General features: G+C 54.7%; 14 protein-coding genes and 1 non-coding gene across 37 annotated transcripts; 8 read left to right on the top strand and 7 right to left on the bottom strand.

The window, feature by feature from the left end:
- The first annotated feature begins 3,633 nt into the window (after nucleotides 1-3,633).
- Nucleotides 3,634-12,846, top strand: LOC119050614 (zinc finger protein 883-like). Its single transcript, XM_053659741.1, is given in 6 exon segments — nucleotides 3,634-3,687; nucleotides 6,133-6,221; nucleotides 7,200-7,326; nucleotides 9,616-9,717; nucleotides 10,866-12,564; nucleotides 12,566-12,846. Coding segments are annotated over 5 exon segments (2,064 nt in total). The 5' UTR covers nucleotides 3,634-3,687; nucleotides 6,133-6,167; the 3' UTR covers nucleotides 12,648-12,846.
- Nucleotides 12,847-18,640: 5,794 nt separating this feature from the next.
- Nucleotides 18,641-32,045, bottom strand: ZNF473 (zinc finger protein 473). Of its 2 annotated transcripts, XM_053659736.1 has the most exons (5): nucleotides 31,583-32,045; nucleotides 29,028-29,224; nucleotides 26,588-26,714; nucleotides 24,160-24,246; nucleotides 18,641-23,016 (listed from the first exon to the last, which is right to left on the bottom strand). In XM_053659736.1, the coding sequence occupies exons 3-5, from the start codon at nucleotides 26,685-26,687 to the stop codon at nucleotides 21,014-21,016; spliced, it is 2,190 nt and encodes a 729-aa protein (XP_053515711.1). In that variant the 5' UTR covers nucleotides 26,688-26,714; nucleotides 29,028-29,224; nucleotides 31,583-32,045; the 3' UTR covers nucleotides 18,641-21,013. The 2 variants fall into 2 exon arrangements, with proteins under 2 accessions (XP_053515711.1, XP_037002914.2); XM_037147019.2 differs by lacking the exon at nucleotides 29,028-29,224.
- A 212-nt stretch (nucleotides 32,046-32,257) lies between these two features.
- Nucleotides 32,258-68,814, top strand: VRK3 (VRK serine/threonine kinase 3). 6 transcript variants are annotated; one of them, XM_037147026.2, is made up of 15 exons: nucleotides 32,258-32,352; nucleotides 33,285-33,347; nucleotides 37,158-37,297; nucleotides 40,691-40,744; nucleotides 42,076-42,270; nucleotides 44,197-44,267; nucleotides 46,248-46,314; nucleotides 47,280-47,364; nucleotides 47,626-47,731; nucleotides 49,669-49,761; nucleotides 54,608-54,740; nucleotides 56,268-56,388; nucleotides 62,794-62,852; nucleotides 66,037-66,197; nucleotides 68,496-68,814. In XM_037147026.2, exons 3-14 carry the CDS (start codon nucleotides 37,159-37,161, stop codon nucleotides 66,195-66,197), a joined length of 1,284 nt encoding a protein of 427 aa, XP_037002921.2. In that variant the 5' UTR covers nucleotides 32,258-32,352; nucleotides 33,285-33,347; nucleotide 37,158; the 3' UTR covers nucleotides 68,496-68,814. The 6 variants fall into 6 exon arrangements, with proteins under 6 accessions (XP_037002921.2, XP_037002919.2, XP_037002917.2 ...); XM_037147024.2 differs by having other exon boundaries at nucleotides 40,598-40,744; XM_037147022.2 differs by having other exon boundaries at nucleotides 40,583-40,744.
- Nucleotides 68,815-71,826: 3,012 nt separating this feature from the next.
- Nucleotides 71,827-81,117, bottom strand: SIGLEC11 (sialic acid binding Ig like lectin 11). The gene is made up of 9 exons (XM_053659784.1): nucleotides 80,958-81,117; nucleotides 80,499-80,879; nucleotides 80,099-80,374; nucleotides 79,899-79,946; nucleotides 75,180-75,437; nucleotides 74,805-75,089; nucleotides 74,499-74,595; nucleotides 74,115-74,196; nucleotides 71,827-72,664 (listed from the first exon to the last, which is right to left on the bottom strand). The coding sequence occupies exons 1-9, from the start codon at nucleotides 81,106-81,108 to the stop codon at nucleotides 72,473-72,475; spliced, it is 1,770 nt and encodes a 589-aa protein (XP_053515759.1). The 5' UTR covers nucleotides 81,109-81,117; the 3' UTR covers nucleotides 71,827-72,472.
- Nucleotides 81,118-86,724: 5,607 nt separating this feature from the next.
- Nucleotides 86,725-90,748, bottom strand: ATF5 (activating transcription factor 5). The gene is made up of 3 exons (XM_037147033.2): nucleotides 90,661-90,748; nucleotides 89,060-89,356; nucleotides 86,725-88,102 (listed from the first exon to the last, which is right to left on the bottom strand). Exons 2-3 carry the CDS (start codon nucleotides 89,235-89,237, stop codon nucleotides 87,423-87,425), a joined length of 858 nt encoding a protein of 285 aa, XP_037002928.2. The 5' UTR covers nucleotides 89,238-89,356; nucleotides 90,661-90,748; the 3' UTR covers nucleotides 86,725-87,422.
- NUP62 (nucleoporin 62) lies at nucleotides 90,647-112,571 on the top strand. Its single transcript, XM_037147032.2, has 2 exons — nucleotides 90,647-90,735; nucleotides 109,859-112,571. Exon 2 carries the CDS (start codon nucleotides 109,923-109,925, stop codon nucleotides 111,459-111,461), a length of 1,539 nt encoding a protein of 512 aa, XP_037002927.2. The 5' UTR covers nucleotides 90,647-90,735; nucleotides 109,859-109,922; the 3' UTR covers nucleotides 111,462-112,571.
- On the top strand, nucleotides 90,647-124,741 carry IL4I1 (interleukin 4 induced 1). Of its 6 annotated transcripts, XM_053659646.1 has the most exons (11): nucleotides 90,647-90,735; nucleotides 114,098-114,166; nucleotides 115,714-115,922; nucleotides 119,098-119,275; nucleotides 119,527-119,561; nucleotides 119,644-119,876; nucleotides 120,495-120,607; nucleotides 121,100-121,301; nucleotides 122,807-122,875; nucleotides 123,219-123,355; nucleotides 123,759-124,734. In XM_053659646.1, the coding sequence occupies exons 5-11, from the start codon at nucleotides 119,549-119,551 to the stop codon at nucleotides 124,663-124,665; spliced, it is 1,674 nt and encodes a 557-aa protein (XP_053515621.1). In that variant the 5' UTR covers nucleotides 90,647-90,735; nucleotides 114,098-114,166; nucleotides 115,714-115,922; nucleotides 119,098-119,275; nucleotides 119,527-119,548; the 3' UTR covers nucleotides 124,666-124,734. The 6 variants fall into 6 exon arrangements, with proteins under 6 accessions (XP_053515621.1, XP_037002924.2, XP_037002923.2 ...); XM_037147029.2 differs by lacking the exon at nucleotides 119,098-119,275 and having other exon boundaries at nucleotides 115,773-115,922; nucleotides 123,759-124,736; XM_037147028.2 differs by lacking the exon at nucleotides 119,098-119,275 and having other exon boundaries at nucleotides 123,759-124,736.
- LOC119050617 (small Cajal body-specific RNA 24) lies at nucleotides 99,642-99,771 on the top strand. The gene has a single exon (XR_005082782.1). It is a non-coding gene; the product is annotated as a small Cajal body-specific RNA 24 (non-coding RNA).
- A 189-nt stretch (nucleotides 124,742-124,930) lies between the features above and the next one.
- TBC1D17 (TBC1 domain family member 17) lies at nucleotides 124,931-139,030 on the bottom strand. Its single transcript, XM_037147031.2, has 17 exons — nucleotides 138,893-139,030; nucleotides 138,321-138,419; nucleotides 138,018-138,092; nucleotides 132,059-132,182; nucleotides 131,165-131,372; nucleotides 130,545-130,656; nucleotides 130,282-130,440; nucleotides 129,822-129,950; nucleotides 129,628-129,731; nucleotides 129,059-129,153; nucleotides 128,538-128,654; nucleotides 128,359-128,459; nucleotides 128,182-128,281; nucleotides 126,574-126,671; nucleotides 126,343-126,459; nucleotides 125,762-125,848; nucleotides 124,931-125,678 (listed from the first exon to the last, which is right to left on the bottom strand). Exons 1-17 carry the CDS (start codon nucleotides 138,911-138,913, stop codon nucleotides 125,475-125,477), a joined length of 1,950 nt encoding a protein of 649 aa, XP_037002926.1. The 5' UTR covers nucleotides 138,914-139,030; the 3' UTR covers nucleotides 124,931-125,474.
- Nucleotides 139,031-139,287: 257 nt separating this feature from the next.
- AKT1S1 (AKT1 substrate 1) lies at nucleotides 139,288-147,526 on the top strand. 3 transcript variants are annotated; one of them, XM_053659651.1, is made up of 5 exons: nucleotides 139,288-139,397; nucleotides 142,852-143,237; nucleotides 144,729-144,806; nucleotides 144,903-145,072; nucleotides 146,441-147,526. In XM_053659651.1, the coding sequence occupies exons 2-5, from the start codon at nucleotides 142,859-142,861 to the stop codon at nucleotides 146,582-146,584; spliced, it is 771 nt and encodes a 256-aa protein (XP_053515626.1). In that variant the 5' UTR covers nucleotides 139,288-139,397; nucleotides 142,852-142,858; the 3' UTR covers nucleotides 146,585-147,526. The 3 variants fall into 3 exon arrangements, with proteins under 3 accessions (XP_053515626.1, XP_053515625.1, XP_053515627.1); XM_053659650.1 differs by lacking the exon at nucleotides 139,288-139,397 and adding an exon at nucleotides 139,967-140,034; XM_053659652.1 differs by lacking the exon at nucleotides 139,288-139,397 and adding an exon at nucleotides 140,066-140,574.
- A 779-nt stretch (nucleotides 147,527-148,305) lies between these two features.
- Nucleotides 148,306-153,979, top strand: PNKP (polynucleotide kinase 3'-phosphatase). 3 transcript variants are annotated; one of them, XM_053659648.1, is made up of 17 exons: nucleotides 148,306-148,433; nucleotides 148,692-148,851; nucleotides 149,520-149,566; nucleotides 149,893-150,180; nucleotides 150,863-150,942; nucleotides 151,025-151,082; nucleotides 151,164-151,271; nucleotides 151,610-151,681; nucleotides 152,454-152,502; nucleotides 152,606-152,676; nucleotides 152,775-152,867; nucleotides 152,946-153,042; nucleotides 153,119-153,180; nucleotides 153,324-153,437; nucleotides 153,506-153,589; nucleotides 153,671-153,732; nucleotides 153,816-153,979. In XM_053659648.1, the coding sequence occupies exons 2-17, from the start codon at nucleotides 148,710-148,712 to the stop codon at nucleotides 153,931-153,933; spliced, it is 1,545 nt and encodes a 514-aa protein (XP_053515623.1). In that variant the 5' UTR covers nucleotides 148,306-148,433; nucleotides 148,692-148,709; the 3' UTR covers nucleotides 153,934-153,979. The 3 variants fall into 3 exon arrangements, with proteins under 3 accessions (XP_053515623.1, XP_053515622.1, XP_053515624.1); XM_053659647.1 differs by having other exon boundaries at nucleotides 148,307-148,433; nucleotides 148,688-148,851; XM_053659649.1 differs by lacking the exons at nucleotides 148,306-148,433; nucleotides 149,520-149,566 and having other exon boundaries at nucleotides 148,766-148,851.
- Nucleotides 153,980-154,173: 194 nt separating this feature from the next.
- PTOV1 (PTOV1 extended AT-hook containing adaptor protein) lies at nucleotides 154,174-162,122 on the bottom strand. The gene is made up of 13 exons (XM_037140854.2): nucleotides 161,638-162,122; nucleotides 159,075-159,212; nucleotides 158,895-158,977; nucleotides 158,769-158,826; nucleotides 158,576-158,683; nucleotides 157,326-157,481; nucleotides 156,917-157,003; nucleotides 156,752-156,825; nucleotides 156,618-156,675; nucleotides 156,281-156,385; nucleotides 154,750-154,947; nucleotides 154,573-154,641; nucleotides 154,174-154,304 (listed from the first exon to the last, which is right to left on the bottom strand). Exons 1-12 carry the CDS (start codon nucleotides 161,806-161,808, stop codon nucleotides 154,630-154,632), a joined length of 1,248 nt encoding a protein of 415 aa, XP_036996749.1. The 5' UTR covers nucleotides 161,809-162,122; the 3' UTR covers nucleotides 154,174-154,304; nucleotides 154,573-154,629.
- Nucleotides 162,123-171,318: 9,196 nt separating this feature from the next.
- Nucleotides 171,319-189,670, bottom strand: MED25 (mediator complex subunit 25). Of its 4 annotated transcripts, none has more exons than XM_037140855.2 (18): nucleotides 189,453-189,670; nucleotides 189,312-189,357; nucleotides 189,056-189,180; nucleotides 183,161-183,259; nucleotides 182,704-182,824; nucleotides 182,270-182,432; nucleotides 182,004-182,134; nucleotides 181,615-181,702; nucleotides 181,332-181,525; nucleotides 180,829-180,957; nucleotides 180,363-180,448; nucleotides 180,224-180,281; nucleotides 179,977-180,084; nucleotides 176,983-177,171; nucleotides 176,547-176,618; nucleotides 175,640-175,858; nucleotides 175,192-175,372; nucleotides 171,319-173,077 (listed from the first exon to the last, which is right to left on the bottom strand). In XM_037140855.2, the coding sequence occupies exons 1-18, from the start codon at nucleotides 189,584-189,586 to the stop codon at nucleotides 172,833-172,835; spliced, it is 2,388 nt and encodes a 795-aa protein (XP_036996750.2). In that variant the 5' UTR covers nucleotides 189,587-189,670; the 3' UTR covers nucleotides 171,319-172,832. The 4 variants fall into 4 exon arrangements, with proteins under 4 accessions (XP_036996750.2, XP_053515619.1, XP_053515618.1 ...); XM_053659644.1 differs by having other exon boundaries at nucleotides 171,319-172,948; nucleotides 189,453-189,669; XM_037140856.2 differs by lacking the exon at nucleotides 171,319-173,077 and adding an exon at nucleotides 174,605-174,738 and having other exon boundaries at nucleotides 189,453-189,669.
- Nucleotides 189,671-197,579: 7,909 nt separating this feature from the next.
- Nucleotides 197,580-202,047, top strand: FUZ (fuzzy planar cell polarity protein). 4 transcript variants are annotated; one of them, XM_037140861.2, is made up of 11 exons: nucleotides 197,581-197,876; nucleotides 198,051-198,172; nucleotides 198,464-198,548; nucleotides 198,740-198,808; nucleotides 198,967-199,071; nucleotides 199,790-199,987; nucleotides 200,129-200,224; nucleotides 200,462-200,568; nucleotides 200,642-200,706; nucleotides 200,780-200,854; nucleotides 201,807-202,047. In XM_037140861.2, the coding sequence occupies exons 1-11, from the start codon at nucleotides 197,727-197,729 to the stop codon at nucleotides 202,031-202,033; spliced, it is 1,299 nt and encodes a 432-aa protein (XP_036996756.2). In that variant the 5' UTR covers nucleotides 197,581-197,726; the 3' UTR covers nucleotides 202,034-202,047. The 4 variants fall into 4 exon arrangements, with proteins under 4 accessions (XP_036996758.2, XP_036996756.2, XP_036996757.1 ...); XM_037140862.2 differs by having other exon boundaries at nucleotides 197,582-197,837; XM_037140864.2 differs by having other exon boundaries at nucleotides 197,584-197,715.
- Nucleotides 202,048-202,050: 3 nt separating this feature from the next.
- On the bottom strand, nucleotides 202,051-229,055 carry AP2A1 (adaptor related protein complex 2 subunit alpha 1). 2 transcript variants are annotated; one of them, XM_053659641.1, is made up of 24 exons: nucleotides 228,836-229,055; nucleotides 218,423-218,491; nucleotides 218,160-218,302; nucleotides 217,823-218,016; nucleotides 212,882-213,011; nucleotides 212,405-212,506; nucleotides 211,107-211,215; nucleotides 208,456-208,606; nucleotides 208,011-208,179; nucleotides 207,771-207,908; nucleotides 207,379-207,561; nucleotides 206,843-206,940; nucleotides 206,319-206,550; nucleotides 206,070-206,237; nucleotides 205,821-205,984; nucleotides 205,458-205,523; nucleotides 205,031-205,087; nucleotides 204,866-204,948; nucleotides 204,676-204,764; nucleotides 203,683-203,807; nucleotides 203,483-203,599; nucleotides 203,327-203,396; nucleotides 202,758-202,892; nucleotides 202,051-202,493 (listed from the first exon to the last, which is right to left on the bottom strand). In XM_053659641.1, exons 1-24 carry the CDS (start codon nucleotides 228,900-228,902, stop codon nucleotides 202,416-202,418), a joined length of 2,937 nt encoding a protein of 978 aa, XP_053515616.1. In that variant the 5' UTR covers nucleotides 228,903-229,055; the 3' UTR covers nucleotides 202,051-202,415. The 2 variants fall into 2 exon arrangements, with proteins under 2 accessions (XP_053515616.1, XP_053515617.1); XM_053659642.1 differs by lacking the exon at nucleotides 205,458-205,523.
- Nucleotides 229,056-230,273: the final 1,218 nt, after the last annotated feature.

Genomic DNA, 230,273 nt, shown 5'->3' with positions numbered 1-230,273 from the left:
GTGGTCCTGAAAAGACTCGGATACATTTTCACGTACATCTTTTACTGAAGCAGAAAGCAAACATTTGGATCTCATGGTGTCCTTCCGTTTTGGATCCTGCCAGCAGAACTGAACTGTTGCTGTCTCACTCTTGTGTCTGGTGGGAGGGACAGGGGTTGACAATAAAGGTGGAGTTTAGCTGGAGATTCAGTGCCTAGCACAATGCTTGGCTGAAAGCAGGCACTCAGTAAATATTTGTTGAATAAATGAGGATTAATGAGAATAATAGTGTTGGGGGGGCAGGAAGCCTGTGAAGACGACATTGGCCCGTACACCAAAGTGCATTTACTGCCAGGGGAAGGAGCTTGGCCGTTTTTCCCAGAATCTGAAATTGAAACCTCAAATATATATATACATATTTGGTGTTGTTTTTGAAGATTTTATTTTCAGAGAAAGGGGAAGGGAGGGAGGGAGGGAGAGAAACATCAGTGTGTGGTTGCCTCTTGCACCCCCCCCCCCACTGGGGACCTGGCCTGCAACCCAGGCATGTGCCCTGACTGGGTATTGAACCTACCACCCTTTGGCTTGCAGGTTAGCACTCAGTCCACTGAGTCACACTGGCCAGGGCAAAACCTCAAATATCTTATGGGTCCAGGTAGGTAAAGCGAACAACTGCAGGACCTATTCATGGAGGATGGAAAATACTCAGCTCCATCCCATAGCGAGCAAATAAGATGAAATAACAGCCCCAGTGCTTTCAGATCTAGTGTAGGCAACTTTTTCAAATACTGGAGACCAACTCAAGAGACGTTTTGCTACCATTCTAAAGTGATGGGGAAATATCTAAGGCTGGGGTGTTACATAATTTAGGTATTAGCAAAGGATGTTGATGGATCCCACTGAACCCCCTAGTTAACTATATTTCCCAGAAACCTCTGCCTTCCACCATGAGTCCTCTAAATACTGTATCCTAGTCTAGTTAAAAGTAGAAGGAGTGCACAGTAGAGTTGGACTTCTGATTGGCCTTGACTTCCTTGTTCTAGCCACATAGTTGCCAAGATAGGAGTTTTGTTACCTGCACGCTTTGAGTGGAGAGGTTTTCTTTTTCTTGTATTTTTATTTTTCAATTACAGTTTACATTCAATATTACCTCGTATTAGTTTCAGGAGTACAGCACAGCGGTTAGACACTCATATACTTTACAAAGTGTCCCTCCCCGTCCCCCGACATTTCTAGTACCTATCTAGCACCATACATTGTTATTACCATAGGAACTTAGAGGTTTGAAGAGGTGGTGAAGAGGCTAAAAGGTCTGTTGGAGCAGGCTCCAAACGAGAGGATTCTGGGAACTGTAGTTTCCGGCCTCTGGGCTCTCCGCTGTTCCCCCTCCCCTCCCCCCAACACCCAACTTTCTTCCCCCAAGCTAGTCGGCGCATTTCCATGGAGTCCACAGACGCTAGTCGCCTTAGCAACGTCACTCCGGGCGTGTATGACGTCACCGTCACCAGCGACCGGCCAAGAGCGGGACTACTGCAAACGGTCAAAGATGCTTGGCTTCCACTCACTTAAATTGGTGGCCACACGGAAGCTCACTCCCGCTTGGGTAGCAGTGTTGTTTGCATATTAAAATGTCTTCACACTACTGGTCCAGTCATTACCTTAACTGCTTGGGAACTTCCTGGGAACAATGCACAATGCAGTAAACGAGTAATTAAATTGTGCATTAATTACAGTGTGATGAGAACTCCCAGAGTGCGCAGAGCATGGAGCGGGACAGACCGTCACCAAATAATTACAATACAACAATTATTATAATATCAGTGCTAGGATTCTGGGACGATCCTGTGGGAACCCAGGGAGGGAGTAGCCAACTCTGGCTGGGCAGGGTGGGAAGAGGAGAAAGTTTCGTGCAGGAATGGCTGTACGAGCGTCTTCTTGCTATACTAGGGGGACCGCTTGGTAAAGTATGTAACTGTCTAACCACTAGCCTGAACACCTGAAATGAATATAAAATACTAAATGTGAACTGTGGTTGAAAAATTAAAATTTAAAGAAAAAGAGCTTGTTCTTGGCAGAAAAATGGTTTCCAAAAGAAGTACAGGAGCACTCTGGTTGGTGTGGCTCAGTGGATTGAGCGCGGGCTGCGAACTAAAGGGTTGGTGGTTCGATTCCCAGTCAGGGCATATGCCTGGTTGCACACCAGGTCCCTAGTGGAGGCCACGTGAGAGGCAGCCACACATTGATATTTCTCTCCCTCTCTCTCTTTCTCCCTCCGTTCCTCTCTCTCTAAAAATAAATAAATAATCTTTAAAAAAATAAAATATTTTTAAAAGAAAGAGGTACAGGAGAAAGGACATTCTGGACAGAGGGAACCACAAATATGAATGTCAAGAGGTGAGACTTACTGGCTTGTTTTTTAATAATATTGATAGCAACCATGTAGATGGTGTTTTCTGCCACATATTGTTCTAATGGCTTTATTTATATCGACCTATTCGAATCTCATAACCCAATGAAGAGGGTATTTATTTTCTCCCCATGTACAATGAGGAAATGGGGGAAAGGAGAGATGAATGACTTGGCCCTCTGGGGCTGCGTGGGGAACAGACTGGAGGGGAGACCTGGAGGCCAGAAAGTTTGAAATGAGATTGGAGTGAGGTTCTGGGTGAAAGAACAAGAGCTGAACCAGGGCCAGGTTCATGGGCATGGAGAGGGCAGCAGACACCGGAAGTCTGGCTTTGACAGAAGGGGCTTCCGTCAACCTGCTGGCCCTGGCTGGGTCTTCAAGCCACCGAGATGCATAGGTCTCCTTGTGGATGCCTGACGCACTTCTATTGGGTGGTTGTACAAGTTAAATAAGCCAATAAGTCCCACCGCGTGTTGTGACAGCTGTTATTCCATTTTGGCAATGGTCCATCCAGCCTTTACTCAAGTACGTATGTATATTTTACATCTTTATAAACATGAAAGCTATATAACTGCGGTTTTTGTTCTTTTAACCTTCGATCGCAAACCTTTCCTCATGTCACGGTCTGGTTGTCATAAGTACTTCAGGGCTCCATAACGTTCTATAGGTGTAATGTACCGCCATTTATTTATATAACAGAACCACCGAGTCCATACAATTAAAAATAGCTTTTTGTTATTTTGTTTCTGATTGGAGAGTGACTTCTTCCAAGGTTGCACTTCAGGGACCTAGACTCCTTTCATCTGCAACATGTGACTCCCAGGGTCACACTCTTCATCTGAATAAACAGAAGGGAAAAGACTGTGCAAGTGACAAATGGGAGGTTTTAGTGGGCCAGATCTGGGCGAGGCACGCATTACTTCTGCTCACATTTTATTGGCCACAACTTAGTCTCGTGGTGACCCCAAATTGCAAGTGAAAAGGTTTAACTGAAAGGGAATTTTCGCAGTGCTCCTACAGCCAAACATTTCCCAAATACTATATTTTTGGGGAAATGCAAAGTCCCTGTGTATTTAGAGCTTTTTTTCCCTCCTGACCCACAACCCATTTCCAGACTGTTTCCCAGCAGAGACCTTAGGCCGAGGAGGAGCTGCAGAGGCTTCTGGGAAATGTAGTCCTGGTGCGAAGCTGCGTTTAAAGAAACAGGACTTGTTTCGAGACAGCGACTGCGCAGGCGCATTCCGCGGCCAGGCAGAGGGTGTGAAGGCCTGGTCACCCTTCGAAAACTCGGGGTCGCACAGGTGAGTCTTGATCTGGAGGACCCGAGCGGAAACGCGTGGGTGCGGGGCAGGCCAGTACCAGAGGAGGGCACTCAGGGGGCGGGACCGGAGTGGGAGGGGGACGGGCGCTGTGGGCGGTGCCCGCCACCTTCTTTCATTCCCGAGGCAGCCCCAGAACCCCTTGCCTTCCGCAGGACTAGGACCATCTCAGCGCTCAGGAATTGGGCGCTGCTATTTGCCAGGAGACTGGTCAAGCGCGGGACTGCTTCGTTCCCTAAGAGGATTTACCTTTCCTCAATTTGCAGGTGAAGAGATCGGTGCGGCTTCCCCCAGGTCACAATACTAATAAGGGGTAGACTTGGGATCACACTGACCTGAGCGCCCTTGCGTACTCCGCACAGTCACGCCCTTGATCTCTGCCCTTATTGTGAGCATCTCTGGCTTTCTGCTGTCCTCTTTCTGATCCCACCGCCACCCCGATGCCGTTCAGTCTCCCCGTTCTTTCTCTGGTTCCCTGCTTCCTCTGTCTCCATGTCTGTGTCGCCTGCCCTCTGGGTCTCTGCGCAGCCCCCTCCCGAGAGTCTCTATGTTTTTTCTAAAAATGAGGTTATTTTTCTTCCAAAACCACGGCACCATGATGACGCCAGGAAATTAACCTGGATACAGCACTTCAAATTTTGCTAAATGTCTCGATAATATTATTATTTTTAAATTGTTTACCTCTGCTCTTCTTTTTTAATTTTAAATATGTTATTTTTAGACAGAGGGGAAGGGAGGGAGAGGAGTGTCACTGTGTGGTTGCCTCCTGAGCGCCCCCTACTGGGGACCTGGCCTGCAACCCAGGCATATGCCCTGACTGGGAATTGAGCTGGTGACCCTCTGGTTCTCAGGCCAGGGTTCAATCCACTGAGCCACACCAGCCAGGGCCCCAATAATATTCCTAATAACAGAAGAAAACCCCATATCACCCACTACATTGGTTGTTGGATCTCTTTAGTCTCCGTTCATCTGGAATAGTTCTTCAGCCTTTCTTTACCCTCCCTGATCTTGGCAATTCTGAAGACTGCAGACCATATACTTCTGGAGCGTCCCTCCATTTAGATTCACTCAGTGTTACCTTGTGATTCGATTTAGGTTGTGCACTTTCGGCAGGGCTACCTGAGGAGTGACACTGTGTCCTTCTCATCAGATCAAGAGCCCTTGATGTTGGTTCGCCCATCCCTGGTCACATCAACCTCGATCACTTTTCCACTCCAAAGTTACCCTCTTCTTTTTGTAACTAATAAATGACTTGTAAGGAGACAGTTAAGTCACCCAGCGGTTCCAGCCTTCCAGTGCCCAAAGCCTGTGAAGTCTGTATGCCTGTAACTGTTTGCCTTGGAAACACATGGGAGGCTCTGTGTCTTTTTTATGCTTTATTTTTATTTTTAAAAATTTATTCATATTTAGACAGAGGGGAAGAGAAGGAGAAAGAGAGGGAGAGAAATATCAGTGTGTGGTTGCCTCTTGAGCGCCCCCTACTGGGGACCTGGCCTGCAACCCAGGCATGTGCCCTGACTGGGAATCAAACTGGTGACCCTTTGGTTTGCAGCCTGAGCTCAATCTACTGAGTTACACCAATCAGGTCCTGAGTCTTTTTATTTTATTTATTTTTATCAGTTTCTTCTTCGAGGCTGTGACAAATGACCATGAACCTGGTGGCATCAGACAAGGAAATGTATTCTCTGACACTCCTGGAGGTCAGAAGTCTGAAGCGGGGATCACCAGGCTGAAACTGAGGTGTCAGAGGTGCCGTGCTCCCTCTGGTGGTTCTAGGGAAGAATTCATTTCCTTGCCTTTTTTCAGCTTCTGGAAGCTGCCTTGGGTGTGGCCCTGTCCTCCAGCTTCAAAGCCAGGGGCATAGGCCCATCCAGATCATCCAGGGCAGTCTTCCCATCTGAAGGTGTGGAGCTTAATCACATCAACATTCGCCCCAGAGATATCTTTTGGGGCTGCTCTCCAGCCCACCACCTGATCAATGTCCAGCACCATCTCCCCAACCAGGCGGGGAGCCCCTTGAGGCTGTAGCTGCATCTCATTTGGTGTTGCATCTCATTTGAGGACTCATTTCTGGGCCCTCAAAACGGAAGGGTTGACTTTGTGGGCCAGACTTTTGGGCTCTAATCCAACAATGACACTTGATATCTCTATGACCTTGAGCTAGGGCCTGTGAGGTCATGTCTTCATCTGGGGATAACCCCTCCAAGAGTTGTGGTGTGGGTGTGGTGAGCTGAACCCACGGATGTCCAATGGATGTTTCAGAACTGGGACCTCAGGCCTCCTATCCTGAGCCTTTGCCCTGTTTCCTTGCCCTGGTTCCATAACCAGTGCCCCCTCTGTTATGAGGCTTCTTTAGGAAAGTGTCTGTCTGTCTGTCTGTTTATGCCAGAACTGACCCCACTTCTCTTCTCCAATCTCCTCTTCCAGCTCTGCAGACGCAGGCCTGTCCTTTTGTCCTGGAGATGCGTCCCCAGGAGCCAGCAGTGACCACCAGGACCCTGACAGCTGAGGACCAGGTGTGTCTGGGTCCCCTCTTCCCCGAGGTGATTGGCCCCAGAGGGCCATCCTCATCACTGTCTGTGGCCCAGAGACCTTCTGCCCCTCCCACACCGGGAGAAAGGCGGTGGTGGGAGGGGCTCTGGGGCTGGGGGGCGGGTGAGGGGAGGGGAGGGGAGGGTGGGGCGGACTGCTCTGAGCTGGCACGTTATGACTTAGTCTGTCAATCAGCAATGCAAAGCTCAGCAGCCTCTGGTTCCCAGGTAGAATGGGCAGTGGTTTATTTGGCTTTACTCCTGAGCCTTATCCATGGGGTCAGATTGGGGGCTGGGTTCAGAGTTGGTGTCTGCGATGGAGGGTGACTTGGGAATGTGTGGCTCTTGTCACACAGTGACTTGATAGTTTCTTTAAATAACTTTCATCTAAGGATATATTTTAGATCCTTAGAGAGAGGGCCTTGATTTGAGAGAGAAAGAGGAAGGGAAAGAGAGAGGAAGGGAAAGGGAGAGAAACATTGATATGAGAGAGAAACATTGATTGATTCCCTCCCGTACACGCCCCGACAGGATTGAACCTGCAATCTAGGTATGTGGTCTAACTGGAGATAGAACTCTCAGCCTTTTGGTGTATGGGATAACACTCCAACCAAGTGAGCTACTTGGCCAGGGCTCATGGGTACATTTATTATGGTAAATTTTGGGGCAGATGGCAAATTGTCATATACTAAAATAATTGGCATATTACAACAATTTTCCAACAGATGGCAGTAAAGAGTCATGCAAAAGGTGGAGCTTGGTCTACTTTTTACCAAGGTGCCTGTGAGCTAGTGGCTGCCTAGACTTTTTTATTGCAATACATTCCTAACGGCTGGATTTATTCAGTTCTCTCAAACCCGTTCAAGCACCAGGAGCAAGTGGTAGGCTACTGACCTATGACCTCTCCTGCCCCAGAGTTCCAGAAGTCTGTGTCCTTCCACTTTGTACAATTGATTCTTGCAGGAATGGGTGACTTTCAAGGACGTGGCTGTGGATTTCACCCTGGAGGAATGGGGCCGGCTGGGGCCTGGCCAGAGGGAGCTGTACCGGGACGTGATGCTGGAGAACTACCAGAACCTTCTCTCACTAGGTGAGGCCCTGCCTTCCCAGGAGGAGGCCCAATACCTCCTCCTCCTTCCTCTCCTTTGTGCTCACCCACTGCTTAACTGTGGGCAGTCCCTGGGGTCATGTGGTGCCTCTCGTCTGTCTGTCCTGGCAGGCCTCTGTCTGTCTCTGTCTCTCCCAGAGTCCTACCTCTGTGAGGGCCCCGAGCCCTCTGCCTGACCCATTGTATCTTCAGCCTGTGCCCCCACCCTCTTCTCTTGCTTCCCTCTCCACATGTGGGGGCCTCAGGCTCCTGCTGGAAAAGCCTGCCCCAGTGTCTCAGACTCCAGGTTCCCCCCGGGTGTCCTCCAGTCCACCGGCTCCATCTTGAATCCTCTCCCCAAAGCACATAAGTTCTGTCTTCCGAAGTGTCTCCTGAATCCCAATTTGTCCACACACCCCCTCCTGCCCCCCCACCCCCTGCAAGGCACCCCCCCATTCACCACACTCACCCCGAGCTCAGAGTCTCCACACTGACCTGCTCCTCCCTCCCCCTCCAGGACCCCATCTGTGGTTGGCCCCACGTCCCCCAGATTCCCAGTTCCATCCTCACCTTCCTCTTCCTCTTACTGAGAACCATCAGACCCCACCCACTCACCCACTGCCAACTCTTTGCATGTCCCCTCCTCTCTGTCCCCACGGCCGGGCCCTGCTCTGGCCTTGTCCCCTCCCCACACCCCACTCCAGCCTCCTCTCTGCTGCCTTTCCTTCCATCTCTTCCTTCTTAATTCCTTCATCTGGCTCCTCTGTCTCTTTTTCCCTGCGAGCTACCGTGGTAGGAAGGCTCCGTCCTCAGCCCTCCTCACTCACACACTTCCTCTGAACAAACTCATTAAAAACTCAGCTGAGCCCTGGCTGATGTAGCTCAGTGGATTGAGTGCGGGCCTGTGAACTAAAAGATTGTGGTTCGATTCTCAGTCAGGGCACATGCCTGGGTTGCAGGCCAATTCCCAGCAAGGGATGCAGGAGAGGCAACCATATGTTGATACTTCTCTCCTTCTCTCCTTCCCTTCCCTTCTAAAGATAAATAAATAAAATCTTTAAAAAAAAAACCCTCAGCTGAGACGCCTGTGCAAGGTCCCCAAGACCACTCCCTAGTGACACACGAGGAGCACGCACAGGCCTCAGCACGGCTGTGGGCCCGGAAGCTCATCAGACCCCCAACACGGGTTTCCCTGGGCGCCGGTCACCCCAGCCTCTGCCTCCACCTTCACACACGACCTTCTTCCCACCACATGCATCTGCGTGTCTCTCCTCTTCTAAAAAGGACACCGGTCATCGGATTTCCGTCTCACCCTAATCCAGTACGACCTCGTGTTCACCAATAGAGGAATCTGCGAATCCTCTATTTCCAAACAAGGCCACGTTAGGAGGTTCCTACGGACCTAATTTTGGGAGAGTGCTGGTCAGCCCACTAGCGGGAGAGATTGGTGAGCTCAAAGGCAGCAGGCATAAAAAGAAACATGAAATGAACTTTACTAATATAGTTTGCTTCACCTGCTTTATCCAAAAATATGGTTGCTCTAACCAGTGTAACTCAGTTGTTTGGGCATTGTCCTGAAAACCGACAAGTTGCTGGTTCAATTACCAGTCAGGGCACGTGCCTGGGTTGCAGGTTTGGTCCCCAGTCGGGGCTTGTACGAGAGGCAACCAATCAGTGTTTCTCCCTCACATTGATGTTTCTCTCCCTTTCTCCCTCCCTTCCCTGTTCTCTAAAAATAAATAAATAAAAAGTTTAAATAAAGACAAATAAGACCATTTCCACACATGTCAAAACCATAATCAATACGTAAATTGTTAATGAGATATTTTATACTCTTCTCTACACGAAGTTCTGTGGAACGTGAGTGCATTTCACTCTCAGCTTCAATAGCTCAGAGCTGGGGCCTTTGAGGGCTCCGGCTTCCTCTGAAGCAGGCAATCAGCCAGTGAATCTTTTTGTTTTTGTTTTTTTAATTTTTGAGAGAGGAGAAGGAGAGAAACATCGGTGTGTGGTTGCCTCTTGCGCTTCCCAAACCGGGGACCTGGCCCGCAACCCAGGCATGTGCCCGGGCTGGGAATTGAACCAGGGTCCTTTTGGTTCACAGGCCTGTGCTTAAGCCACTGAGCTACACCAGCCAGAGCCAGCCAGTGAATCTTGCATTGACCATTAGAGTGTCTGGTCACAAGGCACCGATGGGTGCATCTCCTCTGCAAACCCAGAGTCTGAGGCCCAGCCCTGAGGAGTGCCTGTGACCCCAGTGGCATCCGTGGCCAGGACTCATGTCTCTTCCAGGGTCAGGGCCTCTGGGGTCCAAACCTGACGTGATCTCCCGTCTGGAGCGAGGGGAAGAGCCCAGGATGGAGAAGAGAGAAGCCCAGCGAGTTACCTGTTCAGGTAGGTGAGGGTGTCCAGCAGATGTGAGCCATCTTCCTGTCTCATTTGTCAGGATCAGAGATGGTCATTGAAGAATGAGGCAGCATTGCCCTGGCTGGTGTGGCTCAGTGGATTGAGTGCCAGCCTGCAAACCAAAGGGTCGCAGGTTCGATCCCCAGGCATTGCACATGCCTGGGTTGCAAGCCTGGTCCCCAGGGGAGGGCATACGAGAGGTAACCACACATTGATGTTTCTCTCCCTCTCTTTCTCCCTCCCTTCCCCTCTCTCTAAAAATAAGTGAAAAAGAAAATGTTTAAAAAAAAGAAAGAAATTAAAAAAAAAAGAAACAGTATAGGAACAAAGGAAGTAGGAATAATTATTTTTCATTGTGATCACCTCTTAAAGATTACTCTTTAATATTTAAAATGAATACATGATTTTAAATATGTAATGTAGAAAGTGAAATTCCCTTATAATCTCATTTAATGGCATTTTGAGATGTAATTCAGTTATACCATTCACTTGCCAAGATTGGGTATTTTTCATATTTTACAATCTAAACAGTGTCAAATGACATCAAGCAATGATATTTTTTAGAATGTTACTGATGTCGAACATCTCATTACAGCCTTATCAGCCACTTGTTTTTCTTCTGCAAAATGTCCATTCATATTCTTGCTCCACTATTGGATTGGACTGTTTTTCTTTTTTTTAAGATTTCATTGATTTATTCTTAGAGAGAGTGGAAGGGATGGAAAAAGAAGTGAGAGAAACATCAATGTACAAGAGATACATCCATCTGTTGCCTCTCACATGCCCCTAAATGGGGACCCAGGCGTGCACCCTGGCTGGGAATAGAACACGTGACCTTTCCGTTTACAGGCCGGCACTCAATCCACTGGGCCACACCAGCCAGGGTTGTTTTTTCTTATTTGTAAAAATATATCATATTATGGCTAATAAACACTGTCTTCCATCTCAGTTCTTTTCATTTTAGAACATATTGAGGCCTTCCTTCCATATCAAAATATGAATCTGTCTACCTCATGCCTTTTGAAATAGCAACAGAAACTTTGAAACTTCCTTTTTTAAGTTTATAGTACCAGATCTAAATCATCAGCTTCCCCTGTCCTGGAACAGACCAATTTCATATTTCCCACTTGTTTCAGACCTGGAGACCAGCTTGGCCATGACTCAGGGGACACCTCCAGAAAGGAGTATTTCCGAAGAGGCAGCTTCCCCAGTGGGAAAGATGGAGGGAGTTTTAAAGGCCATGCTTGGAGATGCCAAGTTGGGGGAATCCTGGATGTACAATTGCCACTTGGAGGCCCAGGGAAAGCAGGAGAGGCATTTGAGGTGTTTGTTTGCTTCTCCCAAGGAAGATGTCTGTGGGGACAGAGGCCTGGGCTGTAACGAGCTTCAGAGAAGCTCCGGGCGGACCTCAGGTTTCATCAGGAAGCAGAGAGTGCCCGGGGCAGAGAGGCCTCGGAAATGGGATGGGTCGAAATGCCAAAGGGCCTTTGTAGAGAAGAAGCCCTTTCACTGCCCAGAATGTGGGAAAGCCTTCGCTTACCATTCAGACTACACCCTGCACCAGAGAATCCACACGGGAGAGAAACCCTACAAGTGCAATGACTGCGGGAAGGCGTTCAGCAACAGCTCGTATTTCATTCAGCATCACATTAGTCACACAGGAGAGAAGCCCTACGTGTGCAACGAATGTGGCAAGACCTTTACTCAGAGCTCATCGCTGACCGAGCATCAGAGGATCCACACTGGGGAGAAACCATACCAATGCAGGGAATGTGGGAAGGCCTTCACCCAGAGCTCCTCCCTCATTAAGCACCAGCGATGCCACACTGGGGAGAAGCCGTATAAATGCGACCAGTGTGGGAAGTTCTACTCTCAGGTGTCCCACCTCACCCGCCACCAGAAAATCCACATGGGGTTGAAGCCCTACAGATGTGGCGAGTGTGGCAAGGCGTTCTGTCACACCTCCTCCCTGACCCAGCACCAGACGATCCACACCGGGGAGAAACCCTACAGATGTAACGAGTGCGGGAAAAACTTCAGCCACAGCTCATCCCTGACCCAGCACCAGCGGGTTCACACGGGAGAAAAACCCTATGAGTGCTCCGAGTGTGGCAAAGCCTTCAGCCACAGCTCGTCCCTGACTCAGCATCAGAGGATTCACACCGGCGAGAAGCCCTACGAGTGTCACGAGTGCGGGAAGGCTTACACACAGATCTCCCACTTCATGAGGCACCAGAGCGTTCACATGGGGGAAAAACCCTTTATGTGTAATGAGTGTGGCAAGGCTTTCGGTCACAGCTCCTCCTTTACACAACACCAGATGACTCACACCGGTGAGAAGCCCTACAGATGTAACGAGTGTGGGAAAACCTTCAGCCAGAACTCCTCCCTGACGCGCCACCAAAGGATCCACACCGGAGAGAAGCCCTACGAGTGTAACGTTTGCGGGAAAGCCTATACCCAGATTTCCCACCTCATTCAGCACCAGAGGATTCACACTGGAGAGAAACCTTATGAGTGCAGCGACTGTGGGAAAGCTTTTAGTCGGAGCACCCACCTTCTGGAGCATCAGAAAATCCACACAGGAGAGAAACCGTATAAGTGTAAGGAGTGTGGGAAGACATTCGGTCACAACTCGTCCCTTACTCTGCATCAGAGGATTCACACTGGTGAGAAACCCTACACCTGCAAGGAATGTGGGAAAGCCTTCAACCAGAGCATTCACCTTATTCAACACCAGAAAGTTCACACGGGTGGCAGGCCATGTAGAGAATGTGGAGAGGATTTCAGCTGGAGCTCACAGCTGGCCGAACATCAGAGACTTCACACTGCACAGCACTTATGTCTGTGGTGATTTTGAGAAAACCTTTGTTTGGAGGACGCAGCTTGCTGATCATCAGAGAACTCATGCTGATTAGAAAACCTAAGAATGAGCCCTGGCTGGTGTAGCTCAGTGGATTGAGCGTGGGCCTGTGAACCAAAGGATCATGGTTTGATTCCCAGTCAGGGCACATGTCTGGGTTGCAAGCCAGTTCCCAGCAGGGGATGCAAGAGAAGCAACCACACATTGATATTTCTCTCCCTTTCTTTCTCCCTCCCTTTCCCTCTAAGGATAAATAAGTAAAATCTTAAAAAAAAAAAAAAAAGAAATGAAAGAAAACCTGAGAATGGAACAAACCAGTATTTCCATTGCCGAGTTCAATTCAGCCCTCAGTAGCACTAGCAACTTCTTCCCAGAGAGGAACTTGTACACTACACATTGAGACAACTGGCCTCTTTCTTTCCTAAAGGAGGAAAGAGATTATCACCAGCTGGGACAGTTTCTCATCATTTTAGCTCTCAAATCTCAATATCCTCCTTATTTCTCAACCTTACTGTGTCACTAAGGGGTGTTCTAACTGGGGTGCAGATACATCTGGGATCTTTGATAAGGTCTCTCTGAGCTTTTTACATGTTTTGATTGTCCATTAAATTAGAACTGAAAATTCAAGGAAAAAAGTCAACTGGAAAGAGTAGTCCTTTTAGTCTCCTTTAAAACTTTAAGATACCAATTTCACCGCAGAATCTGCAGCTTGCTCAGACACCAAATGTGTTTCACATGTTTACAGCCATTTTTTATGTTCTGTTTCTGTCTCTTCCGTTGTCAGTATTTGTACTTTACAAAGCGGTTGCCCTGTCAACATCATTTTTCTGATTTTATTCATTCCCAAAGGGATGTATTTCTCTTTTTTTAAAGATTTTATTTCTTTATTTTAGACATAAGAGAAGGGAGGGGAAAAGAGGGAAAGAAACATCAATGTTCCGTTGCATCTGGCCTGCCCCCTCCTGGGGACCTGACCTGGCCGGTCACCCAGGCACGTTCTCTGACTGGAAATCGAAACAGCGACCCTTTGGTTCACAGGCCGGCACTCAATCCATTGAGCCACACCAGCCAAGGCCCAATCAATAAATGTTTTCAAAACTTTAAATTTTAGCTAGGTAGGTAAAATAGTATTTTTTTTTCTTCCTTATTCTCTTCTGGGCTGAAGTAGGAACGCTTCCCTCCTGTGAGAAACCTTCCTTAATCAACTCCTCCAGTTCTGCCATACTCCATTTTCCTTCCTTCCTTGTGCTCTAACATACTTATTCCATTAAGTTTTATGAGCAAAGCACGCTCTTTTGTTGCGCGTTCGTAACACTTAAAAGCACCTCAAATGAAGGGACTCTCGCCTAGACCTAGCGTTTAGTTGCCAAGGAGACAGACTCGTCCTTTCCGGAGTTGACGGTTGCCCTGGAGACGGACCCTGGAGAGGCTTAGTTTTCAGAATGTAGCCTGGGGAAACGAATTCTGTAGACATCTTCTCTTTCTCCATTCCGCCTCCGGAAGCCAGAAAAAGTGCCTTACATGAGTGTACCCCAAGCGGCAGCCACCCGGGATTCCAGGGTAACTTTCACCTTTACCATCTTCAGACCACGATGGCAAGATATTGAGAAGCCAGAATCCCGTGGGCATCTGGGAAGTGTAAGTCTTCTGGGAATCCGCGCAGGCGCAGAAGCATACGCGGCAAAGGCGCTGCGGACTCAACGATTTCGCTACAATGGACAGAACTGTGGGAAGCGAGCTCCGCGTTGGAGGCCGACCCGAGGTTCAAGACCCAATTGCCAGGTACTAGAGGTCCCCACCTTTGGCCGGAAGAGCGTCCTCAAGCAGCTTGGGGGTCTTCGGCCACTTAGGGGGATGGAGAGGCAAGAGAAGGGGGGGTGGCTGGGTGAGGCCGGCTGGATGAGGCCAGGCGTGGGCAAGATTAGAGGCTGCCTGGAGAGTGTAGGGGCGTGGCTATGAGCAGGGCTAGCGCGGGGATTGGCTGGCCAGGGGGTGGACTTTGGGTGGGACTGAGCCGGTGAAGCCGGAGTGAGCGGATCGGGCTGTTTGAGAATCCTCATACTCAGGATGGATTGGGAATTCGCCAGGGTTGTTCACAGATCTCCCCTTGGTCTGGGGATTCATTGGCTGAACTGAATGCTGTGGCACCACTTTTTTTTGCTGAGTTTCGGTTTCTAAGCTCAATTTTTAAGGAAGTAAATGTTTAGTATTTTTCAATCACTTATTGCTAGGTGTTGCGTTAAGTTTGAGTTTAAGAGCTAGGGTTCCAACTTTATAAATGATACTCTTACGAAATAAATAACTAAAATTTATAGTACTAAAATGTGTTGAGTGCTTATTATGAACCAAGGGTAGTGTTGAAAAATAGGGGGTTGCTTTTAATGCCAATAGTTACTAAAAAATATTATCCTGAAACAATTAATATGTATGCATACTGGGTACCAGGCACAGCTCTAAACATTTATCCTCAGGGACCAGTGGAGTCCCTGCTATTGTTATTGCTACATTGTTACGTATAAGGAAACAGGTGCACAGGGGTGATGGCGCCTGCCCAGGGTCAACAGCTGGTAAAGGACAGAACGCCAGTCTTTGTTTTGGGCATACTGGTTAGGGATTCAGCGTTGGAGCCTGACTGCTTAGGTTCAAATCCTGGCTCTAGCAGTTTCACACTGAACCCCAGTTGACAGAGGGAAGTCCCCTTAACCCTTTAGCCAGAATGTGTCCACTTTTTTTTTAAAGATTTTATTTATCTTTAGAGGGGAAAGGAAGGAGAGAGGGAGAGAAATATCAATGCATGGTTGCCTCTTGTGAGTCCCCTGCCGGGAACCGGCCTGCAACCCAGGCATATATACCCTGACTGGGAATCGAACCTCGATACTCTGGTTCACAGGCCTGTGCTCAATCCACTGAGCTACACGAGCCAGGGGTAGAATGTGTCCACTTTTATGTTTTTATACAGGGAGTCCTTAGCTACAATTTCTTAAAACAGCATCTTCTCAATGTTAAGCATCTACATGATACCTTGATTTTTGTTCTCCTGAGATGCCAATGGCTTCCACCCAGATTCTATTTATTTCATTCAGTGCCCTAGAACACTTGTGACCATGACTCTGAATAGACAACCAGTGTCACTTGCCATGAATGGAAGTTGGCAGTAAGGTGGTGATAAAAACCACAGTTTTCATATTTTTGGTGGATAACACCGTCCACCCAAAGTGCGGAGTTTGAGTCTTGCTCTGCCCATCCGAAGACATGAGATGTAAGGTGTTAAAGCCATTGAGGTAACTCAGAAGCATCAAGACTTGAAAAGGACCCTGACTTGTGTGGCTCAGTGGATTAAATGCTGGCCTATGAACCAAAGGGTCACTGGTTTGATTCCCAGGCAGGACACAGGCCTGGGTTGCAGGCCAGATCCCCAGTAGGGGGTGCATAAGAAGCAACCACACATTGATGTTTCTCTCCCTCTATTTCTCCCTCCCTTTCCCTCTAAAAATAAAATCCTTAAAAAAATTTTTTAAAAGACTTGAAAAGGGAGTTACTTTCTCAGTGTCGTCTTCCAAAATATTGGAAGATATTCCTTACCCTTCAGAAAACACTAGTAAGAGTTCTGTGAGCAAGAAACTGGAAAACCATTGCTGTAGGTCATAGTAATCCCAAATAATGAGGGGAAAAATAGGCTGGGACTGGCATTTTTGAAAGGCTTTAGAAAGGGATTTAAAGAAACCTCTTCTATAGCAACCCAAGACTTAAAATCTCCCACAGGAGATTATACTTAAAATCTGCACAGGAGAGAAGAGGAAGCTAATACGTACTAGGTGGAAGGGGTTACCTTCAAAGTGCTGCTGCACATGGGGAAGAAGCACTTTTGTTTTGCTCTGAACATTTTTATATTGCCGGAATTAAAAAGAAAAAAGAATGTAATTGTGCATTACTTCAGTAGTACCTGGCCACTGTGGAAAGCCCAGGAAACACCACAAAGTATGAGGAAGAAACTTATTTAACTCAGAAACAAATACTTATTTCAAGATTTTGGTGAATTTCCTTCACCTTTTTTTCCTTTTATCACCATTTGTTGGAAATATCCTAAAGGCTGAACTCCTGCTTGTATCCTATCATGAGCCCTTCCCAATATCATCAGGAAGACTTCAAGAAAGTGCTGATGGGGCTAGACTTTACTGAGGCCATATGGTTCTCATCTTTTTTTTTTAATTAATTATTTTTAGAGAGGGGAGGGAGGGAGAAAAACATTGATGTGTGAGAAATAAATACATCAATCAGTTGCCTCTTGCATGCCAACTGGGGACCTGGCCCGCAGCCCAGGCACATGCCCTGACTGGGAATCCAACTGACCACTTTTTGGTTCACAGACTGGCACTCAACCCACTGAGCCACACCATCCAGGGCTCGGTTCTCGTCTGTTGGGCACAGAGGAGATGGCACTTCCCAGCCCTTTTGCAGTTGAGCCAAAGTGACTGGTTCTGACCAAGGGGCACATGAATGGAAATGCTCTGTGGCACTTTCAGGCTGAGGCAGTGATAAACTCCTGCAGGAGCTTGCAGGTCCCTCTTTTCCTGCTGTGGTAACCAAGGCCACATGTTCCAGCTGGTGGGGCTATACCCTGGTCTCTCAGGTGGACAGGACAGACCTAGCCACACACTGTCCCCAGCCCCTGTCAACACACAGTGGACATGTAGTGTGACCCAAATAAACCTTTGTTCTGTTCAGCCACTGAGATCTGACACTTAACTGTGTTACCACATCATAATCTAGTTCTTCCTGACACAGCAGCCTATCAGCAGGGGTGCGTGTTAGGCTTTAGTTAACTCAGTGCTCCCCAACCCTCATTCAGTTATATACCACTGTCAGTTTTTGCTGTGCGTGTGCATCATGTACGTCCTTTTTAAATCAGTTTACTTTTTTCCCCTTAAATCGATTTATTTTTAAAAAGGACTTTCTACCACTACCATGAGCGGGAAACTAGTTATCTTTTGTTAGTAAAGGAAAAAAAGGGGGGAGAATTAAAATTAAGTGCCAACAGAGCCAAGTAATATTAAATTCTAGCTAGAATTATTGCCAGAGCCTGAGGCCTGCTGTGTCTTTGTAGAGATAAGTAAGTACCATGCCATCCATGCTTTCTCCTTGATTAATTAGGGTTGCACCAGAATGGAAAAGTGTGGTTTGGTGATGCATCTGAGGATGGGATGAAGTTGTTTGGTTTCCCTTCCAGTCTGTGGGAAAACATGTTTAACTGCCCTCTTTTTTGTTTATTTATTTTTTTAAAATTTCAGATGGGAGCCCTGGCTGGTGTAGCTCAGTGGATTGAGCGCGGGCCTGCGAACCAGACAGTCGCGGTTCGATCCCAGTCAGGGCACACACTGGGGTTGCAGGCAGGTTCCCTGCAGGCCAGTTCCCAGCAGGGGACGCATGAAAGGCAACCATACATTGATGTTTCTCTCCCTCTCTCCTTCCCTTCCCCTCTAAAGATAAATAAATAAAATCTTTAAAAATTAAAAAAAAAATTTAAAATTTCAGATGGGGAGGGAGAAAGAGAGGAAGAGAAACATCAATGTTTGGTTGCCTTTCACGTGACCCCCTGCAACCCAGGGGACCTGGCCTGCAACCCAGGCATGTGCCCTGACTGGGAATTGAACCAGCGACCCTTTGATTCGCAGGCCAGCGCTCAATCCACTGAGCCACACCAGCCAGGGCTAACTGCCCTCTCAATAAGGGATGGTCTTCACCACTGCAAGCCCTCCCGCTCCACTGGAACATGAAAACCGGCAGGTAGGGCCTCTGTACATCCAGTACCTGGCCAGGCATGTGGCACCAGGCTGAGAGAAGGAACCAACACCTTGAGATTCAAAACTTTAATTGGAAATAGGGGAGGGATTTAGAGGAACTAGCATAAAGGACACATGGACAACAGCTAAGGGGGGTGGAAATGGGAGGGAGGTGGGGAGCATGGGGGTGGGCTGGGATGGGAGTAAAAGACAGAAAACTGTACTTGAAAAATAATTTAAAAAAAAACTTTAATCAGAAAACCAACATATACACAAGGGCATTTCTACCCTGGCCCTCAATACAGGTCATTAGTTACAGAAACTGCCTCCCCCGCCACTCCCATGGCTGATTTTCCAAAGCGTCTCTGACCTGTGTGTGCGCTGTCAAAACTTCATTGGACACACTTCTCGATTTGAGCCTCCACCTCTGGCCTACCCTGAATACTTTGTAATCCCCTTTGGTATGCAGCAGGCCTGTCGCCCAGACCAGATCATGCACAGGGAGCTGTACGTTCTGGTCGACAGAAAACCAGTGTGCTCCCCACTGTGTAGTGGGCCCAATGATCAACCACTAAATTCCAAGTTTCAACAACAGAACCAACCAGCAGAACTCAAGGCACAAGGTTTTAAAAGTCCAGGAGCACAGGGCACATACTCCTAAACTTTTTTAGCACCAAGAATATGAAAGATATTAAGAGTCCAGTGTCCTCATAAGATTCTGTTTGTGCTTCAGTAAACACATGACTTGCTCGCTTAGTGGGCAGGGCACGAAAGCCCGGAGATGAGGTGCCATCAAGAGGGAGAAGAAGGCTGTGTGGTTCCATGAGGTGAGTCTCTGCTGAACAGGCCTGGCCAAGGCGATCTGCTGACGGCTCCAAGAGGAAGGCTCATTTTCTCACGGGGCTCTCCAGCAGTCCTCAGTGGCCCCAGAACTTACCGTGCCATGAGGGAATGTGGCATTTTAAGATGTCACTTGTCAAGAACAGCACTCCCTATGAAAATGGTACCATCCGTTTCCCTTGGATTCCAGAAACTTCAAGGCAAGGGCAGGGTTTACCACATTGATATTCCCTGCCCTGGTGCCTAGCAAAGCGCCTGGTGAGTCGTCAGCTTAGAAAAATGGTGTTTGAAGAACATTCTGGTAATCAATCGCAGTTTTCACAGTCCATTACAATTTTCACAAGCCTGTCCTCTGTGTAGTGTTAACTGTGGCAATACCCAGTGCAGCTTTCCTGACTGAATCCAGCTGTTTCCAGTGTCATTAACTCCCATGACAAATTTGGTATCATTTTAAATATAACCAAACAACTTGAAATGGGGGATTATGGGAAAAGGTAGCATGTCAATGTGGAAAGGGTCCGTCTGAATGAGAGGTATGAAAGGTTAGGAGGTAGAACGTTTTGGCCATTTGATGTTAGTTTAAATGTTCTTATTGGCTTTCTGTGGACTAGTTAATACTAGGACAGAGCAGAGATGGAGGGAAGGACAAGGTTAGACTTAAAAAACAAGATTCATTCATGTGCCAAGTTTGGGGAACCAAATTAAGCCAAAGGCATTTTGGATAAAAACTTTAAAAAAATAAATAAAAGACATTAGCTATGGCTGGTGTGGCTCAGTGGACTGAGTGCCAGCCTGCGAACCATAGGGTCACTGGTTCAATTCCCAGTCAGGGTACATGCCTGAGTTGTGGGCCAGGTCCCTAGGAGAGGATGCATGAGAGGCAACGAGCCATTGAGGTTTTCCTGTTTCTTTTTTCCTTCCCTTCTCCTCTCTCTCAAAATAAATAATAAAATCTTTAAAAAAAATTAAGACATTAACTACGGTAAAGAGGTAGAAGGTTGCTAAGTCTTCTAACGTAAAAGAGTGTATGTGATGCATGTATATAGCTCATGCTTGGTGAGAACTATGTGCGGGGCATTCAGTTCTAAGTGCTTTGCACCTATTTGTCCTCACAGCAGCCCTCTCCGAGGTAGGTAACTACTGTATACTGGGGCCCTGAGAGGTTCCATGAGTCAGCAGGTCACTTAGGTGGCAGAGGTGAGGTTTACATCCGGCAGACTGTCTCCAGAGTCTATCTGTGAATTTGGATGCTACACAGCTTCTTTTTTTGTTGTCATTGTTTTAATGAAACCTGTGTGCAAATTTTCCTAGTCAATCTTTATTAATAAAGAGATTTGTCTATTCTGCAGGGGGTGAGGGGAGGATGGACTTACCATGTGATGGTTTCAACTTTAGGTCTCAGATGTTGGGCCCTGCTGCCACCTGGCAGCCACAAGTAGTATTGCTACTTGTTACTTTTGAGTGTGGACTTTCTATCAGTGTCGGCAGACACCTACGTAGAAGCGGAAGGCTTTCTGACAGTGTTGACACTGATATGGTTTCTCTTGGGTGTGAATTCTCTGGTGCTCACTGAGATGCGCTCTGAAGCCAAAGGCTTTCCCACACACATGGCATTCTCCCCAGTGTGAATTCTCTCATGCTGCCTCAGATTTGCTTTCTGGGAAAAGCCTTTCCCACATGAGACACACCGAAAGGGCTTTTCCCCAGTGTGAACTCTCCAATGAACAGAAAGGCATGAGCTCTAGCTGAAGGCTTTCCCACATTCCTGACAAAAGTAAGGCTTTTCCCCAGTGTGAACTCTCTAGTGTCGAGTAAGTGGAGCATTCAGGCTGAAGGTTTTTTCACAGTCGCCACATTTACAGGGTTTCTCACAGATGTGAACCCTCTGATGCTTAGAAAGGTGCCGCTCAAAAGATGGCTTTCTAGTATGACTTCTCTGATGCTGAGTGAGGTACTTACTGTGCCCAAAGGCTGTGGCACACTGGTTACATTGGAAGGGTTTTTCTACAGTGTGAATTAACTGATGTTCTGAGAGATGTGCATTGTGACTGAACGTCTTTCCACATTCATTACACTTAAAGGGGCACTCGCTCTTGTGTAGGCATTGATGTTTGGTGAGGGAGGTGCTACGGGTGAAGGCCTTCCCACAGTCCCCGCATTTATATGGCCTCACTCCAGAGTGGCTCATCTGGTGGCGAGTGAGTTGTGTACTTTGGTCAAAGGCTTTCTTACACTGGTTACACTCAAAGGGCTTCTCCCTGGTGTGAAGCCTCTCATGCTGAGTCAGGTATTTGCTGCAGCCGAAGGTTTTCTCGCATTTGTTACACTTAAAGGGCTCCTCGGCAGTTCCCGGATGCTCTTTTTGTTCTAGGTTCTGATTCAAGATCTTTCCACTCTCATCAAGTCCTTGTTCTTGAGTGTGAATTCTCTGGTGGCTAGTTAGGGTCGAGCTGCAAATGAAGTGCTCACCACACTCCTGACATTCATGGCGGGTTTCCACGGCGTGGATTTTCTGGTGTTGAACAAGGTCTTCATTATGGCTAAAGGTCTCCTTGCATTCGGCACAGCTGTAGGGCTTTTCCGTGGCATGAACAGACTGGTGTCGCATCAGGTGGGAAGGCCGGTTGAAACTCTTGGTGCACTTGTCACATTTGTGGGGCCGGTAGCCCGTGTGAATCCTCTGATGTTCACTCAAGTGAGTGTTCCGGTAGAAGGCTTTCCCACACTCATTGCATTTGTAAGGCTTCTCTCTACTGTGAACCTTTTGGTGGCTCCTTAGGGTCAAGACATAGCTGAAGGCTTTCCCACACTCATCACATTTATACGGCTTTTCTCCAGTGTGAACGGACTGGTGTTTGATGAGGGATGACCTCTGCCTGAAGGCCTTTCCGCATTCCTGACACTCAGGGGTAGTTTTCACAGCATGAATCTTCTGATGTTGGAGCAGGTGTTTGTTAAAGTTGAAGGTGGCCTTGCATTTGGCACATTCATAGCGTTTCTGCACGTGGGTCTTCTGATGCTGAGTAAGAGGAATGGTTTGGCTGAAACTCTTGCCACACTCATTGTACTTGTAGGATTTACCACCTTTGTGGGTTTTGTGCTGCTCAACAGGCTGTGAGCCAGGACCTGGTGGGTGGTCACTGTCCTGACTCTTACATGTTTCTTCTTCAGTGTGAATTTTCTGATGTAACAGAAGGTGTGTGTTGTGACTAAAAGTTTCCCCGCACTTGTCGCACACATAGGATGCATGGTCTGTGTGAATCACTGGATACTCAAAAAGGCAAGAACTCTGGTCGGAACTATTCTCATCCTCTTCATTCCCAGTTGGTTTCTCCCTCATATGAATAATCCAGTGCTGCAGGAGATCGCAACTCCGGCTGAAGTTCTTCCCGCATTCACTACATTTATATGGTTTCACACCTTCCTGGACAGTATCCTGCTGACTCTGCCCTGAGTGGGAGCCGAAGTCATTCCTACACTCCTGAGACTGAGCTGGCATCAGGCTCTTCTCGGAAACATCAGAGATCAGGGAATCCTCTCCAGTGAAAAGGAGGGACTCAAGACTGAGGCTGCTCTTGAGTTCATGACCCCTGCACTCTGTGGGACTTTCCTTGTTGGTGACAGTGTCAGAGCTCAGAAGAGTTTCTGGATCTCCTAGCAAATTATCCAACCAGCTCTCACCCACACAGGCTTCTCCCAAGTTAGGGTTCCAGAGGCCATCCTTGGAAAACATCTCCGTAATCTCCTGAGAGAGCCTTTCTTCCGAGAATTCTTGCAGCACAGAGATCTTGGCCTCAGCTGTGTCTGAAAGAGAGAAAGTGTGAATGCCTTCTGTTTGCCTGGGTGAAAAGACGAGCTGCAGGGCGAGAACACAGACGAGACAGAGAACAGGGGATGGGTCCTGAGTCAGGCCTGTCCATCAGGGGATGAAGAAGAGGTCAAAATGGTGATCCAGTTGGAACTGGCATCACAGGAAATGGGAAACCCATGTCCAAGAGGATTTAAAGACAGGAGCTGGGCAACTGCAGGGCCTCCATGGGGTAGTGGGGGGGCCTCTTGGCAGACATACTCCATCATCATCCTCATCAGCTGAGATGTACTTCCTAGAGAAGAACACTGACCAAGAGACAAGAGATATAAATGATAATAATGCCATACAACTGTTAACACAAAGGCTGTATCTAGCCATTGATAAAGTCGCAGGCGCTTAGAAACAGCCTTATGTTAAAGTGGCAGAAAGAGAAATCCAAGAGAGCAGGAATCTGTGCCTGGGTTAGTCACCTGCGTGAGAACACTGCAGGAGACTGCCGGATGAGCCAAGAATGGACCTGCACGCTGACCAACACGTGCAGCCACCACTCTACGGTTTCTGGTTCGGGATCCTTCTCTTAACAATCAAACCATGAAAAAAAGTCTGTTGTGCCCTAGGCAAGGCCCCTGCCTCTTCTTTCTCCCAGTGGGGACATCTTGACCAGCTTCCCCTGGGGGAACCGTGGCCTGGGAGAGAGCAGAGCAAGTGCTCACGCTTGAGTTGTGGCCGTCTGCTCTGCTCCGTGGGCCAGGAAGGGGGGCTGGGCCTGCATAAAGGGGTCGAAATATGTAGACCAAGGTGTCCACAGTATTCAGGGGACATGAAGCAGTAAGATAGAGACCAGCTTAGGAAATGGAAGGCTGCCCCCTGCTGAGTCTGGAAGGACCAAGGAGGGGACAGGAAAGGTACCGGGACAGCCATGTGCTGTACACTGAGGTAGACAGAGACAAGGCAGGCATGCAGAATGAGGGTCCTCATCTCTGTCAGGACAAAGGGACAGAAGCCAGCATGTGGAAGACTAAAATCCCAGAGGCTGGGGGTGCTGAAGTTTGGGGTCCATGAGAGCACAGAGGGCCATGCCCCTGGATCCTCCCACCCTCCCACTGGGGGCTGGTGGCCCCTCCTCTCCCACTCACCAGGGCCCGTCACTTCTGAACCTCCTCTCACCAGGTTCTTCCGCTCTTCTCCACCATCTGCATCGGTCAGGCTGGGTCTGAGGGGGTCTGCAGGGAGAGAACAGCATTGTTGTCAACCAGGACGTGGAGGACATCCAGCTGCTCAATGGGAACCTTCTGGATCTCTTGACTGTGCAATGCTCTATCCAGCATGCTTTATCTAGCTGCAGTGCTAGCTGACTGCAGGGACACCCACCCTGCAGGGTTCCTGGTCCAGTGGAAGAGGGCCTGAGACAGTCATAATCCAGGATGGTCAGAGCTATGACAGCTGGGGCTGTGGGCACAGGACTTACAACACCTCAAGGGATTAGCAGAACTTGCAAGGTGAAGAGGCCCACACATAACCATTCATGGTTCACTCATTTACGTATAGACCACACATCGTCCGAGGCCTCTGGGGATTGGGCCCCATGATTGAGGACGTCGGGATTCTAGAGCTCAAGCAGTCCTGCACAGTGTCCTGCCCCAAATTCCTCAAGGAAAGGAGCCAAGTCACAATCCAGGGGAAAGGCCACTGCCGGCTTCAAAGATGAAGGAAGGCACTATAAGGCAAGCAGAGGAGGAGGCTTCTAGAAGCTGAGAAGGGGCAAGGAAACAGATTCTCCCCTGGGGCCAGCCCTGCCAACACCTATTTTTAGCTCAGTCAGGTCCATCTTAAGCTTCTGACCCACAGAACCGTAAGAATGTGTTGTTTTAAGCTGCTACACTTGTGGCATTTGTAGAAGCAACCATAGGAAACCCATACATATACACAGATGAGCAGGGGAGTCAAAGGAAATGCATTTCTCCTGCAGGCTGGAGCTGAAACACTGAAAAGATGCTGAGTCCGGACCTCCCCGAAGCTGCTTTGATAGCACCTATTGGGTACAGTTTGGAGAAAACCTATCCCAATGTGATAAAATTACATATAGTTTCCAGTATATAATCTTTTCTTTTTCTCATCTTTTGGAGTAAATTCCTCTGTTTTTGGAAAGGGAATGAATGGATCCAACTGAGGTGAGTATTATGGAGCTGGGACTCTGGGACCCTGCAGCTGCACAGGTCCCAAGCAAAGTCTCAGCCGCACCGCTTGCTTACCGTGCGATGCTGGGGGTCACAGCCTGAGAAAGAGGCTAACAGAGCAGGCTGGCTGCTCTCCATGGAAAAGCCTGCTCTCAAGGCTGCCCTGGGCTGCTGCTGCTGTCTGGGAACCTGGATTTCAGGAGGGTTCCCGCATTCTCTGACTAATCAGAGGGGCTCTGTGTGCCCAAACTGTTCTGCTGAACACCTGCTTTCCTTCTGAGTGTCTGCAGTGTTGGTGTGTTCCAGGCAGAGAGAGTGCCTCCATGACCAGCCCTGGGTGTGAGTCTCTAAGGAGCATCCCTGGTCAACATCTCACACATGCTGTCACACCTCGTTGCTGGGGGAATTAAATGCGTCCTGTGTGACTCCATAGGGAGAGGGCTCTGGAAGTTGTCTCCCATCTCCCGTGCACTTGACCCCCATGTGCCTTTCCCCTTACTAACTGTGCTGTGTGTCCTTTCACTGTCACGGATCATGGCATAAGGACAACTCTACAGTGAGTCCTGCACATCCTAATAAATCACCAAACCTGGGGGTAGTCCTGGGAACCTAAATGTGGCTACGAAAATGACTCTCCCTCTTTCAATAGGTTTAAGAAAGCTCAGCAAAATAGGGAGAGTCAAATTTCCTCACAGGGTAACTGGAAGACTGAAGGAAAGAGTTTTGAGGACTCACTCAGCCCGGGACCTGGCTCCTGACACAGCATCTCTCACTGTTCATTCATTTATTAACTAAGGAGCCGTTTACTGACTCCCCATGGCAGGTATTGCTTGCTGCAAGTGCTGGTGTCCACCAGTGAGCAGCACAGGTGCCCTCAGGGAGCTTCCATCTGGCAGGAGGAGACAGACCATAGAAGCAGCAGCCAGAAAATGAAGGAGGGGTAGCAAGCAAAGCAGGAGAGAGAGGAGAGAGTATTAATGGGGTTGCAATTTCAGTCTTAGGGAAGCCCCAAGACAAGGAAGGGACAAGAATCTTACAGGCAGAGGGGAGAGCAAATGTGAAGACCCCAAAGTGTCAGCACAAGGAATCACTCTATAATGACAAACAGCAAAGTGCTGCTGAAGCTGTGGTAGCAGACGGGCTGGTGCCGGGCTTGTCAACCGTGCCACCGAATGCATTGGGGTCAGGTAATCCTTAGTTGTAAGGGTTATGCCTGCATGCTAGGATGTGTCACCAGGCATTGCTAATGTCCCCTGGGGGACTCAGCCAGCTGAGCATTACTGAGCTACATCATGCTGGCTCCGACATGTTCAGGAGCTGCGAGTCCATCCTGGGGGTGACAGGGAGCCACGGGGGATCCCCAAGCAAGGCTGGGGCACATACTCACTCAGCAAGAAGAGATTCTGGTAGTTGTCCAGTGCCTTGTCCCAAAACAGGTCCTCCTGGTCCAGCCCCAGCTGCTCCCAGTCCTCCAAAGTGAAGTCCATGGCCACGTCCCCGAGGGTCACAAATTACTGAAACACAACACACTGTCAGTGACTCCAGAGCTGGGGAGGGGCCCAATGACTCACTCAGTGTACCCCACCCCCACCCGCAGTATGCCAGGCCTTTGGAAAAATTGTCTTGCAAGGACCTTCCGACTAAGAGACAGGGTGTCCCCATATATTGTAGGCAAGGGCACAGTCTTGGTGAAGGGACACATGCAGGACTTAAACCCAGGATCAATGGATCCTAAAATCCATTGATTTCTGGCTTTTGCTTATTCAATGTTTGTTCAAGATTTGAAGCTTTTATTATGGAAATTTTCAAACGTTCCCAAATAGAGACATGTATGCAACAAACAGCCACATATCCCTCACCCAGCTTCAATCCCCATCCTATGGACATGTCTGTTTGGTTCATTAAGCCTCCTTTCCCACTTTTATTTTTATTTTTTTGGTAGAGGTGAAAAGGTTTAAAAGTTAATCCCAGGTGGCACCAGATTTCACCTGAGACTACTTCAGTGTTCACAGGAGAACCCCTTACCACTGCACACATATGTACACCACATCCAAAGTCAGTATTCGGATTTGTTCTGCATCTCAATGGTTTTTCCCTTTTTTTTTTCTTTTGGTAAAAGCCATACAAAACCTCCCATCTTAACCAATTTTTAGTGTACAGTCCAGCGGCATTAAGCACATCCACACTGTTGCACAATTATTCCCACCATCCATCTCCAGAAATCTCTTCATCTTGCAAAGCTAAAACTGCGTCCCCACTAAACACTGATTTTCCATTTCCCCTATCCCCAGCCGGTCACCCACCATTCTGCTTTCTGTCTCTGATTTTGACTGGGTTCGATGGTATGTTTTTATAGTTGGCTTGTTTGAATCAGAAACCACGGAGGCCTACGCTTTGTACTGGGCTGATATGCTTTGGAAGGGTTTTTACCTGTACCTGCACCTTTCCGCCTTTTTAATCCCATGCTCCTGATTTGGAGTGCCACATTCTGGATAGAGTGCATCCTCTTGGTGTCATTTAGCTGCTCGTCTGCCTGATGCATTTCCTGGAAACTAGTCAGTGGAGCAGCAGCCTGATTAGATTCAGTACAACATAGAGGGGGCAAGAGCCCTTGTATGTGGTGCTCGATCCACTTCCAGCTACATGACAGCTAGAAGCGTCTGTCTGCCGATTTTAGCGATGCCATCTTACTTAACTTTAAAGGTTCCCAGGGAATAGACTAAAACTTCAAAGCCTGGAGAAGTACTGACCATAAAAAGTGGCAGCTTTCCCCAGCACCCTATTTCCAGGCGAGCCTGGGGCTATCTGGTGCATGCCTTCCAGACCTCCACCAACACACACACACACACACACACACACACACACACACACACACACACACACACATTTCAAGTAAGAACGAAACCTGAGTCTTTAGTTTGGGTCTGACGCATGGCCCCACTACCTTCCTCTGTGGGTAACTGTTGGCAATCAAGTCACATACCCCCTTCAGAGCCCTGATTTCTACCCCATCTCAAGGGCTGCTCTGAGAAGTGACTGAGATGCTGCTGGGAAGCTCCTGCATTGTTCCTGACACACAGGAAGGACTCGACCAAAAGGCAGTTGTGTCTAACCTGGCAGGGCTGACAGATGTAACCAGGGATATACACATCCAGGGCAATTCATTCCACAGTGGGGGCAATGGGCAGTGCTATGGGAGGAGACCAGAGCTGGAGAGGGCTCTGGAAAGGTGAGGGCTGAGTCTCAAAGGCTGTGTAAGACTTACCAGCCATCAAAGGGAGGCTGGGTATTCTAGCAGAGGGCCTGGAAAGTACAGTGGAACATTTTACTACAAGTCCAACAAGGAAGTATGGCTTGTGTGAGTAAAAGGGAAGGTAAGATGCCATGGACGGGCATAGGACCCAGATCATGCAGGAAAAAGCTGAGAAACCTGACTTTTATCCTGTGAGCAATACGGCTCCTGGAAGGGTACTGAGCAGGAGAGTAAGAACGTGAGAGTTTTACTTTAAGATTGCTCAAGGCTTCCGGGCTGGATGGTTCAGTCAGTTGGAGTGTCACCCCATAGTCCAAAAGGTTGCAGGTTCGATCCCTACAGGAGGCAACTGATCAATGTTTGTCTCTCACACCTCACACTTCTCTCTCTCTCTTTCTCTGTTCTTCTGTCTCCCTCCCTCCCCCTTCCGCTCTCTAAAATCAATAAATATATCTCAGATAAGTATTAAAAAGATCACTCATGGCCAGGAGAGCACAGTGCACCAAGAACAAAAGCAGGCCAACTGTGAGGCTTTTGGCGATGATCTGTTAGGCTGGAGGGACCCTCAACTCACCTCAGTAGTAGCTGACTAGGCCCAGCAGTCTGGTTTAAGCTCCCCCTCCTTCCCCTCCACATTCCCAGCTCGCAGGGCTGCAGGAAGGACAAGGTAACTGGGAGAAAGTCTTCCTTCCTTCCAGGGCTGATTTCCTGGCCATGTTGAATGAGCCCCCAAACTGTCCAGAAGTCAGATGAGTCAGGACATCAGTTTCCCTGCAGGAATCACAACTGTTATTTATTGAAACTACCCCGGCCCCAAGTTTCCACTGTGCTTCAGAGCTGACACAACAACTTCACAACCATTCTTAGTACTTAATCACAATCAATAAGTACACATCTGGAACCTGTCTTGCGTACTGCTCTGTCGTAGCACAGCACAGAATATCCGTTAACAGAACATGTATCTCTCATTGAACCCTTGGGACAATGCTTCTGAAAGCCCAGATTATCTGTCCTCTCTAGGATTTGCATCCAAGACAGTTGGCCTCGGACAAACTGTTGCTATTTCAACAGCAGCAGAATTCTTCAACTTTCTTTTTTTAACCTTGACCGACAGTAACATGGACAAACTATACCATGACTGCTCATTCACATGCGTAACTAAACAAAAGCTTCATGAGATAACTCTTAAATCTTACAAAGCAGAGTGTCTGGCATGGTTTTTATTCTAGTCACTTTTTTCACTAAAAAAAAAAAATTATGGTCACTGTAAAACATGGACGGCTTTTTACACATTTGTAGTCCCTGTGAATTTCCTAAGGAGCAGGTGTCCACGGAGCACTGAAAACACTCTGTATCACGAAGCAGCGGGATGACTTAATGACCAAGGTCCACAAATCTTTCAGATTTTACAAAGGTGACACACATTTATACATTATATTTCATTAGAATGCCAGTGCAATGTAGAATTGTAACAGGGTGCAGCCAAGAGGGGGGCCCCAAATAGGGATTTGTAATGGAGTCCAAAACTCGAGGTATCCAGAAAATATTAGAAAAATATATATATGATGCCCTCACCCACCCTGCCAGTGGTCTGTTCTGTAACAGGCCAGGCAGCATTTTGCTATTGAACATTTCAATATTTCCCACTAATCTGTAATTATCCTACCTACAGATAAATACTCCCACTAGGTAGGATAATTACAGATTATAAATTACAGCAGTTCTGGTCAGGTTTGGGCATGAAATTTATGAAAAACAAAAAAGGTCTTCCAAGCTTTCTAGATTTTGTGGCAATGTGATAAGGCATGGGGATTGGGATTAAGGCAATGCGACACGGCAGTAAGTGCTAACATTCACTCAAAGATTTTCTTCACATGAAAGAGGTAAGCCTCAACCTGTGAGTATAATTCAGCCCACAGATACTATATTTGGCCCACGCGGTGTTGGCATATGGGAGGTCTTGAAAGAAAATTACCTCAAGAAGTCCCAAACTGGGATATTTCACCTATACAGATCTCCAGCTTCTGAAAAAAATCTTAGGATCTGGCCATGCTGGGTCTGCATTCCCACGAAGCTAGCTAGATGGGGCTCATTTAAATCTACCTTCACCCCACCTCCAGGAGGTAAATACTCCCTAATGTCCCACAGTCCTCACCAGGCAAATTCTCTCCTTTAGCTGAGCTTAAAGTATCTGTCTAGTTTCCAAATCACGATCTGTCCACATCTCTTGCCACGGGAGAGAAGAAACGGGCACCCTCAAGGTCACCCAGCCTGTCAGAGTGACTTAAGCCAAACCATGGGCCCTGGGGTCTTGCTGTTTGTTAGTGTGGGACGATGGCCAGATCATTCACTCTCTCTGCGCCTCAGTTTCCACATGTTCAAAATGGGCCAAGCACAAGAGATCCGCAGGCACTCATCCGTAATTCTAAAAACCAAAAAAAGCTCTGAAAACCAGAACTTGATTCATAAATTAGCAGCAAAACTTAACCCGAATTGCCCTAGGCAACGTACAGTCCTCTCAGCGTCTATTCAAGCCTTTCCTGGCAGAAATACAGAAATACTCGATTTCCCGGGTCTGATTCCCGAGATAATCCTGGAGCCAGGGACATCCAAGAAAACCAAGGAGCTACACTAATCAGTGGGTATGCGGAGGTCGGAGGAGAAAATGCGAGGGCAGCAGGCACCTGGCACAGAAAGCGCTCAATTAAATGTTCAGTCCTTTGACCTTCAGAAGGAACTCCCATTCATTCACCGCTCAAGATCCTGCCCAACTTTGCCAACAACTTCAAGCAACTCCCATTCATTCATCTCTCAAGATCCTGCCCAACACTGCCAACAACTTCAAACAACCCACCTTCTCGTGCCTCGTTCTCCCCACTCCAAGATAAAGTGACATGGAATCGCTCCTCTCAGGGCTGCCGACGAGGACTGGAAACCACTTAAACAACAGCCTGGCCCGCAACATGCTCTGAACCAGGGTTCAAGACTTTACCTAGACCTACCGCCCAAGGTAACGCGCCCTTTGCCGCGGACGCCAACAGAATTTTCCACTAGCCCTCAGAAAAGACCGGAGCGCCCCGCCCCCCAAGCCTTCGGAGTTCTGTCATCCCAATCCCGGCGTCTCCTCACCTCGAGATTGCAGTCCGCAGTTAAAAGCCGCGACCCCAGCCCGAGGAGAGCCAGAGACCGGATTCCTCTTACAGGTTGCGCGTCACAGGTGCTGCGTCACAGCCACTATCACTGCCTCGTGAACGTACACGGAATTTCTCCACTTGGGAGCCTCCGCGCCAGCGCAAAGACTACGTTTCCCAGAGCGCTGTGCGCATGCCTTCGCACGTCTTCCTAACTTCACCGCATCTCCGTTTTTAGAGGTCCCGCCGGGCACTTTTGTGAGGAGAAACAGAACAGGGGTCAGGTGGCAACTGGGTATTGAAGTCCAGCGTTCTGCCTTTTCTAGAAGAAGGGGAGGCTTTTGATTTATCAAGCGGATAGCAGAGGGTTGCCATAGAAACACGTTGAGACCATAGGACTCTCGTGAAAACGCGCGGAAGGGGCGAAATAGAGGCAAGAGAAATATTGTGACCTCTGCTGATTGGCGAAGAGATGCTTCGCATTTTATTTCTCCTTGCGATTGGCTCCACTCTGGCACATGCGCAGAATCAGGCAGCGTTCCAAAAGGGAAAATAGGGTTGAGCCTTCAGGGAATGATCCCACTGCTAGCCGCGAAGGCTTCTGGGAAATGGAGTTCCGTGGTAGGCAGGTCCGGGGCCGTCGGGGGCGCGGTTGGGGGGGGGGGGTGCGGTCAGCAGCGCCTGCGCGGGCGCAGGGCTGCCTCCGTGCCGAGAATGCGTGCGCTGAGCCTTTCCCTCAAGCGGAAGTTTACGGGGGCCGCTGAGAAGGTGAGTCCCAGTCCCTCAGGTATCCGAGGGTCTACCCCCCCAGGTATTTGGTCTCCACTCCGCTTGTCAAGTTCAGAAGTGAGGGGAAGTTGAGGTGTAGCAGGGAGAAGTCTCTTGTACCCTATAAACAATTCGGTCGAGCTAACATGACGTCAGCACAATTCTTTGTGAGAGGCGGAGTCCCTGGCAGCAGGTTTTGGGACTTATGAAGCTTCTGGTTGCTATCTTAATGGTCCCAAGCCTCTTTGGGCTCTTTGTGGTGGGCGTGGCTGCGGCTGAGACTGGCGGAGGACTGGAAAGTTTGACAGACGCCCCCGCCTTGGCAAATTCTTCCTGGTTTCTGCTTAGGGCGGGCGTAAGGCGAGTCACGGTTTCCTTAACAACGGCCCCTCCTGCGCTACAGTGGAGTCTAGCTTCTAGTTCTTTTACTGTGCTGTGTCTCATAACCTTTAAGAAGGGACACCGTGTTTAACACGTAGATGTTCAGTAAATATTTGTTGAACAAATAAAATAAATGGGTGAATGAATGATAAAGACTAGCCTGAATGTTGGAGTCTTGGGTTTTAGCCGTGCAACCATGGACAGGCGACTTCTGCACTCTTGAGACTTCTTTCTTCCATCTGTATTTATTGAGCCATTACCATAACACTATCTCTGTCTGACCTAATAAATAGTTACTTGCTCACAGTTTATCTTGGTTCCCCCGTCCCCAGAATGTGAGCTTTGTTAGGTGAAGAGCCATGTTTGTTTCTTTTGCTGCTATACTCCCAGTGATTGACAAATATTAGTAGTTCAGTGAATAATTATTGAGTGAATAAATGAAATAAGCACACACTGGCTACAGTAGCCAATGCTCAATAAACATTAACCATTATCTTTCCCTTACATATGAAATGACCTGAGTCAGTCTCTCCACCTTTATTCACTTACAGGATTTGGTTTAAATGGAGATTGCAACCCAGTGAATCTGAGGGCCAGACCTCAACCCCAGAAAGGTACCATGCCCTCAGGCACATGCCCCTTAAGCTGTGTTCACCATGAACAGCCTGCTACTGCTCCATCTCTTCTGTGTCACTGCTCTGGTGCTTTAGACCCAGGAGGACCTGGGTCATGGACGTGACATGGTCACTGGGTAGGCGTTTGCCCCACCCTAGAAGCCATCTTTATGCAAGGACACTTGGCATATTCTGCTTAAAGCCACTTAAAACCCCACAAATTTTCAAATTTTTGTTTCCATGAGTAATCCAGCAAAGTGTCAGTATATTAGTCAGACAAGGCTAGAGTATGCTGTAGTAACAACCCCAAACCTCAGCAGCTTAGTCCAAACACAAGTTTCCCACTAATACAAAGTCTGGGACAGCTCTTCAGGGTCGCCACCTTGCAGTTGCCTTCAAAGGGCTGAATGTAATTTTAGAACTGTATAAACGTAACTACTCCTTAACCAGGGGCAAAGAGCTCTACATTCGGCCTTTTGAAGGCAACCTCAAGGCTGATGTGGCCCCCAGTAAAAGCGAATTTGACACCCATGACCTAGAGGATATCCATTTCAGCGCTGTTGCCACAGCAACAAATTATGAAGTTAAATGACCAATCAGAATCACAGACCTCCAAGAAGCTGAAGGATACCTGGCAGCAGTCTTTGCAGTCAGCTGTCTGATGCACCTGCTGTGTGGCAAATAACGGGGGTGGTTTTACGCCACAGCGTGGTTTCTGCTCTTCTGCAGAGCTAGGGGAGTAGGAACCTTTTTCTCAGCCTTTGCTTTTTCAAGGGTGGGCCCTGCAATTCCACGAGGCAGCACCAGTGGGAATGGAGAGGCCTGAGGGGCTCAGAACTTACAGTATAGAAACAGACAAGGGGAAAGTAGAAATAGTAACAGCACCTAATAAATGAGATACAGGGCTCGATATGGTAATAACAGCCACTACTGTAAAAGGCTTCCCATGGGCCAGGCCCTGTTCTCAGCACTTGGCTATACCGTATTTTTTGGACTATAAGACGCACTTCTGCCTGTGCCTGGGCCCCCCCCCCCCGCCCCAAGTTTGGGAGGAATAATGGTGGTTAATGCTGCTGTTGAGTTCTGTTTACATTTACGTTGGTGAAATATTATGTTATTAAATATTTTACCACATTTTTGGCTTCAAACAATTTTTTTCTATTTTTCCTCTTCCAAAAGCTAGGTGCGTCTTACCGTCCGAAAAATACGGGTAAATGTATTCAGTTAGGCCTCAACACCCACTCTATCAGATAGTTAGAAGCCCCGTTTCACTGGGCAGCATGAAGCACAGACAGGTTAAGTTAGGTGCCCAGCACTCAAGAGACCTTGAATTCAAAACCAGGTAGCCTGGGACAAGAGCCTGTCATTTTAAAGAACTCTTCTGTTCTGCAGTTGCAACAGAGACCAACCTTTGCTGTGAAGAAAGAACAAGGGTTTGGTTAAACTAAGCCAGACACAGAAATATTCTATAACCTCACTTATATGTGGAATCTTAAAAAAAAAAGTTCAATTCCTAGTTCTAGAGAGTAGAATAAGAGGTACCAGTGGCAGGGGGTGGGGGAGGGGGAGATATGGGTCAAAGGGTATACACATTCAGTTATGAAGTGGTTAAGTTCTGGAGACCTAGTGTATAGCATGGCGACTATAGTAAATAATAGTATACTGTACACTTGAAATTTGTTAAGAGTATCTCAAGTGTTCTTACCACATACCCCAAAATAATAAGCATGGAAGGTGATGGATATGTTAATTAGTTTGATTGTGGTAATCATTTCACAATGCGTACATACATCAAAACATCACATGCACCTTAAACATATGCAAATGTTATTTGCCAAGAATAAAAAGGGAAGAACTTTCTCTTGCAACATGAAATGAAGCCACAAGCCCAAGTTTATTTTGATTTCTATTTCGATAGTCCAGCTTATAATTGGTACTATACACTAAGTCTTACGGGCCAACCCATGGCCCGTGGGCCACAGGCGGCCCAGGATGGCTATGGATGTCGCCCAACACAAAATCATAAATTTACTTAAAACCTTTTTTATTGCTCATCAGTTTTTGTTAGTATTTGTGTATTTAACATGTGGCCCAAGATAACTAACTTCTCTTCTTCCAGTGTGGCCCAGAGATACCAGAAATTTGGACACCCTGTCTTACAATAAGATAATTTTTTCTTTTGCTATTTAAAACATTCATTTAAAGTGTCTATTGCACTGTCATCCTTCCTGATGTTCTCTTCACTTATTAACTAGTCTAATCCTGCTTTTATGGACTGAAAGGTGTCTCGTAAAAATTTGCATGTGGAATCCCTAAGCCCAAGTACCTCAGAGTGAGACTGTATTGGAGGTGGGGCCTTTAAGGAAGTACTAATGTTTAAATGGGGTTGTTAGAGTGAGCCCACTGGGGTCTGAATGTTTGGGTCCCTCTGAAATTTCTAGATTGAAATCCTCATGCTCAGTGTGTTTGTAGTAGGAGGTGGGGCCTTGGGCAGACGGGCATTAAATCATGAGGGTTCAACCTCATGTAATTGAGATTCCAGAGAGTGCCCTGTTCTCTTCCACTGTGTGAGGAGACAGGACTGGTCAGACCGCAGCCCAGAACAGGACCTTCACCAGAACCCAGCCATGCATTGTGAGATACAAGTTTCTGTTGTTTATAAGCCACCCAATCTGTGACCATATTATTATAGCAGCCCAAACAGTCGATGACAGGGCTCTGACCCAATGTGACTGGTGTCCTTATAAGAAGAGGAGATTAGGACACAGGGGTGACCACACGAGGACACAGTGGGAAGGCAACCGTCTGCCAGCCCAGGGAGGGAGGCTTCAGAGGAAACCAGGCTGGCTGATGCCTTGACCTGAGAATTCTGGCCTCCAAAACTATGAGAAAACAAATTCCTGTTTTTAAGCCACTTTGTCTGTGGCTTTTAGTTATGGCAGCCTTAGTAAATGAATATACCTGCCCTATCTTCATTTGTGTGATTTTCGTTCTGGTTTTCAAAGTATTGGGAAATATTCCAGAGATACACAAGGCTTAGAGGGTAATGCAGCAAATACCCATTGTCTCACTAAGTCAGGATAGGACAGGCTGTGCTGCAGTAACAAATAAACCCTGAAATCTTGGTGGCTCAGTACAACGTAAGTCTATATGCTGATCACAAGATTCCAGCATGAGCCAGGCAACCCTCCTTCATCTCGTAGCTGTGGCATTTGGAGTGTGTGGCCTCCAGGGCCACCCCTGCAGGGGAGGGGAGAACAGAAGAGGTACTCTGGCTCTTAATGGCCTCAGCGGAAAAATGACTTCCACTCACACCCCATTGTCCAGAACTAGCCAGGTGGCCCCAATCTAACTGCAAGGAACCCTGGGAAGTGTAGGGGAGTATGTAGGAGCATCGGTGAGCATCAGCTAGCTGCCTCTCCCATCCCCATCCATGCTTCAAGAAACGAACATCACAAATGCAGTTGAAGACCCTCAGTGCTTCTGTGATTGGAGCAGCACTCCTGCATAATTTTCATTGACTTTGAGGCATTCCTGGATCTTTTGTGAGATCTGCAGTTCTGCTTTGCACCTTTGCTCTGCTTTATAACTGCCCTAGGCCATTAGAGAGAGACTGGGAGCTACAGGCTGGACACAGTGGGCAGAACTCCTTTTAGGAGTGGCCACTTCCGAAGTGGATCCTGTGGGCGTACACTTTTTTCATTCCTTTGTAGTCTTGTTTCTGTGAGGAACTTGGCTGGCTGTTCTTTGGCAATAGATTAAGTTTCTCTTTCAGTTTCCTGTTCCCTCTGACGCACTTTTGTCTTCTAGCATGAGCGCCTTCTGTTCAGACTGTGGCAACAGTATCAAAACAGCGTTCAAATTCTGCCCCTACTGCGGAAAGCCTCTGTCTAAAGAGGAGCCTGAGGGTTCCCAGGCCTTTGTCAAACCGCTTGTGTCATCCTTGAGAGGTAAGGACTGGGGCTTTGACCTTTGCCCTGGAAGGGGGTGAAGTGTGCGGGTGTTCAGGGGGGAACACAGCCACCCGGGCCTCCTCCCTTTTCCTCTACACCTGGGCGTGCCTGGGCCTCTGAGACATTGCGCTTGCTGTTCCCTCTGTCAAGGTGATTCTCCCCACATCTGGTGCGTGACCCACTCTCCCACTCCCTTCCTTCAGGTCTTGACGTAGTGGTTGCCTTCTCAGGAAGGCCTTCCCGGACATTGCTAATTAAAATCCCATCTTTCCCACCTGTGACACTCCTTATCCTCTGCCCCTGCTTTATTATATTGCCTTTTGGTTCTCGGAAGTATCGACTCTATTTATATCGCTTCTCATCTTTAGGCCCCATAAGGGCAGGAATTTATTATGGTTGGCAGGCTGTTGATTGTGGTTTGTAACATCAGCTCTGGGTCCTGGCCAGCAGGAGGTCCAGGCGTGGGTTCTGCCTTGGGAAACAGAAGTGGATTTACTCACCTGAAAGCCACAGAAGGCAGAGAGTTCAGCAGCATTCATTTTACCATTTGGGATTGTGTTCGGCTGTCAGCAACAGAAAACGCTACCTGAAGAGTTGAAACAAATGAATGGGTTTATTTTTTCTTATTAAAAAAAGTCCGACGGGGATGGTTCAGTGTGGGGTGTGTCCCCATGATGTGGTCAGGGCCGCGGGCTCCTGCTGTCTGACCACTCAGCCTTCCTCAGCATGCGGTATTTCTTCCCATGTTTATGGCCTTGATTTTCAAGGTGGCTTTTTCATATCCAACATCGTGTCTACATTCCAGTCACGCGCCACCAGAACTTGCCTTGGCACGACCTCGGAGCCCTAGTTCTTAGCCCCAGCCTTCTCTAGCGCCAACCTAAGGCTGGCTCATTGTTCATTTGCCCAGTCATGTGGCAGATACACACAGATCACCTACTGTGTGCTTAGGTGCAGTGTGTGTCCCCAGGACGGCAGTAACAGACAGGATGAACCTGGTTTCTCGTCTTGCAGAGCTTTTGGAAGCCAGGAGGGCGAGTAGACATTAACTACACAATTACCAATAGAGTGCAAGGTAACCAAGGGGAAATAGATGGGCCACAGAATAAAAGGATCAAGGAAGGCCTCCTCAGGTGGGTAATGTTTGAGCCGAGACCTAGGGATGAGAAGAATTTGCTAATGACACCCTGGCTGGTGTGGCTCAGTGGATTGAATGCCAGCCTGCAAACTGAAAGGCCGCTGGTTTGATTCCCCGTCAGGGCACATGCCTGGGTTGCTGGGCAAGTCCTGAGTAGGGGGCGTGTGTGAGGCAACCACACATTGCATTAATGTTTCTATCCCTCTCTTTCTCTTTCCCTTCTCTTCTTTAACAAATAAAAAAATCCTTAAAAAAAATTTTTAAAGATTTTGCTAATGAAGAGTGGGGGTGAGGTGAGGAGCTTGGAACCAGAGTTCCAGGCATTGGGGTGTGCGGTGGGAGGGGCCATGCAAAGTAGAGGAATAAAGGAGGACAGCCTACCTGGGGACAGACGCGCAGGGGCTTGCAGACCACGGGTAAGGAATTTAGTGATCACTGAGACAGCGGGCAGCCGTGGGAGGGTCTCGGCCACGTGGGGGACACAATATGATTTGTATTTTGGAATGGCCTCTCTGGCTGCTCCGTGTAAGAAGTGGGCTGGTGGCATGGAAGCCACTTAAGGGACCATTTCAGCAGTCCAGGGACCAGATGTGCCAGCCGAGGTGGTGTCCGTGGAAAGACGACCTCTGTTCTTAGCAATCTGGCAGACCAGACGACAGGCCACGGCCCCTGTGGTTCAGTGGGCCACAAAATTCTGGATGGAATGGAAAGAGTGTCTTGTTTTTTTAAGATTTAACTTATTTATTTTTAGATAAATAATACCTAAATAAAGTTTAGATATAATTTTAGTAAAAATAAAATTTTAAGCTCAGAGCCCCAGCAGCATGGGATGTGAGATTGGAAACCTTTAAAATCTGAGACTCCTCAGTAGGTAAACTAGAACAAAAAACCGTTTTCACAGAGAAGATTGTTGGAGGCGTCTATCTGTCTCAGCCTTGGTTGTGGGTGAGAAAAAGGAAGGATGTTCTAAGAATTCCAAACCAAAATCTCATGTCCTCACCAGTTTGGGGCAAGAATTTATACTGCACTGTGCAGCCCCCCAAAACCCCAAGCAGAAAAGTTAGTGTAAAAGGATGAGATGTCGGTGCCCCTCCCCAACTGAGGCAAATCTTTTGTGGGAACACCCTTTATTTTTTTTTAAAGATTTTATTTATTAAAAAAATTATTCATTCTTAGGGATAGGGGAAGGGAAAGAGAAAGAGAAGATCAGAAATATCAGTGTGCGGTTGCCTCTCAAGCGCCCCACACTGGGAACCTGGCCTACAACCCAGGTATGCATCCTGATTGAGAATCAAACTGGCAGCCCTTCGGTTCGCAGCCTGGGCTCAATCCACGGAGCCACACCAGTCAGGGTGGAACACCCTTTAAAAACTGACCTCAGAATTCCCGTGGGAACATGTGCTCTCGATCGATCAACAAAGACACCAGGAAACAAGCTTCAGTCCGGGGAAACCACAAACCGCAGACTCAGACCCGCACTGACCAGATGCCTGGGGATTAGCATTTGAGACTGTGTACACACCGCCTTTCATACATTTAAGGAAATTGGGGAAGAAATTTATAATGAAGGATTGGAGCCTCATCCCTCACACCAAAGGGTTGTGGGCTGGATCCCCAGTTAGGGCGGGTATGGGGCAACCAACCGATGTTTCTTTCTCTTTCTCCCCCTTTCCCTCTCTCTAAAATTAATAAAAACATATCCTCTGATGAGGGCTTTATATATATATTCATATGTATAATATATATATATATGTTATGTATTTTACATCTATATCTGTATATATGTAAAAAATGAAGGAACAGAAGTCAGTAAGAATTGACCTAGCAGACTTGAAAAAGAACCCACTAACACCTGCGATGATAAAAACAAGTATCACGGCAATCAGAAACTCATTGGATTGTTGAAACTGTAGGCTAGGCAAAGCCGAAAAGAGAATAATGAGCTGGAAAATAGATCTGAAAAACTACCTAAAAGGTTGAACAGAGTGACAGAGTGGTAGAAGACACAACACAGAGGCTGAGACCCCTGGAGGAGAAGCAGGACTCGGCTGCAAAGGCCGGAGAGCAGAGGGCGGGCGGGTGTGAACCGAGGGTTTCTGGGTTTGCGGTTGTGGAAAGGGCCTCTGTAACCCGTCTGCATTCAGTGTTCCCTTCACTAGGCTCAAAGAGAGAGAGCAGTGGTTCTAAACTCTCTGTCAAGAAAGTAAAATGGTCCAGCTGTGCCACTTCTTCTCCATCATCCCTCTCCTCAGACTGCGACAGTTCTGGGTCTGAACACACCTTGAGTCCCCCTGAGAAACCCAGAGGTAAGAACCAGGGTCAGTCCGGCCTGCCTGTAGATGGTTATGAGGCGGGTCCCCGGCCATGTGTGGGGCATCATCCCCCTGCTCAGGTGTCTCTCACACCTACCTGGCCCCTTATCCCTGCCCCCAGGCTCCCCTGCAGTCCAGCTCTGACCCCACCGGTCCCCGCTCACAGTCACCCACTGTTCCCCGTGCCCCATAGCCTGGCGTCTACGACTCTGTGGCGTCTGCTTGCCGTTGGAGCTCTCACCAGACCCAGCGCACAGGCCACCTGCTTTCTGGAAATTCTTGTTAGGGTCCGCGGCTTCCTTCTTCGCTAGGCCTGACCTCTCAGCCCAGCGCACACTTGCCTCCCTCTCCGGCCCGGCTTGCTGCCGCCTTTCCAATGCTCAGAGGCTTAGATCTGTCAGAAGCCCCTTCCAAGCACGCTAGGCCAGGTCAAGGCCATCTCGTCTTCCTGCAGGGCCTCTCTTCTTCGTCCTTTGTCTGGGCGCCCACAGTGCCAGTGCCGCTCACTTGAGCACATGTCCCCTCCAGACTCCTTGTCCCGTCCTGCCTCAGTTGCTGGACTGAGAGTCCTGTGTGGACAGGGACCAGAGTCATCTGTGGGTGGCCCACAGCAGCCAGAGAACAAGGGAGGCTTGAGGACCACGTGCCGGTCCCCTTCCTACCAGGCCTTCAGATCGGAAGTCGCGGCCCTCGGTGTCTCCTCTTTGTCCCTTGTTCTCCTCCAGGCCCCACTGCCTCTTGCCATTCTGTGCCTTGGGTGGATGCCAGGTGCAGGGAGTGGCGTAGTTGATATTTCCTGTACCCGTGCCCAGTCGCCCATATCTTTTCCTCCTCTCCACGCCACCCCATTCTCTTGCCCGTCTGGGAGCCAGTCTCACAGATTTCTTTATACTAGCACAAGGTCAGGTGCTGTCTCAGGGTGTTCTTAGTCGAATGTCTGGAATGTCTGTTTTTTTCCCCTGGCAAATGCTACCCATTCAGCAAGACTGAACTCAGATGTCCCCTCCGCCCCAGAGCCTCCCCCGGAAGCCTTCCCTGACTTCTCCGGGCACAGTTAGTCTCTTTCTCACATCTCTCTGAAGTGCCTTGTGTGACCAGCTGTGCCCAGGTCAGACTCCCCCACCTAGTTAGGGGCTCCTGAAGGACAGGCCCGGGTCTGACTCGTGTCTGGGTCCCCAGTTTTGTCACACAAAGACCTGACCCGTGAAAGGTGGCAGGAAACATTTGTTCTTTGAACAAATGAACAGTACTATGTGTATTGTCTCCTTACCTGTCCAACTCTTCTCTCCCGATGCCTGTTTTTTATTCTGGCCATCCTGCTGCAGGGTCCCAGAAAACACCTCCCACCCCCAAAAGGAACCCGCAGACAACAAAAAGAAGCCCTCAGACAGTGAAGCGGAGCCGGGTGACCACCTCGCTTACGGCTTTGCCCACGGGGATGGTGCTGACAGACAAGCGGGGACTACACTGGAAGCTGGGAGCCATTCAGAGCAGGGATGACCAGGGCATTCTCTACGAAGGTACACTCTGTTTGTGGGCGGGGGGTGGGCAGAGGCAAGGTGACGGGCTGGACCAGGCCATCTTGCAGCCAGGGCGTGGGGAGGGAAACCCCTTTCTGAGAATAAAAAGAGAAGCCATATCCCAGCTGCAGACCTGCCTCTAGGCAGCATCTTCTTAAACTTGGGACTGCAGACCACCCACCTACAGCAGCCGGGCAGATAGAGTAAATGAGTGCAGGAGGCTGGGAGTAAGACGATTGGGAGCGGTGGGGACTGTGGCCAACTGGAGAGCACTGTCCTTTGACTCCACCTACTGTTGTCATGTGGGAATGCAAGCCCAGTGTGACTGAATGGTAAGGATAACTCTACCCTGCAGAGATGGGATGGCCCCCTGCCCTGCGCACATTTGGTTTCAATGTTGAGTCTGATGATGTCACACACCAAGAGGATATGAAAGGTTTATTTCCTGTAGCGTTGTCTCGGGGCAGCAGGTCTGAAATGCCCTGAGATGACAGGGAAAGGCACGAGGCCAGGGCCTCACGTGGTTGGACTGTCCCACCAGCACCCGAGGAGGGAACCCCAGGCTTTCCCAGCAGCTCTGCAGCTGTGGGAGGGGAGGGGAAGGGGCAGGGGCAGGGCCAGACCGAAAAGCTGTCAGCAGTCAAACATCAAACAGTGGACACCTTGTTACAATGAAGAAGAAAACCGAGCTAGAAGTGTTAGTAATAATCAACCTAACGTTCACTGAGTTCTTACTCAGGGCCAGGCCCTGTTCTTAGCCCTTTAGGTGGTTTCGGGGAGTTTTAGGCCGTCTTTTAAGATAAAATTTACATAACATAAAATTCACTGTGTTCATGTCTACAGTCCACTAGGGTTAGTGTAGTCAGACAGCATACTCAGTGGACATTGGGTGTGGGCCACCCGGATCTGCAGCTCAGGGGCCCCCGAGGGGCTAAAGGCTGCCTGTGGCGGGCGTGTGGGGCTGCACAAAGGCAGCAAGTCCCCCCTGGAGGGGGTCTGCATCCATCACGTGGCACTCAGCCCTGTATGTGGACAAAGGCCTACAGGGTGGGTCAGGGTCCCCCGCACCACCCCAAGGTCAGGGATGCACTGGGGGACCACGGGCCTCTCATGCCACGATCCATCATAGCAAAAGGACACAGCAGAGTTGGCAAAGAAGAGAGGCACAGGGTGCAAAGTGTCGGGAGAGAGCAGCCAGCGCAGCTTCCAGAGCCTTCTCCCTGTGGAGTCACACCGGACACACTGAGATGTGACAGCCAGCGCATGTGCACTGTTAGAGACCCCACACCTGGGGTTTTTTGGGGGGGGCCAGTCACGTGGGGCCCCTCTGCCTGGAACGTAGCAGCATGCCAGCCCTTAGAAGGACAGCAGTACAGTTTGGGCACAGGCGTAGCCCTCCGATTGGCTAGAGCTGCGGTCCCCAACCTTCTTGGCACCCGGACTGGATATGTGAAAGATGGTTTTTCCACAGACTGGGGTGGGGAGGGGATGGTTCCGTGATCATTCAAGCACGTTCCATTCAAGCTCACCTCCTGCTGTGCGGCCCAGAGCCTCACAGGCCCAGACTGGTACCAGTCTGCAGCCTAGAGGTTGGGGACCCCTGGGTTAGAAAAGGCTGGAACCCTCCCGAAATCCAGGTTCCCAGATGACAGCCAAGGGCAGCCTTGCGAGCAGGTGGTTCCAAGGAGAGCAGTCTCAGGCCTGCTGTGTTAACCCTTTTGCATAGGGGGCTATTAAAAGAGAGCGAAAGAAGGAGAAAAAAGGAACCTGTTTGAAAATAAGGAAGATCGAGTCTCACCAGCCAACAACACACCGGACCCTGTGGGAACCAGGCAACTGAAACCCCACCTCGTTGCCGGGAAATGGGGAGACAATGCCCCCACTTTCCCTGTAGATTATAACCTCGCTCCTGTTGTCCATCCCCAGCTGAGTCTTTCTCCACCTCTGAGTCCACCAGTGAGTCGAGTGCCCAGAAACCAAGATTCTCCCTGAAACTAGTGAGTGGCCCTGTGGGGGTGTCTGGGGTGGGGGGAGGGCCGCGCCGAAGGGAGGGCCTGGGGCTTTGGCCAATGCACCACGATCTCCCCGCCTCCCTGTGGGCTGGGGCAGGCAGGGGAGCAAGGAGCAGTGGTACCCGGGGCACGGCCCGTCTCCCTCAGGGCCTCAGGTTCTTCCTCTCATGGGGCCCCTCTGAGGCTGCAGCCAGGTCCACGCCTGAGCCTGCTTCTGATGCCTCCTGCGGTTCCATCGGGCACGCGCGTCCCCTCTCCCAGCTGACTTGCCTCGTCTGTGAGATGGAGCCAATAATACCCACGTCCGGTGGCCCATTCGCCCACTGCCCACCTGGCAGGATGGCTTTACCGAGCACCTGCTCTAACGTGTCACTGTGCTGGGTGTTCAGGTTCAACGGAGAACCATTCAGAGGGTGTCCCTGGGCTGAGGAGTCAGTGAAATCACGCCTGACCATAGCATACAGGAAACATGCACTGGGGGGGGGGGGGCAAAAGGGAAAATAAACTGCAAAAGTGAGAGCAACCAGGCGGGCGAGTCACGTCCTTCAGCACAGACGAAGTGCCTACTAAGGGGCATGGTCATGGTTGGAGGCCTCACCATGCCCCTTAGTAGGAGGTCATCCCTAAGTGCAGGAATTATGGGTGGCTTTTATTTATACAGATTTTCTCACTCAGCCCTGGAAAACTGGGGCAGCTGAACTGGGCCCCTCCCTTGGCCCTAGATGGAGGCCGTGTGAGTGGTTCGAGCGGGGGCTCCGGGGCCAGGCTCCACCTGCTTGTGGAGAGCTCGTTCCGGCCCTACTCTGGGCCGAGAGCCTCACAAGCAAGCCCGCGGGGTGGTTACCGAGTTTCCCCTTTTTCCAGATGAGGAAATGGGGACTTGGCGCCTTGCCCAGGGACGCTCAGCATGCAGGTTTCTTTGTTCACAGCTTTAGCTCCAACGCCAAAAACAATACTCAGCACATAGTAGGTGCTTTGCAGAAAGAATGAGTGACAGATCTGGGATTGGAACCTGCTTCTCTTGGACCCTTTGCTTTTAGGAACTCAGCTGTACTCGTATTTAATTAAAATATTTGGCTTTATTGAGCCCTGGCTGGTGTAGCTCAGTGGATTGAGTGCAGGCCTGTGAGCCAGAGGATCGCGGTTCGATTCCCAGTCAGGGCACATGCCTGGGTTGCAGGCTGGTTCCCTGCAGGCCAGTTCCCAGCAGGGGAGGCATGAAAGGCAAGCACACATTGATGTTTCTCTCCCTCTCTCCTTCCCTTCCCCTCTAAAGATAAATAAATAAAGTCTAAAAAAAATTTTTAAAAAAATATTTGGCTTTATTGCTAGAAAAAGATGCCCCAATGTTAACAAGTGGTCCTAAGAAAAATAGTATTTTATTGCCCTTTCAGTTAAAAGTCGGGGACAGTGGTCCAGGGCTGACATGACGGATCCACGACCAAGGGGCCCAGTTTCCTTCTCCCGTTGCTGCAGCATCCTCAACCCATAACCTTCCCCCCGTGGGCTAAAATGGCTGCTCCAGCTCCCACCGTCACACGTGCATTCCAGCCAACAGGAACAGGAGAAGAGGAAGGGCATGGCTGGCCCCAGCCCATTAAGGGCATAACGGAGGAACTTGCCTGCGTCTCTTCTGCTCACACCCCCATGGTCCAGAACTTGCTGTGTGGTCATTCCTCACTTCAAAGGAAGCTCGGAAATCTAGTTTTTAGCTGAAGGCCACACGTGTAGGGAAAACTTGTCGGTCCTGTCACAAGACAAAAAAAAAAAGCCTCGGAAATGGGAGATAACGTGGAGCCTCTGACACCTGTTCATGGGTAGCAGGCACCCTGGGGAATTCGGTTCTGCCGTGCAAGACGTGGTAGGGAACCCGGGTTGTGGCTGGCATTGCCCTGGGGTGCCAAGCTGGGGTCCCTTGTCCCAGAGACTCCAGTGGGACAGCTTTCTCCCCCCTTTCCTCACTAGGACGCCAAGGACGGGCGCGTGTTCAATGAGCAGCACTTCTTCCAGCGAGCCGCCAAGCCCTTGCAAGGTATTCCTTGGGGAGGCGGGCAAAAGCAAGAGACGAGGGGGGTCAGCTCAGTGTAAGCAACTAGTTCCTCTGCAAAGGTGTGGGAAACGTGGGGTCAAATAGAAGACCCAGCTTCGCCCCCGTCACCCTCTGTCCTCAGGCCCCGCAGGACAGGCAGCACGGGCTGAGGCCAGCTCACACTGGCTCTTGGGAGCCAAGGATTGAGTTCGCTCAAGCCAGTTGTTAAACGTAGCCATTACTTAAATTAATTATGTCAATGAACCATCAAACAGATTAGATCAAGAGCAAGGGTGATAAATACTCAGGACGTATCACTTCCCAATTATTTGTCTATGTTTCTGTCATCCCCACCCTTGAGATTGTTCGCGTCCATTGTGTCCGGGTGGCGGACACACCACAGGACTGTGCGCAGCTGCGCGCCCTTCCCATCTCCACCTTCCGTGGTATCACAGCAGTAGCCTGAAATCAGCCAGAGTGCGAGTATTTACACCACGGAGATTGGCCAACACTACAAACCAGGGCTCTCCCCCCTGGACAGCCGGTTTATCCAGCTTTTCTCAGCACAGCCCTGGGTCCGTGCCATCCGACCGAAGCCCTGGGGCGTGGGCTGATGTCTGGTGACACGGTGACCGGCTCAGACATTTCCTGATCTTATCAGCTGCGTGTGTGGACGTGCATATTCGGACGTGCTGCCGTTCTTACCCCTTTCCGCTCACTGCACATCTGTGTATTCTTTCTCTCACGTTCACCCCTGCACGCAGAGATGACAGACATTCAGCGGTCAACCAGGCCAGCCCTGTCGGCACACTCATTGTCAACCCACCCACAGAGGTGGCGACCCCAACCAGGAGACTGGGGTCTGGCCTGGGCTTGGGCGCACTCTGCTTCTGGTCTGAGAATGGGCTGCTGTCCCCATGGGCCTGGGGCCAGGGGGCTCTAACCTCTCAGGTCCCTGCCTCCCACAGTGAACAAGTGGAAGAAGCTGCAGCTGACCCCCCTACTGGCCATCCCCACCTGTGTCAGTTTCGGCATTCACGAGGACAGGTACAGGTGAGTCGCCACCTCACTGGGCCGTTTTTCTCTCCCTGTCATGTCCTCCGGCACGGCTGGGACCCTGGGGCCGTTGGACACATAGCTGCTTCCTCCCTTTCTCCCACTTTGAGCCAGGCTGACCCCCCTCAGTCAGAACCCTTCATCTTGCCTGAAACCAGGACCTCGTAGCCACCCAGCCACAGTCCATCCTCGGTGGCCTCCGTTCTGGCCCCTCCCCTGGTCGTCTCGCCCACCTCCTGGGATCCGCGTGTCTTCCAGGTTCTTGGTGTTCCCCATGCTGGGGAGGAGCCTTCAGTCGGCCCTGGACGACAGCCCGAAGCACATAGTGCCCATGCTGTCCGTGTTCCAGATGGCCTACCGGCTGGTAGGTACCCGAGCATCGCTGGCTCCCGGCGGGGGGGGGTGGCTGCCGGCTGCCAGCTTCCGGCTCATCAGTCTGCCCGCTGACCCGTTCAGTCCTCACTTGCCCCCGCCAGACCCTGAGGACCCGCACACTGACTGGCGCAGGCGAACGCCAGGCTGCTAGAACCAGGGGATAAGCACGAGGGGCGTTCCAGGGCCGTGGAAGGGGAGGGTGGGGCCCCAGCCTCAAATTGAGGGCTTCAGCTGGGCTTCCTGATGGAGACCTTTTCTGAGGCAGGAGTGGGAAGGAGCAAGACGCTGGGTGGAGTGGGAGTGGAGATGCATGAGGAGAAAACTCGGGCCAAGCATGCAGCTTGGGCAAAGGCTTATATGGGACAGAGAGCATAAAGCATTGGTTCATTCGTTCATGCCTTTACCCATCCTTTTCTCTTTTTTTTTAGATTTTATTTATTTATTTTTAGAGGGAGGGGAAGAGAGAGAGATGTCAACGTGTGGTTGCGTCTCATGTGCCCCCCGCCCACTTGAGACCTGGCCCGCAACCCGGACATATGTCCTGCCTGGGAATCAAACCAGCGACCCTTTGGTTCACAGGCCGGCACTCAGTTCACTGAGCCACACCAGCCAGGGCCATCCTTTCATTAAATATTTACCAGGTCCCTGCTGGGTGTCAGGCACGTGCCAGGGTCTGGGAGTGTGGTATGGGAATAGCACAGACATGGGTTTCATGTCTAGTCAAAGAGGATGGCGTTAAACAGTTGCACAAATTAAGAAGAGTTCCTGAGTAGAAATGTCCCCCTGCTATGATGGTGAATAAGAGGACCACATTTAAATTGGGGAAGGCATGAAAGTGGCAAGGGGGTGACACATTAGGTGAGTCCCAAAGGTTCTTATGCTCAGAGTGTCTGCACTGCGGCATGCGGAGGGACAAGGGGTGAGAAATGATGTGGAGAGATCAGCAGGGACCAGCTCACACAGGGCCTTGAATACTGGGCTCAGGAGCTGGAACCTGGTCCTGAGGCACTGGGGAGCCATGGGGGGATTGGGAGCAGCAGAGGGGCACTGTCAGCTCTGCATGTGGAAGTGGTCCCTCCCCTGTGGGCCTTGAGGGGAGGAGTAGGAGAGGGCGAGGCCGGAGGAGAGGCATCAGGCTGTGAGGGTGGGGAGTTTGTAGGGCAAGCAGAACTCGGTGCGCAGTTAAGCCTGGGGGTCAAGGGGGCCTCGGGGATGTCATCACAATGGAACTAACACCGATGCAGTTCAGTGTATGAGTCTGGAGCTCAGTGGAGAAGTTGGAGTGAGAGATAAAAGAATAAATTGCTCAACTAAACTTACTTCTGTTCTCTAGGAGAAACGAGAAGAACTCTTTGATACATGCAGACTTTGAGGGGGGTTTTGGCACGGGGCAATAAGTAACCAATTTCTCCCCTTCCTGGGTTTGCAGTCAACTAAGGAATAGATCTAAGAGATAGAAAGCCAACCAAACGTTGGCTTCACTGCTGAATTTTTTATTTCTGTTTTTTTAAAGATTTTATTTATTTATTTTTAGAGAGATGGGAAGAAAAGGAGAAAGAGAGGGAGAGAAACATCAATGTGTGGTTGCCTCTCACACATCCCCAGTTGGGGAACTGGTCCACAACCCAGGCATGTGCCCTGACTGGGAATCGAACCAGCGATCCTTTGGTTTGCAGGCCTGCACTCAGTCCACTGAGTTACACCAGCCAGGGCATGACTTTTTAAAAGCCGTATTAGAAGGTGTGCTGTCAGAGTGGAATTCCTAACGCTCCCCTCGGAATGGGTCAGGCCTAACCCCACCACCACCCTGGTCACAAGCAGGCTATATGACCACAGGCCCAGCAGTGGGGACTCAGTTACCAGGCTTCGCGTCAGAGCCGCTTAGTGTGAGTCGTGCTGCTCACAGAGATCCTTTTTCCTCCCCAGCTGGATGCCCTGGAGTTCCTTCATGAGAACGAGTATGTTCACGGGAATGTGACAGCTGACAATGTCTTTGTGAACCCAGAGGACCCGAGCCAGGTAACAGTCAGGTCCTCCCCACCTTGGGGCTCCCTGGGCTCAGGATCTCACCTATCTCAAAACTTCCATTTATTAGAGTTTTTTAAAATGTATTTTAGAGAGATAGAAATGGAGAGAGAGAGAGAAACACCAATTTGTTGTTCCACTTACTGATGCATTCATTGGTTCATTCTTGTATGTGCCCTGACTGGGGATTGAACCCGCAACCTTGGTGTGTCAGGAAGACGCTCTGACTAACTGAGCTACCTGGCTAAGGCAAAACTAGAAATGAGCAACTTAATAGAAAAATGGATAAAGGAGAGGAAAAGCGGTTCATTGAAAAAGAAATCCACAGGCTAGTTAAATATACGAAAAGATGTTCAACCTCCCTAATAATCATTGAAATGAAAATTAGAACATACTGTTTTTTAACCCTTTGAGCGGACAGAATTTTTAAAAAATGGCAATATCTCTGATGATAAAAGGCTATAAAGAAGTAAAAGTTCAGCTCTCAACTTCTGGTCAAGATGGACTCATAGGTAGACACACTTCACCTCCTTGCACAATTATATGAAGGATCACAACTGACCTCAAAACAAAAAGCACCCAGAACTGCCAGAAAGTCGAACTGAACGGAAGTCCAACAGCCAAGGATTCGAAGAAGCCATGTTCATCCAGGCGGATCGGAAGGGCAGAGACAGAGAGCCAAGGCGGAGGGGGCGGAGGGGGCGGAGTGTGTTGGCAACGTGGCAGTCGTGGCAGCCGTCGGGAGAGGTGGTCCCACCTTCACATGCAGTTGATAGAAATCGGGTGGGACACCTGGGGATCAAGCAGTCCCAGCCCCAGGCGAGATTACGCAGCCCAGGGTTCCAGTGCTCGGAAAATAAGGCCACATAACTTCTGGCTGTAAAAACTAGTGGGGTTTTGGTGGTGAGAGAAACTGCCAGTCTCTCAGGAGAGTGCATTTCAAGGGCCCACATGATCCTAGAATGTACGCACCCCACCTGTCTGGGAAGCACCACCAGGGCAACAGCTAGAGGGGCACCCGTTGCATATGGGAAGTGGGTGAGGTGACTGGAAATGGGGCAAGTGCCGAGCAAGCCTCCAGCAGCCAGACAGCAGCACTGTCCCCTATCCGACCCCTCCCCCACATACAGCGCCAGAAAACAGTGAGGCAGGTTGTCCCGCCCTGGAAATTACCTAAAGCTCTGCCCGGCACTACGGAACAGGTGCACCAAGTCAGGGAGTCAGACCAGCTCTAGCTAACAGAAACGAACGCAGGGAGGCTGCCAAACTGAGGAGACAAAGAAATATGGCTCAAACAAGAACAAAACCCCAGAAAAAGAACTAAACACAATGGAGATAGCCAGCCTATTAGATGCAGAGTTCAAAACACTGGTGATCAGGATTCTCAAAGAACTCTAAAAGTACAGCAAAGGCATAAGGAAGAAATGAAAGCTTCACTAAGGGAAATAAAAATCCACGGGGAACCAACAGTGAAGGAAGGAAGCCAGGGTTCAGATCATCAATTTGGAACATTAGGAATAAACTGTCAATCAGAACAAAATGAAGAAACAAGAATTTTTTTAACAATGAGAGATTAAGAAGACTGGTACATCTCCAAAAGTGCCAACATTCAAATCGGATGCAAGAAGAGGAAGAGCAAGAAATGGAAAACTTGAAAAAATAATGAAAGATAACTTCCCTAATATGGTGAAGGCAATGGACATGCAAGTGCAGAATATACAGGGAATCCCAAACAAGTGGGACCCGAAGAGGACCACATCGAGACACATCGTAATCAAAATGGCAAAGGTTAAAGATAAAGAGAGAATCTTAAAAATAGCAAGAGAAAAGCAGAGAGTTACAAAGGAGTTCCCATAAGACTATCAGATGATTTCTCAAAAGAAAACTTGCAGGCAAGAAGGGACCGGCAAGAAGTATTCAAAGTGATGAAAAGCAAGGACCTACAACCTAGATGACTCTGTCCAGCAAAGCCATCATTTAGCTGGAAGGGCAGATATAGTGCTTCCCAGAGAAAGTAAAGCTAAAGGAGTTCCCCATCACCAAGCCTTTATTATGTGAAATGTTATAGGGACTTATTTAAAGTAAGGAAGATCAAGAGTGTGAACATTAAAATGACAACAAACTAATAACTGTCAACAACTGAATCTTAAAAACTAAAACATATGCTAAGCAAACAGTTATACAGGAACAGAGTCATATATGGAGATCATTTGGAGGGTTAATAATGGGGAAGGGAGAGGGGGAGAGTGGGGGGGAAGGTACAGGGAATAAGAAGCATAAATGGGCCCTGGCTGGTGTGGCTCAGTGGATTGATTGCTGGCCTGCAAACCTAAGGGCTGCCAATTTGATTCCCAGTCTGGAGCACATGCCTGGGTTGTGGCCTGGGTCCCTGGTGGGGGACACACAAGAGGTGACCACACATTGATGTTTGTCTCCTTCTCTGCCTCCTTTCCTCTCTCTGAAAGTAAATAAAATCTTTAAAACAGAAAAAAATATTTATCTTTAAAAAATATAAATCGTAGGTACAAAATAGATAGGGGGATGTTAATAATAGTATAGGAAATGGAGAAGCCAAAGAACTTAACACACAGAATCCACGGACATGAGCTAAGGGGTGGGAAGGATTGCTGGAGGGGAGGGGCCGACTGGGCAGAGGGGGAAGCAAAGGAAAAATTGAGACAACATAATAGCATAATCAATAAAATATACTTTAAAAATAGAGCAGTCTTTATATTCTGTTAGAAGTATGAATAGGGCGACCTCTTTGGAAGGTAATTTTAATACAGCAGTCAAAATGTTAAATGCATGTGTTGTTTGACCCACCAGTTCCTCTCTCAGGAATTTGTCCTACCCACATACCATCAGGCTGTTCAGAGATGCACGTTTAAATACTCGGGGTTCCGTACAGCACTGATTGTAGCAGTAAAGTGGGAAAGCCTCCAATACGTGCTCCCAGTAGGGTGCTGATTAAATAGCATTTTAAGTAAATTCGAATTATTTTTTCAAATGACACAACTTAAGCAAAAAAATAAAAAATAAAAAAAATAAAATAAAATAAAACAAAAAACAGTTTAGAAAGGTTAGGAGCACAATATATGGGTCCAGGGAACAGAAAAATGGAGGACTTCACGGGTTTCAAGCATGGCTGAATCTAGGACCAGTTCGGTATGGGTCATCGCTGGGCAGACTCTTCCCTCACGCTGACAAAGTCACCGGCAGCAAATTAGGCTTAAATCCCCTGAGTTTAGCAACCCAGTAGGAATAGATGAGGTCAGCCTCACCTCAGTCACATGGGCCAAGAGTCGGGGAGATGAGATCCTGGAGGAGAATCCTTGGGCTGTATTAGAGCTCTCCAGACAAACAACCAGCAGAACGCACGGAAACAGACTGAGTGTAAGGCATTGGCTCGCACAGTGATGTACAGCAGCGATTTTCCACCAGTGTGCTGCAGAATTTTAGTAATTGGTTTATGTGTGCCATGAGGTGAAAAATGTTGAAGATCGCTGGTGTACAGAATTGTACAGAAGATGATTTGTTACACGGAATTGGCTCCACAATTGTGGGGACCGAGAACCTCAAGAGATGCCTCTGGCAAGGTGAAGACCAGGAAGAGGTGATGGTGTGGTTCTGGTCAGTCCAGAGGCCTGCAAAACCAGGAAAATGGACTGCGTGAGTGCTCGTCTGAAAAGCTGGCAGGCTCAAGGCCCGAGAAGGTCAATGTTTCAGTTCAAGTCCAAGGCCGGACAAGGTCAGCGTTCCAGCTCTTGCAGTCAGCCAGGAGCTGTCTCTGCTCACACTCACGAAGCCTTTTTTTCTATTCAGGCCTTCAACTGTTGGCTGAGACCCACTCACATTGGACAGAGCAATCTGCTTTACTTAGACTGTGATTTAAATGTTAATCTTATCCAGCCCTGGCTGGTGTGGCTCAATTGGCATCATCCCGCAAATCAAAAGGTCACAGGTTCAATTCCTGGTCAGGGCACATGCCTGGGTTGTGGGTTTAGTCCTCAGGGTGCATGCAAGGGGCAACCAATTAATGTTTCTCTCTCTCTCTCTTCCTCCCTCCCTTCCCCTCTCTCTAGAATCAATAAAAGGGGGAAAATTTTAATGTTAATCTTCTCGAGAGACACCCTCACAGACATACCTAGAATGTTTGGTCAAATGTCTGAGTACCCAGTGAGGTTACACTTAAAATTAAATATCTGTGACCAGAAGAAAAGCCTGTAGATCTGCCTTGGACAAAACCAATAGTTGTCCTCTGTCCAAATGGCAGAATACAGTGAGCTGTTAAAATACAGGTGGGTCTCACTGTGTGTCTGGCCGGTAAATGCTTTACTTTTTGTTTTCAACTCACTTAAGCCTCATAACCACTCTGCAAGGTGGGGACTATGATTGTCTTCATTTTACAAATGGAGAAATCAAAATGCAGAAAAGTTAGTGTAACTTGTCCAAGGTTGCACAGCCCCTGAGGGCCACGTCAGCATTTTAATCCGATCCCTCTGGCTCAGAGTTAATGCCCTGAACCACGCTCGATGTGCAAAAAGCTGGATGCCCAACGGGAGGTATAGTGTGACCCCTCTGTGGGAAACTAGAGCCCCCGCCCTGTCCACATGCTTTACATTTAAAGAAAACTATTCGAAACACAAAGAAATGTATCGGTGGTTACTTCTGGGTGATAGGTTTAGGGGGCTGGGTTGCAGCAGGAATGAACGGTTCAGGTTCTTTTCACTTTACACTCTTTGGCACTGTTGGGCACTTACTTGTTTCCAGTTATACCGCTGATTCCAGAGTCCAGGCTCCTAACCCCCAAACTGCATGGCTTCTCCCCGTGCCCACACAGGTGACCCTGGCAGGCTACGGCTACGCCTTCCGGTATTCCCCAGGCGGCAAGCACGTGGCCTGCGTGGAAGGCAGCAGGAGCTTCCATGAGGGGGACCTGGAGTTCATTAGCATGGACGTACACAAGGGATGCGGTAAGAGGCCAGAGAAAAGGGTCAGGACCCTGGAGACACACTTCTCATATAAGGGCAGCTCTAGGTTTCTGCAGCCACGGAGAGCAGATGACCAGACAGTGGAGTCACCTGAAGGAGCCATGACAGGGATTTAGGATTAAGAATAGAGCCCTGGCTGGTGTGGCTCAGTGGATTGAGCGCAAGCTGCGAACCAAAGGGTCGCCAGTTCCATTGCCAGTCAGGGCACATGCCTGGGTTGCCGGCCAGGTCCCCAGTGGGGCGCATGGGAGAGGCAACCACACATTGATGTTTCTCTGTCTTTCTCCTTCCCTTCCTCTCTCTCTAAAAATAAATAAATAAAATCTTTAAAAAGAATTAAGAATAGAGCCCTGGCTGGTGTGGCTTAGTGGACTGAGCGCCAGTCTGCGAACCAAAGGGTCACCGGTTCCATTCCCGGTCAGGGCACGTGCCTGGGTTGCAGGCCAGGTTCCCAGTAGGGGGCGCATGAGAGGCAACTACACATTGATGTTTCTCTCCCTCTCTTTCTCCATCCATTCCCCTGTCTCTAAAAGAATAAATTAAAAAAAGTCTTTAGAATGAAGAATAGTATCCCCAAGCATTGGGGAGTTATGGGTAGTGGTTCAGCACCAAGGACAGAGGTCAGCTGGGCACAAGGGGACCCTGCAGGCCCAGAGGTTTCATGGTGGAGACTTGGAACGTGACAGTTGCCGGTCTCCCAGGAGAGGCCTGTGAGGAGGCAGTTGGTTCCCTGTGTCTGCAGCTGAGGAGTAAACTGTGGACAGAGACTCGGGGGTCGACAGGATCTCAGGACTTGTCAGCGAAGCCCTGGGAGAGGAATGAGACTATCCAAGGAAAGTGTACAGTGAGCAGAGAGTCCAGGGCAGGTCGCAGCCCCCTTTCCCAAAGCCCTGAGGCCACGGCCATCCGTGCGCCTGCGTCCTCCCTGCAGACTGAGCTCTGAGCCCACCCAGGGGAGGGGCGGTGCCTGTGCCTCTGGCATCAGGTGGCAGAAGGTCAGGCACAGTTGGCTGTCACCGTTTGTTGATGCTTACTCGGGTTGTCATGATGTCTGGGCAGCGCCACAAAAAAACCCAGTGATCTTTGCTCCCCTGCCGAAGCCGAGTGTGCCTTGTCCTGTGTCCTCTGTGGCTCAGGTAATCCCACTGTACAGCTGTCTCCCCACTAGACTGAGGGACTGGGACCCAGCCACCCTCTCGTCGACAGTTTGAGAAACTGGATGGGCCCGGCGCACAGGGCTCTGAGGGCTCATCCAGTGGATGAAAGACAAGCAGATGAGTGAGCTTAGTGAGAGCAGGGATGGAGGGAGGGCCGAGAGAGGGAATGAGGAACTGAGAGGCACGTGGGAGTGGGCGAACAGAGTGAATGGACGGCCGGGAGCCCGTACGTTTGGGTGGTTGAATGTGTGCGTGCTTGGTTCAGCCAGTGAGAGACAGAGAGGAAGGGGGTGGGCGTGGCAGTGATTGGAGCATCCAGACCAAACCGCCACCTCTTTCCCCTCCTCCCCAGGGCCCTTCCGCCGCAGTGACCTCCAGACCCTGGGCTACTGTTTGCTAAAGTGGATCTACGGGACCCTGCCGTGGACGAAATGCCTGTCCAACATCGAGGCCGTCATGAAGCTGAAACAGCAGTGAGTCTGGGGGTCAGCAGAGCGCAGCACTGGCCCAACACCCCTGCAGCAGGGGCAGAAGCTCAGCACCCCACAGCGGGGCAGAAAGGACGGGGAGGTGGTGTCCAGCAGAGCCAGGGCCCTGCAGTTCTCAGGCATTTGCTCTACAGTTTTTTTCCGACAGGCCAGGGCGTGGGCCCTGGAGCCTTGCTGCCTGGAGTCAGACTCTGGCCACACAGCTGCGGGGGTTTGCGTGGGCACCTTAACCTCCAAAAGCCTCACGTCCTCAGTGAGATGGGATCCTATTAGCGCCCGGTTCTGGGAGGCGATGGAAGGATTTGGGGGATGCAGGGACGCGGTACTCAGTGGGGAGCCTGGCCTGTAAAAAAGGCTCACCGCGCACTGGACCACATGACTCATTCATTCCTTCACGAGCATGTGGGCGACTGAGCAGTAGGTTTGGGCCCTCCTCAGCACAGGCAGCACCAGCTGCTGCTGGTCACACCTCCCCTCCCTCACCTCTGCGTGTAAAACCACCAGAGCCGGCTAGTTCTGTTTGCACATTCAGCACCAAGGACAGCGCCCCGTCTGGCCCGCAGCGCAAGGAAGTGCTGAGGTGTGAGGTTCAGCACCAAGGACAAAGGTGCCTGTTTGCAAAGGAAAGTGCTGCCCGTGGGGTTCAGCACCAGGCAGAAAGACGTAAGCGCGGGGCCTTGGTCCTGGGCACCAAGGACAGTTGGTGAACATCTGGAGGGACACAGGGAAGCGCTGCAGGCCCAGAGGACGGGATTCAAGATTTGGTGCAGACTGGAGGCTGAGAGCTGCACAGGGTCCCCCGGGGAGGGCCATCTGGAGGTAGTTGGCTGTCAGCTTCCGAAGTGCAGAAGCAAAGTCTGCAGGGAGATTCGGACCTCAGCAGTATCTCAGGAGTTGTCACCAGCGGCGCTGGGAGGGGTGAGGGTTTCCAGGGAGGATGTGCCTCGTGGGATGCGGGGAAACTCACCAGTGACCAGCATTGCATCCCCAGATTCTCAGTTCTTAGCGCACTGTGTTCCTCCTAAGCCTGGCTTCCTTTATTCTTCCCCTTCCGTGTCCCCCATCTGTCCCCTCTCACCTGTGGATACCCACGCACCCCAACATGCCACATCCATGTTCTACTGACACATTGGCTTAAGTGTATTTGTACCCTTAACTTGCATGACGGTGGTGGCACTGTGTGGTCCGACTTGCACAGATGGTGTTCGCTTAATCGAACCTGTTCCTGGCCTTTGTCACTTGACACTGTGTTCGCCAGCTTTCACCCCAGCGTTACATGTGCCTCGGGTTTCCTGCTCCTGACCACTGCTTTTAAATAAGTCTGTACGGATGTGTCTGTGTCCTTGAACACTGTACCATGAGTGTACTTTCTCTGCATAAATAGCGTTCTGCTCGAAATTTCGTTGTTTCTGGCCTTCCTTCACTCAGTGCTGTGTTTCTGAACCGTCGGCTGTGAGCTAGTTCTCCACCTCTGAATGCTTCTAACTTGGCTTCTTTAAACGCACCTCTGTCCTTGAAACGCTTCGAAGCCTGTGGGTCCCCAGGTGGGAGGCTGGACGCAGCCTCCCTCCACTGAGCACCCAGCTGTGCGGCACCTGCTGTGCTCAGGAGCCGTTCTAGGCCCTGGGGCACAGGATCCAGTGAGACGCGCCTCCCGGCCCTTGGGGAGCTCCCACACCGGCTGGGGGAGGGGAAGAGACCTAGAGCGCAGCACAGCGCAGGTCAGAGGTCAGACCAGTGGGGCGGTCCAGTCAGAGCCCTGGGAAGATCCAGCAGGGTGCTGGGGACTGGCAGGGTACAGGCACCTGCCACTTGTTTTTTTAAGATTTATTTTTTAGAGAGAGAAAGGGAGAGAAACATCAATGTGTGGTTGCCTCTCACATGCCCCCTACTGGGGACCTGGCCTGCAACCCAGGCACGTGCCCTGACTGGGAATCGAACCAGCTACCTTTTGGTTCACAGGCCAGTACTCAGTCCACTGACCCACATCAGCCAGGGCGGCACCTGCCACTCTTGTAAATTTAATAGCCAGGGTGGGTCTCACGACAAGGGTGATGGGTCAGTCACCTCCAGAGGGTTGGTGAGGCAAGGAGGAGTCTCACTTTGGCTGATGTGCCCCTAACATTTCTGCAGAAGGAAGCAAAGACAGACAGACAGACAGACAGACATAGACAGAGGCCTCCAGCTCCCAGGCTCCCTCAGGCTGCCTCTGCCACAGAGCCTGCCAGACACGCGCCATTGCCTTGTTTTCTTGGGACTCAACTGCTGCTGGAACTGACTCTCCAGCTCTCCCTTAGCTTTCCATGTGCCAAGTGCAGCCAGGTGGGAATGCGGGGTCCCAGAGTAGGGCGCACGGCAGCAGGAGCGTGCCGCCCGTACGCTGTCGCGCTGAGCGTGCCTGAAGTGCGTGGTCCCCTCCTTCACGTGCTTCTGTTGGCTTTGTTAGGGGCAAGGCTGAGCTGCTCTTGCGAGCAGACCCCACAACACTACCGTGGCCCGGATGAGGCAGGCGTTTGCTTCCCTCCTGGAACAGCCCCCGGGTGGGAGGCCGAGGGCGGCGGGTGCCTCAGCCCCTTTCCGCATGCACACGTCCTTCCCTGAGTGCCAGCCCTGCTGCCACCATCTCCGTCACTTTGAAAGGGTGGGACTGGGAACAATGTGCGTCTCTTGGTCACGTGGCCACCCTGAGCTGCAGTGGGCTTGGGAAATGTCTGCAGCCTGTGGCTGCTGACCCTGAGGAGCCTGCCGACAAGCAGGAGAGGTGACACTGGGTGGCAGGGAGCAGGTCCTCCACAGTGCCACCTGGCGCCACGTTTCTGAGGGCAGCGGCCACATCAGCTATCTCTGTCACTGTCACCGTGTTGTTCACAGCACCGGGCTGGGCATGTGGTGAGTGCCCACGAGATCACTGTGAATCGAACACGTGACCCTTTATTCTTAGACCCGGGCTTCTGTGTAGACACACGGGTCAGGCAGACAGGCCCCGGCCTTGGGGATTCCCAGGCTGGGGGCAGACACCTGGGCAGGAAGCAGACACTGAATGTGATGTGGAAGCCCCCAGGGGCACTGTGGGAGCAGAGGGGAGGCAGGTGACCTGGCCTCAGCCCCCGCTGGCAGCCTTGACCCAAAGGATGCCTGGCTCAGTCTCTAGAAAGCAGAGTTATTTCCCAGGCAGGTAAGGGGGAAGTGAGATTTCCAGACCAGCAGGATGGCGCTTACATGAACTCATCATTCATTCATACGTTCATTGAGGACCTGTCTTCCTAGGACATCAGTGGGCCAACCCTGTGCTAGCAAACACTAGGAGTCGGCTGAGGGCCCCTCTTGTCATTGGTGGAACTACCTGCTGAGGCTCTGATTGGCTGAATCCTCTCTCCCTCTACCTCCCTAACTCCCAAGAAGTCCTGTCTCCTTTTTCGAATCTCTCCCACCTTCCCCTTGATGTCTGAGTGATGCCAAGGTGGTGCAGAGTAAAGAAAATGGGTCCCAGTAATCGTTTTAAGGTTGGTGATTTCAGCCCGAGTAGCACTTCATTCCAGAGCCCCAGAGCCCAACCACAGAGGGAGGGCGGGGCGGGTGAACCTGGAGACCTGGGCGGTAATATCCCCAGCATCTTGGACCCCACCGCCCAGAGTTGAGGCAGTAACGAAGAGAACCACGAGGGGGCGATGTTGGAGCATGCAGGTTTTCTGGAACCCTCACTTGTCTTTCTCTGGGACATCGTAGTGGTAGTTGCGTGTGGCCTTTTTCCACTCATTCAGCAAATATTTGTCCATTTTCTTGTACCTCTTAATTCATGCCAGAATCAATGGCTAAAAGAAACAAGAGCCCTGGCTGGTGTGGCTCAGTGGATTGAGCGCCGGCCTGCAAACCAAAAGGTCACTGGTTCAATTCCCAGGCAGGGCATGTGCCTGTTGGGTTTCGGGCCAGGTCCCTGGTTGGGTGCATGTGAGAGGCAACCAGTTGATATTTCTCTCACACACTCATGCTCTCTTCCTCTCTTTCTCCTCCTCTCTCTAAAAAAGTAAAATGAAATATTTAAAAAGAAAAAAGAGAGACACTGTGATGCCCCATGGCTTTCTAGTGTGCGAAGCGCCCAGCTGGGAAAGCACAGATGTGACCCAGATTTGGTCCCTGCTGTGAAGGCCACCAGCTAGGCAGGAAAATCCCACCACCACTGACAGCGACAGTCTGTGTGGGGAGGAGTGTTCACTCTGTCACTCATTCATTCATTCATTCGCCACACACGTCCTGGGGCTGCAGGGAGAAAGGGCTCAGACCGCCACTTCCTGTACAGGCATCTCTCAGGGTGCTGTAGTGCATCTGCGGCCTTCTGTTCAGGCTGCTCTCGAACTCAGGAGGGGTCAACTTCCTCTGCCTGGAGGGGCCCGGGGGAGCTTCCAGGACACCAGCCCTGGGGCTGTGACCCAAAGCGGGAGCAGCTACCCAGTGGGGTCAAGGCAGGTAAAGGCCATCCAGGGCAGAGAGGGCATTATGAGGTCAGAGGATGTTTGGGGAGCTAGAAAAACTTGGGTGTGGCCAGAGCATGAGGTGAAGGGGAGGGAGTCAGGGAGACAGGGTCGGAAGGGCTGGCCTGCTCCCGGGGGCTTTCCTGGGGAGCCCCAGGAGGGCTGCGAGCTGGGAGGGGCAGAGGCAGCTCTGGGGCCATGCATGGGAGACAGGGGAGGGAGCTGGGGCCCAGGGAGAGAGTGAGGCCCGAGCCTGGCCCAGAGCCTTGCACAGAGCAGGGGATGGGGCAGAGAGGGCTAGGGCGCAGGTGGGCGGGGCTTGGGGACTTCTGGGAGGGTGGGGGGAGGAAAGGACAGTGCCCAGGGTCTGAGTGGACATTGGAGATAAGCCAAGGAAACAGATGAATTTCTTGTTTTTCTTGAGTGGTCCAAGAGGGGTGTATATGTGTTTATATATGTATATATGTATACAAATATCTGTGTGTGGATAGCCATTCTTTGTTATTCACAAATCTCATATGTGCGAATTTGCCTGTTCACTCCAATGTACCTGTAACCCCCAAATCAACACTCAACAATGCTTTCGAGGTGATTCTCAGACGCACTCAGAGTGGACAAAACTTAGGGCGGCCCGAGGCCTGCGGTCCTGGCGGAGGTCAGACAGGCTGTGCCCCGCCTTCTTGGTTCAGCTCCCTCACTGTAAACCAGCGTCCTGCGTGTGGCCTACTTTATGCCCCATTTTCCACCTTTTTTGTGCTTTTTGTCGGTGATTTTGCTGTTTCAAGGGGCCCCGAGGCACGCTTTCCCTCTCAGGTGGGCATCTCCTGAAGCCTAAGGGACCCCATGAGACTTGCAGCCAGGGGAGCAGTGGGCAGCGGCAGCTCATCCCGGGCTCACCCCCTGCACCCATCCCCAGGGCCCCTTTTCTCTGACTCCCCAGGGACCCAGAGCCGCCCGGCCCAGGCTCTCCTGCTGCTGCTTCTATCCTAGGCCCTTTCTTGTTTCACTGTCCCCAGCTTTAATGAACGTACTCTCACAATCAATCAGTAATACAGAGGCCCCAAGCGTAGGCTGCGGTGCTCTCTTGTGTTCCTCGGTGTCAGAGGCAGTGATGAGCTTCCAGAGAAGGGCCTTGTATTCGAAGAGCTTCCCTCAGGCGCGAGCCCAGTGCCGCTGGCCGTGAGCTCCATGTGGATAAATCCACATTGTTAAATAACCACATAAAACAAGGTTATTACGTATTGATCAGTCGATGAGAATGTCAGGACCAGCCCTGGCCAGTGTGGCTCAGTGGATTGAGCACCAGCCTGAACACCCAAGGGTCACCAGTTCAATTCCCAGTCAGGGCACATGCTGGGGTTGCAGCCCAGGTCCCCATTAGGGGGCGCAGGAGAGATAGCCAATCCATGTTTCTCTCTCTCTCCCTCTCTCCCTCTCCCTTCCCCTCTCCCTAAAAGTAAATAAATAAATTTTTTTTAAAAGCTCTTTTTCCCCATAAAAGCCCTGGCTGGTATAGCTCAGTGGATTGAGCACTGGCCTGAGGACTGAAACTTTGCTGATTTGATTCCCAGTCAGGGCACATGCCTGGCTTGCAGCCAGGTCCCCAGTTGGGGCGTGTGTACAAGACGCAACCAATCAGCGTTTCTCTCCCTGTCTTTCTCCCCTCTTTCCCCTCACTCTAAAAATCAATGAAATTTTTTTTAAAGAAAAGAGAATGTTGTGACCAGAGGCTCACAGGAACCGAATGCAACATTTCCCCTACAGGCAGATTCAGAAGTTGCTAATTCAGTGTTCAGGGCAACTCCACAGGGCGTAACTACCGTGAATAACACGCATCTACCGTGCGGCGATGAGACACTTTTGTTTAAATGGTTGCTTTCCCTTCCCCACAAGACCTTTGCATGTCCCTCTGTCCCCTCAGGTTCCTTGACAACCCGGAGGCCCTGGTGAGACAGTACAGTCGCCAGATGAGTCCCTCAGGTATGTCCTGAAGGGGAGGGTGGGGGGGCCACGGGGGGACAGGGTTGGGGGGCGGCTTTGATCCATGCAAGGTCTCCTGTCTTTAACACACCTCCGTTGTCCTTCTTTGAGTGTTTCAAATTGCATATGCGTATGTGCTCATTGTAGAAAAACAAAACTCTTGCCCTGGCTGGTGTAGCTCAGTGGATTGAGTGCAGGCTGCGAACCGAAAGGGTTGTAGGTTCAATTCCCAGTCAGGGCACATGCCTGGGTTGCAGGCCAGTTCCCAGCAGGAGACACATGAGAGGCAACCACACAGTAATGTTTCTCTCCTTCCCTCCTTCCCTTCCTTCCCCTCTAAAGATAAATAAGTAAAATCTTTTTTTTTAATCTATCTAAAAAAGAAAAAGAAAAACAGTGCTTTATCTGGGTACAACAGCCCATCATATGATACGTGATATAAGGTACCATATGAATGACTATGTAAAAATATTTCATGAATTCTTCATTGATAAACCTTTAAGTTGTCTCTAACTTTCTGATACTATAAACGCTACTCCATTTTTTTCTTTACTGGATTTTGGTGCAAATACCGATCTAATCTTTGCTTATAAAATAATTTAAACCAAACAGAAATGAGTTCCTGACCCTTCCTTGCCCCCTTCCTTCCCCAATCATACTTTCAGAGACATGCAGGGGGTACGTATCAGTTACCTATTGCTTTGTAACAAACCACTTCAAAACAGCCTGACCTAAAACCACAGCCATTCATTTCTTTACGACCCTGGAATAACCTCCAGGCCAGGTTCAGCCCAGCACTTGATGGGCTGGTCTTCATGCTCTGATTGGCTCCCCTGGCTGGGGGGGGGGGGGTCGAGTGGCTCCTCTCCCTCCCTTCTGGCGACAGGAGTCCGGTTGTCACAGGCAGGCCTAGGAATCCTCCTCTGGGACCGCTCATCTCTGCTCCCCAGGTCCCGCCCTCTCCCGCAGGCTAGAGGGGGCTTCCTCCCGCCGTGCCCCTGGGGAAGCCTTCCGGGAGGGCAAGAGTGGACACTGCCGAGCACGGGGGTCCAAGAACGGCACTCCGGCCATCAGCAAGGCCAGCCCACTCTCCAGAGGCCGGGAAGCAGCAGTCACAGGGCGAGGGGACAGGCAAGCAGGTCCCTACGCCAGGAGTTGAGAGTCTGCCAGCTGCAGCCAGTACCCCGTCTGCGTAGGGGGCCAGCATGGATAAATGCATGCACGCGTGGTTTTGTTTTGCAAAACCATTGGTTTTTACAAAACTCTTTCTGTGAAACAAAAAGTCTCACCCTGCGCGCGTTTGGGTCGGCATCTTGCGTTTTACGTTCACGACCGTTGGGCTCTCTGTTACTCACACGAGCATCACAGCCGTTTTTCACGGCTGCACCATATTCGCGGTTTGGCTGAACCATCGTTCTCAAGGCCAGTCTCCTTTATTGGAGATTCACGCTGGTTTTGGTTTCTGCCTGCGTGTTTTTCTCCCAGTGTCCTTTCTGTAGAACTCCTACACCGCCCCCTGAGCAGGAGGCAGGGTGAGACACGGGTAGTTCATCTGATGCCTCCAGCTCTGTAAGGGCTCACTTTTTTTAAAAAAATTATTTATTTACTGTTAGAGAGAGGGGAAGGAAAAAAGGAAGAGAGGTAGAGAAACATCAGTGTGTGAGAGATACAGTCATGGGTTGCCTTTCATATGCCCCCAACTGGGGACCTGGCGCACAACCCAGGCGTGTGCCCTGACTTGGAAACGAACGGGCTACCTTTCGGTTCGCAAGCCGGCGCTCGGTCCACTGAGCCACACCAGTCAGGGCAGGGCTCACTTTTTAATTTCCCGAAACCGCTGAATTCAAGTCCTGGCTGTGCTGCCCAAGTCGCTTTCGCCTCCAGCCCGGCGTTCTTGATCCTTAAGGAACGAGCCCCTGACTCGCCGGCCGAGGCGGGGCTTGCGTGATGGACGTGGGGTGAGGGCGGGGCTGGCCCGCCTGTGGGAGGAGGAGGTCGCAGCCTCTAGTCAGGTACCAGGCGGGGTGGAACTTTAGTGGGTAAATATCCCTCTCTGTGCTTCAGCTTGAGTAGAAAGGGGCCAGTAACAGACCCCACCTCCGGGGTTGCCCAGGGAATTCAGTGCAGAGCCGCCTGCACAGAGCTCCGCCCAGGCCGCTGCCTCAGCCTCCGCTGCAGCCCTGATCATCCGATAAACGAGCTTTTTAGTTTAGTGGTGGTCATTCCCCACGCGGGGACTATTATGCCTGCTATTATATGTCATAACAGACGCTTTTTGAGAGAGTGATGATGGCAATGTGCTTATTTAGGGAGGGAAAGAAACAACAGCAGCAAAAAGTTTTTATCATTTAAGCTGTGTCCCCGGGGCCTGTGTCTGTAAAGCCAGAATTGTTTTGCATTTTGAAATGGGGGGGGGGGGGGGGGCGTGGAATGAAAACATTACTGTGCAACTTACGTGGAATTCAGGCGGCAGCATTCCATAAGCCTGGGCACAGCCACGCCCACACGCTCGCCCAGCTGCTGGCCGCTTCTGTAGGAGAACAGCTGAGTCGAGTTCTTTCCGACACAGACCAACCAAAAATGTCGACTCGCCGGATTTTGCAGTCTAAGTTTGCTGGTCCCCATTTTAGGGACCCACTAAAGATTTACCGGTCAAATGTCAATTCGCTGGGATCTGCTTTCAAACATCGCAGGAGAGGGCAGGGGTAGCGTTCTGAAAAAAGGAGATTAGCTGTGATTGACAGTTGTAGAGACTGGGTGATGGGTTCGCGATACTGTTTCTCTGTTGCGTACATCTGATGTTTTCCAAACATTTTTAAAAAGCCCTGGCTGGTGTGGCTCAGTGGATTGAGCACGGGACTGTGAACCAAAGGGTCACTGGTTCAATTCCCAGTCAGGGTTGCATGTGGTCAGGGTCCCCAGTAGGGGGCGCGTGAGAGGCAACCTCACGTTGATGTTTCTCTCCCTCCCTTTCCCCCTTCCTCTCTCTCTAAAAATAAATAAATGAAATCTTTTAAAAAGTTTTAAAGAATATCTCAGTGCCCATGGCCATGCCAGCCACAGGGGCCACACAGACTAGATGGACACCGTGAGTGAGACCCTCAGGGCGCAGCCTCCCAAGCTCAGGGCTGGGGGCCCCTCTCAAGCCTGTCCCGTGGGGGGGGGGGGGGTGTCTTGGCCACAGAGGCCCCACAGGAGTACCTGAAGGAGTACCTGAAGGCGGTGATGGCCCTCCGGTATGACGAGAAGCCCCCCTACGCTGTGCTGAGGATCAAACTGGAAGCCCTGCTGAAGACGCTGAAGGTGTCGGCCTATGGGCCCGTAGACCTCCACATGGCGCCATAGGTGGGTTCCGCTGGGACCAGTCTGTGAGTCGCAACCCCCCGCCCCACACCCCCAGACCTGCCCCCCAGGCCTCGTGTGACGTTTATTCCAGGCGCCAACCTCCTAGTTAGACGATGGCTTTTTCCACAGGGGTTTTGAACTTTCCAACCACCACCACCACCACCCCGCCGCCCCGCAAGCAATCACAAGGAGCAGAAACCTGACTCAAATTGTCTTTTACAAAGAGGCGGGTTGATGGACTCTTGTGGCTAGAAAATTCCAAATGGGGAAGCTTCAGGCATGGCCGGCTTCCCCGCCCAGAAAATAGCATCGCGATATTATCTGCCTCTGTCTTTCTCTGCCCTTTTTTCTTCCCTCTGCCTCTCCAGCCATCCCCCTGTGGTCTGAGGTCCTTTGGGTTGGCTCCCTTGTCTACCCCGCCCCCACCCCTGCAAAACCTCGCAGGCTCTGTGTCCTGCTGTTTGCACTTCCTGGTTCATCCCGCGGCCCTTCCTGTCAGCACGGAACGCCCTCGTTTAAGGTAGCGCCGTGTTCCGTGCGGACGAAGGGATGCTCCCCGCAGCCAGCGGCTGGCCTGTGCTCCTTTCCCCGGGGTTTTGTTTTGCAGCCAGCTCGGCCCTGCACGCGCTGGTGTGCGCCGTGTCTGTGATGAGTAGGCTGCCCTCCTCCAGGGCAGTGCCTATTTACACCCCCATTCGTGTCACGTGAGAGAGTGCACAGGCATTTGGGGGAGGTCAGAACTAAGTTCACTTTGCTAGGCAGCTTTGGCAAGGCCGCGTGGCCCTTCTGAAGAGGAGCTTCCTCTGCATCCTCCTGAGTCCGTGGAGCTGACATTTCCCTCCTTGGGGCGGGCTGGGATCGGAGCTCAGGGTTGGCCTAACTCAGGCCTTCCCCGATGAGGGTGAGAACAGCTGGGGGCTTCAGTCATTGCAGACGCTCTTGGTTGTCACCACTGGGGAGAGGGTGACATCTACCGGCATCTAGCAGGTGGAGCCTGTGGCTGTTCGGCCTCCCCTAAGGTCGCTCGTGCGGAGGCTGAGGGAGCCAGGTCCTCGGTCACCCTCCTGGTGGCAGCCGCGGCCCTCTTCCTGGCGGCACTTTGGTTACACTGCTTCCTCACTTCTGTGCCCTTCACTTCCGTCCCAAGGCGGACAACGCGAAATCACCCAGGGTAGCGCTCTCCGCCCAGGCCTAGTCCCAGAGCACTCCAAAAATGCCGGGGTGTGGGTTTGTTCTGTGGGGTCATGAACTCTCGGCCTGAATGACAAACACTTTCCAAAAGTGAAGGCCTGACTTCTCCACCCAGTGTGCCCCGGTCCCAGTCTCTCCAGCTGGCAAATGGCTCCTCTGTCTCCAAGCTGTACCAAAGGCCTCCAATCCACCCCAGGTCCCTCCCTCCTCCGGCCATCCCTCCTCATCCATTTCCTCCAGGTCTCAGCCCCACCCTCTCCCAGGGACCCTGTCTTCCCCCAGGTGGTGGACTGTGTGGTCCCTTGTCCCAGTCACCCTCTGGCTGTGAGCTCCATCAGGGCGGGTCATGCCTTTCCCAGGCATCCGTGTCTCCTGCACCTCGCTGCCTGGTGCGCCTGTGTTTATCGAGGGGCAGTGCCAGCCTTCCCCTCCACGCAGGCCCGTCCTCCCTGCCTGCCTGTCTGCCCCGCACAGCAGCCCCATTTCAGGGCCATCACAGTTACTGATCCGCTTGCTCTCTGGGGGCCTTCAGTTCAGCAGCAGGTTTGCCCTCGGTTGGGAACCAAATGAGAAGACACTTTGAGGAGCCCAGTGACCTTGGAGTAACTTAAAGATCACTCCACCTCTGCTCTGTGGCCACTCCTCACCTTGGCATGAGCCTGCCTTCCCCTCCTCTGGTCCACTCTGTGCCAGCCGCCGTCCTCCGCTCATATGCCAGACTCTGCCAAGCCCGATGCGGCCTCAGGACCTTTGCACTTGCCATGCCCCGGGGTCTGGAATGCTTTGCTCCTTCCGGTTTTCTGCGGCTGGCTCCTTCTCATGTCTGGCTCTCAGATCCTGAGGTCCCCTAACCATTCCTGCCCTTGGGGTGCCTCCTCTTATCCATCACCTCTTCTCTGCACAGCCATGCCCACCTCAGAGGGAAGCATGTGTTTAATTTGTAAAGTCTCCACCTTCCTCCTCAAAACTGTCAGCCCAGCGCAGGTGTCTTGTTGCCCTTGTTCACGGTGGGTCCCAGTCCCCGGGAAGTGCCTGCCCCAGAGCAGGGCCTTAAAGGGAGCTCCTTGAATGCACAAGACACTCACAGCGACTTTAATTGTCTCCCAGAACTTTCAACTCCCAGTTTGAAATAGAAAGAAAAAAGAGAAGAACTGTGACTCCAGGCCTGCTGTAGATTTGCTTCTGGAAAGATCCCTCAAATGTGAGTTCCTGCCGCTTCTTCCGGAGGCACTGCCTGTCCGTCTCCATCAGCAACAGGGGACTTGGCGGCTGGGCTCCAGGTGACGTGAACAGCCTCCCTCCAACTGTCCGAGTCTCCTGGCCACCGCTGGGCTGTGAACAGAGAAGACCCCAACCCACGGCCCCTCAGGGGGACCCTTCCTACCACTGGCACCACTACCCTTTGGCAATAAATTGTTTCACTGGAGTTTGTTGGAGAGTTGCATGTCTGCAAAAGAAGTCCCCTTTGAAAAAGTTGAGCCCCCTTTCTCCCCCACCCACCCATCCCCCCAACCTTTCCAGACCTGGTGGGGCCACTCATAGATGCATTCTTCCGTCCGTCCATCCGTCCATCCACCCTCCCATTCATACACAGATGCACTTCAACTTACAATGTGGTTACGTCCCACTATAAGTTGAAAATATTGTAAGCCGAAAATGCACTTAGCCCTGGCTGGTTTGGCTCTGTTGGTTGGAGTGCTGGCCTGCAAACCAAAAAGTCATGGGTTCGATTCCAGGTCCAGGGGGCACATGCCTGGGTTGCAGCTTTGGTCCCCCGTCAAGGTGCATGCAGGAGGCAGCTGATCGATGTTTCTCTCTCATGTCCATGTTTCTCCCACTCTCTCTCCCTCCCTCCCCCCTCGCTAAAATCAATAAGCATGTCCTTGGGTGAGGAAGAAAGAAAGAGAGAGAGAGAGAGAGAGAGAGAGAGAGAGAGAGAGAGAGAGAGAGAGAGAGAGAGAGAGAGAAGGAAGGGAAGAAGGAAAGAAAAAGAAAATGCACTTAATGAACCCAGACGCAGAGCTATGCCTTCCATAAAAATGAACTCAAACGCAAAAGTATGAAACTTCTAGAAGAAAGCATAGGAGAAAAACCTATACGACGTCGGTAAAAAATAAATAAAAGAAGGAAAGGAAGGAATAAAAAAGGAAACTGCGTTTAACACCACACGGTGCAGTACCGGCTGTTTACCTGGTGGTGGCGCAGCTGGCGAGGCTGCACCCGCAGCCGCTGTCCAGCACCATAATTGCAGGCCCAGTATCGCACCCCATCTCGCTAGCCCGGGAAAAGATCAAACCTCAAAAATCCAAATTATACTCTCGCTTTCGCACCCTGGTAAATTCAAAATATTGTAAATCGACCCGCCGGAAGTCTGGGACCGTCTGCATTTGCCCTTCCGCCCAACCCTCCATCCAACTGTTCATTTAGTAACCGGACCGACTCATACCACCACCACCACCACCACCCCCGCAGCTCACCCTTCCTGCCTGCCATTCATTCATCCTTCCTTTTATTCAACAAATACTCGGCAGGCACAGGCATCGTGCCGCCCGCACGGAGGATCCTGGTGAACAAGGCAAGCATCCAAGCGGCGGGAGCCGGTTCTCTGTCCCCCACACCTGGACTCTGCCCCCAAATGGAACTGTGGCTTAAGTTAATCAGACGTTTCTGGTGGTGGGGCAGTAAACCATTTTTGCCCCAGGACACCTCCGAGCCTTCAGTGAAGGCAGGTGTGGTGCGTAGGCAGAAGGTCCCCGGAGGCAGCTGGGAGGGACGGGTTATTTCCTTTTGCTTAGGAAAAAGGCTTATTCCTAAGGCAGTTATGAGTGAAATCCCTGCCACATGAGGCCTCAGAATCAATAGCAAGCATTTGCAGAGACTCTTAACTGGCGCTAAAAAAAGCGAAGTTTGTACCCTTGCTGGTATAGCTCAGTGGATTGAGTGTGGGCTGTGAACTAAAGGGTCTCAGGTTCAATTCCCAGTCAGGGTACAGGCCTGGATTGCAGGCCAGCTCCCAGCAGAGGGTGCATGAGATGTAACCATATGTTGATATTTCTCTCCCTCTCTCCTTCCCTTCCTCTCTAAAGATAAATAAATAAAATACTTTAAAAAGGACATTACATTACTTGGGCCCTGGCTGGTGTAGCTCAATGGATTGAGCACGGGCCTGTGAACCAGAGAATTGCAGTTCGATTCCCAGTCAGGGAACATGCTTGGGTTGCGGGCCAGTTCCCATATTCTCTCCCTCTCTCCTTCCCTTCCCCTCTAAAAATAAAATAAAATCTTAAAAAAAAAAAAAAAAGACATTACTTGGGCCAGGAAGAGAAATTCTGAGTTGAAGTGGGTAATTATCACAGCATTTCCATGATGGTCTTTTCAAAAAGATTTTATCCCTGGAAGCATGTGATTCTTTCACATCGATGTCCCTAAATACTCTCTACCCACCTGGGGACAAGTGGAATCATCTTAAGGAAATAAGAAATGACAACAAGCCTCTCATTTTGTCAGTGGGTACCATATTTTTTTACCATGTTATTCCATTTTTTAAATCTTAAAAAATATATTTTATTTATATTTAGAGAGAGGGAAGGGAAGGAGAAAGAGTGGGAGAGGAACATTAATGTGTGGTTGCCTCTCATGTGTCCCCCACTGGGGACCTGCCCTGCAACCCAGGCATGTGCCCTGACTGGGAATCGAACCGGTGACTGTTTGCCTCAGAGGCCCATGCTCAATCCACTGAGTTACAGCAGCCAGGGCTAAATCTTTTTTTATTGTATTTTTTCCCATTGCCATTCAGTCCCCTTACACCCCGCTCCCCCAGCAATCACCGCACTGTTGTCCATGTCCATGAGTCCTTTTTCCTTCGGGCATCATTTGCAGAAGTCGCTAAGAGATGTAACATAGTCCTGCAGCTTGGCAAAGCCAGTTGTGCTTGAAGGTTGGAATCCCAACCCATCAAATTTGAAGAGCGGTTATAGTACAAAGGTGTTAACTTTAAAATATATATTTTCTTTACTTTTAGAGAGAGAGAGAAACATCAATATGTGGATTCCCTATTGTGCGCCCCCTACTGGGGACCTGGCCGGCAACACAGGTATGTGCCCTGACTGGGAATGGAACCCGCGACCTTTTGATTGGCAGTCCCGCATTCAAGCCACTGAGCCACTCCAGCCAGGGCACAAAGGTGTTAACTTTATGCCAAAGCCTGTTCTCTGTGTTGGTTCGGCGCACTGGTGTTTTCCTGTTAATGGAAACTGTGGGGAAAACTCAGTGGATGAACACTGAGTCAATGCAAAAGCGAACAAAATAAGTTGGATGTGACCACTCTAAAAACTAATTCCAAAGTAAATGGAACATGGATTGTAACGGCGAGGAATTTTACAAGCAAACTCTGCAAAAAGAAACCGTTAAGGAGAACCAAAGTGTCAGGGGCATAGAATGAAAGAAAGAGGTGTGTAATTAGATAAGCTATCAGTTCAGATCATCAGTGAGCGATTTTGTGTGTGTGCTACAATACACAAATGGGGTTTGTAGGAAGCTAGCTCCAAGAGACCTGCGTGCAGCGGCCATGCCCGGGAGGTGGTCCCTGTGGAGGGGAGGGGTCGCAGGCACGTGGGGCGGAGCTGCATTGAGGCCCAGCGACAGCCTCGCCCAGGCCTTCAGGGAGGCCTGGAGCTGAAACAGCCCTGCAGAGTGGTCCCCATCTCAGCCAGGATGCCCGTACCCTTATTCCAGGCGGGCTGCTCTGAAAAGACGCGTGAGCTCAGGCGCGGGGCGCGCTCTGCGCACGCGCACCTGTCCGGCGCTTTACTGTTCATTGTTGCCTCAACCCTCTGCCACAGCCCTGCAAGTTGGGTTTCCAGTCCCCACGTTACGAGAGGAGACTAGGAAGTGACGGGCCGTGCTCAAACTCAGGCTCCTGATTGGCGATGGGGCTGAAATTTGAGCCCAGTTCCGCCCATCACCACACCACTGGGACACCCTTGCAGTAGTCCTTAGCTCGTTCTCCGGAGTTGTCCCTGACGTCTCCCTTCCCGGAGAAGCCCTGGGTCTTCCAGCCACAGGTCGCCGGAGCTGGGGGGTCCTTATTCGCGGATCTTGATCTCTGCGTACTCGGTGGTGCTGGTGGCCTCCTGGTCCGGACGCTCGCAGGGCCTCAGCTCTTGGAAGCTGAGCGAAGCGTAATGGAGCTCGTGCTCCTCCCCGGAGGTGGGCGCGGCCGGCGCCGGGCTTGGGTGGTCTCGGTGGCTGCCTGGGAGGCACTTATGCTGGTAACCCTGAGTGGAGAGGAGGAAAGGGGGTCAAATTAGGAGAATGGGGGCTGGGAGACAGCAAGGGACCTGGAAACTGACTAATTTGCTCAGTTTGTGATTAGCTTCGTTTCCTAATCTAATCACAAACATTGGTGGAGCCCCCATTCATTCATGCAGTCAACAAATATTTGAGAGTAATAATGTCTAGACCTTAGTAATCAATTGCCACTCTCCTAGATCCCTCACAACGATCCACTTGGGTGACGCTATCGCTATGCTCCTGTATCAGGTGGAGAACCTGGGGCTAAGTAAATACCCCCAAAAGCACACACCGAATTGTTGGCATGGCCAAGGTGCGTGTATGGTCTCTGGCTTCAGTGCCTGCTGCCTTGTGGGACAGCTTCCCTGTGCCAGGCCCTGCATATTCATTGGGGAACAAAGCGGACACCATCCCTGACCTCCCTTTGGCTTGCAGTAGGGGAAGCAGCCATTAAGGTAGTAGTCAATTATATTACTCTCTAACTGCAAATTGCATGGCGGTAGGAGAAGGGCAGGAACTTGCTCAGATCTGGACTGCCCTCAGGAACCACTGAGCATTTCAGAGGTTCGAGCAACCGCATTTGTGAAATTATCTTATGAACCCTCCAAAGTATATCACAGTGAAGGGCTAACCTCGCCCAAAGAAAAGCTTGGCCCTTTGCCCCCAGCACCTGGGAGAGAACCTCCAACTAAGCCCTTGGAATGTCCTGCCTGACAAGAGTGTCTTTGCTCCTCTGGGACCTGGGGCCACACCAGGCAGCCCATGTGAGGGACGGTGAGGGCCTTGGGGCATGTGGCATTGGCTGGACCACAGCAGGGGACAGAGACTGAGTCCAGCTACCTGGACGGTCAGCCCTGCCTCCCTGACCGACGACCCCCAGTTAAAACTGGACACTGAGGCCCAGGTGGGCTTCCCAGGTCGGGGTACCCTGTGTGTTTCACACATCGCTGCTGGGAGAAGTAAGTGATGTAAGGAAGTAATCAGCCCCTTGGCTGATTTCATCCCGCGCCTTCGGCTGTAATGAGCCACAACTATGAGTGAAACAACTTTTCTGAGTTTCGTGAACCCTTCTGGTGAGGTATGGAACATGAGAGTGTCTTGGGGACCCCTAAACTTGTAGTAGACAATTTTGGGGGGGATCCCTCGACATCCTGTGCTGGGGAGGAGAGATAGGAAGGAGAAGGAAAAGGGGCTGCGAGGGCAGGGGGGACCCACTAGACCGGAACACATGCAGTGAGATGGACAGGTCCTTGGCTCTGGGAGAGGAGATGGGGAGCAGAGGGGAGGGGGATACCCCGGTCACTGGCCTGGGTGACTGAGTTGAGGGGGACCCAAGAGGAAAAGCCTATTTGGGGCACGATGATCACCTTAAGGCATCAAGACAGAGGAGGCCATGGACACCCCAGAGAGGCGGACAGAGGGCCCATGACTCACCCGGGAGGTGGGACCCAGCCGGGAGGGGGCGTCCTTCCCACCAGCTGCAGCCTCAGGTGCATCCTTCCTGCGGGTCTTCACTCTGAAGGGGAGGCCGGGACCTTTCAGCAACCTGCCAGGCTGAGAGCTTGGAGTGTGACCACTGCCCCCCTGCCGAAGAGGCTGGACGGGCTGCCCAAAGCCGGGACCGGGGGACACACCTAGGCAGATGACTTTTGTAATGAAAGCAGGTGTTCTTCACAGGTGGCTGGGGTCGAGGTGGGAACCGACCCTGCTCTGGTCTTGCAGCCTGGGCCCCAGGCCAGGGGGGACCAGGCGTCTGAGATTTCAGGACCTAGATCCCCTCCCACCCCTGCCTCGCCCTCCCTCCGGGGCCACACTCACTTGAAGAAGATGAAACCGAGGCAGAGGCTGAGCAGGCCAGCAGCACCGGCTCCCCCCACAGCCCCCAAGAAGAATGCTTTCCCCAGCTCCGGCTTCCCTGCAGACCAGTGGGGTTTGGGGTGACTCCCCAGACCCTGTGCCCCTTCCTCCCGCGGAGCCTGAGCTCTCCCGTTCTTACTGGGCTCTGCCCCCCACCACTCCCTCTCTCTCGTCCCTTCCTGTCAGGCTGCAGCCGCTCTCCCAGCGCCATCCTCCCTTTGGTCCCTTCCTTCCTCCCTCAGCCTCCGCCCCCAGCAGGCCCCTGACCTGGCAGCAGCAGGACACTGGCGCTCTGGGCCCCGTGGACATTCTGCACCTCGCAGCTGAGCCTGAGGCCGGCGCTGAGCCCCGCGCGGAGGCTCAGGGAGCTGTTGGCCCAGGGCCCCTCTGAGCTGGAGGTCACCGTGTAGGAGGCATTGCTGTGGTTCCCCTCCAGCAGCCTCTCCCCCAGCCGCCAGCGCAGCGAGGGGGCCGGCTCGGCTCGGGAGGAGCAGCTGCAGCGCAGACCCTCGTCTTCCCAGGAGCAGGAGGTTCCCAGCAGCCGTGGGGGGTCTGTGGGGAGCGAGAAGAAGGGTCAGCGGTACCTCTAGGCTCCCAGGCCCCAGGTGCCCTGCCCCCAGGTGCCCCCATCCCCCCACTCACAGTGCACCGAGAGATGCAGGGAGACGCGCAGAGAGCCCCGCGGGTGCTGAGCCTGGCAGGAGAATTCGCCTTCATGCTGGGACTCCACCCGGGACAACTGCAAGACCCCGGGGTTCCAAGGCTTCAAGGGGCTCAGGGTCCGGCTGCCCCGGGCCCAGCTCAGGGTGGCGGGAGGGTTGCTGTCCGCGACGCAGAGCAGGCCCAGAGAGTCCCCTTCCCGGACTGGAAGAGATGAGCCGTTCCCCACATATTCCAGCTCTGGGGACAGGGAGAGAAGGGCAGAGCTGAGCCCAGGCCTGTAGCTCGCGACCGAACCTTCTACCTATTTCTCCTTCACTTTTTTTAAGTGTTAGTTATGAAATGTTATGTCTACAACTTAGTTAAAGATTTTTTAAATTATTATTTAGAGGGGAAGGGAAGGAGAGAGAGAGAAATATCAACGTATGGTTGCCTTTCATGCATCCCCTGCTGGGAACTGGCCTGCAACCCAGGCAGGTGCCCTGACTGGGAAACGAACCTCCATCCTTTGGTTTGCAGGCCCCTGCTCAATCCACTGAGCTACACCAGCCAGGCTTTTTTTCCCCCCCTAAGTTGGGAAGGGATCCCTACAGGTAAGTTTTGCAAGCAGCTTTATTGAGATATAATTCGCATGCCGTACAACTCCTTGAACATAGCTTCACCACGACTGATTTAGAATGTTTTCATCAGCACCCCCCAAAAGAGACCGTGCACACCTCCACACCGCCTCCCCTCCCCAAACCACCACGAACCTATTTCCTGTCTCTACCAATCTGCACGTCACATGGAAATAGAGGCAGACTCGATGGCCTCTACCTCCTTTCACTTATCGCGGCTCTTCCCAGGCTTCATCCCTGTCCGTGGCCGAATCATGTCCCCCATCTGGATGGACCACGCTTTGTTTCTCCGTCCGTCCATCCATCCGCTGCCGAACCTGGGAGCTGTGCCCCTTGGCTTCTTCCAGGAGCCACCCTGATCCACATTTCTCTCCTTCCTGAACTGCACGGTGCCCCTCCTCCAAGTCCCCAACAACAATGAAGCATCCTTCAAGGTGTCTCGGGACCTCATGTCTACCTCCTTCTCTCCTTCCCCCAGTTACCTCGGGTCAAGCAGGGCGTTGACAGGTGGCATTCCAAAGTTTGCAGAGAACCCTGGCTGGTGTGACTCAGTGGATTCAGTGCCAGCCTGTGAACCAACCGGTTCGATTCCCAGTCAGGGCACCCACTTGGGTTGCGGGCCTGGCCCCCAGTAGGGGCGCATGAGAGACAACCACACACTGATATTTCTCCCCCTCTCCCTCTGTCTAAAAATAAATAAGTAAAATCTTTAAAATTTGCAGAGGAGGAAGGGGTGTTGGGAATAAAGTCTGTGGCCCAGGGGCATCAGCTCCCTCCTGGCTCTGGTTAGAAATGCAGAAGCTGCATCGTCACAAGATCCTCGAGAAAGTCAGAGGCCACGTAAAGCTTGAGGCGCAGTGCTCTGGAGAAACGCTGTCCCCTTCGCCAGGGGAGCGTTTGAAGCGGCAACACCATGGAAAGCAAACTCGGTCAACAGCTCAAGTGCCCATCAAAGGCAAAACGGAGTCCTGGCAAAGGCAATAGACTTCCAGGAAATCCAGGAAGCTCAGAGAGTCCCAAAGAAGTTGGACCCCAAGAAGGAACACACCAAGGCACATCATCATTACATTAGCCAAGATTAAAATGAAGGAGAGAATCCTAGAAGCAGCAAGAGATAAGGGGACAGTCCTGGCTAGTGTAGCTCAGAGGATTGAGCATGGGCCTGCAAACCAGACAATGGCGGTTCGATTCACAGTCAGGGCACATGCCTGGGTTGCAGGCAGGTTCCCAGCAGGGGACACATGAGAGGCAACCATACATTGATATTTCTCTCCCTCTCTCCTTCCCTTCCCCTCTAAAGATAAACAAATAATATCTTTAAAAAAAAAGAGTTCTTCGACTTGACATTTAAAAAAAAAGAGAGAGAAAAGGGGACAGTCCCCTACAAAGGAGCTCCCATCAGACTGTCAGTGGATTTCTCAAAAGAGACCTTACAGGCAAGAAGGGGCTGGAAAGAAGTATTCCAAGTCATGAAAACCTACAACCAAGATTGCTCTATCCAGCAAAACTTTCATTTAGAATGGAAGGGCAGATAAAGTGCTTCTCAGATAAGATCAAGTTCAAGGAGTTCATCATCGCCAAGCCATTATTATATGAATTGTTAAAGGGACTTATCTAAGAAAAAGAAGATAAAAAAGATGAACAGTGAAAGGACAGAAAACTCACAGTTATTAACAATCACACCTAAAACAAAAGCAAACTAAGAGGACAGCTAGATCCGGAGTGAACCATACAAATGAAGATCACGTGGAGGATTAGCAACAGGGGAGTGGGAGGAGGAGGAGAAGGGAGGGAGAAGGTACAGAGAATAAGTAGCATAGACCTTAGATAGAAAATAGATGGGGGGGAGGGCAAGAATAGTAGGGGAGATATAGAATCTAAAGAACTTGAGACACGTGGTCATAAACTTAAGCGGGGGGAATGGTAGGGGAGGGGTGTGCAGGGTGGAGGGGAATGAAGGGGGGAAATAGAACAACTGTAATGGCATAATCAATAAAATAAAAATAATAATAATAATAATAATAATAATAAAGGAGCTCTGGCTGGTGTAGCTCAGTGGATTGAGCTCGGGCCTGCGAACCACACTATCGCAGTTCGACTCCCAGTCAGGGTACATGCCTGGGTTGCAGGCCAGTTCCCATCAGGGGACACATGAGAGGCAACCATACATTGATATTTCTCTCCCTCTCTCTCCTTCCCTTCCCCTCTAAAGATAAATAAAAATAAAAATCTTTGAAAAAATACATTAAAAAAAAAAAGGCAAAATGGAAAGCAGGAATGTGTCTCCTACACGGAGGAGCAATCCAGAGAGAGGAGACACAGGAATCACAGCAAGGAGTCCCACGGATGAACATCAAGGACGTGGGGTGGAGCCGCATCCAAAAAAGGCACCTGTGACCCCACACTAGACACATTAGCCAGGAGGTGGGAGCAACTCCAGCGTTCCACACGCAGATGCAGGGAGAAATCAGCGGGGGGGTCCATCCATGCCATGGAATAGTATTCGGCCATGAAAAGGAACTTTGTGAAGACATCACGCTAAGTGAAAGAAGCCCGATGCAAAAGAGCACGTACTGGGTGATTCCATTGGTATAAAATATTCAGAGCAGGCGGATTCACGGAGACAGAAGGCAGATTAGTAGTCGCCTGGGGAGGGAGGAAGGAGCTGGTAATAGGCACAGGGCTTCCTTTTGGAGGGATGAAAATATTTCGGAGCCAGATAAAGGCAGTGGTTGTCCCACATGGCGAATGTCCTAAATGCCACTGAAGTTCACTGTATAATGGCTAATTTTATGTTATGTGAATTTCATTTCAACTAAAAGTAAAAAAACAAAGTTCAGACAGGAGCACACATTTCAGTCTTATTCACATAAAACTTTCAACACCATGGTGAATTAAACATTGTGTAGAGATTCAGCTCTGGCTGGTGTGGCTCAGTAGACTGAGCACTGGCCTTGCGAAGCAAAGGGTCGCTGGTTCAATTCCCAGTCAGGGCATATTCCTGGGTTGTGGTCCAGGTCCCCGATGGGGGGCATGTGAGAGGCAACCACACACTGATGTTTCTCTCCCTCTCTTTCTCCCTCCCTTCCCCTCTCTCTAAAAATAAATTTTAAAAAATATTTATTTAAAAAAACATTGTGTAGAGATTCAAACATATCTGTTTTTTTTCCCCTAAGATTTTATTTATTTATTTTTAGAGAGATGGGAAGGGAAGGACAAAGAGAGGGAGAAAATATTGATGCTGATGCAAGAGAGATACATTGATTGGTTGCCTCTGGTATGTCCCCTACTGGGGACCTGGCCCACAACCCAGTCACGTGCCCTGACTGGGAATCGAACCAGCAACCTTTTGGTTCACAGGCTAGCACTCAATCCACTGAGCCACACCAGCCAGGGCAGAGTCAAACATACTTGGTAAAATTATAAGAAAAGAGTAGTATGCCCTGGCTGGTGTGGTATTCGGGTGTCATCCTGCAAAGCAAAAGGTCACAGGTTCAATTCCTGGTCAAGACACATACCTAGGTTTCATGTTTGGTCCCAGTCGGGGCAGGGGGCAGGGGTGGGGGTGAGAGGCATGTACAAAAGGCAACCAACCGATATTAGGCTTCTTCTCTTTCTTCCTCCCTTCCCCTGTCTCTAAAAACCCTCTCTCCCTCCCTCTCCAACTTCTCCCTCTAAAAGTAACGAAACAATATCCTCGGGTGAGAGGAGGAAAAAAAATAATAGTAAGAATGTGGCCATGTTCATTCCCTTGACTGTGGTGATCTTTTTGCAGGGTGTACGGATATCACATCATCACGTTCTACACTTTAAATGCACGTAACTTATCCATCAGATATACCGGAGGCGGAACTGAAGTAAAATAAAGGAAAAAAAACAGTAACGAGGTCGTGCACTGGAAAGGGGCATTTAGGAGGCTGCAAAGGGAGAGAGGCATTCTTATCCTGGGTGGTGCACGCATTTGCAAGTCGTGTTTGCACATAATGAATAGTAAGTTAAAACAATGTGTCAGCGTGAGCGGGGCGCCTGCCATCTCTGCGCCCCTCCCGGCTTTGGCCCTGGGGGAGGGGACGTCCCTGCTTACCTGTGGGGCTTCCTCGGAAGACGCTAATGGTCAGGTTTCTTGGAGCGTCTGGACAGCGAGACGCAGATAGGAACGGAGTCAGAGCCGGCCCTTCCACAGCCACCCACCCCAGGGGACACAGAAATGAGAAGTGGGGAACAGCAAAGCCTGTGCCCTTCCTGCAGCCCCCCCCCCACCCGTCATCCCGGCTCCGCACTCACAGGACACGTTGAGCGTGAGGGTCCTCTCCCTGCTCACTCTAGTCCTGGGGAAGGTGACTCGACAGGTGAGGTTGGTGCCGTGGTCCTGCGGGCGGGGGCTGAGCAGGATCTCCGAGGAGTTATAGGCCGCCTGGTCCAGTCCCAGAGGTCTGAGGACCACCCCGGTCCAGGAGATGGTGAGGGGCTCGCAGGCCCCGGGCATGGAGCACGTCAGGTGCGCAGGGCAGCCTGCCTCCAGGGGCTCCTTGACGCGGATGTCGGGGATCTGTGTCAGCTCTGCAGAAGACAGACCGGGAGGCTAGACCTCACAGGGGACCCCGGGGTGCGCCTCCAAGAAACGCAGCCCAGCCCTGAACTGCAGCGCCTCCCTGTGGTCTGTTCCTGGTATTCCACTGCATACCTGCCACGTCCACCGTGACCAGGTTACTTTGGTAACTGTGGTTCCCGGAACCGCTCTCCAGTCGGAAATAATACTTTCCACGGTGGCTCTTCTGGGCGTCTGTGATGCTCAGGGAGCAGTTGTTGTCCCCGGGGTCCCCGGAGAAGTAGAATGAAAATCTCGGCTTCCGTTTCGCTTTCTTGCTTTTCTTGTTTGTGGCCACGAGAAGGTCTGCTGTGAGATTATCCTTTTTCAGGAACCAGGAGCCGTGAGCAGGGGTCGAGTTGTCCCAGCCAACGTGGGGGTAGGTCACGGTGCAGGGCACGCGGAAGCACAGGCCCTCCTGCACCGTCACCGATTTCGGCACTTGCAGTACGTACCCGGGATCCTTCCCAAGGGACCCTGAGGGGAGAACACGGAGGCTCAGCTGCAACGTCAGCCCCCGCCCTGGCGCTGATCCCCGGCCCTCGGTCCACTCACCTGCCCATAGCAGGGGCAGAAGCAGCCGCAACATCTCCAGGGTCTCCGGCACTGGGCCTGTTTCTGGACTATTTGGCTTCTGGACCTGCCTGTCTAGCCTGGAAGGAAGCTCCAACAGGAAGCTTCTGGAGGAGATGGGGGTGGAAACCATCCAGAGAAGAGGAACCCCGGGAGCCACAGATGTCCTAGAAGAGTCTCTTGTTTGGACTTCTCCTTTCACAGAGGAAAGAAACGAAGCAGAGAGAGAATGCAGGGTCACCGGGGGCCACTCTCAGGGGCAGGGTGGTCCCAGGAATGGGCTCTTGGAGGCTGTTGGAGTGAGGATTCCAGGTGAGGTGCTGGGAGCATTCATTCATTCATTCATTCATTCATTCCCAGGCACACAGCTACTCAAAGCAGGAGCTGGAGCAAGGAGGAGACTACGACCTCCCAGCTGCCACCACCAGGGGCCTCACCTTAGAGTGACCCCAAAGCCAGGGCCCACCCCCAGGCTCCCCACGGGCACTCGGCCTCCTGCCCCCTGCCTGCCGTGGGGCTGGATCTCTAGTCCCCACAGGGTTCTCAGCCCCACAGTGAGTCGTGGGAGCCAGTCTCACAGGGCTGCACACTCTTAAGGGCCTCGCGCCAAGGGTTCAGCGCTCTGAAATTGCTGCCTTGAAATCCTTACTAATTTTATCTCTGAATACGTGTTTTGTAAGTGAAGTCTACAGGGATAAGGAGCATGCACCCGGGGTACTGGAACCTTGGATCATGCTTCTACCACCTCCACGCCTGCTCAGTCCCCTCCACGGGTCCTAGGTCCCACCTGGGCACAGAGAGGGCTGGGTCATGCTCAGTTAAGAGGGAGGAGCCCCGGGCACCCGCCAGGGTCTGCGCTGCCCACCCCGAAGTCGAGCCTGAAGAACCGAACATTACCTAACACGTAAAAAACACTGAACAAGCTCTGGCTGGTACGGCTTAGCGGGTTGAGCACCAGCCTGTGAACCAGAAGGTTGCTGGTTTGATTCTCAGTCAAGCATATATATGCCAGGGTTTCAGGACAGGTTCCCCAGTAGGGGGCGCGCAAGAGCCAGCTGATCAATGTTTCTCTTGCACAGTGACGTTTCTTTCCCCATCTCTAAAACAACAACAATACACACACACAACGCTGAACAAAAGGTGATCCATCCATACCGCACAGTATTACTGAGCCATAAAAAGGAGCAAAGTTCTGATCCGCGCTACAACACGAGTGATGCTCAAATGCTATGCTAAGTGAAAGAAGTCAGACACAAAAGGTCACACACTGTACAAACCCCACTTATATATGAAATGTCCAGAATAGGCAAATCCATGGAGACAGGAAGTAGATTTAGCGTTGCCTGGGGCTGGAGAACGGGGAACAAAGGGGGACTGTTTATGGGCATGGGTCTCCTTTTGGGGCGATAGAAAAGTTCTGGAACCAGATAGTAGTGATGTTTGCACAATACTTTGAATGTACTTAATGCCACTGCATTGTATACTGTAAAATGGTTTAAATGGTAAGTTTTGTGTTATATGTGTTTTATCACAACTTTTTTAAAACTTTTATTTATTTATTTTCAGACGGAGGAGAAGAGAGGGAGAGAAACATCAGTGGGTGTTTGCCTCTTGCACACCCCTCACTGGGGACCTGGCCCCCAACCCAGGCATGTGCCCTGAGTGGGAATTGAACCGGTAACCCTTTGGTTCATAGGCCAGCACTCAATCCACTGAGCCACATCACCCAGGGTTCCAGTGTTCCTTATAAGGATGCTAATCCTATGCATCAAAGCCCCGCCCTTATGACTTTATGTAATCTTAATTACCTCTAAAGACCCTAGCTCCAAACACAGTCACAGTGGGGGTTAGGGCTTCAATAGGTGCATTTGGAGGAGAGGGGAGGATTCAGTCCCCAGCACCGGGAGAACTCAGCATCGCCCACGTGACTCCACACCGGAGGAGAGAGGACCGGAAGCTTGCACCTGGTCTGCCCTGAATGTACCCGGTACACCTTTCCCCTTTGCAGATTTTAATTTGTATCCTTTTGATCTGATAACCCAGAACAGTTTCTCTTAGTTCGAAAAGTTCTTCCAGTGAATCACCAAACCTCAGGGAGTTCTTGGGGCTTCCAGAGCAATCTGTTCCCCTCCTGGGGCTGTGGTGCGGGAAGCCATTGTTTCCCTAAGCGGACGCTACGCGGCCAGCTGCTCGGGTCTGTGGACTCTGCAGACTGGGGCTCCGTGTCCTCGGTGCGCCCCCTGTTGGACGTGCGGTAGTCGCTCCCGAGGACTCAGCTCGTCGGGGCTGGAAAGTTGCTGACCAGGAAAATTGCTGAGTATCACAAATACATAGAAGGAAATGGGGTGAGCGCAATCCAGAACTGCACAGAAAACGCATCAGTTCCTTTTCATCTGTAACCACTTCCTCATTTCTCAGCCACGTGTCTCTCAAAAAGAAGGTGACTTTTACTTTTCCACAGGGACACCACCCCACGTCAGCAGAAGCACATCCACAACCCGTGGCCTGTCTACCCAAGGTCTTTGTGTCCCCTGCCTGTCCCTCCTCTTGCCTTTGCTACTGTACAATCCATTGCCCAGCCTGGGCCCCTGCAGAAGGGCCTAGTGGGGGCGGGCTATGTGGAGAGGAGACCCCAGGACCTGCTTTTGACCCAGACATTTGGCTTCATCTTGGTTTGAGTGAATTTTCCAGTTTCTGCAGAATTGCAAGATAGGCCCCTGAAACTGCCTTTCTTTCCAAGCAAGTAAGCTATTTTCTGCTTTTCCAATAGAGAGCGAGAAAGGATGGGGGTGAGGGAGGTCAGCTGCTGGCAGGATTCCAGGGGCCCCTGAGCACGTGGCATTGACACATAGGGGTGCGGAGGACCACGGAGTCACCCAAAGTCAGGAAGAGTCCAGTGGAAGAGAGAAACCCTGTTGTTTTTCTTCTGCAGGAGACATCACGGCCTCTAGGTCTCCTTGGCCTGAAAGGCAGGTCTGTGTGTGTGAGAGTCTTTGCACCTGTGCATCTGCCTGTGGGTGCGCATGTCTGTGTCCCTGAGTGTGTATTCTGTGCCTGTGTGTCCACGTGGTATGGGCACGTGGGCACATGTGGTGGGCATTGGAAACCAGCCTCATAGGCTAATAGTGGGAGGGGCTCTCATATCTTGGGTGCCACACTGAGGAGTCAGGTCGTTATTCTGGAGGGGGAGGAGCCATTACTGTGTTTAAGCAGGAGAATTATTGCACTTCTCGGAATGAAAACATTTGGTCCTGCGGAGCCCGTTCACCTGCTGTGCAAGACCCTGGAGTGGGGGCCCCAGCTTCTGGCCCATTCTGCACAGGAGGACTAACTTTCTCCAGGCTTGGAAGGGCTATGTCTGTACCCAATCTGGGTCACCTGGCAGGCTGACCCGGGTGCAGAAGAGCTGAATCAGCCCCTCATAGCCCATCCTGGAGCTGCTTCGGGTGGTGTTGAGGCATGAAGGTGCCTTCACCTGTTGAGCTCAGGCAAGTGAGCGGGGAGGTGGGGGGGCGAGCCTGGCCTAAGTTCCGGAGGGAGTTAGTAGGTGAGTTCCCCAGACTCCTCCCAGGGTCTGGCTGTGCTCCTGGGGGCGTAGGGACTGGGAGGGGCTCTGACCAAATGCAGGGACAGGATGTGTAAGGGTGCAGTGACAGGACATCGCCCTGAAAGAGATGGAGGGGGGGCGGGGCTGAGAGTGTTTCTTTCTCTCTCCTCCCACAGACGGAATCAAAGAAAACACTAGATTCCAGGTGGAGGATTCAAGAAAACAGCGTTTGTGATAGGTTGTCCATAGCAGGCCCTTCAAAGTGTTTTATGAAAATTAATTCACTTAGTGCTCACGACAACCCTATGAAGTAGGTGCTATTATTCCCATTTTTTTTAAAGATTTTATTTATTTATCTTTAGAGGGGAAAGGAAGGAGAGAGGGAGAGAACTGGCCTGCAACCCAGGCATGTGCCCTGACCGGGAATCGAACCGTGGTTACTTGGTTCCCAGGCCCGCGCTCAATCCACTGAGCCACACCAGCCAGGGCTATTATTCCCATTTTATAGCAGAGGAAACCGGCACAGCGAGGCTAAACAGGCTGTCCAAGGTCACACAGCCGGCTAGGGGCCGGGGGTTACTTCACCGCGGTCTGTCCCGCCCCACACTAGGCGGGAGGCCTCCCAGTACTGACGAGGTCGTGGATTTGGGGTCTTGTCTGTCCTCCCCACCGACGTGAGCCCTGGGAGCAGGGACTTTGGCACACAGAGGCGTTTAAAGAACAGGTGGAGTGAGGAAGGGGTGAATGGATCTCAGGATGGCCACATCCCTGTGACTGCAGCCCTCCTCCCTGCGCCTTGCTCCGGGATTATATTCGTGGTCAGGGCTTCTTCTAGTCCTGGTAAACGGGATCCTCGGGGCGACGCGGGAGCAGAAGGAAATCAACGCCAGGAACCGCCTGAGAAGAGGATGAAGCCGTGTACGGCCGGACACGGGCGCCACCTAGCGGGGGAGTGCTGGAAGACAGCGCGGCCGGGAGACCCGAAATGTTTGCTTTAGATCTAGGACAAAGGGACTTGGACCTGGGGTTCATGGCCAGTTTATGTGAAAATCAGAGTTCGAAGCTGGGGGCTGGCTACCAGTGGCTTTCAAATTTTTCTGGTGCACGGTAATAACTCATTTCACGTCAACAGAGTTTGACGAAATACCACTCTGTTCTGCATGGTTTTCTATTCTATTCCTTTTTAAAATCTTACTGATTTTAGAGAGAGGAAAACAGAGATTTGTCGTTCTACTTATTTACGCATTCATTGGTTGCTTCTTGTATGTGCCCTGACTGGAGATCGAACCTGCAACCTTGGCATATTGTGTCCTTAAGAGACCATGTTGGCATTTTTCCAAGTAAGGTCATGTTGATTCTTGGGATATGGACATATCTCTTGAGGGTCCACCAACCCACTAGAGACCCCCAAAGGCTAAACTACCAAGGATGAGCAAGGGTTAAACGCATGCCCCCAGTTCACGGAACAGCAGGTGTTGAACTAGAAGAAAATTGGGGAGGGGCAATGAGAAGTACCTGCTTAATGGGCAGGGGGCTTAGTTGGGGGTGATGGAAATGTTTCGGACCCAGACAGGCATGACGGTGGCACAGCACTGTGTCCTCAAAGCCACTGGGTCGCGCACTTTAAACACAGTTCTTCATCCAAAACCTAACAACAGTCCTTCCTTTTGCATGAACTGAGATAATGTGTGTAAAGTGTTTCAAGTTTGGTGCATGGTAGAGCCTCAACATTGCGGACGATGTTGAGCAACGTCCATGCCACGGCTACCAGGCCGTCTCCCATTTACCTCCCGACTACCCCTGGGAGGCTTTAATCAGGCACGGGCTCCTCCGGAACGTTAATATGTGGTTGCTTCTGACGCGCCCCCTACTGGAGACTTGGCCTGCAACCCAGTGTCAATCCACTGAGCCACACCAGCCAGGGCCAGCCCTTTGTGTTTGAGTGTCACCCTTTTTGGTATGTGTGACAAGGACCATGGAGAGCTGGCACCTTGGGCAATCCTTTCTTTTGCTGTCTATGTAAGCAATTAAGGGTCTGAACCTTCAAGTGGTTGTTGTTACCATTCAGTCAGTCCTGTCTTGCCTTGGCCTGGGCCGTGTGCCATGTGGGTGGGCCTGACCATGTTATTTCCATTATTATCATGCTTGTCTTTGGCCTTACACTGCCCCTTCTACGATGTCTCTCAAAGACAAGACACAGACCAGAAGAAATTCCTCATTTTATTTCCACCACAAGCCCCGCAAAAATCACTTCCCCGACCTCCCTCCACTACATGCAGCCCTGCCCCAGCACCTTCACCAAACACTGATCTCCCCCCAGAGCTAAAACGGACACCCAGTCACCAACTATGGCCACACCCACCCTGCCTGCTTCCCGCCCCCACCTCCACAGCCACCAGCTTTGTGAACTTGGCCACCCTTGGGCTCCCTGACCAAATGCACTTTCCCAGGGGCGCTCAGCTTGCTTCTTTTGCTTATTATATGGGTGCCACTCTTAATACCCTCCCTGACTTACTCCCAGGTGGCCCTCCTGCCCTCATCTATGGTCATTCTGCACGACCTCCAGGCTTCACTCCGCTGTTCCAGAGACCAGGTTTTCCAGCTCTCCCCTGCTCCCTGAACCTCCCGGGGGGCGGGGGAGGGCCCTCCTTCCCTCAGCTGTCACCTGAGAAGGCCAAATATGCCCTGGTTCTGGGGAGGGAGAAGGGGGGCAAAATCAGAAATGCAAGGACAAGAGAGAACACAAGGATTAAAAAAAAAAAAGAGAGAGAAAGGGGGGAGGTTGGAAAGCAGCTGGAGGCAGAGGGAGGATGGAGGGACCCCCCCCACCTCAGCCTCAGAGACAGAGGTGAGCCAGAGCTGAAGACCAGCGCCCCCTACAGCCCAAAGCCCCTGCCCATCTAGCTGTTGTGGGTCCTCTGGCTCCGGGCCTTGTACACCTCGATGAGCAGATCCTTGACATACTGGATCTCCCGCTCCACAGACTCGGCCCTCTCCCGCAGCTCCCGGTTCCGTGCCTCCAGGCCTTGGCACTCACCCTCCAGGGCCTCACCCTCTGCCCGCTTCCTCTGGCGGTACCTCAGAGCAGCTGACTTGTTCTGGTCTCTCTTCTTTTGCTTGCGGTCCCCTCGGGTGGTGGCAGGATTGGGGTAGGGGGCCGGGCGAGAGGGTGGAGGTGGAGGAGGGGGCTGCTGGGCTGGGGGAAGGGGAGCCAACCCCACATCCCCCTGCCCAGCCTCGTTGCGGCAGTACATGACCAGTAAGTCAAGGGTATCCAGGACAGGGGGCTGGGGGGGGTCAAAGGCGGGGAGGGGGAGGGGAAGAGGAAGGGAGGGTGCCGTTGGTGGAGGTGGCAGAGGAGGCAGCAGCTGTGGTGATGGGGAGGGAGGTGGGAGAAGCGGGGCATCAAGGAAGAAGTCTTCCATCTGCTCCAGCTCCTTCTTGAGGAGGGAGGCCATGGCTTCGAGGTCGGGTGGGGGCGGGGATGGTGGGGGGAGGGCAGCTGAGGGTAAGGGGGGCTCCAAAGGGAGGAGGGCAGTAAAGTCAACCCGCTCAGTCATCCAGTCAGAGAAGCCATCACCTGGGGGATGGGAGGAGGACAGAGTTCCTTGAGTTCCTGGTCTTCCACCCAGCTGGGTGCCCACTCCTGTTTGCTTCATTTATCTCATCCACTAAACCCACCAACCAGCCAGTCCATCTGCCAGCCGATCCAGGAATCACCAAACCAGTCAAGCAAGCAACCAACCAACAATCAAACATCTAACCAACCAATCAACTAACCGGTTAAACAATCAACATCCCGTGGACCAGCTTAATCAACTAAATAACTCAGTCCACCAGTCAATCAACCCTATTAACCAACCAATCAATGAACCAGTCAACCAACCAATGACTCAAACAACAGGCAACCAGCCATCTCTTCAACCCTTCCAACATCCTCTTTACTGATTAACCTACATCTACAGTTTCTCTGGTTTACTCTCAAGTTTAACTTAAAAAACAAACTAGGTATCACATGCACAACACACCCCGTTTCATCTTTAATTCATTAGTTATTGAAAACCCACTATGTTCCAAGCATTTGGGGCACACTAATGAATAACGTATTTTCTGCCTCAGGGCCTTTGTATGTGATGTTTCTCCACCTGAAAAGCTCTTCCCTTGGGTCTTTTTTTTCCTTCCCATCCTTTAGGCTTCAGCCAAAATGTTACCTACTTGGTGAGAGTTTCTTGGCTACCCAATTGAAGCTAGGTCTCCACTGTCATTTTTTAGGTCCACTACTAGGCATTTCCCACTTATCCCAATACCTCATCATTTAATGTCTTGTCTGCCTCCCCACTGGAGTGCGAGCTCCAGAAAGACAGGGATCATGTCAGTCTTGTTCCCAGCTATATTCCCAGCACTTAAAACAGTGCCTGGCATATTACAGGTGCTCAACAATTATTTATCCAATGAATAAATGAAGGAATTCTTCCTCTTTCTATTCTGCCCCCGCTTGTCCCAGCTCGCCCCACCCACATTCTTTACCTGCCCTTACCTGCCAGGGGCTCTCCCCCCCCTGGAAGCCCGCCCTCCAGGGCTCCCCCAAGGACCTCATAGGGACCCAGGGGGGCAGGGGCCAGGGGGAGTTTTCCATAGTCTACGAGCCAACCCAGGCCGCTAGCTGGGAGTACAGCCCTGTCCAGCTCCAGTCCCAGGGTCGCCAGGAGCGACATGGTTGCAGCACAGGCGCTGGGCACGGATGGCAACGAAGAAGGCTGCACCAACAACTGGGAGGAGGCTCTGGAAGTTGCTCAGCTGGGCAAACACAGGCACCACGGTGAAAGTGGAAGACCTACAAAAGTGAGACAAAAGTGGGTGGGGTCAGGCCAGCCTCACTCACGGCTAGAAATCACAGGGTAACCAAGCCACAATCCCATATCCCCAAAGTCCTCCCGCCCTCTCCCAACTGGGCTTGGGGCTGCGCCTTACCCTCTCAAAATTCTAAATTTGTCCTTTCTTTCCCCAAATCCCTGAGCCCTATCCATTCCCAAGAAAATTCTCTTTATACCTGACTTACTTTTCTCCAAAATTCCCAAGACACAGTCTTTCCAACACAGAAACCTAATGGTTTCCCAGGGGAATTTCCTTTAGCCCCTCCCACCCACACTATATTATATCATGAAAGAAGTCTATCCCAGGGTAATTTACTTCAGGCCACACCTCTTTCTCTAAAAATCCTTCCATTAGGCCCCACCCCCTCCCTAGGTTCCTTCTGGATTCAGTTCCCAGGGGAATTCCCTCTCCACCCCCACTGCCCTGCCCCTTCATTGTCATCCATTCAAATCCCATTATTTCCTTTGAGAACACTGCAGTGACCTACATTGTCCCTGCAAGTCCCACCCCATTGTTTATCTTGGCCCCACCCCTCCCTGAAGATTCCTTAGTCCCCGCCTCTTTCTCTAATCAGAGCCCCACCCTTCATCTGAAAGGTTCGCTTAGCCCCGCCCCCTCTCCCCACGGCTCCCGTAAACCCCATCTTACGGGACCGCTGTCACCCTAGCTCCACCCCATTCTTAATACGTTATCTTTAAACTGCTTTTTTTGCCCAATCTAAACCAGCACCCGCCCCAGCAAACGCCTGAATGAAAGGGAGGGAAGCTGTGCTGTGCGACCAAGCAGTATGAAGCAGGGAGGGTGGAGAGGACCAGCGGAGGATAGCTCCTACACCCTCCAACCTTCCACACATGGCTGCCTCGCCTAGGGCCAAAACGCATGCTCAGCCACTAGGACGGTTCCGCTGCTTTCTCGCTTCCGCCCTCCGGGTTATGCGCATGAGCAACGGCAAGGGAACGGAATGGTTTCAGGAGGAGGGGGTGGAAAACCCTCTCCGAGGGCTGCTAATGCGCCGGCGTAACCGCACGTGGGCCGTCTCCACCGCTCAACATTCTCTGGAATTAAAGAACGCTCCTTCGCCGTCAGGCCAAGTGCGCATGCTCGGCCGCGCCCCGACGCTTGCTTTCCCTTCTCTGCGCCTGCGCGACCGTGATCCCTCACTCTTGTCCCACCCCCCAACCCCCCCAAGCCCTGTCGTGAAGGCCGCGAGCTTCGAAAGGGCGGGAAAGGCAGTTGGAGCGGTAGGGACGAACGGTTACTCACTCCATGGCTGCTGAAAGGAGAGGCAGCGGCGGCCTCGGCTGAAGAAAGAAGGTGGGAGCGGAGAACACAGACGTGGTGAGCGCAGAGACGAGCAGGGGGCGCGGAGGGGTCGCGGCTACAGAGCCATGGCCGGGGCTATGCGGGTGGAGCTGATTTCGCGGTAACGTGAGGAGAGATCGTGATCTGACGTGGTGTTAGGATGGGGAATGAAGTGGCCCGGGGGACAATGGACAGATATACGAGGGGCGGCGCAGCACTGCCCGCCCGGATCCCTCCGCGCCCCGCCCCGCGGAGGCCCCAACCAGGAGACGGGCCTAATTCGGCCCTTTCCTTTCTCCGACTTGGGATTCAGTTCCCTCTTCCTTGTGGCTCTGGGGTCGGTCTCCCTCTTTCAGATATTGGGTCCGGCCCTCCGCTCTCCTTGACCCTTAGGCCTGGTTTCCTCGTCCCTGAGACCGACCTGAGAAATATTTTTACCTCCCTGAGAAAGTAAAAGCATTTCTCATTTACTTTCCTCCGCTTCACGAATTTCCGGCCAGCCACACGCTGGTCTCTTCATTACCCAACTTCCGACTCACCCGGAGAACCCTTTTTGTAGGTCAGAGCCCCGCTTGAGTCACAGCCCGCCCTCCATTCAAATCGCATACTAGCTGTGATGGCCTTGGGCAAATAACTGAAATCCTCTGGTCTCAGATCGGGAACTGTGTGTAAAATGAGAATAATCAACTCTACGTGATGGAGTTGTTGATGAGAAAGAAATAGTTGATGCTTGTGAAGCGCTACACTCAGAGCCCAGTTCATATTTGTCTGTTCAGTGTATATTAATAGAAACTCTGGGAGCCAGTCTCCCCCCACCCCACCCCACCCCCTGTGAGAGCCCCAGGCACTTGACCAACCAACGCCTACTAATAGGATCTTCTTGTGTCTCATTCACTCCTCCAAGATGGCAATTTTCAGCCACCCCCACTCCATTCCAAATGTTGGGTGTTCGGCCCCATCCTGACCCAGGGATGCAGGAATTGGACATCATCGCCCCCACTCTGCCTTTTTCTCCTTTTGCTGCCTGCCTTCCCTCATTGACCACCGCACTGCTGTCGGGACAGTCGGTTCATTCTTCTGCCCCTACTCCTCACCCTGCCTTCGTGAGATGTCCTCCACTGGGTTAGTCTCACAGCCCTGACAAACACGGGGAGAGCTATACGTCCATTTACTAGAACAGGGAGCTTCCTAACCAGTCCTTCCCTGTGCACTGGGTCCTCCACCAGCCCAAGTGCATGTGGGTCTTCCCTCTGGTGCAGAAATTTCTCTTCCCCGCCTTGCATCCATCCCCATCAGGGAGTCACACTGGGAGTTAAGCCGTCATCACTTTTATGGTGGTTATGAGACTGAATCAAAATCTAAAGGTGGGGGAACCCTAATTTTGAGAGTTATGTGGGGAGTACAGATGCGCAGGCTTCTTCCGCCTTCCCTGAGCATGCAGGAGGATCTGACCTCTTTTCCTTAGAGCACTTAATGTCCGCTCTGCCAGTATGGTAGGGGCTCCCTTATTACCCGGGCATCGCAGAGCAGCAATTAACATCGTAGACTCTGGAGCCATCTTGTTTGGCTTCAAACCCTGATTGTACCCTATTTACTAGCTATGTGATACTGGCCGTTTTCCTTAACTTCCCTGTGCCTCAGATTCAGCATGGTTTAAAAAGAAAAAAAGACCTGGCCAGGTGGCTCAATTGGTGGGAGATTCGTCTTCTGCACCAAAACCGGTACAGGTTCGATTCCCAGTCAGGGCATATACGTAAGGCAATGGATCAGTGTTTCTCACATTGATGTTTCTCTTTCTCCCTTCCTTTCTAAAATCAATAAATGTATACCCAGGTGAGGAATAAATGAATCAATGAATGAATCAGTCAGTCAGTCAATCAAGCATTTAATAGTACCTACCACTTAGGGCTGTTTTGAGGACTAAATGGGTTAATCCAGGCCAAGTGCTTAGTTAGACTAGTGCCGGGCACACCTCGGGAGCTGTATAAGGGGTTGAGGTGGGTATGTTATATCTCTGTTGCTAAGCAGTTAGTGCTTTAAAGCTGTGACTGGTCTCCCACCTTTTAAGGACTGACCTCCTTCCACTTATCAGTGGAGATTTGAGCGATAATGGGGGGATTAGGGTGGAGTGTGGAACTGGCTGCTGGTAGTTACATGTGCTTCTGAGAGTCCATAGGTTATGCATGGGGACTAGGGTTTTTTGTTTGTTTTTTAACTTTTTATTTGAATAATTTTAGGTTTATAGAACAGTTGAAAAGAAGGTAATTCAGAGTTTCTGTATACCCCTCCCTTAATTTCCCCCATTGTTGCCAGTCAGGAGCCAGCATCTGTACTCCTCTCTTAACGAAATTTCAACTTTATTCTGATTTCACTGGTTGTTCCCCAGTAGCCTGTTTTGTTTCAGGATCCCTTCCAAGATGCCGAATGACATTTAGTCATCGTGTTTCCTTAGCCTCCTCTGGTCTGCAGCAGTTCCCTGATTTTTCTCGTTCTTCATGACCACTGGAGGTGGGGTGTTCTATAGAAAGCCCCTCAGTCTGGCTTTGTCTTGTAGGCTAGGATTACGGGTTTTTGAGATGGTGGTCAGTTATTAAAAAGTAAGGGTAATGGACTTGTTTTTTAATAACTGGAAGTGAACTTGCTCTGTAGGCGAATCATGTTGCTGGCTCTGTGCAGACAAAAGACATTGGGGAAGGGACCCTGGTCCCCCTGTCCCAGCCCCTTGTACTTTTTTCTCTCTCTTGGATCCCACCCAGTTCAGCTCTGGTGCTGACTTCCCCACCCAAGCAGCCCGACTCAGTCCTGCTGAGTGGGTGCCAGTTCTCATACTTAATTCTCTAGCCCTTCCAAGTATTTGTGATTTATGGGGGGTAGGTCATCAGTGGCTGGCTGTGAGCCCAGGTCCTGGTACCCTGAGTCCGCTTCTGTGCCTACCCCTGACTCGGACCTGTGGCTCCTCTGGCACTCAGGTGCCTCAGCCTCCCTCAGCTTGGCAGATTCTCGGTGCCCCAGCCCTTTCAGCTCTTGAACTGGGGCTGGGAGCATGGGTGGGGCTGCTGGGGACTCTTTGTCAGTTCGGAAGGACCAGCCATGGGGAGTGAGGAGGCAGTTGCAGGCAGGTTGCATCAGCCTGGCTCTTTGATGGGGAGGCGGAGTGGAGGGATTCTCTGGGGGCTCCAGGCACGCCCAGCAACAGGCTCCGAGTTAGTAGAGCCCTGCATCTGGGAGAGGACTGGCACAGCAAGGATGGGCTATGGCAGGGGAGGGGGAGCAGCCACCTGTGCAGGACCCTGGGAATCCGAGACGCCGTGCCAAGAAGGATCATCACATCATAGAGCCTAACCCACTGGTCTTGCAGGGGGTGAGGCTGAGGCTCTAAGAGGTGAAAGGCACTTATATTATATAATCACACTGCTGGCTGAAGCCCAGACCCCCCCCCCCCCCCAACACTTGACAGCGTCTAATGCCCTGCAAGCCCCAGGAGAATCTATTTTCTCCTGTTAGATCTGATCCCCCCCGCCCAGGACATAGCCTGCTAGGAGGCCACTGGGCCTGGGGCATCACCTTAGGTTTGCTGCTGCTCAGTTGCCAAATTCTATTGATTCTGACTTGCTTCTCCCCATCCCTCCTGCCTAGAGGAGGCCCTCCTCACCTGTACTATTGCAGCAAGCTCTCGCTGCTTTCCCAACTCAGGAGACAGTCTGCCGTGATGGGAAGGGCACTGAGTTTGCATCAGATAGACCCAGGTTCCAATCCCAAGCCCACACCACTTAGTCCTGCCTGGAGGTGCAGAGAGGGTCCTTACTCCGCCTCACTGTCACCTGCCTTCTGCAGAGAGTGGGTCAGAGTGAGGGCTCTGGAGCCAGCCTGCCAGGTTCACGTCCTGTCTCCACCACTCCTGTGTCCCTGAGCCAGTGGCATCTCCTCCCTGGTCCATACAGTGGGGATAAGAGGACCCATCTCATAGTTCTTGTAAGGAAGCAGATCAGTGAATGTGAAGTTGCTAGAACAGGACCTGCCTACTTATGAACAGTAGTTATTTTTCTCTAAGGCTTGGGGTGCTGGGAGGACTGCATGAAGTGAGGTACGGAAAGCCTGGCACTTAACTACCTAGAGAATCTCTACACGTTTGTTTCTCTTCCCATCCCCACCACACTTGGCTCTGCTTTCACAGCCGCCTCACAGACAGACACAGATGTTTGTGTCTGTGGCTGTTTCCCTGAGCTCTTGGAAGGCAGGGTCAGGACCTTCGTTCCTGGCGGCACTCCCCACAGCCCCCAGCCCTGTCCTGCTGCAACCTAGGTAGTGACCGCAGTTCACTTTCAAATAAGTTGCTTGTGCACAGAAGCTGGGAGTTCAGTAACTTTGTCCCTGAAGAGGCATGAGGGCAGGTATCTGGGTTATGCAGGCCAAGGGGGCAGGGATTGGAGGTGAGTGTCCTGGCAAACAAGGGCAGGAAGGCCAAGACCAGTTCACTCGGGGAAGGGACAGCCCAGGGCATAGTCTGCCATGTGGCCGGGTGGCTCAGAGTCCTCTGGAGCCCCTCCCCTCACTCCTGCTGCATCTCCCTCTATTGCATCTCCCTCTGCAGAAGCACCTCCCTCAGCAGAAGCAGCCATAACTCTTAGCACCTAGTTGGGCCCTGTGCTGCTGCGCCAGCCCTGGCACCCTCAGTGGTCTTCCCTATTCGCATCTGTGCTCTCCGCTGTAAGGAACTGCTACAAACTGAGTGGCTTAAAACAACACTCACTCCCTCACTCCCTTTCAGTTCTGGAGACCAAACGAATGGGTCTGTGGGACTGTGTTGTCCCCGTCCCCCGCCCCCCCCCCCCCCCCCGGGCTCCAGGGGAGAATCCATTTCCTGGCCCTTTGCAGCTGCTGGAGGCCCCCTGCGGTCCTTGGCTCTGCCCTTCCTCATATCACTCCAGCCTCTGCTTCCATTGCTACATCTATTTCTTCCTCTGCTATTCTTTCCTCTGTTATAAAGACCTTTGTGATTACATTAGAACCATCCAATCACGTATGCTAAGTGCCTTTTGGCACATGAGGTCACATATTCACAGGTTCTAGGAGCTAAGGGTGTGGACATCTTGGGAGGCAACATTATCCAACCGCCTATACCACCCCTTTTGGAACTTCAGTTTCTAAATGCTGGGGCCATCACTGGGGTACACCCACTTGTACGTGCCTGTGGGGACTGGCCATAGGAAAAGCCCAGGGCCACCTGAAGGTAATTGACAATGTAGAATCCTAGAGCTTGGGGTGCCATCACTTACCACTCCTTGGCCTCTGGCATAATACCACACCCCCTTGTTGCTGTGGCCTCATCAGTACAGTGGGGACAATAGCAGAACCTTCCTGACAGGACAGTGGTGAGGGCCAGAGAGAGAATGGTGGAAAGGCCTAGAACAGAGCCCGGCTCGATGAGTGAACCACCCCCATAGACCCCCGGCCCTGGGCCAGGCAGGCCAGCGAAGCCCTGGGCTTGCCTGAAAGACACAGGTGCTGCCAGGGGCGGCTCATGTTGCTGGGCAGCAGTGCCAGCCTGGTGGTGCAGAGCTTCTGATTTCACAGCAGTTGGAAACCCAGATTTTTTCCATGAGAGCCGTTTTAAAAGGTTGGCAAGTAATTCAGAGAAAAGCCAACAAACCACAAGTGTGGATAGGCTTGGGCCACAGGCTGTCCCTGACCTTTGTTCCGTGACATCCCCATCCCCAGGTGCATGCTGCTCCCTGCCCAGTCGTGGGTCCCAACCCTCCACTGAACTGACCACAGTTGCAAAGGGGCGGAGTCTGGTCAGACTCGGAAAGTCCAGAGGGCCCTCTTTGTGGGGAAGCAGGAAAGGTGCTCTCTAGAAAAACGTCCTCGGAGAGTCAGGTGCCTGCTAAGGGGGGCTGGTGTCTTACTACCCCACCTGTCCCTTAGCAGCCTGCCATGCCCCCAGCCAGAGGCCACCAGGAACACGGACAGTTAAACAACTTGAGTTTCTTGTACCTGGCAGCTAGACAGGCTGCCCACCACAGGGATCTGAGGTGGCTGAGTAAGGGGGTATTAGGACTTAAGGAGCTGGGCTGGGTTAGGTGACCTTGGGTAGAGTTCAGGGAAGCAGGGACAAGTCCGTCACAGGTGTCTGTCTCCCCCAGAGGTGGAGGAAGGAGTGGACCTAACACTGTGGTTAGTTAAGAAGCAGCCATCAGCATTTGGTCCTTTTTGTGCTTTGGACAGCCTTCACCCTTTTGTCTCGGCCTGTTGCTGTCAGAGGGGTCTCGCTTGATGTTGGTGTTCTATGCGGTTGCTTCTGTTTGGCAGGAGAGCCCCAGGGCCTGATGGGCAGGGCTGCCTCTCCCTGTCTCACAGCAAGTATGCTCATTCTACCAGGGCAGAGGTGGGAAGAAGCAGGGCTGGGGTTGGGGCAGCCTGAGCCTCCTCCCCCATGTGTGGGCCATGGACACATTTCTGGTACGACTTGGGCACAAGGGAAAATAGCAGAACCCGAACCCAGCCAGCACCCACTGGGATAGTTGGTCATAGTGGGAGTGGGGGGGTCGAGGGAGGGGGCGATCAAGGCGGAAGCAGGGAACCACAGTGGGAAAACCTTGCAGGTACCCAGGGTCCCCCCCCTCTGCAGGCAGGTGGGGACTGCCCCACAGAGAACATGGAGAGTCAGTGGCCAGCAGAGCCCTGCGCCTCAGCCTGGGAAGTTCAGGGTCCCTTTGCCCTTCCATTCCTGCTCAGGGCGGGGCAGGAATGGATTCCTGAGGGGGGTGGGCAGGAAAGAGCAGCCGATGTCACTCTTTCCACTCCAAGCCTCAAGGAGTCCAGCCTCAAGCTGGGAGAGGCAGAGAGGCCTGAACTGGATGAGAGTGAGACCTAAGCTAGTCTGGAAGGTGAAGGTGATGGTGATGGCCCAGGGTGTGGTTAGAGAATGAGAAGGGGGTACTGGACCTGGCGATGATTGGCGGGGGTGGCGGTGAAAAAATATCTCACTGGAGAGGCTCATAAGGCCCAGGCAGCCTCGGTGGGTCCTAACTACTTCTGTGCCATTGGGCAAGTTACCTAAGTTCTCTCGACCTCAGTTTGCTCATCTGAGATGAGCTCCCATCTCAGATGGGAGCGCTGATAGTTCCCACTTCGTAAGGTCATGGGTCAGTGCAGGTAAAGCACTGCCAGCCGGCATAGAATGTCCTGGAATATTTGTGTGTGGCTGATAACCAGGGACAGGTAGGGGCTGTGTTTGCTTCTGATCCTCAGATTCAAAGCTACCCAGTCCCAGCCTCCAGGGGCTTTCACCTGGTTCCCAGAGAAACTGTCTCCCTGGCAACCGTCTGCCACAACCTGGCAGGGACTTGTCCCTCCCTCCCCCGCTGACAACTCTGGCCTGTGCCCTGGGACTTGGTGTTGATTGCAGGAGAGCAGCTGAGGAGGGAGCACCTGTGTGTGCCCTTGTGTCTGAGCTAGTGTGTGTGTGTGTACACTCCTACTACACTTTCTGTCCGGGTCTTGATACCCTGGTGTCGCATCCATGCCCATCTTCATGTCCTGTTGAAGGCCCCCGATGCCTCTTGGCCAACTGGAGCACTCCACCCCAGTCTCCTTCCCACCCCGTTCTCCACCAGGCCTCCTCTTCCCCAGATCACTCTTCCTCAGACAAAAGTGTGCTCCTGTCTGCGAAACCGCTCTGCCCAGCACCTGCCCGCCTCTGCAGCCCTGCTTCCGCCCTCTGAACCCCCTTCCCAGCATCCCATGCTTGTTTGGTTGGTTTAATGGGTTTAGTGAGATTCCTTGTCGTTCACATCCATTTATTATTACAGTTCTGTGGGTTTTAGTACATCCACAGGGTTGTGCACGCATCGCCACAGTCTAATTTTAGAACACTTCCATCACCCCAAGAAGAAGCCACATACCCATTAGCAGTCATTCCCAGTCCCCAGTCCTCCCACCCTCGGCAACCACTCTTCTGCTTTCTGTCTGTGGATTTGCCTGTGATTTTATCCAGTTATCAACTGATGGATGTTTGGGTTGTTTCTGTATTTTGACTATTTTGAACATGCATATACAAATTTTATGTAGATAATATGTTTTCATTTCTCTTGGGAAGTACCTTGGAATAGGATTGCTAGATTATAGGGTAACTCTTACGTTTAATCTTTTGAGGAACTTCCAGAATGTTTTCCAAAGAGGCTGGCCTGTTCTACATTCTCACCAGCAGTGAATGAGGTGTTCGGTCTCTGCATCCTGCCAACACTTGGTATTGTCCATCTATTCTAGCTACCCGAGTGGTTGTGAATTGGTTTCTCATTGTGGTTTTTGTTTGCATTTCCTGATGGCTGATGATGCTAAGCATCTTTTCCATGTTTGTGTATCTTTGGCATCTGGTGGTTTCAACATAGGGCATTTAACACCGTTCTCCTGGGCAGCAGGCCCTTGCCTGTCCCAGCTTATGCCTGGAGGGGTTGCCTGGTCCCTTCCAACCCTAACTATTGTATTTTGTTGTGTCTAAAGCTCACGTTTTTGCCGAAATTTTTGAGGGAAAACAGAGATGCACGGTATACATGGGTAGCGCCTGAAATACCTTGTATCTGTTGTTGTGTTTTGTAATTACTTGTTACATAAAATTTCTTACACTGCCCTGGCTGGTGTAGCTCAGTGGATTGAGCGTGGGCCTGTGAACGAAACAACCATGGTTCAATTCCCAGTCAGGGCACATACATGCCTGGGTTTCAGGCCAGTTCCCAGTGGGGGACGCATGAGAAGTAACCATATACTGATATTTCTCTCCCTCTCTCCTTCCCCTCTATCTGAAAATAAATAAATAAAATATTTTAAATTTTTTTCTTATACTGTACTATGTTAAAAAGTAAATGCTAAAATTCATTTATAATACCCAAAAAACACCAAGTATCTCAATATAAATAAATAATTGAATGAAAAATTAAAATGAGTGGACATCTACTTTTATTCAGTTTCTTCTTAAGGTGAAGAAAACTGTTTGTAAATGTCCTAGAGAAACACAGTAGCCTTCTGTTCACCTTTTGCAAGTAAAAAGGGTGGATCGTTCCACTACTGACATATTTTTTAAAAATTAAAAGTGGTTTTGTTTTTTTTGTTTTTTTTTCTTTTTCCCTCCTGAAAGCTTGGGCCAAAAACATGTGTGCTCACACTACACCAGAGAGCATTGTACACAGCAAAATACGGTAACTCTTCCTCAGCCTTCAGAACATCCTTCCTCCTCTGGGAGGGTTTCCGTGATCCTCCCCTGGGCTTCCGGGAGATTCTAATCAAAGCTCTTCCACGGGGTCTGCCAGCTTGTCAGTAACTTACCTCTTGGTCCCCTTAGTAAACTGAATTATTTGAGGGCAAAGAAAGACCTTGTCGCATTCATCCTGACTTGACATTAATGTTGCTGTTGGACAAGTGACTCAACTCTCAAAGGGAGATATTACGGGCACCTGCCTGAGGGTGGGGAGAGTGAGAGCTTGACTGGCTGGTACACGGGAAGCTCTGGAAAGAGGACCTGGTACAAAGCAGCCCCTGGATCCACTTACTCCATCGGCAAGGGTTCAACAGGGTCCTGCAATGGCAGCAGCTCTCACAGGCCCAGGAGGAGGGGGTTCAGCAGTGGAAGTCACAGGCAGAAATCCTGCCTCGAGGAGCTGACATTCCAATGTGTGGACAGACAGTACAGGAGACGAATTGTATTTCAGATGGTGCTAAGTCCTAAGGCTAGCCAGGGAAGGCCTCACTGAGTAGGTAGCATTTCAGAAAAGACCCAAGGAGGTCAGGGAGTGAGCTGTGGGGGCATCTGGGGAGCGAGTGTTCCAAGGAGAAAAAGCAGCAAGGACAAAGGTCCTGAGGCAGGAGTGCTTTAGGTGGGGGGTGGAGGACAGCAAGCAGGTGGTGGGGGTGGAGTGGGCTGATGGAGGCCAAGAGCGGTCGGTCAGCAGTGAGGGCACCTTCTGACCACTGTGAATAACGCTGCTGTGATATTTGATCGTGTTTAAATGACACTTGGGGAATTTTAGGGCGGTGGCCAGGCCATATTGTCTTTGCCCAGCACAAGGCCTGTTCCGTCCCAAGTCTTAGTGGATGTTTGTTGATGAAATGAATGAGGCATATTTGTGAATTACCTACCACGTGCTGGCACGCAGTGAGTGCTAAGTAGTTAATTCTGTTACCATTAATTTTTCATAAATGCAGCTGGTGTATCCGATTGGCGGAACTTTCCTAATCTCAGGTGCTGGCAGGTGGGAGGGAAAAGGCTGAAGGGCAATTTGGTACTCCCTAGTAAAGCCAAAGTTCATCTCTGGGCCCCTGTCCTGGAAAAATGTCTGCGTTTGTTAGCACCATCTGAAGGCCCAAGGAAGTGTGAGCGTATGCCTGTTGCAGTATGGTTTACAACAGAGGAAAATTGGGGGTGTCCCAAATGTCCATCAGTAGGGGCTTGGGCAAGTCAGCTGTGGGGTAGGCATACAGTGGACTGATTTAACGGCTTTTAATGTGTCCTCACGGGTGTGGGGACCGGGGTGGAGGCAGTGACCAAGGGGTTCTTAGTTCTGTCAATAATGTTGAAAACAGTGCTTTAAAGAAAGGACTGACATATTAACTCTGCAATTAAAATGTAAATGTAGTCTTTGACTACAAGAGACAGAAACAGAACAGTTCTTGGCATAAAAAGTAGGGGACCCAGCAGCACAGTATTCTTCAGATCTCTTCCAGTCATATTATGTTTGAGAATGGTGGTTCTAGCCCTGGCTGGTGTGGCTCAGTGGCTTGAGTGCTGGCTTGTGAATCGAAGGGTCACTGGTTCAATTCCCAGTCAGGGCAAATGCCTGGGTTGTGCTGGGTCTCCAGTAGGGGGTGCATAAGAGGTAACTACACATTGATGTTTTTCTTTCTCTCTTCCTGTCTCTAAAAATAAATAAAATGGTTTTTCAAAAATAGTGGTGGTTCTAGTAACTTCCTTAAGATCTACTCTTCTGGTTGTTTTTTAACTTTCTACGCATGTCTTACCTGATTTGTTTTCCCATGGGAAAAACTGCTGTTTGTACCAGCACTTGAGCTCCCTCGGGTGCAATTCTGGGCCTCAGGAGCAGGAAGGAAACTGTAATTACTAATTAGGTGTGAAACGGATTCTTGGGGTAGAGACTCTGTTTTCAAGGGAAGGAAGGAAGGAGAGAGAGAAGGTTGAGAGCCCATGAGTACCAGTGACATTCAGGCATTTAAACAGTAAGCACCAAACCTTGCAGTGAACCTGGAGGGATCGCTTCCTGGGGGTTGGCCAGGAGGGGGAAAGGCAGGCAGCACAACAGTCCTTTTGCGGCCCCTCCCCCTGAGGAGCAGACAGACAGACACACCTCCTGCTTGTCTCCTCTGCTGCTGCCTTTGAATACTTAAATGCAGTTCGGTTATACCTGGGCGGTTGGTGAGTGGTGGTCCTCCGGGAGGAGCAGGCCCAGGTGAAGTTAGGAGCCCAGTCCCGGGGAGTGAGGGGGCGTTTCCATTCTGCCCTCTCTGTTGGGGATACCCTGTACTGCGATTAGGGGTGGCTTTTACATGGAGGTGAGTGCTGAGGTTTCTGCGCTGCTGATTTGGCTTAGATAGCTCTGCCCCTCTCTGAGGCTCCTGCACCAGGGCTGGCCATGCCCACCAGGCGGGATGGACATGAGAGAGCTGGACACAAGAGCCCAGGCCACCACCTCTGGCTCCCTCTAGCCCCCCCCCCCCGCCCCCACCTCCCAGCAGCCTGAGTGAGTCTTTCAAAACAATTCATCGCACTCCTGCCTGGCCTTTAGGCCTTTGTGTTGCTGTCTCTGGGACCTGAAAAGCTGAGAGGGCTGCCTTAGCTAAGATCTGGTTAGCAGGGCGTTCATGTTAGTTACCAGTTGATTTCCATTCTTGAAAGAAGGGCTCCCTGAGTTCATCTGTCCCTTGAGGAACAGATTGTAAGTGATAATAGTGTTTAAGAAGCAGCCCTGGCTAGTGTGGCTCAGTGGATTGAGTGCCAGCCTGCGAACCAAAGGGTCACCAGTTTGATTTCCAGTCAGGGCACATGATTGCAGGCCAGGCCAGGTCCCCAGTAGGGGGTGCACAAGAGGCAACCACACATTGATGTTTCTCTTCTTTCTCCTTTCCCCTCTCTGTAAAAGTAAATAAAACATTAAGAAAACAGTGTTTAAGAAGCAGAGTTGGTGGGCTTTGGTGAGCAGCCGAGGAGTTCTGTTGGACTTGTTGGCAAAACAGCACAGAGATCGTTGTGTCAGGCAGTGGACAGGGAGTCCCTTTTTCTCTTCTCCCACTTTCTTCTGCCCCCACACCTCTGGTCTCTGAGCCCATCGTTGCCCTTCCTCCAAGTCTTAAATAGCTAATTCCATGGGGGAAAGTTCCCACAGAGCCAGCGCCTGTCCTTTCTGGACACCAGCATTGTCAGCAGCGCCACCAGGTGGCTATGGGTGGAATGCTGGAAGCATTTGCTCCCATCACCCCCCAGAACTTTTGTTAATGAGTTAACATTTCCTGAGCCTTGATGATACATGTGCTAACAAAGTAAGCACCTGGCATGGATCAGACCATTTCTTCTCAAAGACCATGATTCATGAGCTGTAGCCCTAGTTTTATTTTATTATTATTTTTAAATTTTACTTACTTATCTTTAGAAGGTAAGGGAATGAGAGAGGGAGAGAAATATCAATGTATGGTTGCTTCTCATGTGTCCCTGCTGGGAACTGCTCCCTGCTAGGAACTGCCTGCATCCCAGGCATGTGCCCTGACTGGGAATCGAACCACGATCTTTTGGTTTGCAGGCCCTCACTCAATCCACTGAGCTACACCAGCCAGGGCTCCTTGTTTTATTTTATTTTTTTAGGAGACTGAGACACAGGGATGAACCTAGACTCTGAGACCCCAAGGCTAAGAATAGAGAAGCAGGGACTCAAGCTAACAGGCTGTGTCTCGTCAGGCAACTGACAAAAAAGGACAAGCAAAGGCCCCTGTCCTTGGTGCACGCACATCAGTCCACAGTCTGGACTGACGACAGCTATGGGCCTGCTGCCCCAGGGGGCCCCCCCCATCAGCGGACTAGGTACCTGGATTCATACTCGTGAGCCCCATGGAGGAGCCCTCGTTGCTGCTCCGAATGATGAAGCAGTGTTTCTGTTATAAAGGAAGGAGGCAGGTACAGGGGGAAGCAGCTCTCCTGGCCCCAGTAGGTGAATCCCATTGTGGGAAGGTCACTGAAGCTTCTGCGGGGAGCCAGCGAAGGACAGTGGTGGGGTCGGGAAGGGGATCAGCATCATGGCTTTGTCGGCAGTAGAGGGACTGGCCTGCCAACCTGCCTCTGTGACCAGCCTCTAACCCCACCTCCCCATGGCCTGCTGCCCCAGCCACCACTGGACAGAAGGCGGCCTGTCTGTGCCACGCCCTTGGCAACCTGCCTGCCCTGAGAACCTCATTCATACTTTTAAAAAAAAATTTTATTTATTTAATTTTAGATGGAGGGGAAGAGAGGGAGCGAAACACCAATGTGTAGTTGCCTCTCGTGCACCCCCTACTGGGGACCTGGCCTGCAACCCAGGCATGTGCCCTGACTGGGATTCAAACCTGAGACCCTTTGGTTTGTAGGCCTGGTGCTCAGTCCACTTGAGCCACACCAGCCGGGTGAGGAGTCCTTGCTTTTCATGACTTTGAATACTTCTTGCCAGTCCCTTCTTGCCTGCAAAGCTTTTGAGAAATCAGCTGGTAGTCTTATGGCAACTCCTTTGTAACTCTCTGCTTTTTCTCTTGCTGCTTTTAAGGTTCTCTCTTTATCAACTTTTGGCATTTTAATTATGATGTGTCTTGGCGTGGTCCTCTCTGGGTCCAGCTTGTTTGGGATTCTCTGTGCTTCCTGGACTCGTATGTCTATATCCTTTACCAAATTAGGGAAGTTTTCTTTCATTATTTTATCAAGTAAGTTTTTGGTTTCTTGCTCTTCCTCTTCTCCTGGCGCCCTTATGATTCAGATGCTGCCGCATTTGGAGATGTCCCAGAGGCTTCTTATGCCATGCTTTTGGTTTTGGGTTTTTTGGGGTGTTTGTTTGTGTGCTTTTAGAATTCTTACTTTTTCTGTGCTGGTTGCCTGTTTATTTCTTCCTTTTGTTTCAATTCATTGAATTGAATTCTAGCCTCCTTCCCTTCTCTGTTGGTTCCCTGTGGATTTTTCTTTATTTCACTTAAAGTAACCTTCATTTCTTTCCTTATATTTTTGTCGTACTCAGTAAGTTCTCTGATTATCCTGATCACCAGAGTTTTGGACTCTGCCCCTTGATAGGTTGGCTATCTCCATTTCATTTAGGTTTTTTTGTTTTTTTTTCTGGGGTTTTGTTCTGTTCTTTCATTTGGGCCGTATTTCTTTGTTTCCTCAGTTTGGCAGCTTCCCCGTGTTTGTTTCTATGTATTGGGTAGAGCTGCTTCTACTCCGTCTTAGTAGTGTGGCCTGTTGTAGAAAAGGCACCTGTGAATTGTGTGGGGCAGAGCCTTAGGTAATTTCCAGGGCGGGGCAACCACTTCATAGCTTTGTGGCTCTGTGGGGGTAGGGCCCAGAGAGGGGACAGTGCCATTGACTGGCTCTTTGGAGGTCTGCCCAGCACTTACCCTGTTTCCATTCATTTTATCCACTTCCCGTGTGTGCCTGGCACCCTTACAGCTGCTGCCCTGCCCTAGGGGTGAAACACCCACAGTGGGTGGGCTTGCATATGTTCTAAGTCTGCCTGGGCCCTTTAAGCGGCAAAAATCCAGCATTTTCTTCCTCCTCCCCAAGGTAATAGGAATTTATCTTCCTGGTGCTGTTGGCCTGGGGCTGGGTCCACTCACTCCCAACTTGTCCCCTGTGATCTTTATCCACCACACATGAATGTGGGACCATCTGTTCTGCCATCACCTCTTCGTGCCACACCGAGTCTCCTCCCGTCTCTGAGACTCAAACCCTGCTCTCCGTCCGGATGAATCTGGCTTCATTAAGTCCCTGCTTGTCAGACTTCCATACAGATTGATTTTCTGACAGTTCTAGGTGTTATTTGTTTTGATATTTGGTTGTAATTCTTTCTGTGGTTGCACAGGGAGGCGAAGGTGTCTCTATCCTGACCAGAAGTCTGCTGCCCTACTTTCTCTTTTGTTCCTTAGCCTCTTACATTATGATGTGTGATTTATTTGAGCATTTGTTGTTTTCCTTCCTCCCGAACATAAGCTCCGTGAGAACAGGGTCTTCTCTGTCTTGTTCACAGCTGTATTTCCAGGCCTTGAACAGCGCCTGTACATAGCAGGTACTCGGAAGTATTTGTTGAACGTTGTACTGCAAAGAATTTGTTTACTCTCAGACTGCACCGTGGAAGATGGGCCTTTTTCCTCTCTGTTGTTACTATGTACAGAGTAGATACTAAAGTGAGGACTTGGAATGGCCAATGGACCTGGGCGAAGCTGGAGAATGACAGCAGGAGAACCCAGGCGCTCCCCCCGGGACGGGTTGCGTGTGTAGGTCAGAATCCGGGCGGGTCTTTCCTCTGACTTCCCTGGGCTGGGGAGGCAGGCAGATGTGGTCTGAAACCCTTGGGCGAATGTGGGGCTTTGGGACAGCTCCTCCCCTGGGCCTCGGATTCCTCGTGGGTGAGCTGCAGATGGCCTCGGCCGTGGCTGTCCAGCCGAACGCTCGCCCAGGCACGCGCTCCACTTTTTCTAGGAAAGCACACTTCAGTTTCTGTTCCTCCTGCTTCCCCCAGCACCATCAGTTTCTCTCGTGGGACAGCGCGCCGCTTTGGTGAAAGCAGGAGAGCCTGTGTCAGAGCTCATGGCGGTGTGTGTTGTTCAGCTGCACTTGTGAGAAATTCCGGTTCTACTTGTCGGTGGTTTTGTGAACTGGGACGGGCCCTGCAGACCATCGCTTTGTTTTATCTCGGTGCAAACGTGTACATTTCCCAAATTGGGGTTCTCTCTCTGCTGTGTCCAGAGTTCTGTCTGGCTTGGACCTTGGGCTCTTGGCCTAGGCCATCACCCAGATGCCCCCCGCCATCCACCTCCAGCCTCTTCAGTGCATCCCCACACATATGTCTGGGCCGATGGCATGGCATTCGTGGCTCTGCCAGCTCCTCCCCCTGTATCACACAGCACACTGGTCAGGGGTCCCCACAGCCACCCTCAGAGTCACTGATTCACCAGAAGGGCTCACAGAACTCAACACAGCTGTCGGACTCTTGGGTACAGTGAACGGATAGAGATTAAAATCGGCCAGGGCAGAATCCAGCAGAGGCCAGGCGCCAGCGTCCATTGTCTCTTCCAACGGGGTCACACAGACAGCGCCCAGTCTCCCAGCAGCGATGTGTGACCATGTACAGGCTGTCACCCACGAGGCTTTTATTGAAAGTCAGGCACATTTTTCACTGAGTCTTCAGCCCCTCCAGAGGGTCAAGCTGACATACCACATGGCCCAGGGTCTCACCTTAAAGACACTTTCTGTCAGGCAGGACACTCCAAGGACTCGGAGCTTCCCTCCCAGGATCCATCAAGGGCCAGTCCTGTGTGTGGGATGTGAAGGGTGTGGACAGCCTGGGCCCGCTGAGTATCCCCCACTGTACACACACTCCCTCTGGCCTCTCTCAGTCACTGGACCCCCTAAAACCCCCCTGTTCCGGCCTTCCTCCCTGTCTCCTGGTTGGTCCGACATCCTTTGACACCCAGCGTAGGCATGTGCTTCCTGGAACCCGGGCCAGGGTGAGAGGCTTGTCCCTGCTCCTACTAGTAACCAAGCCCTGCCCCTGCCTGGAATCCTGGAACTGAAGCTGATGCCTGCTGAGTCTCTGGCTGCCTGGAGGACAAAGGCTGTGGCTCAGTGACCTCTTTGGGCCTCACTCTCTTGGTCTGTAAATCGGACCTGCTGCAGATGGACCTGCTTTCGGGAGGGAGGGAGCAGCGATGCATCTAAAGCACGTGGATGGCTGCGGCTGGGTCGGTGTGTGTTCGCTGTTGTTAGCCCCCGGCATCTGAGGTGGGAAACCAATGAGGCATTTAGTAAACGACAGGCCGTGAAACCAGACAAGCTGCCACGGAAGGTGGGGTTTTTTTGCGGTTTTTTAATAGTATAAAAAGCAAAGACTTTTTTTATAAATGTCCTTCTGGAGAATTTTAGCTGGAACTTATTAATAGCAAAAGCTCTTGGGGGCTGAGGACCTGAGAACTAAGACCCGTGGGTGGCTAACAACAAACGCAACTTGAGGTGGCTCTGTAGTGACAGGTATGTCCTCTCACGTGAGAAGGGCAGGGGCCCTGAAGGTCTGGGGCTTCAGATACTTGCTGTGGCCCCCCCAAAAGTGAATACGCTTTTCTCAGAAGCCCTCAGATGAGCTCTGTAAATATGCCAGGGCCAGGACCCTGCCCCAGAGGGACAGCCGTCATCTGTCAAGCAGCGGTTGGCATACCTTTCACACGCTCCTAGGAGGTGCCAACGGGCAGCAGGCTGAGATCTGCGGGCTTAGACCAGAGACCAGCAGACGCACTGGTAGCACAGGTGGCCCTGGAGTCCCCTCCCCAGGAGCACGTGGCTGTGTGGAGGAGACACCCCCCCAAAAAAACAGGGTTACTGGGGGGGGCAGAGGATGAGGCGGAAGTCGGGAGGGGTGGTAGCCACAGTAGGAAACTTAAAAAAATAAAACGGCCTGAAGAAGGAGTGGGAGAGCCCTGGCTGGATAGCTCAGTTGGTTAGAGCATCATCCCGGTGTGCCAAGGTTGTGGGTTTGATCCCCAGTGGATACATAAATAAGCAGAACAATGAATCTCTGCCTACCTCTCTCTCTATCTCTTTCTATCTCCCTCCACCTCTCTTTGCCCCTTCCTTCCTCTCTCTGTGTAAAATCAATTAAACAAAAATTAAAATGAGCCCTGGCTGGTATAGCTCAGTGGATTGAGTGCAGGCCTGCAAACCAAACAATCTGAGTCCCTCTCCCCTGTCTGCACCGGGCCGGGATCCCAGCCGCCTCGGCAGGCTGGTTGGGGAGCCAGCTGAGGAGTGTCCGTAGCACGGGGCCAGGCACCCAGCCGCCCCGGAAACCCCCTTCCCTGCACCGGAACTGGCACTTCGCGCCTTGCAGCCACAGCTGGGCTTTCACGGGCCCTGCTGCTGGGCTAGCTCGTGCCTACAGTCCTCCCTCACTGGCTTCCAGGGCTCTGCCCGAATGACAGTGTGGGGGGTGCCTGTGCGGCGGTGGTGGCAGGGAGCACCCCCACTGGTGCTCTGCTGTCAGCCGCACCTCAGCGCTGTAGCTGCCACCAGCCTTCGTGACGGAACTGAGCCTCAGAGGTTTGCTGTCCCTTGTTTGAGATCAGTTCCAGGGAGCTGCCAGGTCGGTCACCCGTCACTTTTATCAGACACCTGCTGCCTCTCAGCTGTGTTAGTTCTGCAGCTGTTCTCACATATCATCACAAATTCAGGGGCTTAAAGCAACACATGCCAATTCTCTTACAGTTTAGATCAGGGGTCTGAAATTCGCCTCACTGGGCCCAAAGCAGGGCGTCAGTGGGGGTGGCTCCTTCCCAAAGCTGCAGGGAGAATTTCAGTGCTGGTCTTTCCCAGCTTTTGAAGGCCACCTGAAGTCCTTGGTTCACGGAGCCCTTTCTCTGTCTCCAAGTTCAAAGTGCATCACTCCCATCTCTGCTTCTATCATTTCGTGGCCTCTTCTCCAGTCAGTTGTCCCTCTCTGGGCCCGTTTTAAGAAGCACGCTCAAGGGAGCATCCCCAGGCCCCTTCCCGCTTGCAGTCAGCAAGGAAACCTGGGGAGTGGGTCCTAAAGGTGTCATTTGGTGTGCTTCTGGTCTCACTCGCCAGAAGCTCCTCGAATCTGCCTGACTCCTCTGGCTGAGGTCAGTCGCAGGGCCTGCTCTTGGCCTGCCCCACAACAGCGGGGCTCCTGCTGGTGCTGAACAGGGCAGTGCACAGCCCGGGCACCTCTGTCTCCCCATGCCTCCCCCACCCTGCTGGCTCCTTCTTTCCTGGCATAGTTGGCAGGGCCTGGTTAGGAAGAGGGAGTGGCCGCATGTTAGGATTGTCCAGTCCCACCGCACTGCACCGTGCCAATGAGGTTGCCTTTCCAAAACTGCCATCTGATCATGTCACTTCCTCTGCTTTAAAAATCTCCCCAAGGTTGCAGACCCTGACGGATTGGCTTTGGGAGCCGGAGTAGCTGCTGCCGCCAGAGTCGGGAGCCATGAGCGGGTTTAATTTCGGAGGCAGCGGGGCCCCCACAGGCGGGTTCACGTTTGGCACCGCAAAGACGGCGACAACCACCCCTGCCACCGGCTTTTCTTTCTCCTCATCCAGCGCTGGTGGGTTTAGTTTCGGGACTTCATCCCAGCCTTCGGCGAGCGCCCCGTCTACCAGCCTGTTCTCACTCACGACCCAAGCGCCAGCAGCACAGACCTCTGCATTCAGTTTTGGAACCACAGCACCTGCGGCAGGAGGAACTGGGTTTTCCTTAGGGGTCAGCGCTCCGAAGCTAAACCTGAGCAATGCGACTGCCACCTCAGCCACAGCACAGCCCAGTGGCTTCGGGCTTGGGGGCAGCACCCTCACCAATGCCATCTCAAGCACCGTCACCTCCAGCCAGGGCACGGCACCCACCGGCTTTGTGTTCGGCTCTACCACCACCTCTGCCGCACCATCCAGCACACCCGGGGGCTTTTCATTCACAGGTGGAAGCACATCCCAGACCGGGGGAACCTCCACTTTCAACATCAGCTCGATGGGGAGTTCGACCCAGCCCACGACACTGGGTGGGTTGGCCTTCACCCCAGCCACACCGGCAGCCACTGGAGTGGGAGCCACACAGCCAGCTGCTCCCGCACCCACTGCTGCCACCTCCAGTGCCGGGCCCACGCTCTTTGCCTCACTGGCTACCACTCCAACCTCGTCTGCCACCACCGGGCTCTCCCTTGGTGCCCCAGCAACCACAGCTGGAACATCTGGGACTGGAGCGCTGGGCTTCAGCCTAAAGGCCCCTTCTACCACATCCGCAGCTACAGCCACCGCCACCACCAGCAGCAGCTTTGCCTTGAATCTAAAACCCCTGGCAACAGCCGGGATCGCCAGCAGTGCGCCCACTGCCATAACTGCTCCGTCTGGCCCCAGTGCAGCCAGTGGGGTGTCCACCAGTCCAGTGATGACCTACGCCCAGCTGGAGAGTCTGATCAACAAGTGGAGCTTGGAGCTGGAGGACCAGGAACGGCACTTCCTGCAGCAAGCCACACAGGTCAACGCCTGGGACCGCACGCTGATCGAGAATGGGGAGAAGATCACTGCCCTCCACCGTGAGGTGGAGAAGGTGAAGCTGGACCAGAAGAGGCTGGACCAAGAGCTCGACTTCATCCTGTCGCAGCAGAAGGAGCTGGAAGACCTGCTGAGCCCACTGGAGGAGTCGGTGAAGGAGCAGAGTGGGACCGTCTACCTGCAGCACGCCGACGAGGAGCGCGAGAAGACCTACAAGCTGGCCGAGAACATCGACGCCCAGCTGAAGCGCATGGCCCAGGACCTCAAGGACATCATCGAGCACCTGAACACGTCCGGCGGCCCTGCCGACACCAGCGACCCCCTGCAGCAGATCTGCAAGATCCTCAACGCGCACATGGACTCCCTGCAGTGGATCGACCAGAACTCGGCCCTGCTGCAGAGGAAGGTGGAGGAAGTGACCAAGGTGTGCGAGGGGCGGCGCAAGGAGCAGGAGCGCAGCTTCCGCATCACGTTTGACTGAGCCCAGGGCTGGCTGCGGGGCCCGCGGGTTCCCAGGGTGTTCGGGGGCGGGGGGGGGAGCGGTGCCCAGTTACTGTCTAGCTTTTGTTTGTGATGAAATACTTGTTCGATGGTCTGTTTCTTTCAAATAATTGTGCTGTTGAGAGAACTGTTTTTGTGATTTGATGTTTCACATTAACAAGTGGAAGTATTCCGAGTGCTCTGGTCGGGGCAGCCGCCGGGAGGTGTGCCGTCTTTGTATCTTTCCGTGTCCCCCACCCTTTCCACCCCTGCAGCCATTCACGTCGTCCTGCTTGCCCCAGCTGGGTGCTGGAGAAGTGCCCATTCGTCGGAGAGCCCTGCGTCTCCCCACCAGGGTTCCCTGGGCCGTTTTCTGTGTAACACACAGTTGTAGGAATGAAGCAGGGAGACAGCGGGTTGGTCTAAGATGTGTACACGTGGACATCCGCCATCCATGCAAAGTGACACATGACTAGAACAGGCAGCATGATAGTGAATTTTACAGGAGACAGGTCAGATGAGGGACTTGAACGAGGTGTTGAAAAAGGAGTCAGACTCAAGACAGGGGGTCTTCGTGTTGCCTGGCAGACACACCTTGGCTTCCTGGTCTCTCTGTTAGGCCTCACCTCGACCACCCCAAAGCTGTGTCAGATGGTCATTCTGCAGTCCCCAGGTCACAGAGAGCTTGCGCCTTTGGTGACTTGCCACCTCGTATTGTGCTGTTTGCTTCTCTGCCTCACTGTTAGATTGTGAGCCCCTGTGGGCAGGGGTGTCTCGCTCCCCTTGGTGTCCTCACACAATCCCTGTCATGTTTATCAAACAAAGGAACAACAGAAATGGAACCCAGCGTGAAACATTAATCCATGAAATGCCTGCTGAAAAGGTGGTGGAGGCGGCCACAGACTTGGTTCTGAACTTCCTGATGCCAAAGCCGGCCTAGTCAGGTACAAGGAGACCCACCGTGTCCAGAAGGCAGAAGCCAACCAGCTGTACCCCGGGTGTCTGTCTCATTTGTCTTCACACCTCGCTGCGCTCTGAAGTACCTAGACCTGTATGTGTGTATGTGTATGTTGCTTTCCTCAATAAAATACAACTTTCTGTGGAACGAGAATACGAGCTGCTCTTAATGTGGATCACTTAAAAGGAGAAAGCTGGGTTCAAAAGCAGGTTCCAGAAGACTGTGAGGTGGGGATCTGTGTATCCACAACTCAGAAACGAGGCAGACTGAACAGCCCATCGTGTACACACTCACATGCACGCAAGTTCGAGTCTCGGGGTCCGCTGATGCTCACGGTGGAAGAGGAGCACGAGGGAGGGCCTGTCGGAGGCGATGTGCTCAGGGCCACGGATCGTTGTGGGAAGCACTCCTCTCCGGAGGAGTGGGGCCGGGTTGGGTGAGGGCCAGGTAAAGCGAGTGGACGGAGGCCCCAGCAGCCCCACTGGCTTGTGCACAAACTCCGCGCCCTGCGGCACTGGCCGCTGTGCCATGCGTGAGCCTTGACTTCATCTGTGACCCGCATCTGACCCCTCCTTCCACCTGAGGGGAGGAGGCAGAGGGACAGGCCTGGGGTCCCCCTAGAAAGTAGGGAGCGGTTCAAGTTTTACCCACATTTATTCATTTCATGTCCATTTGCGGAGCCCCTGCTACATAACAGACCCTGACCTGGCCGTAGGGGCTACAAAAAGGAAGTTTGTCGTGTGGGAGGTCTTGGCAGAGGCTGCACAGCTAATAGAAGGAAAAATTTCCTGCCCTGACTGGTGTGGTTCAGTAGTTTCGGTATCGTCCTGTCCTACAAAACCAAAAAGTTGCCCTGGTTGGTGTAGCTCAGAGGATTGAGCGCGGGCCTGCGAACCACGTGATCGCGGTTTGATTCCCAGTCAGGGTTGCAGGCCAGTTCCCAGCAGGGGACTCGCGAGAGGCAACCATACATTGATGTTTCTCTCCTTCCCTTTCTAAAAATAAGTAAATAAAATCTTTTAAAAAAAAGTTGCCAATTCAAATCTTGGTCGGGTTCCTGGTTGCAGGCTGGGTCCCTGGTTGGAGCCCTGAGAGGCAACCCAATCCATGTTTCCTCCCCTCTCTCTAAAATAAATCTTAAAGATAAAAGCTTTTTTGGACTTAGGATTGAACATGGGCCTGCGAACCAAAGATTGCAGTTCGATTCCCAGTCAGGGCACATGCCTGATTTGCAGGCCAGTTCCCAGCAGGGGACGCATGAGAAGCAACAATACATTGATATTTCTCTCCCTTTCTCCTTCCCTTCCCTTCTAAAGATAAATAAATTTAAAGAATTAAATTTTTTTTCTTGAACTTGCACTCCCAATGTATATAATATACCTATTATTTTGCACATTAAAACTTTCTCACAGTTGTAAATTTTTTGTATTTAAAAATTTTTTTAATGTTCCATTTTTCTCCCCACACCCCCAAGTTTTGTGGACACCTCCTTTGAAGAACAAGCAATTATAATCGGACCATGGCCATGCTGGAGGGACATCTCCAGTGCTCCAGTGCCATGGGGGGGGTGGCCCCAGCGGGCCTCCCGGGCCCCCAGGATTGCAGTGGGGGCAGCAGCAGACGGGGTGCCACCCTGCAGGTGAACGCTCCGATGTAACTCCGCGTTTCCTTTCCAACAGGAAAACAGAGGGCTTCCTCGCCAGTGCAGACAAATGGCCTCAGCTTAAATTCCTCTCCACTGAGTAAAGGTGAATCTCCTCCTGAGCTGCTACTGCCTTTCTTCTCCCTGGTTAGGGATGAGTGGTGATTGGACGGATGGTTGTGGCTGTCTTTTCTTCTCAAACCCCCAAACGACTGGGCTGATATTGGCCCAGCCCCTTCCCCATGATGAGGCCCCAGCCTCGGACACAGCTTGCCGTCAAGGGGATTGGGGACCGATCAGGTGTTTGAAACAAACAGCCAGGGATTTCCTGAGGGACAGCAGCCTTCGTTCTCCTAGGTGAGGCCGAAATGGGATTCCCAGGCGGTGGTGTGCGGGTCAGCAGTGTGCAGCAGGCCGGTCTCCAGGGCGGGGGAAGCCCTGACGGGTAGCGTGTAACAATTGCCTCGGTGTGAATGGTTCCACCGTGGCCAATTTCAGGGCCACCAACCTGGAGTCACCCAACACGGATTTGGGAAATTGATGCATGCTGTACAGATAACGATTGTAAAATGGAAGCAAATATTTAGGAAGTGAAGAATGTGGAGTATGCGGGGGGGGGGGTCCTTATAAAATTGCGAATGTTTATAATTTTTTAATAATGGCTTGAGATCCAAACCAAAGATCTCGAAAATTAACCAGTAGACTCCTGAACTGGTACGGGCCAGCTCCAGCACATCACGGCTCCCTTGAAACTAAGAGCTTTCAGGAGTCTGGCCCTGGGCCAGCGGCTGAGGACTCTCCTGGAACAAAATCCCTCACCCTCAGAAGCCAGGTCTGCTTCTGGACACCGGCCAGCCCCCCGCGGGGCTGCACTGTCCCCAGCTGCTCCTGTGCCTGACCCACAGCTCTCGCCTTGGCAGTGTTCACCTCACGCAGGGACCCACCGGGCACCGCACACCTTGCCTGCATCTGGGTTCAGCCCCATGAGCTCCCAAGTTTTCCCTGAGGCAGAAACCAGGCTGTTGCACTGCTCTATGGGCTCAGGTCTGGCCTAGGGCAGTGAGGTCACATCAGGCTCGCCCCCCCCATTCTAAGGACACAGACCCCAAGTCCCCTGAACTGAAAGTGACAATATCACTCAAATGCCATGTGTGAACTCTTACTTGAATCGTGGTTCAAATCAGTTAACACTTTTGGAGACATTCAGGGAAATGTAGAGATTGACTTAATGACATCTGAAATGTGATCAAAGTACTGTAGTTTTATTTTTTAAAAAGTAAGCCCTTTTAAGAGCAGAGGTTGGCAAACTGAGGCCCCACTTCTTGTTTTTATGAATAAAGTTTTGTTAGAGCGAGGCCCTACCCATGTATAGTTGTCACCGCTCGGAGGACAGCTGAGGAGGTGAAAAGGAGTCCGCGGCCCTAAAGGCTTCAAATATTTACAGAAAAGTTTGCGAACTCCTGTTTCACAGAAACACACCAAAAGTATTTAAGTACAAATTAATCGTATGACTGGGGTTCGCTTTAAAATAATTCAGTGCGGGAGGGAGAAAAGGTAAATGAAACACGACGGGGCTGTGAGGCAGTGAAGGCACCTGGGTTCCTCGTCCTAGTCTCTCTGATCTGATACATGCTTTTAATTTCCCAAAGTAAGCTTTCGAGAAGGGAAGGCCCGCCCTCTGCAGCCTCCCAACCGCTCTGACCCCACACCAGGACCCCGGCACCACTAGTCTAACGGAGATCAGGACAGGACAGAGCCACAAGTCCTCGCCCCGGTTTCGTACACGCCCGACGATGACTTCTGTCCCGGGCTAACCGGAAAGGCCATGGGCGCTGAGAGAGCCCCCCAGGCCCAGCCATGCAGTGAGTGTGCCCCGGGGCCCCGGGGCGTTGGAAATGGGAAGGAGGGGCGGGGGGGGGTCTCCAAGAGAAGGGTCTCCCCGTCCAGACATGAGGGCCTCAGGAAGGCTGCCCTCTGCCCTCTGCCCTCTGCCCTCCGTCCCCCTCCCCGACCCAGGTCTGGAGGCCTGACTTCGGCCTGGGGCCCTGGGCATCCCCCGCACTAGGCAGTCAGGGTCTTTGGGCCAACTCGGGGAAAAGGACACACGTAAGGCACTTGCCCTGTCCCCCACACTCTGTGGCCACCGTCACCATTAGTTGCCTGGATGAGGCTCAGAGGTCCCCAGGGGCCAGGCCAGGTCTCTCTGGCTGCTTTGGACTTGACCTTACCCCATTAGAATCATCTGCGTGGTTCTAGAAGGGTTTTTCCCCTTAAAGACGGTTTTTATCTGGAAGGACTGACGTCTAGAAACTCCACCAGGAAGCTGGACTAATCCGAAATTAACTGAAGCAGATGTACATGATTTGCGGGGAAGCCCAGGCCTTTCCGTTTGACCGCACCCACCCCCAAGTCTCACCATGTGTCTGTGTGTCTGTCTGTCTGTCCTACCCACCAGCTTAGCAAACCTAACCTCATTGAAATCCTTTTTCCAAACCATCCCACCTTACCCACACCCTACATTTAAGCCTAATTAAAAGCTTAAATGGCATTATGGGCAATGGCTCCGGAAGGTACAGTTAGCCCACCAAAGCAGTCCCCACGTGGCTCACGATCACCAGGAGACCATGCCGCCCTCCTGCCCACTGTACGCAGGTCTCCATCCTGGACCATATCTGGCCACTTGGGAGTCCCACCCACTACAGCCTAACCCTAGAAAACAGAAGGCACTGTCCAGGGGTGTTTGGGTTGTTGCAGCTTGAGGGGCAAGTGTTGCTGGCATCTAGTGTGTTGAGGCCAGTGACGGTGCCAACACCCCACAGGGTACAGGGCAGCCCCCACAGAGAGGGCTGCGGACGGCACCGGTGCTGAGGTGGAGGGACCCTGCCCTCGCCCTGCCCCTCGTCCCCCAGCCAGAGCGTGTTGGGTTGCAGGGCCGGTGGGAACAGGGCTGGAGCTCGGCCCCTGGGACCAAACCCAAGCTCTGTCACTTCTTAGTGGGTGACTTTCTGGGCCTCAGTTTTGTACACGGTAGAGTGAGGACACTGGCGGTCCCTCCCCCTGGTCGAGTTGCTTCTTGAGTAAAAGAAGACACTTGTAAAGTATTGCACACGGGACGGAACAGCCCCTCTAGTCATTTCAGCAGCAGCAAGGAGACTGGGCGGGCCCCGCCCTGGCAGGGCCTGGCTCTCAGGCCCTCAGTGCGAACGAGGCTGGCTCCCCTCTGGGCAGCCTCCTGAGTCCTGCCCTGCCTCCCTCCCTCCCTCGGCCCTGCTGACTCTTGAACAGGTGTCCTGGGCGAAGCCTGCTCTCCATTTCTCTTCCTGAGTCCAGGAGGCGACCTGGGGGTGTGCCTGGAGCCGGAGGGACTTTGGAAAGCAATCCTATGTGGGAAAGGCCCAGCGGGTGGGGGGCCTAGGGACCCCAGCAGGGCCCCCCCCAGCTGCTCTGGGGACTGATGCTCCAGGTCTGGGAGCCCCTGGGTCTGCTGCCTCCTCCCCTTTCTGCTTCCACGTTATTTCTGCTTCCTTTCTCTGTGGGGGACTTTGCCAGGAAGCCCCAGGGCACTGGGACCCCTGCCTGTTCCCACTGTGGGACCCAGGACAGACGCCTGCCCCTCTGTGGGCCACGTCCTGTCCCTCACGGGTGTCTGGGACTGGAGGAGAATCTATGCTCCAGGCACAGCCGATGTTGCTGCGAGTGAGGTCTAGCCCGAGTGGCGCTCAAAGCCCCCGTGTCACTGCGGGAAGCTGGCGGGCCCCCGGCTCCGAGGCCTTGGGCAGGTCCTGGGGTTTTCCCCTAGATGCCCACTCGCCATCCCTGAGTCTCAGTCCCTTCCTCTGTCCACGCAGCACTGTGAGGTCCCCAGTGAATGCCGAGCACTGAGCCGAGGACCACCTCAGAGCGGGTGTCACTGGGGACAGTCCCCGTCGCTCCTGTTTTACTGACGTGCCCTTTGCTTTTGCTCCGTCTCCAAGCTCTGTCCAGCTCACTGATCTTGTTTCCTTCTTGGCCGCTGCCTCCCTGCCCCTCACCCCTGCACCATACGCCTCTGACTCACTCGCATGCACCCCTGCCTCCCATCAAACCACATCCCTCTTTGATTTGCTGCTCGGACTTTCCAGTCTTGCTGCTGCCTTTCTCCCCTGTAGCCTGGAGCCCTCTCCTCCCACCCGACAGGTCTCCCAATGGCTTCTCCACCCCCACCCACTTCAGGAGGATGGCCTTGTGTCCCCCTGACAAAGCCCCACGGTCAGGTCACGAGACCCCTGCTGCCCCGTGGTGGGGGGCGCTCCTCACAGCCTAGTCATCTTGTTCTTACTGCTGCCACCCCCCCCCCAGGAGAAGAGTGCCCCAGAGACGGGGGTGGCCAGGCAGCTGCGGCCGTTTCTCGGGGGTGCCCCCGTGCTCCAGGCTGTGCTGGGCCCCACCGTGGCTCTCCAAGGCCTGGGGCAGGCACGCCCCGCTGCGGCTGCTCCCCGGCAGCGCCCAGGGCGCTGGCTCAGGCAGGTCCCTTCCAGCGTCCCCGCGGTAGGCAGCTGGCATTTCCTAGGGAGCAGGTTCTGGTGCTGCCCCGGGGGCAGCCACGGGCCTGACCTGGATTCAGTGCTGAACCCGCTACCCGACAGCGGCACACCGTAGGCACAGAGGGGTCCCCGGCTGGGAGGCGCCAACCTGCGAGTCCCACTGGGGTGCCTGTTGCACAGACAGAGACAGGCTCAGAGTGGCCCTGTCTGGGGGTGGGGGGACAACACGTGCCGCTCAGGGCACAGCAACAGCTGGCACGGGGAGGGTTCGGAGGCTGTCCCAGGGAACATGCAGCCCCAAGGCCGGAGAGCCCCTCTCCCTGTCAGAGAAGGAAGGAGGCGCGAGAGCCGAGAGGGCAGATGCAGGGAACCTGCTCCACACCCGCCCGGCCACCCCCGATGGGTCATTTCGAGGCTGTTTCCGGCCCTCCCACCCCAGAACTATTTGGGGCGGGAGGAAATCACATCGGTCGGTTTCCTTCTGAGCCCCTGCCCCATGGTCCTCTCCCTCCAGCCTCAGTTCAACTCTGACCACCGGACCCTGGGACCCAGGAAGGCAGTTTCATTTCTCCCCTGCAGCCCGATTTCCCGGAGGGCTGGGAGGGGGGCGGGGCTGGTTTAAGGACAGAGACGGGGGACTGCAGACGGGCGGAGGAGACAAGCAGTGCTGCTGCTGTCCTGGGACAGCCGAGGTACAGAGGAGGCTGGGGGGGGGGTCCCCCAGGAACAGACAGGGAGGTGAGGGGACAGGAGAGACAGACGGGGGGGCGGGGACGGACGAGGAAAAGCAGGAGGGAGGAGAGACAAGGGGGCAGAGGTGGGGCGAGGAGGGCAGGCGGGTGAGCGCAGAACAGGGGACAGGCACGTCCACAGACGGCGGTGGCCCCGGGGGAGAGGGCCCCAGACCCCTGTCACAGCAGTCCTTGCTTCCCCTCCACCCCAGACACCATCTCCCTGTGACAGTCATGGCCTCGTCGGGTAAGTAAGCAGAGGAGGGCACTGGGGGGTGCAGAGCCTGCTCCCCCCTCAACATCCCCACTGACCCCGTCCTCCTCCCCAGCCCGGCGCCTCCTCGCTCTGGTCCCCATCCTTCTGGTGGCCTCCCTGTGGTGGAAGGCCGTCCACAGCCAGGACCCCTTTGAGAGGTGCATGCAGGACCCCGACTACGAGCAGCTGCTCAGGGTTGCCACCCTGGGCCTCAACCGGACCCTAGTGCCCCAGAGGGTGGTTGTGGTCGGTGCTGGTGTGGCCGGGCTGGTGGCCGCCAAGGTGCTCAGCGATGCCGGACACAAGGTGAGAAGTGCTGTCTGCAGTCTACTTGGGAGTCTTTCCTGCTGCAGCGGGAGGGGCACATCCCTGTGGAGGGGTGGGAGCTGTGCTTCCCTCCACGTGGTCTGGGGGTGGGGCCTGAAACCCCTGCTCCACCGCGAACCCGAGGGAGCCTGCGCTGCACCCCGAGGCCTTTAACTCCCTGTCCCGCTCTCTGTCACTTGGAGAGCAGTCCCTGGAAATGTCCTCCAAACTTTTGGGGGGAATTTGTGTTGTGGAGATGGACACTCTGCCCAAGGAGAAGTGCCCCCTGAGGTCTAATCACTGTCCCTCTCACTGAAACCCAAGAAAGAAAATTGAACCTGGCCGGGGGCATATGAGAAATTTCCCCCTCCCTGAGCTGGGAAGTCCCTCTGTAATCTGGCCCACGGCCTTCCTGTTGCAGTCTGGAAATTGTCGTATTGTACGCGCTCACTGTGACACTCTGTTCTCCCTGCAGCCCTCCCACCTCCCCATAAAGAAAGGGACCCTTGTCCCGTCTGGGTCTGTCCCGCCGTGGAGATGGGTGGTGGGGGGCGGCACAGGGTGGGGAATGGGGGTCAGTGGGAAGAGCCCTGCTTGAGGTCCCCCGCCATCCCTCAGGTCACCATCCTGGAGGCGGACAGCAGGATCGGGGGCCGCATCCTCACCTACCGGGATGAGAAGACCGGCTGGATCGGGGAACTGGGAGCCATGCGCATGCCCCGGTCACACAGGTGAGGCCGGACTCGGCCGGTTTCCCCACTCAGCGCCCCTCAGCTTCAACTCTGACCCCAAACCTGTCCCCGCACCCCCACCCGCCCCATCAAGTCAGGTGGAGACCCGGTCTCCAATGCCGTTCTCCTAACCCCAGCCCCCCACACTGTACCCCGGCAGTGCTCAGGCCACGAAGTCCAGCTGGACCCCAGCCCTACCTCCCCGACCCTAGTCCCTTCCCCCGCTCATGCTCCCATCCAGTCCCAGTGAACGCCCGTTGTTGCTCCAAGCCCAGTCCTACAGCAGGACGGCCCCAGGCTCCCAACTTTGCTCCCATTTCATTCCCATCCCCAGCGCTGATGACTCCAAGTACAGCCCGGCTCCAGCCTCCTGCCCACCTCCAAACTCTCCCCAGCTGCCCCCCCGCCCGCTTCCCTTCTTTAAGCCCCGGAGGGGGGAGGGGACCCCTATCCCTGCTGCTGCGCCTGCACCAGCTCCGCCTGCTCCCTCAGGATCCTCCACAAGCTCTGCAAGAGCCTGGGACTCAACCTGACGGAGTTCATCCAGTACGACGAGAACGCGTGGACGCAAGTGAGCGACGTGAAGCTGCGGAACTACGTGGTGGAGAAGATGCCCGAGAAGCTGGGCTACGACCTGCGCCCCCAGGAGCAGGGCCGCTCGCCGGAGTCCATCTTCCAGATGGCTCTCAACAAGGTGGGCGCGCCTTCCCAGGCTGCGGCCCTGCGCTCCACACTGGCCCGAGCCCCCTCGGCCTCCCTGTGGCCCGGCCGTCCTTCTCTTCCTCGTGCTTGTTCTCCCATCGCCGCCGCCTCTTCCACCTTTAGTTTCCCCACTAGCTCGGCCAATCCCCAAAGCGCAGTCAGCCTTTGGTCTCCGATCTCCTGTCCTCCACACACTGTCCCAGTCAGCCTCACCTTTCTGCACCTGCAAGCAGCTGTCTTCCACATCCAGCTCCGGAGACCCTCCCCCAAGGCCCTGGTACTCAGCATCTTCCCCGACCCTCTCATACTCCTGGGTTCCCCATCTCACAGTGGGAAACCCCCCACTCCCCAAGCACAAGGTGGACGGACTCCCAGGTGCCATCCTCACTGCCTGTCCCCCACCCTGTCCCATCCTTGCACTGTTCCCATCTCTTTGTTACCACAGCCCTGGCCCCAGTTCAGGCCTCCTCCTCTCCCCTGCGTTCTCCCTGCCCTGCCTGGAAGACCCTTTCCCTTTCCCACCCAGGGAGCTCTGTTCATCTCTTAAGAACCAACACCAATGCCCCCTCCTCCAGGAAGCCCTCCCAGATGCCCTCATGAAGGAGCTGCTCGCCCCCTTCCCTGGCAGCTCCTAATTGTCCATCTTCCCTTCTAGACAAGGGTGGGCACCTTGTTCAGGCCACTTCTGTGTCAGAGAGTGAGGGAGTGAAGGGCTCATCCTTCAGGGAGTCCCATGGCCATGGCGGGGAAGCCAGCTGACAAAGAAAAGGGCTGAAATCAGAAGAGGCAGTGAGGAGATGAGACTGGGACAGGGTGGTGAAGAAAGGCCAAGGGGGTGCTGGGTAGAGATGAGGCGGGGGCGGGGCAAGTGTAGGGGTGTGGCAATGGGGGAGAGCCAAGGTTGGTCTGGGCACTGGGTATTGTCCTTAGAATGGGAGTCTCCTTAAGAGATGGTGACCAAGGGGCTACCAGGGGCCTTGGATGCTGGCTGAGGGGCACCTGTGGCTCCAGGTGCCGGGCAGCCACGGGAGGGCCCTGGGCAGGGGAGGGGCTGGTGAATGACCCCCTCAGCGGTCATGCCCAGCAGAAGGGACTCTGCTTATGTCTGTGCCCAGAATGACCCAGGAGACAGTGGGCACCAGAATGACAGCACTGAGACAGCCCCAGTCCCCGTCTGCACGGAGCTCAGAGCCAAGGACAGATAGATGCAGGCAAAGTAGCACCCAGCTCCCAGCACCCAGCACCCTGCTGGGATGAGCGCTTCGGGGCTCAAGTGTGCCAGGGAGAGGAGGGGCATGAGGGACTCAGGAGGACTTCCCAGAGTGGTGACATCTGAGTAGCACTGGAGGGCAAGGCCGAGGTCACAGGCAGGGCGAAGGCCAGGCAGCCTGAACGAGAGTGGTCAATGGCCAGCCTTGGGCAGGAGCAGGGAGAGAACCCAGGCCCGGCCTGCGGCGCCCCGCCCCGCAGCTCAGCAATCTTCTCGTCCCACCGCAGGCCCTCAGGGACGTCAGGACACTGGGCTGCAGAAAGGCAATGAAGAAGTTTGACAGTCACACGCTCCTGGTGAGTGGGGGCCTCTGTGTCCCTGTCTGAAACCACGGCCAGGAGGGTGCCTGTGGGCTCTGGCCCGGAAGTCAGAGGACAGGAACCTGGGACTCTGGCCTGACGTTGCCCCGCTGCCTGACCAAAGGGCTTGATATGCCCCATCTCTGGGCTTCCATTTTCTCATCTGTCACAAAAGGGTGTGGGGACCAAACCCCTAAGGTCCAGGGAACTGGACCATGCGGACAGTGGTGGCACGTAATGGGGACGTTCAGCTGAGCAGGGTCCCCTTAGGAGTGGGGCCAAACGCGCAGGTGCAGGCAGGCTGCCCGGGCTCTGACCCCAGCATGTGCCCGCATCCCAGGAATACCTCCTCGGGGAGGGGAACCTGAGCTGGGCCGCCTCGCAGCTCCTGGGAGACGTGATGTCCAAGGATGGCTTCTTCTACCTCAGCTTCGCAGAGGCCCTGCGGGCCCACAGTTGCCTCAGCGATCACCTTCGGTGAGGGGCGGGGCCTGTGGGGCAACGGGGTGGAGCGACCTAGTGCAGGGGGCGGGGCGCCTGTCTGTGGAGGGCGGGGCTGGGGAGAAGGGCGCAGGGGCCTAAGGGGAGAGAGAGGGTGCCTCGGTCTGGCCATGCTCGCCCTCACATCCCAGGTCATGTGGAGGTGAGGAAGGTTGGGAGAATGGCCTGGTCAGGAAGGGGCAGGGTACCCGGGTTACACAGTTCTCTGCTTCCCGGTCCTTGGGGGACGTGTAGGAGTAGAGGGCAGTGGTGGACGAGTGGGTGGGCTTCTCAGGGAGCAGGCAGGTGAAATGCCGGGCGGTGCCCAGGGCCCAGCCCAGTCCGCAGAAGGGGGCGGGGCTCGAGAGCCAGGGTCACGCTCCCGCCGCCCTGTCCCTAGGTATAGCCGCATCGTGGGTGGCTGGGACCTGCTGCCGCGCGCGCTGCTGAGCTCGCTGTCAGTGCCGGTGGTGCTGCACGCTCCCGTCACGGGGATAACACAGGAGACGCACGAGGTGCGCGTGCACATAGGGACCTCGCACCGGGGCCGGAGTCTGAAGACTATAACCGCCGATGTGGTGCTGCTGACCGCGAGCGGGCCGGCGCTGCAGCGCATGAAGTTCTCCCCGCCACTGTCCCGCAAGTGGCAAGAGGCACTGCACGCGCTGCACTACATGCCAGCCACCAAGGTGTTCCTGAGCTTCCGCCGACCCTTCTGGCACGACGAGCACATCCTGGGCGGCCACTCCAACACCGACCGCCCCTCGCGCAAGATCGTCTACCCGCCTCCGGGCGAGGGCGCGCTGCTCCTGGCTTCTTACACGTGGTCAGATGCAGCGGCCACCTTCTCTGGCCTGACCCTGGAAGAGGCGCTGCAGGTGGCGCTTGAGGACGTGGCGGCGTTGCACGGGCCGATTGTGTATCGGCTCTGGGACGGCACCGGTGTTGTGAAGCGCTGGGCGGATGACCCGCACAGCCAGGGTGCCTTTGTGGTGCAGCCGCCGATGCTCGGGGAAGATGCCGACAGGGAGTCCTGGGAGGAGTTCAACTGGGCCATTCCCTATGGGCGCATCTACTTTGCTGGCGAGCACACTGCCTACCCGCACGGCTGGGTGGAGACGGCCGTCAAGTCGGCGCTGCGTGCCGCGGTGTTGATCAACAGCGAGGAGAAACCTCTGCCCGGGGACGTGGGGTCCGTGCGTATGGCGGAGGCACCTGTGGACAGCCACACCCTGTGCGAATCTGAAAAGGGAGGGGCCGCCCCCGCTCCAGATGTATATATCACCGCGCAGTCCACAACCGGCTAGATAACCCGGTATTAAAGTATTTTCGGAAAAAGCCCTGTGGTCTTGCCCCCTCCCTGATGCAGCTGCTTCCATGATGGGCTTGGAGCGAAGCCATCAGCTCTCACGGAGCCCAAGAAGCTGTCCTCCTCCTGCCTGGGCAGCAGGACCTCTCGGGGTGCGGACGGATGCTGCTTTGCACCCCCGGTGGGTGCATGGTAACCGCAGAGCTGGCCGGACTGTCGCGACCCAGGTGGGGCGCGATGCAAGGAACAGAAAGCCCTGCCGATAATGGGTTAAACACGAGTTTATTTTTCTCAAGTAACAAGAAGCTGGTAGGCAGGTTCCTCAGAGTGTCTGAGCAGCTCTGTAGGAGCCTCTGTCTCGGTTATGCTGAGGACGTGTCCCCACACAACTACCAGGTGGCAGCTGCACCCCTGCACCCCATCCTCTTCTAAAAAGCCCCAAACTCGGGCAGTTAAACGAGACTTGCCTCCATAAGCCTCAGCCACCACTCGTCCCTAAGAGGCCTCCTTTTGCATCTCATTGGCTGGGTTAGGGGTCCAAGGTCAGACACCTGCTCTGCAGAGTGGTCAGAGGGGACCACATACCACCCCCTTTCTATCCAGCTCAAGGCTGCATGGCAACCTCCTTCCTACTACATGAAACCAACGGGGCACTATTAGTGTCAGTTAATGAAGTCAGGTAATCAGGAGGGTGCTGGAGACCAGGCTGGAGCCCCGCCCTCTTGCTCCGCCCCCAGCTTCCCGGTGCGTGGTGAGGCTGGAGCTCCATAAAGTGCTATGCCCTGCAGGCTACCGCCAACCAACAACTTAGGAGTCCGCGCCTTCCTCTTCTTCCTCCTCAGGCAGGATCTCCAGGCTGCTGTCCGGCTGCGGGGCTGTGTCCGCGGGGAGGGGCGGGGCAGGTGGGGCCCGGGTGGGCGACAGCGGCAGTGGGGAGGCAGGAGGGGAGGGGCTGCGGGGCTCTGTGGGTGGGGCCAGACCCAGGACCTCCTGCACATTGTGAGGCAGCTCCTGGAGCAGGGGAGTGGAAAGTCAGAGGTCTGAGGAGTCGGGGGAGGGGGCAGTGGGGCTGTTGGGAGGGGTGGGGCACTCACTGCACAGGCGGTCAGCTGCCGGTAGAGGGCCTCGGCCCTCCTCAGTACGTCCTCCACGCTCAGCTTCATGGTCAGCTCGTTGATGTGCTGTGGGAGAAGGCGGAGTCAGGCCCATCTGCCCTGCAGCACTCAGCTGCCGCCGGCGCCACTCTGTGCCGCACGACAGAGGCAAGACAGATGGGGATGGCCCTCCTGGGGCTCATAGTGGGAGCTGGGGGCCAGGGGAGGTCATGCTCTCCAGATGCAAGATACCAGGAAGGAGAAGAGCACTAAGCTCCACTCCCGTATCCCCGCCGGCTGGCCGGGCTGAGGTACTACGCAGGGAGCCCTTTCATGCACAGGCCACATGCTTTGTGGGGTCACCGCTGGGAGTAAGATGGAGCAGGAGAAAGAGAGCTGGTCTCACAGCTGCCAGGCTCAGGGCTACCCGTACTTACGAGCCTATACTGAGCACGGACCACTGCAAAGAACCGTGACACAGAGCCAGCCTCCGTGGACTTCACAGCCAGCGGCCGAGTCCCGTCTGCCCAGGTCATCATGGGCAAGGAAAGCGTGGGGACCAGAAGGCCTCAGGGCCTCACCTTGAGGATCTCATTGGAGCCGAAGCCCGAAAGCATGAGGGTGTCCCGCTCCATGTCCAGGATGGCACAGGCCACCAGCAGGTGCAGATTGGGTCCCGGAAGCCCTGTCCACAGCACCTAGGAGTGCCCAGGGAGGGGTCACGGCCCAGCCTCTGCCCGCGGTCCGACCGGAGGTGTGCCAGGGCCCCTGCCCCCCTCCTGCAGGCCTCCCACCCAGGCCAGCCGGCCCACCTCCCACAGCCGAAGGACATCCGGGAAAGGGAATTCCCTCTTGAACCAGATGAGAAGCCACCGGAAGCAGAAGCAGAGAGAGCCCGAGTCCTGGGAGTCTAGGGGAGAACAGTGATGGGAGGGGTGGTGGTGCACTTAGAAGCCAAGGGCGAGCTCAAAATCAAACGCCAATCCCATTCCAATGCACAGCGAGCCCAGCGGTCGGTCTGAGAAACTAAGTCGCCCTGGCTGGGAGACCCTCCACCAGTTGCGGCGAGGAACTCGTGGCCAGCGTGGGAAGGCCTCTGAGCTGAGCTGTGGGCGCCTTGTCAGCTGGGACCTTCCCCATCCTGCCTTCCACAGCCCAGACAAGGTGAGCCAACCCACGTTTCCCACTCGCATGCGGAGGGACCCAATGCGGGTGGAGGTGCAAGGCCACTGCGAGCAAAAGTGGAAGTGAGTATAACTTTCTAGGAAAACAGCCACGTGGACATTTTTCAAAACTGTAAAAAATAGCCCTGGCTGGTGTGGCTCAGTGGATTGAGTGCTCCCCCTGCAAACCAAAAGGTCTCCAGTCAGATTGCCAGTCAGGGCACATGCCTGGGTTATGGTCCAGGCCCCCAGTAGGGGGCGTGTGAGAGACAACCACACACTGATGTTTCTCTCCCTCCCTCCCTTCCCCTCTAAAAAGAAAAAATTTTGAAAAATAAATAAAAACATCCACCCACTGAGCCACAACAGCCAGGGCCAAACCTATTCTTGCACACGGCTAATATAGGTAGAACGCTGTGCAGTCAATGGAGTTTAAAAACTTTTTAATGGCCCTGGCTGGTGCAGCTAAGTGGATTGAGTGCGGGCCTGGGAACCAAAAGATCACGGTTCAATTCCCAGTCAGGGCATATGCCTGGGTTGCAGGCCAGTTCCCAGCAGGGGACACACAAGAGGCAACCATACATTGATGTTTCTCTCCCACTCTCCTTCCCTTCCCCTCTAAAGATAAATAAATAAAATCTTAAAAAAAAACCACCAAAAAAAGCCTTTTAATGACACAGCTAATATCCAAGTGCCCCAGGGGACTGGCGTGAGCTTTCTAGGCTTACGTTTCTTCCCCAGTGAAGTGAGGCCAGTATCTCTCCCTTCCCCAGGGCGAGCCTGAACTCCAGTCAAGAAGTACCCGTAAATAAGCTAACTTATCACCTGTATGCAAAAGAATACTGTTACCAACAGTAAGTTCCACTGTTTCCTGTATCTGAATTTCCTGCACTTTTCCCACTGAACAAGTAACAGAGAAACATTTGAAAGCCAGAATGCAGCAGTCACAGCACCAGGATACTGAGAACCAGTTTCCTAGCCCTGGCTCTAGTGGGGTGCAGGTAAGGTGTGCTCCAGGTTCAGCAGAGTCCAGGACTGACAGTGGCCTACGGGAGCAGCGCGTGCACGCCTGCCTGTACTGAGGTCTGCCCCAAACTGCGCCCCTGCCCTCACAGGTAAGTTTTGGGTTCTGGGTTATACCAGATGCTTATTTGGATCGGGACCAAATGTCCTGGACACCGTCCGTGGCCACTCAACCCCAGAGTCTGTTGGGCAACGTCTGTGGCCCTGCCATCCCCGGCCCACCAAGACACGTACCCAGGAAGTCACAGAGTGGTGGGTCCAGCACCCGGAGGAGCAGCAGGAGCTGCCCGAGTTGCCGCTTCATGGTCTCCTGACTCTCCTCAAAGTTCCCGTGCTGTGGGGGGAGGCCCGCGTGAGGGGCTGCACCCAGTCCTTCGCAGGGGCCCCGTCTCCCCCACCCCCGAGCCTCACCACCAGCTCCATGAAGCCACAGAAACACCAGAAGGCGTCCACCTCGTTCTGAACGACATAGAGGACCGGGGAGAGGAGGTCACTCATGCCCTGGACGTAGCCTGCGGGGACAGGAGGTCAGGGCCTGGCCTGGGCCCTCGGCAACCCCCAAGGGCCGGCCCTGCCCGCGGGCGCCGCACCGAGGTCGAAGTGGTACATGCAGTAGGTGAGGAGGATGTCGCTGAGCAGGCTCAGCCCCGGGTTCTCGGGCCCCTCGTAGAACTTGTTGTTCCTGTCTGTGCGGCTCACGTCTCTCTCTGCGGGGACAGGGAGCGGGGCAGAGGTGAGGACGGTGCCAGGGTCCTCATCCCTGCTGGCCCCGAGCACCCACCCCCGCTCCTCGCCAGCAGACCCCAGGCAGGTGAGGGCTGGTCCCCAAACCACCCGAACACTGTGCAGGAGCTCGGCCTGGTCGCGCCCGCCCTGCCCTCCTAACACTGACGCTCACTAACCATCCACAGCCGGGGAAACTGAGGCCCAGGGGTAAAATCACTGGCTGAGACCTCACGGTGAGTAGAGGGCAGAGTGAGGATTTAAGCTCTGCTCCCTCTCCTCCTGCCCCGTCCTCAGCCCCTCCGACCCCTACTCACCCCATCTCCCCCCAAGATGACCTCATCCCTGCTCCTGAGGAGAAAGGGGCGCCCTCCAGCCACCGACCCACCGATGAGACTGCGGTAGCCGTGCAGCAGTGAGTTCCTCCGCTCCTGCTCGGGGCTCACTGACTTCCACTGCAGCTTCATTCGGAAGTACTCGTCCCTGACGGGGTGGCAGAGACCCCGTCAGGATGCCCCGCCACCGCCTCAGTCTTCAGGGCTCGGCCCTGAGCCTCTCCCTGACCACACAGACCCGAGCAGGGCCCCACGGTCCCCCCTCCTGGCATCTCCTGACATAGTGCACGCTGGGGCTTTGGTTGCAAGTCTGTCGCCACCACCAGGTGTGGGGACCAGGACGCACAGCAGGGGCACAACACACACGAGGAACGAGGAGAGGCGGGCCCCACAGCGTGGGAAGCGAAGTCGTGATGGGTGGACCAGTACAGCAGGCCTGGTGCACCGCCTCTGTCCCTCTCGTGCACACGTGGTGCCCGGCACGTGGCAGGCTCACAACCGGCAGCTGCGGAGCACACACGTGTGTGCACCTGCGACGTGCCGGGTGCCCTGCTGGTCGAAAACCTCCAATCACTGTGGGAGGCTGGAGCCCATGGGGCGGGGACTGCAGCCCCCCACTCACGTTTTCTTGCGCACGTGGGCCTTGTGCTCCTCGGCGGAGCCCTCCCAGCTGAGGTACCCCAGGAGGAACTTCCAGGCCTCGCGTCTCAGGCTGGGGCTCAGGCCCTGGGGGCAAGCGGGCAGGCGGCTCAGAGGGGGCCCCCGGCTGCCCGCTGACCCGGCCCAGCCTCCCCCACCGCAAACCCGGCGCCTCACTCCTGAGAAGATCCGGGCTTTCAGCTCAGGGACCTGCTGCAGGCGGCCCTCGGGGCCCACGTGGCGGGCCCACTCCTCCTCTGTGACCGGAGGCTCCCGCTCCACATCCGGCCGAGCACCCAGCTCCACCTGCGGACACAAGGCAAGTGAACTCTGTCGGTGGGGGACCCCACAGCCCTCCCAGGCCACCATGAAGTCACCTCAGCCCTTCTTAGCGCAACAGAGTTAACAGTCAGGGTGTGGAGCAAGTCTTCCCCTGGGTCAGAGACAATGTCACCCCAAATCTGGAAGGGCCTCCCAATAACAAGCACCAGGAGCACAAACTGTGAGTCTGGGGTCACTCGTGCTCCCCGATGATGGTGGTTCCACTATCCCCATTTTTCTTAGGACACTGGGGCCTTGGGAAACGCAGTCACACGCCCAAGGTGACAGCCAAAAGTAAGGGGCCCCCAACACTCACACAGGAAATGACCTCGAACCCAGGCTCGGGCTCGTCATCAGGAGCCGGATGAAGGTCGGGGGCGGCCCCCTCTGGGTGGGGCTGCAGGGCCCCCCGGAAGAAGTTGGTCACACGAGAGAAGCTGCTGAAGGTGGTGGAGTAGGGGTCCTGGAGGAAGCGCTGGGGGCGGGGCCAAGGGCTGGTCACGGCTCTGCCCTCCCTGCCGCACCCATCACAATCCCCTCGCTTCCTGCCCACAGCGCCAGGCCCGGTGCCGCACTCACAGACACCACGTTGGAGCTGTCCTGGTCAAAGAGCTGGAGGTGGTGGAAGGAGTTGGAGAGGGCGGAGGAGTCGTGGGGGAAGACGAGGTAGAGGCGGGAGTCCTGCGGGGAGCTGGAGGGAGGGGCCGGATGACAGGCAGATCCAGCCAGCGCGTGCGCCTCCCCCCTCCCCAGGCACCCGGTCTGCGGAATCGCTCCTCTTGGGCCTGAGGCCACAGCTGCACCCCAGGGGTGGGCACGTGCCCCAGAGCTGGCCGATGAGGGCCTCCCCGCTTCCTGGCCAGGGGGACTGATTCAGGGACGGGCTGACAAGAGGCAGCAGCCGGGGATGCTGCTGGAATGTGAGGAAGGAGGTGCCTCCCACCCACAGCGCTGCTGTGCCAGGGCTGCCGGGCGGCCCGGAAGGACGGAGACTCGGAGGGAAGCAGATCCGCTCTTTCCAACACCCCGGGACACCAGGACCTGGGGCCTGCCTGAAACCCAACCACCCTTTGATGCTGCGGTTACACGTGCGGGCCAGTTCCCTCTCTGCCTTCAAACCACTCGGAGTTGTGCTTCTGTCACAGCCCCGAAGTGCCAGCCGCAGCCGTGGAGGCACAGGGCCGCCAGAGAGGACTCACCTGGCCAGGAGCAGGTAGCGGCTGAGGACTCGGAGCAGGGCGCGGGTCCCCCCGCGGTGGAAGTGCAGGGCCGGCAGGGAGCCTCCGGCCTGGGTCACCAAGACCAGGTAGGCCCAGCTGAGGCCCGGCTTGGACCGGCGGATGGACTTGAGCTCCCCCAGGCTCACGGAGAAGGCCCAGGAATCCCGGGGGGAGCTGGGCTCTGCACCTAGCAGATGGCACAGTGTCAGGAGGGGAGAGGAGAGGGGACCCAGAGGGCAGGGCCTGGAGCCCTCTGGGTCACCTGCATTTCCATGGAAACACAAATGAATAAACTGGGGATGGAGCCCAGTGCAGTTAGAGGCGTGCCTGCTCCAAAACCAGCTCCTGCTGCCCTCAGGGCAAAGACCGGACTCCTGGGTCTGGCCCTGCCTGGGTACCTCTGACCCTCTCTTCACTCCAAACCCCACGCTGGCGCCACAACAAAAGGCCAGCGCCCCAGACCAAGTGTCCCTCAGAGCCAGGCTCTGGCACAGTCTCTTTCTGGAAGGCTTCTCCATCCCCCAGGGGTCAGATGCATCCCCTGGTGCCCCCAAACCTCTCTGATGCTCCGAGATGGCCTGAATCACCCTGTAGCCCTGTAACTGTCGCCTCTATGGTCTGGACTCATGTGGGGGCGCCCACGGCCAATCAGGGAGCCTGGCAGAATGAGCAAGGCTGCAAGCCCTGGAGATGCTGGCCATGTGGGACCTGGGCCGGGGACAGTCTGTACCCCATCCACTCTCCTGGGACTGGGAGGCCAGTGCTGGGCAGCCATCTTGACAGTGGGCATTGAAGCCTACGGAGCCATGATCACTGAGGGCATCAGTGATCGATGTATCACCACCTGCCCCCAGGGGTGCCATCTCAGCCTACCTCTTGTGGGTTCTGAGTGGCGGGGCCTGGGCCGCACAGTGCTGATGACAGCCCAGTCAGGCTCATAGCCGGGATCAAAGGTCGGTTCTTCCTCAGAGGTGCAGGAGTCACCCCCACTTGCATCCTTGGGGAACAAAAGGAACAGAGAGGGGCTGTGGAGTCGGTTTTTCCAGATCAGAGCTATGAGGCTATCCCGGAAGGGAGCCCCTCTGAACCAAGAGGGAAACTGAGGCACAAAGAGGGCACAGCACTTGCTTAGGGTCACCCAGAACAGCTAAGGACTGGAATAGGACCAGGAAGGATTCAAAGTCGAGTCTTCAGGTGGCACTATTCGAGGCACCACCCCCTGGTGAGCAGGCAGTTAAGTGGAGCAGGGTGCTCTGCAGTCAGTCTGCCTGAGGTCACGGAGGTCACGGAGCTTAAGGTCAGTAGTATTCACCAGGGCAACTAAAGTCAAAACCACGATCAGATACCCCTGCGCACCCCCCGGGACGGCTAGAATGAAAAAGATAATAACAAGTGCGGGAAAGGTGCAGAGAAGCCAGCGCCTGCATAAGGCTGGTGGGAACGTTAATGTGCTGCAGCTGCTGTGGGGAAGCCCGGCAGTTCCTCAACACGGGGCACGTGGAATTCCCACCAGACCCAGCCATTCCCCTCCCGAGCATGAACCCCGAGAAATGAACGTTCGAGTCCACACAAAAACTCATAGGGGAAAGTTCACAGAGGCGTTATTGGTGATCACCAAGAAGTGGAAGCAACCCAGTGTCTGTCAAACTGATGAATAAAATACACGCAGTGTGAGAACCATATAAGAGACAATTATTCAGCCATAAAAAGAATGAAGTTCCAATTCACGCTACAAGCCAGATGAACCCAGAAAGCGTCCTGAGAAGCCAGTCACCAAGAACCACAAACTATGATTCCACCGGTATGAAATGTCCAAATAGGCAAATCTGCGGAAAACCAGCGGAGACTGGGAGTGGTCAGGAGCTGCAGCAGGGGAGACGGAATGTTCTGGAATTGGACACTGGTTCTGGCTGCAAAATCTTATGAGTCCTGAAAACCACTAAATTATACACTTCAAAAACCTTACATTTTACCATAAAGTGGAGCTTCATGGCAAGTAAACCTTATCTCAATAAAAGAAGAAAGTAGCTGGCTCGCAGGTTGTGAAAATAACGTGAGGAGCGATGGCAGAAGAACCGCCCTGTGAGAGAGTTCCCTGGCCTCTCCCCTTGAAGCTGCAACAAGTGGAACAGTTACAATTCACCAAAGGGTTTCCCGCACCACAGACGAGGCAGAGATTCCCCAGGTCGAAACCTCTGAAGGCGAGTCACCTGGAGCCAATGGGGGAGGCGCCAAGAATGCAGCCTGGACCTCACTAAGGTCTCAGGAGAGGAACCAGGCTGCCGCCCGCCCGCACTCCCTGCGCCCCAAGCAGCAGAGAGGCACTGAGCGACCCCTGCTGGAGCAGTCAGTACATGCTGCAGCTGAGCCCAGTGGATGGGAGGAGACAGTGCAGGGGTGCAGCCACCACTGCTGAGCAGAGAAACAAAGCCACAGAGCCTGGCCACACCCACTCCCAGAGCTAGCAGCGCCCAGAAGAGGCTGTAGCAGGGAGTATCAGGCTACGAAGCACAGCATCTGCAACCCTGAGAACTGGAGAGGCAGAGGCATTTTTCCCTGTGCAGCAGGTGCAGGCTGCGACCAATCCCAGGGATGGGTGGGGATACAGAGGAGTGGCAGCTAAGGCCTGGCAGCAGCCACTACTGGGAGGAGAACAAAGCTGCAAAGGCAGCAGCTGGCCTCTCCCGGGTCACCAGTCCCCATCCACTGCAGCTGTACTGCCGGCAGCATCCAGTTGCAGGGGACAGCGCTGGGATTTCACAGGCTCTGGACCCCATCACCACATTCCCCCACGGGGTGGGAGGGGTGCCCTGAGACCGATGCAGCCTGGTCAGAGGAGACACCCATCTCTGACCAATCTCAAGAAAAAAAGAATAAAGCTGAACTCCCTGACTTCAAATCATACTACAAAGTGACAATAATCAAAACAGCATAGTATTGGCTGAAAAACAGATACACTAACCAGTGGAAGAGCACCAAGAGCCCAGAAATCAACTCACATGTAGGTAGGCAAATAACTTTTGACAAAAGAGCCAAAAAGTATACAATGGAGAAAAGAAAGCCTCTTCAATAAATAGTGCTGGAAAATTAGAAAGCCCCATGAAAAAGGATGTAACTAGACTGTTATTTGCCAACCACACACACACAATATTAACTCAAAATGGATCAAAGACCTGAACTTATTATAAGGCCTAAAAACTAATTTCCTAGGCTCCCTTACAGCTAGAGTGCCTGACTCAAGCCAGTCTTCTACCAATCACACACTCGGCTCTGGAAAGCAGATGTTAAGTGAGGGAAACCTCCTGCCAATGTGGATGTCTGGCTGACGAGGAAAAGACTCCATGGTCTTCATCTTCCTGCACTCAGAGAGGAAACTGGGGCCGTGGTGGGGCCCACTCAGTCTTCTGGTGCCCAGCTTTGTGGGGGCCGAGTAGCAGAGGGGATGGTAGCGTTCTTGAACTTCACAGCCCCAATGCCAGCCCCACACACCACAGCCCTCACTTTGGCAGTGGTGGCAGCTCCCCTGGCTGGTCAGTTCTGAAGCATCTGTGCTTTTCCTTCCTCCCTGGTAAACTTCTCTAAGCTTCTGCTTCTTTGCATGGAATCCTTTGCTGCTTAAAGCAACTGGGGTGTTTTGTAGCCCCTGCAACAAACCCTGCACGATTAGAGGGTGGGTGAGAGCAGGGCCGAGTACTGAACCCGACAGGCTAAGGGGAGGCCTGCATGGCAGCCTTTCAAACTCAGAGAGAGGAGGTAACCAAGCAAGAGGGTCTGAAATTAAACTTCTTAACTAAAAGTGGGTCCTGAGGGTCGTCACGTCCTAGCTGGTACCTTCCTTGACAAAGGTCAATCTTTACCTTAACTCGACCTATCCAGTCTTTTTTGCATCTAAGATAACAGACCTGAATGTCAAAGTAACTTCCGTTTTGCAGACCCCTTCGGGCAAAACTACCACACCTGGGCAGAGGCCACAAGTGCTCCGTTACTATCATGGTAGTCACTCTTAATTATGCCATACCCACCCTTGTAAAAGAAGTATGCGTCTATCCAGTTTACTTCTTCTCCAATCCCAGAGGTTCCCCCACCCCACCCTACGTTGCTTTCTCCCGCCTCCCGAATCCATCGCCAATGAATTTCACGTAACCCCCTTAGGCCTTCTCCGTTGATTCTAATGTAGGAAGTAAGTGGTAAACTTGCCACTTTCCAGGTGCTTTTTTTAAATCTGTTGCAATTTTGTTTCCCGGACATTGTCATCAGTGTGGCTAAAGAAACTCACAAAAATTCTCACAGGCTTTGGACATTTCTCATGTTGACAAGAGCAACGACCCTGGACCCAGACTGCGGCTCTGTCTACCCAACAGCCATTCCTGTCGCTGCTGCCACGCCGACCAGGCCCCTCCCACAACAGAAGCCAAACTCTCCCAGTACTCATTTTCCCAGCATTCCCTGCAGTTCGAATTGGCCTATCGACTCAACTCTGGCCAGTGGGAGTTGAGAGGGGATCTGTGGAGAGTCTGATGGGTGCTGCTGAAGGACATGATGTTTGGAGCTGTGGCAGGCCACCTGTCCGTGACACTCCCAAACCGGCCCTGGCAAAGCTACCTCTGCCCCCCTGTGCTATTGGCCAAGTATTAGCAGCTCTCTGCCTCTCAGGCAAACAGCGGGACTGCAGCTCATTGACCTCTACTGTCTGGCTGGAGCCATGTAATTGGTTCTGGCCAAAGGGCTGGCATGTGACCCTTCCAGGGTGGACTGTTTGATTGTTAGTGGAATTCCTGTTCCTTTGCTTCTGCCACAAGGAATGGCAACTTTTAAGATGGTAGCTGCTTCCAGCAGTAATCATGATGAGCAAGGCTCACTGGCCAACCTGCAACACACACGTAGCGTGAATGGAAACAGTCAAAAAGGCTGGAGCTCCAGCAGCCCTTTTGGACCATGAGACAGCCTTGCCAATCACCACCACGTGTTGAAGATGGAGACAATATGCGAAGAACAGAAGAGCGCAAATGGGCGCCTGATGACACAGGAACCTACACTTCTCGGTGTTTTATTGGGAGAGGAACGAGCTGCTACTTTGCATGGGCCCCTGTCACTGCTCTTTTTGTTGCACAGAGTCAAGCACAACTCCTGATGCGGAGGGCTTCTGGGAATCTCTTGTTCCTCCTGATGTGGACAGTTGTGATCGGCACCCTGCTTGCCCTAGTCTTCCTGCCTTAACAGGTAGATGCTCTAGCTGGAGTGGAAGCATTTAAAAAAAATTCTTATTTACTGATTTTGGAGAGGAACAAAGGGAGACAACAAGAGAAAGAAACACTGTTATTCCACTTATTGATGAATTCATTGGTTGACTCTTGTACGTGCCCTGATGAGGGATCAAACCTACAACCTTGGCATATCGGGACAATGCTCTAACCACCTGAGCTACCTGGGCAGGCCTGAAGCAGTTATTCAAAGGCCATCAGGGCAATTACTGCAAGATCTCAGTGATCCAGGCCTTGACATCCATCCACAATCAAGGCCAGCCGCCCCACACCTCTGAGTCTTAGGAGACAAAAAAAACAAACTTGTTTGCTTAGCCTGTGGTCAGCCTGGCTTTGTGTTCCTTGCAGCTGAACGCATCCTGAACGCACATCTGCCCTTTCTGCTGAAGCCCGTGCTGTTGATTTCTCTTAACTGGCAACAGGAGTGCCAGGGAGGGCAGCGATATGCTCAAGAACACCCTGACTGCCTTCCAGGGTCGTGATTGAGAAATACAAAATCCTGGTTGTTTCTGCTCCAACTCCCTGAGTGAGGGTGGCGGCGGCGGTTTCTGAAATCTCCATTTGCGTCTTCCCCTCGGTCTTCTGAAACCTCATGGCCCCAGATGACTCTTTGTCCTCTCTCCCTGGCCCATCACATGGGCTCCCTCCCTAGCCTGCTAGCCTCCCATCTCCCTCCATTGGGTCCTGGTCCATTTCCCACAAGCCCCCAGAGGGGGCTTTCTACACTCTCACGCCTCTCCTCCTATGGTTCCCCTTGGGCCCCTAGGATGGGGCCCAAGCTTCTGAAGCTGGCATTTCAGGCCCAACCCCCTTGCCCGTAAACCACTCTACCCAGAAATCCCACCTCCCTGTGCACTGAAACACACTTCTTCCTGCCCCCTTCCCATCTTTAGAATCCCAGCCCAAACGGCTGCTCCCTCAGAAGCAGCGGGGCACTGGAATCCATGTGCCTGCCTTCAAACCCAAGTTCTAACACTTCCTAGCTTTTCTGACCTCAGAAAAGGGGCTATCTCTTGTTGTGCCTCAGTTTCTCAAAAACAGAATGGGGGTGAGGGTGTAGGCTGGGTCTAGGATGGACTCTTCTCTGGGTGCCAGCACCATCCAGCACAGGGCCTCACAAGAAGCAGCCCCAGGATAGGACGTACTAGGAAGGGCAAGGTCTCGTACTGGGAGGGGGGAGAGTGCCTTCCTAAGAGTGCTATTGAAGTGAGAGAGAAGCCTCAGTCAGGTCCTGTCTTCTCTATGGACATGACGGCAGGACTTGCCCAGAGATAACATCATGTTTCTTCAAGTTTTTATCGGGTAACAGCCTGTGGAACCCAAATCCACAGGCTGAGTGGTCCTCTTGTGTCCTGGCACAGGGGGTAAGGGGGCAGCTGCCCCCATGGCCATGAACTTCACAGTATCTTCTTTCCTTCTGTGAATGGAAATCTTCAGCCCCATTGCACAGAGATGAGGAAGACAAACAGGGTCACATCTGCCCCAGGAGTAGGTCTGAGATCGTACCCAACTCTTCCAAATGTCTTCCACTGCCTGGACCCAGAAGAAAGCAAGAGAAAAGGGAAGCCTACCTTCTTGGAGAAGAGAATTTGGGTGGCATCTCCAGCCTCCTCTACAGGAGCCCAGTGCAGGATGACGTCATTGTCCTGAGAGAAACAGTGAGGGGTTAGACGGGCTCCTCTCCTAGCTTATAAGGCCAAATTTCTTCCCCGTTTTGGACTCTCAGCCTGACAAAGCAATGCTTCTCTCTCCAATCCCCCGCCCCCCCAGGTTGTATCCCTAAGGTCCCACGGCTGACAACCGAACCATACTCCCACAGAGGCAGCCTCCATCCCGCTCTGGGCCTGCCGGAGCTCTGCCGTCGCCCGGCCCACCTTCTCCACAACACGGATGACCCCAGCGATGAGGGAGTCCGGGTCTTGATGCTTCTTGGCACTGGTGTGCAGGTACACGCCTCCCTTCTCAAACACCACCTGAGGATGGAACCAGTGAAGGGCAGGGCCCAAGGGCTGGACCAAACCCGAGGGGAGGGGCCCACATGGGAGCCAATGGGAGCGGACCTAGGGAGTGCTATTTCCCCCCCAAGGGGCGGGGCCCGGGGAACTTTGACCTAGGGCTGGGGACTGGGAGTGGTGAACCCCGAATACCAGCATGCAACCATGGCGTCCAGGGGTAAAAGGAGGACGACAGCGGGTGGGGGAGACTGTATTCCAAAAGGGTCGGGGCCCAAAAGGATATACCAGCGGCCGAGAAGGTAGGGCCAGAAGATATGAGCCTTCCCTAGGGCAGTGGAGGGAAGGGCGCCAGAGGGTTTATCAGAGAATGGTACATTTACTAAGGATCAGCCGGGTTCCCAGAACCCTGGCACGGCTTGAGGAAAAAGCCGATCACAGCGGGGTGGCATTTCATATAGACAGAAGCGAAAGAATGCTTCCTCGGTGCTTACCCTGAAACCGGTTCCCTCCATAGCCACGGCCGAGGACCCACTGACCCGTCTCCCTCCTTTTCCGGGTCAACGTTCTGTCACATCCGGATAGGAGACTCCCCTCAACCGCGGACAGTGGTAGCACCCTTGCCTGTTCTAGAAGAGGAGTGGGTGTAACTATCTTTCAGAATGGGGTGGTTGAGCTTGAACCACGTGGGTTTAATCACAAGGCGCACGCGGACAAGGTGGAGCCAGCCAGCAGGGTGCGCAGGCGCCGTGCTGCCGTCCTCTCGGCGAAGTAAACAAGGGGGTGGGTCCAAGAGCTCCACCCCCTCGCTCGAGCGGTCCAAAACACCTCCTCCTTTCTCCATATTGTAAACTGGCATCGAAGCCGAAGAGGTGCCATCTTGCTTGCGGGCACGGATACGACGGTCAGCTGAGATCATGTTAACGCGGGGCAGTCTCATCCCTCTCGGGGGCGCAACAGCGTGGTCCTGGAAAACAGAAACCGAGAAAAGGAAAGAAGGTGAGAGAAACTGTACATCACAACAGGCGCTGATGGGTTTGGGTTAACAGAATGAAGCCGTCAGTATCTCCGGGAACAAAACGGTCCCCCACAAAATCTTGAGTCGCTGTGGAAAAAAAAAAAAAATAGCTGTGTAAGCCGCCATGTTGAAGTTGGGCAAACTGAAGCTAGAAAGGCTACCTTGTTGGATCTTTGCCAGACTTGGTGCTGAAGGGGGATAGGCTGGAGAGCCCATATATATTATAGGCAAATGATGTCAGGCTGGTGGCCATCTCATTAAAGGACACTGCTTTCTTTCACTTACGTGGAAGTGTTTGATTATAAGTGAGGGACATCAGATAGCTTGCCTTAGTTTACTGTGGTCGTGAATGTGTATGAGCAGGCCAACTCATTTCTTGGGGTCAAATCGAAATGATCGAGGCTCGTTTCCGAACACGCTGAAGCCTTTACCCATCTTTTGTATGGATATCTTGCTTCTGCCAAAGCCCCTGCCGCCATCTTGGTCTGGGGCACCCAGTATTGGGGAGGTGATTTGTGCAGCTCGGGGGCGGGCTTAATACGCGGAAGTGACGCTGGGCGCCGCCATGTCTTTTGAGGGCGGCGACGGCGCCGGGCCGGCCATGATGGCTACGGGCACGTGAGTGGAGGCGGCGTTGTGTACCGCGGTGTGGGGAGGCTTTGGCAGTCCCCAGGACAGGGGCGCAGGGAGGATGAGCCGCTCTCGGAAATGATATAGCCTGACTAGATCAAGGGGCAGAGATCGTCCAGCGACCCTTTGCTGAGCGCTGGAAAGGGGTTGCTGACGTGAACTGTCGTCCCTGAGCTCTGAGGGAAAGCCTAGACAACCTTATCTTCTGGTCTTCAGACCCATTAGGATTTTTACTTTGATTGTGGACCACGTCCCTAGGGTCAGGGGTTGCTCGGGGCAGGGGCCGGGGGTTCTTGGACGCCCCTCACCCGACTAAAGGCGGGACTTCCGGCTCTGCTCCCCACCTGGGCGGGATTTCCTGTTTTCCCTCTGGAGAAGTGGGTCTGCGCTGGCCCTCGGGCGTGCTTTGGCTGTCAGTGAGCGGTGGAGAAAGACCCCAGACTGTCACCCCTTCCCAGGACACCGGGTGCATCCTCGAGTTCCTCTCACCTTCTAGCGGAGTTTGGGGTGGCATTTCCAGTTTGACAGGTGGTTAAGAGGGGAGCTTCACTAGCATCCTTCATTTCTTTGGGAACTTTTCCTCTTTCCTCACCTCTTTCTGGAGTCAGTTTCTTCGCTTCACCGCCTGACCTTCTCCTAAGAGGCCAATCGCCTTAGCTCCCCCTCCCTGTCCCGTGGGGGACAGTTCTCATTTCCCTTTCCTCTCTCTCATCTTAAACTGCCCCATTTGAGGGGAGGGGAGAAGTCCTCTATCTTTCAGCTCTTTGAAGAGGCAGGACTCCCTCCAGAACCTGTAGGGTGGGAGACTCCCAGAGTCTTGGTTTCTTTTCTTTTGGGTAAAGGACTGCACACTCCCCAGAGAGGTCTGCTTCTCCCTTCTCTTTGTGCGTTCTCTCTGAGGGGGGAGGGGGACACCCTCAATCACCCCCACTTTTTTCTTTGTAGCCCTGTGGTTATGCTAAGATCTAGGACAGCGAGGAGTTTTATCCTGGTGTTCCAAGGCAGTGAGAGCCCCAGACCTAGGACTGCTAAGCTGTGTGACTTTAGAGCAGTCATTTCCCTGCATTGGGCTTTAGTTTCCTCCTCCTTCATATGGGGGTGACTCGAGGACTGGCAAAGAGACCCTGAGCACCTCCCGGCCCTGTTAGGTTCTGGAGTTGGGCAGACAGCAATGGCGGCCTCCATCTGCCCTTTCCAGCTGTATGCCTCCAGCCAGTGCCCTAAGCTCTCTGAGCCTCACTTTCCCCACCCGGACTAGGAGATCATAAATGTTTGCTCACAAAGTGGGCAGAGTGGCATTCCTGTATTCAGAAGAGGCCCTGGCTGCAGCTGGCCAGATCGGGGCCGGGCTCTCCTCTCCAGTGGTCGGACCCCTGGTGCAGTACTGACTTCCTTGGGCATCAGATACGAGTATCAAGGGGGGTGACAGTGGCTGTTTTCTATCCCAGCTGGTGAGAGGGTGACATGAGAATGTTCATGGTGCGTGGGTCCCTTCCTGGTGCCAGATAAACGTTTTACCGGGTCTGTCAGGAAGGGCGCTGGTTGTACTGTCACTGTGTGGGGCTTTGGCCAGGGCTTCCTACTCCGGGAGCTCCGGTGGCCTCACTTCAGAGGCACAGCCTTGTAGGAGGAAAGCTTTGCAGGCCAAGTCTAGACAGATGGCAACTTGCACACTGTTGTCTTTCTTTTTCTTTTTAGATTTTTTTTATCATCCTCACGCGAGGACATTTTTTCCTTGCTTTTGGAGAGAGGAAGAAAGAGGGAGAGAGAAACATCAGTGTGGGAAAGAAACATCGATGGGTTGCTTCCATAGGTGCTTTGACTGGAAATTGAATCCGTAGCCCCTAGATTTATTAGATGATACTCCAATCAGCTGAGCCGCACCAGCTGGGCCCCTGCACACCATTTTCTAATCAGCCCTGCCCTCAGGGGCTCCCACACAGGCCGGGGCATGGATCCAGACTACGCCTCAGAGAGTGCTGTCCTAGAATAGGGGTCACTCAGACGTTGGGGGAGTCTATGGGGCCAGGTGGGGGGAGACCCGATGTAGAGGTGAGGGAGAGACCAGGGGTCCCAGGAAGTGGGGGAGGCACTTCGACCAAAGGCCTGAGGCCCCAGCTGTCTGGAAGGGACTGTAACCTTGTCCTAGGGGTGCTGGGGAGGGCAAGGTGGGCTCTGAGTGTAGAAGAGCCACTGCCGGGCTGTGAGCTGCCCAGGCGGGAGGCCGGGGGGCAGCGGGAGAGGCTGTGACAAGAGTCAGAGCAGCACTGTCCGATAGAGACACCATAGAAGCCGTGCTTCTAACTTCAAATTTTCCAAACGCCACACTAAAAAAAGTAAAAAGGAAGCAGAGGAAGTTCTTTTTCACTATATATTTTATTTAGCTGATATGTCTTCAGTGTCATCGGTTTAATGTGTAGTCACCGTCAGATTGATTACGAGATATTTTGCATCCCAGTTTTTTTGTACTAAGTCTTCAGAACCCAGCGGGGCTCCCACCTGCACGGCACCTCCCCTGCTGGACCCGCCACCTCTCACCTGTGGCCGGTGGCTCCCAAGGACGGGGTCAAGAGGCGAGATGGGGGCTGTGGGGAAAGGGCAAGGCAGGAGGATGGAGCTGGGGGTTGAAATCCGGATGGGGAGGAGTTCTGGGGAATGGCAGGTTTGGGGGACAATGCTGAGCTCAGCTGGGGCAGGTAGGTGGGAGGGGTGGGAGTGGTGTCCAGGAACAGGTGGACACGGGACTGGGTGTGGATAGCGCCGTCTGTCCAGCCTCAGCCCCTTCTGTCTTGCTTTGCCCCACAGGGTACGGATGGATTCGGGGCGCCCCGAGGAGCTGTGGGAGGCCGTGGTGGGGGCCGCCGAGCGCTTCCGGACCCGGACGGGCACGGAGCTAGTGCTGCTGACCGCCGCGCCACCCCCGCCTCCCCGCCCGGGCCCCTGCGCCTATGAGGCCCACGGCCGCGGGGCTCTTGCCGAGGCCGCCCGCCACTGCCTCCAGGACATCGCCCTGGCCCACAGGGCTGCCACCGCTTTCCGGCCCCCCGGGCCCCCACCAGCACCACAGCTGCCCAGCCCTGTAGGGAGCCCGCCCCGGCCTGTCCTGCCCAGGGAGGAAGACAAGGAGGATGAGGACGAGCCGACAGACACGGAGACCTCTGGGGAGCGGCTGGGTGTCAGTGATAACGGAGGTGAGAGGCGCAGAGGACAGGGCCGGGGGCCGCGCTCTGCGGGGCCGGCCACCTCCGCGGTAGACTTTCCTGGAGGCCCGGCACTTGCTCGTCTCTGAGGCTCCTTGGAGGCTGGAGTCCCAAAGAACCCGGGTGCCAGGCCGGCTGGCCTGTGACTCACTGTGTGACCATAAGCCAGTCTTTCCCCGCTCCCCTCCCCTGAGCCTCAGTTTCCTTACATGATGTCCCAGGTCCAGCCCTTGCTGGACGGTGCTGGGCACAGACCCAGAGCCGACCCGAGGACTCCCAGTTTAGCCAGAGAACTGGAGGCTGTGGGCTTGGGAGGGAACAAGCCATTCTCCTGAGCCGGGAGAATGATCAGAATGGGATTAGAATAAAGACAGCAGTTACTCGGGCGGTGGGGATGCCAGCCACAGCTGAGGAGGCCAGGGGAGGGAGCGACGGGCAGTTTTGCGGGGGAATCTGGAGGTGGGGTGCCTCCCAGAGAGGGGACTAATGTTAGGGCTCTGGAGAGTGAGTAGGATTTGCAGGGGGCTTAATAAATAGGAGTTTCTTGTTATTGTTACTGGCAGTAGCTGGCTTCCTCACTGTTGCTGGGGAAGCCTGCATAGGGTTAAGGGTACAGACCCTGGAGCCAATGGCCTAGGTTCAAATTCCCATGATGCCATATATTAACTGTGGCATGTGACTTCATCTCTCTGTGCCTTCAGGTTGTCGTTTGTCAAACAGGGATCATAATTCATATTTCTTTTTTCAAAAAGATTTTTATTTTTATTTTTTTAAGATTTTATTTATTTATCTTTAGAGGGGAAGGGAAGGAGAGAGGGAGAGACAGAGAAACATCAATGTATGGTTGCCTTGTGCGTCCCCTGCTGGGAACTGGCCTGCAACCCAGGCATGTGCCCTGACTGGGAATCGATCCGCGATCGTGTGCTTCGCAGGCCCGCGCTCAATCCACTGAGCTACACCAGCCTGGGCTCAAAAAGATTTTTTAAATTTACACTTAGAGAGAGGGGACAGGAGGGAGAAAGAGAGGGAGAGAAACAATACTGTGAGTGACAAACACCGATTGGTTTCCTCTCCTACGTGCCCTGTCCTGGCGAACTCTCGGCCCCGGTGGGGAATCAAACCCACGACCCTTCCCTTGGCAGGACAGCGCCCAACCAACCGAGCCACACCGGCCGGGGCAAGGACTTCCTGTTTCCTTCTGCTGTGTTTTGAGTCAGCTCATCCCAAACAGACTTCACAGGCTTCCTGTTGAGCCAGTTGCTTTACCTGAGGGTGTAACAGACAGAGATGAGATTTGTTCCTGCCGATAGCCAAGCAGATAACCAGGAAGGGTGTTTGAGGCGGAGGGAATGACGCCTCCAGAAACCCCGAGAGTTGCAAGGGCCTGGCCAGTGCAGGGAGCAGGGACGCGGTGGCTGGAAGCCAGGACACATGGCAGGTGGGGGTGACTTGACCGGCCTGGGCCTTTGACACCACGCACAGGGCTCTTTGTGATGGACGAGGATGCCACGCTCCAGAACCTGCCTCCCTTCTGTGAGTCAGACCCGGAGAGCACGGACGGTGAGTGTCCCAGGCTGTCCCCACACCCGGGGTTTGGGGTGAGGGGCTGCTGGGATGTAGGTATAGGGACAGAGACTGAAGTCCACTCTTTCCCAGACGGCAGCCTGAGCGAGGAGACCCCCGCTGGCCCCGTGGCGTTCTCAGTGCCCCCGGCCTCGGCCCTGCCCTCCCAGCAGTACGCCAAGTCCTTGCCTGTCTCCGTGCCCATCTGGCCCTTCAAGGAAAAGAGGACAGAAGCACGGTCATCAGATGAGGAGAATGGGCCGGTGAGTGGCAGATGGGAGGTGCGAGAGGGGCGTTGGGACTGGCCCAGAGCCACCTCCTCCAGGAAGCCCTCAGGCATGGATGCCACATTGCACAAGATTAATCCTGCCTCCCTCCTCCTGCCTCAAAGAACCAGGCAGGTTTGCGGGTGGGAGCCATGCAGTGTTAACTGTGCGGCCTTACAGAGTATCCCAGGGTCTTGGAGAGGAAACCTCTCCATTTCCAGGAACAGCAGCTCTGTCTATAGAAGGCATATTGCCAGCAAGGCATGAGGATTTTGTTATTTCTTTCAGATGGGGAAGCTGAGACTCAGAGGGGTCCGATCTCCTTCCACCCCCGTACCCCAAGAGTTCCTGGCCCCACCTAGATTTTGTCTGGCCTCACCTAGATTTTGTCTGCCCCCACCTTGTCCTCTGTTCCTCCCATATGGTCCTGCGTGTGCCATTCCTGGGCTGGCCTGGGTGAAGCAGAGGGGAAACTGAGGCACTGAGAGCCCATGGGACTTCCCCAGTACCTTAGCATCTAAGGGGCAGAGCTGGGAAAGGAGCTCTGGGCCCCACAGAAGGAGGCCTGGGGTCCCCTGGGCCGACCTCCCTGGGGCTACATGCCCTTAGTTTTGCACTGGCTGATCCAGCAGCTGCTGCTGTCTGTTGGCCCCTGGCAGACACAGTTAGTGAGCAGCGGTCAAGGCCTGAGATCTGGGCCCTGGGCAGGTCTCTGACAGGTTCAGGTCCAGCTTCTGTTGGTGGCCTTTCATCCTGCTGGGGACCAGGCCCAGCACCTTCAAGGTGACAGGGACTATAAGAGAGGCAGCACTGGGTGCTGGAGGCCGACATGGAGAGGGATCTTTTCTAAATAGCACAGGCGACATGCTAGTCCACCTGCCTGAGCAGCTTCTGTGTTGGTTTTCTCAGACCTCGTTACTGCCCCGATTTTCAGATGGGGAGACCAAAGCCTTTGACAAGGGTGAAAGCCCCGGGGGTAGCTAGTGGGTGGCAGGGGTTTTGTTGGTATGTGACTGAATTCCAGACCCGATCCTTAGATGTGAGACCCCCTGGTGTACGTAGCCTGCTGGTCAGCACAGGAGCAGCTCTCTCGGTGTGAGAAGGAGCTGGAACGTGGTGGTCCAGGCCAAGATGGGGAGGAGGGCAGGAAGGCCTCTCGGAGGAGGTGGTGTTTGAGCCGGGTAGGAAGGTTCCATATTGAGTGAGGTAGGGTGAAGGGCCTTCTGGCCATGGGCCTCGCCTGAGCAAAAGTGTCCGGGAGGGGCCCGGGAGCCCAGGGTGCTGTTGCTGATCGCTGGGGAGGGGGCGGGGGTAACTGTGGATTCCACTACGGGTGCTGACACGGTGCGGTCGCTGCCCCCGCAGCCCTCTTCCCCGGACCTGGACCGCATCGCAGCTAGCATGCGCGCTCTGGTGCTGCGGGAGGCCGAGGACACCCAGGTCTTCGGGGACCTGCCACGACCTCGACTCAACACCAGTGACTTCCAGAAGCTGAAAAGGAAATACTGAGGTGCGGGGAGAGAGCCTCCGGGCCAGGCCCCGCCCAGCCCGGCACCCGCCCAGTTCTACACTACACCCCCGCCACGCCCCCCGGGGGCCGCCAATCGGAGTCTCGTCTGGGACCTGCCTCCAGGGTGTTCCCGGGCCCAGGATTGACTAGCCCCTGCCAATCCCCGCCGCCCATTCTTCTTACCGCCCCTTCTCCGCCAAGGAGGGGGACCTATCCAGTTTCCCTATAGGGTCTGTAGCCTCTTTTCTGCCCAGCGACAGATTCTTTCTATTAAGGGACTGGCCCTCTCCTATCGGCGTGGCTAGTTTTAAGCACTAACTGCGGCGACCCGCATCATTTTCTGCCTAGTGACAAGGGCTTTGCTCCCATGGCATTGGCTCCATCCTTGGAAGAGCACGACCAAGTCCTAGGATTGGTTGCGGTGCTCCACTTTGGTAAATGGGCGGCTTCTTTTGATTGGCTCGAATCCTGAAGGTCTTGACCAATCTCTTAAGAGTTACCATCGCCCTGCCTGCATTTTCCTACCTGATTGGATCCAGCCTCCCGGGGGAGTGGCCAAGCCCCCTCTGTGCCCAGGATTGGCCTGTGGCCTTAGATTTACGTTCTGTACACTACTGGGGCTGATGTCGATTTTACTAAGTCCTGACAACTGTTCTCTTTGGCCCCCTCCTCAGGGATGGCCTGATCCTGTTCCTCCATGTACACACTCACTGGTTCCATCCCATAACAGCCTGCCAATCGAAGCCCGTCCTTGTATACAAGACGTTACCAGCTCCCGCCCCTCTCTCTTTCCCCCACAGGTGCCTTAAAGGGCCCTCGTCCACCCAAGGTGGGGGGCAGGGGCCGTCACTCTCCGGCCCTGATGTTGGGGGGAGAGTGGAGGGTGGGGATTGCGAGTTGGGAGTGGCGCTGTGAGATTAAAGATTTTACCTCTCAAATGAGTACGAGCTGTTGTGGATGTCTGTTCAACAAACTTTCTGAAGCCAAATGAGCACCATCTCATTGCTTCTCACTGTAAAGCTGGGAGTGGGAATTATTGTCGCCCTTTTACAGGTAAAGTGGACATTCATGTTTTGGGAATCCTTTTGACCATAGAGCCCCAGTCTTTCGGGTGGGTGGTGGGTGAGTGTTGAAATCAGAATTGGTGTCCTGAGCCCACGTAGTTCCCGCAAAACCTGGAACCACCAGGTGTGTCTTTCTGCCATAAGACAGCGGGAGGTTACAGGGAGTGGCGCCTGGTCCGAAGGCAGGGCTGGGTCAAACAAATGCTGACTCCCCACTTCTCATGGGGTAACCCCCAAGGCACGCTAATAACAGGCGAGAGTTAAACGGGAAAAGTTACTACCCATCTTCATGTATTACTTACATACGTTAACTGTTTTAATCTTCCTATAACTCCACAAAGTGGAAATTATTTTCCCCACTTAATAGATGAGAAAATTGCAGCATCAGCATCGAAGTGTAGGTATGCTGTCGGAGGCAGGTGTTTGTTTATTCGACTGCCATTGAGCATTCAATTGGAAAGAAAACTTTCCACTGTAAGTATCCAGCAAAGTGAAATTTTAGACTTGTAAGAGAACCTGTAGCGGAGGACCCTCGCCCCCTACTGGCCTCAGCCTCACACTGCAGCAAGAGAGATGAAGGTCAGAGCTGCGGTGGAACCACTAGGGCCTGAGGCCTGGAGGGGCGGGGCTCCGGCCGTGGGAGGAGCTCTGGGGCCCCGCCTCCTCGCGGAGAACGTGTCATTTCCGTCCGCCGAAAAACTCACAACGCTTTGAGTGGAACCGCGGGCCGAGAGCCTCTGATAGTACCTCTTTGGTCGGAAGTGGGGAGTGAGCTAGAGCACGGGTGAGCGTTGGGCCGAGGCGGGAGCGCGCCAGGTCCTCGGCATTTGCCCCGGGACGTAGGGGTCCCGGCTCCCCAAAGACCGAGCCGGAAGTCCTGACCGGGGAAAAAGCCAAATCCTAGGCTGGCGAGTGGGTGGGATTACCCAAACCTGTAGCGGATGGAGGGAATTCCAGTGAGGGCACGGGAGGAGGCGGGACTTCCTTTAGGCACGGAAGGCGACTGCCATCCAAACCTATTTACCTACGTGCCCTTAGATAGGCTCACAAGGTGGCCAAGATGGAAACGAGGAGCGGCCTGTGGCTGGAGAGCCCCCCTGGGGGAGCACCCCCTATCTTCCTGCCCACGGACGGGCAGGCCCTGGTCCTGGGCCGCGGTCCCCTGACCCGGGTTACCGACCGGAAGTGCTCCAGAAACCAAGGTAGGCAGGAGGGGGGCTTGACTGGAGGGGGTGTGGCCTGCTTCCTTAGCGGGAACACTGGTTGGGAAAGATAGTCAACTCATTAAAGGACACGCTTGGCCACCAGGCGAAACTGTGTGGTGCAGCCGATTCTAAAGTTGTCAGGTGCCCTCTGGGGAGCACAAGAAGAGAGAGGCTGTGTCCGAACCAGAACTAGCAGACCCCCGGGGGTGGGGAGGGTACCAAGCCTATCCTGAGACAGTTGTCAATGAGCAGAAAAGGAGGCTTACAGGCCACCGTGAACGTTTGGGTCAGTGAACGACCCTTGTCAAGGAGAGAGCCAATCCTAGGGAGAAACGTACTAAGCAGCAATGAGTGTTGCAAAGCAGAGATGAGTGGTAACGGGCCATGACCTGCACCTAACCACACTCCTCGCCAGTTCTATACAGAAAAATTCCCACCCTGTCCCTAGGCGAAGACCAGCGTCACAGGTAATGCTAAGGCCTTTTGCCTGGCTGCTGTTTGTCAAGGAGTGAGCCAATCCTTTAGACTTAAACCGCCTCCTCCTCCTCCTCCTGAATGGGTGCTGTAGCGCCATCTTGTGGCCTGACGCTGGCCATGCTCCCCGGGAAGGAGGGAAGCTATCGCCCAGGGATGCATGTCCTGACTCCACCCTCTCAACCCCTCAGTGGAGTTGGTCGCGGACCCTGAGACTCGGACGGTGGCTGTGAAACAGGTACCAGTTCCTCAGCAAGGCCTGGAGGTGGGGTCGGGGAGGAATCCCAGTCTAGCAGGCCCGAGGGAACAACCGGCTCGGAGGGAAGCAGGTGTGGCCAGTAAAGCACCTTGAAGTGTTGCCTGCTTTGATGCAATATCCATCACATTTAAACGGGATAAGACTGAACACCTGTAACTTTCCCGAAACCCTGATTGGTGGTACACAATGAAGAGGCAGGGCTTAGGGGTTTGATTGGCAGGTGGGGAAAGGCAAGTCCTCTCTGGGTTGGTTGACTGGAGGTTGGGTGGTGGAGCTGACCTCAGCTCTTCTCTATTTCTCTGCAGCTGGGAGTTAACCCCTCAACTGCCGGGACCCAGGAAATGAAGCCGGGGTCTGAGGGTTCTCTGGGAGTGGGGGACACACTGTATTTGGTCAACGGTCTCTACCCGCTGACGCTGCGCTGGCAAGACACCTGCACGCCGGAATCCCAGCCAGGCACCCCTCCGGTGGGACCTAACAAGGACGACGATGTTGAACAACAGAAGAAGCGGATGCGGAAGTCATCCCCTGGCTGGGAGAGCCTTCAGAAGTTGCTAGTGTTCACCGCACCCGGGGTGAAGCCCCAGAGCAAGGTGAGGGCCAAGCTGGAGACTGAAGGGGCCACCACAGACTGGGAATGCAACCCCGTTTGTTGTGTGCCCCTGGGTAGGTCAGTTAACCTCTCTAACCCTCCACTTTCCTGAGAAACGCACCTGATGATAGATTCAGGGGTGGCTGTAAGCACCGGACTCCTGCCTGACCCCTAAGCACCCTATAACTGTAGCAACAATGAGGCTCATTCCAGCAGGAGCTGTTGTGATGGTGTGTTCCTTATGTGTAGACAGACTCGCGTTCAGGTGCTGTCACGCCACTCTCTGAGCCCCTGTTCTCTCACCAGTAAAGGGGGGGTGGTCCAAGAAAGCCTGGAGGCAGAGCCCGATGCTGCAGTTCGCACCCAAACAAAACCTGGCTCCTGCCTCATTTGCACGGTTATTGGCCCTTCCAGGTGGAGGTCAGGGTGGGTAAGGTATGAACCCCATTATGAAGACTGGAATACTGAGGGGTGTGGGGGAAGGAGAAGACGGGAGGGAAGACTTCAGGCTCTGCACCCCGGCGTTGGGGATGCATCTTCGCCGGGCCTGGCCTTACGTGAGGTGTGTGGGCTCCCTGGCTCACTTTCCCCCTCCCGTAGGGGAGTGTGGTCACAGGGCTGACAGGTACCAGCCTGAGGGAATCAGAGGTGCCACTGCCGTTCTTTTTTCTTGGTGACGCCAGGTGGCCGGCTTTGATCTGGATGGGACCCTCATCACCACACGCTCTGGGAAGGTCTTCCCCACCGGCCCCAGTGACTGGAGGTGACAAGAGAGGCAGGAGAAGGGGGTGAGTGAGGCTCCTGCCAGGCCCCAGGTCACCTTGACCCTTTCCTGCCCATCCTAGGATTTTGTACCAAGAGATCCCACGGAAGCTCCGGGAGCTGGACGCGGAGGGCTACAAGGTTTGCGGATGCGTGGGCCCAAACTGGGGGGGGACAGGGCACAGTGAAGCGGGCACTGGGTGACACCTGCCTGTTCCTCAGCTGGTGATCTTCACCAACCAGATGGGCATTGGGCGTGGGAAGCTGTCAGCAGAGGAGTTCAAGGCCAAGGTGGAGGCTGTGGTGGAAAAGCTGGGAGTCCCCTTTCAGGTACCAGCTGCACAAGAAGCTGAAGAGGGGTGGGGGGGGCAGAGACCCAGAAGAGAAGGGGGATCAGGGCTGGGGGGCGTGGCAGAGTTCTAGAGACCCTGAGGGAGGGAGGGGACAGAGTCCTGGCGAGGTGGTGGTCCAGAGGAGAGAACAGAGAGGGAGACAGACCCGGAGAGGGGGAGGTCCTGCGTGTGGTTACTGGGACAGAAACCCATCTTAAGTGGCCCTGGGAGCTCTCCTTTGATTGGTCAAGGATGGCAAAGCGTGCTTGGGTCCTGTGTGTCCTTGAAGGACTTTAGGGACTCAAGGAGTGGTCTCTGTCCCCATCTGGCCCACAGGTGCTGGTTGCCACACATGCGGGCTTGTACCGGAAGCCAGTGACCGGCATGTGGGACCACCTGCGGGAGCAGGTGAGCTGCACGCAGCCCGCTGGCTGCTCTCCTCCCCCTGCTGCGGCCCCTCACTCCCCGCCCAGCCTCCTCCCTCTGGGTGATGCTCCCTGGTGCCTCCTCCCATTGTCCTTGACTTGCTGTTCAGCTCTCATGGCCTCATGTTGGTATGTGAGGCCAGTGAACTTCAACTGAAAACCGGGGTGGTAGAAATCAGTCACTGACTCATCACTTGTCAGAGGTCCCTCAGCGTGGCCCAGGGCCCACACACTGAGAAGGGCGCTGACTGTGGACTGACTGTAAAACAGTGGGAGGCCACGAGGCCTGACCAGCCAGGGTGGTCTGTCTGAGGTGCCACTGGAGTCGAAAGCTAAAGGTGGTGAGGGAGGACGCCAGGTGGATGTCTAGGCTCTTGAAGAACCTTCCAGACCAGGGTCACAGCAGGTGCAAAGTACTGAGCCCCATGAGTTAGGGACGGTCAGTGAGGAGGCCCTTGTGGCCAACGAAGGGGACTACAGGCCAGGTCAGAGCAAGCGGGCATCGGATAGGTGGGGCTGCCTGGGGGAGGGTTGTCAGCAGGAGTGGGGACCGGCGCCCTCTGGTGGCTGAAAGAGGAACAGATGGCGAGTTGGTCGGTCTGACACAACTGCAAGTGAGAAGCCCGGCTGCTGAACTGGAACGTGGGGCTGGAGTGGTTCGAGTTCAGACCCAGGGCTCAGAGGAGCCCGTTACGGCTCCAGAGGGACAGATGTGGGAGTCAGTTCCTTACAGCCACGTCTCCTGTACCCCCCAGGCCAACGAGGGTGTGCCCATCTCCATTGGGGACAGCATCTTCGTGGGAGGTAAGGGCTCAGGGGTGGGGGGAGTGTGTGGCTCCTTGGAGCTGAAGGCCGGGCGGGGGACTCGGGTTCCTGAGGCCGCAGGTGTGTTCTGTGTGCATCCTAGATGCCGCTGGCCGCCCCGCCAACTGGGCTCCCGGGCGGAAAAAGAAAGACTTCTCCTGTGCAGACCGCCTGGTAAGCCCCGCGCGCGCGACACACACGCACGCACGCACGCACGCGCTAAGGAGCCTCGCCCGGCTCGCCCCCTGCCTGACCTCCGCCCTCACCCCTAGTTTGCCCTCAACCTGGGCCTGCCCTTCGCCACCCCCGAGGAGTTCTTCCTGAAGTGGTCGGTGGCCAGCTTCGAGCTCCCAGCCTTTGACCCGGTGAGCCCCACAGGAGCGGGCGGGCGGGGGCGGCAGTGGAGTCAGGAGGGGACTCACTCCTCGCCTCTGTGCCCCCAGAGGACAATCTCCTCCTCAGGACCGCTCTGGCTGCCCGAGTCCAGCTCCCTCTTGAGTGCCGACCCTGAGGTGGTTGTCGCCGTGGGATTCCCTGGGGGTGAGACACCCCGACCCCCGACCCCGAGGTGCTCCGGCCCTCCTGGGGCTCCCACTGACACTGTCCCCCCTCCCAGCTGGGAAGTCCACCTTCCTCCGGAAGCACCTTGTGTCCGCCGGATACGTCCATGTGAACAGGGTAGGTCCCCTCCTGCCACCGCTCATCTCCTGGTGGGATCTGTTCCCCCTGCTCTTCCAGGGTCACCCTCCTGCCCCCCCCTCCCCCCGCCCCATCCCTCTCCTCCTAGGTCCCTGCCATGATCTGCTCTCTGCACACCCCAGGACACGCTGGGATCATGGCAGCGCTGTGTGAGCACATGTGAGGCAGCTCTCAAACAGCAGAAGCGGGCGGTGATTGACAACACCAACCCAGACGTCGAGACCAGGGCCAGGTACCTGGGGGCCCCTGGGAGGTGCCTGTGGGGCGGGTCCGGGCCCCTTACCAGCCCCGCCCCCACAGGTACATCCAGTGTGCCCGAGATGCCGGCGTCCCCTGCCGCTGCTTCCTCTTCAGCACCACCCTGGAGCAGGCGCGCCACAACAACCGGGTGAGTGCCCGTGACCCCCACCCTCCACACACATGGCACCCCCAGCCTGACCAAGCTGACCCCTGATCTCTGCCCCTGCAGTTCCGGGAGATGACGGATTCCTCTCACGCCCCCGTGTCCGATGTGGTCATGTTCGGCTACAGGTAGGCACCACCAGGGCAGGCTCTGCCCGGGGCACCTGGGGCGCCGCTGAGCCTCGGCCCCCCTCACTGCCCTCTGCCCTCAGGAAGCAATTTGAAACCCCAACGCTGGCCGAAGGCTTCTCCGAGATCCTGGAGATCCCGTTCCGGCTGCACGTGGAGCCACAGCTGAAGCAGCTCTACCGCCAGTTCTCTGAGGGCTGAGCGCCGGCCCACCCCTGCCCCTCAATAAAGTTTTTCTTTAAGCTTGGCAGGCATTTTGCTGGGACGAAGGGTAGGCCACCCAGCCCTGGGCAGGCCGCTCCCAGGACGACCGGGAGCACAGACCTGCCAGGCCTGGGGCTCCTGGTGCAGGCCCCGCTGGGGGCTGAAGTTCTCCTGGGCAAAGGGCGAGAACTAGGCTCTTCAGGCTCTGGCTGCAGGCGCTGTAAGAGGATGGCCCTCTGGGCTTTGAAAAGACTTTATTGGGAAAACGTACGCGGGTGGGAACTGTCCTCGGAGACATCTCAGGACGCTGTCCTCCATCTCCCTGGGCAGCCGTGACCTCCAAGGGCCCCTGCTCACAAGCATCTGATCTGGAGCAAGGGGACAGGGGGTGGGCCTGAACTGGGGCTCCAAGTAGCCCCCAGGCCCCCCTACTTGGCTGCTAGGACCTTCAGCGAGCCTGCGGGGGTCGAGGGATGAGGAAAGGGCCTCTTCCTGCCCCACCTGGAGACCCCCAGAGCCTGGAGGCTGCCAAGCCTCTCACTCACTCTGGTCTTGACAAAGCCAGGTCGTGCTACTCCCCAGACCCCCCACATACATGTCCAAGTTCAGCCTACACTCCTCCAGGCTGCCACTCACCGGTCTTGGCGGGGGCCTCGTCTGTGACTCCTGGAGGGACCCAGACCAGGGTGGCCACTACCCCCCCATCTGCAGGGGAGAAGCCAAAAGAGAGAGTCAGCAACAGGAAGGGCAAGAGCGAAGGGAGGGCAGAGGCAAGCAGGGCTCTTAGGGGCCTGGGCCCTGCCCCCGCCTCACCCCTCGCTGCTGCTGCTCCTGCTCCAGGTTCCGCTGCAGGACCTGCTGCTGGTTGGCGATGACACGCCGGATGCCGCTAACGAAGTTGCTCTGGTCGTGGGGGATGAGGCCGATGAAGATCTTCTTCTCCGAGGAGTACAGCAGCATGAGCACGCGGATCTCGCACGAGGCCTTGTAGGAAAAGTGCACGCAGCCGGCCTGGCGGGCACGGGCCTGGTCACTGGTGGCCCTGGGTGCAGAGGCTTCTCCCACCGCACCCGGCTCAGACCACCGGGCTCGGACCACGAGGGCCGGCATCCATCAGGGCCGGCGTCGCTGCCTGTGCGAGCCCGGTGCGTTTCCCCTCCCCCTCGGGCACAGTGACGACTGTCCAGGGCCCAGCCGGTGCTGTGCAGAAGAGCCCAGGACACTGTGCCACCTGCTGTCGGGAGCACCACCTACACCAGAGGGGCAAGTACACAGAACGCCCCTGAAATGGAGCCTGGGACACAGGCTGCAGGATCCGCCCTGGCTGAGCCGCGCAGAGGCGTCACCAGCAGAGACGCCAGCACTGGGGCTCCACCCTGTGCACAGCCCGGAGTGCTAACTGACCCCTGCCCAAAAACAGCAGGCAGGACGAGGCTTGCTGGCTCCTCCCTCTCCGCAAGGCTGGGCCATCGTCCTGTCACAGGTCAGCCCTCTGTGCACCACTCTGGGCGGGGCTCCAAAGGCTTTGAAGAGCCTGGGACACACCCCTTGCCACAGGGGTGGTGGCCTGTCTGCTGTGCACCCACTGGCTCCGGGGCCACGTGGGCTCAGGGCCCACAGTCAGTGGTCTGGTGCAGACGGACGGGCCGACCCCAGGACGACGGGGCCCTCGGGCAGCCCTGTGCCTTTACACTTGACCACAAGTGGAATAGACAACCGGCCCCTCAAATACACACCGGCGCAGCTGGGACCACTTCAGTGGATTTAAAAGAAATAGGTGAGACAAGCGTTAACCCTCCGTAACAGACACTGGGGAAGTGGACGACAGCCACAGCCTGCAAAGAGCCATCAGACAGACCGCGGCCCAGCCCCGGGAAGGGGCCGCCCATGCGGCACTCTGAGAGTTGGAGGCTGACACACCTCCCTGCAGGGAGGGGCCTGCAGGAGCCCAGGTTTTCTCCGGGAAAACCTACAGTGACCAGGGTGTCCTGTCCTCTGGGACAGCAGGAGAAAGGTGGCAGGGGAGGGCCAGGGAGCACAAGGCTCGGACAGGCCAGCGCCAGCCTTCTGGGCCCAAGTCCCTGCCCTACAACTGCCAGCAATGCCTTTGAGCCTCAGTTTCCCTATCTGTAAAATGACACCAGGACAGCACAGGACCCGGGGAAGCCGAGTGGCCCAGGAGCCAGTGGGTGCACAGCAAACAGGCCACCACCATCGGCTGCTGGCACCCCCAGCCCATCCCGGGGACAAGGGTGTCCCTGGGTTCATCTCACTTTCACTTAGACACCTGGGGGATCTGGCGGTTCCTACCCTGCAGGGCCTCTCCCCGCCCCGCCCCACTCACGAAGCCGTTGTCCATGATCCGGCACAGGCTCTTCAGCGTCTCCAGGTCCTTGGTGAAGTGGAACTGCACCAGGCGGGAGTTCCGGAACAGTGGCACCAGGGTGGTCTGTGGGGACGCCGCGTGGGCGGCTCCATGAGCCCAGGGGCCCAGACGGCCCACTGCCCAGCTGCCCTGGCCCTCACCCCTGCCCACGCAGTGACTGGCTCTGGGGCCCAGTGCCGGCCATCACATTGCTGTCCCTCCAGTGAGCAGACTCTCCTGCAGCTGGCTCCCCAGGGCTCACTCCCTCGCCGCCCCAGGGCCCCAGGTGTGGGGCCCCGCGCCGCCCTCCACTCACCAGCAGCTGCTGAGGAATGAGCTGCATGTACAGTTTCCTCGGCCACTGCTCGGTCCTCCTGCAGGTGGGAAGGGACAAAAGTCGGTGGCTGGCTCTCACTGAGACACCTCCCCCAGCCCCAGCCCTACACTCACAGGATCTCCCCCTGGTTCACGTAGACGTGCGACGGCAGCCATCTCTTGGCGCGACTGTTGGGCTCGGGCCTGGGCTTTTGGGGGAGGGAGAGGGGAGGCATCAGCAGTGGGTGGGCCCAGCAGGGGCCTGCTGGTCCTGAAGTAACCGGGCCGCCAAGGGCTCACCTCCTGCCACTCCATGACCCCACTCCATGCCAGGAACTTGTTGTTGATGATCTGGACGGGGCCGGAGACACCGCCAGGCCCCACTGCCTGCAGGAGGAGGCCAGGTGGGTGGGGGTGGTGTGGGCTGGTGCCCCGGCCCCACCCGAGCCTCCCTCTCCACCCCAGGCCATTGGTCCCAAGCCTGCTCACTGCCTGTCCCCAGATCCGCAGACAGCCCTGGCCTCCGTCCTGGCCCCTCGGCCTAGGGCGCAAAGCCCACAGGGTCTGCCTCACACCACCCTTCCCGTGACGAGCGGGCCCCCTGCCCACCCACCGCCTGTCTGCACACACGTCCTTCCTCCTGGGAGCCACCCGCAGTCCCCCCCCAACCCTGTAAGGCCTCACTGGCCCGCCTGGGCCTGGGGCGCACCTGCTTGCGGGTGGTGATGACCTGCCGGATGGCGTTGACGAAGCCACTCTGGTCGTAGGGGATGAGGCCCATGAAGATCTTCTTCTTGGACGAGTACAGCAGCATGAGCACGCGCACCTCGCACGGGGAGATGTGGGGGAAGAGCATGCAGCCCGCCTGGGGGAGGCTGGGAGTCAGGGACCTCAGCCTGCTGCCCAGGGGCCGAGAGCGCCCTTCCCTCATCACACGAGCCTGCCCCAGTGGCCATGGGACAGAAGTCCTCAGGGTCGACCCTGTGGCCCCCAAACAAGGTCCACAGCCAAAGCACTGAGCGAACTAGTGTGCCCCTCAGCACCCCCACCTGTGCATCTGAGGTCAGGGCTGGGGCCCCAGGGGGCATGAGGACCCCAGGACTGTCTCCCGGCCACACTCGCTCCAATGTGAGCCCTGCCCAGTGAAGCTGCCTGTGCAGGTGGCTGCCAGTGGGGGCCCGCCCGCCCGGACTCCTCCTGCTCAGACATCAAGGGAGGGGAGAGGCCCCTGCACCTCAGGAGTCCTGGCACCCACAGTACCCCTAGAGTGGTGGTCCGTTCCAAAGAGGAGGAGGGACTGGAGGGGACCCCAAAGTCCCTTCCACTGGACTCCTGGGCAGAGGACTTGCTCCCACATCATGCCCGACCCTCCCTAGCACCTGCCTCCTCCCACAACCAGACCCCTGGGGGAGGGTGCTGCCAAAACCCAGGCCCAGAGGCAGGGGCTGTGGGGAAATTCAACCCAGGTTGAATTTCAATTCCAGACTTCCTGTGTCCGAACCCCAAACTGACACCTCAGCGGCCCGTGTTTGCAGAGCACAACCTGTGCACTCAGACCACATGACACAGACCTCCCGCAGCGGCCCCCGGACCGGGCCCCTGCCTGCCCCACCTGGCAGCGAGACAGCCGAGCCCAGCATGGACCAGTCCCTCCCTCAGTCCCTGGCCACGTCCCTTCGCCAGGTTCCTGCCACCTCCTGGACACCAGGAGGCTAGTTCGGTTCCCCCCTGGTCACTGACGTCCCTGTGGAAGGTGGATCCCTTTACTCTGCTCCACTGAGAGGAACCTCTGAGACCCACTTACAGACAGGCTGGCCCACCATGGGAGGGGGTGCCCCTCAGGACAGCTCACTTGGACTCAGCCCTGGCCTGTCCCAGCAGAGCTGGACACTGCCACCAGAGTGCCCATGAGGCCCCTGCCTTTCGCAGCCCCCACCCCGTGCCCTCTGGCCCACTCACGAAGCCGTTGCCCATGACGCGGCAGAGCCCCTTGAGGGAGTCGCAATCTCTGTTGGTGAAGTGGAACTGCGCCAGCTGGGAGTTGCGGAACAGGGGGCCCAGGGTGGTCTGGGGGCAACAAGAGGACAGCAGGGTCACTGCTTGGGGCAGGGTGTGTAGGGGGAGCAGGGTGGGGGTGCAGGGCGGGCCTCACCAGCAGCTGCTGTGGAATCAGCTGCATGATCAGCTTCTGCGGCCACTGGTCAGTCTCCCTGTGGGAGGAGAGGGTCAGGGGGGCCCCGGCCCCACAGCCACCCACCTGCCCGTCCCCGGCACTCACAGGTTCTCGCCCTGGTTCACGTAGGCCTGGCAGGGCAGGGTGCGCTTCAGCTTCGCGCTGGAGTCAGAGTAGGGTCGGCGCTTCTGCGGCGGGAGCGGGCGTCTCGTGACACAGCCCAGGTGCCTGTGCTGTGCTACCCACGGGGCACCCCCAGCCCCACACCTGACACAGGCCGCTCACCTCCTGCCACTCCAGGACACCGCTCCAGGCCAGCAGCTTGTTGCTGAGCCGGTGCTCACCCACCACCAGGCCCCCAAGGGTGAGCCCAGGCGAGGATGGCCCAATGGGGCCCAGGGCCCCGAAGACCCGAGCACCTTGCTGCGGAAGAGGAGTGGGGAAACTGAGGCTGGAGCAACCACACGAGCCGGCCATCTCCCACTCACCCCAGAGGCGATGTCGCTGTATGCAAACCCAAACTTCCCACTCGGAAACACCCAAGACGACATCCAAACCCCTCGTCCCAGAAGTCAAGATCCTGCCTTGATGGAGGGCCGACCTCATCTCCCCCCCCCACCCCAGCCCGCTTGTCGCCTCAACACCAGCAGCCTGTGCAAGTTCCATGAGAGCCACCAGCCGACTTCCTGCTCCAGCCCGTCACTACAGCTGCACTCTGGGCCTGGAACACCCCCCCCCCTCCGCTGGGGAGTCACCGCCCACTCACCCTCCCTGATCAAAGTCTCTATTGAGAGACCCAGCTCGGAAGCCAGCTCTGGGGGTCCAGGGGTGTCCTCGAAGCCCTCACAACACACAAGCCAGCCTGGGCCGTGTCGGCCTGTCTACCTGGCACACTGGCTTGCCCTGTGCCCCCACGCTCAAAGCCCTTCCGAGCACCTCATAATCGTCAAGAAAAACTCCAGGCTCTCCCTCCGACTCCTGCCAGCCTCCCCCAGCGCTGCCCGCCCTCGCTCCCCCCTCCCACATCCCAGCTCGAAGCCATGTCAGCCTGACTCCCAGACCACAGGCACACACAGTTACAGAAGCATCCAGGGAGGTGGGGACCCGTGCGGAGGAGGCATTGTGACAAACACCTGGAGGGGACTCAAACGCACTGTCTCAAGAGCGTTTGCAGAACACCAGAATGTTCCAGCGGTACAGCCAAGGAAAGCTACACATTCTCAGAGCACACTCTCCCAACCATCTTTTTTTTAAACCAAAAACATCTCCAGCAAACACGTGAAGGCTTCAGAACAGCCTGGCGGCAAGAACCCCAGGAAAATCTCACTCGTAAGTGCCTCCAGGCAGGAAAAAAAAAGTCTCCATGGCTGTTCCTTTCGTCTTCTTACTAAAGGGCACTGCACATTTTCCGTGAAGCACCCATATGCCCCCTGCCCCAGCATACTGACAGGCAGTTAGCTCTGGGCATGTGGTCCTGGGAGCTGGGAAACTGCAGGAGTGAGGGAGAAAGCCTGATGCAGGGTGTGTGCGGGCGGGGGGAGAAAGAGCGCTCAAGCACCACAGCCCGGGCAGGGAACTCCGGGAACTCCGGGAACACAGGGAAAGCGCCCAGCTGGAGGGCCCAGGCAAACACCCCCGAGGACCCAGTCAGTCCGCGCAAGCTCTAGGGACACGTGTCAAAGTCTGTTTATCCTGGAGGGCGGGCTTATCTCGCAGGACTTGAAAGGGGTTTTGGTCTGGACCGTGAAGCCCAGGGACCAGTGGCGAAGATCGGGGGTGGGGGTGGGGCACGTACAACAGCAGGATGTACAGGTCAAGTGCAACCCTAAAGGAAATGTCCCCTCAGGGCAAGTGTTTGAATGCTGCAGCCTCTGCCATCGTTTACTGCACCAGAAAGCCGATCTAGTTAGTATTTGCAAGGGTGAAAGCCGTATGGAGAAAATAATGTTGAAGGGTCCAAGAAGTGCTTTAGTAGATGTGAATGCTGATGAAAGAGGAGGGCAATGGAGGCAAAGGGAAAGTTTGGGGAGATGTTCCGAGTCTGGGTATGTAAGATCAGAGGAAGCCTGCTTAAGCCTCCGCGCCACGGACAACGTGGGGACAGAGCAGTCGAGAAGCCAGCTTGAGAGCCAGCCTAGGGTAGAACGCACATCTGGGCAAGCGTGTGCATAGTTTGGCTGTGCAGGAAACGTTGGGACGCGCAGCTTTACCGCTCCAAGTAAGCTTTCATTATTAAGATTTTTTAAAGTATGTGCATGTTTTAAGGCCGGGGAAAGACTGTGCAGCTTCATGTACTGGCAAAGTTAAATGTTTATGTTTAAGGTCTGGGCTTGTTACTATGTGTAAGCGCATCCCATACCTGGGCGCGCCAGCAAATCCTGGGCGCACACGGTATGGGCGCCGTGCAGAACGCCCCGGGGTGCAACACCTGGGCGCGCGAGGGCAAGACGCGGTCCCTCTCACCTCTGTCCCCCAGACCCCTCCTTCATTTCCAGATCTCCTGCCCGCAGGCAGACGAACTTTCCAATTGGAAAAACGAGCGCGCACGCCGGCCAACGTTTGTAGTCGGCCAGCCAGCCCCCCACCCCTCGTTTAAATCCGGCCGCCGAGTCAGCAGTAATTTGAGCCCTCGCCACCCCCGTACCCCACCCCCGCCACCCCGGCCCGAGCGCCTAACAAAGGGGAGAGCCCAGCGCGTACCACCGAGGGGTTCTACAAGGGAACCCAGCCCCGGTCCGGACCACCCTTCGTGGCCACCCGGGAAACCCCAGAGGAGGGGGCCGCGGACAAAGACCGGAGCACGGGGGCGGGGCCGTGGAAGACTCTGGAAAAATGGCGGGGGGCTCACCATGGGAGGGGCCGAGCGGGCCCGGATCCGCGGAGGCTCTGGGCCCCGAGGGCTGGCCGGCCAGGAGCGCGAGCGGGCGGCGCGCACCGTGAAGGGCCGCGGGGGGCGGCCGCGACCCCCAAGGGGGCCCCCAGCGCCAGAGCGGTGCGGGGCGCGGCGCGGACGGACCATGGCAGGCGCGGGCCGAGCAGACTTGAGGGGATAAAACGGGCCGCAAAAGGGGCTGCGGGCTCCACCGACTGAGGGGCGCGGGCCCGCGGCTCTGGGGGGAGACGGGTTGAGCTGTACCAAGCGCGGGGGACGCGCAGCCGGAGAGGGTCGCCACGGCCGAACCACTGCGGCGAGCAGGGGAGCGCGGCGCCAACCAAGAGCGTCCGCGAGGGGGCGTGGCCGGGACGTACCAAATATGGCTGGGGAGCTCCGGGAACGGAAAGGGTGTGTGGGGCGGGGAATACGGCAATTGGAAGTTACTTCGGGCCGCTTGAGCCCGGGCGGGAGCAACTGAGAGGACGTGAGAGACGACTTCGGGGGACCATAGCGAAGAAAGCCATATTAAAGGGCGAAGGGGTGGGGGGGTGGGGGAAATGAAGTAGAAGACGATACCAAGTTGGCTGCAGGATGGGGGGCGGGATCTGGCAGATTTTACTCGGAGCCCTAGACATGCGGAACCGGGGAGGACCAGCGCTCTCATGGAAAGAGGGAGAAGGAAATAATGGACCTGGGTGTCGAGGGAATCTACCTGGAGGTTTGGGGATACGGGTCGTACCCTGCATCAGACGAGGACTTAAGATTTGAAGGCTGTGACGTGGCTAGGTCGTCAGGGGACCACAACTTCCAGCGGCCCCCGCGCGGGCGGGGCCCGGCCGAGCCAGGCCAGCGACCTCTGGTGGCGCCGTAACTCACAGCTGCGTGCCCATAGGCCCCGCTCCCTAGGCTCCGCCCACCGCCTTCTCAGCCTCCCGCAGCTTCTGGCTCCCGCCTTTCAGGACCATTCATTGATTCCCTCATTTCACTCAATTAAGTGACTGCATAGTCCCTTACTAGTAGCTGTGTAAGATTTCTTGCTTAAACTCCCTGTTTCTTCTTCTTTTCTAAGAAAGCAGGGAAGGAGAAAGAGAGGAAAAGGAACATCAATGTTTGGTTGCCTCTCGTGTGCCCCCCACTGTGAACCTGGCCCACAACCCAGGCATGTGTCCTGATGGGTAATCAACCAGAGACTCTGGTTCACGGGCCGGCGCTCAATGCCCAACCCAGTGAGCTACACCTGGCAGAGCTTAAATTACATGTGTCTTAAATGTGGCTAATAGCTAATGTGAGGGTCAAATGAATCAATAAAGTATTGGGATTGGTCCTTTGGCACAGTGACAAGTTAAACGTTTGCTTTTTTTTCTTTCAATCATTATTAGTAGCACCATTTCCGGTTCTGTGCTGGACAGTGAGTAAACTGTGATGACAGACCAGGTCCCTCACAGAACCCGTGGTCCATGGGGGAACACCTAGCATCGCGGTTGGTGGTAAAGGGGTGACTACAGCTAATGCACAGAGCGGTGGGATGGTGGCCGTGAGAACTGAGGAAAGCGGCCTTTAAGGAGCCTGCGATTCCACATCGACTGGAACAGTGTGCTAAGAGGAGGGAACAGCAAGGGCTCAAAGCCTGAGAGGATACGAAAACAAGGGAGGCCTATGAGGCTGGAGAGGAGTGAGGGTGAAAGAGAGAAGTAAAATTGGGAGGGGCCAAGTGCCACAAGCAGGGTCCCTGTAGCCTTGGGATGGAATTTGGATTTTAGGCTCATTTAGCTGGGGTTTTTAGCAAGGGAGTGGCAGTCTCGTTTTTTTTCAACAAAGCAGTCACAGAATGCACAGAGTCACACACAACATCTGTACGGATATACAGGAGCTGGAATCCACAGTCACCTCTGAGGAGAGAAGGCAGCAGACTGGGGGCAGGGAGGGCAGTGGGGGTGGGGAGCAGTGGGAAGGAGACTCGGTTTACTATTTTAAACTATTTGGAATTTGAACCATATGTAAGTGTTGCCTGTTGAAAAATAACTGGCAACATTTCAAACCTTTTCTAGGGCCCCCTCTGGCTGCTGTGTTGAAAATAAGATTGTAGACAAGAAGAGGAAGCAGGAGAGCAGAAAGCAAACAGAGGCAATAATCCAGGCGAGAGGCCTCATGGCATGGGCCACAGGCAGGGTGGCTGCAGCAGGGGACATGGTCTTCTTCACAATGTATTTTCTTTTCTTTATTTATCTTTAGAGGGGAAGGGAAGGAGAGCGAGCGAGAAATATCAGTGTGCGGTTGCCTCTCCTGCGTCCCCTGCTGGAAATGGGCCTGCAACCCAGGCATGTGCTCTGACTGGGAATCGAACCATGATTGTTTGGTTCGCAGGCCCGCACTCAATCCACTGAGCTACACTAGCCAGGGTGCTCACAATGTATTTTCAAGCTGGAGCCCAAAGGACTTCTGCAGAGATGAGAGAAAGAGGGCGGTAAAGGATGATGCCAAGGTTCTTGCCTGTTCACAGGTGCCATTTAGTGAAAGGGAACTGACCAGAGGAGGAATGGGTAGGGGAGGCCGGGAGGCAGAAAGCCCTACTTCCATTCCAGATGGAAGCAATGTAGCTAGAAAAGTCTGGAGAGAAAACTCCGGGAGTCCTCAGCTCTACGAAGAATGTGGGTGTGGATGGAGACTGGGACACTCCATCCCTCTAAAGGTCAGGCCTTGAGGGGCCACCAGCAAATGGAACAGAGGAGTGACCAGTAAAATTCAAGAAGACCTTCTCCGGGTCGTATTTCCCGTGTTTGTTTGCTCCATCAGTTAAGCCGCCTGCCCAAGGACTTCCCAGGGCTGACTGGAGCCCAGCCCTGAGCCCCAAGTGTGAGCCAGATCATGGCCAAATAGGACGGCAGTGCTCTCTGGACCCCGACTTCAAGGTAGATATCCACAGGCACCTCCAGAGCCCCAATAGTTACCCATGTCAGGACACCCGACTGCTGGCTGCAGGAAGGAGAAACCCACAGAGACAGAAGCCTCCTTGACTCCAGAAACCCTCATTTCCCATCATTCTCTTTGGTCCGAGCCATCAAGATCTCTTGCCAGGAAGACAGTGTCCAGGAAGACAGTGTCCTAACTCTTGCCTCCACTCATTGAAACAATCCAATGGCTCCCCAGTGCCTTTATTTTTTAATTTTTTAAAGATTTTATTCATTTATCTTTAGAGGAGAAGGGAAGAAGGAGAGAAATATCAATGTATGGTTGCCTGTAGTGGGTCCCCTGCCGAGAACTGGCCTGCAGCCCAGGCATGTGCCGTGACTGGGAATCGAATTGCGATCGTATGGTTCGCAGGCCCGCACTCAATCCACTGAGCTACACCAGCCAGGGCTCCCCCAGTGCCTTTAGATTTAACTACTTCACTGTGGCCTTGAAGGCCAGGCATCATGCAGCCCCTGCAGCCATCTCCAGACTGATCACCTTCCTGTTCTGCACCTAGTCAATGCCTTTCCACCCTTCAGATCCCATCAGGAAACACGTGTGGGTACGACTTCCCAAGACCACCTAAGCATGGAGAAAGGTGGACCAGGATACGCTCCAGCATGAGCAAAATGAAAACATGTCAGAATGTGAAATGAACTCATAGGTTGAAATTCTATTAGGAACGCTACAGTACAGCTCTCTGAGGCCATCCTGGTTACCCAGTGTGCCAGCTGGTTCACGGGCCGGAGCTCAATCCGTTAAACCACACTAGCCAGGGCTTCAGTGTGCCAGCTGAAAGGCACCATTCGTGTCCTCTGTGAAACCTGCTGTCCAGAGTATTACCTGCTGGCAGGCTATTATGACGATGTAGTTCTGCTCCCATCTGTTAGACTGCACACTTCCTCAGAAGTAGCTGTCTGTTACTAAACCTGGTGTGCCAGTTAGTCCTAAGTTAATAACTTAGTCCTGTCAAACTAATGAAATATTAATGCAAGAGAGTTCTTTATATGCAAAGCAGGTAGCCTGCATTGGAAAGAATAAAGGTGAGTTGCTTTAAAAAAAAATGCTGCCACCCTGCCTGATGTTGCTCAGTGGATTGAGCGCCAGCCTGCAAACCAAAGGGTTGGGGGTTCGATCCCCACTCAGGGCACATGCCCTGTAGGTACACCCTACAGTAGGGGGTGTACGATAGTACACCCCCCACATCAATGTCTCTCTCCCTTTCACCCTCCCTTCCCCACTCTCTAAAAATAAAAAACATTTTTTAAATGCTGCCAAATTAGCTGCAAGCAAAGCAACTGTAAGTGACTGAACAGAAAAGTTCATAAAAACCTAGGAAGACCCAGTCTTTGGTTTGCTTCCTAAGTGTTTTTAGGTTCTCAGGTCACTTAAAAAAAAAAAAAAAAAGCCTGGAAATGATAGATGATTCGTTGTGATTTGTGGGTTCAGTTTATACAAGAATATGTTGTATGCTAACTGGGAAACCAATACTTAAAAGTCTTGATGTTCTCAGTAAAAATAAAAACACTTCAGGTGTGTAGACAGTCACCAGCACCACCTGCCACATATTTCTACCTCCCCATTTGCCCAGCAACCGGGAGGGTTCCACTTCCTGATGCCATTATGGCTGAGTAGGGTCACGTGGTTCATCCTGGCCAGTGAGATCTGAGCAACAGTGACACGTGGATTCCGTCTGGAGCCTTTCCCCGTGCTACTTGGCAATATTTGGGATCTTTCAGCATGAGTGAGCTCTCCACCGAGCATGAGTGAGAAAACCCTTGTTTGCTATTCCAAGCCACTGCAACGTGGAGATTGTCATTGGAACGTAACCCAACCTAGCCTGAGACAGAAATACATCCTCAAACAATCCTGTTTAGCTAATCAACTATGGGCCTCACCAACTTCACTAAAAGAGCAAACCGGGAGTACAAATAGGTTGCACGTGTATGTGACACAGACAAGGACGTGAGGACAATATGGACTAAATGGGAATAAGGCAGTGTGTCTTGAGTTTCGTTTTTTTGCAATGACAAAATAATGTCCGCAAACAAAAATCTGTCTGATGCATGCTCCCCAAGAGCTATACAGCCTTTCTTCCACTTTCTCATTGTAATTCGGAGTTATGTGTCTCCCGTACTAAACTGGAAGCAAGGACTAAGTCTAGTTTCATCACAGTTCTATCCCAAGAGCCCTGCACAGGGCTCTCGAGGTCTAACCTACTGCACGCTTCGACAGAGGGCCCGGGATGCGTTCACACCCCAAGAAAGCCCTCGTCCCTGCTTTCCCCGTAGGAGGCTGGGACCAGGGACTTCTCCCTGTAGGGGCTCAGCGTGAGCGTCCTCCGTCACGAGCGTCACTTCCGGTCCTAGGCAGCTGCGAGCCAGTGAGCGCTCCTTCCCAGCGCTGCGGCCTGAGGACCCCCAAATGGAGGGACTGGTTATGGGGTGCAAGCACGATACCCCTCCATCACTGCTGGAGGAGAGCCAGTGGGACACATCAGACTAACACGTCGCGGGTGGGGCAAAGGGAGACAATCCTGTTAAGCCACTGAGATGTACGGATTTGCTAACAGAATGATTGGACCACACACACACTCGGGCCGCTTTAATCTAATCTACTAGCCGCAATGTGTCCACTAGTCTGTAGCTCCAGGCCTTGCCTGCACTGTGCCCTCTACCTGGCGCGCCCTCCCTATCAAAGAATGACCTGTTGCCCTGGCTGGTGTGGCTCTGGGAACCAAAGGGTTGCCAGTTCAATTCCCAGTCGGGATAGCTCCCCAGCAGGGGGTGTACAAGACGCAACCCCACACTGATGTTTCTCTCCTTCCCTTCTCCTCCAAAATAAATACATAGGGAACTACTATGGGGAACACATGGACAAAACCAAGGGGAAGGTGGAAGCAAGGGAGGGAGGTGGGTTTGACGGGGGGTGAGGGTGGGGGAGGATACAGACAACTTTAATTGAACAATAATTTAAATAAAATCTTTTAAAAAATAAAAGAATGACCTGTATAGTTGAACGTGTAGTACTTATTAAGCATGAAACTGTGAGTTCTCATTTAACTCTCACAAGGCCCCTTCAAGGTCTGCTCGTTAGAGCTGAGCACTGCGGACACAGAGAGCTCACCCTGCGAGGTGAGCTATCTGGCCACTTCTTCCTCACATGGGGGCTGGAGCCGAGCCCACCTCTGCACTGGCAGAAGCCCAACCCCTGTCGGGAGTCCAGTCAATATTTCCCAAACGAACGAACTGCAAATATGACCTGCCAGGCCACCTGGGCCCCTGCTGCTGTTTGCTGTTACTGTCAGGATCCCTGATCACCTCCTAGAGATTGGTTCAACCTGCTCCACCCTACTCACGGTTCCCAGTGACGGCAGCCTGGATCACCTCAGCTGCACACATTGCAATGGGTCAGACTGGTCGTTAAGAGTTGAAGCGGGCCTGTATTAGTTAATTTTAAAAGGATCATTCTTGGGTGCTGGTTCCATGGATTGAGTGCTGGCCTGCAAACCAAAGGGCTGCAGGTTCAATTCCCAGTCAGGGCACATGCCTGGGTTGTAAGGCCAGGTCCCCAGTGGGGATGCAAGTGAGAGGCAACCACACATTTGTGTTTCTCTCCCTCCCTTCCCCTCTCCCTAGAAATAAATAAGTATCTTTTTATTTTAAAAAAAAATTGGTAGTTTCCAGAGGGAGCTGGGACTGTGTGTTGGGTTGCTTTTGGAAACCTTTGGAAAGTGTGAACCATATGAAGGTTTTAAATATGCAAAAAATAAATTTCCTTTTCAAAGTCAAATAAACAATAAAATTGGCATACTCCTCAATCCTGAAAACTGGCTGCTAGGAATTTATCACGCAGGAATTCCTGCACAAGGAAGGAGATTTCCATATATCCTCTAAAGCATTTTTAATGACAGGGACGAACCACACAGCTGGCTGAATGTCCATGCAGCATGCAAGCTGTTTCCAAGATGGCCCATGGTCCCCAACTCCTGGCGGCACCCCTTAACCGCTCAGCGTCAGTGTGGGCCAGATCTGGACAGAATACAGCCCAAGTGATAGCACTGCCCCTCCAAGACTTGGTCACGAGAAGCCTGGAGCTCCACCTTGACTGCCCTGTCTCCCCTTCAGAGAAGCCAGCTCGCCCAGAGAAGTGAGCTGCCCTTTGCAGGGGCTACCTGTTGAGATCAGGAGGGAGGCCCTGAGGCCCCGTGTGCAGCTGAGGAGGAAGTGAACCCCGCCCACAAGCTGGTGAGTGAGCTTGGAAGTGAGCCCTCCCCCGGTGGAGCTTCAACTATAACCTTGAGAGAGACCTTGAACCAGAGGCACCCAGGGAAGCTGTGCGTGGCTTCCTGACTCAGAGCAACTGGGAGGTGACAAACGCCGGTTGTTTTCGGCCACTGAGTGGTGGGACCTGTCACACAGGGAGCAAGAGCTCATCCATTTGGGACAGTCTGTGGAACTGGAGTGTGTCCTTGAGTCCATTTAATGGACGGTGGACGGCAACCACCGAAAATCAGGACGGCCACACAACAGGATGGAGCAGACGGCTGGCCAGGACGCAAGTGGGAAAAAGCAGCAGGATAAGGGACAGTGTACAGAAACTGGCCCCATTCTTTACAGCACGTATATTTGATTGATTTTAGACAAGAGAGACAGTACACGTGTCTACAACCACAGGCATGTACATCCCAACGGCACATCGATGTATCTGCTTCTGGGAAGGAGGCGATTTGCTCAGTGTGTTTGTGGGCGGGGGTGGGGGCAGGGGAGGGTTGGGGTGAAGGGGTCCTTCGCTTTTTATTCTATACACTCCGGGACTTCCTCATCTGTACAAAACTATACAAGTGTGTGTAACTCTAACACATATTTTAAATTAATTTTAAAAGATGGTGGGCTGCCCTGGCTGATGTGGCTCAGTGGGTTGAGCGCTGGCTTATTGAACCCCATACCTGGGTTGCGAACCAGGTCCCCAGTAGGGGGCGTGTGAAAAACAGCCACACACTGATGTTTTTCTCTCTCTTTCTCCATTCCTCTAAAAATAATTTTAAAAAACAAAAGATGGTGGAAAACCTCTGTTGGCGAGTTTCGTGTACCTTGAGACAAATCCCATTTTTTTCAGGTGTCACTTTTCTCCTAACTTTTTCTTAAAGGGGCAGTAGTGGGCATGTCCTCTCACCCAGACAGGCTCACGACTATTCATGTGTTGGTGTTTTAGCCGTTTTGCCTTGATTGTTTTTTCTCATTTTATGTTCCGCCACTTCTGCCAGACCTACTCCCTGGGGAGGAATTGCACGCACTGCCCAGTCTCGCCCCAGCTCCGGAAGCAAAGTCTGAAAGCTCAAAAATGAAATAGTTCTAACCACTCACTCACCCTCCTACAATCCTCAGGGACTGAGGCTGCGAGGATTTTGGCGAGTTCTGCCCGCCACTGCCCCCCTCCAGAGAGAGGGGGTGGGGAGGCAGTGAGGACAGCCGACCAGCTAACAGCAGCTCCCTGGTGCAGAGGGCTGTGCAGAGCCTGCCGGCCACCGAGCCCTGTGGGGAGGTCACTCCCCGACACAGGGGGACCCGGAGGTTCAGAGATGCACAGGGACCCACCTGCCCGAAGCCACAGAGCGAGTCAGTGCAGGGCTGCAGTTTAGAGCCTGCCGTTCAGCGGGCTTCACTGCTTGCTGCAGTCACGCAGCTGGAACCCGGCACTCGGAGGAGACCGTCCCCCGGAGACGGGCTGGGCTGGCCTCGGCTGGTTCTAACAGGCAGATTAAGTGCTGCCGTTGTCGCCTTTACCTGGACTGTGAGACTGGGGGTGGGGGGAGTGTGTTCTGTGTCTAGATCTTTCCTCGATCTCGGGGGCAACCCAGACACTCTGGGCTTTTCCTGCCTTGCCTGTGAACAGGCCCCTGCGAGCGACCAGGGCGTGGCAGGCTTTCAGGTTCACTTACCTGGGTGCTGAGGTCAGGGAGCCTCAGTAGCCAGTAACAGCCAAAGCGGCGGCTGCTTTTCACCCGCCTGTCCCGGACCCGACCAGAGTTTCCCCGCAGGGTAATGCCCGCCCTGGTGGGAGCAGCGCTGGCTCCTTGCCCTTGCGGCAGCTTGGGACACAGTCAGTCACTCTCCTCAAAAGCACTCCGGCTTCTAGAACACGCTTGCCGGGTCCCCCCTGTCCTCTGGCTCCCTGCCCGACCCTCACGCATGGGGTTTTCCTCAGGGCTCTGTTCTGGTCCTCACGTCTTCGCCTTCTCCCCGAGGTCGCAAAATGGCAGCCCGAGGCCTCATTGGACCCACCAGCGGATTTTTGTTTGGTCCTCACGGTGTGTTTTGTCTTTCATTTGAACACCTTTGGGCGGGGCAAGCACTCTCCAGGTTCGCCACAGTCCCCATCACGCCCTACTGTCTTACACCCGTCCGCGTCACACATTTCCATCACCTGCCTGGCCCGTGAAGCCATCTGAGTTTTCAGGAGGCCCCGCTGTGCGCGCTGCCCAGGAAACCCTGCCCGCGTCCCCTCCAGCTCCCACGTGTCCCTCTCTGTGTTCCGCTTGCGTGACAATCACCTAGGGGGCTGTTCAAAGCCTCCCCTCGGCCCCCAGACTTGATTCAACCACTGTAGGGCGGGGAGGATGGGAAACTCAAATGCCTCCAGGAGCCAGGCGGGCCACATAAATGAGTGAACTAGCCAGGTATAAGAAAAGGCGACGGCCAGAAATACGATCAAACTGCATCTTTACTGAACTGCGGTGAACGCACAGAACAAAACACAAGGACGGTTGGTACTGGAGCTCATATCTCAAATTCCAAGTTGAAAAAATACAAGTTGAAAAATAGAGAGATTTCCTTATTAAAATTTTCTCTTTTCGTAGTTTCTCTCGCTCCTCTGAGTGGAGGCTGGGAGGCTGAGGGCATCCCGCCGCCCCCGAGTTGTCTGCGTCGGGCCCCGGTGGCGCGGCAGGATGGGCACCAGGGAACCCAGCCCGGAACCCCCGGAGTGCGGTGGCCTGCGACTCGGTTTCATCACAGGAAGCCGCAGGCTCGGAGGTTCGGGGCGCCCACTGCGGAGTGCAGGGCCGAGATCCCTGCGAAGGGCCCCGCGGGGAGACCACGCCCACTGCGCCGGAGTCAGTAACTGCTCTTTGCGGTCTGCACTCACGCTGCCGCCACCCAGCGACAAAGGCAAACTGGACAGGACTGGTGCGTCGTCACGGAGTCCGGACGCAGGGAGCCCTCGGGGGAACCTGGTCGTTAACCCCACGATTCAGGTGAACTCGGTCTGAGCCGTGTGTTCTGTTTCAGGGAACCAACCACGGCAAAGGAAGTGGAGTCAGAATGTTGGCCTCCCCATTTTTGCCAGGACTGGGCAAACTCACATACATTCAAGTAGCTATTTGTGAATGTCCTTGTGGAAAAATAACAGTGTTCGGAAGGGTCAAAACCTTGACCTGAAGTCTTTGACTGACCTCCTCAGGGGAATCAAGGTGTGGCTCTTGCCTCTCGTGAAAAGAACCCGGTAAATGGGTTTCAGCAGGTCCGACTTCTTCCACATCACCACGTGACATCCAGGTCACAGAGCTTCTGTGGGATACGCTGGGTCAAGTTCACCATCCACCTGTCCTAGATTCAAGTACAGAAGCCCGTCGAGGACGTTCACAGTGTGTTCCTCACACTCTCTCAACACAGTGCAAGTCCAGGCTATGGACACAATCACCGAACTTCTGTGTCCTCGCCAAATGCTGCCAGCTTGGCTCGAGGTGCACTGACAAGTCCCCCTGAGACAGATCACCGGGTCACCACGCCAGTGTGCAGCTGCGCTCCGGCATTGCGACCTCTGGAAAATGTTCCCGCCAGCACACACACACACGCCGGTGCCGGGCCCGCCTGGGCACCGTGTCACAGGCTGCTTCGGTCACACAGGAATCCTCAACCTCACAAATAAATAAAGCCAGCTGTGGGAACGGTTCACGCGTGGGGACGGAAGAGGCCACGACCCACTTGCCGCTTTCGAGCAGCTGGACTTGCCAGTCTCCTGCTCCCTCTCCCACACGACGTGCGGTGCACATCGGCGCACATCGGCGCCTGCAGCTGTGGCCTGAACAGGTGAGTGTCTCCGTGCAGGGCCCGCCGTTCCGCTGCTTTGTCAACTCGCTGTCAGCGGGAGGCCTTAACGCCCAGGGAAGTCTCTCTGCGTGCAGCGGCCAGGTGGTGTCCCCCGCTGGCCACCAGGCCCTACTGAGCCGTCAGGCCCTTTTTCAGCTCGGTGAGGAGCGCGTCCCGCATCTGCTCCGTGTACTGGTCGAAGCTCTTACTGTGCTTTGATTCGTAGTGGCGCTTCAGGTTGTACTCTTTCAACACAGACATGATTTTTTTGCATATTAAACACGTAGGCATGCTCTTCACTTCCACAAAGAAATAGTCTCGCTCCCATTTTTTTCGAAACACGGGGCCCTCTCGTTCTCTCTTTGGTTGTGTCACTTGTGGTAGAGACATAGGTACAAGAAAGGTTTCACTTTCCCTGCACGCCACGCGGGCGAGCCCGCGGACAGAGGCAGGGGAGCGAGAGGGAGTGGTGGGGACTGTGGCGAACGACAGGGCGGGCACCCGGTAGAAGGGGGCGGCTCTGGCCCGCTGTTGCTAGGCGCAAGAGCGGGCCCGGGGTGCCAGGTCTCCTGGCTTGTCAAGAGAAGCCAAGATGACCAGTTTGGTGTGTGTGCGAGTGTGAGAATTCTCCTGGTTTTTCCCACTAACTCACCAGGAAAAAACACCATGGACACTGACACGGAGAAGGCCAAACAAAACTCATCTGCAGAGTGGCCCGGGGGCCACCACATGGCAACGAGGCCCGCCCGGGGTTCTGACGTCCGCCGGCACCCCAAACCAGCGGATGCTGGTGGTCCGGATGTGGACCACGTGGCGAGCGACACTGGGCTGCACTCTGACATTAGACAAGGACTCTCCACCTCCAGGGAGCCCACCTGCACGGCCCGCACCTGTGCCTGCATCCACACGGCCACCCCAGGACAGCTCCCTGAGGACGTCCTTCGGGCCCCTTGCTCCCCACACCCCTGACCCACTCCCTGCTGCGCTTCCCATCTCAGGGGCGGCCCCTGCACTGTCCACTGGTCTGAAGCCCCAGAAGGCAGGTCTCTAAGTGGGACCTGGGCCTCCCCGTTTCCAGGTGTGACACTGTCCATTCCTATGACTTCGAGCACCAAACAGACCATCGCCTCAGGACGCAGCACCAGCTCCCGACACGGCAGCTGTCACTTGCACACACCCAGGACCATCAGTGTTCACTGCTGGCTCCTCTCCCGGCTGCTGAACTCAGGGAAGCCCCGCCAGCGACCGGCACTCAGGGCAGGTTCTGGGGACCGGCCTCAACACCCCTGCACCCCCAACCTCCTCTACGCGGCACACCGGTCCCAGCCTCACCCCGCCTGCCCCCAACTCTGCCCCGGCTCCACCTCTGGACTATCCGCTCCCAGAGCCACTGCCTCAGCCTCCTCCCCGATTTTCCGACTCCTGGTAAACCAAGGCCCGCCCCCTGCACGCAGCCTCTCCTGTGGTCCTGGTGTCCCCACGACAACCCTCGAGCTGCTGCTTGCAGCCCGAGCCCCTCACGCCTGCGCCCCAGGGGCTCCCACCTGCTCCCCGAACACCCCCGTTCTCTCCTGCCCTCGCACGTTCATTTCTGCTTTCGCCACACCTGGGCGGCCTGCCTGGCCTCCCCGACTCCTGCTTCTCTTCCAAGCCCCTGCTGAGCCTGCCTGGCTCTGAGGCCACCTCCAAGCCCCCTTGATACCCTGTCTCCACGAGAGCACGTGGCCCCGTGAGCCCTGCCCGCCTGCCTCCACGTCTCCCTGAGCCAGGCTGCCAAGGCCCCGGCGTCATTGGCCCGGGGCCTCGGGGATGCCTGCTGAGGCAGGAACAAGGACAGAGATGCCTGTCTCCCCCGGTCTCCTCCTGCCCAGTCCTGGGGACGTCAGCGACGGGAGCCGGGGTGTGTGTTAAAAGGAACTTTATTGGGTGTCGGGGGTTCAGATGAGATCCATGAGGATGTCGTCCTCCATGACGCTGGGCTGCAGGCCCGGCTGGGGGACCGGTCCCCGGGGACCCCCGCTCAGCAGCATCTGACCTGGGGGGCAGTGGGGAAGGGACTGCATCTCCCAGTAGCCCCTGGGGCCCTGAAGGGCCCTGGGCTGCTTTCTCCCTCCTCCTCTGAGAGTCTGAGCCACTGAGCCGTCTAGGAAGTGCTGGGAGACCCATCAGAGGCCGTTTCCGGCCCATCTGGACACAAGCATGTCGTCTCCCACAGACCTTTGGGAGCCCACCCCCCTAAATACCTCTCTGGCCCTGAGACCATGCTTCCCAGAGAGCCCCAGAGGTCAGGCAGGGAAGGAGTCGCAGGGACCAAGGACTCCTGGGTCCTCGGTCCCCAGGCCCTCACATCCCCCCAGAACCCAAGGTGGGACCCACTACTCTTGAATACCAGAACTCTACTTCCTGGGAGCCCTTGGTCTTAGGGCTCCAGCCAGGGGGATGCTGGGACCCTCTGTCCAGACCCCTGGCCCCTCCCAGACCTCCTTACCTGGCAGAGGCGCCCGTGGGGGAAGCTGGGCAGGCCAGGACTGGGTGGGTGGCGGGTGCAGAAGCGGGGGGCCCAGCTGGGGTTGCCCCAGGCCCTGATGAGATGGTGGCAGCAGTGGAGGGGCCCCCGGTGGCTGGAGGTGGTGGAGGGAGGACTGTGGCGGGGGCACCCCGGTCTGGGGCTGGGGAAGCAAAACGAGCGGCTCAGAGCCCCCAGCAGGAGCTCCGCCCTGCCCCACAGCCTCTGGCAGGGAAGGTCTGGTCCAGTCATTTTCGTGGGGCCCTTCTTCAGAGGAATCTGAGCAGAAGCCCACCCGGGAAAGACACACAGAGGAGCTGGCGGGCCTGGAGCCTTTGATCAAGCCAACGTCCCTCCTCCCAGACAGAAGGTCTGGAACTGCCACTGCCCAGGCCCCGTGTTGTCAGCTGCCCCCCATCCCGAATCTCACCGGCGGTGGGTTGAGGAGGAGGCTCCGCAGTTGGGGGTTGGCCCCAGGATTCTGGGGCCGAAGGATAGGTCCAGAAGGGGATGGTCCGGGAGCTGCTCCAGGAGGGCCTTGGGAAGCGCCTGGTGGGGCCTGGGCAGCGCCCTGGGCCTGGGGCTGCCCCGCTGCAGCAGGAGCCCCCACGGCGCCCTGGGGCTGGGGCTGCGGTGGGCGGAGCTGGAGCTGGTGGAAAGAGATGGGGGCGAGGAACAGAGGCTCTAGACCAGAGGTCCCCCGCCCACAGGCCACAAACCGGTATCAGTCGGTGACCTGATAGGGACCAGCTGCATAGCAGGAGGTGAGTGGCCAGCAAGCAAGCGAAGCTTCAGGTGTCTGTGCAGCAGCTCCCCATTGCTCACATCACCACCTGAGCTCCGCCCCGTCATAGTGGCGGTAGCGTCGTTGTTCGATTCTAATAGGAGCGTGAACCCTACTGGCTACTGTGAACTGAGCATGCGAGGGACCTGGGCTGCGCGCTCCTCAGGAGAATCTAGTGCCTGAGGGTCTGAGGCTCCGGCTAAGGCCCCGGCGCGGGGGAGGAGCTGCAAACAGAGCAACCTGAGCAGAGAGATCTGACTGCACAGAGGGAGGCCGTAAGGAATCGGTCGCTGGCAGACTCATATCAGAACCCTATCCGTGAATGGCAAGTGACGATTAAGCTGCACCTGGTAGCATTCTGTAAAGCCACTCCCCCCACCCCGTCCCCGGCCAGTGGGAAAACTATCTTCCACGAAACCCGTCCCTGGTACCAAAACGGTTGGGGACGGCTGCTCTAGACCCATCGGCCTCCGCAGCTGGGTCAGAACAATAGCATCTTCCGGGGCCTCCCCCGCCCTGGCCCTGACCCTGACCCTGCTGGCCTTGTCCTCACCAGATTCTGCGAGGGCCTTGCCGGGTCCTCCAGAATGGGGCCCAGCCCAGGGGGTGCCTGCTGTGCCCCCATCTGTGCAGGGAGAGAGGGAGCAGGTAAGCAACTGGCTCTGAGAAGCTCTGAGCCCTGAAGGGGAACCTATAAGGGGCTGGGAATGTTTCCCTGGGGGCAGGGGATCTGGCAAGTAAACTTTACATCCCCCAGGTCCCCAAGCGGAAGAGGCTGTGTCTCTGAGAGGCTATGAGGATGCTGAAAAGGGAAAGAGCGTGAGGACAGGCGGGGATGGGACTGAACCTAGGTGGCCACATCTTAGGAAAGGAGCCCTTCTTGGCACCGGAGCCCCAGGGGGCCCTGGGGAATCTGGCCATGCATGCCAGGGTCCAGGTGGGCAGGTGCTAGGAGGGGGAAAGACGGTCAGGGGACCCACGTCACTCACCCCACGCTGCTGCTCCAGCTTCTGCTGCTGAACCTGCTTGTGGTTGGTGATGACCTGCCGGATGCCGTTGACAAAGCCGCTCTGGTCGTAGGGGATGAGGCCCATGAAGATCTTCTTCTTGGACGAGTACAGCAGCATGAGCACGCGCACCTCGCACGGGGCCGTGTGGGGGAAGTGCACGCAGCCGGCCTGGAGGAGGACACCAGACGCTCACACCCTGGGGGAGGACACATGACGCATCCCGCCCCACCTGGCTCTGGACGACCCAGTCCAGGAGCGCCGAGGCTTCTGTGGGAAAGGTGGAGGCTGAGGTTTCGCCTGTGGCTGCTCCAGAAACTACCCGAGGCCTCAGAAGACAGCTGAGTGCACACAGAGACAAGGCGAGGCTGGAGCTCCCACTGATGACGGACAGGAGTGGACAGGAAGTGACCCAAACAGGAGGTTCCATCCGGCTCTCCCACCTGGACCTGCCAACCACCAGCCAGGGGGGCTGCACGCCTAAGAGCTCTCACAGCTGAGGAGGGGCCCCAACATGGAGCCAGTAGCTGACGCACGGATCAATGGCATGGTCGGTTATGACTGACCCAGGGGATCCGAGACCCCTAGGGGGCAGTCACAGCCTCCCTGGCCCCAGGCAGAACTGAGGTCAGCAGCACTAGCACCACAGGTTGCTATGACTACAGGATGCACCTGCACACCTCAGGCACCTGGCCCACAGTGGGACACATGGAAGTGCCCAGGAAACATCAGCAAACACGAACTGGGGCCATAACACACGGTCGCTCGGCACAGGGGCTCTTGAGGGAGTAGGGACTGACGAGCCGAGGTCTCGCCTCTGGGACCTCGGCCAAACGAGTTTACTCCTCCGAGCCTTAGTATCTCACAGGAGGAGGACCCTGCCAGCCATCCTCCCAAGGTCCTCCTGCCCTTCTCCCCTGTGTAGAGAACCCCGACTCTGCTTGGAGCAGCAATGGGCCCAGGCCCCAGTGCCCTGGATCTGGCCCAGGAGATGAAGGAGAAGCCTGCTTGGGAGTGTGGGAAAACGCCTGCTCCCCTGAAAAGACAGAACTACGTGATGGACACCACACTTTCTTCTTGCCTTCCTGCATCTGGTCCTGCCAGATGTCTGGAGCTTCAACAGCCATCTTGCACACCCAAGCGTGGCCGGATCCTGACCCTGACATCATCGGGCTACAAAACCAACCCAACAGCGGTCCCTCTGGACAGCCTGTCAAGTGTCGAAAGCAGATGTCTGCCACCCTGACTGGTGGAGTTCGGGGGGCTGGGCATCCCCCAGCAAACCAAAGGGTCACCGGTTTGATTTTGGGTCAGGGCACAGGTCTGGTCCAGGTCCCCGGTTGGGGTGCATTCAAGAAGCACCTAATCAATGTTTCTCTTCCTTTATTTCCCCTCCCTTGCCCTCTAACAAATAGAATCTTTAAAAGAAATAAACGCCTGCCAGCAGGACGTTCACTTTGGGGACACCCCACTCAGAAGAGCTGCGGAGACACCGCACCGACAGCCAGGCTGGGCGAAGCCCCAGCTGACAGCCCGCACCTCGTGGCTCACAGCCCTGCAAGTCCTGCGCCTCTAGGCCATTCAAACTTTCACATGACCAGTCTCAGCTGGCATCCGAATGGCCAATCCCACAAAGGTTCCCAAGCTGCACTAGCCCAGCTGGGCCCATTTGACCCACGGAACCATGAGAGAATAAATTGCTGTGTTAGGGCCTGCCTGGTGTGACTCAGAGGATTGAGCGCCGGTCTGAGAAGCAAGGGGTCACTGGTTCGATTCCCAGTCAGGGCACATGCCTGAGTTGTAGCTAGGTCCCCAGTGAGGAGCGTGTAAGAGGCAACCACACACTGATGTTTCCCTCTCCTTCTCTCTTTCCTCCCCTCTTTCTAAAAACAAGTAAGTAAAATCTTCTTAAAAATCAAATAAATTGGCCCGGGATGATGTAGCTCAGTGGATTGAGCGCAGGCCTGCAAACCAAACAACTGTGGTTCGATTCCCAGTCAGGGCACATGCCTGGGTTGCAGGCCAGTTCCCAGCAGGGGACCCACAAGAGGCAACCATACATTGATATTTCTCTCCTTCCCTTCCCCCCTAAAGATAAATAAGTTTTTTAAAAACCTTTTTAAAAAGTTAAATAAATTTCTGTTTTGGGCTTTTTCACCCCATCATCTATTTGTTCAACAAACTCTGCTGGTTGGGTTTATTGTTACTTGCAGCCAAAAGCATTCCTGTTCTCTGTAGAATGTTCCTGAGGATCCCACAAGGTAAGCCACTGCAAGTCCCCTGTCCTGGAAAGGCGCCAGGCCCACAGGACATCCTGTGTAACCTGACCTGTTCCTACTTGGGAAGACCCCACTTCAGTGTGATGAGGGGAACTGTCTTGCAGATATACATGTAGAAGTTCTAACTCCAGCGCCTGGAAACTCGACCTCACTGGGAAGTAAGGTCCTAGCTGATAACTAGGGTGAGATCAAGTAAGTCAAGGGGTCCCGGTCCAATGACTGGTGGCCTCAGAAGCCAGCAGAGACCCCATAGGGAGGAGAGTGCCCCACCCTGTGGAGGTGCAGACATGGGGTTGTGGAGGCGGCCACGGGAGGAGGGAAGCAGAGACCAGGGTTTTCCTGCCCGAAGCCCTACCACTGGGGCTACCAGCTGCAGGAGGCCACGCTGGCCTCCCCTGGTGCCTTCAGAGGGTTCATCCCTGCTGGCCCCTGCTTCGGACTCTGCACTCCCGGCACTGGGACGGAGCACATTACTGTTCTTCACAGGCCCAGAAAACCAATACGTCCGGTAAACCTGGGTCACAGCCAACTTCTTCCCAAGTGCTCCTGTCACGCCCGGTCACAGATTACCACAGAATGGACTTCCTTCTGATGTGTACTGTCATTGTAAACCAAGCTAGGGCTCTGGAAGAAGGAGAGGAGCCCAGGTGGACAGAGGAGGCAGCACCCCCCGGGTCCCGCCTGCCCCGGGACTCACAAAGCCGTTGCCCATGATGCGGTAGAGGCCTTTGAGGGACTCCAGGTCCTTGTTGGTGAAATGAAACTGGACCATCCTCGAGTTCCGGAACAAAGGGCCCAGTGTGGTCTGGGGAGACACAGAGGCCAGCCAGCGTGTTGAGTGGGGAAGTGAGGCAGGAAGGACTGAGGGGCGGAGCGGAGCAGGGCAGGGATGGGGGGTGGGGGGGTGGGGGGGAGGGCTGGGACTCCTCCCGCCTGCCGCTCACCAGCAGCTGCTGGGGGATGAGCTGCATGATCAGCTTCTGGGGCCACTGCTCCGTTTTCCTGGGGCAACACAGAGAGAGGCATCAGGGGACGGGAAGCCTGAGCCCGCCCCACCCTGCCCCGCCCCTGACAGTGACCTACAGGTTCTCGCCTTGATTCACGTAGACCTGGCAAGGCAGTGACCTCGTCAGCTTGGTGTTGGCATCCACGGAGGCAGGTTTGGGCTTCTGCGGGGAAGAAAGGGTTATCACAATGCGCCCCGAGTCTCAGCCCCGTCGACCCCTCCTGCTCAACCCTGGGAACCCCAAAGCTCTGGATCTGCCCCCATTTAAGTCCTGAGAGCCCTCAGCCCCTCCTCCATAAGGTCAACCCCACAATCCTCTAACCTCCCACAAATGTTAAGCTCCTCCTCTTACCCCCAGACCCTGTAACCCTCTGTCTCCTAGAAGCCCCGGTCCCCTGGGCCGTCTGCACCCTGAGCCTGAGACTTCTGAGACCTTCAAGGGCAGCACTATCCTCACCACCGCCTCAGTCCCGAATCCGGGCTCCCACTGCTGCTTCCTGCTCTGGGAGACCCAGCGGCCCAGCGGCCCCCAGGCCGACTCACCTCCTGCCACTCGAGCACCCCGCTCCAGGCCAGGAGCTTGTTGGAGACCGACTGCTGCGCGCCCAGCGCGGAGGCCCCCAGCTGGGCTGCGGACGGGCCGCTCACCCCGCCCTGGGCCACGGTGCCTGCCTGCGTCGGGGAGGAAAGGGAGCACCAGGGCGGGTCAGGCCACCTCCTGGCAGGGGCTGGCCCTAGAGAGGGACAGGCCAGCCAGGAGAGGACAAAAGCCTCTTCCCCAAGGCCAGGAGAGCCCATCCCTGGGACACAAACACTGTGGTGCTGTCGGGTTCCAGGACTCTCAGAGCAGGATCCCACGGGATCCGCAGGAGTCCTCCCCCACCGGGACCCACACCCCCCACAGTCCTGCCCCCGCCCCTACCCTCGGTGCTGTCTGTAGCTTCAGCCCCCGAGGACCTAGAACCCCAAGACTCACGCCCCTGGGCCCTCTTTGTCCCCCACGCGGTGGCAGTGGGACCGCAAGCAGGAAGCATGCAGGCACCTACCATGGACGGTGCCCCTGGCTGTGCAGCAGGAGCCAGGCCCTGACCGGGGGCCACTGTGGAAACCAGGCTGGGCTGGGAAGAGGGGGACGGCTTGGGGGCACCAGGGGGCCCCTGGGGCAGCGAAGGGGCCTGGGCCTGGCTGAAGGGGGGACCCACACCTGGAGCCGCCTGCTGGAGGGGGTTGATGGGCGAGACTGTGGAAGAGACGGGGGGGGGGGCAGGTGAGCGCAGAGAGCACCCCAGCTGACGCCTGCCCGCCCCATCTGCCCGCCCTGGGACTCACAGCGCGGGCCCAGCCCGGCCTTCTGGTTCTTGGCGGCCTCCACTGCGTTCTGGGCAGCCACCTGAGCCGCACTCAGGTTCCCAGGGACCTGGGGATGGGGGGAGAGGCCGGTGAGGACCACGCGACCAGCCCCCAGCCCCGTTGTGGCATGGGGCTGCACCACCCACACCCCCACAAGGCACAGGCACCCTGACTCCGACACCACGGGGGCTCACGACTCCCACCGCCCCGCAGGAACGTGGCTCCGGGGCCCCGGACTCCCACCCTCCTCAAGTCTCAGCAGAGACACCCATCACCCCGCAAGTCCAAGCACTGAACTAGGTCTCCTCCCGGAGGCCAGGGCTCAGCCAGGCCGCAGGGGGAGGCCCCCCTGCTGGTGATGTCCGTACCTGGTACTGCTGGGGCACGGGGGGCAGAGGCTGCTGGGGTGCTGCCGAGAGCGCGGCACCTGAGGCTGGAGCTGGTGGCAGGGGGACAGGCTGCTTTGGCTGCAGAGGGCCTGGGGCGGAGCCACCCCCAACTAAGAGCCAAGGATGGACCCCCGAGCCCCGTGGGAAGGGGTTTGAGAGGTAAAGAAAATCCAGGTCAGAGGGCAGCAGCCGGTGAGCACGCCCTCCATCCCCACCCCGACCCCGCACGGGCGTGTGGGCCTCACCTGGCAGCACCAGCCCCCGCACCAGCACCATGTGCCGGGGGTCCTGGCTCACATCGGCTGGTGGCTGCAGTGGCTCCAGCATGGCGGGGGGAGCGGCCTTTTCAAACAGAAGCCGCAGGGCAGGCAGCTTCCGAGGAGACACGATGGAGAAGTGGATGCCTCGCTGCAGGGAACGAGCGAGTGGTCAGAACAGGGCCGCAGGGGCTGACCCCCTGCTACCGCACGCATCTGTTGGGCAGCTGGGCGGCATGGGCCCCAAAACCAAATTCCCAGCAGACTCTGGTCAGGGGACGCCGAGACCTGCATTAGCGGACCCAGGGGGTTCTGGGTTAGTCTTCCCAGCAGGAGGAAGCAGAGCTAGACACAAAGTCTGCACCCCTTGTGCGGCCGGAAGCCCAGCCCTGGCCCTCGCCCCTCAGACCCGCAGTCCTCACCTCCCCAATCTTCTGCACGAGACTCTCCGTCGTGCACCCGGAGTAGGTGGTGCTCTCCACCGCAGGCAGCAGGTACGGGGGCGAGTTACAGATGAGGAGGCACACGCGGTGGGTCTGGCCGCTGCCGGGGACAAGGGAAGTTGCAGAGCGGGGGCAACACGGCCCTGGAAAGGGACCCAGACGCAGCACAGCAGGAGTGCAAGTCCTCGGCCCCACGGGAAGTCGGGAGGAAGGGGCCCGTTTTCCGGCCAAGAACGCTGAGGCCCTGTGGTTCCCGCCTCACTCGAGGTCGCCCAGCAGGCAGGCGAGACTGGAGCCAGACCCCCTTCCTGAGGAGGACCCCCAGACCGGGCACTGCCGGGGGACGCCACCTGACCCCCGCCCCAGTCCCCAGAGTGAGGCAAAGCAGGTTCTGAGCCAAGTCCCCACACCAGCCCCACCAGCCAGGCACACTCACATCTGCTCCCGCATCTTCTTGAAGTCATCAAACAGCTGCAGGGCCGTGCTGAGGCCTTCGGCGATGAGGCTGCAGCTCTCGCCACCCCCGCCCATGAACCTGCAAGAGGCCAGGCTGGCTGTCAGCCTCTGCAGGTCTCTGTGGCACCCTGTGCTGCCACCTCCCAGCCCCCAGGCAGCATTTGAAGAACCTGCGCCCACGCCCACGGCATCCCTTACCCTGCCCTGGACACTGTGCCTTGGGGGCATGGGGACACTGTCCAGTTCCCTGCTCTCTCCCAGTGCCGGTACAGTCAGAGACCCAGAGAATGAGGACAGAGGACACTGTCTTCTCCTGCAAGGGAGTCCCTCCGGTGAGAGGCCCCACAAGAGGACGGGACAGGGACAGGGCCTGGGACCCTGGGCTGTGTCCCGGTCCCTGTGTCCCTCCCCCTCTTGGCATCTGTAAAGCCTCACCTTCCCAGCCTGGCGCAGGGACCTTCTCTCCTTCCGGGGGGTGGGGTGGGGGTGGGGGTGGGGCGCTGAACAGTGTCCCCAAGAAAAGACACATCGAAGCCCCACCGCCCAGTACCTCACAACGCAAACTTATTGGAAATCGCACCTTTACAGAGGAGACCGGGCTACAGTGAGGCCACTCGAGTGGGCCCTCATCCAACATGACCACGTCCTTGGAACAAAAGGGGGACGTGGGACACAGGGACAGACACGCTCAGGGAAAAAGACAACTTGGAGACCGGAGTGCTGATGCCACGAAGCAAGGACTCTCCGGGGAACGAGAGGCTGGAAGAAGCGGGAAGGCCCCTCCCCTCCAGGTTCCAGAGGAGCCAGGCCCTGCCTGCCCGCAGCTGGGACTCCTGGGTGCTGGCCTGCTGGCCTAGGCTGCCCTGTTGGTACGGCTTTGTGACGGCAGCCTCCGGGGGAGGGGACCAAATGATCTGAGCCACCATTAGGTCCCCTGTGCACCATGAGGACACGCAGGGTCTGAGAAACGCCTGCAGGACAAGGGGTCACCACGGCCGAGCTCTCTGCTGAGTTTTTTCCCACTTGCAGGCTTTCGCCCTCAGCTCCCAATCCACCCTGTGAGCTCAGTGACACTGTTGTCCCCTCAGGGCACTCAGACGCCCCACTGCTCACCACTCCCAGCCTTTTCTTTCTGCACCGTGAAGTCGACCCTGTTCACTTTAACACGGCCCCGCCGGGAGAGGCCACAGTGAATGAGCCGACCCCGAGTGCAGCCAAGCACCGCTCGCTGTTCTGAAAGTAGTCACACCAGGCAGCTGTGCTGGTTACAGCGTCGTCCTGATATGCCAAGACTGTGGGTTTGGTCCCTGGTCGGGACACACACAAGAATCAACCGCTGAATGGACAATTAAGTGGAACAACAATGTTCCTCTCTCCCTCTCTAAAATAATCAACCAAGAAATTCTTTAAATTAAAGTAATCAAACCACTGTTTTGTGAGTCTGAGACTTCAGCCAAAATCGCCCTGGCTGGGGCTGGGGGAAAGTTGAGGAGTCGGGGGAACGAGTCCTTTCTGCACCCGGGGTCTCTTTTACGTGACGGGAGTGTTCTGGAACTAGACAGGGGCAGTGGCTGCGCATGATGAATACGCTTAAATGTCACTGAATCGTTCACTTTAAAATGATTGCTTTTCCTGGCTGGTGCAGCTCAGTGGATTGAGCTCAGGCCTGTGAACCAGAGGATTGCAGTTCAATTCCCAGTCAGGGCACATGCCTGGGTTGCAGGCCAGTTCCCAGCAGGGGATGCACAAGAGGCAACCATACATTGATGTTTCTCTCCCTCTCTCTTTCCCTTCTACTCTAAAGATAAATAAATAAAATCTAAAAAAAAAAATTGTAAATGATTATTTTTGCCCTGGCTGGTGTGGCTCAGTGGATTGAGTGCTGGCCTGTGAACCAAAGGGTCACTGGTTTGATCCCCAGTCAGGGCACATGCCTGGGTTGAGGGCCAGGTCCCCAGTAGGGGGTGTGAATGAGGCAACCACACACTGGTGCTTCCCTCTCTTTCTCCTTCCCTTCCCTTCTCTCTAACAGTAAATACATTAAAAAAAAAGGTCATTTATGCAGGAAAGTGGGACTGACCCACCCCACTGAGACCCTGAAACTTGCTCCTTAGTGAAAACGAAGCGTCAGCCGTCTGTCACCAGCTCAGACATGTAGCAAATACTTCGTCCGAGAAGCACAAAACACTTGAAAACAAAAAGCGGGGAAAAACATACAGTCAGAAGAAAACTATGGTTTAAATACCATAAAGCTGACAATACACCTTAGTTCCAAGCAAGCCCTCTGACGTTACAAAGTCAAACAAAGACGACCGCACGGTGGCCTGGCTGCTCTAACTCCTGTCTGTCCAGTCACACCCTCCGACCTTCATCGCCCACTTTCCTGAGCTTGTAGGTCCCTGGAGGCCCCGGAGGAACTGGCCCAGTGAATGAAGGTGATGGGCAGCCATCCCCAATGAGGGGCTGTCCCATGCCAGGTCCCCGGCCCGCCTATCACCCCAGCTGCAAGGGGGCCAGGACCTTGCCCATCTCGTGTTCCTGACTCCTCCGTGCCTAGGACACTTTGCTCCACAAATGTCTGTTCAACGAACGAATGAGTGAGTGACCGGACTGTCACAATGCCATGAGGAAGGTTCCCGGGGCTCTCTTCCCTCTACCTTCGATTTCTGACCTGACTCACCAGACTCCAGGGCGGGGGAGCGGGGCGGGGGTGGGCGGAATCCACCTTTTTGTAAGAGAGGAAACGTAACTTCAGAAATGAACTTTCCCCAAGCGAGGCCATTTCCAAAGCCACACTGCCAGCTTTGTTCTTTAATTCCAGGCATTCCCGGGGAAGCTGACATTCCTCCAAGTGTGAACAAAACTTGCTGACGCGCTTTGTGATCTCTTACAGGCCTGCCTGGCACGTCATGGGAACTAAGTTTAGACGGTTGGTTACACAGGACTTGATAAAATCAAGGACAACCGTGAATGTAAAACAGTAGCTAAAATGTTTATCGGCAGACTGGGAGGATTCCACAGCATGTGCTCAGCTTACAGCGCTGTTTCAGCAGCTTAAAGACACACTGTATGAGGAGGAGAGTAAACATGTGATAACGACGTTCACAGAGCATTTTCCCTCTCGGCCTCCTACTGCTGCTGAAATGATTTACTAGGGATTTGACGGCTTCCCCCAGGAGCCCCATCGGACGATGTGGTTTCTTGGAGATTACCCTCCCTATAGCTCTCACTCCTTTATTTACTAGGCCAAGGGTTCTGGAGGCCTCTTGGGCTTCAGGCCCCAGCTGGAAGCAAACACCCAGGGGCCTGGACATTCAAGTCCAAAGGTGTAGAGCTGTGACAGGCGAACACCCTGGAGTGAAGAGGGGAGAGCAGGGAGCAACCAGCTGCTTGCCAGATCAGGGAAGGTTGAAACTGGGTCCTGAAGCATATACTACAAAGGGCATCCTGGGCATTCGCTCATTCACTTGTTCAACGAAGCTTTCCTTTGGCCTCCTCTGTGCCAGACCTCCTGTGCGGGGTGCTAGGGACTGAGGGACGTCAGCCCTGGACCTGGACCTCAGGGAGCCCCCACTTAACACTATTCAAGCCGACCTATCACCGTCTATCCCAACCGGCCTCAATTTGGGTTGATTCTGCCTCCCTCACCCCACCAGGGGACATCGAACAACATCTGGTGAGATTTTTGTTTGTCACCATTTGAGAGGGAAGTGGCTATTGACATCTGGTGGGTAGAAGCCAAGGACACCACTGACCTACACGTAGGACGGCACCCATCACAAAGACTTCTCTGTCACAACAGTGCACAGCTTGAAAAACCCTGCTCTCCACTGACCGCTAACTCCAACGACTGTGAGGGGGACACCCGGGCATCACCTCTCCACTGGGCCTTCAGCACCCAGGGCAGCACACGCAGCCAGAATAAGGCAGGCACTCAACGAACACTCTCGGAGGGAGCGAACAAAGGTAACAGCTGTTGGGAAAGGACGCTGTTTGGCGAGCTCTGACCGCAGACCAGACCCACGCTTCACACAGGGTGAAGGTCAGCTTCTGTGACCCGGCCCCAGAGCACTGAGAGAGGGACCCCGTCTTCCACTTGTGCAAACCAAGAAACGGAGACAGGAAATAACAGCAAACACTCAGGGAGCATCTGATGCAGGCCAGGCACTGACAGATTGTCAGCTCATCTCACTCCCCACAGCGCCACAGCAGCTGGGCCCCACTGACCCCCACGTCGCGCTCTCCACACCCCTGCAAACACTGAGCATGGTTGACCTGTGTACCAAGCAGGAGGCAGAAATGCTGATGTGTGCCTCCCGAGATTTGACCATACAAAGCCTGTGGCTCCTTTCTCTTGGATTGCCCAGCCTGAGGAAAGCCGGCTGCCATGTTGGGCGGACACGCAAGCAGCCCCATGGGGAGCCCTTGTGAAGAACAGCCACCAAGCCGCTGGGTCCTCCGGCCTCCAGCCACGGCATGAGCCACCTTGGAAAGCAGTCCTCTGAAGACCCCATGAGACCCCCCTGGATGACTACCACGCTGGTCCTAGTGAGAGGCACTGAGTCAGAGCCACCCAGCAAAGCTGCTCCTGAATTCCTTAAGGGGACTGCCCAAGACAATCCATGTGTGTGTGTTTTTAAGGTTGTGAGTTTGGATTGTTTTTTTTTTTTAAGGTTTTATGTATTTACTTTTTAGAAGAGAGAAGGGTGGGAGGAAGAGAGAAAGAAAGACCTGTATGTGTGAGAGATATATTGATTAGCTGTCTCTTTAAACATCCCCAGGTGGGGACCCTGGGCCCCAACCCAGGCATGCGCCCTGACCTGGAATCAAACCCGCAACCTTTTGGTTCACAAGGCCAGCGTTCAGTCCACTGGGCCATGGCAATATATGTGTGTACTTTGTTTGTTTTTTTTATATATTTCTTTTTCTAAAGATTTATTTAAAGAAAGGGGAAAGGGAGGTAAAAAGAAGAGAAACATCAATGTGTAGTTGCCTCTCATGCACCCCCAAATGGGGACCTGGCCTGCAAACCAGGCATGTGTCCTGACTGGGAATGGAACCAGCGACCCTTTGGTTCGAAGCCCGCGCTCAATCCACTGAGCTACAGCAGACAGGGCTATATGTGTGTTTTTTAAGCCACCAAGTTTTGGAGTAAACTCTCACATCACAGTGGATAATACAGTAAATACATAACTAATATAAGTACAGATGCTCCTCAACTTACAGCCAAATAAACCCATCATAAGTTGAAAATATCACAAGCTGAAAATGCATTTAACTTAATGAACATTATAGCTTTGCCTAAACGATGTTTATGATATGCCTATTCCTTTTGCACTCTCATAGTCAAAAAATCTTAGATCAGGGACTGCCTGTACTATTACCTCACCTCCTTTAGAGGTGTTTTATATTAGGTACAGAGGGGACAGGGACTCCTGGGTCTGGGACTTCTGCTGTGGTACTGTTGCGATTTGGCACGAGGCTCCGTGCACCTGGCAAGAACCGGCGATGTGAACGAACAAAATTCCATCCAGATCTCAGAGGAATCCACCCTGGCCTCGCCCCACCCCCTTTGCACTTGGGCTTCCGTGTGCCCTCCAGTCTTCACGGAACACTTCCGTGATAGCAAATGAACAACAACAACAACAAAAAACAGCGCACAGAAAATGGAGAACCGCACACAGGGTACCAAGTGGGTACCGGAGTTCAAACCGAATGGCAAACTCGCTGAGCACACGGAACCCACCACAGAGGTGACGTCGGGACAACAACACAATCCCCCATAGTCCTTTCGGCCACCAGTGTGACCCCAGCCACCACCCGTTCACAGTCCATCACAGGGTCCCCCAACCTCCCCCCCCCAAGAAAAACTCACTTAATGCCATCGAGCCAGGTGACAAACTCATAGGCACTGCTGGTGGGAGCGTGACACTGGACGTAAGACTCAGGAGCGCAGTCCACCGTGTTGAACACCACGAGGCTGTACTGGGTGCCTCCATACTGGGAGGGCAGAGAAACTTTTCATCTGGGACCCCGGAGGTATAGTGGCTACCAGCTCCGGCCTCCCTCGGATCCCGGAGTCCGGCCCGCCCTGACCCTCCGCCCCCGGATTCAACAGTCCCAAGACTCACGTCTCCCCCGAAGTCCGTCTCGGCAGGAGGACCACCATTAAAATACCTACGAGGAACGGAGGTGAAAAGTTGGGGTCAGGCAAAAGGCTGCGGCAAACTCCAGTCGGAAGGCGGGGCCGGAATCGCGGAAACCGCACTCACTCGATGGCCGGCAGCAGGTAGTGTTTGCGCAGCCCCTCGAAGTAGGGCCCCAGGTTGGCCGTGCCCTCAATCACAAACACCACGTCAGCCACCAGGCCCCCGGCGCGGGCCGGGCCCTCGGACCCGGGGACCATGCCCCGCGAAGAAGACGCCACCGCGACTACAGCCACGGCGGCCACAGCCTCCGCGGGATAAGCGGAAGTGCGCCTGCGCTGCGCGTGCGCAGTGCCGGAAGACTGGAGCCAGTGCTGACGCGCCCGCGGCCATGTTGGTGACGGGCATCCGCGGCGCGCTGGTTCTATCACCGTCCACTTTTTCGCTCGTTGCGTGCAGGTTAGAAAAGGCAGAGCGAACACCTTCGAGGTCTGATGTGAAAGAGTGTTATTGGCAGGATTATCGAGAGCGAAGTCTATTGAAGGCGCCGCTGTCGGCGGTCATCTTTGAGCCGCGCGCTCGAACCCACTCTGGTATTATTGGGAGGGGCAGAACACCGGGTTGCTAGGCAACGTGCACGCCGCCCCTTTTTTGTTGTTGTTGTTTGTTTGGTTTTCTTTTCTAGCACAAAGAGGTTCCCAGTTAAGTTCTTTCTGGAACAGGGGGATGGGGAGTATGAAAGGTCCAATCACTTCGTGCGAAACACTTTAAGGTCTCTGTCAACTGGGCAGTGCAGCTGTTCTGTTTTTCCACCTCCCCCCCTCCCCAGTGGAGGCTGCTAGGTAACACCGGCTAGTAGTGTTCTGGGAGAGGGGCCAGAAACTGGCCTGGAACCTAAACCCGTTCCAGGTGGATTAAAAATGTAAATGCAACAAATGGAGCCATGCATGCAAATATCTGAAGGCATAAAGAAATACACTGTATAATAGTGAAGACTTCGAAGTTTTCCTACTACAGCGAAGCCAGAAAACGTAAAATATTGATTTGTCTGCAAAAGACTCCATAAACCAAGTTGGAAAAAAACAATCAAATGGGAAAGTCATCTTAACGCGTGTTGACAGAAATTTACTACAGGAATACATCTTACTCATCAATAAGAACTTAGGAAAGTAGAAATACTTTCTTTTGCTTTCATGGGAATGATTCTACGCAGGAATTTTTTCACACACACCAATTAAAATGGCAAATAGACATCTGAGAACTCATGTTCACCAATTAGAAAGTGCAAATCAGAAGTCTTATACTTTCGTCATGTTAATTAATATTGGAAAGAGTCATGTCCATGAGGGTGGGTGAAATGAGAAGGCTCAGGCATGGTCCAGTGGGGACGCAAATCAGGACAATTTGTTCCAGTGCAGGCTGGTGGTATTTGATAAAAAGGGGTTCATATCCTTTGCACACTGCAGTATCGCTGTTTTCTCACATTTACATTATCCATTCCTTTTTTAATTTTTAAAGATTTTATTTATTTGTAGGGAAAGGAGAAGGAAGGGAGAGAAACATAGATTAGTTGTCTCTCGCACACCCCCAGCTGGGGACCTGGCCTGCAATCCAGTCATATGCCCTGACTGGGAATCGAACCTGTGGCCTCTTGGTTCTCAAGACAGCGTTCAACCCACTGAGCCACACCACCCAGTGCTCCTTCTGTTTTTTATTTTCTATGCTGAAGCCTTTTAAATCCCCAACATCATATCATTGTACTTCTCTAAAAAGCTTTGGGGTTTGGGTTTTTTTAAAATATAACTGCTATGCCATCACCACCTTCCATTAATGTACTACGAATGGTAAGATACACAGATTTTATTTATTTATTTTTAGACAGAGGGGAAGGAAGGGAGAGAAACATCAATGTGTGGTTGCCTCGCAAGTGCCCCCAGCTGGGAACCTGATCCACAACCCAGGCATGTGCCCTGACTGGGAATCGAACCAGCAACCCTTTGGTTCACAGCCCATGCTCAGTCCACTGAGCTACACCAGCCAGGGCCAATTAGATATTGGAAACGGGACTTCAGCTTCTGACGTCATAGAAGTGGTCTTCAAGCATCCCTTCACTCCCCCCAAGATATACAGAGAACCATAAATTAACATAAAAAGAGGGGATCGCAGAACAACTGCCAGCCCCAAGAAGGGGCTGCATTCGCGTTACCAAGAGCCCGAAGGCAACTGTGCCCTGGAGACCTGAGACGCTTCTCCAGCTAAGCCAGGGCCTTCCAGGGAAACCGAGTTGGGCTTATACTCCCGACAACCTGCGGAAACAGAACCAAACACTCCCACAGGACTCCGATCGATATCAGGACAATGATCCTGTTTGTGAAAACATGTTACGATTCTGTTAGGTTGCCACCTTTTTTATTTTAGAGAAAGGATTTGAGGAGGAGTGTTTTCACATTCTGCATGTATCAGTTCGTTACGAAATCATACTTTCGCGATTCCGTTAAATAAAGGATTTCGTCCTCTTTTTTTCCCTCAACAAAAACCACCATCTCATTTGGCGGTTACTTGGCAACGCTCACTGGGCCAAACCATCCTCCAGGGCAAGGGGGAAGCTGCTGTTTCTCTCGATTTCGCTCTGAGAAAGGGTGCTCCACATTCTTCAAGAGGCTATCTTGGAGTGGCACACAGCTGTTCACAGCTTTAGGATGGAAATTAAGACTGAAGGGTGGTTGCTAGGCAACCCTTGGCACCGTGGCCACATTCGAGTGGAACACGGCTGTTTATCAGTTTACCTACCTGCAGGTTGCTAGGCAACGCCCTGGCCTGGTCACTACCCTGGAGCCCCGCTCTTTCTCCTCTTCTGAAAATAAAAGAAATCAAACTGTAACCTAAGGGACGGAAGTCCCCTTTTCCAGGACACAGTGAGAGGTTCCCTTTTGTTTGGTGTCCTAAAGCCAATTAGGGGCTGATAGTATTAACAGTGCAAACTTTATTCAGTGAAGAAGCCGGTGCCTCGCTCTCAAATCTGCCCATGACTGGCACCATCTCCTACACACGCCAAACAGTCTTCCAGTCTGCTCTTTTTTTTTAAATTGATTTTAGAGAGGAAGGGGAGTGGGAGGGGGCGGGAAACTTTGATTTGTTGTTCCTTTTTTTTTTTTTAAATTTTTTAAAATTTTATTTATTTATCTTTAGAGGGGAAGGGACAGAGAGAGGGAGAGAAACATCAATGTACGGTTGCCTTTCATGCATCCCCTGCTGGGAATTGGCCTGCAGGGAACCAGCCTGCAACCCAGGCATGTGCCCTGACTGGGAATCGAACCACGACTGTCTGGTTCGCAGGCCCGCGCTCAATCCACTGAGCTACACCAGCCAGGGCTGTTGTTCCATTTTTATGCCTTCATTGGCTGCTTCTTGTACGTACCTTGACCGGGGATTGAACCCACAGCTGTGGTGTATCAGAATAACAGCCTAACCAACCAAGGTGCCAGCCAGGGCCCACTCTGTGCTCTTTTAACACCAATGATGTCTCTAGGGGTCAGGGAACGGATTTTGCCCATAGGCTGGTTGGTACTTCCCGGGTGACCCCTGCGAGGAAGCAGAAATACACATTTCCAACCAACAAAACCAACGTTTGTGGATCGTGTGTATGCCAGATACACGTGGGTGGCCGTTCTTTGTCCTTGGGTAGTTTAGGGAAAGGCTAGCCCCGGTCCCCTGACCTGTAAGGTTCACCCAGCAAAGAAGAATCTTGGTCCAATGGCACAGATAGGGGCGGGCAGAGCGGAGCCCAAAGGACAGAGGTCAGATTGAGAGCGGAGTTGTTTGGAAGATGTTAACCAAATCATTGTTCTCTCTAGGCAGGGGAGCGAAACTGGCTGGTGGGAGACAGGAAAGGAGAAGGAGGAGTAGGCTGCACAATATCGACCTTGGTGATTTTCTCTTTTAGGTTCAGCACAAGGAAGTATTCAAGCCTTAGAATCGGAGTCAGTTTGTGAAACGTGAGGGGTTACCTATCCTGCAGAACCTTAGCGGGAGATCGGATACAGGCCCACAGGAGCCTTGCGAGTTCTGGATAGCCCCAGGTTCCGGGCCCATCACATATTTCACCCTTGTGTGATGGACCCCAGGTTATTATTCCCTGGGACTCAAGGACAGAGTTGGTAGTTGGAATTATTACCTAAAGCCCTTTCCATTTGCGCCTTGGGGCCTGTTCTCCCTCTATTTTTAAAAAAGATTTTATTTATTTATTTTTAGAGAGAAGAGAAATGAGGGAGAAAGAGAGGGAGAAACATCAATGTGTGGTTGCCTCTCATGTGCCCCCTACTGGAGACCTGGCTCGCAACCCAGGCATGTGCCCTGACCGGGAATCAAACTGACAATGCTTTGCTTCACAGGCCCGTGCTCAATCCACTGAGCTACACCAGCCAGGGAGAAAGCTCATTTTTCTCTCTTTAAGGAAGTGAGCAATGGCTGCTATGGACCTAAGGCAAGAAGGCCACCCCTTAGCGACCGAATCCAATTGCTTGGAGAAATACCCTAGTGAGGCGACCAAGCCTTTGGGGACTCCTAGGGCCAGTGCCCTCCTCCAGGTACACAGGGGTGGAAGGGCTTGCTCAGATCTGGGAGGGCCGAGGCCAGGGCTGGAGCCTTCCCTACGTAAGGTTTTGGGCTCTCAGAATGATGAGTCATCCGGGACTCCATTCAAAAGGGTCATTGTCCTCTCTCTTCGATTGCTCCCATAGGGGTTGGGCTAAGCCAACATTGGGCACTTGCATGTGGCAAAATCCCACCATCCCTGGAAACGCCCTAAGAGGTTTTTGGAACCTGGAGTTGTCATATTAATCCCCCCTCTTGTTGGTGAGGAAATTTGAGCCTTCTCTCAAGATACCTTGTAGCGCCTCTCAGATAAAAGACTGGATACTAACTTGCTAGTTTCATCCTCGGTGGGGCGAGCATTGAGGATGTCATCTGCGGGTTGAAGTAGGGTCCGTCGCTCCAGAGATACTTCCTTAAGGTCTCTAGCTAAGGCGGCCCTAAATAGGGGTGGTGAGTTTTTGACCCATTGTGGCAGGTTTAGTATAACTGTCGTTTTCTGTCTGTCCTGGGATCCTGCCATTGGAAGGTGAGGCGTTGAGACCCCGGGGTGAGTGGCATGCAAAATTAAGTGTAAAATCTCAGAGTACCACACATGGTCTGTCGGGAGAGTAGACCAGGAACAGGAATTGGGCGCCACCGGCTGGACATCCTCGGTGGTCTCGCTGATTGCTCTCTGATCCTGGACCAGTAGGTGCTTGCCATTTGGCTTTTTTTTTCCAGAGAGGTTAAGGGTGTCACCGGGAGACTGACATGGTTGGAGTCCTTGGTTTAGTAACTCATCTATCAGGAGTTTAATTCCTCAAAGTCCTTCCTTCCGACTCGACTTGCTACTGTATCTTATTGTAACAAGTCTGTCCTGCTGCAGTTTGACTCCGCCCACCTCCCTGTCAGCTCAGAACCACAGTTCTACTCCTGGGTGTGCTGTCGGGTCTGCAGGTTTGGCTTCTGATGAAGGGCGGGCTAGAGCCAGGAGGTGCCCTCTGTCCTCGGGAATGTCATCTTTGAGGGCTTTGTCTGTTACACAAGTGGCGGCTTCTAATTGACATAAAAGGTCTCGCCCCAGTAAAAGAATGGTGCACTCAGGCATACATAAAAGTCAGTGGGTTAACTGTCTGGGCCTCCTACCTCGGCTTCTGATCCTGGCTGTTGTGCACCTGGCAGGCTAATCCCTGCAGGTTTGAGGAGGGGGTGCTTGGCTCTGACTCTAATTTTTGTCCTGTACTCCAGATATCTGGGCCCCTTTGGGATATAAAGTAGAACTGGGGGGTAGCTGCCCCTTCTACAGAGTCAGTGTCTGTGTTAGTATAAACTCGAATTCTTGGAGCCTTTCCATGAAGGTGTAGGTCTTCCTTGGGCCCTTGTGTCGTTTCCTGGTTTTTACTCTGGTTTATGGGCCTTCCCCGCCACCTGAATCCCCTTTAGGATCACAGCACTAAGATGGGGGAGGCACCCTGGCTGGTGTGGCTCAGTGGATTGAGCGTGGGCCTGTGAACCAAAGGGTCATCAATTCCATTCCCAGTCAGGGCACATCCCTGGGTTTCGGGCCAGGTCCCCAGTAGGGGGCACACAAGAGGCAAGCACACATTGATGTTTCTCTCCCTCTCTTTCTCCCTTACTTCCCCTCTCTAATAAATAAATCTTTAAAAATAAAATAAAATGGGGGAGGCAATGGGATTCTTCATCTCCAACCAGGGTCTGCATCTCAGACTGCCCGGACACTGGGCTGATACGTTTGTTGTCTGCCATTATCTCAGTTTACTTTATCACTTCTTCTCTAAGGACTAGGACCTTTGCTTCCCCAGCGAGGAGGACATTTGAAAGAGTCTGGACGTGTTCCCAGGAGGAATTATGGGCTCGGGAGATGCCTCTTGCTAGATTAAGGAACCCCTCGGGATCTTCTCTCAGCATCCTGGAGTGGTCCTTTCATTTGCAGGGGTCCAAGGAGGAAAAGGGGATGTAAATGGTCATCAAGACATTCCCATTTCCAGTGGGTACCTCCCCAAGACGGAAAAGCCCTTTCCAGCCGAGGGATGGGAGCTAACACCACCCTGAGTGCTGTCTGGCCTGGTGCCTGATGGATGAACAGGGGGGGTGGGTTCTGGGGGGAAGAACCAGGGAGGTGTTGGGACAAGGGGCAGGGCAAGAGATGGGGGAGTGGGTTGAACCCATGGGTTCAGGTTGGATATTGGTAAATAGGGGAGGGGCTATTGGTTCTATAGGAGGGATTAAGACTAGAGGGTCCTCAGCAGATTCCAGAACTGGAAATAAGGCCTTTGGTTCCATTAAAGTAGGCCTTTGCTCTGTTAGTCATATGGAATCTCATCCCTTTTTTTATTAGTATTTGGCAAAGTAAATCTAATTGGAGTATAGTAATTGAGGGAGTTGTTAAACTGCCAACTTTCACTGTCCTCCAATTTATACCGGGAACAGGCTGTTTTATAAAAAAGGTCGGTTGTGTTTTTTTTTTAAAAGAGTGGTACCCAAATTATTTCCAGTTCTGGAGGATGCATCCCAACAGGGCCGATGGAGGTCTGGTTGCCCATACCTTAGATCTGTGATCTCAGCCGTTTCCAAGGCAATGAGGGGTTGGAAGGATGGTTGGGAGGAACATAGATCTCACAACTTGCTGTCCAAATAAGGCTGTACAATTTCTCAGCTAAATCCTGGCCCCTGAGAGCAAGGGGGTTGTATGATTGGCCTAGCTAGGACGTTCTGGGGAGAAATTCCTATGGAATATGGGACTGGACAGAGTCGAGGACTCCAAGGAAGTGAAAGAATTGGCAAAAGAGGTCGAAGAGGGCAGGGGTGTGATCCCAGGATGGAAAGGCGACTGGCCGAAGAATTCATGGCTGATGAGGGGAATTAAGGCCTGAAGGAACTGAAAAATGTGGGAAGAGTGGCGATGGGAATTTCGTCATGGTAGCCTCGATCTGAGAGGGTGTCAAAGCAGGAGGAGAGAGGGTTGACGTCTAAACACAGGCGGCTAAGACATTTCTTTGCAGTAAAAAGAAGGTCCAGGATTTCCCAGATTGCAAACTGACGTGGCCCCAGAGACAAAACGCCTAACCTCACGTCCAGCATGAGGGCCAGAGGCCGAGAAGATGTGCGGTCCCCGCGAGCGATAGAGCGGGTGGCAGAGAAGGGAGTTACCCTAAGGTCCACCAGAACGCGGGAGGCCTGAAAGAAATGGAGGTTAAGATAATGTGAAGAGACACAGTTGGACAAAAAGTAAGAAATCACATTATAACAGGAACCAAGTATTCATTCCTTAGATTGGGTGTGTTACCCCAGAGTTCCCCGTGATCGTGGCTCCTCTCTCACCTTTTCTGGAGCCCTGCAGTGAGCTAGCTCCTTACTCTGAATGGAACCAGAGACTTGACTCCGCGCGTCCCCGAACTACTGAGTTCAGAGGTTTTTCTCGGTACCCACTCCCCTCCTTTACCCGTGCACGGCTGTTACAGATAACTAGTTTTGTTTTTTGTGTTTCTCACCCACTCCATCCCCCGCGCACTCAGCAGCCGAGGATCTAAACCACTAGTGGGACAGACTGGGAACACCCACCATTGCAAAGAGCCGCCATCTTTGTTAGGGGTACTGTGACTTCCGGCCGGGCCGGAAGGGAACCTGGGCGGCTTGGGAGGAGGGGCTGGAATAGGGGTCGGTGATAGGCTTGGGTTTGGATTCTTCCCATCAGTTTCCTATCTCGCCGTCTGGCGGTTTCGGATGGCAGCCCGAGTTAGTGTGACTACGGTCATTCTCCAAGACGGGCCCTGACCAATTTCAGGAAGAAACTGGGGTGGGTTCCAGATGGGGGAGGAGGGGACGGAGGGCACCGTGCATCTGCTGTGCCTCGCGGCCTCCAGCGGAGTCCCGCTGTTCTGCAGAAGCAGCCGCGGCGGCGCCCCCGCCCGCCAGCAGGTGGGGCCCTGGATCTCTGGATCTCCGAAACTGAAGGGGGTTAGGAGCTTGGACTCTTGCGTCTTCAAGGGAGTAGGGACTGGAGAGTTGAGTTCCGAGGGCTGAGGGTGCAATGGACCAATAATCCCGATTCCCTGATTAGGAGGTGCCCTGGGAATCTAGAAAGAGGAGGGGATTGGGGGCCCCTGTCTAACGTCCTCAACTTTTCCCCAGCTCCCGTTCTCCGTCATCGGTTCCCTCAATGGAGTCCACATGTTTGGGCAGAATCTCGAGGTGCAGCTCAACTCCGCAAGGACCGAGGACACCACTGTGGTGTGGCGAAGCTTCCATGACAGGTCTCCAAGGGGTGGCGTGCACCAGGGCCAGGGACCCGGTGATAGGCTCTGTTGAAGTCGACCTCTGGGCTTTCTAGCTTTCCAGGGCCAGCTGGAGAGCTTTTACTTGGCTGTGGGATCTCTGACAAGCCAGTGACCCTCGCTGATCCCTGCGAGCCTCCGTATGAGAAGTGGGCTGTGCTGGGGGAGGATGTAGCTGGCAGCCAGGATCCAGAACAAACTCGAACTCTCCTCATGGCCCCATTTCCCTGGCGTGGACTCATTTTTTCTCTTCGCCTTCCTTTCCCACAGCATCACCCTGATCGTCCTGTCATCTGAGGAGGGCACCTCGGAGCTGCGCCTGGAGAGACTACTCCAGATGGTTTTTGGGGCCATGGTGAGACTCCTCCGGTCTCTTTTGCAAACCAAGGAATCTGAACTCTCAGCATCCTTCTCCCTCAGACCCAGCAGTCTAGGCCCCCAAACCCAGGGATCCTGGCCCTCCCGCAGACTCAGGAGTCCAGTTCCCCAGCCCCTGCTTTCTTCTGAGATGTCCAGGACCCCTACATTCTTACATGGTTCTTCTAGGTTCTTCTCGTGGGACTTGAAGAACTGACCAACATCAGCAATGTAGAGAGACTGAAGAAGGAGTTGAGGGTGAGGTTACTGATATTTGGGGACTACAGTTCCCAGCAGCCCACTGTGGGGGTTCTTGGGGCAGCTCAGTTGTCAGCCCCTGGGCCACTGTTCTGATGGGGAGGCAGAGGAGCCAGGACCCACCTAGGTCCTAGGCACCTCCCTTCTCCCTCTGCCAGGCCAGTTATGGCCTTATCGACAGCCTCCTGGGGGACTCCGAGCTCATCGGGGACCTGACCCAGTGTGTGGACTGCGTGGTTCCTCCAGAGGGGTCCCTCCTGCAGGTACTGGGGAAGCCTTGGGAACTCAAACCTGCCCTTATGGCCCTGTCTCAGTCCCCATCCTCTTACCCCATGACCCTTGCCTCCACCTCTTCCCATCTTCTGGGCTCCCAGCCCAACCCCCACTTGGCCCCAGGAGGACCTTTTTACAGCCAGAGCTGACCCTGCCCCTCCCAGATCACAGCCCTCTCGTGGCTCCCATTGCCTCCAGGACGAGGTCCCTGCCCCTCACCCAGCTGCCACCTCAGGGGTCCCACAAATCCCAACAATTCCCAGCTTCCCTGCTTTAGCACATGCTGTTAACTTCTGTCTGGCGAGTCCCTATTTACTTTTTAAACCACTGCTCTTGTGGATTCACCAGGCACCATCAACGCCCAGCAGGGGACTTGATCTCTCTGAGCCTCATTAGGTGGTTGACTGCTCCTACTTGGTACACAGTAGGACTCAGTAAACCACAGCTGCTGCTGCTGTTGTAATTGTCAGCTTCAGCAGCAGTTGCTGGCAGGGTGGCAGGCTCCTTACCTGTTGAATCTGACTTCACGGTGTGACTCGGGGAACCGTGTGTGATGGTGAAGAGGGGAGGCCCAGGGAGGGTGAGACACTTGAGCATGACCTCTAGGCAAACTATGAATTGTTTGCCGGTTCGTGTCACACTCCTCGCCCACCCAGGAAGTCGCTGCCGCCCTTGCTCCTGTGTCCTGACTCGCTGTCCCGTACCCAGGAAGCCCTCTCTGGGTTTGCCGAGGCCGCAGCCACCAACTTCGCCAGCCTCCTCGCGTCGGGCCGGGTGGTGGTAGCAACAGAGAGCTGGTGGCGGCTGGGAACGCCAGAGGCCGTTCTGCTCCCTTGGCTGGTGGGATCCCTGCCACCGCAGGCCGCTCGCGACTACCCTGTGTACCTGCCACACGGGAGTCCCACGGTGAGTGGGTGAGTGGTGCCGGCAGGGGTATGGAGGCACCTAGGTACAAAAGGGTGGGACCTAGAGGCCGAGCCATAGGAGGCGGGGCTTATGATGGAAGGGACAGAACTCCAGCCTGCCCCACCCTATGCCCCGCTTCAGGTCCCGCACCGGCTTCTGACCCTGACGCTGCTGCCGGGCTTAGAGCTGTGTCTGCTCTGCGGGCCGCGCCCTCCCCTCAGCCAGCTGGATCCACAGGTGAACTCGGGCCGCGTCCCGCTTTCCCCCATCACAACCTCTACCCACCCGCCCGGACACTCATCTCATCCTTCCCTAAGTGCGCTCCACTTTGCTCGAGCCCTTGGCCACGCCCCCTTTCCCTTAGTCCATCCTCCCAGGCCCCGCCCCTCCCCTTGCTCCATGGGCACACCTCCTCCTCTTGATACTTCCAACCTCACTCAGGGGCACCACCTCCGCTGACCACTCCCCCTACAGCTTCTGGAGCGCTGGTGGCAGCCAATGCTGGACCCACTGCGGGCCTGCCTGCCACTGGGACCCCAAGCTCTGCCCGCTGGCTTCCCCCTGCACACGGACATCCTCGGGTAAGGCTCGACGGAGGAGTGGGTTGGGGCCCTCATCCCCTCTTCCCTCGCCATGACACCCACTTTCCTATAGGCTGCTGCTCCTCCATCTAGAACTGAAGCGTTGTCTCTTCACTGTGGAGCCTTCAAGGGATAAAGGTGACTGAGGGCCACCCGGGAGGGCCCTGGGCCCTGGAGGGGCTTTCTGTCACCATCTCCCTATCCCTTCCAGAACCTTCTCCTGAGCAGCGCCGGTGTGCCCTCCGCTCCTTCTATACTCTGGTCACCACGGTGCACTTCCCACCAGGTCAGTGCCGGGCAGTGCCCCCCTCTGCACCCAGGTCACTCAGGAGGGATAAGAGGTGGGGCTGGCGGAACTGGGCCGGCTCAACAGATACTGGGCGTCCACACTGATGGAAAGGGAGGGGCAGGGAGGCCCCGGCCTGGAGAGGAGAGTGTCCTGGGTAACCCTGGTACCTGTCAAGTGCTTTTGCCAAGTGCTTTTTATGTAGAGTCACTTCAGCCTCACAGGTGAGGGTCATGTCCTGTTAGCTGTCATTCCCACATTATGTACGGATGAGCAGACTGAGGCTCCGCTCAGAAGCAGCAGAGCCACCAGTCACACACAGGTGCCCCCCACACCAAAACATCCCACTCCACTGCTTCTGGTGCAGACTTTACCCCCAATGCGGGGGGGGGGGGGGGGGCTGGGGCTGGGGGGCAGCTACCACAGAGCCCAAGTTAGTTAGGAAAAGCTGTTCTAGAACCCAAGAGGCCCCAGAGTGACAAAGGAAGGGACCTAGCATGACACTCTGATGCCACCGAGGACCCTGATGAATGTAGCAAAACGGTGTAAAGAGCTGCACCCGGGAGGGACAGAGGACAGTCCACTGAGCTGTTGACCCCACCACTTCCCACATGTAAAGTGGGGTGGGGTCCTTGAGGGGTCCCCTGTCCTAGAGCCCAGTGCCTGACACTTGGTAAGCGTCACTAGCCCGCTTACCATTTGTGTTGCTAAGTGGATTGCCTGGGGCTGCTCCTAGTGTCCCCAGGAAAGAGGGGGAGTGAGGCTGTGAGGGAAGAGGGACAGCTGAGTGAGAAAGCCAGGAGCCCTCAGGTCACTGACAACTAACCCGTTGGAGCCGTGAGGCCCTCACCTCTCTGGAGTCAGGCCCCGGACGGGGCGTGGCTCCCGCAGGTTGGCATCCTCCTGGCCCAGGCCCCACCGGTCCCCTCAACTTGTCCTGTCCTTCCTCCAGAGCCCGGGCAGCAGGAGGATAAGGTGGAGGACGCAGCCCAGCAGACCCAAGTGCCAAGAGCCTGCTACCTGGTGTCAGGGACTGAGGAGCCGGGCACGGGATGGCGTCTGGTGGCCCTGCAGTTGGGGCCGCGGCGGCTGCTGCTGCTGCTCTCTGCTCAGAGTCCCGTCTACGGGCTGCGGGGCCTGGCCACCCACACTCTGCAGGCTCTCACCCCACTGCTCTGACTGACGGGGCTCCAGGCTGTTAGCGTCTCTGTTTATTTAATCACAATAATACACAGCCCCTGGACGGGGAGGGGGCAGGAGGGGCCACAACGGGGTGGGGAGGGAGGGGAGGGGGTGCCTGCTTCCCTGGCCCCTCTCCCCTCTGTGCTTGGGGGGGAAAGGGAGGGAGGGGGCTCCCCCTTACCCCCCAGAATGTAAACAGCAGCAGATGAACAAAAATAAAAATACAAAAGGCCGGAGGAAGGTCCCAGGCATCCCCCTATCCCGGGGTCTTCTTGCCTGTCACCAGCGGAAGTCCCCTCACTGCCCCATCCACCAAAGCTCCCTCAGTCCTAGGGGCTTCCTGGCGCCAGCCACATCCCCGGGGGGCGGAGTCCAGGTCTCAGAACTGCTGGGCCAGCAGCTCACACAGGTGACGGGAGACGGGCTCCTTGCTGGTGCGCAGGGTCAGCCGGTACATCTGGGAGGGGCGAGGGGGAGGGACTCAGGGAGGAGGCAGAGGGATGGGGCAGGCAAAGCGAGAGGATGGAGAGACAGGAAGGAGGAATAAAGGTGACAGGAAACAGACACGGAATGAGAGGTACTAGAGAGGCTAAGAAAGGTCGAAAGGATATAGAGGCGACAACCAGGGTGGGAGGGGAGGGGTGAGGAAGGCAAGAGCCGGAGGACTGGGGGGGCGTGGCCAGTTCAGGCGTGGGGGAGGGGGGCCCAGACCAGCACTTACCTGAGCCTGGGCATTGGGCTCCAGCCGGAGCAGACAGCCCACCTGCAGGGCCTTAGTCTGGATGATTCCAGCCCCTACGAAGTTCTCCGGGTTGGGGTCCACGTTGTCCAGGAGGGCAGAGCCAAACCCCAGGAGCTGGGGAGGAAGGCGGGGAGCCGTCAGAAGGGGCGATCCGTTGGCCTCCAGAGTGGCACGCCAGCCCCCCAAACCCTCGGCAGTGGGAATCGGCCGGACTTTACACATGGGCAAACAAGGCTCCGAGGAGTCGGGCAGCCACTGCCCTCCAACTCCCAGAGTTGGAGAAACTCCCACAGCCAGGGCAGTGCTGAGCCCTGGCTGGTGTGGCTCAGTGGGGTGGGAGCCGGCCTGCAAACCCAAAGGACACAGGTTCGATCCCCGTAAGTCAGGGCACATGCCTGAGTTGGGGCCTAGGTCCCTGCTTGGGGGCAGGTAAGAGGCAACCAATCAATGTTTTTCTCCCTCCCTTAAAAATAAATAAAATAAAAACAAACAAAAGGCAGGGCTGGGATATTAGCCTGGGGGTCCTCTCCCGATTCTCTGTCTCTCACCTTGGCCTTAGTGACTTCTGCATCCATAGGGTGGTTGGCTTTGAAGATTTTCTGTGCTTCCTGTTGGGGGCTGGGGCGGGTTTGCAGTCAGGGGCCTGGCAGCCCTGGCCCCGCCCCCCTTGGAGGGCAGCGGCGGCCCCGCCCCCAGCTACTCACAGGCTGAGCTGCTTCCAACGCTGGAAGAAGTCCTGGGCCGCCATCTCTGTTGGCTGGAAGAACTTGTTGATGGTCACCGGGAGCTTCAGGGTGAGGGACTGAGGGGCTCCCCCATACCTGGCGTTGGAGGAGAAAGGGCTCGGTCGGGCTACACCCCTCACCCGGGAGGCCCCGCCCAGCTGGCAGCCCACCCGACTCACCGGAAGCGCACGGACAGGAGTGGGGGTGTCAGGAAGTCCCGCAGACACTCGATGTTGAGCACCTGCTGCACCTGCGCGCCCCCGTCCACCTGCGCAGCCACACGCTTGGTCTGCACGGCCAGCTGTGCCCACCCGTGGTCAAGGAAGCCAGAAACCAGGGGTGACTCCTGGCAATGAATCTGAGGGGCCTAGCCCTACCACCCTGGATTCCTCCTGTGCCTAACAGGTCTTCCCCAACCGGCTCAGTGACCTCCTTCACTGCAGGTCCCACCGTGCTGAGGCCAAGAGCCTTGATGGGTTTGAATCCCAGCACCTACCACCCTAGCAACTATGGCCAACCTCTCCTAGCCTCATCTGCCAAACAGACAGTGTGTCCTCAGTGTTCAGTGACATGAACCAGGACGAGTACTTGTGTTCTTGGTATAAGCTAAGACCCCGGCCCCATGCACGTCCAGTACGGAGCTGAGCATCCAAGAGGCCTCCAGGAATGATGATGAATGAAGCAAAGAACAACAAAAAGTTCCTCCAAGTGCTGGGGTCCAAACCCTACCATTTCACGTGGGTGGACACGGAGGACCAGAAAGGGGGAGAGGGGGCTGATATTGTTCAAACACTTCCTTCATGATGGCCACCCTTCCAGAATCCCCCGGCCACTCCCGATCTCCAAAACCACCCTGTGAGGAGGATGGGGAGGGTCTACACAGAAGGGCTAGGAAGGCTCCGAGAGGCAAGGTGACAGGCCAGTCACACAGGAGGTCACTCTGGTCATCATCGAGACCCCCAGGCCAGGCCCTCATGTCACTTCGCAGTCACCTCCTGCCCCGGGGGAGGAAGGACTACCCTTCTTACACATGACACTAAACCTCAGAGAATTAACAAGAGCTCCGGCCCTCGGGTGAGAGGGCTGGACAGGAGTCCGGGGGAAGTGCGTCCACCTCCTCCAGGGGAGGGGCAGACCCAGAGGGGCGGGGCTGGCCCAGGTTGGAGGATATGAGTCTGGAGGTCCCCGGGGTGGACGACACTGGGCGTGAAGTTCTGGAACTGCACCGAGGTCTTGTTGCCGAAGAAGAGATACATGCGGCCTGCGGTAAGGAGAGAGAGAGGCAGTCCCCGTCCGAGTCCGTCCTCAATGTCCCCGCAAGGGCCCCCAAGCCCCGGTCCTCACAGCGCCCCCCGGACATACCCAGGTTCTGCCGGAACTCCGACTTGACTCCGATCTGCAGCAGCTGGTTCTCGAACAGGACCCCGTTGTTCTTGCACACGAACCTAGGGTGGGGCCCAGTGTGAGAGGAGCCCGGGCCTGGGCCCCACCCCTGGACCCCCACCCATCCTCCCTCCCCTCCCTTACTTATTCAACAGTTCATCGGCTTCGGGGATGGGCGGGCTGATGTCCTCGGGACCTGGGCTGTAGGCAGGGAAAGGAGTGAGGTGGGAGGAGACTGGCGGGAGGGAGGTGCTAGAGGTAAAGGCCCGGAGCTAGCTAGTGGAGGGAGCCGACAAGCCCTGGAAGGACAGAACCCCACAGTCCGCATACCCAGACTCCCCAGAGAACCACGGGGAACCCCAGAATCAGTCTGCGGACTGCCTCAAATGGGGAAAGGACCCCAGCGTGGGCGGCCCATCCGCCCCTGCAGCAGAGGGCCCTGACTTGCACTCCCTTCGGAGTCCTTGTCTCCACAGCTGGCTCAACAGGAGCCCTTAGGAGAGCTCCCAGTCCTCGAACCCTCCCTAGGGACACAAGAGTCTGCCCACCGACCCCCTGAGGCCACCCTTACTCAGCAGCTGGAGCTGGGTCAGCCAGCAAAGCCATGGGGCTCTCAGGGGCAGGCGGCTCCAGCTCGCTGGGCCATCCAATCCCAGAGCAGACAGAGAAGACAGGCGTGGCAGGCAGCCAATCCCAGACAGGCAGCAAGAGGGCCGAAGAGAAAAGACGGAGGAGGGGAGGAGAAAAGGAAGAGCAGGCTGAGACACGGTGATGGGAGTGGACAACGAAAGGTGGCCAGGGGCAGCCGAGAGTCCAGAGTGGCCAGAGGAAGTAGGCCAGGAGAGGCGGCAGCCAGGTGGGCGGAGGCACAGGGACAGGGAGGGAGGAGCGAGGTGGGGACAGACAGAAGACAGTAGCCCCGAGCCCAGGGTACCTGAGGAAGGCCTCCTCGGGGGTGGGGCCCAGGCTGGGCTGGGTGGCCGGGCCGTCGGAGGAGACGTCCACCAGGAGGTTGCCTGCACCCGAGGGTGCCTGGGGTGCCACTGGGGGAGGGGCTGCCCGCAGCCCCAGGAGGTCGGCGGAGGGCGAGGGGGTCGACTGCAGGAAGTACGGGGGTATGTAGGTGAGAAGAGGCGACACCCCAGACAGACCCTCCGAGGGGCCCAGTCCCGGGGGGACTCACCACGGTGCTGGCGGCGGGCTCCACGCCCCCATTGATGTCATTGCTGCTTGGGTCCCTCCGGCCGTCATCCAGGGCGCTGCCGGCTCCAGGCCCCTTCTTGCGTTTCAGCTTGGCCAGGATGGACGACTCGCGCTCGGGGAAGGGCGGCATCTCCTCCAGCACCGTGGCCTGCGGGGCGGGGGCTGGTCAGAGGGGAGGGAGGGCCGGGCACGCAGGGGAGGAGGGGCGTGGGAGGGCCAGGGCGCTGACCAGGACATCGGTGCTGGCCACGGAGCTGAGGGTGAGGTACTCCACGGCGCGCTGCTGCAGCTCCACGTCTGCGTTGCGCAGCTGGGAGCCGGCCCGCAGCACGCCCTGGATGGTGGCCTTGGTCTCCGGGAAGAGGTTGATGAACTTGATGTAGGTGGACAGCAGCAGGGCCCGCGTCGCCACACTGCACAGGTGGAACTTGGAGTGCAGCAGGGAGAACTGCACTGGGGGGCTGTGGGGGGCACAGGGGTCAGCGGGCACCGGCTTGGCCGCCTTGCCCAGAAGTGTCCCCCTGTGTGAGGTGCCGCCTCCCTCCCAGGGAGCCTTCCCAGAGCCCCAGGCTGGCCTCCCCGGGGCAGAAGCCATTGCAACCCTCTGTCCCAGAGGCTCCTGAGAGCTGGGTTCTGCCCTCCCTCGCAAGGGTCTGGGCGAAGGGCTGAGCAGCTTCCCGGGAGCCCCGTCATCACAGCCCTGAGACACCTGGGGCGCCCACACCCCAGGCCCCTCACATGTTCACCCCTCACCTGGAGCGGGGGTCCCCAGCAATCAGGTTCCCAAACTCCCCAAGGATGTAGCCGCCGACCTTCACCATGTTCTCGTGACAGGCTGGGGCCTGGAGCGCCTGGGAGGTGGGGACGGGGGGCAGGGACGCCGTGAGTAATGACGCCCGGATCAGGAGTGCTCAGCTGTGCCACGTGGGGTGCCAACCCCCGGGACTCCAGGATGTGTGTGGGGTTACAGAGGGGGAAACTGAGGCACAGAGTAGTTCAGTGACTGGCCTGAGTTCACACAGGCAGCAGAACAGGACAGAACGAGACCCCTTTTGGGGGCAGAGGGAGTGGCAAACTGCCAGGCCCTGGGGACTGGTGAGTACATGCCGGGCTGACCCTCGCAGTGGCCAGTGAAGGTGTGAACCCCGAATCCCTTGGAAAACAGGGACGCCAGGCACTGCTCCGGGAAGGGGGAAGTGGGATGGCAGCCCAGGCTGGCTGGTGCCCCTGTCCCAGCCGTCCTTTCTCTGCCGTGATGCCCCATGATACGGGGAGCCAGGGGTGCTGACCTCAAAGACGGTCTTGGCAGCGTAGCCCTGGACGTCGTCTCGGTTGGTGACAATCTGTAGCACGCGGTACCACACCTCCTCACTCACGTAGTCCCCTGCGATGCGGATGAGGTTGAGGATGGTGTCCACGTACCAGCTGTAGTCCACCGCGTACTTCTCGGCCAGGACGGCCACCTTCAGGACCTGCCAACGAGGAGGGGGGATGAGCCGGTGTGTGGGCGTGTGCCAACAGGGAGCAGGGCGTGGACTCAGCCTCCTCTGGGCTCACAACTGTACTATCTGGAGCCCTGGGGGGGTCCCTGGTCTCCCTCCCTCGGACCCAGAAGTCCCAAGCCCCCAGCCCCTCCTCCCTCAGATCGGGGAGTCCAGCCCCCAGCCCTCCCAGGACTCACAATCTCTTCACGGATGGCGTAGTCGGCCGTCTCCAGGTACCGCAGCATCTCCGACACGATCTGCTTGGCGTTGCTCCGGTCGCACATAGCGTAGAGGAGGTCGGCCGCCCGCTGCCGCACGCTGACATCTCGTTCCGTCTGAGGGAAAAGAGCGGGAGGTGCGGTGTGTTCCACGCCTCTGAGCCGCACGCCCCTCTGAGGAGGCGGAGGAGACTGCAGCCGGGAGGGCCGGGGTCGCACCTTGAGAGCGTTGATGACGGTGTCGATGTGGGTCTTGACGGCCTCGTGGGAGAACTCGGAGCTGGCCAGCGTGCACATGCTCTCCAGGGCCAGGTAGCGCAGGTTGGTCTCCCGGTGCTGCAGGAACTGGCCCAGCTGGTTGCAGGCGCGGACCAGGAGGTTGGGCTCGCTGCCAGCGGGAGGAAGGGACGCGGGGGCACATGAGGAGGCCTGGGGCAGGGCTGGTGCACCCCGAGTCAGGCCTTAACTCCTGCCCTGCAGCCCAGGCATGACCACTCCTGGTGACCCGCCTCCTGGGCCATGGAGCCCAAACACAGACGGACAGGAACTCTGCCCCCCAGGAGGGGCGCCACACCCACCTGGCAGGGTGACACTGCACGAGGTCACCCTCCTTCTACCCACAAGTCACGGTGCCCCGGCCCCCTCCCCCGGCCCCAGGGGGCACCTGTCGTAGTGGATGATGAGGCTGATGGTCTCGAAGAGGATGGCGTTCTTGGCGTTGGAGTGCTGCACCTTCTTGGACTTGGGCGGCTCCTGGGCCTTGTTGAGCACGGTCTCCAGACACTCCACCAGCCTCCCCTTCACGGCTGCATCCTCTGGGGGAGAGGGAGGGCAGGCCGCGGGACTGAGCGCTCTGCCGGCCGGCTCACGGGCCAGGGGCCGGGCCACAGGAAGGGGGCGGAGCCTGAAGCCGGCGTCCCTGTTCCCTCAGCCCTGCCTGGGCCCCGGGAGGCCAGAGGAGGCGGGAGAAATGCCGTCAGTGGACCCGACTCCAGACCCGGACTCTCCTCCTGCTCCACTCTGACCCTGCTGGGCAGGAGGCTCCGCCCCTGTGAGCCTCAGTTTCCCCTGCTACAGCACAGATGCTCTTTAGGCTTCTCCCAGGCCAGGAAAGTCGCGGGAAGCTCCCCCAGAGACGCCCTGAAACCTGCCTTCCCACAGAGCGGTCTGAGGGCCTGAGACAGACAGACAGACAGACACGTGCCAAGCACAGGTCCACAGAGACCCAGACAACTGCCCTTCCAGGGGATGTGGGGCAACGCTGTGTGAGCGGAACAGCTGTCGAGGGGGTCAGGAAAAGGGTCGCACCCAGACCCATCAGGCACTCGGGAAGGGCACAAGGACACGCGATGGCCGACGGCCAAATGCAGACGGTGGGACAGCGTGACACGCACAGCTCTCCGGGTCCTTCCGGAGCAGGCGGCAGGGGGCGGGGGAGAGGGGAGGCTATTCCAGACACAATGACAAAGACAAAATCAGATTTAACTTCTGGCCGTAGATCACACTCTATGTATTTTTTAAGTGTTTTACTTATTTATTTTTAGAGAGGCAGGAAGGGAAGGAGAAAGAGAAACATTAACGTGTGGTTGCCTCTTGTGCATCCCCTGCTGGGGACATGGCCTGTAACCCAAGCCTGTGCCCTGACTGGGAATTAAACCGGTGGCCTTTGGGGTCACAGGCCTGCACTCGATTCATGGAGCCACACCAGCCAGAGTGTCTGTGTGTGTGTTTAAGCCATAAAAAAATAATGCTATAGACAACTGGGTCAGTTTGGTGCCTGGCCAGCAAATGATGCTGAGGTCATTGTGAATCTTCTGAGGTACGGTAGGGACACTGTGGGTTTACACAGTGTTCTGGGACACGTGGGTGGAAATATTTCGGGGAGGGGAGTGTTACAATATCTGCAACCCAAGCAAGCAAAGACCCACATCCAGCCACTGTTAACAGGCTCCGCCGGGTCTGCCGGGCACGCGAATGGGCCGTAACACACGGCTCGGGGAAACTGTATCTTCACGTTTGAAATTTTTATGATAAACAGCTGGGTAGAAGTCAATGTCCTGGAATAAAGAGAGTTAATCTTCCAGATTAAGGGAGGATTTCTGAGAAATAATAATCAGATTCGATACTAGTGTCTCGGTTAGATCCTAGTTTGTACTGGCTGTGGAAGAATTTTGAGGGAAATCAGGGTAAACCACAGCAGGTATCAGAGTTCACAGGGAATCATTGTTAGTCCAAGTGTGAACGTAGAATAGCGGTTGGGAAGAAAAGCTGCCACAGTTCTGAGAAATGCGCAACAAAGTATTTAAGGCAAAACATCCTCTCTGTAATTACCTCTTAACTGTCAGAAATGTAACAAAACAAGAGCATGCACACAAGAAACATGTGACATCTAGATGACAGGTGATCTTGATTTGTTTGCATGTTGGGAAACTTTTCTAATACCTATTAAAAGTCCCACTTGGATGCCCTGGCTGGTGTGGCTCAGCGGATTAAGTGCTGGCCTGCGAAAGGTCACTGGTTCGAGTCCCAGTCAGGGCACATGCCTGGGTTGTGGGCCAGGCCCTCAGTAGGGGGTGTGCGAGAGGCAACCACACACTGATGTTTCTCTCCCTCTCTTTCTCCCTCCCTTCCCCTCTCTGTGGAAATAAATAAAAATCTTTAAAAATAAATCCCTTGGAAATGAATTGGACCAGCAGTCTCTGCTTGGGCCGCGGCTGCAATTCCTGCAATTCCTACAACACAGAGCAGCAGAGAGGGTGAGGTGCCCGCCGTGGGCACCTCCCAAAATTGTAAGCTGGAGTTTGTGAGATAAAAGGAGGCGCAGATTCCACCTGAGCCCTCTTAACCGCATGAGAGAGAGCCAGAGGGGACAGGAGGGCTCCCCAGGGCCACACGGCAGAGGTCAGCACTAGCTTTCACGGGCTGGGAGGGGCCTTTGGAGCCGCCCACGCACACACACAGTTCCAGTGTGTGCAGGCGCACGCGTGGGCATACACACGCAGACATGCAGGCACAGGTGCGTGTGTACACAGACACGCACATGCACAAACACCCACGTGCTCAAGTGACTGGCTATGAACACTCGGGGCCGGGCCCTCGGCAGCTGCTCAGCCCCAAGCTGAGTTCAAGTGAAACTGGTTCACCAGGCCCCTGCTCCATGCGGAGCATCTCAGCAGCGGGTCCCTCAGTGCTGCTCTGTGAGGTCAGACGGCTGAGGGAACCCGCTGCAGGTGAGGAGCAGGGCCAGAGGCACGGCTGCCTCTGAGAAACCCTGACACGGACCCCCAGGCCCCAGCTGCGTGGGCTCAGTGGTACCTGGCGGGGGGTAGCACTGCAGCAGCCGCAGCAGCTTCACTGAGAGCCAGGGCGCGGGGACGAAGTAGTAGGTGTAGTCCTGGAGGTCGGTGGACGCCGAGGAGACAATCTGGGGGCAGGAGAAGGGAGGTGAGTCTTGGGGAGGGAGGGCGGCAGCAAGGTGTGCAGTATCGGCTGCCTTCCCAGGGCGGTGAGGGAAGCCGAGGCTGGGGCGAGAGGGAGCCCCGGGCCCGCAGTGAGCGTCTGGGAGACGCTGGGACAGAGCCGGGCTCTCGGCTGGGCAGAAGTCTGCCAACCCAAGAACCTGACTGCGAGCACCCAACTCTGCCTCTGTGCTGCCCCCAAGCCCGCCAGGGGGCACATCACAGCCACGTGGGGAGACTGCTTCCCCCCAGTCCTCCCCAGAAACTGGAAGTTGCTCGGGGCAGCAGTTGGATTTCCGGGCCCAGTACCAGGTCAGACACGAGAAAGGCTCGGGCGACAGGTGGGAAAGGAGAGAAGGGCTGTGTCTTTGCTTCCTCACGGCAAACTCCTACTCAATCTTGAAAACCCCTTCTCCAAGATGCATCCCTAGCCCGTTCTGCGCCAACCCCTTGATGGTGTTGCGCCCCACCCCCACCAGCTCAGCCCACGGCCCGCTCTGCTGTGCGGTGAAGGAATAAAAAAAAAAAACCACTGAATGAACAAGCCACTGTGTTGTGCTCTTTCTTGAGAATCCAGGCCTCTCCTTACCTGCCCAGAAAATGTCTGTATTGACTCCAAGTCTCAATTCAGGGATTGCCTCTCCCAGGAAGCCTTTCCGGATTTCCAGGGCGGGGCTAATGCTTCCTTTGGGTCCCACAAAGCCCCATGCTGCCTCCACAACAGCGAGAACCTCCCCTTCGGTGACAATCTGTGACTGAGTCGGCCCACCCTACCACACGCCTCCTGCTCCTCCAAAAGGACAGGGAGCTTCTCCAAGGCTGAGGCCTGACCCCTCCACGCTCCCTGTTGGCCAAGCGGAGCCAGGCACACAGGAAGCCTCGGGGCCTGTCCCCAGGACAGGACACGCAGGAGAGGAGCGGAGGGAGGGAGGTAGAGCGGCTCTAACTCCCTGGGCACTCAGCGCACACGGCTGATCAGAAGGTACAACTGAGGCCCAGGAAGAGAGCGCCACTCATGGCTGAGCCGAGATGAGCCCAGCCAAGAGCCAGAATTCATAGCCGCTGGCTGGGCTGACTCTCAGAGACAGCGAGGGACCAGAGTCATGCTCCAGGGGAAGGGGGCACCAGGGTCACCACCCTCGAGGCCACACCCACCCTGCTCAGGCGAGACACAGCCAGAGAGATGCATGTCTTGAAGTCGTCTGGGTTCTTTTTGCAGAGACACGTGATGAGGCTGACGGCGGCCGTGACCACGCCCTGCAGGGACAGGAGGCGAGGGTCAGGGCCCTGGCAGGAGGGCAGATGGGGACGCGTGTGCGGGCCTGAGAGCAGTGGGCAGCAGGGGACTGTGGAGGAGCCAGGAGTACCCGGGGTGGGGACAGAGGTCAGCGTCTCTGTGCAGGCCCGGCAGGTGACACCCCCTGCGTATCATTAATAGAGGTAGGAGGTTCAAGGACCGGTGACTGAGTAATGCTCACGGGGGAGACTGGACCGAGTGTCCCGGTGTCTGGGTAAGCAGATGGACGGAGGAGGGCGCCCTGGACAATCCAGGGCAGGGGTGGGACTCCCTGGGCCTCCAGGTGGACAGCAAGGGCAGGGACAGGTCTTGGGGACAGTGGTGCCAGGCCTCACCATGTGCTGGTCGTTGAGAAGGTGCACGACGCGGGCCGTCCACTCGCCCATGGGCACCAGGTCGGGCGAGGCCTTGTAGAGCCGCAGCAGACACAGGGCCGCGCTCTGCTTCACGCTGTCCATGCTGTCCCTGCAGGGGCACAGGGTGGGCGGGCTCAGCGCCGGTACCTCCCCTCCTCTCTCCCGCCTCCCAGGCAGGCGGCCAATGAGAGGGAGAGAAAGCGGACCCTGCAATGAGAGGTCCACCGGAATCCAGCCTGGCGCTGGCTTCTCTCGGGCCGGGCAGGGCCCACATCTCGGGCAGGGCCCACATCTCGGTAGCCTGGGGCGGTTCCTGGCCGAGCAGAACCTCAAGCCTGGCCCTGCACTTATTAAGCGCCTGCTGAGCCCCAGCGCTGGGGACAGAATGGCGGACACAGAGCTTCCGTTCTCCCTGGAGACATTGGTAACCGAGCACACATACAACCTATACCGTTTGGGCTCGGTGTTACGGCGCAACCTGGGGCAGGTATGAGCAACCCCGTGCTGGGGACGCTCCTTTGGAGGACGGCCTCTCTGATGAGGTGCCAGGGGAGCGGGAAACTGAGCAACCTAATGAGAAAAGACGAAATCTCTGCCCACAATGTCCCACCCTGCGGTGTTCCAGGGAACGGCAGGACGTTCACTGCCGGGCCGGCATCAGATTCACAGCGCACAGCGGCAGAAGGTGTGTCCCCAAGACGACGCGGGATGAACGCAAATCCTTCACCCGCATCACCCCAGCTCCCACCCCCCAGGCCCCTCCTCTGGGCCACGCCCGCACAGCACCCAGCACCGAGAGCTTCTCTGTACCCACTGGTCACTCGCCACAGCCCTCTCAGGACGGGAGCTACATTACCGTCTCCGGTTACAGGCAGGGAGGCGTCCAAATACCAAACCAAGGAGTAAGAGCTATTTATCAACTTGGTTAAGTTAAATGGAGACGGTGATACCAGGGAGGTGAAGTGTAAAATTACATAATTTCGGGGGCTGAGCCCAGGTATAAATGGGTAAAACAGACATGGGAATAATAATCACGAGATTCAGGGGACTGGGGGGATGGTGGGGAAGATGGAGAGACCATGATGAGAGGGACGGGGCGGGGGGGGGGGATTCAACTGCAACTGTTTCCTTTTAAATAAGACGCGGCCCCACGTGACTCACCACCTAGGTATCCACACCAGACCTGAGAAAACGCAAATGTGCAAATGTGTACATTATACGTAACAGCCAACAGGTGGAATCTTTTCTATGAATAAATGAATACAATGTGGCATGTCCAACAACGGACTGTTATTACTCACTCGTGAACAGGAATGAGCCCTGGCTGGTGTGGCTCAGTAGACTGAGCGCCAGCCTGGGAACCAAAGGGTCTCCAGTTCGATTCCCAGTCAGAGCACATGCCTGGGTTGCGGGCCAGGTCCCCAGCAGGGGGCGTGCGAGGGGCAACCACACACTGATGTTTCTCTCCCTCTCTTTCTCTCTCCCTTCCCCTCTCTCTAAAAATAAGTATGTTGAAAATTCCAACCCACGCTGTAACACAGGCGACCCTGGGGGACATTATGCTGAGTGAAAGAAACCCAACATGAAAAGCCAGTAGGACTCCATTGATATGAAATCCACTTACAGAAATGTCCAGAACAGGGGAGTCTAGACAGAGCGGGTTCACGGCTGCCAGGGGATGAGCAGAGGGAGGGACTGTGCAGCGCTAACAGGCCCGGGGCTGCTTCCCGGGGCAATGGAGGTGTTCTGGGCTTAGCAGTACAGGTCACACAACGCTGTGAATACACTCAAGACTGTTGAATTGTGCCCTTTGAAATAGTTAAGACACCCGTGGCTGGTGTAGCTCAGTGGATTGAGCACGGGCCTGTGAACTAAAGGGTTGAGGTTCGATCCCCAGTCAGGGCACATGCCTGGATTGCAGGCCAGTTCCCAGTGGGGGACACACAAGAGGCAACCATACACTGATTTTTCTCTCCCTCTTTCTTTCCCTTCTCCTCTAAAGATAAATGAACAAAATCTTTTAAAAAATAAAATAGTTAAGACGGTGAACTTTATGTTATGTGAATTGTATCTCAGTTAAAAAAATCCACCTCGAGAAAAGTTCCTGCAGGCCCCAGTGGTGGTCGAAGCGAGTTTCCAGGACAGAGACCCCTGCACTCAGACGGCCCGGCCCCCAGCTGTGGCAGGGCACAGCCGCTCGGCAGTCGCCCCGTCCCGCGGACCAGGGACATCGCTTAGGTGCACATGCGTCTGTCACAGGGGCCTCCTTCTCCACCCTCAGGAGGTGCCAAGTTCTCAGGCCCGGGATGGGCAGCGACCTCTGTCTCGCCTAAGCCAGCGGTGACTGGTTATCCTTGTCCTAAAGAGACCTGCCCTGGCTGGTGTGGCTCAGTGGACGGAGCGCTGGCCCGCTAATAGAAAGGCTGTTGGTTCAATTCCTGGTCAGGGCACCTGCCTGGGTTGTGGGCCAGGCCCCTGGTTGGGGGCGTGTGAGAGGCAACAGATCGATGTTTCTGTCTCATGCACTGGTTTTTCTCTCCCTCTTCTCCGCCCTCCCCCGTCTCTAAAAATAAATAAAATTAAAAAAAGAAACCGTCAGCAGCACTCAGCACGCCTGGCCCTCCCTTCTCTGGGAAAGCTGCGTCTCTGCGTTCTGAGCCAGAGCCCAGGGCGCACCTCCCTCCTCTCTCCCCCCAGGTCCCAGGTCCCAACACACGGGGCCCATCCATCCCTGCTACGCCCTCCCCAAGGGACTTCATCAGACAGGAACTTTAACTGCCATCCATGTGCCCTGACTGGGAATCGAACTGCGATCTTTTGGTTCGCAGGCCTGCACTCAACCCGCTGAGCCACACCAGCCAGGGCTACGGCCCCCCTCTTTCCTGGGCTACTTGAATCTGAGGATCAGCCTCTTTCATGGGCTCTGGAATATTCCCAGCTGTTATCTGTTCAAACAGTGCGCCTCTGTCTCATTCTTTCCTTTCTCGCTTTCTAGAAGAACTTAGAATAGCATTATCTTCCATAACTCCGAACTTCTCTTTTTACAAACTTCCATCTCTTTGTTTCTCTGGGTTGGGTTCTCACTCATTAATTTCTTTGCTTTTCCCGCCTGCTTAATTCTGCATTGACAGCGTCTATTCCGCCGCTAAACAGACCACTTAATTTTTTAAATTTAATTTATTTATCTTTAGAGGAGAAGGGAAGGAGAGAGGGAGAGAAATATCAATGTGTGGTTGCCTCTGGTGCATCCCCCACTGGGAACTGGCCTGCAACCCAGGCCTGTGTCCTGACTGGGATCAAACCGCGATCGTGTGGTTCGCAGGCCCACACTCGATCCACTGAGCTATACCAGCCAGGGCCTTAACTATATATTTTTAAATTTCAATGATATTTCCCATTTCTTTTCCAAATCTGCTTGCACTTTGCACCACTGTTTAAATCATTCTCATATTTCTTGGAAGCTATTACTCATATTTATTTTACGTCAGGTAGTTTTGCTCAGGGTCCCTACGGGGGGTTATTTCTAGATCACACTCACTGTCAGCTGCGGTCTCTGGAGCCCCTCCTCGGACCAGCTCTGTCTCCCGTTCCCAGAGGCCGCGGGGTCCCCACGATGAACCCTGCTCACCCAGGCCAGCCAATGCCCTCTGAGCAAAACCTGGCTCCCTCGCTCCTCCCGCCTCCCCGGGAGCTGCACCGCTCTTAGCTCGAGGCCTGTCCTTACTTCCCTGCTCGCTCACAAACACCTGGAAGGATATTTCCTTTCCTCTTTTATCCAACGTCGATAGCCGGGTTATAACAAGAGCATCAGGGAGGAACCTAGACCACACGTTGCCAGAAATACAAGCCCTACCTTTTCCCACGCTAGGCTGCACGATCTTTTAAAACTACAAAGCCAGCCCTGAGCAGTGTGGCTCGGCGGGTTGGACATCATCCCGCAGACTGAGAGTCCACAGGTTCGATTCCAGGTCAGGGCACAGGCCTGGGTTGCGGGCCAGGTCCCCCTGGTTGGGGGCGGGCGAGAAGCAACTGATCAACGTGTCTCTGGCACATTGATGTTTCTCTCCCTCCCTTCCCCGCTCTCTAAAAACAAACAAACAAACAAACAAACAAAATCTTTAAAACGACAAAGCCGCCCAGGTCAGCCACCTGCCTCCCCCATCGATCACAATAAAATCCAAACCCCCCTCTCTCTCCTGCTTGCCACACTCCGCCTATAAACACCATCATGTGGCTCCCTGAATGCACGGGGCTGTCGCCCACCTCCGGGCCTTGGTGCCACTGCTCCTTTCGCTCGGGACTCTGTTTCTCCAGCGTTTTGGAATGACTACGCTCTTACCACTGTAGCGTCAAATCACACCAGCTTCCGGGGAGACCCTCCCGGACACACCCTCCCGGACACGTCCATTTGAAGTGGCCTCCTCCACACCACCCTGCCCCCCACTCCGATTTCATTTTCTTCGGAGCATTTGTCACGGTCTGGACGCGTCTTACTTCTCCGTGTGTTTGTTCTTTGGGTCCCCCATGTCACGCAAGCGCCCCACGGGTGGGTGCTACAGCCCTCGCCTGGCCACGCCTGGCCCCCTCACGCCCACCACGTCGCAGGTGCTCCAGGAATCTTTGCTGAGTGACCTCCCGACGCGGGACGACCACTGCCCCTCAAGCCTCTCCCCTTCCCAGGGCCAACGATTCCTGCTCACTCAGGCCCGAGCCTGATGCCACTTCCTCTGGGAAGCCCTCCGTGATCCCCTAGGCTAGGGTCAGGTGCCCCTACTAAATGCCCTTCGGGGCTCCTATCCCCCACAGCAAGCTCCACCTCCTGGCTGGGAGACCTTGGGCAGGTGAGCCTCAAACGTGGCTGGGCCTCGCGTCCCCCGTCCCCCACCCCCTCCCACCCCTCATGGGTCTCTGGAGCCTCACCCGGCCACCAGGATGCGGGGGATGTCGGCGGCGAAGGCCTCGCCCATCTCGCGGCTGCCCACGTTGGCGATGCAGTGCAGAGCCAGGCACATGAAGGTGGGGTTGCGGCTGGCCAGGTCGTTCTTGATAGCGTTGTTGATGAGCCGGATCAGCTCAGAGTTCGAGTTCACCAGCACGGAGATGAACAGGTAACCCTGGACGGGGAGGGCGGGAGGGAAGGGGAGCCTGTGGTTAATTGGTCCTGGGCCTCAACTCTCAGAGCCCGGAGTCCAGACTGCCAGCCCCTCGTCCCGCAGACCCAGGGGTCCAGCCCCCAGCCCCTCCGCCCCGCACTCACTATCTGCTTCTCTGTGTACTTGTTGGAGCTCAGCAAGTTCACGGCTTCCATGTGTCCAAAGTCAATGTCGTGGCCAAGCAAGAAGATGAAGAGCAGTTTACACACATACTTTTTCTTACTGTAGCCATCCAAGGCCTTGTCCCCTGGGGCCAGAGGAAGGAGAAAAGAAGGGGGGAGGCCGGATGAGGAAGAATCACACCTGCAAGTCCCGGGAGTCCCAGCCCCCTCTTCCCTCAGACCCAGGAGCCCAGACCCTCACCTACCTTTGAACTTGGAGCGGATATTGGCCAGTTCCTTGTTGATTCTCTTAATCTCCGCCTCCTTGCTCTTACCTGTGGAGGAGAGGGCTGGTGATGAGGGTCCTGGAGAGCTGAACCGCTTGCCCTCGCTATCCTGGGGGGGGGGAGGGGGTCCCTCTCGGCTAGAAGGTCAAACTCTCTCTGTCCTGGGGCCCTGGCCCTGAGACTAAGGACAGGCCCAGGCCCCATCTCTGGCCTCGGGAGCTGATGGTGAAGGCCACCGGTCTCTCCAACCCAGACAGTCCGGTGCACAATTCGGGGCGAGCCCAAACTTCCGCCTCTCACTGTGGCCCCTGAACTGCACTCTTCCTGGGAACTCCTGTCCCCACACACAGCCCTGGTTACCCCGCCCCTAGCACTGGCCTGGCAAAAAACAGGTGACAAAGAAAGGAATGGACAAACTAACGGCTAGGCTGCCTTCCGGCTGTCCCCCAGGGCCCTCGCCCTGACCATGGTCCCACTGACTGCAGCGTCTCCCAAAAACGCGTCCTCCCCCCGCTGCCCAGTTTGATGAAGGTCCCATTGCCACCCAGTCACCAGGCCAGACCCTGGGTGCTGAGCTACCCCCTGCACTGTCCAACACAGCAGTCCCTCACCAGGTGCCTGCTCCAGACTCATGTGGGCTCTAAGCGGCAAAGCCACACCAGATTTAGAAGACGGCCCTGGCCAGTGTAGCTCAGTGGACTGAGTGCTGGTCTGAGAACCAAAGGGTCACTGGTTCAATTCCCAGTTTCAGGCACGTGCCTGGGTTGCAGGCCAGGTCCCCAATATGGGGCTCACAAGAGGCAACCACACACTGATGTTTCTCTCCCTCTCTTTCTCCCTCCCTTCCCCTCTCTAAAAATAAACAAAAATCTTAAAAAAAGTTAGAAGACAGAGTGTGCAAGAAAAATAGTAATTTCAAAATTTTACAATACTGATTGCATGTTGAAATGACAATATTGAGGATGTAGCAGGTATCATAAATATATCATTAAAATTATTTGTGCCTGTTTACTGCTGTTTAAAAAAAAAATGTGGCCACTGGGAGAAGTTAAAACCACACGCGGGGCTTACGCCCTATGTCCACCGGGTGGCGCTGCCCCAGGGCCTCCTCTGGGCTCCCACACCACCCGGGTCACCCCGAGAGCACGTGTCGTGGGTGTCTGGGTCCAGCCCTGTCCCCCAGGCCGGCCAGACGCCAGCTGCAGACAGGGCCAGTGCCTGCCACTTTTCTGGGCGGCAGCTCCAAGGGCTTACCCAGCGCCTGCTCTGAGAAAGGGCCCGCGGACCTGCCTAAGGCCCTCAGAAGCGCGCAGTGGCCCGCTCCCCCTCCTCGGGCAGGAGTGACCAGGGCGGGAGGTCTCTGGGCCCCAGGAGGCAAAAGGCCAGCGGCGCTTCCGTGGTGACTCTGAACTCGCCTGTGTGGCCGCAGAAGCCATCTGATCCTTCATTTATTAATTACACGTTTCCTCAGTCCCCGGGGGGCCAGGCCTCAGTGGGGGCTACGCCGGGCACCCAGGACCCGGCGGGCCTGGGACTTCCAATGCGCCTCGGGTCACCAGGCCTGCTGGGTCGCGGGCCGAGGGGCTCCACCCCAACACCTGGGCAGGGATAGCAGCTGCGGCACCGCCAGGGGCCTCGGTGCAGGCTGCAGGAGGCGGGACATTTGAGGAAGGCTGCGAAAGATGAGGAGGCTTCGGGAGCAGTTCCCCAGCCAGGGCGGCTGCAGGCTTAGGCCAGCTCCACCCTCCGGGGCCGGGAGGGGGGAGGGTGACCAGCAAGGGCCCACTGTGCCAGCTCACAGAATGACCACAGTTGCTCCAGGCCCTTCCCTTAAAACTATTCTGTAGGGACCACACACACACACACAAAAAAAAATCTTTGATAAGTGGCTCACATATCACAAAGTAGCTGCTTAAGCTTTATCCCAGATAGAGGGGTATTTGAGCAGCAATTCAATTTTCAAGGCTGGTGAGCTCTCTGGCCTTCACTCACACCTCGATCGGAAGCTTCCAGAAGCAGGCAAAACTAACAACCTATGGTATCTGATGGGCTCGGGGAGGTTATCCATGGGGAGGGGTGGGGGCTGGGAAGGTGCTGGAGGGGGCGCGGGGGAGCGTCTGGCTCCGCATCACGGGCAGGTTACATGGCTGTGTCCAAGCAGGGAAGGTGTATCGAAGCTGGGCTCTGATGGCCGGTGGGCCTTTCAAATAGATTTCCACAGATGCATATGTGTAAGGGAATTAATATATTTCTTTATTAAAATTATGTATCAAAATATTTCTACTGGCGTGTACTCAACTATACGGAAGGCTATCAAACAGATATGGACAGCGGAAAGCCTACTTAAAGAAGAGCTATGGATTTGTATTTTTTCTTTAAATAGCCTTCCCGTTGTCCACATCTATTTGGTACTGCTGACTTCTGCAGAACTGAGATACTCTGAGAATTCAGAGAGGATAAAGCGTCAGGTCTTGCAAAAAGAAGGGGCTGCGGTCCTGGAGGCAGAGAGCATCCTGGCCAGGCGCACGGCCTCTGGAAGACCTAGAACAGCGATCGTCCACCAGTGCACCTCGGGGATTTTTAAAACATGGCCCTGAACTACCCTGCCTGGTGTAGCTCAGTGGATTGAGCACGGGCCTGCGACCCAGAGGATTGTGGTTCGAGTCGTAGTCAGGGCACATGCCTGGGTTGCAGGCCAGTTCCCAGCAGGGGACGCAGGAGAGGCAACCATACATGGATATTTCTCTCCCTCTCTCCTTCCCTTCCCCTCTAAAGATAAATAAAATATTTTAAAATATATATATATATATATGGCCCTGACTGGTGCAGCTCAGTGGATTAGATGTTGTCTTGCAAACTGAAAGGTCACACGTTCGATTCCCGGTCAAGGCACATGCCTGGATTGCAGGCCAGGCCCCCATTTGGGGGTGTGTGAGAGGCAACTGATTGATGTTTCTCTCCTTTTCTTTCTCCCTCCCTGCCCCTTTCTCTGATTAATACTTTAAATTCTTAACAAATGCAATTCCTGACTGTTTAGTCAGGGACGCTGGCTTCTTTTCCCTTAGATTGTGAAATTAAAAAATGACAGCCCACACAACAGCTGTCTGGTGTGAACGAGCCTGATCTTTTCATTGGTCAGATCGGCCAAAAAATATTATTGTGCCAGGAGATCAAAAAGGGTTGAACACGCTGATCTAGAGGAAGAAAACAGCCAGAGTGTCCAGAGACAGCGTGTGGGTGCTACCCAGGGTGGCCGGTTCCATTCCCTGCCAGGGCACCTGCCTGGGTTGCAGGCCAGATCTCCAGCTGGGGGTGCACTGATACACACGGATGTTTCTCTCCCTCTCTTTGTCCCTCCCTTCCCCCTTCTCTAAAAATAAATTAATAAAATCTAAACACACACACACACACAAAAGAGATGAGCTGACACAGTCCACGCAGAGATCAGGGGACACACACTCTGGGCAGTCCCCAACCCGTGCAAAGGCCCCCGGGCTAGCACAGTCAGCGCAGGTCCTTCTCCTGCCTGTGGCTGAAAGGGCCCTGTGGGTGGGAAAGAGGCCACTCCTCGCTGCAGGCCAGAGCAGGGAGCTGCTAACCAGAAGCCCTGCCTGCCTCGAGGCTTCTGGTTAGGGAAGATAAAGCCTTCCTTAAGGGTTTAAGCTAGGGGGGGTCCCACCTTTTGGCATCTCTGGGCCACGCTGGAAGAAGAAGGGCTCTCTTGGGCCACCCATTAAAGACTCAAACACTAACGAAAGCTGCTGAGCAAAAAACAGGTCCGTGCATAATTTGCATGGTATCTGCTGCCACAGAGAAGCAAGAAACTCCTCACATGATGACCCGAATTGTGCCGTGGCCCTTTCAATAATCTTTTAAAAATCGTTGACCAGGCTCCAAGTTTGTGATCACTATAGGAAATGTACGTATCTACGGAATAAAACTTAGCATAGAACTAAGTCATGTCTTAAGTAAGTTTACGATTTGGTGTTGGGCCGCACCCATAGCCATCCTGGGCCGCGGGCTGGACACCCCTGGGTGAAGCCGAAGGGGCACAGGGGTGGGTCTGTCACTGCCACCAAAGGCACCCTATCCAACCCTCACGCCACAGAGCATTAAGGAGGTGTCACAGGCACTGTCCGGTCCCTCGTCTAGAAAACTACCACTTACACTACAAGGGGGAAAACGCCCCCGTCCATACAATTCTGCCCTGATGGGTCTCCCACAGAAGCCCAAGCAGTCCCGGGTAATCAGAGAGGATTCTGGGAGATGATGCCTGCTGACTCCGGACCATGGTCCGGCTCAAGACTCAAATGCCCTGAGCTTCCCAAACAGGGAGCCACTGGCCACACACAGCCACTGGAAACACAGCCAGGGTGGCGGGGATTGAATCTGAATTTTATTTGCTGTTAATAAATTTAAATTGAAAAGCCAATTTTCAATGAACAAGTATGCTTGGAAGAACCTGACTAGCCCACGAAGCTAAGTTTTCCGAACTCTATTTCATAAAGAGCAAATATTTCCGATGCAAATGCAGCCTTTGAATTGAGAACAGGATATAAACTGCTTCACTAACCATTTAAAAACCACTGAGCCCTGGCTGGCGTAGCTCAGTGGATTGAGCGTGGGCCTGCAAACCAGAGTATCGCGGTTCAATTCCCAGGCAGGGCACATGTCTGGGTTGCAGGCCAGTTCCCAGCAGGGGATGCATGAGAGGCAACCACACATTGATATTTCTCTCCCACTATTTCTCCTTCCCTTCCCCTCTCTCAAAAATTAAAAAAAAAAAAAACCAAAACACTGATTACTCATGCAAATAATATTTAGCACATACTAGGATAAATAAAATATATTAAAATTAATCTCACTCTTTGTTTTACTTTTTAGCCGGGGTTAGACTGTGCTATCGAAGTCCTCACCATCCCCGAGGGAAAAAATTCTCCTTGAGCCACCAAGTCACACCCTGTCCTTCATGTCCCAGCAGGAAGGCTGCTGCAGGGACCCTCCCACAACTGCCCCCTGCCGTGCAGGGCACACGTGCTGATCTGTAAACACCCAACAAGTCACAGGCCCAGGGGTCCCAGGGCAGGGGGTGTGGCTACTGCATCCACTTCCAGTGGCATCCCCAACACCATAGGGGAGGGGCTGACTGTGATGGTGGCAGGTTGGGGAGGGGGGTCCCCAATACAAACAGACAAGCCCCATTCCCTCAATTCTGAAACCCTCTGCCTCACTGGACGTGGGACAGCCACAGTATTTTCCCCACTTAATGTTGGAGAACCATCAAAGGGGACTCAGTTCTTTCTGTTCCCTGCACAGTGGCCAGAGGGATCTATACAGATCCAAGTCAGATCCTGTCCCCTCTCTCCTCCAAATCCCTCCATGGTTACGATCGTGCTCAGAGAAAAATCGAAGTCCTCACTATGGCCCCCCAGGCCCTGCACACCCCCTGGAGGAGCACCTTCTCCACCGAAACTCCCACCCCATCCCCCAACCTCCTCTTGCCCATCCTCCTTGAACTCCTCCTCCATTTCAAGCACAATCCTGCCTCAGGACTTTTGCACAAGCCGTTCCCTCTGCCAAGAATGCCCTCTTTCAAATTTACACAGGCCCAACTCACTCCTCAAGTTCAATTCTTTCCTCCAACCATCACCCTTTCAGTAAGAGACCCTCTGCGCGGACTATGTAAGAGCGGAGTCTAACCCTGTCCGCACATCCACCGCCCCTGTCTGGACACCCAAATACTGTCTCTTCACTCGTGTTTTGATCCTCCCCCTCCCTAGGATGTGAACATCGGAGGGGACTTCAGTTCGCCGTTACCTGGAACAGTGTGTGGTGCAAGATCGGTGCTCAGTAAAGGTTAGTTCATTCATTCATTCATTCGATTCAATGAGCGAACACCTCCTGAGGACACCAGTGGGCCAGGTCCTGCAGCGGGCAGAACCACCAGGGCCCAGGGAAAGGTCACCAAGGGCCGTGCACCAGGGGCTGTGGGATGTGCCTGAAGGGAGTTGCTCGGGGCACGGGGGTGGCCCGGCACCCCTTGCATCATTCACTCCCTCAGAAACTCTCCTTGGGCTTGGGGGTAAGCTGGGCCCCGGGGGGGCTCCAAGTCAGATAAGGCAAGTCCAGTCCAGCCCAGGCAGGACAGGGCCACGCCCTGGGGCTGCACCAGCCTCTACCTCTTATCTGCACAGAATTCGCACTTCCGGGCCCTCCTCAGAGCCTGTCCTTCACCTCGTTCGGCATCTTTCTCACTGAACCCCACTAGGACCCTCAGGTCTTCCTGCAGGATTGCCTCCACCTCCACCCCCTCCTCACCTGCTCACCGTGAGCCGGTACCGCCTCATCCCTCGTCCCTTCCTTCCCCTCATTCCTGCGCAAAGCTCTAAGGACAAACACTCTGCCCACCTTCCCAAAGTCAGGCCTCAGGCCTTAGCTCCGAGTCTTGCCTGGGCCTCAGGACCTTTGCACTTGCTGTCCCTCTGCCTTCACAGATCCTGTCCACCTCCCCAGGCCCGGCTAACTCCTCCACATTGGGCAATAGCCCCCATTCTCTCAACACCGAGGTCCTCCCCCTCAGTGGACCTAGGACAGCTACAACATTTTTTCCACTTAAAAAAATATGATCTAGCCCTCGCTGGTGTGGCTCAGTGAAACAAGTGCCAGTCTGCAAACCAAAGGGTCACCAGTTCCATTCCCAGTCAGGGCACATGCCTGGGTTGTGGGTCAGGTCCCCAGCAGGGGGCGTGCAAGAGGCAACCACACAGTAATGTTTCTCTCCCCCCCTTCCCCTCTGCCTAAAAATAAATAAATAAAACTTTTAAAAATTAAGTGTGCAGCTAAATAGTCTTTATTATAACCACAGTGCCATGTGCCCATCACCACCATCTAATTCCAAAACATTTTCATCACCCCAAAAAGAAACACTGGCCCTGACTAGTGTAGTGGCTCAGTTGGTTGGGTGTCACCCCGCAAAGGAAAGGTCGCAGGTTTGATTCTGGTCAGGGCATATGTCTAGGTTGCAGGTTCAGTTCCCAGTCAGGGCGCGTACAAGAAGCAACTGATTAATGTTTCTCTCCCTCCTTTGCCCCCCTCTTAAAAAAAAATAAATAAAAATAAACCCTGCTCTCATTAGTAGTCACTCCACATTCCACCATCCCTTAGCCCTAGGCAACCACTAATCTACTTTCTGTCTCTATGGATTCGCCAGTTCTGGACATTTCAGGCAAATGAAATCATACATTTTTGTGCGTATGGCTTCTTTCACTTAGAATGATGTTTTTGCCCTGGCTGGTGTGGCTCAGTGGATTGAGCTCTGGCCTGTAAACCAAAGGATCACTGGTTCAATTCCCAGTCAGGGCACATGCCTGGGTTGTGGGCCAGGTTCCCAGCAGGGGGCGCGTGAGAGGCAACCACACATTGCCATTTCTCTCCCTCTTTCTCTCTTCCTTCCCCTCTGTCTAGAAAAAATTTTTAAGAGAAAAAAATGACGTTTTCAGGGTTCATCCATGTTGTAGCATCTATCAGTACTTAATACTTTTTAGTGGCTAATAATATTCCATAGCCTGGGCGGGCCACTTTTACTCATCCATTCCTCTATGGATGGGCATTTGGGTAGTTTGTTTCCACTTCCGGCTACTGTGAATAACACCGCCACGAACATCTGTATACAACTCTGTGTGTGTGTGTGTGTGTGTGTGTGTGTGTGTGTGGCAAGAACAGCTGTGTTTTATATGCAGTGCCTGTCTCCTTAAGGAGGGCACAGACAAGTCTGTGCTATTTGCCACTGTATCCCAAGCCCCCATGATAAGGCCTGAAACATACTAGCCAGTCAACACATGCTTGATAAGAAAAGGAAGGCCAAGAGGAAGCCCCATTCGCCAGCCCGTTAGTTCGGAGAAATGACCTCCACTGCCCCAAGGGGGAATCTGTCCTCTGCCCTCTGGCTTCCCTCTGGGGTCCTACAGTGGCACTGGCCCCATTTCTCTGTCCTTCTCCGCCTCCGTCAGCCAATCCCTTTGCAAATCCTTCAGAACTGATCCCAAATCCCACCACTTCTGCCCATTCCCTCCTCACCCCAGTCAGACCAACATTTGGAAGCCTGCATCAGCCCCCGGACTCTTTCCTCGCTCCTGTGCAGACCTACCTCCGCCCTGAGCTCTTCCCAGCAGCCAAACGAATTATTTTAAAACATCAATTGGCTCATGTCCCTCCCGTGCTCAAAACCTACCTGCCGCTTTCATCTGACTCAGAGAATGGCCATAGCACTCACAGTGACTCACAAAGCCCTGCAAGATCCCTGTCCCCTTTCTGCCTTCAGCTCCCACTTTCTCTTCCTCTCTCCCTCAGCCCCAATCTCACAGACCACCTCGCTCTAATGCCAACACACACCAACCACGTGCAACCTCAGGGCCTTTGAACACACCGTTCCCTCATGGGGACCCCTCTTCCCTCCAGAATCCACAGGGCTCACTCCCTCACTCCACTCAAATCTCCACTCAAATCTCACCTCCCCGGAGAGGCCGTATCACCTCCTTGGAGGGGCCAGCACCTTCTCAGTTCTGGCCCCTCCCCTCTTCCTTATTTTTTGTTCTCAGCCTAGTGTGACACTGTATCATTTACTGCCAGCTCCGTGTTTATTTTCTATCTCCCTCAAGCCATGGTGCTCACCAGGGCAGGAATTTTTGTTCACAGTAGTAGCCCCAGTCTCTGGGAAAAGCATCTGGCACGCTAGCCATCCAAAAGTACTTGTCAGATGAATGAATGAAACTTCAAAGGCAAGATGCTGTTATCCGTGGGGTTTGCAGGCAAGAAAACTGAACCCCAGAGAGGGTAAGTGACTTGCCAAGGGTCACGTGGCTGACAGGGCTCAGAGGCAATGTACAACCTGCTTCCAAGAGCTGTCCCCCCCCACCCCCAGGTCACAACCTCTCATAGCTCCACCCCTTTTCAGAACAATCAGAACCTCTCTCCTCCACCTGATACCCAACACTTTCCACCCCTCCTTGTCACAGGCACCCAATACATACTAGGTTCTTCCATACCCACTAAATTCCAAAACAATCACTGGGCACCTAACTGAGGCCACTACTGAGATCTGGCAAAATAACAACAGCCAAGATCGGTCTAGAACCCGAGTCATGGGAAAGGCCTCCTTCACAAACAGAATGACAACAGCCTCATCAGGAAGGTGAGGTCAGTGGTCCCTACCAACAGATGAGGAAGCCCAGAGGTGAAACCCTTCATTCAAGGTCACGAGGCTAGGGAGAGACAGCACTGGAACCCGGGCCTGGCTGACCCCAAAGCCCATGCGGATGACAGCTCCACGCACCAACACCCACTCTGAGGAGCTGGGAGCTGACTTGGCACGAGGCCGTCCCTCAACATGACAATTCCTTCCTACTGGCCATTGCTGTCCCCATATTGGCGTGGTCAGGCTGCAGATTCAGAACGGTCTTGCTCCCTGACCCCTCTCTGAGGGGTTCCCACTCCACCCCCGTTTTTCAGATCTCTTTCCCACAAAATCCTAAGCCCCCCCCCCCACCGGCCGGCCTCTTCTCTGAGCTCTGGGATCTCCCCTTTCTGGAATATCCCCCAAACCCCCACTTTAGAGTGTTTTCTCCTTTCCAGGCCCCCAGCTCCCCGTCTCAGGTTCCCCCAAGACTCTGCCTGCAATGTGTCTCCTGTGTACCCCTTGAGTCCCTCCTTTTCCCTCTCTAACCCCTCTAGCGTCTTTTCCACAGCCCTCCGTATCTCCTAAGCAATCCTTCATCCTGGAGCCGCTCTACCCGTCACCAGGCTCCCGCTAGAGTCCTCCACCTTCCCATCTCCCCTCCCCAAACCCCTGGGACTTTCTATCACTCCTCGGCCCTCTCTGTGCACTAGCCAAAAGCCTCCGTGACCTATCTAGCCCTTTCCCTCTACGACAATTCCTCGCCTACACCCTCAAGTACGGACGGCCCCGTTAGGCTGCCTCTGTTACACATTCTCCCAGTCCCCTCTGGCCTCCTCCCACTCTGTCACTCCACGGGGCACCAGCATCCCCCCGCCCCGACACACACCCATGCAGCTCCTTCCCTTTCTATCTACATCAGGGATTCCTCTAATACGACCCCAAGCCTATCATTCCCAGGCCCCCTTCTCAGAACCTTACTAACCTCCTCGTCTTGAAAACCCCTTCGGACGCCTTTAGCCACTCCGTGTCGATATCTCAAGAGGCACTCTAGGACACCCAAAGCCCCCTCATTCCCCCCACCCTAAAGTTCCTCCCGGACGCTCTCTATCCATTCCCTCAACTGACCGCAATGCTTTCTAACCCCCAGACCTCTCTGTGACCCCCAAACCCCTCAATTCCACGCCTCCCCCCTCCAGTGTCCCCGGCCGTGCTCTCACAGTTCCGGATGTCGGAGATGAACACTGCGAGCCCCCGCATCCCATCGCCCTTGGACACGGCCGGCATGATGGCGGTGGTGTCGGCTCCAGGCCTGGCCGAGAAGGGCAAAGCACAGCGGGGGCTGGCAGGCGGGGACTGGGAGGAAAAGGACCCCAGGCAACGCCAAGGAGCGGAGCCGGCCGCGGGGGGGAGGGCGGGCTGGCTGGCGGGCGGGCTGGAAGGCCGCAGGACCGCCCCTGGCCCCTCCCCTCTCTGCTGCCGCCTGAGTTATCAACTCCCATTGGCAAGCGTTACTGCCGCTCAGACTCGCTCTCTCCTTTACTTCCTCTCTCATTGGCAGCAGGACAAAGGCCTGCCTCTACGATTGGTCCAGCGCCCCGCTATTTCCGTTTGTGAGGTGGTGTTGCCCAAGAGACGGGCGGAGTTTGATTACGTGCAGTTGTACCGGCCCTCCGCGCGGCCGGGTCCTCTAGTGATTGGATCCGGACGCTCTCCTGCAAAGGAGGGATTGACGTGACGGAAGGCCGGGAGCGGGATTGAGAAGGCGGGACTTCAGTAGACTGGGCCAATGGGCGGGGAAAACGCCCCCGCGGGCGTCGTTGAGTCGCTGGGCCCGTCCTATTCCCGCCCGCGATTGGGCTGTTGTGTGGGCGAGGGCGATGAAAGCTGGAGAAGGGAGGATGTCACTCAGCTGGGCTGCGATAGGTGGAGCGTCTCCTGCAATTCCCTGCTGCAGGGCAGGATATGGGAGGAGCAAGAAAGCGTGAGGCGTTTACTGCGCAAGCGTCGCTCTGTTCCCCTTTCTCCCTACTCTCCTCCACCCCCGACTCGGAGCAAAAATCCTGGGGCAGAGGAAACAGTAATTATTATCTGATCCCATTAAACAAAGGTTAAAACTGAGGTCAAGAGAGGTTGAATGACTTGCCCAAGTTCACACTGCTAGGAAGTGTCAGCTGGATTTAAATTATATTTTGGCTTTTAACCACTTTTCAATATACAACGCCTTTAAAATTTTTTTTGCAACCATAACGCTATTACACAGATACCAACTCAAAATTTTGTGAGTCTGTCCTCCACCAGACTTGCAGTTTCTCAGCAAGAGTGGCACCTGGTACTGAAGGATGCTGATTAAAAGGGAGAAATAGATGGAGCTGTTCTGTTTGACCCACCCACCACCCTTCAGCGCGCCACAGACCCGCTTTGGTTGACTGGCTTTTGGGAAGGCAAAGCATCCGGAACTGTACCACTTCGGGCCATTGGGAAATTTGGGGCAAAGGGTACTGGAAGAGTCCATTTCTAACTAAAAGAGCTAAACCCCCCTCACCACTCTTTTCTAATCTCTGAAGCCTGGTATTCTTGGAATGAGCCTTGAGGGAGTGTCCGGCTCCTGGGAACGTCCATTCTGAGTCCTGGGGGGATGGAATGAGAAGAGAAGAG

Source organism: Artibeus jamaicensis, unplaced genomic scaffold (assembly GCF_021234435.1).
Source record: "Artibeus jamaicensis isolate MK-2021 breed Jamaican fruit bat unplaced genomic scaffold, CSHL_Jam_final scaffold_804, whole genome shotgun sequence".
Classification (NCBI taxonomy): domain Eukaryota; kingdom Metazoa; phylum Chordata; class Mammalia; order Chiroptera; family Phyllostomidae; genus Artibeus; species Artibeus jamaicensis.
This window is presented reverse-complemented; position numbering and strand designations above follow the sequence as displayed.

Coding starts and splice junctions, on each gene's coding strand:
- ZNF473 (XM_053659736.1), bottom strand. CDS start 26,687: ATGGACTTCACTTTGGAGGACTGGGAGCAGCTGGGGCTGGACCAGGAG. Junction 24,247..26,587: donor CCAGAATCTCTTCTTGCTGA/GTGAGTATGTGC, acceptor CTCTCCCTGCAG/ACCCCCTCAGACCCAGCCTG. Junction 23,017..24,159: donor TTCAGAAGTGACGGGCCCTG/GTGAGTGGGAGA, acceptor TCTCTCTTTCAG/ACACAGCTGAGGCCAAGATC.
- VRK3 (XM_037147023.2), top strand. CDS start 37,159: ATGAGCGCCTTCTGTTCAGACTGTGGCAACAGTATCAAAACAGCGTTC. Junction 44,268..46,247: donor CAAGATTCTCCCTGAAACTA/GTGAGTGGCCCT, acceptor TTTCCTCACTAG/GACGCCAAGGACGGGCGCGT. Junction 54,741..56,267: donor GGACGTACACAAGGGATGCG/GTAAGAGGCCAG, acceptor CCTCCTCCCCAG/GGCCCTTCCGCCGCAGTGAC.
- SIGLEC11 (XM_053659784.1), bottom strand. CDS start 81,108: ATGGTTTCCACCCCCATCTCCTCCAGAAGCTTCCTGTTGGAGCTTCCT. Junction 79,947..80,098: donor CCTCACGCTCAACGTGTCCT/GTGAGTGCGGAG, acceptor CTCGCTGTCCAG/ACGCTCCAAGAAACCTGACC. Junction 74,596..74,804: donor CAGTGTCCTGCTGCTGCCAG/GTCAGGGGCCTG, acceptor ACTGGTCTGCAG/GGAAGCCGGAGCTGGGGAAA.
- ATF5 (XM_037147033.2), bottom strand. CDS start 89,237: ATGTCGCTCCTGGCGACCCTGGGACTGGAGCTGGACAGGGCTGTACTC. Junction 88,103..89,059: donor GGGGGGAGAGCCCCTGGCAG/GTAAGGGCAGGT, acceptor CCCATCCCCCAG/GTGATGGCTTCTCTGACTGG.
- NUP62 (XM_037147032.2), top strand. CDS start 109,923: ATGAGCGGGTTTAATTTCGGAGGCAGCGGGGCCCCCACAGGCGGGTTC.
- IL4I1 (XM_037147029.2), top strand. Junction 122,876..123,218: donor TTGACAGTCACACGCTCCTG/GTGAGTGGGGGC, acceptor CCCGCATCCCAG/GAATACCTCCTCGGGGAGGG. Junction 123,356..123,758: donor TGCCTCAGCGATCACCTTCG/GTGAGGGGCGGG, acceptor CCCTGTCCCTAG/GTATAGCCGCATCGTGGGTG.
- TBC1D17 (XM_037147031.2), bottom strand. CDS start 138,913: ATGGAGGGAACCGGTTTCAGG. Junction 132,183..138,017: donor AAATTCTCTTCTCCAAGAAG/GTAGGCTTCCCT, acceptor TTGTTCCCCAAG/GATGCAAGTGGGGGTGACTC. Junction 130,657..131,164: donor CGCTACCTGCTCCTGGCCAG/GTGAGTCCTCTC, acceptor CCCTCCCTCCAG/CTCCCCGCAGGACTCCCGCC.
- AKT1S1 (XM_053659650.1), top strand. CDS start 139,982: ATGTCTTTTGAGGGCGGCGACGGCGCCGGGCCGGCCATGATGGCTACG. Junction 140,035..142,851: donor GCCATGATGGCTACGGGCAC/GTGAGTGGAGGC, acceptor TTTGCCCCACAG/GGTACGGATGGATTCGGGGC. Junction 145,073..146,440: donor CAGATGAGGAGAATGGGCCG/GTGAGTGGCAGA, acceptor CTGCCCCCGCAG/CCCTCTTCCCCGGACCTGGA.
- PNKP (XM_053659648.1), top strand. CDS start 148,710: ATGGAAACGAGGAGCGGCCTGTGGCTGGAGAGCCCCCCTGGGGGAGCA. Junction 153,438..153,505: donor TCGAGACCAGGGCCAGGTAC/CTGGGGGCCCCT, acceptor CCCCACAGGTAC/ATCCAGTGTGCCCGAGATGC. Junction 153,733..153,815: donor GTGGTCATGTTCGGCTACAG/GTAGGCACCACC, acceptor CTCTGCCCTCAG/GAAGCAATTTGAAACCCCAA.
- PTOV1 (XM_037140854.2), bottom strand. CDS start 161,808: ATGGTCCGTCCGCGCCGCGCCCCGCACCGCTCTGGCGCTGGGGGCCCC. Junction 159,213..161,637: donor CCCGCTCGGCCCCTCCCATG/GTGAGCCCCCCG, acceptor CCTCTTCCGCAG/CAAGGTGCTCGGGTCTTCGG. Junction 156,386..156,617: donor TCATTCCTCAGCAGCTGCTG/GTGAGTGGAGGG, acceptor GCGTCCCCACAG/ACCACCCTGGTGCCACTGTT.
- MED25 (XM_037140855.2), bottom strand. CDS start 189,586: ATGGTCCCCGGGTCCGAGGGCCCGGCCCGCGCCGGGGGCCTGGTGGCT. Junction 182,433..182,703: donor TCGTGCAGAAGATTGGGGAG/GTGAGGACTGCG, acceptor CGTTCCCTGCAG/CGAGGCATCCACTTCTCCAT. Junction 182,135..182,269: donor GCGGGGGCTGGTGCTGCCAG/GTGAGGCCCACA, acceptor CTTGGCTCTTAG/TTGGGGGTGGCTCCGCCCCA.
- FUZ (XM_037140861.2), top strand. CDS start 197,727: ATGGGGGAGGAGGGGACGGAGGGCACCGTGCATCTGCTGTGCCTCGCG. Junction 198,173..198,463: donor TGGCGAAGCTTCCATGACAG/GTCTCCAAGGGG, acceptor CCTTTCCCACAG/CATCACCCTGATCGTCCTGT. Junction 198,549..198,739: donor AGATGGTTTTTGGGGCCATG/GTGAGACTCCTC, acceptor TGGTTCTTCTAG/GTTCTTCTCGTGGGACTTGA.
- AP2A1 (XM_053659641.1), bottom strand. CDS start 228,902: ATGCCGGCCGTGTCCAAGGGCGATGGGATGCGGGGGCTCGCAGTGTTC. Junction 203,600..203,682: donor CTCCTGTCCGTGCGCTTCCG/GTGAGTCGGGTG, acceptor CTCCAACGCCAG/GTATGGGGGAGCCCCTCAGT. Junction 202,494..202,757: donor AGCCCAATGCCCAGGCTCAG/GTAAGTGCTGGT, acceptor CGCCCCTCCCAG/ATGTACCGGCTGACCCTGCG.